This window comes from Callionymus lyra, chromosome 17 (assembly GCF_982586985.1).
Source record: "Callionymus lyra chromosome 17, fCalLyr1.hap1.1, whole genome shotgun sequence".
Lineage (NCBI taxonomy): Eukaryota > Metazoa > Chordata > Actinopteri > Syngnathiformes > Callionymidae > Callionymus > Callionymus lyra.
The window spans coordinates 7845930-8134287 of NC_141834.1; the positions used below are offsets into that span (position 1 = coordinate 7845930).

A 288358-nucleotide genomic window follows, 5' to 3' on the forward strand; every position below is an offset into this window, starting at 1 on the left:
CTTTACAAGAATAAATCAGGGTTGATTTATGAAGTGATTGATTCGTTAAAATTTTTAAATCAACTGGACCCTGATATTTTCTTAAAATGGTTAAATCAGTTTAAAAACTGAGGTTTATGTGTACACAACAATACTTCAGTTACATTTTAAAAAATATTAACAGTTTTTATTAATTTAGTTGAAAAACATTTTGGATAAAATCCTCAACATTTATCTCACTTGTTATTCTACTGCATTTTACCTCTCCGGGCACGGCGCAAACTCTGCTGACAGTTAATATATTTTCTTCTTGACATGTGCCAGTAAAGCTGTCAGTTGAACTGTCAAAAAGCGCAGTCAGAATCGGCGCAATTATGCATTCAATATACATTTTGAAATAAATATTTAAATTGAGTGGAATTGGATTCGAATGTTTGTTTCTTGAGTGTTGACTTGGAGATATTTTCACATTGTAGAATTGCACACATCGATAAAAAGGGATTTTAATGTAATTGTATTTAGTTTTCTTTAAAATGTTAACTTTTTTTTTTTAATAAGTCTTGCTTTTTGCATATTATTAAATCATGATTAAATATATATAATTATATATTTAACAGCTGTAGAAGACATCAACAACGAGTATTTTGAAGCTAATTGGGTTGAAATGTTATGTTGTTGCTGATGTAGTTTTATAAAAACTTCTTTTAAAATTTCTGGCGAAGTTGAGGTGCTTTTTGATTGATTATGTTGAGATGAATTATATTTGGATATTTGCTAATATGTAGCGACACAGATGGATGGCTAGTTAGCATTGCTAGTCATCGTGAAAACCATGCTAATTGTTATTGTTAGTTAATTCTCTTTACAAAATTTTACAGCATCATAACACTGTTCTTGCTTTAAATTGTCCCACTAGTAAGTACATAAAGACTGAAGCTAAACTGGACAAATACTTACATCTCATTAATGATAGATATAAATTGAATTAACTTCGCTAAAACTAAATGATCTCCGCTATAACCTATTTTACTCCCTCTTAATCAAAAAAATATTTTTTACAATAAAACTGAATAAAACAGTCGCACCTTTTCATAATTTGTTAATTTATTTTCTGAAGAAAAAAAAAAGGTAATTATCCCTCGTCTTTAACAATAGAGGGCGCCAAACCATCCTTTCAATTCTCCCATGGGGGAGTCTCATATCTGGCTGTCACGAATACATAACAAGCTCGGGATGAGTTTTATTTTATTCATTACAGTCAACAGCAAAAAGGAAAAAAGAAAAACTTTTTGAACCCAGACGGCACATCCTTTTTGGTTATATTGCATCTTTAATCAGTTCCTTCTTCAATCAAACATGATATTAAACATTAAGCAAAAAAGTTCCATTTGCCTCTGAAATAGTGTTGCTAGGAAACAGCACAGGCCCAGCCATACCGGAGATATTACACTCCAAATGAAATAATAATAATAATAAAAAAGTTAATCTTTAAGATTCTGCAGAAGTGAGACATCCTATTCACCATTTGGACATTCAATAAAGCGATGGAGGAGAGAGTGCTGTTTTGACACGGATGCTACTTTATAACAAGAGAGACGGAGGATTTAGAAATGAATGTTTCAACATAACCTACACCATAAACCTAGTGATGGGTTAAAGAAGCCTCATTAAGCAGAATCCTTATGTGCAGAACCCATTAGAAACCTGCTCTTTAATATAGGTTAGGTTGGGTCAGGTAGAACTTTATTGATCCCTCAGGAGGTCTTCTTCGGGAAACTGTTTTTTTTTCCAATTAGAACACAGCAATACAGACGATTATTAATAAAAATAAGAACAAGAACAAAGAGAATTAAAGAGAAAGAACAAGATGATACAATCTAAGTCTAAAGATAAAGAACGTAGATCAAAGACAAATAACAAAGACAAAGGATACAAAGATTAACATAGAACAGAATGTCAAGATACTTTCGCTCCACTCCCGCCCCCAAACTCAGAATTGTATAATCTAATAGCCTAATAGAGGAATGAAGGAAGAAATATATTGCTTTGAAAAAATATTCAATAAATACTTTATATAACATGTTATATTGCACGCCGGATGTTTGGCTAAAAATCGAAGTAGATCCACTTTTATGTTCATATGTCGACTTACAGAGATTAAAGATGTAAGATGACCTTTAACTAAGGGAGTATGTAAAGATATAGAACACAAAGAGCTTGTGACTTGGAATTCTTAAACTAATGTCTTGATGTAAGTGTGTTAAATAGATGTTGGACCTCTATTGTATCATCAGTATGTATCTGTTCGTACAAAACTCTCTTTTCATTGATATATTTACATTAGAAAATGTGCTTAAGCCCCGCCTACTGAATACACTTCATTTTTCTGGTGATGAATCTGATCTTGTTTACAATAGCCACGCACACTCTCCTGTGATTAGTCAAACATCGATGTGTGTCACCGCCTGTCATCAATCCCAGATTGGAACGTGTTGTATAAAAAAAGTGGGATGATAACAGCTGGCATAATAAAAACCTTTAAAAATGTTTACTTTAAGAGGCAGTACATGACTCCACAAGTTGGGGGACCCTGGGGCAGAAAAAAAGTTGGCTAAACACAGACATAATCAAGAAATGGTTAAACAGAAAATAGCCCAACATCAAGAAAAAAACGTACCCAACTGGAGTTCAGAAGTGGAGGTCAGGCTTGATGTAGAAGACATGCAAAGCAAAAAGAAAAAGGAAAAGGACAAAATTAGAAGAAGGCAGCACTCACTTGTCATGTTGCACATCAGAGATACATCAACGTTGATCAAAAATTCACACATGCATGTGTTTGCAGTGACATGAGTATTCACAAGCTTATGTTCACCATAGTGATGATCCTTGGTGATACTTAGCACATCATTTTTTCATCACCCATCAGCCATTTCACGATATTTATAACATGCATAAAATATTTACATTTTCTCCCAAGCATGTCAGCACTTTTTTTAAAAGGTGTGAGATCCATATCACAATTAAATGAACAGACTGAAACTGTTCATCTAGTTTGAATTCCAGTTTTCATGTTGGTTTTTCTGACCACGCATAAGAGAATCCCAGGGAACTGTTCTTGGATTCGTGCTCACATACAGATTCATACATCTGAACATTTGTGTGCGTCCGCCAGCTTCTGGATTAGAGCCTGTTTTTAATAGGAAATCCACGTTCTTCTGAGTACATTTGGCCTCAGGTGTTGGGATTAGCACTTTGTTGCGTCAGCACACGTGTAAGTCTAAGGTAGTAGGCAGGTTGTGTGTGTGGTTTTTTTCCTACTCGGATGGAGGTAGGTCTTACAAAGACTTCTTCAGGAAGCAAATCCAGGAAGGTTTCAACCTCTTGAGATTCTCTTCTTCTTTAGAATAATTAGTACATTCTAGTGTATTATTGAAGTTTTTTTTGCAATAGAAACCTCACTTGCAGCATGTACTCTTTGTTATGAATACATGTACTTAATGTCTAGCTGTCACTTTTCTAACGTACCCACTGGGGCCATATGTGGCCCTATGACTTTATTTTTGTAGCCCTTATGAAATCAGATTTGAACTATATCTACTTCTGACTTATAAATACAATATTAATAATTTACTTCTCAATACAATTTTTGTCATTTTTGCAATGTTCTTTTTTACATTGAAAAGTTTGGTCTGCATTTATTATTGCATGCAATACATTGAAAAATAGGCTTCTAAATAAATGGCTTATATGAAAAGTGGTTTTATATAAGTATAATTTATCTCTTATATCTTATCCTCCTTTTTCACGTTACTACTTTATTTTCCTTCTATCCTATCCGGGTCATTGTCTTTATTCCTTACTTCTTTTATGTTGTTGTCGTTTATTTTAATTGCGTCCAATTACATTTAAAACTCTTCTTAAAACGTACTTTTATTCCCTGCCTTTTAACTCATGCATGATAATCTGTAGCCGTTTAGTGCCTTTTAATTGTTGTATTGGTTATATATTATATAGTTATTATTTTCACAGTTTTTATTTTCGTCTGTACTTTATGTGCTTGTACAGCACTTGGTGCCGGCCGCTGTTGTTTTAAAGAGCTCCATAAATAAAGATGATTACATCTGTTTAAAATATAACTACATTTAATACAATGTACATTTTGTTTTATTCACATTTTTTATTTGTAGGCTTCAATGGTAGAATTTCCAACTGTTATCAAAATGAGTGAGCAGAGAAGCAGAATGAGTGCACGAATGCTCCTTCCCAGCTGCAAAACAAATAGACTCAAGGACACATTCATTCCTCGGGCTATTAATTATTGTACAATTCTGGGTTTGGGGGCAGGAGTGGAGTGAAAGTATCTGGATGTTCTGTTCTATGTTAGTCTTTGTATCCTTTGTCTTTGTTATTTATCTTTGATCTATGTTCTTTATCTTTAGACTTAGATTGTATCATCTTGTTCTTTCTCTTTATTTATCTTTGTTCTTATTTTATTTTGATAATTTTTTATGAAAAATTGCTGTATTTTCTGTGGCTATTGGAAAAAAAACAATTTCAATACAATCAATACAATTTTTACCTTAAAACATTAAATCAAATTCTTCAAAATCTTTCCTAAACCAGATGGAACTTTCAGAACATCCCCACCAAAACAAATCTTCTCTTCCTTGGGTCCAAGAAAACCTGGACAGACGGGATCGATAATGCGATCATCACCCATGTGTTTAAAAACAAACAAACAAAAAGAAACCACAGATGAACGAACCACAGCTGATCAGACGTGCGTCTACAAAAGCTGCCTTCTCAGTCTGAGCATCTGCCCACGATCATGACGTGCGTGTCATCTCTCCTCCATATGGGGGGGTCCGGTCCACATCAGTCACCATCACCTCAGGAACATCAGATGGTGGAGCTGACAGGACGGAACACCCTGATCTTTCTGAAGTGTGTGTGCGCGCGTGTGTTTATTGCGAAGGTTTGTCAAATACTCTCACATTCCATCGGTGCCGCCCCCTCTCTTTCCTCCTCTCTCTCCCTCTCTCTCTCCCTCCCTCTCTCCTCACACTCTCTCCAGCAGCTGCATCGCTCCTCTCTCCTCCCTGACGCTCAGCCTCCCATACAGATGAGCGCTGGAAAAGCCACGCACCTCTTGACGTAGCCAGGGACCGGCTGCGGTGCCACTCGGTCTTCGTAGCACGTACTCTGGCAACGTGACTCGCTCTTCTCCTCCTTCTCCTCCTCCTCCTCCTCGTCTTCTGTTCATCATTTTCCCAACGTGTGGAGGGACATCACCGGGAGCCTGTGTGGAGAGATCGCAGCCGCGCACACCCCGGGGAGTGATGCCCCTGTTTTTCTTTTCTAAAGACGCGTGGATTTTGACGCGTGGGTGATGGCCATCTCCGGCTGACCACAGCCTGATCTTGAGGGGGATGTCCGTGGCTGACGAGCCTCCGCGTCTGCAGCCGCTCGACAACATCTGTGTGCCTCCGTGGGTGTCTTTCCTAAAAGCAAGTGTTTTTTTTTCTTCTTCTCTGGAGCACCTGGACCTGATGTGCATCCTCTGCTTGTGAGAAAAAGGCCAGTCTCCCCCTGCAGCCCCGCATCCCTTTGCGCCCCCCACCCCGACTTAATGGCAGTGGACAGCAGCCCTGTTACCTCCTGAATCTCTCATCATATTATCCTTTTTTTTTCTTTTTCTGGTGCATCTATGAATCGTCCACCCGCCACCCTGCAACGGACTTCTCACTGCTGATATCTGGATATGCAGAGATTACCAGGATGGATCTAACTATCTGTGTTTTGGGGGTGCTGGCACTCATCGTGGAGGGCATCCGTTGCCAAGGAGTGTATGGTGAGTGTTGGTCCAATTCACTCAAAGAATGTCTTGACCTTGTAAAAGCAGTGGTTTCGCTCATAAATCACCATTACCAGCTATAAAAAAAAACCCTTTAACACGGAACATCAACTCGACCAACCAGGTCTGAATGTCACGTTGAAGTGAGATGCCCGGAATGTTCTCAGCCACCCCCGAGGGGGGATACACACCAAACCCCCCGTGTGTAGCCAATCGTGCACAACATCGCTTCTCATCTTGTACATCAACCCGGCGAGGCTAAATCTAGTGGCGTGGATGCGTCCAATACGCCAGCCCGGGTCTCAAAAGTGGTCACCTGTTTCCGCTCCTAATCCCACTAAAAGGTCAACGTTGAGGATGCTCACTGCCGGGGTGTTTGTGAGCGAGGGTACTTGGCATGCACCGTCATGAATTATATCATCTGTCTGCTTCCATTCACCATCAGCACACATTTCTCTTTACGCTTGTGCAACCAGTGTCACTGATGATGTCTGACATAAGTCATAGTCCTCACAGCAGCAGCACTGTGATGACGGAGTGATTCATCCTCGCTCTGGCATTTGACGAGGGCACGGAACTTGAGGTGCAGGGGCGCTGAACTCTGGACCACGACCCGAGCTGGATGGGGAAATTAAAAAAAAAAAAAAAAAAAAGTGTAGGATCTCGCGGCAACATGGGATGTTGATTCAGAGCAAGGTGGTGATGATGGAGATGATACAGGAAGAGTGTCATGGTTCTCAAAGATGTTCCTTTCATTGAATACCTCATCAGGAGAAAGATAATTAGAGGCTTTGGTGGAACATTTTTTTTTACTTTTAGGGGTTGTCTACTTACTTCTAAGGTGATTTGATGTTTCTATTCTTTGCTCTGAAATACAAATTGCAATTGTTGATTGGATCCAAACAGAACCAAAAAGACTGCATGTTTAGATGTTCTGCAACGTTGCTGGATTAGATTTCAATTCATGGATCCAAGATTAATCCTACTAGCATGAAGGATATAGACATTTGTATATATACCAAGAATACTGTATTTCACAATTCAAATTCAAAATATAAGCACCTGTTTTTTACCAAAAATGCATTGAGAAAAAAAAAAAAGCTTAAAAATTGGCATCAGGGTTTATAGTTGAGATCCTTAAATATCCACGTAGCAACATTAAAACATTGGAAGGCATATCAGTGGTTTAGCAGTAATCCAGATTAATTCCTTTAAAACTTTCCGATGATTAAAACAAAACTCCAGAACACAAAAAAAATGTATTTATTTCTTGGTTGTCTCGTCATTTAGATTTCCTACAAATGGAATCCAAATATGTCCAAAACATTTCCGAGTTTTTTTTTTTCAATCAGACACAAAAACACTGGGAAAAAAAACCTTCTTGACAGAGGCAAGAGGCAGGTTGGCTCGTCCAGTTCCTGCTGATATGTATCAGCAATCGAATCAGTCTTAAGGTCAACTGTTTCTATTTTTGTTCCGACATAAGTTGAAAAATAAAAGCGGAGGGTTTGTTTAATTCTATCTATAAGTATTAAATAGACTGGATTGTCAAAATATATATTTTTATAATGGAATAAGAAACGGATGATTCATCTTTCGTGTTGTTCAGGAGTACCATCTGGATCCTGTAGATCCTGCATGAATATTTTGCCGAAACTGAAGCCTGAACTTCTATGTCTTTTTCTACTGGGTTATGCAATAATACAATAACGTGTAACTAAATATTTAAATAAATATAGGACGATAACATTGAATGGGGCATCCCGTTGGTTGGTTGTTAGCGCTAAAGCCTCACAGTGAATTTAACTTGGGCATTCTGGTTTCCACAATATAAAACAAAAGAATGTAAATCAACTATTGTCATATTGAAAAGTAGTTTGTTGATGTATGAAGTGCAACAGGCTGGCGACATGTCCTTGGGTGTCATACCCTTAAGCGGCCATGAAAGGTTTCAGCCCCCTGCCAACCAGTTAAGGAAACGTAGTAAAAATATGAATGAATATAATTATACAAAAATCATAAATAAATTATCCGGACTTGTCAATCATTTATCAACCCCTGAACTTGACTTAAATACCACAATCCTTTGAAACATCAACATGGTAGTTTTGGCCTCACACCCCTTGTGTGTCTTCAGCTGTAAACTAAAACCGAAAAGTGCTAAGAGAGGTCCATGCCTAAAGTCACTCGGCTTGTGGCCTACCACCACCTCAAATCAAAGAACGCTTCGTACTGGAGGTGTGTGGGTTTTCTTCCAGATCTCTCTAAAGCCTGAGGGCACAGCCTGTCGTATAATATTGATGTCGCGAGAAGCTATCACCTCCTTTTGATTTCACATCCAGTCACACTGAAACGACCCCTACGAAAATGTATCCCATCAGGCGGAGAGAGCCATGGTGCTGAACATCAGAAGACATCATGGGCATGTCAGATCAAAGCTTTGGACAGAAGCGGTCCAGCAGTGTATAGGTGAAGTTGGAAGGGTTGTTAGACGGAAGTCGCCTTTTCTGATGCTTGCGAAGGCAGTCGAGTATTGCCGTGGTTTACAAAGTGGGGAGGCCACCAGGGGGCGGTAGAGGGGGCCTCAGAAAATTGTAGAAAGGTGAAGGTTGGTATAAAATATTTTTTAACCATTTATTTAACCTGAACCTACAACACAAAAAAAATTAACCTATACGCACCACCTGTGACAATGTCGCATTATGTGTAAACCTGGCTGTTTGTTCCCGTTATTAGGTAGCTTGTAGCTAGCTGGTAAGCACGAAATGAACAGGTTTCTGAAAGAAAAAAAAAACAAAAGGAGGAGACAATCAATCCTCTTGTTGATGATTTGCTGCTAAAAACGCCATTATGATCTAGAATAGCAAAAATATAAAGCAGCGTACATCAAGTATGAATTTACAAATGAATAGCCTTGATTGCCCAAAACGCTTAACAAATAATACATGTTGAAAAGTGAATATAAGTAAGGAAATTCACTATAAGAGGTTTAGGTTTCCGTTGATATTTTTGAAGAACTTACTATGTTTTAGGCGGTCCAAGGCCATAGGCTAATGGTTTTCGGGGAGGCCTTGGGATGGTGAAGTTTGGGAACCGCTGAACGTGGGTGCTATGATATCGACCAAGGAGATGGAGAGTGAAAAAAGGATGGAATTGCTTGAGCCTTAGAGTCTGTTTGTTTCTCATGTGCATCACGACCCTCTCTTTTTCACCCATCCTATATTCAGCTCCCCTTTAAAACCTGACCTGCTTGTACACTTTTCAACAGTTGTGCATCATGTAACAGAAATATAAAACATTGATTGTAGCGTTACACCTACAGTGTGGAGCCTGAGCTGAAGTCTTGTTGAAGGGGGTCTCCAGGGCGCCAGTCTGAATGGAAACATAGCTGGAAGGTTTAAAAGTCAGGATTTATTATTGATGGCAACAAACATTGGCATGCATGTTGCACATCCCATTGTTGTGTGCACACATTTCGACACGTGAATAGAGCTTTGTTCACACCAGGTGGAAACTGTTGGCGTAGACATGTTTTATTATTTCTTTGGAAAGTTCGATAAAGTTGATATCCTCACTGGACTGGATGTGGCATCTGTGATTTTTATTCCTTCTTTTCGCACAGTTATACTTCGAGAAAAGAGACACTTCTGCAAACGTCTTGAAGTTTGATTAAAATCAGTTTACCGCTTTGTTGATTTCATCAAGGTAGTGATTGAGGGTTAGGTAATGATTTTAAATGGTAGAGCAGGTGAAATGAAGCTATCCCTTTTGACGAATTAAAAAAAAACAGTAGCTTGGACTGAAACACATCTGGGCAAATACTGTATTTATGATGCTCCTGAGAGGTCAGATACATTATAAAACTGACCATGAAATGTTTTCAGAAGCTTTTCTTTTAGTACTCATTACTAGTTCAACAACCAAAATAATTTGTGAAAATGTTTAACCTTTAAAACAAAAAGAGAAAACGTGTTTTGAATTTAATGTGTAAAATGCAATTATGATACATACAAATAGCTAATTTTTTCAACACCGTAGCATAGTTATGTCTACATAGAGCACTTGGTTTATTTCAGTTTTTTTGAAGTTTTTGTTTCATCTTTCATTTGTCTTTACAGCCCCACACAACTGTCACACTACATATGTGGTCCCTTCAGAAATGCAACTACCCACCACTAGACTATAGCCTTTGCTCTTGCACAAACACCTTTTTTTTTTTTCCTTCCAAGCGACTGAACATCTCTAAGATGAGATTGTGGTTTATGATACAGCTGGACAGTGTTCACGTCTTCTGGTTGACCTGGAAACAACAGGGTTTTCTAGCAGGAGTGACGGAATATGTTTGCCGAGGGGGGACTTTGCCCCCGTGACCTGACATGAGAACAGAAGATAATAAGAGGAATAAATGGATGGATGTAGGGTCTTTGATGTTCTAAAAGATCATTCAGTGATTCATGAGGATGTGCAAAAACAGTATGTATTAAAGCGATCCAGTACATACCCCTGCCAAGAAACTACTTTATAAAAAAGAACGATACAATTAATAAAAAAAACAAACATATTGCTGGCCCATAAACGATGTTGTCTTACGGCAAAATGAAAAAATAATTGACCTGTGCTCAAACCTGGGCCATTGTGGTGAAATAATCATATCCACTAAATGAACAGTCATATTAGCATAGCTGCATTCCTATGTTTATGTTGAATACATCTCTATAATGATAAAGAATTGTGACTGCAAAGTGATTTTGGTCATTTATTTTGGCTAGAACAATAGGGTTCCATCATAACCTTCCTAAATCCAGATGGAACTATAGAATATTTCCCTTTATTATATAATGTATAATAAATATCCCTTTAGAATTTACTGCATATATTTGGTTTATAGAAAGACTCAAACACTGTCAATTGCATATCCTTAAAGAAAAAATGAAGAGCAGTGCTCAGCAGTTTGTGTGGTTTTCCTCACTGTCAAATGCCTAAAGCATACAGAGTCTAGATGGTGGCTCTTAATTGTCCATATGTGTGAGAGTGTGTAAATTGTTGCCTTAAATAGACTCTTATATAGTGTAGCTGTGATATTTTCATTTTCATGTGAGACTATGGAGTGAAAAAGGATAAGCCAATGATGATGAAATGGTTTGTTGAAATTGGGATGAACTCGTATTAGTAAAGATCCGAACCGTTGCTTTGTCAATGCTATTTATATTGTGGCAGTTACACATGTTTCTTTATAGGTTATTTATTTTCCTATTCGTGTATTTTCCTGGTTGATTTTTAATCATCTTCCACACGGTTCACCAATCCAACCCGATGTTAATGAAAAGCCAGAACATACAATAATGAATGTTTGTCCTGGAGCATTGGCCGCCACCAGTTAATGGTTGGATCATGTAGTTGCATGGACGAAATTGCAAACTAGCGTGTTAAGTGGGGCTGCCAGGGTGTTTTAAGAGGATTAATGAAGGCTGGCCACCCCGCCACGATTCCGCGGAGAGGCAGTTAGAGTACTACATCTGCTGTCGCTCCTTATCTCTTGAGCTTTTTCTCGTCCTTCCCCACTCAGAAAACTTTAATGTGAACAAATCATTTGACAAGTATCAGCTATTATCTCCACAAATTCACTTTTTAACAAGCGCTCTATCACGAGTCGTGCGACAGATGCCATCAGAAAACCCAGCAAAGAAATGTAACGCCTATGATGGCATTGACTTTATTTTTTCAGGTTGTTCCCTGTTCAGATGATGTTCTGCCTTCAGTTTGTTCTGTGCATCAAAGTAAACCAGAGACGGCCTCTTCGGAATGCGCAGATGTTCCCAGTCTTGTTTGGTGTACCGCCGCGGAAAAGGAAAACTCTGACTACTTATTCTCCCTACCCACTTCTTTCGCTAGTTCTGTCTCTGGTTCGTTTGCATTGAAGTCAGCGCAATTGCTGGGGTTTCTTTTCATGAGCCCCAGTTCAGACGCTTTGGCTTCTAAGCTATGCAAATGCATTCTGCCAGTGAAACTAAAGCCGTCTTTGTTGGTTCTCAGAGGCCTCCTCCGCAGAGTCCTTCATCATTCCCTTGGATCGGGACCATCAGATTTCCCACCGTAATGAGACTACCGATAACTCCATCTCTTCCTTCTCTCCTTGCCGATCTATTTGCTGGTCTCCCTGCCTGTCTGTGTCTCTATTCCCCAGTGATTGGTGGATGGATGTGGACCTTCGATTAGAAGGAAATACAGCTGTGTAGAGCGCATGGAAAGTAATTTGTTGTAAAGGAACCGCGTGCGTTGCACATAGCGGATGATTGCGTACCCTTGGGTGGCTCTTTCTATTGCACCAATTTAATAATTCCAAATGTCAGCCCTCTTTGGAATGGATCCTTTGAGAACGTAATGAATACTTTACAGAAATTATGTCCACATGTATAAGATTATATTCCATTACCTATTAAAGTAACACATCAGTTTAAAATATATTCTTCTGCTTTTAACCTTACAATACATTAGACGTTCTGCACCTTCATATTGCTGAGAGAGTTGGCTCGACTAAAGACATTAAGGGTAGTAAGTCTTTGTGAACCTTTTCTAAACTGTATTGTAACGCATTCAACATAAGATACAATAATTGATAAGTGAATAAATAATAAGACCAATAACAAAAGCTGTGTTAGCCAAATTAGTTCTACATATCCCTTCTTCAGTTAAATGGTTGTTACCATGAAACATATATTGATGGATCACATATTAAAAAAAGAAAGGGAAATTCAATGTAAAGTTAAGAAAAGAAATGAATGCAATAATGCGCAAAATCTTGGTGAGTTAAATAGTTTATTAGTTATAACAAACCTCTACTTAACGTAACATAAAAAGCACTATGCTAATACTAAAGTAAATATATCTTGTGATTAAAATGTAAATAGTATCATCAGCTATACACATGCTCTAACCTGTGAGCCGGTCTCATAAATTTACATTTTATCATTCATTTTGATCAATTACCATTGCTGTCCACCTTTTCCACCAGTTGCAGAAAAAAAAATAATCAAAGAATTCCGCAAAATTCATCTTTTTTCTTGCTGGGTTGAAGTTATAAGAGCTGATTCTTTGTTATTGTTTTTATTTGATTGTTTGTCAAAAGTACTCAATAGACTACTCAATTTAAGTAGAAAATAGATTTTTAAGAACTCCATGCTTTTGTGTAATTATTTGCTCATTTTGAGATTTTGATGCTCTTCTGTTCTTCTTGTGGATTTAGAAAAGCTTTGAAGTTTACACTGTATAATGGTAAGGGTTCTTATAAGCTGATGTTCATGCACGCTGGTTGTTATTTGTTTTGTAAAAAAAAACCGTTTAAATTAAAATCTTGGATGGCATAGTGGCTATGGACTAGTGACTAAAGCAGTTTCTTTCTTTTCAGAGCCTCTTTTCTATTGAAACCTTTTAACATAAAAACTTGTCGCATACCTAGCTTAAAGAATAGAACCGTGCTTCATAAATCACTAGAACCAGGTGCTGTCGTGAAATCCAGGAGGGTACGAATTGTTTTTAAAAAGTCATGCAAGATCTCCTTGGCGAAGGTATGCAGACTGGTAGTCTTAGTCTTTTTTTGTTGGATACATTTTAAACATACATATTAAATTGCGTGTGTGATTTGACCATGATTTATCAAGGGAATGATGAAGATGATGAAAAAACGGATGATGCTATTGATTGAGTAATGTCTAATCTGCAGTTTTGTTCACAGCGATTTCTATCAATATGGTCAAAGCACAGTCTTAAGTGTTAACTAATGGCCCTGTCAATTTTGTTTGATTCATTTCCTATTACATTTATCCCATTTTGTCTTTTATCTGTATGTGCACAGACACCTCAAACAACATCTCCATATTTAAACATATTTATTTTATAGAAAAGAAGAATGTAACGGTGTTGCCAAGAAGGGGTGAAGAAACATAAGAAACTCTTGTAGTACTAAAGCTCATGAGGAGTCAAAGAAATATATTCACTCTAGGTTTAAGGTGAAGGTGCAGATTACATAATCTCTAAAATAGATACTGTAAAAGAAAAAAAAAAGAACTGCCACACATGTGGTGAGCATATGTATATCATTATTTGGTTACTGTTGTAATAGCTTTTCCTTTTGGTCCTTTAATCTGAGCTGAAGTTTTTGCAAGTTTATAAAAGGTGGTATTAAAAAAAAAAAGTGTATTTATTTTACGTTGAATTTGGTTTCTTTCTGCTGATAATTACTTTCAGTTGTTGCACACAATCTCAGTAAAAGCGTCTGAAAAGACTAGAAGGGACAGATTAGATCAGTTTAAATCCCAACAGGGGCCAAACAAGCTTATTGTAACACGACTGCTTTGACTTTAACCATTGAGCCTCTTGCCGGCACCCATCAGTGAGGGCAGCTGCTAATAACTGTGCCGACATCTACTCTTTACAGCCCCTTTCACTTCCCATTTAATGTTCTCATCAAGCCTTTTCAGGCTTTTAAAGCCTGTCGAAGTCGGCATGTAATGCCTCTTCATTTAATATTGTCCTTTGCCTCATGGTCTCCATTTATGGGATTATCGACAGACAAAACTATTCAATATTATATTAAGATGATTTTCCTGAATGTTTATATTTTAGTCCTAAATGCTGCTTTTTTTTAAAAATACATGAGTGACTGACTATATATCCCTACATTAAAATGCATTTTAACACAGACGGAATGCAAATAATGCAGGGAAATATGTTGTATGTTGATAAGAACATTCCCTGCAGCTATGATTTACATTTCCACACACTACTACGGTTGTTATTTAGTGTATTTAAATTGTAATTTGGCAAATTATTGGCAGATTTTACCTTTTGCTTGAGTTACATTTTAATCCATGACTCTAATACTTGATAACCAAGTTCATTTTAGAATTGTGGTCCAGACCACCTCAGCTGAAACCAAGAGTCTAGCCAGATCTATTCCAGGACCAAAAAGAATCCACATCAATAGTGTACACTGAATAAAAACAACCATTTGAATCATCATGGTGTCCATATTGACAACCTTTTTCACTGCAATTAGAGGGGCTTTGAGAAGGCGTGTCAACCTTTCTGTAATGTGTATGATTGAAGGAATCGAGGAAAACAATTATAGTCCATTATGCTTCGAGACCACTATTACACTAGACACCAGGCAAGATGGAGAGAAGAAAAAAAAAGACTAGTCTTGAGTAGTGGCATCTGATTTATTTTAGTGTTTAGTAGTTTGCATTTAGTTGGACAAATCTTCATTTCATGTAAATGTATATGTATTTTTTTCATTTATTTATCAGGATGTATAATAACAATCTCTTATTATATTCCTCTAAAAAAACGTTTTTCTTTATTCAATTCAATTCAATTTTATGTGGGTCATATCATAACAGAATTATCTCAAACCTACATAACAGTTTAAGTAAGACTATATCAGAGAAAAGAAAAACATATCAAAGTGAATCAACAATAAGTTGATCACAGTTTGACAGCAGTTCCTTTTAGAAGGCAGAAACCTTGAGCAGAACCAAACTCGGTGTTGACGGCCTCCTGCTGTGACCGAAAGGGAGGGGGTTGACGGATGGATGGAGAAAAGAGGAGAGTAGAGGGTAGGTAGCAGAGTCCAGGGAGAGTCGATGAATGTTTTTTAAAAAGTGTTATTTTTCACAAAAGCATACTAATATTTAAATCGTAATATTAAATCCTTTTTTCCTGTATTTTACCATCATCACCCCATTTAATAGTTCTATAACCTTTTCTTTTTTAAATTTCATTAATCTTTTTAATGTTACGTGAATAATAAAAACAAGTTATTATGTACATACAAAAATCTCACGGCAATGGCCCCACCGCTAATTTGATCGCCCACCTTTGCCTTCGAGGGCCTGATTTAATGTTTTTGGCTGAACACTAAAAATGTGAAATTGCCTCGATGAGCTGAGGTGTAATTACGTGTTAAATCAATTCATGATTTCTGTGATTCATCAGACACTGTTTTATTATCCATTAATACAGTCATTAGATGCTGTAGATTGTGATGAGTCATGCATGAGTTTTGCATTTCATAAACATCAATTGTGTATCCTCGTAAAGTGGTACTGATTTTTCCTCTAATGAAGTGTGGGATTAGCTCCTTCGGATATCTTCCATCTCATGTCTCTGATGTGTCTTCACAATCCGCAGTCATCGTTTCCACAGTTGGAATCACTTCAAATCACAGAGAATTAAACATGCTAGTCAGCTTCAAAGTGACACTGCTGATGAAAGGAGCTTATTGAATATGAAGGTCTCCTCCTGTCTACGCTTATTCTCGCTCAGTTGGAATTGTCTTTGTTAAGCCGAACAGGCGGGATCCGCATTTGCGCTGGCGAAGAACAAATCACAGTTCACTCCCAACAGGTAGCCCATGTGAGACACGAGCCCCTTACGCGACAACTCTTAAGTAAAAAAAAAAAAAAAAATCGGTGTATTGTGGCACCGACAAGAGGCCAATACCAAACTTCACTTCAGCCCACACAGGCATTCTAAGTGCTGCTCCTGTGAAGTGATGTCTGTTGTCATGGTGACCGTGTGCGAGCCTGGCATCGCACGTCCTCCCGACTCCCGTGTTCTCTCCCGCCGTACCTCGCCGCCTTTGCATCCCACTCGTCATCCTCTCCTTCCCATCACATGCCAGAAAATCAATCGCTGAAACAAATGTGAAGTGATTGCAGAAAGGAAAGCTCCTCGTGACAGCGGTGCGCTCGTGGTGGAGAAGATGAGATATGAGGGGCAAGAGGCGATATAGGGGTGGATTTTATTGAAGTGAGGCAAATGCAGAATGATTCCCAGAATATGAAGAAAGATATCAACTGTGTATCCACGGTGCTTTTTTCCCCCCTCTGGACCTAGGAAAAGTAGATTATTACAGAAGGTATATCTTCATTGGGATGCATGAGCTTTACCTCTAGCTTGACCAAGAATAATGCAGTCGTTCACAAAGTTGTCAACCAGGTTCTTGGCTCAATGACCGTTTGTAGAAAAAAATACCCTGAATAAATAAAGAAGTGACAGGCCGACAAAACAGGGATTATTGTAAAAGCAGCAGTGGCTTTCTACCTAGCTCCCAAAATATGGAATCAAGTGGGTTTTTTTTTTCATCTTTGCATTCTGCTTTCTGTTTTTCATTGAGCAAAAAAAAAGTTGTTTCTTAAAAGTCAATATGCGGAAAACACCATCTTGCAAATTCAATGCTCAACGGGTTTTTTCAGGGACAGATGAATCATATTTGCCCTTAAAAAAACGATTAAGATGAGGCTACGCAGTAATTCACATCCACTTATCCGTCAAATTAACAAATCAAAATGTAAGAAAAAAAATACTAGCTTTGTACAGTGTTAAGCGGTTTTCCGGATGTTGCCCTTTCATTACAACAAAGCATCTTTGATTCATGATATTGAATTATTAATAAAATACCTTAATGTTTATATGGAATCAAAGTTTGGGAAAACACTGTTGCTTGTCAAAAACTGCCCATACACAATATAAAGAAAATATGCATTCAATGTTTCGTGAGAAATGTATGTCATATCTGAATATGAATGTATTATGTATGATTATTTTACAATGGGCTAGCTTTGGTGCCCTTTTTTGGGAGGCTGGACTATAGACATTGAACAAGCAAACAAGGTTGTTATGTTGACTGTTTTTTCATTGTTTCCACAATATCCCCCAATTGAAACCATACTGTTGTTTCAGCACCATTTGATAGTAAACCTACCTGCGTGGAGATTATGGGAAACACTACAAACACACAAATAAGCCGTATTTATTTGCACTAACATAAGCTCTACATCATTTTAAAACTGGATGACGACCCTTGAAGAAAACGTAGCATCTTTAGATGTTAAATAACTATTAAAATAGCTTATTAGTTGTTTACAAAAACGCCAAAAGTTTTGGAAATCCCAGAAAATTCTACATAAATAGTATGATTATAGGTATTCTGAACAAGGATAACTCAACAATAAACTGAATATCTGAGTATTAAAATAGCTAGTATAAATATAATTTAATTATCATATTTATGGGGAGTTTAAACCTAATGGCCTGGTCAGATTTCCCATGAGTGGTCCAGTCAAGGGTTTCCGTTTTCCCTACACAGATTGCAGTGCCCTTTGTTGTGCGGCGAGGATATGGACAGTGATCAACAATGTATCCCAATTAAAACAAAAATGAGGTTTAAGAACGGTTGCTCCGGCCTCATTTAAGTAAAACCATCCTATATGGAAAGGCAAATGCAGAAGGAAAAATCCTGGCTAGAGTAAGGTACGACTGCGAGCGCACACAAACGACACACACTTGAAAAACAAATAGCAACGGCCGGAAATAAATATGCGAAGACACAATGTTTCACTCAGAGGCGCACAAGGATTTGAATCACAAACACACCAGCGAAGAGAGAGAGAGGTCAGTCGCTCTCTTTGTCTCTACGGAGCCGCAGGAAAATGAACGAAACAAAGAATAGAAAAGATCATCGCTTGAGAAAATGGACACTTCACAACAAGAAGCTGCTTAGATGGTGATTAAACGTCAATCTAAGGTACTTCTAAGGCATCGCTTAATGGAGAAGTTTGGTCGACATCTAGTTCCGTCATTACATGTTCTCCACTCACCTCCCACCCTAGTGGGAACGATGGCTTTCTTCTAAGCTTTTCAAAAAAACAACATTATTTGTCTTTCTTTGTAGCTCTCAATGGCGTCTGAAACCTTCTTACACAAGTTCACATTGTAGCAGCTAATCTCTTTAGCGTCGTATCCCCTTCATCTCCGTGCCAGACACGGTATATCCCAGCGGCTGTTGCACCCATGGGGACAACCTCAAGCTGACTGAGATTTCACTTCGGCAGAGGAGGGAAATCTCAGAGCGGGAATTGAACGCGGGGTTCACATCCAGTTCTGATCGTCTGCAGTCTGTGTTCCTGTTCGTCATCCGTGCTGCCGCGGCAACCGCCTCACTTTGAGACACTGGAGGTGGAGATTCGGTGAACAAGATGGAAGAATCTTCATTGATTTTTGACGCTTCCAACGAATGCAAAAATACTGTAAATCAGACTATTACTGAATACAAAATCAGTAGAGTTATGAAAATGTTGTTTAAGCATGACAAGCTAACACTCATTTGGTCGTGTTAATCAACAAGCTAGCTGCCAACACTGGGCTCACCCTGAGCTAGTTTCTGTCTGTTTCCATCATGCATCATCTTTCTTAACCCCTTTATCAAGACAGATTAAGTATAGCTCAAATAATTGGCCAGACTGAATAGCTAATACATTTGCAAATGTTTGTTCAGTGGGATTTTCGGATTATCTTAATTTACCTTCATCAGAAAAGTAAAAATAGATTTTAGAATCAAGGATAGAGTTTTATTACCATTAAAAAATGTATGAAATAAGTATGTTGGAACATATTCATTAACATTTTAGAAAATTAGACAATTGTTTACACAGTTCGTCTCATCCTTACCACTCCGTGGTAATTTACATTTATTTAGATTGTTTCTTGCACCACAATTAAAAGGTCATATTTTGTATCTTTAAGATTCCCTGCTTCTTATAATTTTACACATTTTAGTCAAGAACACGTCAACATGATGTAGCCATTGTTTCTACCTTTAGGGCCTTGTCTAAACTTAGCGTTAGCTACAAGTGCTAAAAATAATAAATATATATATTTATATATTTTTCCAGTTTCAATTTTCCTCGCATACAGATATTTTTAAATTGACACGGTCTGGACCGAGGCACGTATGTCCCCTGTGGTACTGAACACGGGTTTCAATTTCAACCTCCCTGGCCCTCTCTAAACATGGCTTTAAGATGGGTTTTTCCCTGATATCCGATTAAAATTTAATCTTCATTTGAGCTCAGGTATTGACACACTGACAAGCGTCCTGAGTGACAACATGGATGTGTGGTCACGTTCTGGTATGGCAGGAGAGATTGTGCGCCAGAGGTTTAGTGAAAACACTTGATTTACTTGTATGTTATGCGGGTTATTCTACCAAAATGGTACCTTTTATGGGACATTTCGTAAGATTTTCAAATGTTAAATTGTCTAAAAAAGAGCAAACTACTATTTTATTTACAAACTACAAATATTTTAACCATAATTTGCAGAATTTCATTATAAATATTTGATTTAGGTAACATCTCTTGTGCAATAATCATGATATATGCATGTCTCACAGTTGTACCTAACACTCGATGATCTGGCTATTATAAAGAATTAATCAATCCCTAAAGGAGCCAAGGTCTTAAGCAGGAACATTCCCTGAAAACGTGATGTTATTTATTTGCTTGCCAATTTAGTAGTTATTATTTTTGGATTGTTAAGCTTAGTCTAACCATCCCATAATACAAACTATATCTAAAACTGAAAGTAAGTACTGAAGTAAAATAAATGAGTAAACTTGTTATTAAATAATATTATTGACTGTAGTCATTCAAAGATGAATCTTATAAGCCAATTCGCTTTTTTCATCATTTTATATTTAATTAAGTTCAATAACCAATATTTCCTGAGTTAGATTAAAAAACGACACATTTCAGTATCAAATTGAATACATTCCTTTTTTAAAAAAAAATTGATTGCATCATTTCTCTGACAGTGATTAAGATTACTTCACATGCTTTTTGAAAAATGACACCCAAGCCACAACAAAAAAGTAGATCATTCATGCCTGTGCGTTACATAATAACTCACTCGTAATGTTAATTACAACCTGTGTATCTATTAACATGTACTTCGATCTAAGTTGAAAGTGTGTGTTTGTACACATGGATTATAAAAGAGAATGCGCCTTATCTGGACTGTTATACACATGCTAAGAACCTCTTGTGGTGTCATAAACACAATTATATTAATTGAAAAAGAAATATTTGCCAATTTCCAAATTTGTCCTTTAAACTTCCCTGTATTTTCTAAGCCCAAACTTCCTTTTATGAACCTTAGACGAACTGTGCAATCCCTTCCGAGCCAAATCGCTCCGACTGCCAAAGAAGACGGGAGCCAGTTCGACCTCTCCACTCCGTGTTTGGCGTGATTACCAATTAAGGTTTCTAAAATACACGGTTAAGAACATCGCAAATCCTGCGGCTCTCGAGTTGTAATCAAAGCTTTCTGTGCCAAACAACTTTCCACCATCAATTGGATCCTTGATGCTCAATTGGGCTCTGGGTTGATTGTGAGGAATTACTTCTCGATGACCAATCTGTTGTTGACTGTTTGTATTCGTGGGCATGAGTGCTCCTAATCACAGATCCTTTGTATGCCCTTGGAATAGTAATGCTTTAGTTCAGAGGGGGGGAAATAAGAAGAACAAAAGAATCAAAAACGACACTAAAAACAAGGTTTCTGGTTTGGATTAAAGGTCAAAACTTCATGGAAATATTTCAATAAAAATAAATGGTAAAAACAAATTAATAATTCCTATCAGACGTTATGAAAGCTAGTAGACCTTCTAAGTTTTCTATGAACCTTTTTCGTATTTTTCAATTTGGTCCTTTTATTTCTTGAAGTACTTTCCTCTCCTGTATGCTAAAGTTGTACTTAAAAGCACACAAAAAAAATAGGGCGCTTAGACTTTGTGTCCATAGTTGTCTCAAAATTAGTACAAAAAAAGTAAGTTAAGTTTCTGTCTATATGGAAGTTTAGTATAAGATGTTGCTCTGGGCTGCATTTTTTCATAAGAACTTAAACTATTCATCTACTGTGTTGAAAGTTTCCATCTTCATGCGTCAACTCCAGAATGTCTTTCATCAAAGTGTTTGATGAATAAATTCACTTCATGTGCAGTTATAGTACAGTACTGATGTCAGGAATACATTAAACTGAAACTCTTAGAATACACTTCAAAATAACTTTGTTGTGCAGCAATAAACTCCAGTTTATTAGCGAGTTCTCAGGTCTTCAAAGGAGTTGGTGCGGATGAATTAATGATGATCTCTATAGTGTTGAAAGCTTGTTGATGTTGCTGCGTGTCCGTCTGTATTTGCATCACGAGCCCCACAACCAACAGTCGCCCCAAATATGTATGAGTTCTCCAGCATCCCGAACCAGAACTAGAAGCAGACTCGAGAAATTTGTCTGCGGCCCCTCAGCGGTGAGAGTCTCCTGCAGTGGGCGTCTTGTATATTTGTGTGAGCGTGGGCTCACGAGTGCAAGTTGAAGGAATGTGTCTGTTTGCGTGTGCGCCTTTCCCCCTGTGGATTTCTGTGATGCTACCGAGGTAATTGGATGTGTGACGCCCACCAAAAATCCCCTTTAGCCCTGGGCAAGCGCTCTTTCAATCCCAGCGTGCCTCTGTGGAAAGCACAACCCAAAGGAAGGCTTATTCTTTCAACTGGCAAACATCAAATGGTTCCCTGTTCTCTCCATCACAGCCTCCGTTTTCTCTGCTGAGCCGTAGCATCAGAGAAAAGCCCATTAACATGGGATGACACGACCGTGCACATGCATGGCAGCGATGGAGGAACATACATTCTCGCTCAAGACTTTGCTCCACAGACCTTCAGGAAATTGATAATGGCTTTGACAAAGTTGGTTAAGAGTGCAACGGAATCCTTATAGATGGATGTTATTTGTATGAGCCGTTTGATGAATGTGCGCCATCACAAATTACAATTGATTCCATTTCACTAAAGCCAATGATGTCAAGTTTGATCGGAAAGACCATTTAGAAACTCCAATCAACTAATGATTACATTTCCTATTTTCATACCAGCCTAACCAAGCTTGTTTCATTGGGCCTGAACGCAGCAAAATAATAGGTCAGCTCTTAAAAGTAAGGTATTTTCGCTTCTCAAAATGTCATTGAAGAATTTAATGATTGTTTTGTACATGTATTTATTCCCACAATTATGACGCACATGAAAATTCATGAAGTAGCAACACTATTTATTTTTGTTATTTATGCAATTTTAACTATGGATACAAATGTTGCACTCACTATTGTAGCCTGAGCTAAAATTTCATGATGATGATAAATTTGAAGTGTTGACTTGGTCTTGAATGGGAATTGTCTTGTTTTGGTTCTGATAATGGCCTTGATCTTATCTTGGTCTTGATAGTCAATGGCCTTGATCTTATCTTGGTCTTGATAGTCAATGGTCCTGATCTTATCTAGGTCTTGATAGTCAATGGTCTTGATCTTATCTTGTTCTTATCTTGGTCTTGATAGTCGATGGTCCTGGTTTTGCATGGTCTTGATCGTCAATGGCCTTGATCTTGATAGTCAATGATCCTGGTCTTGTTTTTATTTTGATAGTCAATGGTCTTGGTCTTTATAGTCAATGGTCTTGTTCTTGACTTGTAGACTAAAAATTATATTAAAAGTGACTTCTAGGAACAACACTAGCATGTGCACTTTCATTTTTTCTTTCTGGTCTTGACATGACCTTTACTGGTCTTGGTCTTGACTTTATCTTTTTGTTGGGATTGATCTTGTCTTGAGGACTATAATTTAAATGAAGAGGCTGCCAAAAAACTTTTTTTTTGGTCTTTGTCTTAACTATTGCAGTCCTGGCTACTAGAGCAAACTGACAATATCTTATTTAAGAAGCGACGTAGAATAGAAATTATACATTTAAGTGACACTTACTGCATCTTGATCAACACATAGAATTTTCAATCATCCTCAATCTAATGTGGTTTCATAGCTCAGACGGTAGACTGGTTTGCTTGTGGCCTGAGAAGGCTGGGTTCAATCCCAGCTCCCGATGAGATTGTGTCCCTGAGCAAGACACTTAACTCTGAATGCTCCTGATGGTTGGGCTGGCATGCTGCGTCGCAGCCTACTCCCATCAGTGTGTAAATGAGTCAATGCTTAACTTGGCGTGAAGCGCTTTGGCTGCTGAATAAGCATAGAAAAGTGCTATATAAGTAAGAGCCACCAATAACATGTGACCTTTGACTACTTAATTGTCTATTCATTGTATGAAAATTACAGAGACAAAAAAATTACTTTTATTTATTTAATAATACGATGTGATTAGAAAAGTGTTTGGTGAAGTACATTTTTTTTTTACCCTTAATCACAGCCTTTATTCCGCACTCGTATCTCGCCTGTTCATCCCCTGATTTTGAAGCTTTACAGTCACACTCTCTCGTGTCGTCTTAATCCCCGAGTATAATACAAACTGAATTTGTTAAGTCTCTTTAACCCAACAGGAAGTCTTATTAATAATTTATGACAAAGAGCAGGTCATAATGAGGCGTCTTGCTCGAGAGGATTCTTTATTTAGGAAATCTTATCTTGGCAGCGGGTGACAATAACACACCTCGGTGCTGGTGGCTCTGCACGCGCACAGACACACACAAACCCGCACAAAAAAAAAGACGTTTTTAGAGTATTATGATTCCTCCAGCTGCTACTTTCCCTCTGCATGTGTGTGTGTGTGTCCACTGGCATTTGCATGCACTAGATGCTCCAGGCTGTCTTATTCCTGTGTTCTGACCTCCTGCTGAATCACTCACTATGCTTGTGAGTACGGAAGAAGAAAATAAGCATATCTTCTCCTCCTTCCCTTTTGTTTTTCCGTCGTGCTTCTTTTCTTAATATGCTTCCTGACCCCATTCTAGAAATTGCGTAATTCATGGCTTGAGGTTTGGGTGGAGGTCGATGGGTGAGGAGTCCACGGCGGCTAAGGCGGGAGCTTGATCTAAACTGTGATGACAGCTCAGGCTTTCTCCCTCTCACCTCCTCTCTGTGCACTTTAGGGGAGATGAGAGTGTTGCTATGAGAGAGAGAAAGCTTAAAGACAACAGGGGATTTTGTTCGCGGTCACACCTTAAGGTAGAGATGAGAGTGAGTATTAAGGCGCTGCTGAACCTTGCAGTTCATTCACACATAGATGGGGAAAGATTACGCTCGCATGGTTGTGTTTACTCTTCCTGTATATTTTACTCACAACAAGCTAACGCTGCAGAACAACCGCTGACATATTTGTCTTACCGGCAAAGTCCTGCTGTATGTACTCCGGTAAAGATGTTTTTTTTGTGATCTGGGGTTGGAACATTCAAGCCTTGACTCTAGTACAGAGCATTTATCATATTTGTACCATGTAAGATTAAACGTAAGATGTTCGCAATGAATGAATTGAATCAAATAAAGTTGTTTTTTTCCTGCTAAATGCCTGTTACAAGACGGTTATACAGTAAGATAAAATAATAATAATTTTACCAGACTTATCAGAATAGTCATGATCAAAGTTTGAACCATCTGCTTTTAAAACGGTTGCCACCTTTACGCTGCCATCACCAACATCCTATCATTGATTCATTGATGCAAAACCTATGGGCTACATCTCTATTTCCTTTTACAACCTATTATTTGCATTTTTTTTCATCATGAAGATGTTTGCATTATGCAATATTGTAGGTTCAAAGTCTGCGTCTTGTTTAATAGTGGTTGGATATTTCCGTGTATAACCAGCATCTCTTGTTCCAGAAACTATTGTCGCCTTATTTCGTCAACCTATCAAAATCAATACATTAGCAGAATCTTGATCCACAGAGTCTGCAAAAAAAATGGCTTTTCGTCAGTACATCTCATGCAAATCCACTGGTATTCATTAATTTATGATAGTTAAAATAGTCCAGAGTTCTTGACATGACAAAGGTTTTGTTTTTTGTAGGAAAAAAATGAAATATTAAAAAAATACTTCAGCATTGTGAGCAATATCGAAACAGCCTGAATGCTACAAAAACATTTTTTATTTTTCAGTACACATGCATGGAATAGATGCCTAAATGGATTTTTTTGTTGCAGTGCACATTCCGGAATTGGTTTTAACAAAATTGGAAGAGGATAAATAAAAAAGGATATAAGCAATATATACGAAAAAATACAAAATATAATCCACACAGTGCAAAAATCGCCATTTCAAGTTTTTACTTTTTGTAGACAGTCTTAAACTTTTAATATTTTAACAATGACTGAGAGACTAAAATAGTTGCCTCATGAATCACTAAAATACATTTTTTGAAATTAATAAGTAAAGAACAGAAGTTGGCTTCATCAAACTACTCTCCAAAGAATTACTGTGTATTGTTTATGAACAATAAAAATAATATTGTTGTATTTTTTATTTAGTTTTCTTCATTTCAAACTTTTTAATTAAATTATTTTGGCATTTTAATTTTTTAGGAAAAATGAAAAGCAATACTGATTTTGTGCCCCATTTCGGTTTTTGTTACTTCTGTTTATTCCAGAAATTGTGCCATAATGAAGTAACCTTTGATTGATAGAATCCACTTACAGACTTCAGCACATGGTTTTAAAAAATGCAATCTTTGCCTTTGATGGACACGGATTGCTTTTTGGTAAAGCTGGGGTTGGATGCGTCATACATTGTGTTTGTTATACCTGACTCTTCCTTGATGTAGTGTATGGAGATGCAGATGCTTCATAAATGACCACCTGGTCAATCCTCGGGGACTTCAATTGCATTCATTGTTGAGAATCAACAAACTCTTATTAGTTGATATATTCTGCTGTGGACCAGGCAAAGTCATCCGAAAGTAAGAAGGACTCTGGAAAATCATGGATGAGTGTGTTCAAGTGACAGTAATTGCTAGACGGTAAGTGATTTTGACTCATGGGATGCAGACTCTCAGTCATATGACTTCTTGTGACGTTCGTAGAGAGCTATCCTCGAGCAGTGAAAAACGGACATGAGTCATCAAGACAGACTCAATTGAACACAGTGATCAGCTCGAACACACAGACGACATCAATCCATAATGAGGAAGAAATTAAAATGCAATAAACAATGTTTGGATGGGAATTCTGTTCCGGGGAAACGGGATGTACTGTCTGTTTTAATAAATAATTATATTGGTAAGTGGTGGGTGTGTGTTTATGCAATTTCCTTTGTGGTAAAACACAACATCCCTCAAAAATGATTACATTATCTGAATTATGAAGCTCCAATGATGAAGAAATCCCAACTTGTTGAAAAAGTGTCGTCACTGTGATGTATTGATGGCTGCGGCTGATAAAGTGTACAGTAGTAGTTCCCCACACAATTCAATATTTTTAGCTCTCTCTCCCAGTGGGGTTTAAGCTAAAGCAGATTTATTGCTTTTCACAGGCCTCATTGACTATATGTACATGACTCCCTCTGTTGGTACTAATGGAAGGCTCTTGTGGGAGTGTGTGAAAAGTGTTGGTTTAATATTTGCGAAGCTGTCGGCGTATTTTCCCACTTTATTTTTTATGTCAATCCCAGAATGAAGAATACACTTGCTCTCTTGAATAGTAAGTACATATTATAAGCAACAAGCTATTTGTAGAATAACTATATATATATATATATATACAGTGGTAATATTAGGAATATTGATACTATTAAAGCAGTAGGAAATACAAACTTTACATTAAAACATGTTGGAGAAAATATGCATTTGTGTGATCAAATCAGAACATGGTTTGTTGTTGGCTTGTTTGGTTACAAATGAATGCATACGATAGATCTATATGATAGATTTCTAGCAACACTAAAGTGCTCTCCGGTATTTGCATCTATGAACACGAATGGGTGAATAAATGCGGCGATTTTATTAATGGCAACATGCAGGATAGAAAGCGGCATCCTAAGTGGTTATAGCCACGGACTCGGTTAGATTTGTCCTTCCACAATGAATCCGTCTCGACAGCCTGAAGGACACAGTTGAAAAAAAAAAAAAGGATCTGAATAGGACGAGGACAAGTAAAAAAGAAAAGACAAGTTACCTCAAGGTTTATTACGGAAAAGGGCAGAGGCAGTTCATTCCAAATAGGATACATGTACTTTTTCTATTGCTCCAATGGAGTACCATATCATTTAAGAAGGCCACTTAAACTACCAGTAGTTGCTCCAAGAGAGACCATTTAAAACCATTTTCACGTACCAATAACAAATATAAATAAGGGCCATTGCCAACCTTTTGGTATGGAATGGCTGCTCTACTCAAACCTTTATCATTTTCTAATGCAGAGTGCCACCTGCTGAGCTAAAAAATAAATTCGACACTGTTTCATGACGCTTCAACAGCCCTTTACTAATTGGAAGACGTATGCCTAGTCGCCGTGCTTATCCAGATACAGATGTGGGTCAATTTCCGACATAGCACAGCAGCTATTTGCCTGTTAAGTTTGCTGTTATTCCCTGCTTGAAGACGGACTGCTAATGGTAGGTTTATGATTCAGCTTAATGCACTAACATCATCAGCTGACATTATGGAATGGGCAACACCCCTGTGTTATCTCGCTTTACTGCGAGGCTGGGAATATGTCAGTGAATCTATTTACATAATGGAATATATCTCACAGCAGGAGAAGCTTCCTTGTTTAATAGGGTGCTGTAGAAGAAGTATTTTCTTGATTATTATCATTTACAAAAAAGGTTTTTGTCTATTGCCATGACCCATAAACAATACTGTCCTATTTTGTTAGCGCTTCAATAGAGGTCAGATCTGATAAAATAATACAATCGACAACAGACAAAGTAACTAGCATGCGATGGTCCTTTACTTTAAAAAAAAATTCCAACAAGGACTGCTTTTGTTGATACAACCTCAAGCACTCTTTGCATTTAGAAAAAATGTTTTAAAGACTGCCATTAATAATCTACCATTTGACCTTTTCACATATTTATAATCTGTTTTCTTGAAACAAAATGCTCCTTCAAATAGAAGTGCCCAGCAAGATGAAATAATAATGAAGGTGTACTTGTACTGTACTTGTTAAATAATTACAATCATATAGATAGATAGAGGGATAGATTCAGGCATTCTGTTGTTCACTTAAAGAGGAAGACACTTGCGTGATTGTTTTTACTGTTCCTCACAAAATTATTATTATTTTTTGCAGGTTACTGATCATTCAAAATAGACAATTTAAATGTATTTTCTATGTTCTTAAAATTCTGGTAAAGATGTAAACACTTTGTTTGAATAAATCCTACTTTTTAGTTCCATATGTAGTAATTTTTGCCTTTTATTTAAAGCATTACCAGTTCTATCTAACAGTGCATCACTTCTCTCTTGCATATTGTTTCCAAATCTTGAAATTGGGTCTCAGTTCGGTACTAACAATCACTTTGTGTCTCTAAAGGTTAATTTAGTTAACCTTCACACATTAGACATGGTGACATGTTGTCGTTGTATCATACAAAAAAAGGGTTTAAACTGATTTTTTTGTTTGTTGTTCCGCGTATGTGACATTGTGTGCTCAATTATTTCCATGCTGTCTTGGAGATGACATTATTCTGATTTCCTGTAGAGTGAGCAGTATTTACTGGCCAGCAAGTCGTTTCTTCAAATCTCTGCAGAGGAGACTCTCAGTGAGAGTTCACTTTAGTCAGACGCATAGCTGGGAACGTCGACTGGGTTTAATTTTCTCAACAGCATGAGACGGAGCAGCACTAACAACAGGACAATATTAAGTTGCCTCTTATTGTATTAATGGAGCAAAAACACAACATGAAACATGAGCAATAATGTTCACAGGGAACAATTATTATCTATAACAATAACCTCTAAGATTCGTCCCGGATAGTGGAATAAAGTGGTGCGACTTTACAGGTTTACAGAAACACAAAATAAAAAGGTTACATACAGATCATGCATACACAAACAGAAACTGGAAAATGTTCAGGTTTTGTGAGGGATTTTTGAGAATTTTGAAAGATGGCAGTGAATCAGCTTTAGGGATGGCCATATGGAGCGAGTGGGTTAAAGAGTTATCTTTTCTTGGCATGCTATTGGTGAAAAACCAATGAACAACAAATGAAATGCAATGAATCCATGTGGTTAGAATGCAAGTCAACTGGACTGTGTAGAGCTCTAGGAAGACGTTTCTCCTCTGATCCGAGAGGTTTCTTCAGTTGACAAAATGTCTTCCTAAAAAAAAACTTCTTCCTAGAAGTCCAATTGACTCACTTTGATAACCATGACCAGGATAAATGAGAACTATCATAGACGAAATGCAATAAATAACATCATAGATGGATAGATGGATAGATGGATGGATACATACTGTAAATGGATGAAAAGATGGATAAACCTAAAGGGTTATAAGGCTTCTATCCTAAAAAAAACCTTTAGTAGTAAATCTAATAAAAACACAAAGGTATAGTCTATCAAAACCTGTAAAAAAAAAAAAAAATGTTTTAAACAATGGGATGTGGTTTATGTTCTTTGTTAGAAGAGTTATATTTGCAATGGCATTGGAAGAAAATGTTGTTAAAAAAATATAATAATAATTCACCCAAAATGTTCTATTCACCCTCATGTCCACTTAGGGTTGCGATTATTTTCAGTGTAATCCGTTCCTACAAGATAAATTGTTCTAGAAAAACTTAAACATCTCTGTATTTTAAGATATTTCCTAGCAGAATCCTAAAGGCTAACACTCTATAACAAGGAAGTACTCCGGGTAAATATCGCGAGCGCTTCCAGTAGACAGTAGTGTAGACAGCTGATTTGTTGAATGAGCCCCAATAGATATTATTATATTGCTGTCCTGTAGGGCATTGGAATTTTAAATCTTGAGCCAAGCGTGAGAGATTTACCCGATTCTGAAGCACCTTGCTTCCTGACCAGTATCATTTCATACTTTAATTGGATTCTCTCGACTTTGTGTTTGTCTTTCCCCGCAGTGCTCATAATCCAAGCCCATGTCTTTCTTGGGAATGGCATTACTACTTATTTCAAGTTTGTCTACCTCCCAAAATCCGATGGCTCCATTGACTGGATTGTGGGAGAAAGCATTAGCAAGTGTAAGGTGCCGAGGAGGCTCAGCGGGAGGAGATTAAATTATCTTCTTTTGAAGGTGCGCTTGTGCTTTCATGAGACAGAGGCCATTATTAATATGCAGTGACACATGCATACATCCAAAATGATCCTGGACGCTTTGTCATGGATCATAAAAATCCCCAAGGTGCCTTTTGCTCATCGCATACTGAGAGCCGGCCCCACATCCCTGATAAATCATTGGTCGCTTCTGCAGGGAGATATGTCGAGCAGGGAATGGGAGACAGAAAACAGTGAAAATGGCTTTTGTGTTTTATTAGATTGCACAGACAAAATGATATTAGTTTTGTGCAGTATGACTCAATGGCAAGCTTTAATGGTGCTCTGCCCAAAGATAATTGGAGGGACAAATGAACCGTAGGTCTGTCAAAGAAATCACAATATGGGATCATCCTTTTTTCTGAAAGGGTAATAATAAGAAAATGTATATGTGGTTTCCAATAAGCTCCAATTGCTTATGTTAAAGTTCACAAAAGATAATTGTTTTCACTTGTTTCAAAAAATAATTACCATAGTGTCATAGATCTCATTTTGTGAAGCTTGTTTGGTTGCAAACTTCCTATAATATGATCCCAAATGGTTGATTTTGGGGAGAGATTTTCTATTAAAGCAACGGCAGTATAGAAGGAAATGGACCGAGGAATGATATTAAAAAGAAAAAAGTTAAAACAATTTTTGGGATCTTTACCAGAACTGATTATACCGAGCCCACAAGATGAGTAAATAATTTGGGAAGTAATCGGAAACTTGTTGATGTGTGTTAAAAGCAAGTGGACTGTTGATGGGCTACATATGTCTACTGGACAGGGCTGTTTAAACAAAACAAAGGAAAAAATCAACTCAGTATCCTGATATCAGTAATGGGCTTGTGAAGCACAATAAACTTGTTTCTCTTTTTGGTTTAGATCTGTAGGTGTCACCCCCAGTTAAATATCAAGTAAGGTTTTAATAGAAAGCAATGGATTATACAGGGCTAGTGGATGAAGCTTCATGAAGCCTCATCATACTACCTTATATAAAACAATATGACATTACGTTTTATTTCAAAGATACTGTACTTGCCACAATTAGGGTTAGCATTGATTCTAAGTCCCAGTGTTTTGCTGTTCTACCTATAATGCCCACACAGCAGCCAATTGGCTGGATACCCCCTCTCATTTTGTTATGCAAACGAAGCGATCATTGTCGCATCACAGGAGGGAACATGGTGAGAGGGAGTGGGAAGGGCATGCATAGAAGCTAATAACAATAAACCAAACTTATATTCACATGGTGCTATGTGCACTACTATTTCCACCTTCCTGCCTGAAATGAAATATAAAATAGGAAATTATGTAAAATGAAATCTAACCTGAAGACGCCCAGAAGATACTACAAAACAACATGCTAATGACCCATGTGACCATAACGACTCGTGTGACTGCAACCACCATGACTAGTTTTGGTATGTTTATATATGGTATATTATATATAATATTTATATTTGTTGTATACATTTATTTGGTATATTATATTTGGTTATATTGTTTTATATTGTTATATTTTGAGAAAAGGGGTGGTAGAGAGAAAAGCAAAAGTTCTGTGCATCTTGTGACAATGTGTCAAAGGTCAGAAAGACATTGGGTTCCCATTCCCTTTTAGCCTCCTTGAAAATAAAACTTTTGTTTACCGCAATCTAAAACATTTAACAGATATGTAATCATGAGCTCTTCCACAAAAGTTCCATGAACAAGACGCTCCCTTTTTGTTGTGTGTTTTTCACCTGGTTTAAGGGAACGTTGGCTAAACATTTTTAATTTCCTTTTCAGTTCACGGCAGTTGGTTAATACGGGACACATTTCACAGCCGTCTTGAACATTTTGTATAACTTTTTTCAGCCTCTGGTTGACGCGGTCGCCCACAGTGTGCGAAGATCATAGTGCAGGGCGGCGACAACAGTGCCAGCCCGAAGTCACACATATCTACGGAGCAAATGGGCAATGGCTGTGTAATTGGAATTTTTGTACCCATTTATTCCCCAACTCTTCCTTTCCCTGGTAGATATCCCAAATGAGCTGTCATCCATGATTGATTTCCACATTTCAGGGATGCCTACTTTGACTAAGCACTGACTATTAGAGCCGCTCTGTCTTGCCTTTGGCACCGAGTGGGCCGTTAAGTAGCGCGCAGGAAACGGTTTGGCTTGGGCGCGCTGGAGCTTTTACTTGTAATGTACATGCAAATAGCTACATATTTAGTTCAGTGCATGCTGATGAACTGTAATGCACGGTGCAATGAAAGCCTTAAGATGTAGAATCGTTCCGTCTGGAAACGATCATGGAGAGAACATAGGCTTCGGATGGTTTCACAGCAGGGAGGGATTGTTTGAGTTAATACAGAGCATGTTTGAAGTTCATAGCGAGGCCTTGTTAACATTTATGGTGACACGCTTGCCTGTATTATTTGGAACTTTGATGTTTTGACAGTAGAACTGCTTTAGCTCTGGAAGGGATTATATTTGGGTAAGATTCCATACGTTAACGAAACATAAATATAAACCATTTAACATTTTGCTAATGCTTTGCTTCTCTGTGATGGATTGCGTCACCGAGGGGAATTTATATCGATCATGAGTTAGGGTTGTGAGGCTTTCGGCTAATAGACGACCAACGCAAATGGGCATGAAAAATGTGACTTTTCGCAACAGTGGTGCTGTTCTGTGGGATGTTCATGACTTTGAGATTGATTTTCCAGCCAAGGTTATGAGATGTGGAATGATTTGCTTTGCTTTTTGCATCTTATATCACCCATGCTTTGATTATTGAATGTTTATTTTAATAGATTGTTTAGTTAATAAACAAAATTGAATAACATGTAAGTTAATAAGAATTTTGTTTATGCATATTCTTCAATCTAAGTTGATTCCAATTGAGCATGTTGTCCAACTATGAATCCAGATGACTATATCAAACATAACAGTATGTGTTGGTTTATGTATTATTTGTCATTATCAATTCATATTAATTAGCCAATATGTTAGATCATTTTCTTTTTTTAATTTTCAGCCTTTTAATTTGCATATTTTTTCACCCACATTTGTGTTGATTTCAATTTGGTAACAAATGAAGTAATGAAATTATTCTGACTTTGTATATGAATTTCTAGCACTACATTTTTACAACATGAAAACCATCAAATTTAATTTTTATTTTTTTGTTGTCTATGTTTTAATCAATGCATGTATAAATGCAGTGTAAAACTTAATTGGTTAAAAACAAATAATCAATTTACAACAAAAACTCAGTGTAAACGCTTCAATGTTAAAGTTCAATGTAAAAAAAGATGTTCAATGTAATACATTCAGTGTAAGAAATTAACTTCCAGGCAACCAAGGAGACACTGTGATGTGAAAGAATTGAGGAATGAGTTAACAGAGATTTGTATTACACTTTATGGGCGTAACTGGATGGAACAAACCCATGATTAAGCATTTATTTTCTCATTAAACATTTGTTTCCATCGCAATTGAATCATATTTAGTTCAGTCAATGGAGCCTGCTCAATTGCGAGAATTATGAACTCGTAATATGGTGCTACTTTGTTACTACACATCATTGGGCATTTGACAATCTATTCAGAGGGAAAATGAAGAGCAATCATGCCTAAATCGTGTTACTCCTAAAGCACTGTTGGAAGATTCTATTGAGAGTTCAATTGGAAAAGAAGGATGACTTCAGAAGTACTTAAAGGGAACATGATCAAATTATCATTTACATGTCACATCTAAGCACTGTAAGAAAGCTTTTGAAACAAATTGTGATGTGTTTTTATTTAGTTAGGAACATGTGATAACCACTTTACTAAACAGTAACTTTTTTGTTTTCCAACACAGTCTTTATCTTATCTTCAGATTGTCGTCTGTTTGGCTTTGGTGCTCCCGTTGTTTGCATGTTTTTCAATAACAGCCCTCCAGGCTTTATTGAGTAGTACCACATCTTGTGAGATCACAGAAGATTTTGAAAAAGGAAAAGCAGAGAGCCTCGTCATGTGTCTCAGAAAAACGGATTTAATTTAATGAAATCGCAAAGATTACTGGCTTAAATCGCCAAAGAAACGTAACATCTGAGCAAAACAACAAAGAAGAGAAGGGGGGAAAAAGACGCTGCACTCAAAAAACTAAGCTTTTTTTAATATATTTTTGTATATTTTTCAACAAGATACAGACTTGCTGTTGTAATTAAATGTTATTGGTAGTTTATTTAAACATATAATTAGTTAAAAAAGGAGAGTACTAACGCAAATACAAAATCAAAGGATTCTATGAATTTTGTGAAAGACGGACATCTTGTGGTCTCCACCCCCCAAAAACGACCAGCAGAGCTAAATAAAACATAGTTAAAGAACAAAAATAAAGGGGTAATAGGATGGATGGGTGGGAGAACAACTAGAGCGGTTTAGCCAAGACCAAGATGGCACCATGACCTCAGAGGGTCGAGACCAAGGCTTCTCCAGATACGCACCAAGAAATTGTACACACATAATATTCATAATGACTTGCGAACATTAGACAATTTTTATCACATTTTGTGTTGATCTCTGTGGTGTAGACTGTAAGGAGTCGTGTCGACTTTCCTGCAATGCTTATCATTAGAGGAGCAGGAAAAAAATTCACAACCATTATGTTTAAAGATGACTATTACTGAGGGCAGGTCGGAAACGTTAAGAAACGAAGACATGACCAATAAATGGACTGTTGTTTAAGAAAAAACAAGATTACGGGTCAATTGATAACACCACAAGGTCTGACCTTGCCAAATGTTGATGCTAATTCCGTTGTCCGTGGGAAAGTTAGCCATTTTTTGTTGAACTGGATGAAGATATAGACTCTTAACTCTTGTTTTCACGTCATGAAATGTTGCCCTCTTCCTAAGAGGTTTGGAAAACACCATCCTACAAAGATGTACTTTCTGAAATACAATGATTTGTCTGAGCTAATCAATTCACTCTGTTTGGGTGATCTTCTTGCACTTGCCACGCCCCCTTTTGTAGAAATTGGTCAACTAGTCTGGGTAGTTTTTTAGGTCTGTTACATATTTGTAGGTCATTTTCAAAAAACTATAACCAAAAAACATATAAATGGTTCCATTTTGTGTTACAGAATTGTGTTATTAGTGGGAAACTGTCAACAAACGTTAAAGTTCTCATTCCAGCAAAGCTTTGAAATGTGTTAAATCATAATAGATTCGATGGATGGATAGACAGATATACTTTATTAATCCCTCTTGAGAGCTCCTTTGGGAAATTGGGTTTCCAGTTCGATACAGCAAGTTTCATATAAACAAGAACAAAGGACAAATAAAAGCTTAAAGTGCAAGGGATGACAAAGTGCAAATATAAGAACATTTATAAAGAATAACATGAATATTGATTTAAAATTGATGTGAAGAATCACTTTTAGGCGAAAAAGCACCATCTGGTAGTACTTGACTCTAACTCTAACAGTAGTCTTTAAACATCTTCTCCTGAATGTAATTATGGTAAATATTTATTTTCTTTTGCACCTTTCTTAACACCATGTTAACCTACAGATCAGTAGATGAATCATCAACTCCACACCTGTCACTTTAACTTACTTAACTGCACCGATGTATGAACTGTTGATAATGACTCATGATAACTGGGAGAGGAGGTTAAAGCTTCCGCTCAGGAGGTTATGTTTGCCGTGTTTAAGCAATCTTCATCCACACATGTATCTGTGCAGAGGCAACGAGGCGTAACAAGTTCATTGTAGCTGACAACGCTTCCCCACTCTTATGCTGAATATACTGTAGCTCACGTCACCACATGTGTCGACTCCAAACAAATCCCAGGGTGAAATTATGTATTGATTTGAAGTTCCTGTCGTGCACAACCTTTAACCCATCGATATGTAAAGTATTAATATGTTGTTGCTTCGGGCGACTTTCTTTACTGGAGCCCTGTAGCTGTCATTCAGGCCCTGCGGCCAGAGGTCTTGTATAATTAATGAAAATGGGGAAGTCATTGACATGTGTTGTTTTGCTAACAGGGCCTTGGGGGGGGGTGAGCTTTGAATGTGTGTAGTTCAAGGCCACGACAAAATGATGCTTTTAAGTAGAAAGGAAGCGGAGGTTATATGGTCAAATAAAACATGCTTTGGAAAAAGTGAATACATTGAGAATTCTACATTTCTGTTTGCTTTTACAAATATCCACTTCAACTCGTCCTTGTCCTTCGGTGACATTCATGCTGCTCGCACCCAGAAAAGTTGAGATTGATTGGAGAGAACATTCCTTCCAAGTAGTTCACATGTCCTTGGACCAAATGATGATAAGCTGAAGAGGTGAGGACAACAAATCTTTCGAGTAACTTCTTTCATTCAGTTTAGTTATGGAAGAAAAATGGGACTTTAAATATTCATTTTTACACCATCGAAATTACACTTATTATTATTATTCTTATACAATATTATTATACTTAATATTAAATGTACAATAATAGTAAGTGCAAATTTGAAGCAACAATTTAAGAAATGCAAAATGAAGGAATCAATGATATGATTCAATAATCAACCTATTAATAAATCATGGGAGATGCTATTGAGTTTGTCATGGAGAAAGGAACCCAAGGGGAATGTAGAGCTTGTATAAAGAGTAGAGCAATACACTAAAAACAGAATATTAATGTGTCCTGGTGGCAGGTATATAACACAATGGCCCTCTTAATATAGTATAGCTCCACTGAAACTTTCTCCCCACACTTTTCTTTAAGCGTAGCCAAACATGAAAGGCCAGGATCAGTTATCAGTCACACTCTTTTCTTTGTTGTCCCAGCAGTGTTCGGATCGCTGTAGTCGTGTATGTTGTTGGCGTATTGCCGAGGTTCTGACCTGTGGGACGACATTAGAGCTTGTTCTGTTCTGACGGGTATCTATAGACACCATTGACTCTAAATTAAAGTGGAGTTTGAGGTGATCAATCATTGCAGCACTCTCTGAGAGTAGCTTCAAGTGTGATGTATTGGGTTTTTCTCCCAGCTTTTTTTTTTTTTTGTCCGGCCCTGAATTACCCTGTTGACCTACGTTCTTCTGCATCACCCCCTCTCTCTCTCCTTCCTGTCCTCACAAAATAAAACTTTCTCATTTTCCACCCCATGAAACGACTCTGGGTTTAACAGCCTCGCTACACTGTTCAATAAACCACTTCCAAAATGCTGAAGTCTCTTCCCTGGAACAATGTTCGGAAATATTAACGGAAATAACTGCTGCAGTTCCAGTTAACCATGTGATGCAGGTCAAACATAACCTGCAAATCCTCATCTCAAGGGTTGTGGAAAGTTATCACCATTTTAATGGACTCATATAACATTAGCACATGCTTTATTGAAAGCGTTACATGCAGTGAAGGTTATTTTGGTGGATGGCTCGAGCAAACTAAGTTTGATTTAAAAATAAAATCACATTTCCTCTGACTCTCTCGCCTCAAGCCACACCTGATATGTTGGCTTTCAAATGATCTGATCCACACAATGATTTGTCTCATTCGATCATGTTGGTTCTACAGATAAAAATACTCACTGGTGACAGTTGCTGAGAGGAGATCACTGAACAAACTACTGTCCATCATGGATGATGACAGTCATCCTCTCAACACTGTCAGAGAAGCAGAATGAGTGAACGAATGCTCCTTCCCAGGTGCAAAACAAATAGACTAAAGGACTCATTCATTCCTCGTGCTATTAAATTGTACAATTCTGAGTTCGGGGGCAGGAGTGGAGTAAAAGTATCTTGATGTTCTATTCTATGTTAATCTTTGTATCCTTTGTCTTTGTTATTTTTATTTGATCTATGTTCTTTATCTTTATCTTTAGATTTAGATTGTATCATCTTGTTCTTTCTCTTTGTTTTTGTTCTTTTTTTATTTTGATTGCTGTATTTGCTGTGGCTAATTGGAAAAACACAATTTCCCGAAGGAGAGCTCCTGAGGGATCTATAAAGTTCTACCTTACCCTACCTTACCTTACATTTCCTCCTTTCATCTTTAAGGTACAACTGAAAAATATTAATTTTCCTAAGGGTTAGAGTGTTAGAAAATATCAATACTACAATATATTGCAATATTTATTTTAGCAATACTGTATCTATATATATATATACTTTCAATTAATATTTTATTTTATTTTAGTTTTATGGTTTAATAAAGTTCAATAGATGCGTTTAAAATGAGATAAGTAGATTTTTTAAAAATCCTACTAATAACTTATTTACATGCAAATATTCATGGGGTTTTTGTTCATTTTTCTGTTGCATTTAGATAGTGCTAGATGGCTACATGACTGAGGACAAGAGGATACAGTCAACTCCAGCGGCTTTTAAAGCTGATATTTGAAAATATTTTGGATTCAAACCAAATAAAAACAGTTACGACTTGATCAAGAGCCATGTGGTCTGTAAATACTGCAACACCAGAGTCAAGTACTGGGACATTACTACAAATATATTCATGTTCCTGCAGTATTACAACATATAGAAATATATTGTATAGTTGTCCCTTTATCGTGGTATGTATTATATCTCAAGATTATTCCACTAATATTAGTCGGAAAGTTGTTTTTTTTGGTATTTGGTAAAGTAAAAATTAAATGATATTAATCTTTACTGATGGTTTGTAGTCGAGATTACCAAGACGAATACCTTTCGTGAGAAGGTCTTGAGGAAACAGTTGATTCTTATCCAGTGTTATTCGACCAACTATAAACTTGTGTAGATTAAATCTATTTGTATCTCTTGCCTGATCTCCAGCCCCCTTGTTTTTTGTTTTGCAGTGAAGTAAAGTAGGATGTACCTCAGGCAACATCATTCGCAGGAGGAGCCAGTGTTTTATAAAAATAAAAAACAGGTCTATCTGCTGAGAAATGGGTCTAACTTTGGTGGAAAGTTAAAATGGTTGATTAGTCAGGCAGTTTTTTTTAGCCTTTTTTTCTAAAATGTAAATGATTTGCTCTGGATCCATCAGATATTTAACCACAATGTGAATAAGTGTTTAACCAAACCCTTTTTTCCTATTTGAAGCAAAAGGGGAGCTTCTTTCTCGAGGCATGGTAGCCAGCACACAGTTGTGACTTGGCAAAGTGGATGAGACACGATCCCAAGCGGCCTCGCTGGATGTGAGCTTTAACCTCATCCATGTTCAACAATGCTGCACCGAATACCTTTTCCAACGGCAGGGAAGGCTATTGTTTTCAAACAAAGACAGCAGCCTGATACCTTCATTTGTCTTGGTGGTAGACAAATAAAATAACATTCTGTTCTGAGAAATATTGCTGTAGAACTGAAATAAAGCTGAAAAATGAATGTCTGAACCTCTTTTAATAAAAAGTTGGGAAACGGTTTAGTAGGAAAAAGTCCTTGAGATGCCTGAAAGATTCTTTTAACGGTGATTTAGCAAGCAACCAAACTGCACTGTCTCTCTCTCTGATGAATCTTTACAGATACTAAAGATATTCATGCTGTTAGCCTTCTGGGTAAGCGCTCGCCAAACTGTTGTCTCATTGTCGTCGTCATGTGAGCGAGGGAACGGTACTTGCCCAAATGGTTGAAAAGAGATTGCATCACCCTGAGGGCCCGGGTTATTAACAAATGCACAATTACTTTAGCTGTGAATGCCGAGCTCTTTTACTCCATCAGTGTGTGTTTACCCCCTTTTTTTTTTGGGAATCGGTAATGTGATTTAGGGAAATTCACTTCACGCATTTGATCATGCAAATTGTCAGTACTTTTAAACCTAATGAGATTCCTGTTGGAACAGCAGTGGAAAACATCTCTTAAATGGATGATGTGATGGCACTTATTCCTGAACATTTCATGTCTTCAACGAATGGGATGCAATGATTTTAAAACACTGGCGTGCGACGTGTTGACCGTAATCCTTACAATACCTGAATGCAGGTGAATTATTTACACGCAGTTGGCTTTTGTCAGCACTTAGCACTATGAATGCCCCCTTTCATTGCTAACTGAAAAAGGGAAATTTCGCTGATCATTTTGTTCATTGTTGCCATGGTAACGGAAATCTTTACAAAACAACAGGGTGATTTCCCTCTTGTCATTAAAGCGCTGTAGGGCTTCCAAACGAAGTAAACATTGGCAACAATAAGTCTACCCCGAGAGAAAACGGGGCCTCTAATGCGCCAGCTGTTCATATAATAATTTAATTAAAGATCATGAAACACATTTCTTATTGAAAAATATATTTTTAAGGACTTTGTATTTCCTGATCGTCCACTATATACAAATATAATACAAACGCCATACAGTCCAAGATTTAAGTCTAAAAACACAAAATTAACCGATAAAATTGTGGTGTTAAAAGTTGAGGTAACTTGGTTGTTTGGTGTGTTGTCGCCCTTTATAGACACCCGATGATGAGAGACACAACTGCAGGAGAATTTATATGTCTTTACTTATTATTTAGCAAACTAAAACATGGTGGTTTAGATTGGTTTACAGTTGAAAAGTTCAACACACAACCACTTAGAATGTCGACAATCAAATGATCCGATTTTTTTTAAGTCGATCCGTCTTGAAAAAGCCTCATTACATTAAAGATGTCATCATTTAAAATCTAATCCATTTTGACAGTAAGCTTTATTGAAGGGCAGACAGCATCATTGACCCCGGACGCTCGGATGCGTTTATTCTCAATGGTATGAGTATGCGTCATTTTGACAAAAATAAATGAAGAAATATATTTAAAAAAACAACCTTAGTGATGTCTCAAAAACGGCAAAATAACCATATTTATTTTCGAAGGTTGAATGCTTTCTCCAAGAGAAATCGGTAGAAAAAAGAATGTCTTTATTTTATTCAACACCAATTTAATAATCATGTGCATTCATTTTCAAAACATCATAGTTTAAATATCTATTTCATCACTGCTGCTGCACCAATATGTGAAAAGGGGAGATAATGGTCTATTTATTTTGCAAAACTCTATACATACGTTAACATAGATAAACAACATTCACTTTCCTTTCATATTTCAGTTTGTTTTTTATTCCATTTTCAAGTAGCATTATGAATGCAAGAGCTGTTGTGCTCCTTCCGTCCCATGCCTAAGTAAATGATGCAGTACATTTAGCTCCAAAAGGGCAGAACTCATACGGTTTGATTGATGAGGGAGCAGGAAAGTCTTAAGTAACTTACTGACTATAACCTTTTAAAGACGGCGACTGAAGAAGCACAGCTGGGGAAACATAAAGTAGCGAGAAAAAGCTCTAGATTGAATGTCCGGGAAGTAAAAAAGTTTACAGGTTTGATGACAAAACAACATGGTTTGTTATTTGTCTCCGCTTCCATTTGTAATTTATTTTCTGAACAACGAGGTGGTTACATGGCTCAATTTCATGGTCTAATGAGCTTCTCGTCCTGTTGGCTATCACACAGAAACATATTCATTTACTTATTCGAAAGCTAAAAATATATCAATTTCATTTACTCTCCTGCTACGATGATATGGAAGAATACCCGTGCTAACGCAAGATTAGCCGCAGCATGATTAGATGTTGGACGGCATTTTTAAATGCGATTTAGAATTATGAAATAAAAAGGGTGTTAAAAAAAAAGCGCAGCTGCTGTTATTGTCCACAACCATCTGCAGAATGTGCGAACAAAAGTATTAATTTGGCAAACACCCTAAGTTTTTACAGGGTGGAGAATTCCTCATGTGTACACAAACATTCTGGCTCTCGGAGAGAGTAGAACCTCAAACACATTATGTTGGAATATTTAATCAGAAGCGGTGAACTGGAGAAAAGACTACTGAACCAAATCCACTGATGTTACGCACCAGCACCATCTTGGCCTCATTTTCTGCAGCGTTCTCCGACGATGTTTAGGGGGAAATACAAGTATGCTGATTAAAAGTGCTGTGTCATGATGTTAGGCGGTTGTTGAGGAAAATCTGTATACTTCCTTTTTTTTTTAACTTTACACGACTATACTGCTGCTAACATCGTTTTCAACGTTTTTAGAATGAAATACTACCCAGCGGTTTGCTATCAGAAATGCACTTGGACAATTCACACATTTGCCAAGGGCATTATTTCACATGTTTTGTGGTCATTTTTAGATTAATGGGATAAATCTAAGACGGTTTAATGTATTAACTGGAGCTCAGGTGTCGTCGTCTTTATCTCCAAAAAGACGCATTTAAAAACATCGTAATACCTCCATGTTGCATTTAAAATATATAAACGTATTCAATTTATTTTCAAGACAAATTCTAATTTTAAGGCTTAAATACAAGATGGTCATTACAGATAAGCACCATGGAGGTGTTTGGATGTTTTTATGTGTCTTTTTGTTAAGATGTAGATTGTGAAAATTGAAATGCACATATATTTTTGCCTATAACTTTTACTCTGAACATAATCCCAACCCTTAGTCGACATGAGAGTGAGTAAAACATGAGGGAAATTTGTTTTGGGTGAACTATCCCTTTAATGGAACTATGTTTCTAAATAAAGATTTATATTGGTAAAATGGGTGCCGAGACAGGAAGCTGATTTGCTAACTGTATATTAGAGAGAAATAATAGCTGTTGATTAATCACCAAAATGTTTTGCCATGAATGTGAATTTTAGGAGAGTTTCTGCGCATAGGTTTACAAATGACTGGTGAAAGCTTCATTGCTCATAAAAACCAACCAAAGTACATATCACCACCAATAACTATTAATGTATTATTAATATTTCCTGTATACATACAAATGGATGCTGAAAAAAAACAAAAAGGACACCCTGAAAGATTGTGACTTCCAATTCGAGAAAACAAACAAAAAACATGGCCAGGGGTAAATTCTTAACCCTTTGGTATTTACTTTTTACATTATATAACAAGTTAGTATAATATTTGGGGACAGTAGGTAACACTTGTCTCATTGGTTAACTTTCAAATAACCTGCTATCAACCTAAAGATTGAGTGAAATTGTTTCTTTTATTTAATTTAAAACTTCTTGGTGGATCAATACATAATCTTCTGATGAAAGTAGATCTTAGACCAAGACTATAAGACACGAAGATCAAGATAAAGAGAAAGCCAACTAGAATATATATTTTTTGGATCAAGTTCAATACCTCGAAAGAGACGCATGGAGTGGACAAGGAGGAAGCATTTTAATATGTTTTCAATAATACCCGAAGAGTATGGTCCCAAGAGCCCTAGTATAGCTCTAGAGTTTATACTCTATGATCTACCTCAGGAAGAGATCATTATCAAAGATACATATTCCAAATGGTTCTGTATCATTTCACCTGATAACGTATAGAAAAATAACATTCATTATTAGTGTATGGTCTTTACTGAAATCACAATGAACAGTGTGTGAGCCAGAGAGCGAACCAGGGTCACAAGCCCGTCTCATTTGCTATGATTTCAAGGTGCTAACATTACAATATGTCTCAATTTGTGCTATAAAGAGTGTCTTATTTGAACTTCTATGGCCATCTACGAAACAATGCAATGCTACCGTGCAATCTACAAATGTACATGGCTCTAAATAGACACTTGAGAACACATAATAATGTTGTGTCCCTTAAGGCCTTAAGAAGGAAATGTTCCATTAACCAGCTGTGAGATTTTATTCCATTAGACATATGAGGTGTACTTAGCATAACTCCAGAACAGCGAGAAGAGGGAGGGTGAAATTCACATTTGGTATGAATGACTGCATGCACAATACAGTCGAAGACACGCGAGCTCGGTTCACATAAAAGGTGAAATAAAACTCTTTTTCTGCTTGCCAGAGAAAATGTTATTGCCTCAATCGAGTAGAGTACCCAGAAGCACTGACTGGACACCCACAAAGAAACTGACATAATGTTCCCATAAAGGCCTCCCTCTACTGCCGACTGTCTGACCTTTCTGCTGATTTAGCATGTCCTTGTGGGCCACGTTTGTAGCTCCGAGACATGAGAAGTACGCTGCTCAAGCACACTTTCATGTGCTCTCCAAACCCATACGGTCAACGAGAAAGAATACAATTCCAACTGTCTAGAGCAGCATAATGGTAGATCGTCCGGCCAAAAAGGCCAACACAACATGAATCACTTTCACCCCAAACATCATTGAAACAAACATTCGCACACACAAAACGTGACCTGTGACCCTATTTCCCAGAATTTTTTTTCAAGAAGCTTGACACAGTTCGTTTTTTTCCACCAGCTTCACTGATTCCTGGAAGCGAAACACTGCTGAATTAATTTCCATTTTAAATGGAGTTATACAAGAAGTTAAAAATATATCAAACATTCCTCCACTGGGATGTTTTCCCCTCCAGGAGAATCACATCAGAAAAACAATGACAATAAAACACTTGCAAAACACATAATCCTGCGTTTTGTTTTTAACTGGAAGCGCTGGCATTCTTTAAAAAGTCTGTTTGTTGTACTACATTGAAAAAACGTGTTTGATTACTACCTCGGGGGATCATTTCCTGGTTCCTCCAGTCTCAGATAATGTTAGAATACCAGACTTTAGTGCGATTTGAAATTCCCATGTCAAATGCTGTTTGCTGCGATATAATCCTTTTTAAATGGTTACATTTTGAAATTTGACTATCTTCTTACTGAAGATGTTGGTAGTTCTACTTAAACAGGTTTTATTTTCTTGTAAGGGTTGAAAATAAACTTTTGTTTTAATTTTTGTATATGTTGGAGAGCATTGTGAATGAGTATGTGAAAAGTTAACAGCCAGAATAATCAAATACCTATTTTTTTAATATATTAGCTAATTCACCAACACCAGGTGAAAGGGCCTCCTGCCTTTAAATGCAAATGACGTGCTAATGATATACTACAAAATAAATAGTCCATCAAGAGGCTGAGGAGATCATAAGTCGGCGCACACTTTGGTGGCCACACTTAAAATTGCGTCCTTAGTGACAGACACTGTTCTTACTTCCGTAAAAAACATCAATAAATGCTCATTATTACATGAAACCGGAATAAAATTGGAAACAATCAGGATCTTTTGTCGCTGAAGTACCAGTTAGTTGGTGAATAAGCTCAACAACAGTGGAGCCACTATTTGGATCCAGGTCAAACAACAATTTACAAACGTGTACATGTACAGTATAAAGCAAAATTAAAGAACAATAATTGCCATTAGATGTAGTGGAGAGTTTGAAGTATCGACAAAACATTGAAGTTATTTTAGATACTCAACACATTTTTTGTTACTCTTCACCCCTGTTAACAAATCTCGTTATTTCAAGACTGTTTACCACACTTTAATATAAGTATACTACTATACCAACTTAATTCAAAAATATATTAATACATATATAGGTCCCTGTCTTTAAACTGCAGGTGTTGTAACCTTTTAACTAATGAAGATTGTTAACTTTTTTTACCTTTTTCAAAACTTTGTTCGTAACACGGCAGTAACAAAGCTAGATAAAAACAAAACGGCCTGACTGATCAGTCATTCTAAAGTCGGCAGCAAGTTTTTATGCTGCCGTCTCCGATGTCTCAAGATCCAATGATGCCAGGCTTCCACGCAGCATCTCCATTTCCTTCTTAAGCAGCAAGAATGATCACCTTTACCACTTAACAACTATTGCAATTCACGAATAGTGAAAGGCTAATATAAATACAAATTTGTTTGACAAAATAGGTTGATAAAAGTGTGAAGGTAGATGTAAAAGAGCATATTTAAAATGTAAGGTTCAAAAGTATTATTTATTAAATCATTTATTGTATAAATGTTTTTTTATTCAGCATTTGAAGGACACTTATTCCGTCTCTGTCCTCCATGACGAATGATATCCTGCAGTAACTCGCACATATAGCCGAGTGCGGTTTCTCACGCAGGCTAGACAGGAATAGCTGAAGCCAGATGTGGCCCTGAAGGTCTGTGAATGCGAAAGGTCTCGGCTCCATGTCGTTCTCTTTAGAGAGACACAGACAGCCAATCTTCTGTGTTTCATAACTGCTGATTTTGTTGTGATTTTCAAAGCTTGTTTTCTTGAACTTTCGCAATAAGGTCTTCTATTAATCATGAAATCAATCCTGGTGATGAACAGAGGTGAAGGATGCTTGTCAGAGAAGTCATTTTCTCTACATTCGTAAACGTCTCCAGTGTTGCTACCTTTACAAAGATCAACAGCTAGAAACTCATTTTCTCTTTTCTTCCAGACTTGTTTAACACTTCAGGGATTTTTTCAGTGTTTATAATTATTTCTCAAACGTCATATGCTATGACCAGTTTGTAATGGGTTAGTGGCAGAAAATGCTATTTCTTAAGGGCCAGATGAGCCAAAATACATCAAATAAAGCCGTTTTACGACTTGCTTAACAAATTAATCAATACAAGTGTTATAATTTTGTTAAATAAAATAAATAAAAATATGTTTTTTTCTCACATAAACAATGTATTACAAATAAATATACAGCATAAAAAGGCTAATATTAAAATATTTCCATATTTATGAAATATTTGACTTTTTTTTAAGATATATTTTAAACATATTTTTAAAATACAATTAAATATTGTTTATTACGGAAGCTGACAGGAACATTCAGTTTACCAGTCTATAGTTTTACTCTTCGAGGGCCACCAAACGCAGACCGAAGGGCCGTATGTGGCCCTCAAACCATAGATCTCCATTGTCCCCCTCAACACATGTGGCGACGGTGTAAGAACACCGGCGACATCCTGCCGCCTTCAGTGAGCAACTTGTTATCTTCTTGTCCCGCCCTGTTGGGCTCCATCTCCGGTTGTAATAGGACCGCATCATCTCCGACAGCGGCAATTTCTCAAAGCTGACAAACAGACACGCTGCATCCCAGTGAACACCGTTTAAAAGGAAATGTCGACTAATGCCTCAATGTCAGTCTCAGAAAGTGTATCTACACACGACAACACCAAACACACGACAGATTCTAATGACTTTCAAAAGTTAGAAATTCCACCTTGAGCTTCATGCAAATTAAAAACATTTATATATCATTTTAAATAATTAAAAGAAATGTGTTGACATCAGTGTTGTTGCTGCAACGCTATATTCATTTTCGCATCATGGAAGTTTACATCCGGCTCTCTCGTCTTTGCCTGCGACTCTGACATAAAACATGTTGGCCACAATCTCAGCGTTGACGAGCAAAAAATGTGAAATATTCATGACATCTGAGAATCCGGTGACAACCCTCTTGCTGTCATGCTATTCATAGATCTTGGAAGTCTTCATACCAAGCGTCGCCTCCATATCTGAAAGACTTCATGAATACCAAAAGCATTTTGATGGTTGACTGGTCCTTCCTTAGAGATGTGTGGGGAAAAAAACAAATTCCATAAACGTATATAACTATGCATATATATGTATATATAATTTCTGCCCATAATAATATATGATTTTCACTAAATATTCTTTCAGATTTTTAAAGATATACATTTTCTCTTCATCGATGAGTGGATGTTGGGCTCCTATAGAGCTTTTGTTAGCATGCCAGGAGGACTTTTCTAAACTGGCAAGCTTTCAGCAATCTTATTTAACATCCTTAAAACAGTGTTGAATGAAAAGACTAGACGTTCTTGGCATCAGAACTATATGGAAGCTATTTTATTGATTCTTTTTATGGGTCATCGTCTCTATTGTTTTGGATTTTTTGGCAACGTCCTTCCTCATTGAAGCCAATAATTTAAGCTTTCCACTTAAAATGAGTTTGGTTGGCCTTTTACACAAACTAGATATACATTTGCAAAATGTTTGTTGTACAAATATTTTCCTCCAAGAACCGCACTACTCTGTACAATGCATCTTACTGCACCAGATGCTCCGCCTCCCAGATGATATTCCTCATCAATTGCAAAATGTATTCTTATGTTTTTGGTCAGATTATGAACTTAAAAATAGATTGTATCCAGATACATTGTCAAGGGAATCTGCTTCAAACTTCAAATTTCACTCGTTTTCTACTCGCCCTCGTGAAGGGTTGGGATTATTTTGAGAGTAATATTTAGAGTTGTAGACAAAAATGTATGTTCATTTTAACGTAGTGAATGAAGGTCAGTGGTCTTCGTCTTCACCTTCGTCCAAAACGACACTTTAAAAATAACTCCATATTGCTCATATATCATCTGTGTAACGTCCATCTTGAATTTAATTACTACACGAAAAAACGTAAATTATTCTTTATACTTAAAGCTCGTTTGTAGCGGAAGCTACAAGTCTCAGATTTACGTTGATAGCCTGGGATCTTCCGCTGAAAACAATCTTAAAATATAGATTTTTTTTTACTTTATTTCCCTCAAACAATTGGAATGGACGTTACAGACGAGCAGTATGGAGGTATTTGGATGTTTTTAAGGGTTTGTTTTGGACAAAGATGAAGATAAAGACAGATGAGCTCCAGTTGCTACATTAAAATGAACATCTTTTACTATAACTCTAAAAAGAATAATTGATTACGCTGAAATAATCTCAATACTTGGTTGACATGAAAGTGAGTATAAAATGAGTGAAGTTAGAAATGTTGAACTATCACTTTAAGGGTTAATAGACGAGCGCAGATTTTATCTAAGGGAAAGGTTGTTGCATTAGGCGACTGCTTGTGACCTCCATCACATTTTAGTAGCAATAACGGCCTTTGATTACATATAAGGACGGGCGGACGATAAACGGCCTTGATGCTTTTTTAATATCTGTTTTTCTCGCCAAGCTATTTAATAATAAAAACACCACTATATGTTATTTATTCCTTTCTAATAACCCTTCTGTATAAAAGATGATGCCCGTCGTTCCTCCCGGCTACTCTGGCCAGTAATGGATCTCCTACTAATGCAACTTTAATGCCAGTGAAGTGCAACAGAATACATCATCTTGTAAATCCATTTAATGTGCTTTCTACAGATAATGTGCTGAATTATACGCGAGCTGACGACATTCCTTCTTTGTGTTTTGTTGATGCGAGGGACCAATAACAATAACAGGGCAAGAGTATAAGCTTGCTGCGCTAAAGTTTAGTAGCAATGGATTCATAAATCTTTCTTAAAACGGGCAATATAAACAAGTTTAGAGTAAAAGCAGGGCGGGTTTAGGGCCACTCACGCCAGCACCACCACTGAACTGGCTTTGGTCCCGAGAGTGCAACAGAACAGAACAGAAGCCAGTAAAAGAAAGCACTAGAAGAAGAAATAAAATGAAAAAAATGAAAAAATAAAATAATAATAACAATAAAATAAACACGAATAAAAGGCACAGACCTTAAAAAAAAAAAAAAAAAGTTTTTAAAATGTCACCACTCTATGAAGTTCTGGCTCCTCGGGCAGTAGGATCCAGAGCTAGAGCCGTAATAGCTAAATAAATAAACCTTTTCTGCTTTAAGAAATAGTAAAATAACTTAATATAATAACAAGGACTCAGACTTGTTTCAAAAAACAAAATTCTTAAGAGACAGAAAAATGACTAAAAACGAATTTTATGATCCCTCGACATTGATTCACTTCTGTCGTCTTCAGGCATAAATTTAACAGTATTCACTCCCTTTAAAGCTTTTTTTTCAGGGAAACCTTGTGAGTATGACCTCATTGGTCCCCTCTAGCCCGTCTGCAGTAATGAGAGCGGCGAGGGCAGAGCTAAATGCAGCCTGATCAGTGATGTCACCGGCAATAAACCGGCGGGGTCGTAGCCGAGGTCTCGCCGAGGCGGCTCCTCCATGTTAATAATACAGACGAGTGCAGCGTCTGCTATTCAAACATGATAAGCTTCAACACACACTCCTGCTCGCTCCCCTTTGGCTGAGCTGCCCAGAACACACACCTACAGACAATTAAAGTGTCTCTCTGAGGAAGTCTGGCCTGAAGTCATGTCAGACCCCACATTTAGAGCAGTCCTACTTTGTTATGTTTGAAGTCTCTTTTTGGTGTATACTTTATTTGTTTATGTCATGTGAAATTATCTTAAAAAATCACAACCAGTCAACATGTAAACTAAAGAAAATAATTATTTGATTGGTCTTCTGTACACAAACAAAAAAAAAAGAGTTAAGGAAAAACCAAGTTTGTTAAGTTTTTCTGCAACATTTGTCAGGCGCAAATGATGCTTTCAAAGACGTCGTAAATGCTATGTTACATTTAAGAGAGTAGGATATATTGTAAGATTCAAGGGAGCTTTTTTTCGCCAGTACATATTGTAATACATACCTGGACTCCGAAATTTGTAACAAAAAATGAGAAGGTATAAACAATTTGTACAAAATATACAAGAGGAATAATAATAATACTAATAAACACAGTGCAAAAACATCAACAGTGCAATAAATGAAGTGTAAATAGCATGGTGGGGATTAACTGTTCAAGAGTGAGATAGCTGAGGGGAAGAAAGTGTTCTTGTGGTGGGTGGTTCTTATCCGCAGGGCTCTGTAGCGCATGCCTGAGGGTAGTGGGCAGAAGAGGGAGGATCCGGGGTGCTGGGCCTTCTTCAGGATGCAGGTGATGTTAGCCTCCCACTTCAGGTCCCGGGAGATTGTTGTGCCCAGGAACTTGAAGGAGTCCACGGCTGCCACAGGGCTGTTGTCGATGGTGAGGGGGTATAGGGTTGAGGGGTGCCTCCTGAAGTTCACCATCTTCTCCACAATCTTGAGTTTGTTCAGCTCCAGATCGTTCGTGCTGCACCACCGAGCCAGCCTCTTGACCTCAAGAGGATATGCAGACCCGTTGCCGTCCTGGATCAGGCTGATGACGGTTGTGTCGTCTGCAAACTTCAGGAGTTTGACGGCGGGGTGTTCAAGGGTGCAGTCGTTGTTTTAGAGGGAGAAGAGCAGTGGTGACAGGACGCATCCCTGGGGGGCACCGGTGCTGATCGTCAGTGTGGTGGAGGAGACCCTCTCCCAGTCTCACCTGCTGGCTCCTGTCTGTCAGGAAGCTGGTGATCCACTGACAGAGGGAGTCGATCACGTTCAGCTAGGAAATGATGGTGTTGCCATGCTGGGCTAAAGTCCACAAACAGGATCCTGATGTAGTTCCCTGGCCTGTCTAGGTGCTGCAGGACGTAAGAAAATGCGGAACTATTTTTAACCGAATGGTTTTCATTTCAATAAACGAACATACATTAATAAAACATTTTTAACACCTTTGATGGTGTCCGGCAGAAGACGTGCTGAACTGCTGAGTTTATATTTCAAATCATTAAATTAACTTTGTTTTTCTGAGAATTTTTTTTTTTCCAAATCACAATTTTACAAAACAGACCAGTTGATTTTAGGCCTGTCCATTAGCCAATAATGTGGTTTATTTACACAACAAAACATTTTGTTTTGAATTTCATTTAAAATTGTGTAGTACATTGTTAAAATGACATTTTCAAAAAATATTAATAATTTACTTTTTTATTCATTTAATTATTATTTGAAGCAGTGAGGCAAATGCATTCCGTTGATTTAAGTGAGGTAAGCACAAAGTAAAAGACGTAAATAGAATTATTTGTTATTTTTCCGTTTTCAGTTTTCAGCCTTGATTCAGATTTTTGACCAACAGATATAATTCCGGTGCATATCTAATATTCTGTATACATTAATATTACACCTTTCAATGTGTAACTGGAATACATTCTTGCCATTATCCGGGTAAAGCAGGTATATACATTTGCTTTAGTAATTATATATGTATTTAAAAAGCAACATAAACCATATGAATGGCAAATAAAATTATAAGAAACAAATGATAAAAAGAACCATAATGAAAAAAACTGGCTGTATAATTGCCAAAGACATTTTTATATAATGTCTTTATTATGATTTGACAAAAAGGAAATACATATGCGTAGTACTTTAAGACATATGTACTTATTATCTTTTATATCATATATTTGGTTTGTGGTTGTATCAAGTTTCAGCACATATGGAAGATTTAAGCATAAACTAGTGTGGTTTATGAAACATCTCTTAAAAGTGACATGTCAAATGATTTCTAAATTGTTATACTTTTATCTGCCTTCTTTACTGAAAACAGTCAAAACATTAGGATGTTTTTCCTGAACTTCATAAAAGAGAAAAAGTACTTTCTCTCATGAGACCAATAGGGACTAATAATTGTCAATGTTGCCTTCATAAGTGACTCTTATGTAGGTCTAGAGGCAACAACCACCAGTGAACTTTATTAATTTAAAATTCAATATTCTTTACGCTTTAACTTTGTTGTTATTTTAGATGCATTTCAGTTTAATCCTCGCCCTGGAGTGTTTTAGTGTCAGTCTATTTACACTTCAAAGTCCACCTCAAAGAAAACTCACTCATCTATAATCTTATTTAAATCAGTGCAATTTGCTTATAATTTATTGCCTTCCAAAAAACCTCTCTCAGAGCTTCTTGGAACAAAGTCAAAGATCTAAATATTTCAAAAAACAAGTAGATGCTAAAAATTTCATGAGCTGTATGATTGATATGAAGTGAAACGGCTCCATGAATCCTTAAAGGGGCGGTGTCCATCTCAGCAAACAGAAATTCCTTTGGTTTCCTCCAGTGATGTACCGTGGCCTTTTAAACTCCCCGTTAATCCCTCAAAGTGAAGACAGCAAATTCAATACCGCATGATTCCTTTTGAATTTGAGAATCATGGAGGAAATAAATGATGTTTTTGGAGTTCAAACACACATCTGTGTAAACATTAAAGATGAAATCGCTTCCATTTTAATGTTGCCACCATTTAAAGTTGGTGAAGGGTGAGTCACGTTCAAACGCATGCCCTCCCGCGGAGTTTTTCATGTTGATTTCACGACCGCACTGATCCACTCCGATAAAACTCCTCACCAATGTACAAATCCCAAACTTAATTACTGAGGGCTGGAATGGAAATGAACTCAATTATGAAGATATTACCACGTATTTGCCCGGAAGGCATTTTCCCCTCCATCTAATTCAATTAACTCTTCATATTTTTTAACTTCTAAACTATTGTCTTTGCAAAAACTTTTATTCTGTGTTTCTTTTTAGCCGCCGGTTGTCCGTCAGCCACGTTAATTGATGGTGTCACTGGTGAGCAAGACGTGTCTTTCCCGGGGAACATCCCCCTGGTTTAACTTTTGATATTCATTAGAAATGTTGCATCATAAACCATATTTTATTCATCAGGACCGGCTTGAACACATGAGGATAACCAACTCTGGCGTATGTGGCTACTGCTACTTTAGTTTTCAAGGTCATTATAGGGTCATTATGGCTATTTAATATACGGAAGTTACTTGTGACAATTTGGTTGAAGGTTAAAACTTGGATCTGATCAAATATATCAAATATACAGAGCTCTATAAAGAGATACTATAAACCAGAGACTGCCAACTATTGGATCTGAAAGTAAGGAAGCATCATCGCACAATCACTTACTTGTAGCGGTTAGGATAGATAACCGATTCATGAATCATTTCTAGCTCAATGATAGATGGACAGTTTTATTCAATATTTGCTCGATAGATACTGATGTACCAACGTTTCAAAATAACAATTTTACTTGGCAATAAAGGTAGACTCCACAAAATATTTATGACAGTTGATATTTTTTACTACTCATTTTTATCTATAAATAACAATAATAAAATAAAAACAATACTAAATTAATTACATATTTCTTTAAGGGACATTAGTTGATATCAGATGGTGATTATTTTTAGATTTATATATTTTTTTATAATATTTTATTTAAAGTAACTCTTGACCTGTCAAGATATGTGTATGTGAGTGTTGGTCCCTGAAAATAATGCCGACATCAAACTATTATTATTATTATTATTATCAAAGGTCATTGTTTACCATCTGTTCCGACACTTCTTTAGGAGTATTATGCGTAAATATGTTATATTTCTTGGATGTTTGTTCTATGTTGCGTTAAATTAACATCCACCTGAAATTGATTGAATTCAACTTTTCTTTTAGTTTTTCTGACATCAAGAATCTGCTTTTTATCTAATCTTTAACACTAGCACCTTCATAGGTCTAGCTATGTGAACATTCATCTGTATAGACTTAGATTTCCCCACTCGTGGGCTACATAACATGACTTGGCGGGCCAGATTGAAAACATTTATTGTAAACCATTTTATAGGAAGTAACATTTCAAATACAATGAGTACGATTCTTAACATGGACAAGAGCTTCACATAAACAGTTGGCATCTTCTCCCTCCACTTATACTGGGTATGATGAACATATGAAATTATTTTTTTAAATGAACAGGAAGTAAAATCTTAGACATCCAGTCCCTATCTTGTGATGAATGACTGCCACACAACATCCTTTACTGTGAATTAAATGTATTTATACCTTTATATTAAATCACCAGTTGCCAAACAACCGGAACATGCTCAGCTGCACAATAACTCATAACCCAGTTTATTTCCTCCATGATAAGAAATAGTTGCTTTTATGACCAGTTTTTAAATATCACTCCACAGCTCTGCCCCCCCCCATAGAAAAATCACATTTTACACTTCAATTAGGATTCTAATTCAGGTTTATTGCTTTTATTACGCACATTTTCACACTCAATCAAGCAGATGGACATTGTTGGCAGATCAGATAAAGTGATAAAAGACCAAATGTACCAAAGAGACAAAATTTAAGCTATTTATTATCGCGCCGATGAACAGGATCATCATCAGCAAGAATCATCTCTCTGGTTCAGTTCCAGCATTTGTAGAGCTTGTTGATCCTGAGAATGTCAATATCCGACATGCCGTCTCGCTGGCCGATTGGGACGGAAGGGTCTGGGATAGGGACGATGGTTTGCATTCCTCTTATTCCAAAAGCAGTTCTGTAAAATAAAAATAACGATCACAAATATATCTACCAACAGTCAAACACAAAGATGAAGGAGTCTTTGTTGATACATCCCCACCTGCCGTAGTGCATCACAGAGGAATAGTCGTATGGCGTTCCCAAATTGTTTGTGTTTATCTTCCTGAAGTTGTAGGCGACATCTGTCGTCAAAAAACGTTGTTAATTATGAATCGATAATTACGTTGAGCCAGAGAGTTCTTAATGTCACAGGCAGGCGGTTACAGCGGTAAATGTTGTCCCGGAGGATTTTGACGTGCTCGTCGCGGTCACTGCGATTGTGTTCGTGGTGAAAACCGAGAGCGTGCAGCAGCTCATGCTGGATGATTCCTCGACTCACGCAGCCGTATCTCTGCAGGGACAGGGTCTGCACGTCTCCCACGTATCCCAGAAGAGACGCACAACTGAAACGGAGTGACATACAACAACACAATTAGATTTGTTGTTGGGGTGTCAAGGTTTTTTCAAAGTGTGTTCAAGGCTTTTCACCATCGAATAACAGGTCGTCATTCCATTTTCTACTAATCCCATTACACTAAAGCCCTTCCAGTAGATATCCCCCCCAACAGAAATCTTGTAGACTCACTTCCAAAAGGGAATAAATTGATAACTTTCATTTACCATTTTTTGTAGTTATAAGACACACTTAACATTCTTACATTTTCTCAAAAATCGTAGTATCCATTGTAAGAATCCACAATGCTCCATAGTATTACTCTGTAAGGCTACTTAGTATTACTCTGTAAGGCTCAGTAGTATTATTCCAAAAGGCTCCGTAGTATTACACTTTAAGGCACTGTAGTATTACTTCAGGAGGCTACTCGATGAGGTTCCATTGTAATATGCCTCATTGAGTAATACTACAATGCCATACTATATTTATTTTTTAATATGCCATTTTTAAACCGTGTATAAATACAATTAACCTATGAATACTTTTGTACTTGTACATACTGTATCTTTTCACAATCATAGCTTGGGAGCTGTACTGGAAGCAAGTCTCAAAACTTTTTGCCATTTTTTCAAAATAGGATCAGTAACAATTATTAGTGACAGAAAAGCTTTGATCCCTTCACAAGTATTGCGTGTTGTAGCAAAAGAAAAAGATGGTTGACTCACCCACTTGCTGGTTGAATGCTAAGGTAGGCCCTCTGAGCAACACGCGGTAGGAAGCGAATGCATGTCTTCGTTCCAAATTCCTCCATGGAGCTCAAGATTTCCTCTTTCTCTGCATTATCTGCACACATGGATCAACATATTTACATTAATAACAGTTTTAAACTGTGTTGTTGAATGAGCTTTTGACACGCACCATAGCGGGAGCTAATAATAAAGGGAATTTCAACGGTTCCGCTTCGGGACTTTGGCCACAAACAGCTGAACGGTTTGCTGTAGCACCTCATGGCGTTTCTTGTCCTCGGGATCAAAATGTCTCCTTCGAGCATGTAATCGGACGATCCTTTATCGGGGAATCAATGGATTTCAGATCAATATTAAATGGTCAAATTTTGTGTGACGGCAAGTTGTGTTGACTCACCATTGTTCATTCTCAGGATTGTGGTTGTGATGTCTTCCTTTTCTGATGAATCCATATAATTATCTAGATGAAGATTATTTGTTTACTCAACGTTGAAAGAGAGGGAAATCAAGTTGGGGACTTTTTAAAACACTCTCATATATACTTTTTTGGAAAGTTTTCGATCAAAGATAGTGGACTGAAGATTCACAAATAACCAGTGAAACAATATATATAGATATTTATATCTATATATACTGTGTATATTTAGGTTGAAGATTATTAAAAATGTTTTGGATAACGCAAGTTACCGTTGGCAATTGTTATTTGCTCCAAAATGAAACTAAAAATGGAAGAAATGACATTTAAAAAAATGCTATATCATCTTCGAGCAAAGTTCTGTCAATAGAATGTGTATAAGTAATATGTAAGATAAATATATAAGAGTCAATATTTAAACAAGTAAATATAAGTCTACATGGCGTAGCGTAATTTCTGTTGTATTAATTATTACTGTTAGACATTTCATTTTTAAAAACGAGCAGATATTCTTCAGGCTCTCTCTTCATTGTTTTTGTTCTTTTTTTTATGTACGCAATATTTTTTAGGGACACATTTGTCCACTTTTAACATACTTTTAGCAATCATAACATATATACACTCAAGCACACGCAGGCTGAAGATAACATTTATAAAAACCAAATAAATAAAACTAAATAATATTAGATAATATTATTAAAGAAAAAGATTGAGAAGAGTTTAGTCTCAGAGTAAAGTTCTGGAAATGAAATGTCTTATAAAGAAACATTGAATTGTCTCATAAGACATTTAGTAGTGAATAAAGACTACCTCATTTCTCTTGTATTGATTATTATTGTCTACTTATTATTACGTGTTTTATAAGACAGTTTTTATCTGAAAAGAAAGTACATTGGTAATTTTCTGAGCAGTTAACGAAACTGCATGTCTAATGAATTGTAATGAGTGAAAAAGAGTAAAGCAAAGTTAAAAATTTGGTACAATACAATCATTTAGAATGTAATATGCACGTGTATATTATACTTACCATCAACAGCATGATGGCCCTATGAATATAGACAATGGAAAAAAACAAAACATGAAACATATAACTACATCTTAATACACAAAAAAAATAACCATATTCTTCCAAGTCATCACTTACGTGTCCACAGCAGAAGCCCACAAGCGTCAGCATCAAAAGTGCGATCATTGTTGTGCAGCTCACTTCGCCTCTCCAGGTGTGAGATGATGCTGCACCTCGGGCTGACCCTCACTTTATACCAGACGCTTAAGGTGTGTCTGAACACACAGATTAGTGGCGAGGGTCCAGTGGGCTTTGACTCGGACACACAGCTGATGGGAGTGCCCTCCCACCCGAGCGCACCATTGCCCTACAGAGATAATCTCATTCTGTCGGGATTAGAGCGACCACGGGCTACCGTCAACTCACCGAGCATCAGATTTCAAATGGCTTTTTTTGACAGCATGGGGAGAAGAGTTGAGACTTTTCTGAGGTTTTTGTTTCAACTTTAACACTTGCTGGGTGGAAAATAAAACATTTAAAATATTATATGGTAAACTATTTTATCACTAAAATAAAATGTATTATATGTTATTATATTATATGTTCAGTTTTTTCTTAGAACGCCACTACTACCATTTACTTCTTCTTTATTTCTACAGTTAAATTCAAAATGTATTTATTGTTAATGGGTTGACTAACTTCATGAAATGGTAAACGGTTAATTGAAAACCTCATATCATCGTCAAACTCAGGGCGCCACCTACTGACCTCTAAAATACATGCTCCATGAAGCAAAAATGTGGTAATGAAAAATAAAGAAACGGATAACTACAAATGAGTCAAGCAAAGGCACCATATGAACTTTCTATTTTAAGACGGGTAAAATGATTATTTTGGTATTAAAGCCTGTAGAAACAAGTTGTGGAGGTATCATGATACAGTGCCCTTATTTTGAAAGGCCAGTAGATGGCACTCTCTGGTTTCTAATATGTGGCTCTTATCTACTAATTCAATGAAACCTGGCATGATTTTTACACTTATAGTTCCATCTAGTGACCTTTTAAAATAAAGAAACTGTATCATGATACCTCATCAGCTGTTTCATGAAACCTCATAAACACATCACTAGTTTCCTGTGTTGCCCGGCCATGGGAAGAACCAGATTCAGGTCGGTTGATGGCAACAGACTTAAGTTTCGATCCTCCGAGACAGTAAATAATTCAATTTTAACAGCACCCTTGGCTCCTATTTTAGCATCAATTTGATTCACTCAAATTTAACAAACACTTAAGATATTTACCAAAATGCTTTAGCCGAGCACTGGGACCTCCACTACGGCCTCCACTGTTCATTATATTCTACCAGAGGCTTTTAACTGTTCAAAGGGTTTGAGCTATTTTTCCACCGGCCTCCATCTCCAATTCAAATCAGAATAATAGCTCAATTAGCGGCTTTTGTAAAGTAGCGCGTTCATTACTAAAACACTCGCGCTGCCGTGATGGCCTCATCCACACCACCATGAGCCACACCTCGGCTTTAGTAAAACCCTAAAATCCGAACTTCAGAGATGTCTTGTCTCCAGAGGGCTTAAGATTTATCGTAGACATTGGCGATAAATCACAAGCTCGCACGACAATGTTTACCGGAGGAGGGCCGCCGTCGCGGGTTCACTGCACAGTTAACCGATTTAGGATCTGATTTCACCTGTCAAGGCCGGTGGCTTCGACCCGAGATTCCATCGCAACTTTTATGGGATGTAGTCCCCTGCTGTACATCATAATAATGTGGCATTTATTATCCCGAGAAAATACAGCGTCAGGGCGTGCGCGGCTACTTCACGGCACTCCTGTGAACCCGTTGCTGCCAGAGTCTTCTGTGCTCGTTGCAGTTGTCCTGGGGGCCTCTTGGGTGCTCAGGTAATCCAGTTTGGGTTTTCAGAGTCACCACAGAGAGCAGGTTATAGTGGATGATGTATCACCCGTCCCTTCGGTTGAGTTTCAGGCGTTAAGTCTGTGACTGTATGGAGAATTCTTCCTTTTTCGGTGATTTAGGCTTCAAGCACAACAACAAGGACATCGTACAAAAGACCCACAAGGCTTGAGTTGTTTTTAAATTTAACTGAAAATCTAATCAGGAACTGGATTTTCCGTTTCCTAAAGAATATTGTCTGGATGTAAGGAGTGAGTAAATAACAGTACCGACCAAAAGTTTGGATACATCCTATCAGTCAATGTGTTTTCTTTAATTTCACAACTATATGATTATAGATTATCACTGATGGCATTAACACTATGAATGAATACATGTGGAATTATGAAACTAAAAACATGTCTTATAGTCTAGTTTCTTCAAGGTAGCCACTTTTGTTCCAAGTACTGCTTTTCAGACTTATCTTTTTCTTGATTAATTTGAGAGGTAGGTGACATGGTCTTCAAGTTCTGTCTTATTTGGTTTATTTTGTGGAATTTCTTGAATTTTAACGGAGCCGGGGCCATGAGTTGTGTTGTCCAATAAGACTGTCGGCTGTGTTTGAACCCGAATTTTGCACAACTGTTGGAATTCATATCATGACAAGAACCAATCAGCTAAATGAAGAGAAACGAGTGACAAACATTTCTTTGAGAAACGAAGGTCAGCCAGACAAGAAAATTGCAAAAATGTTGAATAAGCCTGTTGTGTTTTTCTAAACTTTTGGCCTGTAATGTGAACACATGATTACACGTTATTAAATCTTCAACAGAAATTCGAAAAGTATTCAAATATCCTCAATAATTCCCTATTTGAAAGGATGATGTTATTATATGTTAATCTTTGTGTCCTTTTTGTTCGCGTTATTTCCTTTGATGTATGTTCTTGATATTTGCACTTTGTCATCCCTTGCACTTTGTACTTTTTATTTGCACTTTGTTCTTGTTTGCAAACTAGCGTCTGCTGTAAACTGGAAACCCAATTTCCCGAAGGTCTCCAGAGGGATTCAAAAAGTCTATATATATATTTATATACACTTACTGCACTTTTTATTTATGTTCTCATTAGCTAATAAAATCTGAAAAAATGGAGGTAACTGCACATTAGTTGCCTTGTGATTCTTCAAATCTCTGAGTCACTTTTGATTTGTCCTTTAATCCAGTTTGATAATATCTGGTGTTTCCACAGCAAGTACTAAAAAAAAACTTTCAGGATCAGAAACTTACATAGCCACAAATTAGGAATTTTTTTCTTTTTGGTTTCAGTACAGCATTAAAGAATGAAATAAGACAAAATAAGCAATAGAAAAACAGAAAAGAGCACCAAGGCAGCCATTCTGTGTCTGATTGATCAAAACTCCGTATTCAGTCATTAAATAAAGATCATTATAGACCTTTGACATCAACTATTTTTGGTCAGTTTCATTGTCCGCATCCAAGTCATGTCCCTTTAATGACGGTTTTGCTTATTTCCCATCTGACGCAGAGCAGCTCAAGTCTGTGTATGGGCACCCAAGGACAACCGTCAATGAGCAATATCCATTTACGTAATGAGACTATTACAGAATGCAGCGAACACCCGGTGTTCAGTGGGAGTGTGAGTCTCATACACGTACAAGCGTCAATATTTGTCAGCACAGATGCTCCACTCATTCCTTCCCATTCTTTGTTTGGTGCAACATTTTGTCCAGTAAGATGAGGATTCAACTTGTCGTATCTGTTAGCGTCACACCTGCCGCCTGTCGACGAACAATGACATTCCCAGTAGGAGGCGAGAAATATGATCGGGATCCTTATCGACGCCACTCGTATGATGGATGCCGCTTAACGGGTTTGTTACCGTAGAAACGCAATTGATCCGTGCGCGATCCAGCTCAACTGTTCTTTCATTGAATAATTGCGCTTGATAAATGAGCTGTCAAGTGCCTCGTGTGGTTGATCTGGAAACGACACCATTTAGGAGTCTTTGCCGAGGTGAAATACAATATTGATGAGCAGTTTTATGTTCCAAAATTCCAACGTAGTGTTATTTAAATTAGAAAATCAGTTTGCTGCTATACAAATCTATATAGAAACAAAGCGTGTGTCCATTGCTTGCATTTCATCTCTGTGCTGCAGTTATTTGACACTTATATGTCGTTATATATTTAATTTTAATACACTTGTAATGTTTACTGTCTTGTATAGTTTTATGGCCTTTTAAAGCAACATCACTGAAGCTTTGTCAAGTCATAGATCATGGCGCCCTGAGGGTAGAGGGAGTAAATGTTTGAGGATGGCTCAGGATTGTTTGGAAAGCTGGAGTCACACCCAACGAAGGGGGAATTGAAGTGCGACAGAAAAAGTACTAAGCCTCCTGAAATACTGGCTCGATGATTTGGGTTCTTGTTATCAGGAAAATATCCTTTTCAAATGGCAGCTGTTGTATTACAAGTGTATTATTAGTTGTCAATTAAGTACATTTTCCCAACTATGCGTGTTAAATTTTAAATACTACACCTAAATAACATTAAATTACATACATTAATGTACATTTTGCTGATGAAAAAACTGAGCTTTACAGATTGAAAGCTTGGGGTTGTGATGTCATGCTTCAAGGAAGGGGAGTACTTTTTTGAAGATGGGGAAGCGGAAAAACATGAGGGGGATTAAGTCTTTTAGTTTTACATACCGAAATGCTTGTTTCTTAGTTTGAATTTGGCAAAAGAGAAATATTTTCAGATAAAATAAATAATTCATTAAGTTAACCCACAGTGAGGAAATTTTTCAAGTCAATAAAAAATACTTTTTGGGTTTTGCTTATTAATTAATATATATTTATTTGCACCCACCCAAAATCTTTTTTCACTGTCGTTATCTGTTTTACTATGCAGTAAAGTCAACGCTTCTAGATTATTGTTACACTGTTAAGAAAAAGGTGAGGTAAGAAACTTTTCAATGTAAAATGTGCGTTTTATAGAGTATACTGTCATTTATGTGTATATTGCAAAATCCCGGTGCGTCTGAAAAGCAGTGTAAAGACTAATTTCAGTGTTATTTTGAGGAATTCATCTCTCTTCTCTTTCTTCACCCAAAATAAGAAAATCCCCCCGATGAGCTTTCCAGCGCTGCTGTTTTCCCGTCTTCATAATCACACTGTGTTGTGTTAAACATCACATGGAATAAGCACCCTTCAGTTAACAAGACTCTGTGGGGGGAAAAAATGTAATTCATTAAGTCTCGAAAACCCTCTAACCAAAATTAATTTGCACAAGACTGTAATAGTTTTGTGATCTTGTGTTGCGAGCAGAGGCAGCAAGTATCAAGTATGTGTTGCTACATAGATAAATCCAGAAATAACTTAAATATTATGAAGGGCAACTAGTGTGTTTATTTAAGTGTGTCTTAAATAGATTGTGAACCTCTATTTTACTCATCCGTATGCATCTGTACAAAACTCTCTTTATTGAAAAATTGACATTAGAAAATGTGTTTAAGCCCCGCCCCCTGAAAACGGTTTCCTGGAGATTAAATCTTGTTAAGCATAACCACAAGCACTCTCCTGTGATTGGTCAAGCATCAAGGTTTGTCACTGCTAGTCATTTATCCCAGAAGTGTCCAACTCGAAGGAACTTGTTGTATAAACAAAGCAGGGCGTGAGTACATCTGGCTGGAGGAGGAGTGAAGTCGATTATAATGGGCTCCGCTCTCGTAACCTCTTGTTTGCTAAGGTTTTAGACAAAGTGCTGCCATAGAGGTGCTCAAGATGGAACGTCTATTTTGGGGCAAATTTTTATTCTATTGTTTTAAATTTAATAATTTCCATCAGAATGCAAACTTGGTTTGAAAACCATCTTAGCTGCTGCAGTGCATTATGGGACTTGCATCGACCCAAACCAGGGACTGTAACCTGGCTTTGCTCGGAACACCAACTCCCTTCATCCATAGTGTTAAGCAAGTGAAACGAGACTTGTTGCATTAAATCCAGTTACGAAGTAATGTTTATGTTTCAAGGTATTTCAGGCTACTTTGTTCCGAACACCATATCCACTGCAATGTGACGTGGATAAATTAGAAATCCTTTATTTCCCCTTTGCTTTTTGGAAATAAAAGCTTCTCTGGCTTTTTGTGCAAGTTGTCCAATGGATTTGAATATTTCATGCACAAAAATAAAGCTCTTGGGATATACTGTAGTCCTGCAGTCGAGCTTTGAAGCTGATTTTAGTTTTGTCTTTTTTTTCCCTCATTATGCTATAAAATTAAAAAATACTTATAAGAGACGAACGTATACTCTTGAAAAGAAAACATATTTAACTCAAGATCATGCAGTCTTGAGGCTAAAGAGGGTTTTCCCCTGTCAGTGCTCTTGGATTTCATGAGACCTGTAGCTTGTTTCCAAGTGCATCGCTCAGTGAGAGATCTCTAAAACCCATTTCCTGCCTGGCTTGGAATAATGAGGTGCTAGAGCCTGCTGGCGAGGCTTTTTCTGCACCTCTCCGCCCGGTGGAACGAGTGTAGGTGCTGAAAGTCAAACCGCGTACACACACATGCACGGTCACACGTGCACGCCCGGAGACATAGACTTTCTCCCAGGAGGTGTTATGGATAGCTGCATATCACAAATCCAGCCAGCAGGCAGCACTGTCAGCCAGCCGGCTCTGTGGCCATTGATAGGACAATCAGTTCACTCCGCAGTAACCACAGTCGCTCTGCAGACAGTTTCTTGGCGGGCGGTGCTGAATCTTCACACGTTTGCCAGAGACTTTCCTCAGTGAGCAGTTGCTAGCTCACCTCTGGCCAACCATAAAGAAAGCTCTCGCCTTTCCCCGAGCCAATGGTGAGCGAGTCGACGGCGAACACTCTTCCAGCCATTCTGGGCTTTATCCTTCCCCACAGATGACAGATTAGTGACGTTTAGGGAAATCAAAGTGCAACCAAATTACCTGCTGTGCCAACGTGTAGGCTGGAGAGGGTTGGACGTGTTCTCCGACATGTTCTGTATGGTGGCGGTGGTCCGTAGGATCTCACCTGACCTCAGTGTTCGGTTTATTACAATCAGTGACAGTTCCTCCCGTAATAAGATTCCAAATTTACCAGCATGTTCTCGTAAAGACCCGTGAGTTCAGCGCTCGTAAAAGTGAACTGTCGCACCAGGGGGAAGGACGTGCTCGCTGAACTCGGGATAATAAGGTTTAATTGGACCGTAATGTGCATATGCAACTAAAAGACTCGCATCAAATGCTCGGCTGAAGGTAACGGGGAAATGTAAATATTTATGTTTATGGGCGCAGAGAGTTAAAGTTGTAAAGTGTAAAAGTGGGTCGCGATACAGTGGCTAACATTATTTATTCCAACCGCTAAAAAAGCAGGAATTGTGGGATAAACGCAAACACAGTAGGAAATATAATATTCAAGCAGCAGAATCTTCTCATTATGATTACATTTCCAACAATATTCAATAGTTAAATCACAACTTTCAATAGCGGACATCATCATTTGAGGCAAAGTTTACTGAAAAATACCTTTCCAAGCTCAAAAGTTTTAATATAATGAAGCTGTAGTCATATTCTTTTGTGATATTCAAGGCTGCAGTTTCTTTCCTGGTTTGCTGGTTGGTGGCTGCAAATGCCATCCATTTTGTGACCTTTCTACTATTTGACCCAGTCCAGCAATATAACATTTTTAATGCTGTAGTTTTGTCTGTTAAATAGATGATATGGATTCTGCTCCCAGGTTCTCCTATATTCTACCATCAACTATTAAAAAAACCACAAAGGATAACAGTAATGCCCTATTTAAAAACTAATAAATTGAGTGGGAATGAAAGAAATTAAATAAATAAATAAATGGAGTATATGGAAATAATATAATTTTGTTTATCAATTCTTAATTTCCACCTTTATTTACAAATGATGGCACTATTGATATTTCATACACATACACAAAGAGCCTTACAACCACATCCGTCCACATCCATTTGGCCTCCATTTAAAGAAAAATTCTAGAAGTAAACCTATAACCTGCTGGATCTGTAAATGTCGACAACATGGAAGAGGTAACCGACCCCAATCAAATTACAATTTAGTGATGTGAGGGGAAAAAAAACATTGAACTAGACAATAACCTGACATAAGTGTCGATGTACATTTGCTTTTAAATGCATTGGAGTACAAGTGTACAAAAAGGATCAAAAAATTGTGACGGGAGTTGTGGGTAAAAGGCTTCAAAACAATACTAATATTAAACACAAAAGCAAGACCACAATTATTCCTCAATAAATGTAGTAAATCTTCATTGTTTAACCTCTAGAAAACACAAAATATAACTGTATTTATTATGAATGCCTAAGCATGAAAACAACATAACATTGTTGACTGTGTTTTGTTTAAATCAGGAGAAAACTGATTACAACTTCAAATCGCTTGTGTGCTTAGCCAGCAAACTCAAGATGTCTATGTCTGCATTCCTTGAGTTATTATTACTGTTTCAGCACCACAGACAGAGGCAGCCCTGCTGCCACTGCAGGACAATGACATTTGTCTGCAGGCGTAGAAAAATCCTGAACATGCTAATGAGTTAATTAAACTAAAAAAAGCAACAACTGACTTTCCTGCGTCACTGACTGTAGACATGTGCAATGCATGGCCGTAATAGTCGCAGCTGTACGCTGACAAGCTCCATCACTTGTGCTCTGTAATGTGGGGGCGAGGAGATGAATCGGTTCTCCGACTCCCCCCCCCACCACCTTCACCCTCCACCTCCATCTCTCTGTGCTCACTATCGCAGCAGGACTTTGGCAGGTTCACACTGGCCTAATTTGAGCTGAACGCCGCATGCATACTCACATTCATGACTGTCTATGTGAACATACGGGGCTATAAATAGCACCTCCGAGAGCCACAGCTGTGTTCTGATTGTTGTGTAGTCTTAAGGCACTGTGTTGCCACAGAAGGGTTGGACAAACAAACCCACTCTCTTAATGAGCTCCAAATAGTTTAATACTTCACTTTTTTGTCCCCTCTAGCGTTCCGTTGTCTTCTCTCTGCAGAGCTATTTAGCTGCGTTTACTGTGCTGTCTGTGCTTTTAACTCACCGCGTGATAGATGATCTGTGCTGAGGGTGCGAAGCCGCATCTACACAGAGTCTCATTTGCAATAACGTCCAAGATGGAGCCGCGCACACCAGTGCGTTGCAGCGGGTAATCAATACGCCCCGACAAGCTGTGATGTAATAATATGCATGTGCTGCTGGCAAACCATTTTCAGGGCCGAACACACATGGATGACCCCGAGGATGAGTTGTTTCTCAATTACGGCGGCGGAGGAAAAAGGTGCGGAGTCGGAACAGTGTGTCAACACTGGTGTAAACAATGATGCTCTGTGATGGAGCACGGTCACCGTCGCTACAAACCACACTTGAGTTGATCCTGTTTCAACACGTCTGAATTACAAGCACTATCAATGTACTATGACTCTCTTCCACTTCCTCTACGTTAAGGTGTAGGGCCAAAAAAAACCAAAGGACCTGGTCCTGGTTAACTATTCAAATTGATCTTGGTAATGGAGATGTGCCGGACCATTAAAACAATTAAAGGATGCAGAGACTTATTGATGCGGGCAGGGAGCGGATGCTGTCCTCTGTGGTCTTATCCAGCAGACGGATGCTGGATTGCTTTCAATAAGTTAAAGCTGACAGGAAATGGTGTAAGGTTGCCAACTGCCAATGGCATCAATTATGAGCAAGTGATATCAATGTTATCCAGAGTCAACAGGCGAGAGTCTAGTTCTAGTTATTTTCTTAGCTATTTACTTAAGTTATCTTTGCATACTTGTAGGCTTCAGTTTCGTTGTTTTGCTAAGCAAATCAGGCTAGTCCAAACTACTGAGAGGGTAACCCAGCTGACTAAAGCGGCAATCAATTCAGTTAAGAACTGTTGATGAAGCTTCATAAAGCATTTTTTTTTTCAGTGATATGTTGATGACGCTTCATAAAGCAGTGTCTTTTTTAGTGATGTGTTGATGACCCTTCATAAAGCAGTGTCTTTTTTATTGACATGTTGATGACGGTTCATGAAGCAGTGTCTTTTTAATTTATGTTTTGACGAAGCTTCATAAAGTAGTGTCTTTTTAGTGAAGTGTCAATGAAGCTTTATGAACCATTATCTTTTTTAGTGATGTGTTGATCAAGCTTCATGAACCATTATCTTTTTTAGTGATGTGTTGATGAAGCTTCATGAACCATTATCTTTTTAGTGGTGTGTTGATGAAGCTTCATGAAGAAGTGTCTTTTTTAGTGATGTGTTGATGAAGCTTCATGAAGCAGTGTCTTTTTTAGTGATGTATTGATGAAGCTTCATGAAGCAGTGTCTTTTTTAGTGATGTATTGATGAAGCTTCATGAAGCAGTTTCATTTTTAGTGATGTGTCGATGACACATCATAAAGCAGTGTCTTTTTTAGTGATCTGTTGGTGCTTCAAAAAGCAGTATAATTGTCAGTGATGGGTTTATAAAGCTCATGCTAGTGAGGTGTCATGAAACATGTTAAGGGACATCAGATGACAGTCTCTGTTGTATAATATTTGACTCTGAATTACTTTTTTAAAATTAAAACCTCTCATGAGTTTTAAACTGATTGCGACACATTATGTGAAAACGACTGTTCCATGTTCAACAGTTATGACAAGACTTCCCAGGCTTTTTTACTGTACAAAATAAATGAACCCGCCATTTAAGCGAAGTACTTTCGGCTGTTTTCCCTTTCACTCCACTACTTGTTTTTCCATCTACTTTACTGTCAGAATTCCATTAGGTGAGCCAGAAAACTAACTGGTTAGTGGGTCCTTTGGGGTTGGTCTTAGGACATTAAGCCCACCGAGACAACAAGCCACAGCTGTTCAGCGTTTCCTTTTCCTTTTTTTGGAATTCATTTGTTTGTCAAATAATTGGAGAAGTCTCCAACGCTGCCAAGGATCCGCTCTGCCACTCAGGCAGTGCACAAATGTGGTGACAAGACTGCTTTTAGCCAAATCCAATTTAATCTCCATTGACGGTAGTGGATAAAGCTCCTGCCACCCGCTTCCCGACTGAGGCTGGGGCAAGCCACGCACTCCAGTGGGAGTCTCATTAAGGATTCAAGCCCATACTCGCACAGTAACTACGATTTCAGAATGTCTTTTGCGGGGAAAGTAATATTTGGCATTTATAAAGTACTTGAAATATTTAAATCTGACAGATAAACAATTGAACCTTTAATTCTTAAGAAATTCATTTTTAAGAATTAAAGCTTCATGCAGTGTTCCGGTGTTTGAGTGAGTCACTCCTTACTCATTTCATTCAGTCAATAATAGATTTGTTTTTTTGTTCGCACACCACCGACGTTTTATACAAGCCTGGGCACATTTAAGTGTCTCTTAAGGACATCAAGCCATTCACTTTTGGTTGAAATATCTGCAGGTACCACTTACTTTGATTTTCGTCGATAGATTCTCCGATTCAAGGTGGAATCATCCTGTTTTCCTAAGACATCAAATTGTTGAATTGTTGGGATCTGTTTTTCCTTAATCAACTATAAGTGTTACTTCAACTGTAAAGTGTCTTGAGATAACTTTATGATAAGACACTTTAAATAAAATTGAATTGAATTGAATTGATGGCAAGAAGTTATTTTAATGTGTTATCCCCTTACTGAGGTCACAGACCAGGGGTTGGAAACCACTGATTTATAGTATTTAGTGGACCTCTGTGTTTTTTTAACTGCCGGTGCAAGTCCATGTAAGGGCAGGGAGAACATACAAACTCGTCACAGAAAAACACATAAGCCTGAAGCTTCAGATAAAGTGCTGGATGAGCAAAAACTAAAATAACGAGTGCATGACTCTGCATTAGTTTGACTGACCGTCCTGATGTCTTGTTCCAGCGTTTTGCACTTCTCACTTCCCGCTGAGTGGCAGATGTGCTTTATATGCCAATGCCAATTCCCCTGTCGGCTGAAAAAAACAAGATTGTAAAAAAAAAAAAAAAAAGCATCTAATTAGAAATGTGCCACCAGCAGAATGATTCTTCTCAGCTCATTGCTCCCAGATGACCTCTGGTCTGCCACTCAACATACATGACCAGTCATTTAGCGTCCTGTAATTTATCTCTGGAGGGATACAACCATGGAATGAGAAGGAGGTTGGTAAAAAAAAAATGGATAAACGGGAATGTCAATTTATTAGATTTAAAAACACGTTTGACAATTTGTTGAGTAAACTACTTAAATATGTGAATTTATCTTCAGTATTGATTATAAAATTAGGGTTTAGATCATGATTATACCTGGCCGTTGTTATGATAATGATAGTTGACAAATTAAATTGTATTTTAAGAGGTAGAAAAACAAGTTACGACACAATTATATCTATATGATGACTATGTCAAATGACAAACAAGACAAAAAGAATAAATGTTAAATCTTTTCAGGCTGTTGCTCCTAAGCTTTGGAACGATCTTCCTCTCTCTTTGCGCTTGATGGAGTCTACTGACTCCTTTAAGAAACATCTTAAGACGTTTCTATTTGTTCAGGCTTTTCCTTGAATTTCTCGAACTCCTGTGTTGTTCTCAGTATTATCTTGATCTTTAAAGTATGTACTTTTTTTTTGAGTATTGTTTTGATTGTCTAAGCGCTTTGTGACCCTGGTCTCGAAAAGCGCTATATAAATAAATATTACTTACTTACTTACTTACTTACTTTTATGTTCCATGGTCATATGTTATTAAGACCCTCAGGTCTTCATGATTCCATACTGACTGCATTGCGGTTCAAACAGTGAGGGCAAATGATTCCCCCCCAAAAAACGTGATTCTATGAGGGCAGCCCAAAAACAACAGAGCCTGCTGCTTTCCCAAAGTCCAAATAACGTAATCTCAGGAGAGTAATTAGAGGGGAAGATTTAAATGGCAGCAAAAGGGCTTTTTCTTTTGATGGTATTACCTTTTTTAATGGTGTCTTTTGTCTGAAAAACCACAAATAATAAGCTCTAGTATTAGACTGATAAAAAAACATTGAAAAGACATTTCTAAGCAGAAGGTATTTTGGACCCTATCCTAGATGTTTGTTTTCGAAGTTGATGTTATGGGGGTTTCTTTTTCGACAATAATGGCTAAGGTTATGGTTCAGCTGTGGCATCTGTCAAGACATTCATGAAAACTAAGTTTGTCAGAAAAATGAATACCAGTAATTACCACTCTCAAACACTCAAGGTACTTCCTGTTGTCATTTGTTCGTCTCCCTTTTACTGACATTAAAACTATTTGTTAAATGCTGAGTATGTTGTACTACAGACCAGCTTCATTAGTTGGGATGGCTCCATCGACATATACAGAGGATCATACAAATGTTTGCCCCTAAATTGAGGAGCTAATATGTTAAAAAAAATGGACGACTCTTCTTGCACTATAATAGTAAATGGGCCCGAGTGATATTACAGAAATGAGGATTTAATTAACGAGTCTTATCACACTCGGCACAGACGCAGATTTGATTTAAAACATAAAGCATGATGTAATTCTGTGTTTTTGACACTGTGTTGTTTATGCTAATCTGTTTGCCAATAGACTTCACACTCATAACACTCCACACGCACAGCTGTCGCGCGGCATAATAAAGGAATGATCGTGACAATCAACCACGAGGAAGACGATTTAACAGAGTCATATTTTAAGTTGGATATTTAAACGCTGCAATGAATCGACTGGGATTGATTCACAACTGAATACGTTTGACTATTGACTTCCCTGTAGGTGTCGAATAAGTTTCTGTGATGTCGAAATAATTTAGTTAAAATACTTAAGAGCGATTTAGGAGAAACTTAATTGCAGAAAAATATGACTTGATCTAACTCATAGATATGTAAGTGGTGTTGGACCTCGCGGGGGGATTCAAGGTTGTGTGCTTGATGTTGTGTGATTCGTCCATCGGCTCCATTGTCTCCACCTGGACGTCTTTTTTCTCTCCGGGTGTCGACGTCTCACTTACTTCTACTGAAATCCCTCAGCACTTAAGCGCCTCTGCGTCTCTATGTGTGAAGATACTGTCAGTAGGGTTTCAATATTATTAGCTTTCATAAACGGTAAACAAACAGCATATTAACCAATAATGACGGTGATTTTTGTTTATGCTTGGGGGAAGCGATTTGAGACTCCACATACTTAACTGTGAGACTATTATTGTGCTCATTATATATGCGTTTGAGGGGGTTATTTGCTTTCATAAGTGAAAGAGTGTGTGTACGAGTGCAGCATTAATGGCTGCGCTAGTTAAAGTCGGTTTTATTTTTTTTCTGTTCCTCGCGTCCTCCAGACTGATAGATAATGTGACAGAGCAACTGTCTCAGTGGAGAGAGTGGTACTTTTGTCTGTTGTCTAATGGTTGTAAAGATTAAAATAACACCGTGACTGATTGACCACGTACACAATATATAGGGATTTAAAAACACATTCACAAAATTAAAAACAGTTGAAAAAACGGTATGTGCTTATACTATGGTGCTTCAATTAAATTACTTTATTTTGGTAAATGGGGTTTTTATTTTTCGGGTTGTATATTTATCTTGAATGTGCTTTTGGTTTCTTGGTTGTGCTTTGTCTCTATTTTGTAAATGTGCTATTTTTGTTTTGGTTTCAATTATTTTTTCTGAATATACTCTAGTTTTTTATTTTTATTTTTAATTCGCAAACCTAATTTACTGGGTGTGGTTTGATTTTTGTAAATCTGCTTGAGTTTCTTGGTTGAGCTTTTTGTTGTATTTTTGTAAACCTGCTCTTACTTTGGTTCTAAATTTTTTTTTGTAAACTTGCTCTAGTTATTTCATTAAGCTTTGATTGGGATTTTGCAATTATAATTTCTCTGCTGCGCCTTTATTTTTGTAAATGTGCTTGAGTTTCTTTGTAGCAATTTTATTTTGAGGTTGATCTTTTAATGTATTTTGTAAATGTTTTTTTTTTAAGTTGTAGATTTATTTTTCTAAACATTCTTTAGTTTTTTGATATATATATATTTTTTCTTAAGGGTTTTTGAGTTTCTTGGTAGTGCTCTTGTTTTTTAGTTTGTACTTTAGCTGAATTTTGTAAATATACTCTTTTTTTGTTTGTGGATTTGTTTTTGTAAACATACTATCGTTTTTTTTTGGTGGCATTTTTGATTTGCAACAATAGGGTCTTGGCTGTGCTTTTATTGCTGTATTTTGCGAATGTATTCATTTACAGTATTGTTGAATTTTTGTAATTGTGTAATAGTATCTTGGTTGGGCCTTTTATTTCTGCGGATACTTCATTGCGCTTTTATTTTTGGGGATGTGTTTTTTAGTTGTTAGTTTCCGCTTTTACTAGGCTGTTTTGTAAATTTTCCCTTTAATGTTCAAACATTTGGCGTCAAACCAGCAGTTCTAAACCACATTTTACTTGCTAATGTGTCTTTTAGCAACTTGCTGGTCCTGGGTACGTTAGATACGCAGGTTTACTTCAGTAGATGTAGAAGACATATAACATAAATAACAAAGATGATAAAAAGAAAAATTCAGGTGTAATTTGAGCTTTAATGCAGTCTATAAACCCTGATTTCCCAAAAGGAATCCCCCTAAAGAATCAATAAAGTTCAATCTTTCCATAGACACACACAGACAAACACAAGTATACATTATTTATTTATTTTTCTTGCTCAACACCTTCTTGTTTGATACGGCATCAGACAGGAAACAGAAGTCCTTCGTTTTTTGACCCACATCCCGTCACTCATCATCACTCTTCCCGGGCAGGAGCAGCACGACATGACGCGGAGCTAACAAGCTGCAGGAAGCAGACAAACAACAAGCTCGGTCCCAGGCAGGGAACACAGTGTTTAGCGATCAGCCGGGGAGCCGCTGAGGCGAGTGTCGCCGCCGCGGCGCTCATTAACATGGCAGCCGGCGAGGCCCGTAGAACCCGTGGCTGCTCCTTCCAAAATATCTTCAGCCATCTTTTTTTTTTTTTTGACGTTAATCCTAAATCTGCCGGTTAATCATGCATGTTAGAGAGCAGGACGTGTTTGACAGATGCTCGTATTGTCAGGGGTGGGAAACACGCAGCTGCACTTTCACAGATCACTGGAACGGGTTCTTTTGGGGCGGCGTACCTAAAACATCTTGTTTCTCGACTCGTTTTTACCCTCTGCCCCCCTGTGTCCCACTGACAGATTGAGGACAAGCAAGGAAGGAAACGCCAGAGTGTAGTCATTAGCGCGAGTGGTTCTTAAAAAAGTTCCCCTTCCTGGCGTCTGCGGAGCCTCGATCACATCAGCTCACGCCGCTTGTTTTAAGAAGAGTCCTTGATCTCATTGATTTTTACTGATGGATTATGAGGTAACAAATCTTTGTATGAGACGAGTGAAGATCAATTAAGAATAAAACCACTTTACTACCCTTTTTAAACAATAATAATGTGTGTATATATATATAATCTGAATCCGTGTGTTGTAAAAAAACAACAACACTGGAATTTCTAAAGAATATAAAAACTGATGACATTAAAAAAGATATAATAAAATAAAATACATTACCATAAAACTGCATAAAGTTAAATGATTATTAAATAATAAAACATTAAATAATCAAATTTTCATGTCAAGAAAAAAAGGGGAAAAGAGGGAAAGAGAACATTTTTATATGTCTAATTTTGATCACTTTTAAACCATTTTATTAGCTAGTTTCCATTTTTTTTAACCCTTGTTTTATCTCAGGGTCAAGGTGACCCAAAGGCCGGAAAACAAATGCGTCTCTGGTTCACCTTAACCCAGAGACAACACAAGGGATACCTCAAACACATTTGGGGGATGATAATAAGGGATAAAAAGGGAAAGAAACCCTCCATGATAATTAAAACACATTAAAATACACATTGTATTTGATACATAATAAAAGCACATTCACAAAAATCAAAGCAGAGCCAAAAACAGATTTTAAAAACACAGTAAACTGCATACACATTATCACAAAAATTAGTGTACAACTGAAAAATGTAAATCACGTTTACAAAACTATAGTAAAAGGGCAACCAAAAAAAACAAATACACATTTATAAAAAATAAATGCTCCACCAAAAACCTAAACAACATTCACATATTTTAGTTTAGAACACATACAATGAATGCAAAACCACAAAACTAATGGCACATTTACAAAATATATATTTAAAAAAAATAATAATAATAGTAATCTGACAGCAAACAACCCAATTACAGTAAACGTCTAAACTAAAAGCAGATTCAAAAAAATAAATGTGCAACCAGAGTACATTTGTAAATGTGTTTTTATTTACAAAAATACACAAGTAAAAGTGGAATGAAAACACAATTTCTGTTGGTTACAATTGTATTTATCGGTATTGGCAACAGGGATTAATAAAGTTAATCTAATCATAAGCACATTTACAAAAATACAGTAAAAATGCAAACCCTCCCCCCCCTTGATAATTAAATCAAATTAAATAAAATATATATCTTGTTTAAAAAAAAAAATACTTACATACTTTTAATACTCGTGTAAAGTCTGGTACTTCATCGATGTTTCATATGTGGTCAGTAAATAGATCCCGGGTATGCTGACCTGAGCAAACTCTCAATAAAACTGATCATTCAAAACTTTCATTTTTCATTTAGTTTTCATGATTTCAATGTTTTTTTTCATAATTTTTCATGGTTCCAATGTTTTATTTATGTTTTTGTCACTGAGAGTAACTTGAAGTTGTTGCTTTTGTGTTTTAAAATCTGACACCGTCTCCCTTTTTCTACCCTTCACAGCTCCTCCAACTGTTCGCATCATTCATTCCGGTCACGCCTGCAACGTGGAAGAGGAGCGACACACGGAGCGGGTGTACACCATCAGAGAGGGCGAGACCCTTGAGCTCACCTGTTTAGTGACGGGTCATCCTCGGCCGCAGGTAAGAGTCGCCGTTCGGTTCCCTTGGTTTTCTAATTGGCAGCAGACGAAGAAGTCATGTGTGGTGATCACAGAGACACGATGCTGATTATCTGCTGCAGCTTCTTCCTTTTATATCCACATAAAAGTGAGGCTTAGAGGTTTAATCCTTTAATCTAAGATGATGTTTAAAACAAATATTTCAGATTCCTGCAATTTTTAATCCGCTTATTTTTTTAAGGAGATAATTTACTATGTATTATATGTATTATATGTAATTATTTTATTTTAAAAAAAGCGTGTGTAAGGAACATATCTTTACAAAAAACTTTTGGTTTCAAAACAAACACTACAAGCACGACCACAAAATGAATAGCACATTTACAAAAAAAATAATAAAATCACGTTAACAAATATGTAGTAAAGAGGCAACGAAAAAACAAAAAGCAGATTCACAAAAAATTAATATAATACCCAAAACCTTAAAGGTTTAGTTTGTAAACTTGTTTTTCAGATTACAAGAAATATAGTTTAAGTGCAGACGAAAAACTAAAAGCGCATTTACAAGAATAAAAGCGCATCAAAACTACTGGAATCCAACAGAGATTAGATTGCAACCATAAAGCACATTTACAGTAATACAGTAATAGGGCAACCATGAAACTAATAGCACATTTACAAAAATAAAGGCACAACAAAAAAACTAAAGCACATTAACAAAAATACAGTTAAAAGGCAACAAATGAATAAAATTCAAATTCACATAAATAATGTGCACTCAAAAACCTAAAACTACTTTTTTGTACATGCTTTACTTAAAATTAAGTATTAAAAAAATAAAGTTAAACCGAACCAAAAAAACGAAAAAGACATTTACAAACGTAAAAGTACAATAAAAACACTGGAATCAAATCACAGAAGGTAGAGGTGTAACCAAAAAAACTAAAAGCAAATTCACAAAAATAAAAGCACAATAAAAAAAACACATTTACAAAAACCCTGTAACTTAAATTTGCAAAAACCTAAAAGTACATTTGTAAACGTGCTTTTAGTTTACAAAAAATAGAAAACACTGGAACCATTTACATAAAAAAAAAGTATAACCTAAAATGTTAAGCACATTTTAAAAAAAAAAGGTTAATGTGCAACTGAAAGTACATATACAAAACTGCAGTTCGTTTAAGTTTTTTACGTTTGTTTCCCTTTCAGAGCCACCGTAGTGACTGATTCAGTAGTTCATATATGTTTCTTTAATGGCTATTTTCCCATTTTTTATTTATGTATTTTTCAACGTACACACTTATCTGTATGGTGCGTACCTCTATAAACGACAGAGGTGCTTTTTCTGCCAAACCCTCGAAATATCACGAGGCTTCATTTGTTCAGGTGCAAATGCCATCGCTGCCGGGAATGACTCAGCAATCACATTTCCCACCTCATATTCATCTTGGCAGCGTTTGTACACAGTAACCTTTACGACACTCGGCGGATGCTGTTTCTAATTTGCCTGATAACACAAATTACACGGAATTCGGCAGCGGCTCCGGACAGAGCCGACCTCGTTTACATTAATTAATATAACTCACCCCGTGATCGATAGGAAGGGCCATTAATTTGTCCTCGGGATGCAAAGGCAACGAGAATATTGATTTTTAGATTTCAATTGAAAAGGTGAAGCCTCTTAAATTAGCGAGAGATTTCGAACCCGCTGTTCATCTCTTTCTGTCAAGAGGAGTGGGGGGGCGACAACTAGCACTCATCGGCCCCGTCTCTCCTCTTAATTAGAACTTTGGAGTAACCGGAGCGAGGGGAGGGTGAGAGGGTGAGAGGGAGGGAGATCAAGAGCTCAGGAAGTCTGCTGCAGGATCTACAGCTTATGAAACTCACCTAGAAATCGGAACCATAGGGGAAAAAATGACTTATAGTCAAACATGTTGCTACAATGGTGGTGATATTTGAGGTGGAATCGGTGAAGACTCGTCTTGAGATGTAATGTGTCTCTGAAACAACAATAATATTGGAGTATCTATGCATTTATTGTTTTAGGTGGTTACAAAGTTTTGTTTTTTACAATTAGAATCAATTGAAGATATCATATTCCCAGTGTTAAAACTTAAAGTGGGATATTAACTGTGGTGACAGTACAGACTAAATGAATGAAATAAGATCGCACACAAAATAAGCAATTAAAAACGTATTGTTTTGTTTTTGATCTGATATGAAGGTATTGCTCATGGGATTGTTTCATATTTGAGCGTAAAAAAAGGAAAAAAAATAATGGATCATGAGGGAACAAGGACCTTTTTTCACGCTGGCTCCTCACCTGTTCTACTTTTATCAATAATATTAATAATATTATAATATTAACCCAAAACACATGCGGCCAAAATATTTAAAGGGCAACTTATGTGTCTTAAAAAGATGTTGGACTCTATTGTATCATCAGTATGTGTCCGTTTGTACAAAATTCTCTTTACATTGAAATATTTACATTAGAAAATGTGCTTAAGCCCCGCCCACTGAATACACTTGGTTTTCCCTCAAGGTAAAATGTTGTTCACTATAACCACACCCACTCCGCTGTGATTTGTCAAACATCAAGGTTTGTCACCACGTGTCATCAATCCCGGAAGTCTCTAGCTCCTGTTCTATAAAGAAAGAAGCAGGGCGTTCTCGTAACCTCTCATTCGCCGAGACTTCAGACGTGGGAGAACTTTATAAATTAATAACTTATAAAGTAATACCTTATAAAGTAAAAACATGGTCATGATGAGAGTCTTCCTGCACCTTGGAGAGGAAGACTTGAACATTTGAAACATGTGAGTGAGTCAAGAGAGCTATTGCCCTTTAAACAATGTCGAAGTCACAGGCAGAACAGAATGTATATTTACCAAACTTTTATTTTTAGGTATGTATGGCCCTGATTTATTGTTAATTTTAGGAGTTTGATTCATTCTACATATCTTGGTGTTTGTTGTCCTTTCCTTAACATTTTTCTTTCTTTAAGCATTCATTTTTCTTTTATTGAAAGTCTCTTACAAATGTCAATTTCTTTCCTTATCTTATCTTTAACCCTAATCTTTGTAGGTCACTAAATTGAAATTAATTTTAAGTAAACCATAGGGTAGGCCACATCAAATGCCCTCGGGACCATGAGTTTGATACATTTTTGTCATTCCAGTATTTTTATATTTTGTGATTTATTTTTCCTGTTTCTATTTTTAGACATTTTTCTGATTCATTCAACCTCACTTTTTGGATTATTTTAGATTCATACTGTCTCTTTTGAAAAAGTTTAAATTTTACAGCAAAAAGGTTTCAGGTTTGTTTCCAGAACCTATGAAGAACCTTTAATTTATGAACAATATTGTTTAATATGTTGGCGAGGGATGCCATTCCGGTTAAATCTTTTGACCATTTTCATCCACCTGGTCTTGCACGTGACTTTAAATCAATTTACAAAAAAAGGCAAGACCAAAATACTCAGCAAGATTGGTACTTTTTCATGAGAATATAAGTGAGAGTGAAAACTATATAGAGAGTATTCTTTTTTATAAAGGAGCAATAAGGGCAAAACGATTCATCATTTGCAGCAGCAGAAATGGGTTTCCTGACACCAAGAATTGAGATCTCAAATGTACCAGTTTCCTCTCGTCAAGCTACTATATGTTGGACGTTTAGATGGAGACTCTGGTCAGAAGGTTATTGTTCTATTACAGAAGATGATGGGTAAAGGAGAAAGGGTCAGAGAAAATTGAAATTGTGTTGATTTTTTTATACTTACTTTCAAGCTGACGACCAGGTAGTTTTTGGTGTCATATAGTATGTTCTGCTGTAGAGGTTTTCTTGGCTCAAGCTGTGCTACAGTTAGGGTATTGTTTCAGCAGCTGTATTCTCTGGAATAGAGGCTCACCATAGATTCTTGTCCAGCCTCCGTCTTTGTCTTTTGGCATTTCTCATTATGGGTTTCCAGAGCAAGCCAGTAATCTTCTACATGGACCCCATCTATTCTCTTCATGTCCTTATTTACTATCTATATTTTGTTTCCATGTATTTGTTCGACAAATCCATCCTCCAAACTTCATCCCCAGAATTCCTCCTTTGATATCCGTCCAATGTATGTTGGCTTTTTGCCCTTTTTTTCCTATACAGCTTATCCATGGTCATTGTTGTGGGTGAAGAGAAGTTTGCTGAATTGAGGAACTATAGAAGACAAATGTTCCTTACCACCTAACTTTTACCAACAAACTTTACAACATTGAGTCGAAGACTTGTGTTTTCATGTTTTCTACTAAATTATTTTTTGAAGTTAACATAAGAATAAAACCACAAACAACAAAAAAAAAATCTCAATAAAGTCTCTTTTTGTGTTCGACACATACACATGTGGTGTGTTGCAACGGATGAGTCAAGACAATGTAGTTACAGTATTTTTTAACCCTTGTGTTATTTCAGGTTGAAGGTGACCCAGTGGGTCAAGGTGAACCACCTGCTAGGCTTCCATAAATGCATATGCAGTGTTGCAACGGAGGAGTCAAGACAATGTAGTTGATTTTCTGAGACTCCTGTGTTGTTCTCTTGTGTTATCTTGATCTTTTAAGTATATATTTTATTGAGTTTTGTTTTGATTGTTTAAGCGCTTTGTGACCCTCGTCTGGAAAAGCGCTCTATAAATATAATTTACTTACTTACTTTCTATTCTTAACCCTTGTGTTATCTCAGGGTCAAGATGAACCAATGGGTCAAGGTGAACCACCTCCCTGGCTTCCATAAATGCATATGGAGGGGTGGAGGTCGTTCACCTTGACCCAGAAGCAACACAATGGATACCACAAACGCATTTGTTTTCAGGCCTGTGAGTTACTTTGACCATGAGATAATACATGTGTAGGTCTCACATGACCCGTGAACAGTTTTAATCTCCATTGTAACTTCGACAAGTCTCTCAGTACTTCACATAAAAACACATTGGAGCCACGACAATGTGGTTACACTATTCGTATCACTTGTTATAGCTCAGGGTCCGTAAAACAAATGTATTTGTGCTATCCCTTGTGTTGTCTCTGGGTCAAGGTTTACTTTTCAGGGCAGCGGGTCACCGTGACCCATAACGCAAGGGTTTATAATTAGGACGAACGAGAAAAAAATGTAGTGCCTTTGGTATCAGTTCTGAATATAATAATAAATCAATAACTCAAACGTAGGATTTTGGACTTCAAAAAAATCTTCCACCATATGACAACCACTGTCTATTCATCATAATCTTAAGACATTTATTTCATGATTTTAGTCCCGCCAAGGATGTTTCACCACCCTCACCAAGTGTTAATTTGATCACTTGAACTTGATAGTGAACCTGTTTGAATAACTTTATTTTGCAGCCATGTATTTTAATTTCCTTCCCTTCATGATGATCACCTTGATGATGAACAGACGACCAACACAAAGCAACGATGAGCAAATAAATGAGGCCACGGTTCGGCTATTTCAACCATGTTATTGTTCCTCATGCGTCTATCAATATGCATCCTGACTAAATTTCATGCGAGTCCCTCAGGCTTTCCTGCTGATGGAGTGTCTGGATTCCCTCCAGCCGAGGAGCAACTCCTTCATAATAGACTGTCATTCAGGCGGCTGCACTTACGCCCACCTGCCTTGAAGGAAAATGATTCTGCTTTCTAAAGAAAAGATATTCATGCAGCACTCGCACACTCACCACCTTAATTCCTGATGAAAAGATGGTTAAAAATGATTGAGGATGAGTAACACAGAGAAGAATAAATACATCAAAGTTAATGGCGGGTGTAGAGATGAAAGTCAAATTGAATGTGAGACTAATTTAAATATTTTTTTTCTTTCTAAATTTGGCTACCTTGACAACTTCCATAGAACTGACTGATCTCAGTTTTAATTCAATATAATACAAACATATTCCTAGTGTTATTACCGTGTTATAAAGTGGAAATATTCAAATGCGTGTTTTCATTTTTCCTCTTAAACAATGCAGTGGTAAAAGAAAATATTGTACACTTGTCAATATCGCAATAGTTTTTTTTAAGATACTTTATCTTATTCAAAAAATAAATAAAACAGAATCAATAAATCTTGATTTTGTGTCTTATTTTATTTTCTTAATACTTATTCCTTTTTTTCAATAAAGTGTGAATACAAAACAATAATTCGATTTTTATTGTTAATTAAAATTAAATATTCAAACCATATGTCAATGTCTGATTGCGATTAAACTGCCGGCCACTAGTTGGCAGCAGTCATTACGTCCTCAATAACACTGAAATCCCTGCAATCACTGAGGACGAGAGGATACAGTCGACTCCAGCAGCTTTAAAGCTGATGTTTGACTTATTTTGGTTTCAAAACAAATGAAAGCAGTTCCCAGTTCTTCAAGAGTAATGTGGTCTTTAAATTCTGCAGGACCAGAGTCAAGTCCTCAACAAGACTACAAATTTATCCTTGTTCCTACACTATTACAATATATCGTATTGTTGCAGATGTATCATAGTAAGTACACTCTTGCCAATACACACCTCTACTTACTAGTATATTTCAGTTCCCCTTAGGTTTGTTTAGGATGTTCTGTAAATATGTACAATTTTATGATCACAATTCTGTCTGAGTTATTTTTCAAAGGAACTTAAAGTGTGTACGAACAATATTCTCTCTTTTTATCTTCTTTTTTTTCTACTTTGTAAATGGGCCAACCATTACGGTGAAATTAATGACCTGAACTTCATCTATATGCAGCTCTGTCTGTTCATACTTCCAATGGCTTCTGTTCTCCGTCCTCCTTTATTGTCTCTGATGCTGCAAACAGACATCAAAGGGTCCCTGATGATGAAGCCATCTGCCCTCGTCCACCCTGTCCTGGCCTCTATCCATTATGTCCACACTGCTCTGTTTGTGAACCAGTCTCCAACAGCCAGCACCACAGCACTGCAAACACCTTTTTTTTTTTCTTTTTTTTTTCAATTGTTGGCCGGCAATATTTGACTCGCAGCACTACGGGTCAGCAAGTACAAATAAGCTGACCTCAGGCTTCGCTACAATGTGCTTAGTACAGAACTATTGGACTCTGAACTGTTAACAAGTTCCCTTGATAGCCTGTGGAACCGGTGTCTTTGAAGATTCCCATTTTATTTTACTTTTATTATTAAATTAATATTAATATTTAACATTTAGCATCTATAGGGAGAATTATAACCTATGCGGTGAATAATGATTGGACATAGCATACTTTTTTTGGTTTAAGAAAAACGACGACTACAAACCACCACAGCAAAATCATGATCTTTGCACAAAGGTCTTGACTCTGGTTTAATTAGATATTTTATTACTCATTTCAGAATCTTTCCATTCAATTAAATGTTTTATTGAATTTAAAGGTCCAGTGTGCCATTAGCTATCTTGGGGAAATCAGGAAGGAGAGGAACAGGAAGTGAGATAACAAAATAAAATGAAAATAAAAGTGACAGAATCTTAACAATTTTTTTTTTTTTTAACATAGTCTTAGTACTTTATTCTTACAGACGACATGACTGTTAACCAAATCCCAACTGCTTTAATTTCATTTGAAACCAAAATATGTCTAAACATCAGCATTAAAAGCTGCTGTAGTCGACTGTATCCTCTCGTCCTCAGTCGACGCTGGGATCATGGGATTTCACTGTTGATTTTAGGTGTCATCTAGTCCAAAAGTTGAATTGCAACAGAAAAATGAACAAACAACGTGAATATTCGGATGTTATTTGTAAAAAATAGTATTATTAAATGTACACTCACATTATTGAGCTATGAATCGAAAACATTCTGTGTCACGATGTATACAAGGACGAAACCCAAGTTCAGGTGAGAGTTACCAGCAGAAACACTTTTGGAATAAATAACAGATTTAATAAATAACAATTTCAAGCAATAAAAAAACCCATATACAAAGAGTCCAAAATCTCCAAGCATTCAAATGTCCACAACCGAATCGGGGAATAAAAAAGGAAACATGGACGTAAAACACTCTCTTATAAAGAATAAACTAAAGCCCTCAGACAAAAGAGGTAAAACAAGAATTCCAACAAGAATACTACAAAGAATTGAATGAAAAACTACAAACCACCACAGAAATATCTTTGATCGTTGCACACAGGTCTGGACTCAGGTGGTTGAAGTAGGTATTTCGATGCTCATGAGGTCCAGCTGTGTGCCATAAATAATATGGGGAAAAATCTGGAAGGAGAAGAACAGGAAGTGAGATAAAAAAAATAAAATAAAAATGAAAACATGACATCCTGCCTCTTAACGACATTGTTTGCAAGAACATAATTTATTGGGCAGATTAAAATGACACTCAAATGTTTCAAGGGCAGTTTGTGTCATTTTTCAAGATCAAATATTAATATTATTTATATTATAAAGTAAATGATGCCTCCCTCTGAAAAATGTGTGCAGTGTCTCTGGTCTGTACTTTGAATGTGAACCTGTCTCTGCACTTCCAATTTGTCTCTGGACCCCATGTTGCCTCCTCTGATCAGTCGATTGTCATGCTCCGCCACACTTGGCTCGGCCACTGACGCTCTCTGGGCCACCAGCGGGGTCGGCGAGGATATATGGCAAGCAATTAGAAAGCGCTCCGTAGTTAAGAAGAGGAAACATCACAGCAGGCTTTCACCAGAGATCCGCAGAAGATGCGTGCTCCGGCATATGATCCTTGCATAAGAGCCGACTCTGGCTGAATTTTAATTGGCTCTTGCCGCAACACCTCAGCATGTGTGGCCTCGGTCACCGCCGAGAGCTTCCAGTTGGACCATAATCTAGACGCGAATCAACTTCCTGTGTAAACATTGTTAATCTTTAAAACTGGGATTTGTGTTACAAGAGGGATTCGGGGGGTTGTTTTTCTGTGCTGCCGTTGGAATGCATTCAATAAAGATCTTGCTCACACCTGGCTGGAATAAAACCATAATTATCATATCAATCTGCCTCTCAAATGAAGTGTTTGTATTGCACTCAGTACAGTGAAGAGGGTCAAACTATTCTCAACAGCCTTCTTCATCCCCCTTACGGCGTGACACACTTAAATGTAAATTGTTAAAGGAGTGAAGCACTTAAAACAGCTGAGAGGAGGGAGGTTGCCACCTACCAGATAATCAGTGGATTAGCTCAGAGAAAGCTAAAAAAAAAGAAGCCTCTTTTCACTTCTATCTGTACATTGTTATTCCGTAATCATGCGAACAATGATTGTGTAGTTCTGCTCTGAGCAGCTTACATCAAAGCTGAGAGAATTTCGCTGATTTAACAGAAAGTGCGTCTGTTTTGTATTTGCTCCAGCAGATCCAGCAGCGCAGGAACGCACCAAACTTTTATTAAGTGAGCTCAGGACTTGTTCTGGTCTGTGGCTTGGGTTTTTTGCTGAAACCCAGAAATTGATTCGCTGACTTGGGTTTTTCGAAATGTCGTGTTTGTTTGTTGAGTTTTGATGGATATTTGTCTTGATGCAACAGATTTTCGTGGAGAAAATAAAAAGACTTTATTTATTTTTTCGGATAGTGAAGCGTGCAAGTAATGCTATTGAAGGGATATTTCTTTGACGTGTATTACTAGGACTGTGTATTGGCAAGAATCTGGCAGTACCATACGTATCACAATAAAGGGGCAACAACACTACATCTTGTGGTACTTTAGGAACAAGAATATATTTGTAGTAAAGTCCAAGTAATTGATTCTTACAGACCACTGTTAAGTCCTAACTGCTTTCATTTGTTTTGAAACCAAAATATGTCCAAACATCCGCTTTAAAAGCTGCTGGAGTCGTCAGTATCCTCTCGTCCTCAGTTGACACTGGGATCATGGGATTTCAATGTTGATTCAGGTGGCATCTAGTCCACAAGTTAAATTGCAACAGAAAAATTAACAAAGTGCATGTTATTTGTAAAAAATAGTGTTATTAATTGTACACTAACATTAATGAGCTATGAACTGTAAGCATTATTGTATAGTATTAAATATTATTTGCAAGCAACATTTTAGCCAAAAGTTTTATTCATTATATTTTTAATAATTGATACAGTGCTGTTGAATATCGATACAGCATCGTGGAAAAGAATATTGCGATATATCGCCATATCAACCCCCCTATGTATTGCTATAGAAGGGAGGAAAAAAGGAACAAAGGTCTATCAACTATAAACAACTTGTCCGGCACAAAAGAATATCCTACTACTAACAGAAAGAATGAAATGATAAGCAAGTTATTCTCATTCACGATACCTGTAGCCAAAACCAAGCAATTTTAGTTCATTGTTTTATTTTGCATGACATTTTGCCCACCAATGGTTTAACCTTTATTATGGCATACTGTAGGTTTTTGAGTAGTACTTGGTTGATGAGGCATCGGGAAACTGTTTATGAGGTATAATGATACAGTGTCTTTATTTTGAACTTCTAGATGGAACTCTCACTTTGGAAATTATTCAATGTTTCATTTGACTAGTAGATCAGAGCCGAATGTTATAAGTAAGAGTGATTGGCGACCATATTGGCAGATTTTTGATTATTTTTTACTTTTCACAAACGATTGAAGTGTCTTGTTAAGTCTTTCATATCTTGAAATAGGACATGACTGATTGAAGTTTCTGGAAATTAAATGTAGTTCTGTCTAATCTGAATTAGTATCTATTACAACATCTTTTGATTCAAAAGACATTAAAACATTTTTTAAATACAATTTTTAAAATATACATAGATTGTCCACGATAATCTGTAAAGTTTCAACTAAAAAACGAATTATTTCTAATTACTAGTCTTAGTAAAGACACAAATTAATAAAATAAGGAAACTTGTGTAAAAGGTGAATACCTAGAGTCTCTCCTAAACTACCCATCCACATTCATCAGGCGTCACATGTCACATTGGTGTCTTATCCTGCCTTATACTGATCTTCAGTTGACAATTAATAGCCAAAAAAAAGAAAATAATTTGGATTGGGTGTCAATGTTGTAGCGTTCTGGATTTATATTTTTTTCTCCATTATCCACACACCTTTTATTTGATTGAAATACAACTCTCTCTAAAAGCCCCGTAGCGATGTAAACAATTGTTTCTCACGTATTCAACATTTTCGTGGGCCACACAGTTTTCCATTGTTGATGCTGCTTTTTTGGGTTTTTTTTTTTTATAGTGTCGAGATTCAATTGTTTCTGTACTTTGCACACGTCAAACTTAGATTACATTTAAATCACATTTAAAGGAGATTTCCAGAATTTCAGCTTTTTTTAATTGTAAGGGGGCAGAAAACGGACAGAAGAACGCTACGTCAATTAAAAAAAAAATACTCATTTATACTAAGACAATATTGCTTAAACATTGGCATGGATAGTGCTGGCCTCTCAGTGGATGGTTTTAGGGGAAAAGGGGGCACAATGGGTGCGGAAGCCCCCATTGAAATGGAAATACGTTTAATTTGGAATGGAGATAAACCATATATATCACATATAAAGTATTAGGATTTCCAGAATGTTTCTTTTTGACAATTGTAAGATGAAATGGGAGACAGAAGATCCCAAACGGATCAGATTTTAATGAAATAAGGAACCATATTTGATATCAAATAAGGAGGTTTTACATAATTTCAACTCTTGCTTTTCTTTTACTCATGTAATGTATGCCACTGATGAATGTAAGGATACCATAAAAAATACCAGTCGGATATAATGTGTCCAGGGAAGGACATCTTTGAAAAAAGCGTTCTCGTAGAAACTATTCCCAAATAGATTTCAAGTGATTTGAAAAGAAAATGGAAGTTGACTCCATTTAACCTTTGAAAGGCATTGAATCTAATCCATCACTGGATATCTGACCCCCACCCCCACAAGCCTATGATATAATCTGAAAGTTTACTGATAAAGCTTTACTGAAACCGTCTTTCTTGTCACTGGTTCCGAGCTCTGGAATTTAGGCGTTTCATCTGGTTCGGGGCTATCCGTCATTCATTTCCCTTTTAGGCTGTTTGGTAAAATGATCAAGCCGTTGTGACCGCCGGAGGGTAAAAGCCTTACAGCTACAGCTGCAGCAATCACCCGAGATCGCGCCCGATTCCCCGTCCCTCCGCGCAGCAATATCCCCCGTTCAATCTGATGCTATCAGGTCAAAATGGGATGTTATCAGCATTCCAAAAATGATGCAATCATCACCACTGTGGCGACACCGGAATCTAATTCCTGATATCTCCCTCCAAGCCGGAGATGGCTGAGGATCTCCAGGCGAAGATGGTCCATCTGTGGCAGGTGAAACAGTGTTGCAAGATCTTCCATGGCTCAGACTGTCTGGCCTTTAGGCTAAAGTTGTCACACTACCTGTTCCTGCTGTGTGCTCTAATGAGGACAGGCAAGGGAGATGATGGAGAGTCAATTACAGCCTCATGTTGGAGTGTAACACCGCTTCACCTTTCATTACACTCCATTGCCAGTGGGCTAACTGGGCCGCATCAGTTAGCGAGGGGTAATCATGCTGAGAAGACCACACCAGGGGCCGGTCTGGTCTGTTAAAGAGGGGCCATTTTTACCTGTCAAGGTTTCACTTCATTGCAGCTTAGTCTCCTTTTACTACCACTGGGTCTACGTGTGGCCTTCTTTCGGCAGAAGATTTGCTTTACTCACAGATTATGCTAGAAAAAAAATTAAAAACATTTTTGAAAAATGTTGTTTTAGGCCCCAATTATGACCCTCTTCCAGTCATGATTCCAAAATCGCTCTAATGCCCAACAGCTACTGGACAATAATGATAATTTCTATTTAAGTAAATACTATATATTTTTGTTTTCTTCATATCTTAAAGCAAACTTATATATTTGATTTATCAGGCGGGTATTTTATCAGGCGGGTATTTTAGCCCGTGCTAATAATTCAATTACAGATTTTATGCTTTCCCTTGATGGACATAACAATACAATAAACAATACTAGTCTTTAAACAATTTATCTAAAGGGCAGGACCACAGTTTTCGTTTCTTGTTTCCCTTGCGTTGTCTCAAAGTGAACAATCTCTGTGACTTTCATAAAAACGTATGCAGTGGCTAAAGTAGTTCATTTTGAGACCCTGAGATTAAACAACGGGTTAAAAAACATGACCAGTTGAACATGAATTCTAGTAATTTGTAATTTAACCTATAAAAGAAATTGATTCTAATCCGTGTATTTTCATCTTTAACCCCCAAAAATGTTTCCAAAATCGTTCTCATGACTTAAGTAGTGGACGATGATTATGATAACATGATAAACGGGTTCAAAACTGTAAAAGAAAATGTGTATTAAAATCACCCACACACACTGCCACATTATAAGCAAATGTTTTTTTGAATGTTTAGCCAAAGTTGTTAAAAGAAGTTTGGCAGTAAATGATCAAATTTGCGAAGCGTTCCGACGATGTTGGCATTACTTTAAAAAGAGAAAACAATGTAGGAAATGTTTCACTGTTATTGGCAGCCGTGATGTTGCTGAACTTTAGGGGTCTTATCGTGTATTTAATATTATGTTTTCAGATTTCTACCAATAAGTCTTTTAAAACAAGATGTACAATACAATATGGAATTACTATTGTTTTATGAAGTAAAACTGCTTTAAATATATATAAATATATTTTATAGAAAAACAAGACCTTTCACAAGTGTTAACAATCGCTTCGTTTATACAACGAGTTCCTTGGAGGTAGAGACTTCCAGGTTGGTGACACGTGGTGACGAACCCTTATGCTTGACCAATCACAGAGGAGTGGGTGTGGTTATGGTTAACAAGATGTTTAAGTGTTTTCAGTGGGCGGGGCTTAAGGATTTTCTAATGTAAATATTTCAATCAAAAGAGAGTTTTGTACAAACAGACACATACTGATGATACAATAGAGTCCAACATCTATTTAAGACACACTTAAATCAACACATTAGTTGACCTTACAGTTACAGTGAAGCGAAATTAATAAATTAATGATTTTTCTTTCGTTATTTATATGCCAGAAGTGCTGGATGGTCCAGAACTCTGCAGCGAATGTTGAACGCTAACTGACCTCACTGCTTTTGGTCTAATTTTGTGGCGCATACAGTCAGTTTTTTATCTGTTCGGCCTCGCGGTATCATCTTGATTGATATTCCTGGTTGTCAAAGACCTCTTTTTCACTCCCCAGTCGATTGAGTACATACCAGAGCGGAGGATTGAAATCTGACTCGGGGAGTAATTTGTGATTTTTCTTCCCTCCTTTATCTTCAGATTCGATGGACCAAGACTGCCGGCAGCGTGTCGGACCGCTTCCAGGACTCCAGCGTCTTCAACGAGACTTTGCATATTGCGAAGATCCTGAGGACCCAGGGAGGGAGGTACTACTGCAAGGCGGAAAATGGACTCGGCTCGCCTGCCATCAAGTCCATCAGGGTGGACGTCTACTGTAAGTGCGAAGGGCTACAAACATAAATAAATTGTCAAACCTTAAATGATCCTGATGTATATAAAAATCAGTTTAAACTACTTTTTTTTCTTCTTGGAAAACCTGATTAGCGAGTAGCAGCAGAGTGGAATCTAATCTGTCAGCTCTCACATTTAATATTGAATCCATTCAGTCCACTTTAGGACCGAGTCTGCTAAATGATTATCATGATTCCATTAGTAACTGCAGTGGAATTTGGCCTTTTCTGAGACTCATAGCAAGCAGCAGCAATGTCAATTAATTTAGATTCTTGGTTTGGAATTGAATATTGCTCTCAATACACACACACATTCTGTGTATACACACACACAGTCACCAGACGTTGAAGTAATTCATTTTTCATATTATAAAAATGCAATAAAATGCTGTTCTTGTCATTGTGTCCAAGGAGCACAACATAGTGATATTCAAATGCATATTTAAAAGAAAATCAATGTTGACATTCACAAATCAGAGCTTAGTTTATGTATGTCCAATATAATACAGAAACTGCTTACTGAGTAAGTAAGTAATTTATATTTGTAGAGCGCTTTTCTAGACAAGGGTCACAAGGCACTTAAACCGTGTGAGAGGAACCATCAGTAGATTCTGATCCACAGACATCAGAGCCCGAGCTGGGGTGTAAGGCTGGATCAGATCACTGATGTAAGGAGGAGCCTGACCATGAATAGATCTGAAAGTAAGAACCAGAATTTTAAAGTTGATCCTGAAAGAAACTCGCAGCCAGTGAAGAGCTTTTACGATCGGAGAAATGTGAGTTCTTCTACTAGAGCGGGTCAGAATTCTCGCTGCAGAGTTCTGAATCAACTGCAGGCGAGACAGCTCCTTCTTGTTAAGACATGAAAACAAACTGTTGCAATAGTCCAGACTTACTCTCCCTTTATTTTGAAACTCTGTTGTCACGATAGCAACCTTTCAGTAGTTTACACTACAACATTTACATTTACTTCAATAACATTTCTTTAATATGATTTGAAGCAAACACACTTTACTTTCAAATTCACCATTTCAATAGAGAATTGCATCAATCGTTTTCCAAAGAGCAGTGATGGTAACACCTGTTTTCTAATTAATCTGCAAAAAAACAAACAACAACTACTACATATTAAACATGGTGATAAGCAGATTTTAAGTATTTACAAAGTATTTTTTAAGTATTTACCAACCGATAACTATTTGCAAAGCGCCTTCCTCAGACCAGGGTCGAAAAGCACTTAAAAACAAGGTCAAGACGACATAGAGATAAACACAGCAACCTCAAGAAAATGAATCAAAAGCCTGCACAAATAAGAATGTCTTAAGATGCTTCTTGAAGGAGTCAGTAGATCCAACAAACACAGAGGGAGAGGAAGATCGTTCCAAAGCTTAAAGGAGCAACAGCCTGGAAGGATTGTCTCATTAATGTGCCAATAAATGACAGGACAAACAACTATTACATTCAAACATTGACACATTTATGTCTAATAAATGTGCAAAAATATTTTCATGTAAAAAATGTATGCGCAATGCATAGAAACAAGTGCCGTTCCTTGTAAAAAATAAGCCTACACTGAAAAACAAAACTTGAATTCAAAAAATGTTAATAGACACAATAGAAGATAAAGTACGTAATAAATAGTTTTCAATCGTCCCTACAATATACATATATATATATATATATATATATATATATATATGTTTCAGAATCACGATTTTAGAGTATACGAATGGAATGTAAAATATTTGCTAGACTTATGTTGATGTTCTATTTGTGATATTAAATGATTTTCATAAGTGATTTGTTAATAATAACTATTCCTTTACCTACACGCCAGTTTACTTGGTAAATATCTACTGAGACATTTTTTCATTTATTTTAGCCTTACTGAGATGTCTGCATCTTTCCTAATACACAGTTCTTAATCTTCAAAATAAATTGTCTTCATTGGTAAGAGCAACAGAAGAAACTTCTACATAACCTCATGAGTCAGATTTTTGTCTGGTGTGCGATTTATATTTAGTAAGTAAGTAAGTAATTAGTATTAATAAAGCGCTTTTCTAGACCAGGGTCACAAAGCGCTTAAACAATCAAAAAAATACCCAATAAAATAAATACTTAAAAGGTCAAGACAACTCGGAGACAAACACAATAATCTCATAAAATCAAGGAAAAGCCATAATGAAAATGCTTATAGAATGTTTCTACATTTATTTTCTTTTGATGGCTGCTGTAGAATTCTTTTGCCAATATTTCTGCCTATAAATAGTGTAGTTTTTGTTGCATGGGATTAGGTTTTATGTTGACATTGGTGGAGACACAACAGCTCCAATAAAGGTTAGTGATGTGTTTTGTATTTGTAAGCATAATTCCACTCTTTAAGAGCTGATCAGAAAAGCCAATAATTAAAGCGTTTACATGTATTGATCATTACATGTAATTTATTTCCCGCAAGCCATAGATATATAAAATCCCATGAGCACCTAAAATGGAACATTAGATTATACATTTTCATTTGACTTTGATTTTGTTGACTTGCCACATTATTGGTTGGTATTAAAAAAAAAGATGCGTGGTATTATTGCTAACTGGTGCAGCTAGCGTGATCAACATTGTTTGTCCAGTTTAAGTTAAAGAATAAAGCAACAGTTGAAAAGCAGTTGCAAAAACCCCAAAGACATAACCTTTGTCTAAAAAACCCGAACATGACTTTTGTTTTGTTCTTTTGGTTTGAAATGCCAGCACGACAGAGTCTAAGTAATTTATTTTGCAACACGGTTTGAGCTCTTTGGTTACTTTTTTTTTTTTCTTTTACATCCAGCAGAAATTCTTGGAATTTCCCTGGAGCATGAATTTAATTGATGGATCTGTTTGCTAGATGCTATTTTCAGAGACTGGCAGGAAGCGCTTTAATTGGAAGAAAACCTGATGTTGTGAATGTATGGTTAAGAAACTGGCAGAGATGAAGATAGTGATCTTGACATTGGGAATGATTTGGAAGGATAGGATCAGACATTTTACCGGAGGCATGAGTCATGCGAAGAAAATGTTATATACTGTAATGTCAGTTTTGCTTTTTGATTATGTATTTCCAGCATTTGTAACTCGGGCCATATTTGACCCTGAAGATAATTATAAAAAGCCCTGTACATTATTACATTTATTTTTGAAGCGTTTCTAGAAACCATGGCTCTTTTTAGGACTAAATGTTGTTTTATCAAAGCTTTAATGGATACTTTGCTAATTTAGTTACCTCCTGAAAATCGAATCAACTGGAATGGTTTCATCCCAAAACAATAGTTAAAAATATTGAAAACATTCATCATTCATGCATTACATTAATCAAGTTCAATTTATGGAATTATATTCGCACTTCTTTTATTCGATCAAAACTTTTCTGATTCATAAAGATTCTCACTCCAGGCCAATCTAACGTTGGGTAAAACGAAATTAAAGACTTGAGAGTAACTGAAAAGATGGCCGGAAGATTTGAAGGAAGGTGAATTAATGACACTAAGTGAGCTCTTCCGCCCACACGGGCTTATATTACCTCCATGGCCTCCTCAAAGCTTCTTCATTTACAAAGCCTTGAAGTCCATCAAAGCACTTTTCACACCTGCTGACGCGTCAAGAGTGTTTGTCCGCTCGAGGGTCTTCAGGGATGGTCCGGAGAAAAGTTAATAAAGATTCCTGCCAAACTCTACATGATCGATTCTTAGCCTAAGTATCCCCCTACAGGCCAGTCTTTTTTAATCTTTTCATTTGGTTTTATTCATTTTGCTGCGGCAAAATGAATAAAAAAAAATCAATGAAAGCAAAAAAATGTGTGGGAGCAGATTATTGCATACTCAAGACTTTCATTGACCAGTGCTGGAGTCGAAACTTCGTAAAAGATCTGAGCCTCTCATCGTGTAAGACTTGGAATTTCTTGGAAGTCCAGAAACTTCAGGAGTTTAAAAGGCTGCTATGTTATATTGGTAGTTTTTTTTTTGTTTTTGTAATTGATAATCATTTCACTGCTACAAGATATATATATATATATATTTGTAATGTGATTTTCCATTTTATTAAATAGAATTTTGTTTAAAATGATATCTATCTATCTATATAATAAATACATATTTTCTTGAAGGTTATTTTTACAATATATTGAGGATCTTAAATACAATTAAATATAAATTAAATGACAATGAAATTTAAACTTAAAGCAGCTCTGGTTAGTTTCGGGTACCTTAATATTTTTGTACTAAGATAACTTGTGATGACACATCATCTTAAAACTAGTTGGAAGACTCCTAAACCATGACTTGAGAAGTTTTGTGTGATTTTTATTTTTATTTTCACTGTAAAAGTATTAATGTATATGTATAAAGTATATCTAAAACATATTTGTTTGGCTTTACATCAAGTTACAGTACTAGTAGAGCACTTAAATATTGCCTGTATTATTTAGCGACATTTTCATCTTAATCATAGAGCTGTAGATATTCTTGGCTTATATGGGTTGAAAAAATCTGAAAAGGCTTGATAAGATTGATAATTGGACAACTGAGAATAGTTTCCTTTGGGTTTTGTCTACTTATACATACAAATGCATAAAATCCCAGCTGCTGTCAAGTCTTTTCAAGCAAAAATTGTCATCAATCTCACTTTGTCTAAGGAGTGATAACCTTTTTCTCTCTCCTCCTTGTTTCCTTTCACAATAACATCCTTCGTTTTCTTTCAGCAATTTTTGCAGCATTATTAGTTCTGCAGAGGCTAAGTTAGCTGAGCTTTGTTTGCACTGACTTGGTTGTTGTTGGGCGACTGCAGAGAGAAAAAGCAATTATCCCAAATGTTTATCATTTTTAGAAACAATCCAGATGTATTCCCTGAAGTATTGAGAAAGAAACACTTCTCTTTATTGGTTTTCATTCAACTCATGGATAACATTGTTAAAAAAAATGTTACCTATATTTGTAATATTTTATTTTCAATGTGGTGTTTTGTTTTTCCCACCTTTCTTTGGTATAATAGATTGTATGAACCCTTTATCTTACAAACTCATTTTGCAGAGTTTTAATTTGGCGGGAAATGGTCCTAAATGGCTCTCAACTTGATAAAAGTTACTGACCCCTGACTTAAAAGAATAAAGTGCAACATTCTTTCCGGTGTTATATGGATGAGCTCTATATATCTATAGATTTAGATGGGTAGATGGATGGATGGATGGATGGATGATAGATGGATGGATGATAGATAGATGGATGGATGGATGGATGGATGGATGATAGATGGATGGATGGATGGATGGATGGATGGATGGATGGATGATGGATGGATGGATGATAGATGGATAGATGGATAGAGCTTATTGTCATGAACCTATACTGACTTTAAAAGGCCTGCCACAACAAAACTGCTTATTTCTCTGGCTTTTGTATGGATCTGTGTAATTTCTTTATCTCCTTCTATTTGGCTTATATTCTTTGAACAGTAATATAAATTACCATTTCAATTTTTTTTTTTATCAAATATTATTTTTCTTTCCATTTTATGTATAAATTTACCTAAAAAAAAGTTACTAGTCTTCACCAGGTTCTCCAAAAACAGAACTCTATAACTAGAGAACAATATATATACTGTAGGTGCTAGCTGAAGTAAGCTAGGCGTTAGGCAGGGATTTTTATAATATACAAAACTGCATAAACGATTTAAAATCAAAGATTCCTAGGCCATGAAATATAGTTTAAAATAATGAATTGTCTCTTTAACATGCTTGCAAGAAGTTAAAGAGTGCTATTGTATTTGTTTGGCTGATCACGTAAAATCACTCAATAACTACTATGGGCTAAAGGAAGGCTAAACAATTTGGAGGACTCTTCTTCTGGGTCAAGGTGACCCGGTGGCCCAAAAACAAATGTGTTGTATTGTTGACTAAGACCAAGAAACAACACAAGGGATAGCGCAAATCTTTTTGTTTTCGGGCCTCTGGGTCATCCTGAGATGTCACAATGGTTAAAAGGCTGAAACTTGTTTATTATTTGAATACAGAGCTCTTATTTAACCTTTTTTGGAATAAGATGAAGAAATTAAGCAAAAGAAAATATACAGTAGTGTAGCAGGAAAAATAAGGGAGTCCTGTTCGGCCTATTGGACGAATAATGCAAAAAAACGAATAATGAATAATAATTTAAAAAAAAATCGGGATTAGACCAGACACATACACACTTTGAGCTCAAGAATAGCTCTGTAGGAGATTAAAAAAAGACACAAATCCATAAATATATATTTAGATGCAGAAGTAAAAATGTACTCAATTAAATTTCAATCTACAGATTATATTAAAGGTTAAAGCCAAGTTCTAGAATCCTATCATCCTGTTTTATTCCCCTTTAAATGCCACACCAATTTATTTTCACAAACAAAACAACTCCTTTTTTCAATGTAGACAAACAGGCAAGTTATCAAATCGCTGGAGTATTAATTTAAAATAACAACAATTTCCATAATTTGTTTTCTTAAAGATCTCTGGTCTTCCTCTCCGAGATCATTTGAATAAGAAACTTTTTTTTGCAAACTTTCTACGAGGTGATTCAATAAAGGCGGTGGGATGATTCTTCCTGGAGAAAAACATTTATTTTGTTCTTATTTATGCTAATGTCCCACACACAATATAAATCATGTGTGCGTCGCGAGCAGACTGGAGGTTGTCAGTGACTGTGAAATAGAATGGATCAGATGCTCTATTTATTGTGGGAAAACAAACCACTGGAGCGTGTAGATGAGTGAAATTTCCGCAGGAGAGACTTTCCCGATAAATATTATACAACTTTTTTGTAAAAGAAGGAATTCGACCTCCTTCTTTAACCTTTGATGTAACAAACTTTTAAAGAAATGTTTAGTTAAATCTATTTTGCTTGTTTTTTTTTCCAGCCATGTTTTTCACTGATGTACACAATTTGGGAGTCGTCTGTGTCCGTATGTGTTCATGCATGCAGGGCGGAACAAAAATAGCAGCCTTCTGGGTGGAGGGACATACTTATGCATGAGCACACTCTCCACCAGTGATGTGCTGACACACACTCACACACACACACACACACACATACACACTAGTCAGGCTTAACTTGTCGTGGCGCACGCCCACACAGCTGAGCGGCACTGTTCGGGGTTAGACTTGAGTAAGTAAGTGAGTCGGCCTTGTATTTGCCTTCCTTCCGGAGGAGTTCATGAAGGAGCTCAGACACTAAACATCCGTAAACGCTGTTTGTCCAGAAACTACTGCCTTTATTGGATCGAGTCTGTCAATGTTACTCTCTCAGGCGTGTCCCCATAAACCAGGGTTGTCAAACTCAACCGGGAAGTCTTTAAACTAACCTAGTCGCAGCCGAACAAAATGTATATTTAACATTATTTATATTCATTATTGAAGACTATCTTAATTATCTCAGTTTTTGTTTTCCGTAATTAAAACATAATTTTACCCTTATTTTAAAGTTTCTGTGTAAATCTCTGTTCCTTATCTTATCTTAAGCGCTGGCATCATTGTAAGTCTAACCATCAACATGAACATTAATGTATTTTGATTTAATGGCCCAAACAGGATACGATCTTATTAATTAAATAAATGATACAAAAATAAAGTAATCTGGAAGGCACCAGCGCATGGCATACCTCTGACAAGGCCTTAAATCATGTGTCTTCATATAATAAACTACCATGATTCAGAATAATATGTTAGTGAATACATTGTTTGCTGTTTGAAGCCATACAAGTGACACGCTTTTGAAGAAGCCTGTTTAATGAAACCTGGAAGTTCAATTGAAATCTATTAATTTTGTCTTTGTTATAAGCAAACAAATCACACAATCTGACGTTAAAAAAAATGCACCGTAAATTATATTTAATCTATTCAAATACTGTTCACATAGTGCTTTAAGAGGCAAAAAATGTTTGATTCTACATATGTGAAATATACGATAATAATTGTTAAAAAAAAAAGTTCATTCCAGATGACCTCAGACAAAGTAGTCTATCTGTTCCTGGTCTGTCGTCTTCTCATTTGATGCTTTTACATTTAAATAAATCAAGATATTTAATGACATAAATCAGAGGTAAATCTGAACTAATACTGAAATATTATCAAACAAAATACGTTGATTTTGTCACTACATGGCAATGTAAGAAGCTACATCCCAAATTCCAAGAGTAAAGTGGTTTAAAAGGTCGAGATGATGATAGTTTTTTAAACATTTAAATCATTTCCAGATTGTAAATCAAATAAATCATTTTTTCAAAGCTCTATATTTTGAATTTAGACATCTTTTAATGATGCGGTCCAGTGCAGAGTAAATCAAAAGTCATCATACATTCACTCATACAGATGCAATGATTAGAACTTGTAGCTTTGGGTACTTTTATTTGCTTCTATTGAAATAGTATCCACAGAAACTCTTCCTCCTCCTCCTCATATCATGCACTCCCTCCTTAATCCCTCCTGTCTTCTTCCTTTCGTCATTTATCATTTACCCAAAAGGTTTCTTCCTTAATGTTGCCTTAATGTGATGCACTCCTAATGGCTTTTGGTCAGGGAACGATACAGCAGTGACTTATCAGAGTACACACCTTCAGAGGCAAGGAAATGAAGATAAAATAAATTCGCTGGCAGAGTCTTTAGCTCATTTTCATCTTTATTGCTGACGCTCGTGCTGTTTACAGACTTTTATGAGCCACAGAGAGTCCAGGTAATATATTTGCTCATATGCACTGAGCGGTCAATTGTAATCATGGGAGAGCGTATTGACTCGTCCAGATTGGTTGTAGTCGATACTTGAGTTATGACACGAGCACTGTTTACACATGCACTTTACGCCTGAAACGCTCTTCAGTTTACCTCGAGGTGTTATCGGTGACCACACGGTGTGTTATTATACATCACAGGTCACAAATTTGAAGGTTTGTGAGACAAGTTGAAGCAGATAGTGGAACATCTCACCTGGAAATTAATGATTGAACACTCTATAGATATATGAGATCATAATAAAACATGATATCAGGAGAAGTACAGATTTTTGTTACTTCTGTGAATACTACTCCCATCATAATCCTATATTGAAATTGCACCAAATTGTGTGTCGTGAAGACAACCTGACTTCCTTAGATCTAGGTATTCACACTCAGAAAATGTGATAAGAGAGAATATAAGGGTAAAAACATGTGGTAACACAACATTTGATCAGAAAGTGAAAACTTTTTCTGTGACAGTTCCCCCCAAAGTTTATTTGCAAGTATAGTTTTCTCTACTAATTCAAAATGACTAATAAGTAAAATAGTTTGGCTTTATTTTTTACAAACGTTGATGCATAAATCATTAAAAACAATTCCATTTAATTGTCAATTTATTTTGGGAAGATTAAAGTACTTAAAAAAACATATTTTAGTGACCCACAACATTATTGACTCTTTATTTAAGCATGTTTTTAGCAGACGTTGCTAGGCTACCAGCCTAAATCTTGGCCATGCACACTGACACTTGCCATGTGTTTGAATGATGAACTGAGACACTGATAAATTTGGCTACAAACAAAACTTAAAATTAATAGACTTATTTAACTTTTCTTCAACAATTCCTAATGTTGAGGCTTCAAGCAGTATCACGAAAACATAGTTGATAATAACTTGTATAATCATTTTATCGCCTTTGGTCTCATGCTTGAAAAACCTGCCGGAGACGACATTACCGTAATAGGCAATGTATGTGCGCACTACATGTCTCTGACTCTAACTAAGTGAGTATACATGTGTGTGTGAGGTCTAGAGTGAATTTAGTCCTGTACAGCCCCTCATAGAGCACCAAAGAAGGATTTGGATGTTTTTAAATGCGTAACCTTTGGATGAAGATGAAGACTAAGAAAATTTAGCTCCGGTAGCTACATTAAAATGGACAAACATTTTTGCTTATAACTCTAAAAATTACTTATTGCTCTGAAATGAATCCCAACCCTCAGTAAAAAATGAGGGAATTTTGAATATTGGGTGAACTATCACTTCAAGAACGACACAGTTTCTTTTCATACCAGACTATAAACATGCTTTTTAACACAGTAGAAGTCAGCCTTTTGGCAGTGTGTATACCTTGATTCTGGTCTTTCTGCAGCCAGCCTCAAGTGGACATTTAATGAACTGCGTCTTTTCTGCTTTTCTGCTGTGGCTTCACTTATTTATACCAGATGTTGACCCTTTGGTTGCACACACTAACTTGCTCATTTCAGAAAATGAAAAACATGTAGAGTGTAGTACATTTTGGCCAACATTAAGTACCCCATTAAGTATTACATTAAAATGATGAATAAAAGATAATGGAAAATTCTTGATTTTTCCTAATGTGATTTAACGAATAATATGTTTCATAAAAAACATTAGGATGTACAGTAATACATATATGTTAAGAAGTTGTTTTGGGTCTCGTTGGGCAAAATTTAGCTTTAATACACTGTTTGTAAAACTAGTTAAAGTCCTATTTGTCTTTTAGTATGATTTAACCACAGGTTTGGTGGGTGACTGGATAACTGAATTCATTTTATTGTGCTTTTTTTGGGACCAAATCAATGCAAAGAGAAAGACATTTGCTCCCGGTCCTCAGTGCTGTTGGATGGACCCGCTCTGTTGTGATTAATGACCCGATACACCCGGGAGCATTTATCTGAGCGTTGCTTAAATCTGAAGAGAATGACTAAGCACATTTTGTGTACATTATGTAAAAGGAGCTGCTTTTTCTGGTTAATGGGGGTTCAACTTTCTAGCAACTGGTCATTAGTCTTTCAAAGATTTTCTTTGGTGGAGCCACAGAATGGTTGTTTTTCGCTTCATCAGTTTTATCGGGCGTAATTATCATCATTTTTCATTGAGAAAGTTCAGCGATGAGTGGCAACATCTGGGCTACGTCTTGTTTAACCTTTTACACAAAAAGCCTGTCGTTAAAAAATAGGAAATTATTACTAAAAGTGCGAAGGAAAAAGAAAAAAAAAAGGTTGTGTAATAGCAGAGAAGGAAGTCCGGCTCACTGAGTGTGTGAGTTATTTATGTGTAACGGTTAACGTTATTCATGTTGCGTTTGCATATGTCAGCTATTGCCCACAGTGGCCGTTGAACTGTTTTAAATAAAAAGGTCAGTCCGGAATATTTGCATCTTTATTGCTCGGCCTGTCGACCATGCTGCAGCGCTACAGTTGTCATGATAAACTCATTATGTGACGCCATGTTGTTTATTATCTGGAAAATAATAGCTAATATTGTTGACCTTTTATAACCACATTACCCTTCCAAACTTGTTTGTAACATTATAAATCCCTTTTTTTTTTTTACTGTGGAAATTCCACTTTAAAAAGTAGCACAGTGAATTCTGCTGTGTTATTAATACAGGTCATATATATATATATATGTGTGTGCGTGTGCGCTGTCAGGTCTGGTTTTAAAATGCACTCACTATTTTTACTTCTTAAGCTTTTTGTTTGATCTCAACAAACTCACGGGAGCCATATCGTTTCTTTTCACCGCAAAATGATCCACTTATGAATCGCCTGCTGCTACTTACCTTCGTCTTCAGAGCCTTAGCTTTGTACATCCTTTTCTTTTTTTTAAACATTTTTCCAACTGCTGATGCAAGCAGAAAAGTCCAAGTTTTTTAACTATTGTCATTATCATTATTTTAAGTAACTGCAGTAGACTTTCTCAAGAGAGCCTTGCTTTTCAATAGTTTATGTAGGTCAATAATATCTTGGGAAAACTCAAAATAGATGGAAAATATCTCATGTAATATATATGATTGGATACCATCTGCAGCTTTTACATGTAAAATAGTCTTTAAATTAAAGGTTAAATTCATTATTCAATTGGAGATTCACAGAACTTAGTTTTTAAAGCTTAATTTGTAACAGGTTTTAATGAATGATTGATATAAAAGTACTGTTGAGTTTAGAATGTCCTAAATAAATAAATTGCTGTAAAGAATTGAGTGATGCCACTTAAAGAAACAGTGTTTTTGTAAAGGTCGTAACATGCAAGCCTCGCCCTAGTTTTCACTAAAGGGGGGGCTTTATGTCACCAGAGGGCTTGCTATATCCACTAGATGGAAAAAAGGTTCCTTTAATTATTACTGGATGATGCAAGAATTGTTATAACAACTTGTTTTAACTTCCATGATCATATATCAACTATTTCAGCAAGGAGAATGTGATATGAAGTATTGTTTATTTTACCGTAAATGTTGACTAAAAGTTGACCCGCTGGAAACCATGAGTAACAATGCTGGGTGTAAAAACACATAGTTTCAAATAAATAATTCAATTGGTGAAATGGAAGATTAGTTAGAAATTAAATGTAATGCATACTTGTGAATAAGTGTAGGATTTATATTTGCAATGTCATCAAAACATAAGTTATGTAATTCTGAACCCTTCTGTTACTATAATCAATATTTTATAGATACATTCTGATCTCTTTTTTACTTTTTAAAACCTCGTAAAATCAGATCGAAACACCAGACACTGTTTTTGTAGAAGGGACCAGATCAAGTTCTTTAAAGTGGGAATGATAAAACAACTCAGATTATTCACTCCAACTTTCAAAGGAATACTTAACTTGTTTTATATAACATGTACTCAATATTCATGATCTTCATTTATACTTGAAACGCATTATGAGGATGAAATACTTTTTCATTTTTCCATGAAAACAAGTAAATACTCTTCAACAAATTGATCAGTGTCAGATCAGTTTTGATATCCTTTACATCCTGTTCTATCAGAGAGACTTGCCCCACATATCTCGTAGTATATAGGCCTTTACAACCGATGGCTGGCATCGAACCTGTCGCAGGGCGAACGACTCTCTGACCCACCAGAGACTCGTAGTGAAGGAAAAAAAAGTTCTTCAAAAGCAACAAAGACTGCTGAGATGTTTCAAACAGTTGCATAAAATGTTTCTTTTTTTTTCCTTTACTGTGGAGGTTTTTCCCTGAAAATGTCCCAGCTGGGAGTACACAAGTCAGACTTAGTGAACAATTTTGCAATAACAAGAACTTTCAGATGAATAATGAATGACTTGCCCTTCTTTGGGACGTCTTAAAAATTGGCTACACAGACATGTCTTGTGCCCAAATGTGGATCAAAGTTAAACAACCCGCAAACCCCAGACAAATAATGGCAAACTAGCAAACAAAATGGAAGAAGTCTCTGCAAAGTTAAGCGTCCTTTTAAAGTTCAACATTAGCATATTCAAAGGCCAGCGTGCTAACTGTGCTAACATTTAACTGTGGAACCTCTTTGAAGACCTCAGTGTTGTTCATTTCGGAATATATTTCAGGCGTTTTTTTTTTTTTTTTTAATAATTTGCTGCATGGAGACGCTCTAACCTCTAGAACCCTTTGATGAAAAGGGTAAGGAATAGTTACTAGGGCTGTTGCACTTGGAATCTAGGCGAGGTAAAGGTGATTTTATGGACGATGAAATGATTGTGTAAATAAGAAGAGGACAATCTTGTTAGTCTGAATCCAGAAAGAGGACCTCATGCATCTTGTTTCCGGCCTAATGGGGGGGGGGGGGGGGGTGCTCTCTCTGCTTGTTGCTCAGTGTCCTGCTTGTTTTCTTGTGAGATGAATTAGAGAAGAGATGGGGTGAGACACTCGCAACTGTCTGAGGGAGCGAATGAAGAGGAGATTCATTACTCCTCAGCCGAGGCAACCCACACGCATGTAGCCGAGCCGAGCCCAATTATTTCAACATCTTCATCATTGGGAGGAAGGTCAAAGACGTCTGGCCCCTTCATTCATCACACATGTGTTGCAGGCGCCACGGACACCGAGCGCGAGTCCCTCCCAAAACAATGTAATTGGAAAATAGTGTCACTAAGGAAGACGGAGGCGGAGCATTCCGGGGAAGTCAACAAGATCCCGGAATGTACCGAAGATGGGTGGTTAAAATGGTTAACTATGACAGGAGAAATATGACAGTAGCTGTAGCCGCAGAGCAAGTAAGCATTTTTGGGGTTTGTTGTTAGAGGTTAGTTAGTTTGGAAAGGAACGTCTGTTCATGATGGCCTTGTCATGTCCCAAACTATTCGATTACTTTTCTAGCTTGGGAATATAAATACAAAATGCAAGGCTTCAGTGTTCGAGAGTAATCAACCTTGGAAAAAAAAAAATGCATGGTAGCCTTCTGCTTTTTACATTTTTAAAATGTGCTTCAGATGTTTCGATTATCCCAATATGATAATGATCATCCAAAGTTGGGCAGGAAAGTGAATATAAAAACATTTTTAGTTTATTGTGTTTCCCTTATTTACAGTTCTGTTGCTTCGGATTAGTCTGAATTCAAAAAGATAATTCTGATAATATAAATGTAATAATAGATGAGATGGCTCAAAAAACTTGCGACTAGTAACTGGAAAAAGGCAAAAATATTAATTCCGGTATTCACCCAATTTTTTGAATTTTAGATCAACAAACATTAGATTTTTTTTACTGTTTCCCACGACCATACTAGATGCGAAAAGACCAGAAAATAAAATTATATGGTCTTTTATGCATTTAAGAAAACCTAAATAAGATCATTTTTTATTAGAATAAAGACATCAGATATGACTTAATGGTAATTTCTTATAACCTATTTTTGTGCTCCCAAAACAACGAAGAATCCAAAATGTGGTATTTTTTGATGTATAAATGATTATAATCTGAATTCGGTCGACTGAAGTTTAAGATTCTGGATGAGATGATAATGGAGCCATTTGGAAATTTAATTAGATATATGATGGCTCAAAATCAGGGACTATTGACTGGAAAAAAGATAAAATAGTTCTTCGGGTGTTCCCTCATTTTTGCATTTAAGACCAACATGCATTTAAGACAAAAATCCTTAATGGTAAAACACCAGAAAATATAATTATTTGGCTGTATCTTTATGCACTTTTAATACAAAAAGCAGATTTTCTGTTTTCATTTTCCATAATAGGAATGAACAGATGGGCCCCACTTAACAGTTGCATTGTATTTATTTATCTTACTTTATACCTCCATCCTTTAAGAAGCCTTTTGTCCTCCACATTCTTTTTCTTTCAAAAAAAAAAAAAAAAATCGACCTCCATCAATGAGCCCGGCCGGATCACTAACTACCGCAACATTAACTTCCATTCTGCATTGCTGCTCTAATTGGCAGTAATTACAGCTAACCGGGGCTGATGACTGTAGCCGCATAGAGGGAGTATGTTACTATTACCCTAATGCACATTCTATGATGTCTCAGCCAGATAAGTGGGCGGTGGAGTCAGGGAATGGGCCCTTTTATACAGAATTAAATAAAGCCCCCCCCCTTCTGTCCCTTAGTCCCTCGTAGAATTTCAAGTTTCAAGATAACTCCTGGTGAATTATTCACAGCTAGAAAGTCTTTACAGGTGTGTCAGAAATCAACCGATGGAAGCCGTTACTGGGCGTAACTTTACGGATCCCCCTAGAATACCCCCCCCCCCCCCCCCACCTCGTCTCCGTAAGATTAATTGTGCCGTGTGACAGTGTATTAAATCGTTGCTATGACCCTTGGCGGCCAGTTTGCAGATTAAATTACAAACGTAAAGATGGTAAAGTCTTAAATGGTCCTCCTCGACAGTAACGCTCTCAGAGCCAGCTAACCTTATAAATATTGAGTGTTTAAGGAGGACATGAATTGTTTTAAACATTACTCATGTGTGTCTATATATTATAGTTAAATTATATATACCTGTATATATATGTGTCTTCACAAGTTTCTGTAGGGAAGTGTAAAACCTGTATATTAACCCAAATAAATTATTTGAAAATAGCAAAAAGGTTCTTATAATGTCTTAGTTTGAACTGTGCAAACAAAGGACTCTCATTGTCTTTATCTAATTACCATGGTAATGGATCCAGGCAGAAAAGCAAGGGACTCATAGATGAAAGAAAACAAGCCCTGGCAAGTGAAATCTACCAAAAACATAAATCTCTCAGAGGGATCTAATGAATGGAGAAAATACAAAATGTTGTATTTTGGACGAAATGTGAAAAGCGTTTAAGTAAGTAAGTAATTTGTAATTATATAGCGGTTTTCTAGAACTGGGTCACAAAGTGCTTAAACAATAAAAAAGAACACTCAAAAATATATACTAAAAATATCAAGATAATACTGAGAAAAACACAGAAGTCCCAGAAAATCAAGGATAAGCCTGAACAAATAAGAAAGTCTTAAGATGTTTCTTGAAGGAGTCATTAGATCCGTTCAGGAACCATCAGTAGATTCTGATCCACAGAACTAAGAACCCAAGCTGGAGTGTAAGGCTGGATCAGATCACCGATCTAAGGAGGAGTCTGACCATGAATAGATCTGAAAGTAAGAACCAGAATTTTATAGTTGATCCTGAAAGAAACTGGAATATAGAAAGTTCAATCGTTTTTTGTTTTTTTATCTTTATGTTACTTAGAGAGGAATACAGATTGTGATAAAAACAACTTTGATGATTAAAAAAAACAAAAACGTGTCATTTCATAATATGATGTCATTTTAAGGAATCTCAATATACTTTTTGTGTATTTCGCCACCAAACTCAGGGTGTTCACCTGCGTATAAGGTGAGCACTTTCATTGCTTACTCTAATATATTCCTCTCCCCAATGCAGTAAGTCTCTAATCATGACGATATTTTTGAATGTATTTTCCTCCATCTGAAATCTCAGCGAATGAGAGGTTACGAGAGCGAGTCCGTTTTTGACGTAATAATGGCTTCACTCCTCCTACAGCCAGCTGTAATCACGACCGCTTTGTTTATACAACAAGTCCCTTGGAGGTGGACACTCCCGGGATAAATGACGAGCGGTGATGAACCTCGATGTTGACCAATCACAGAGTGGATGTGGTTATGGTTAACTAAATTTAATCTTGAGAAAAACTTTTCAGTGGGCGGGGCTTAAGCACATTTTCTTATGTAAATATTTAAATGAAAAGAGAGTTTTGTACAAACCAACGCATACTGATGATACAATAGAGGTCCAAGATCTATTTAAGACACTCTTAGATCAGTTGTCCTTCAAGTTACAACATACATGCCATCTTCCTTGGAGAGGTGTACAGATTCGGACAGGGGAACAAACTATTCAGGTCGAATAAATGGAACAGCTGATGTGAGTCTAAATTTTTCCTACAAGGGAAGAATTCAGTAAAACTGCTGCTGTCCAACTCGGAAACAAAGCTAATACACTAAGCCTTTGTTGCAGGTCTTTAGGAAATAATATAAAAAATCACCTGAATCTGTTTTTATGTTTTCTAGAAAAAAAGTAAAAATGTAGCAGAGATGTCTCTCCACAAAGTGGTGAAGTTATTTATCAAGGGCAATTACAACTAGCTAGGTATTTGACGTCCACATGGCTTTAGTCAGACCTGAATTCCTTCTTTTGTTATTTCACCTTCTCATCTGTGTTACCATGGTGTTTAATATATTTAAAACTGGGTGGCCTTTAAACGGATAAGCATAATAGGTACCTTTAAGCCTAATAGTGCCTCAAAACCACCCTTAGCTTTGACGACATTTCTGATGTTAGATTACAAGAAATGTTATTTCATGTAAAGTTTCCCTAAAGGGGAAAACTGGTAATTTAGAGTAAACATGGGAATCAGATTAAACGTGATTGATTTTTCCGACAGTGACGGCTTTAATCATGATTGTGTAAACTCCAATGTTTTTAGTTTTTTTTTTGTCATCGTTTGATAAAATTGGTTGTGATGTGTGTGAAGTGAGATCTGTTGAACATCAAGTGAAGACGACGGTGTCATCACCCCGAGCGCACTAGTCGTAAATAACTCTGGTGTTAATAGATTCTGGTTTTGATGTGGGTTTTTTTTTTTTTTTTTTTTGCGTATCATTCCTAGTTTAAATGAGCTCCTCTTCAAACCGGTGTCTATTTTCACTGATTATTCTCCTTCGGCAGGAGCTGCTCCTGTTTCTGTCTCAAAGATATCTCTGCTACACAGACCTCATCGTCGTTGCCGGGTCTGGACCGAGCATCGCTTTGGTCTCCCCGGGCTAACACATCACTGCTATTGACACGTCCAGCTAACAGGGGTAAACTGCGGACATGAGATAGGGGGCGCTGCCTCGAGCCGAATGAGAGTTAGTTAGACATCTGGATTTTCTCCAGGGAGAAATAATAACACGTTGTTATGTTACTTGACCGGATAAAAAACTGGACAAAATGTAAATGCATAACACGGTATCATGGGTTTATGCTTTTATTGCGGTTCACTGGACTTTACTCTTAGTCTTTTATGCAGTTAAAGAATCTAACTACTGACACATCAATAGGCATTTTCGTCGCACTTGAGTAAAGCAACCCTTTGCTCACATAGGTGTTCCTGTAGGACCGATGTGGGTGTTTACATCAGTGTGTACCCTGGTTTAAGGTTGAATGCTGATGCAACGTTATTACTATTTATACAAAGATGTCTTATACTTGACAGTACAGTGTGTGTAAACATGCCTGTTACTACATACTAGAGGTATTTTAAGGCTACTCCAAGATAAATACAAATGTATTGAAAATAACAGAAGTGAATCAGGTCATTAATGGAAACCATGTAACAATAGCTCTGGAAATAAAAGTTTCTGATTCTGATGAGCATTCCATTTCAAAGAACCTTACAAGGATTTGGACAACATCTGATTCCTCTACATTTATCTTAAATTAGTATTGTTAATACCGGTTGTCACAATGGTTAAAATTCATTATCTACAATGGTACAATTTTCTATTTTCTATCACAACCATTGCTACTCTCTATGAGTTCTCATTCGTTTTCCATGTTTACTTGGTTGATCTTTTCATAAATTAAGTTTTAAATTTTGAGCCAAAAGTGAAACTGCAAGTTGCTAAACTAATAAACTAATTGCACCAAATCTGGCCGCGGTACAATTTTGTAATGCAGGAAATGGAATGTGTGAATGCTAATCAGAAGACTCTCATGAGGCCTGGTTTTTAAATGTCCACTGAATTTTTGTCAGCATACCAACTCAATGGCTGGAGCTTATGATAAATAAAGCAGCCTTTTGCTTCTTGTATAACTAGTAGAGGTCTGGTACAATTACAACTAGATATATTCTATTTATCCCCGGACTGTGTTGATTCATTAAAGTTTTAAATGTCATTATATTCGCGAAATAAAATGCTAAATTCAAAGAGAAATGTACAAATGGAAAGTTAATTGTTGATGTGTGTATCTTCATCACTCCCTGGACAAAAAAAACGTTTGGTGTGAGTTGAGATAATGTAGTTTTACGGCCGCAAACCACAACCGGAAGTCTGAGTTAGGACGAACTCTTTTATCATTTTACTTCCTTTTATATTCTATTTGTATGTCAACATTTTTATTTTTGTGGCAAATAAAATATTCCACATTTAATATAAATATATATATATATATATATATATATATATATATATATATATATATGGAATATTTGCTTATTCTTGAGTTACATCTTCAAAGCTTTTATTTTCCATTACAAGGTCAATGTGTAACACAGGAAATACCTGTTCTTATTATTATTTTTAGTTTTGAATTGCCTTCATTTTATATGGAATGGGGGGAGTTCATTTCTTGACGCACCCAAAGAAAAAAAAAACTGGTCTTTGGCTACACCTAATTGGGATGCTAATAAATTAAAATAAATACAAATATAAAATAAAAATAAACTCATTAACAGAGGTCTCACGCTGAGTTAGCTGTGCAGGTGATCGATTTAACCATTGTGAGAGAGAAAACAAAGCATCTGATTAGCTGGAAGTTGTACAAACCCTTAATAAAAATAGAACAAAATAAATTCCACCAAGACCTTCCTGTGTATCCGTAGGGCGCGCTATAGATAATTACAACATTATTATACTACAACTAATCATGGTGTTCTATTCACCCTGTTGTGTAACCGCTTTTTGAAATATATCTTCCTCCACAAATGATCCCTGAACTTCCATACAAGCTCAGACCTTTGGGTTTGTGTATGTGGGTGTCAATGTGTTTCTTGGAAACTGCTCAAAAATTAAGGTTTAGAGGCTAAGAAGTAAGAAGAAAATTTAATATTTCAGAGCTTTTACATTTAATTGTTTAAAAGAAGCAAAGTTATGTATTATTACTGGGTTAAGAATATGTTCTACACTGTACAGTTGTTAGGGGCCGTCAAACAAAAAGAAAGATGAGAAATTCCCTAAAATTGGTCATTAGGCCATGACATTTATTAAGCTAAATAAGCTGCAGTTTTATTCTTGTATATGTAGTATTTTTTTCAATTTTTTTTATTTAACTAACTTAAAAAAATGTTTTGGGAGATTAATATATACTCGAAAAATTACACACAAAAAGTAAATAAGCGTTATGTTGAATAATAAATACAAAACACATTTGTTAATGCATTAGAACCATTTATACATGATCATACTTTGACATTACGAGGGACGCATAAATAAAGTCAAATTTTTGCCCAGGTCTGGTCTACACTGTGTAACCTGCGTCAAATATGGGTTAGTGGTACTATATACTTACCATATACTATACCAACTACAGCTGAATTTCCTTTAGACCATAAATACAAATATCAGCATGAGATGGCTAATATCACTATATACACATCACAACTACACAGGAAATTAATTATACAGTATATTTGATTTTCTAAGGAGCACAAATGCCTCCTGTGGCCTTCAAGAACCTTCATAAAAAAGGGATAACACAGTGTTAGCGCCATAGAAACAGAGACGTCGATGACGTTGGAGGACGTGATCCAGAAACTCTCCCAAGCATTACATATAGCGGTCGGTTCTAAGGTCAAATGTTGCATCAGCCATCTATGTACCGTTTTCATCTTTGGTTCATTTAAATCATGTATTTTTTTTCATCCATTTCATCGGTTAAGAAACTGGTCGTCAGCCAGGAGTCTGCGGCACCGTTGACAACATTTTCCCTCCTTTCAATGCAGATATATCTTAATCCGTCTTTCGTGAACAAGATGCTTGAAGGTTAGGTCCTTCACCGGGCATCCTGCCAGGCAATAACTGTAATTGCTTTTGTCCTATACCCAAAAAACCCTCTGAAAAGAGAGCAAGCCGCTCTGATGTGGATTGAGTGTCGGAGACAGCTGTTAAATAATATCATCACCTCATTAACCCGCTGTCTCGCTGGCAACAATTTCAACTTTTTAGATCCGCACCGAGTCAGTTGCCTTTCGTGTTTCCCTCCGACCGTGACCTCCATATCTTCTTACGCGTAAAAATTCAAGGAAAAAAAAAAAAAAAAACTTAACTTTGACACAACGTCACTGTTTTTATTCATTAAAGGCGCTCCTCTAATGTCGCCCGGGTCATCGCCTCCCACTGGTAATCAAGCTCGGATGGTTATTAAGAAGAAATTAATCACCGTCTTCTGTCGCTCAGGCTGAGTGGCTGATGGATGTTTTTCCTCCCAGGTGACTTCAGATCAGACAAGACAAAGTGAAAGACATCAAAGGAGAAAAAAAAAAACGGAAAATAAGCTGAATTAGATTATCACCCAAGGGACGACCCCTAAAAGAGGGTCTGAAAAAAGGAAGTGGGCGGGTGTTTGGACTGTAGTGGTCGAGGCAGGTAAAGAATGTTTGCTGTCCTTTTTTATTGAGAAGACACTTGAAAGACGACGTATGGTTTGAAGTGATAATGTTGTCACTTTCATCCACGTCACACTCGCCATCATTGTTGTCGTATGCTAGTTCTAAATCTGCTTCTGCCATTCGAGCCGTGATATCGATATATTTAGCTTGACTTCTTTCTTCTGTGGAGTGAAAAGAGATTGTCTTGTGTGATCTACACACACATACTCACACACACACACAAATGTACACTCTTGATGGGCATGACATTTGTGTTTTGCGTTGCTCTGTCGTCACAAGTTAATGTCAAAAGAGGCAGACACTTGTCATGGTCTGTGAGCACCACTGATGTGAAGGTTGGCGCTCTGGAGCGATTAGTTGTACATTGGCAGGTTGTTACCCGCAATGCTGCTTTTGCTAACGCTTAGCAGTGACTCGCACACACGTAGACATAGTCTTTTTTAAATTTAAGTTACACACATGGATTTACATTTTTTGTTGGATTGCTGAAAATGACTACATTATTGATAATTAATAGCAAAGGCATTCATATAACGTATAGGCACATGTTAAACAAAATCCAACATTAATTTACAATAAAAATCAACTAAAATATATTTGTTAAAATAATTAAAAGAGGTACAGTGTCAACAAGCAGATTATTCCAAAGTTGTGATGGAAAATGCTTGACTTCCCTTATTTGGATTTAAAACAACTAGTCGCAAGGAATGGGTTTCATTAAGGTTTTTCTACCTTTTTATTAAGCAGTAAGCTGTTTTTAATTGATGTATCTTGCTTAAAACCTGTAGCACTTTGAGATTTGTTGACTGAATGTAAAGTGCAATACAAATAAAGTCCATTATTATTAGGTTCTATCCAATGAATGTTGAAATAAAATACATATTCAAAATCCAACACTTTCGGTCAGTATTATTTTATGGATTCATTGTGTGTTCTAAGGACAGGATGCATTAGTGTTGAATGTGTGTATTTTAGATAAACTATCAGAAAAAAAGTGACAGAAATAAAACTAAATGAGGCACCAGAATCTGCACTGCTTTTAAGGTAAAGAGTATCGGTACCTGTCCTTGTTCATAAGTGGTCTGACTTTCAATAATGTATTCCAAGTGAAGATCTGGACATCGATAAAACCATCAAGGATTTTAACAAAGGTTACAAGAATGTTTGGATTTAATGCAATGGCTGATAACATAATGAAACCAATGAAATTTCAATCAGACACGCTAGTTTGTAAGAGTTTAATTATGGTAAAATTCTGAAAATCAAACTTAGAATAGACAGAGGGGTAATTGAGGCAGACCAAAACTAGGGTCATGTGATGTCTTTTAAAGCAATTATGATCTGGCTAATGGAGCTAAAAGAAAAAAACTTTACATTTCGTATATTAGTTGGTTTACTTTTGAACAAGCAGGACTCGTGTAGTAGAATTCTCTAGCTATTATTGAAACAATGCTTTTCACTTCAGTAACCATCAACTGATTTATAAAAGTGAATACAACAATATGAGGTGTAAAATACTTAGAGACTTTAAATAAGATAAATCCATAAACTGGACAACAAGAGCCTTTATTTTGTTTATCACATTTTTAGAAACAAATGCATAAGTAATTTAAAAATGTGATACAGATTGCAGTTCCACTATTTTGACGCTAGTAGGAGCCAGAAACTCTATTTTAAATCCAACTTATTGAGCCTTTAAAATGTGCATACAGTGAACCTTTGTTTGGTAAGGGTTGGAATCATCTACTGTAAAGCTAAGACAAAGTTAAAAATAGTGTAGGTTTTTAAAACGGCATCTTTAATTAAGCTTAAGTAGAAGTGGAAGTCACGGAATGCAAAAAAAATTAAATTATCCAAAAAACTCTAAAGCTCATAATGTCATACATAACAGCGGCTTTAAATTTTTTCAATGTCTTACATTAAACTCGCATCAACGTTAGAGTTTAGGTTTTTTCACCAATAACTATACTTTTAGGAGTGACTCTCCTCATGATTGGTCGCTTATAACCTAATCTTTAAGAAATAGCACACACGCAAGCTGCCGTAGAAAAGATTCTGATGGAGCGAATTTAGGTTGAAATTCATCAAAATGTAATCCACAGCCAACATTAACATATTTCCATATTCATTCCATTGCGCTTCAAGCATCCACTTCCTGTCTGCATGTAATTTTGGTCCTATTAATATCCCAAACTCACACTTGTACCAAATGCACAAACATACAAAAAAAAAAAACATTTCCTCTGCTTTCACTAAGGAAGAAAGACAGGCTGTTCCCACCCAAAAAAACCCCCATGAGTACCAGGGTAGATGGTGGCTTCAATAAAACCCTTCGTCTCTGGCTTTTTGTGAATTGAACGTTGAAGGCGGGAGACATATGAGGATGGAGTCTGAGATAAAATGTCACACTCTTCCGTCTATAATGAATGAATGTATTTACTTAAAGCAATCTACTCTTCTAAAAGAGCCCCGCGATCACTCTGTCTTCTCTCCACTGTTGTCACAGCCCCCTTCCCCGGTGTCCCCACGCCCCCCAAAGGTAATTGTGCTTACCTGAGACACTGTAATGGATCCTGGATGAAGTATTGACCGCTGCTAGATTTTGATTAAGGGGCTGTAGGGCAAAAACATGTCTTTAATGAAATTGAGGAATCAGCATTCTCTGGCCAATGCGTCCACCGTGGTTAGCTGCGACCCCGTGGAACCTTGATTAGGACTTGATCTTGTGCAAATCCAGCATCTGAACTAGTGCCACTGAATGAAAAGCAATAGATTCAGTCGTTAATAATGACTTTGCCTGGCGAACTGGGAGTATCTCTCTTGAGGGTTTTAATCATTTAGGATTTAGATGTATATTAACTGCTTGTTTTCTTGAAGGAGGGTGGCAGAATATGGAATCTCTTTATGGATGTGCTACCTTGAAACTAATGAGATTACTTGACTATTAGTCAAGATCACCTCAGCCGGGACCAAGACCGGGGAGTGTCAACACAATTGTCTCACAATCAAAGTGACCCGAAGGCCCGAAAAACAAATGTGTTTTCGTTAATCTTGACCCAAAGACAACAGAAAGGCTAACATTTGTTTACAGGCCTTTGGGGCAACAATGGTTGAAGTGATATTATATCATATATGCAGGAAGCAGCAAAATACTGAGTCAAGCAACGCAACAAAATTCAACAAGATTCACTGTGTCCCCTTCTTTCCTATCATGTAAAAATCTGTTTTGGGTCATATTTAGTATTTAGACGGATACATTTGAAATTGTTGAAACATGAAATTCTGGGTTAGAATTGATATATATATATATATATATATATATATATATATATATATATATATATATATATACACAGTTGTTATAAATGGTTAATTAATTAATAAAGAGTCCATATGCATTCTTCCTAATAGGTTGTACTCACCTCATTTTTAAATGCCTTAAAGTTTGATGTTGATGGGGTATTTGTTTCTTATTTTCACAAAACTTAAAAAAAAAAAAAACAATATTAATTTTAAGTTCCACCGATCACAGCTAGTGTGGCAAAAACGTTCGATTATCCTTGACAAAAAATAAAAAAAATGCTTATGGCAACTAATCACAAATCTACCACTGCTAATATGGAATCAATCATGATATTCTCATTGTTTCCTTTTTCTCCATAATGTACTGAACTATTTAAAGCTCTAACAACAGAATCACAGTTATATTTTCTTTCCTTTTCCAACACGGCAACTTCCATCATACTTTTGCTTTGCCCCCCTTTGTTCTAACAGATGGAATTAAGGGAATTTGTGAGAAATGTTCGCGGATACTAATCGGCTAAAACCACAGTAGTATTTATGCATGGTGTAACTAAACATGTACATTATTAATGCATACCGTTGAAAAGGGAAATTTTACATTAGTGGGAATCATAAACAAAGTATAGCAAATATGCTATTGTCTACATTAAATCAATATAAATATGGGTTACAGTGTCTGATTGGGGCAAACCATTGAGTACAAATTGGCCAAAAACTGGAATAGAAATGTATGTCATTATGCCTTGGAAGGGTAAACTGTTTTGTTCCTAGTACATTATTAAGATTTAAATGTATTGTCGTCGTCCATTCTCTCACATTTCTTGAACTGGCTTTATTCTGCTCTTAAAACGGACAGATATGAAAGAAAAGTAGCTGGTCTTGGTATGCATTCAAATGGACATAATCTAAAAGTATGGAGTATTAGCAATGACACCACAGCAATGATGAATACCATTTGCCAAGGCTTAATGTGATCGCCGGGTAAGATGATTAACTTTGAATCCATTTAATCAACCACAAATGGCTTCTCAAATAACCAACTGTCTAGCGTCGGATAAAACGTCCCTCAGATCTGTTGGGAAAATTCCGCAGGGAACTGATGTGCCAAATCGCACAGTACCCGAATCAGAAGAGGAGGACGGCCAGACTTTTCTGCTCGAAGTGATGGGCGTCAAACATAATCTTGTGCATCTTGTTTATCAGCTTTTCTGATTCAACCACACAGCCTAGAGAGAGTGGGAAGCCCGAAGCGGTTCCGCTCATTGACGAAAAGTCTATCGACTTCAGGGGATGTGTCCTATCGACCAATTGTTTCAAGTTGTGGGCGACTTACTTCGACCTATCGCCTGCAACGACGCTCTTGATATGACCTCATTTAACATGATTAAAGTACCATTGGGGATTTCACTGTGGTGTTTGTGCGATTCTATTTTTAGCTTTTATTTGTACAATAAAGCAATATCAGATGGCTCTTGACGTGTCATGTTAAAGAGTCTCATCGTGATGCGTTTCTTCCTCTCTTTCAGACCTTGATGACCCAGTGGTGACAGTGCATCAGAGTATCGGAGAGGCCAAGGAGCAGTTCTACTACGAGAGGACGGTGTTCCTGAGATGTGTGGCCAACTCCAACCCGCCGGTCCGCTACAGTTGGCATCGCGGCAGGGAGGTTCTGACGCAAGGTTCCGACAAAGGAGTGGAGATATACGAACCCTTTTTCACACAGGTAAGACGACATGAAATGGACAATTACAGACTCAAAAATAGTGATGGGTTTATAAAGCTTCATGATGATGGAGTCCTTTCTTTTTAGCTGGTACCCTATCAGTTTAAAAATGATGTCAAATCTCAAGAAGAAAAACTGTTCAAAACAATATTTTTGAGAGGCAATAGGGCCTCATGATACTTCATAAACCCACCAGTACTCTAAAGGATATTGAAGTTCACATCAAATCTTCAGTTGAAGTAATACATTGAAAGAAATAGGCCTTACCGTTAAAGTTAAAAAAGGTTGTTTCTAGCAGAAAAAGTAGCTTACATCGGGAAAAAATACAACATTTTTTTAGGAAAGCAATCTTACAAAAATATCATAACAAAATGAATGTTTACCTCTTAAATTGTTTTGTTTATGTCCCATGAAAAAAAAAAAATTTAAATAAAAAACCCTACAATTTTCCACTTTTACCTGGTTGATGAAGCCTCATGAACCAATGATATATTTTCAATGCTCAGTAGGTGGCGCCCTCGGTTTTTAAATGATCTGGGGATTTATTAAAGTGAGTGCCATCAAGTGGGCTCTGAAAATAAGTATAGTGCTTCATGAAGCTTCATGGACCCATCATTAGTCAAAAGGAAATGTATTCACAAAATACAAACATTAAGTGATACTTTTTACTTTATAACATTATGGCTTACAGAATAGTCAGTAAAGGCTTCTTCTGAAAGGTTGCTTTCCAGTCGGAAAATCTCTAGCTTGGAAAAAAAAAACACAGAAAGGAACATTTTGAAATACACTGTATTTTTGGGGAGAGGAATGTTATTAAATGTTATAAAAAATATGTCATTTAGATCTGAAACTTTCTGTAAAAAAGCCAATTTTAGTAAAAACCTTTTAAAACATTCTTATTTTCTTGGCTGTTGGCTGATGAAGCTTCGTAAAGCAATTTTCCATGATCAGTAGGTGGCGCCCACATTTTTAAAATGATCCGAGGATTTGTTAAAATAACTGTTTAAAACAAAGGCTTTATAAGAAGGATTTTTATAAAGATTTTATTTTACCATTTCGCTTAAAAAGGACATTGTTTCAAGAAACTTCATCAGCCTAAGTAAGTAAAAGTGGAATATTTTATGGGGTCTGATTGAAAAAAAAAAAGTTTCACTGGCCCTCAAAAAGCTTCAGGAGGTACACACAGTTTTATAAATTACCTGGCAATCATTTTAAGATAACTTCCCTGAAAAAATTGAATGTTCCTAATAATTTTAGGCAACCTTGCGTCAATTGAATTCAAGTAGAGGTTCTTGAATTACAATATAAAAACGGACTCACGTTGTCCAAGGGAACAAAGGGTTGATTGAAATTGCTCTGGCAACTGTAGTCCCTGAATGGTGATTGGTCCGTTTAGCGACTGCAGGAGTAGAAACTTCTGGGGAGAACAAAAGCGAAAAAAAAAAAGGAAGCTTGAGAGCAGACGATAAGTGAAATTGATGTTTCGCCAAATCGAGAAAAATATAGAGAGGAAGAGAAAAAGCCGAAGACTCACGCACAGCTGGACACCGTCAAACACTCCTCTGTTCTCATCACACCACCTCTTGCATTCCCTCTGCTCTCATCCTCCGTCTAAGCTTTGAACTGAGTGTGAAAATATGCGATTAGCTTCCTAAGTCCCATAAAATCCTCCCTAAACTCCTACCAAAATGGTAAATAACTACATATGTGCACATATGTGTGTGTGTGTGTGTAATTTATTTTCCATCCAATTTCAAAATGTACATTTTTAGCTTCCCCTTCCATCCTCTTCTGTTAACAAATGTACAGGATTAATCGAATTAAAAAAAGCAAACAGAATAATAAATTCCAAACACGTTCGAAGGCGTCTTATATCGGCTCTTTTTACATTATACAAGTGGGAGAGAATTGTTTAAACCTTCTTTTTAAAACTAGTAGTAAGATATCCCACAGAGTCCAACAGTTGCTTGAAGCTTGGCTCGAGGCGATCTTAGAACTCCACTTTCCTCCCACAGTAGAAAAACAGAATGAGGTTATTTGAGATCGTCTTCGATGTGGCGGGTCCATACCCTGGCTTTGAGTGATGGGTTGATGAAGCTTCACATAGCAGTGTCTTTGAGTCCTTGCCAGACTTTTTTATGTATATTGGCTTGAACGGTACTAAGTAAAGGAAAAATAGTATAAGAATATTTGATAAATTGCGTTGCCATGAAAAATGTTTTATGAAGCTTCGTCTGCCACAGCTTTTGTTGGTGGTATCTGGGATACTTCTCCATCCAGGAAAAATAGTATTGGGTTCCGTCCCATGAATCTCCTCATTCCTCAAAGTCATTCCTCAAGCTCAAAATCCGCGACAAACGAAGACTGTCCAATACTCAAAATTTGAAGAATAATGAACAAGAGTACTTACTCCGCGGAGATTCTCATGGACCTCCCTCTGTAGTAAGGGTATTTCTTTTCCAATCTCTACTAGTACAGATTGGAATTCCAATCTCTTCTAGTACAGATTGGAATTCCTATCTCTACTAGTACAATTGGAATTCCAATCTATACTAGTAGGATCTGGAATCCTACTATCAAAATGTCAAAATGTTTTGTAAAATAGACTGAATCATGGAATTTCTTAATTGGAGATTTTCCTGGTAGAATTCCCATTTGTCCAAGGACAGATTGGAATTTCAATGTTCAGATCCCAATACAGTAGTAGGATTCCAATCTCTCCTAGTAGAGATTATAATTAACTAGTAGAAACTGGAATCAACCTAGGACAAATTAAAATTCCAATATTCAGATCTCAGTTCAGTAGGATTCCAATCTGTACTACTTCAAAATGTTATTTCTCCTTAGCTATACTTTGTTTTTATCGAAGTACAATCTACATGCTACCGATGCAGAATGACCTAGCCCTGTCGTCTCCTGTACCATTAGAGAATGTTTTTTTGTGTTATAACCATATGTCTTTCTCTTGTTATTTCTGATAATCGTATAAACATGCTGAAAGGCCAAAGCAAAGAGATCAACACATTCGCTGGTGTCATCTGAGCGGTTTCTCTTGTTGTCAACCTTCACTTCCTTTTATGAACGACTTATGATGATGTATCCAGTTTTAAGGTGCTCGTCCTTAGTTTTGAAGGCGAGGAAGTATGTTGAGGAGACAAATGGGATTGGTTCCATGATTTTTTAAACTGGGGGGGGCGCCACATATTGAGCAATCAAAATTGGACACTGTTTCATGAATCTTCATCAGCCAATCCAGATCCATTTTTCAACGTAGGGGAAGGCCATTATTAATGTTGCCTTCAAAAATAAAATATAAACTTAATTAAATTAATACTTTAGACGCTTTCACTTTTTCATAGTAGTTTGACTGATTGACTTTCAAGTTATTTTGTAAAAGAGTATTTACCCATCTGTTCTGTCAAGCTCATTCGGTAAACCATTTTATTTGCTCTAAAAATCAATCTTTTGTGTTTTAATTAATTGATTTCTTTTCATTTTCTGTTCAAGCTGTGGAACGGCCTTTCATCGCGACCCTCATTATTGTTCTTCATTAGTTACTTCGACAATTAAATTTCTCACGTTATTATTTTGTTTCTGCGTAAAATGTCACATCTCTTATGAACCCGGGGGTTCAGGCAGTACATTAAAAGTGACCTACATTCTAATTGTTCCAATTTGTTTGTTCGTTTCATTTTTCAGTCTTCTCACCACTTAAGTCTAAAAATGTGATCGTCCTGGGCTGTGAACACTTAATTGTACATTATGTGAACTAAATCGAGGTCGTTCATTTTTCTCCACCTTGAATTGGAGCAGTGGCAGGAGCGGGGCATTATTCCTTCGACCGACCTCACCTCAGTGTTCCATCATTTCATCGATACGACCATCACTTCTCCACCACACCCCTTCCAATTTTCTTTAATGTGCCTGTCCCTTCCAATACTTTCTGCACCAGATGCATTTTCCGAATGGATTTTCCTTTCAGTTTGATCCCCTGCTGTGAGGAGAGCGTGCTCTTTAAATACTACAGAGCGACACCTCCATCCACTGCTGATATCTTCCTCCCACTGAAGGAAGTGATAGAAAAGGCTGCAAAGAAAAAGGGAAGTTGGCTTCATGCGATGAAGTCCGGAAAGTGTCACATGGTTGCTTCACATTTTTCACAGACTCACACTAAGGATCAATAATCACATCCTCTGAGATATTTTTGTCGCTGCCGACTGAAAAATAAGCCACATACTGTATTTTTTTTCAAATTAATTTTAATTTTCTTTTATTCATATGTAGGCATTGATTATATTCATATGCCGCATACATTTATCTATACTACTATTGAAACAAATCTGTCCGTCACACGCCTACTGCGAGCCGAGATAGTGCTTCGGGTAAAGAGGCGAAAAATGTTGCTCGACCGCTAAATTCATAGGGCAGATGTTAAAAGTTTTAATTTGTGCATTAGAGGTGGAAGAAGTCGAGACAGAGCTGCAGGTCATGGTTAGTCATTTTCCACAAACCCAAATTAGGTGTGGCGGAAGGTAAAAAAAGTGACCTCCAAGGTCACTATCGAGGCCAGAAGGCGATTTTTTTTGGAACGTTACTGTGGCCAAACAGGCAGACTGAGGCCGACTAAATTTTCGGAGGTCTCGGGTCATCTTTTTGAGTTATGGTTCACATTCACCCAGGGCATGGTTATCCAAGAGGTTCCAAAGTGAATCAACTGGACTGTGTAGAGTCCTAGAAAGACGTTTCACTTCTCATCCGAGAAGCTTCTTCAGTTCCAAATGAGCTAGGCTTAGGAGCCTTTTTGAGTTGGATCCCCCGAGGCCACTGTATGAACTTGTGTTATGTTGCAAACTTGAAACAAAAATTTGAAATTGTGCCATTTTGCATCCAAATAGGCATACGTTATAAAATAAAATAGTCAGGCAATTAAATACAGATTATTCCCGTAAAATTTCAGACTTATATGAGGAAAGCTTCTGTGGAAGAGATTGTTTTTTCTCTACGGCCATTTTGCCCCCAATTGGGTGTGAATTTTTTTCAAATCATTCAGACTTTGCACACCAACTTTTAAGTATCTAACTGAAAAATTAAGGCCACGGCAAGGTTGCGTAGAATTTATGTAATTTGTGTAAAATCTGTAAAGCCCAGGATCTTGGAGGAGAGTTAGTTAGTTTTTGTTCAGGAACTAAGGCTGACTGGTATAAAATAACAACTAGACAATCACTTGTACTATTTATTCTTATTTTATAGTCCCCCCCCCCAAAAAAAAAGCTACCTTTTCATCACGATCTTTGTGTCCTTTACTGTTTTTTGTGTAGTTTTTTGAGGATTCCGTTATGAGTATCTTTCTAGCAGGATTTTTATTGGCTTTTCATTCAGTATATCAGCTTTATTTAGAAGGCATTGGTCAATAAGGTGAATTACTTTTCATTAAGCGTCCTCAGAACAGGAAGTGGCAGAACGAAAGCTTAGATCATCCAGTTATAGTTCAATGACCTCAAACACGTTTTTAACCCTTGTGTTATCTCTGGGTCAAGGTGACCCAGAGGCCCAAAAACAAATGTGTATGTAGTATCCATTGTGTTGTCTCTGGGTCAAAATAAACAATCTTCATCACCACTGCATATGCATTTCTGGAAGCCGCTTTGACCTGGAGACAACACAAGGGTTAAAAATCCATTGGTGACATCATCACTAGGCGACGACCATACAGATTTCTGCAGCTACGTTGACTCCTTGCACTCAATATGCCTGAGAATATAAATGTAAGATTGAATTAATGTTTTATTCACTCAGTCATAATGTATTTGAATAAAAAATATTTTAAATTCAAATTAATTCCGTTGGAAAATTAAAATGAACTTCGGTTAACCTTTTAAAAAGAGGCAAGCATTATAATAACGTCTTTGTCCAGCCCATTAACATGACTTTTTTTTCTCTCTCTCTCTCTCTCTCTCTCTCTCGCTCTACCCTCTGTTATTTTGTTTTTCCATGACTAATGCCGGTGGTATTTTTGCACACATTTGCATACCAGTGTTGTTTTGTTCCTGAGCTGCAGGGGGAAACGAAGATTTTGAAGCTGAAGAACCTGCGCCCTCAGGACTACGCCAACTACAGCTGCGTCGCCTCCGTGCGCAACGTGTGCGGCATCCCTGACCGAAGTGTGATCTTCAGACTCACCAACAAGACGGGTACTTCTCTGATCTGACGCTCTTGCACCGACTCAACACTCGCGCCACATAGATATATGTGGCTCTTGTACGGGGCCACGCAACCAAAGGAATAAAGAAATAGATTATTAACCCTTGTAGTATCTCTGGGTCAAGACGACCCGGGAAAATAAATGTGTTAGGGTATGCCTTGTCTTGCCTGTGGGTCAAAGGGATACCTCAAACACATTTTTTTTCTGGGGCCTACGTGATGGGCTTACTTAAAAAAAAAAATTTAGATTACCAAAGTTAACCATAGTCACAATTACAACAGAAAAGTAACAGAAACAGAGAAGTAAGTTAATATTCTGGTATTTTATTCTTTATTGTCACCGTTTAATTCTGAACTAAGAACTATGGACTTTTGAATATTATATTAAGCAACAAACTTTCTGTGTCACGAGCCACGATATTCTGTGGCCTTCCATTTGTCGTCAAAGTTTATGCGAGGGAGTCCATTTTTATTTAACATCAGATTGTTAAAGAGTAAAGGTCCTCACATTAAATGTTATCGTGTATATAGCTTTGATTATAAATATTTATTGCCAGGAATTCTTTGTAGTGTTAACAGTTCCCAGAAAAGAAATGGAACCAAGCACTGGCATTGTTGAGATGGAACAGATTTCTAAATCAAAATAAATGTATAAAAAGACCAAAAAAATCCCAATTACAAAGTGAAACCACACATATATCAATGATACATTAAACGGCCAAATAATAATCAAATTTCCCGAATAGTTTCAGAATAAACTTCTGTAAGACCCCTACTAATTTACAATTTTATAATTTTTTATGCTAGTTTTATAACCTGTACTAGTTTGAGACCCCTTTAAATAGGCACATCATTTCATTTTCTGGGTGGCAAAGAAGTACTTAAAAAGAAGGACAAAATAAAAACAATTACATCTTTAAAATAATAAAACTGTAATAAGTTAGATTAATATATCCAAATCTCTTTTCTTTCCTTAGCCTCTCCGTCTATAAAGCTACTAGTGGAGGACCCCATCGTGGTGAATCCGGGCCAGACGGTCTCTTTGGTGTGCATCACTACGGGAGGGGAACCTTCGCCTTTGCTCAACTGGGTCAGCACCAACGACAGCCTCCCCCTGAGGAGCCAGGTGAAAGGGGGTACCCTCACCCTGCCGGCCATCAGCTCGGAGGAGGCCGGGGTCTACAGCTGCATCGCCAGCAACAACGTCGGCAACCCGGCCAAGAAGTCCACCACGATAGTAGTTCGAGGTAAGTCTTTGTGTGTATGTGTGTCAAACAATTATAGCTGTTATCATGGGCTCAGAATTAATATATTCATAGTTAGTCAGGCGTAATTAATTGAATGGGCTCTTCATGATATTTCCCCGACGTCGGATTCTTTTCATCATTTATTTATCACCAACCACCATGTCTATTTATTTTATTTGTTTTGGAATATGAGAAGAATAATAACCCATAGAAACTAAACAGTTTTTGTTGCTAAGATTAGCTCTGAGTTCCATTTTTACAAGTTATTTTTAAGGTTTATTGTATATTTAAAATGCACTTTTCACAGAAATGTATTGTTGTTGTTTTTAAATTTGGGACTGTCAAGGTATTCCAGTACTGACCATAATATCTGAATTAGGATAAAAAAACTCATATTATCATTCATGCTGACATTGCATAAAGCATTCTGTCACACTTACACACATTTTCTAAAGCTGGCCCATCAATTGTAAACATTATTAAGGTGGCTGACTAGTTACAAGACCACCTCAGATCAGACACCACCAAGAACAGCGAGTTTCTGACCAATAAGAGCGTTACACATATTAAACACTTAAACACTGTAACCTGATTGGAGTTGAAGAACATTTTTCAAGATATTTTAGTTGTTTTTGATGACTTTCATTCGATTTATATGCAGTTTAGTGGAATCTAAAAATTGGTATACGTCATGTGTATCATTAAAGGTGCAAAAAAAAACCTTTCTAGACCACAATTACGTCTTAATTGCGTTAATACTGAAATAATCACAGTGTTTAACGCTGAGATACAGTTGTTAGAAAGCATAAAAGATGCTTTTTTCAGACTTAAATCTAGCTTTTTTGGTGTTTTCACTGAGGGATTTGCAAGAGACTGATGTTCAACACAGATGATGAAATCAACACTAGTTTTCATTACTTAACACTGAAATGAAGATTTAGTCATCTATCCCTCCCTTATCTTATCTACTCATCTCTTACGTTTACTTACAAGTTTTCTATCCTGTTTTGAGATAACGTCTCTCAGGGATATTTCTTCCTTAAAGCAAATCCTTAATGAATGTTGTGCTGACATTGGAAAAGCTTCATTTTAATTACTGGCTATAACTTTGTTAGAACCGCTAGCATAAGCATTAGTACGCCAGCTAACTTTCGAGACCACAATCACGTCCTAATTGCGTTAAGACCGAATGAAACACAGAACAAAACTATCACCGTAACAAGATTACTTACACCAATAAGTGGTCTCAAAACCTAGTCTTAAGCCCACAATCACCAACGAGAAATGTTTCTAAATCAAAAATACTTGGATGGAAAGGTTTGACGCCCGCCAGAGACAAGACAGTTAAGTTTTCATTTATAACTTAAGTTTATCAGTTAACCTTTTCAGTCGGAATTGGTTGTGAATGTTGTCTTTATATAGTCCCATAGTATTTTGATAATAATTAATAATTCGGCCAATTAAAGAAAAAACGCCTAAAAAAATAATTTATTGTTCCATCATTTAAAGTTTTAAAAAGGGAATCTGATATCAGGTAGTGTGGTTTGGACAAGTATCAAATTAAGTATCTCAAAGGAATAACCACTCTCGAATATTTGTCGTCAAATCAAATAAAAAATAATAAATATGAAAATGATCTGAAGGTGTTGATTTTGACTGATTCTGTGTTTTCCCAGGGTATAATGAGTTTTACAGACTTGAATGTTGTACCAACATTCTGCGATGCTGTGATTTAGTCACTGCCAGGAGTTGTAGCAGATTAGAGCTACAACACAACACTCATCACTGGTCGTCCAGGGATCTAGACGAGTCTGTTCCCAAAACACGTCCTGCTCATTTACAGCCCTCTCTCTGACTAATAAACATCCTCCATTAACTTCCTTGACTCGCCGATGTTATTGCCTTTCATCGTGAAATTACCTCAGCCTGAGGGTTTCCAGCATTATCACTGCAGGTGCAGCTGTCTTCGAGTGGAAGACTTGCCTGAAAACGTAAAGAAAAGAGACTTTGTAATTCCAACAAACATTACATTGTATTCTGCATGTGTCGCCCTTGATTCACATCAGTCTTTGTCTTTGCTCGCAGCCCCCGCAGAGACAGCTGATTCATGCAATAACCATGTCAGGCCCCCATAGAGATTCCAGGATTCCTAACTACAATTGGATCCTTTTGCTTAATAATGTCTGACGCTGACACACAGTTGTTAGAAAGCATAAAAGATTTTTTTTTTTCTTAAATCAAGCTTTTTGTGTTTTCACTGATGGATTTGTCAAGAGACTGACGTACAACGCAGACGATCGAATCAACACTTGTTTTTGTTATTTAATATTTTGTTGCTCTGAAAGAAAGGACGATTTAGTCATGTCTCCGTTCCTTATCTTTTCTACCATATTTTCCGCACTATGAAGCGCACTTAAAAGCCTGACAGCACGACAGTGCACCTTATAATCCGGAGCGCTTTATATACATTTCCTTGCGAAAGTATTCGGCCCCCTTGAACCTTTCAACATTTCGCCACATTTCAGGCTTCAAACATAAAGATATAAAATTTAATTTTTTTGTCATGAATCAACAACAAGTGGGACACAATCGTGAAGTGGAACGAAATTTATTGGATAATTTAAACTTTTTTAACAAATAAAAAACTGAAAAGTGGGGCGTGCAATAATATTCGGCCCCTTTACTTTCAGTGCAGCAAACTCACTCCAGAAGTTCAGTGAGGATCTTTGAATGATCCAATGTTGTCCTAAATGACTGATGATGATAAATAGAATGCACCTGTGTGTAATCAAGTCTCCGTATAAATGCACCTGCTCTTTGATAGTCTCAGGGTTCTGTTTAAAGCGCAGAGAGAACCATGAAGACAAAGGAACACACCAGGCAGGTCCGAGATACTGTTGTGGAGAAGTTTAAAGCCGGATTTGGATACAAAAAGATTTCCCAAGCTTTAAACATCTCAAGGAGCACTGTGCAAGCAATTATATTGAAATGGAAAGAGTATCAGACCACTGCAAATCTACCAAGACCCGGCCGTCCCTCCAAACTTTCATCTCAAACAAGGAGAAGACTGATCAGAGATGCAGCCAAGAGGCCCATGATCACTCTGGATGAACTGCAGATAACTACAGCTGAGGTGGGAGAGTCTGTCCATAGGACAACAATCAGTCGTGCACTGCACAAATCTGGCCTTTATGGAAGAGTGGCAAGAAGAAAGCCATTTCTCAAAGATATCCATAAAAAGTCTCGTTTAAAGTTTGCCACAAGCCACCTGGGAGACACACCAAACATGTGGAAGAAGGTGCTCTGGTCAGATGAAACCAAAATCGAACTTTTTGGCCACAATGCAAAACGATATGTTTGGCGTAAAAGCAACACAGCTCATCACCCTGAACACACCATCCCCACTGTCAAACATGGTGGTGGCAGCATCATGGTTTGGGCCTGCTTTTCTTCAGCAGGGACAGGGAAGATGGCTAAAATTGATGGGAAGATGGATGGAGCCAAATACAGGACCATTCTGGAAGAAAACCTGTTGGAGTCTGCAAAAGACCTGAGACTGGGACGGAGATTTATCTTCCAACAGGAGAATGATCCAAAACATAAAGCCAAATCTACAATGGAATGGTTCACAAATAGACGTATCCAGGTGTTAGAATGGCCAAGTCAAAGTCCAGACCTGAATCCAATCGAGAATCTGTGGAAAGAGCTGAAGACTGCTGTTCACAAACGCTCTCCATCCAACCTCACTGAGCTCGAGCTGTTTTGCAAGGAAGAATGGGCAAGAATTCCAGTCTCTCGATGTGCAAAATTGATAGAGACATACCCCAAGCGACTTGCAGCTGTAATTGCAGCAAAAGGTGGCGCTACAAAGTATTAGCGCAAGGGGGCCGAATAATATTGCATGCCCCACTTTTCAGTTTTTTATTTGTTAAAAAAGTTTAAATTATCCAATAAATTTCGTTCCACTTCACGATTGTGTCCCACTTGTTGTTGATTCATGACAAAAAAATAACATTTTATATCTTTATGTTTGAAGCCTGAAATGTGGCGAAATGTTGAAAGGTTCAAGGTTGAACATTACCTGGTGGGTGACTTGTGGGACACTTTCATGATTCTGCGCCGACTGAGCCAACACGCCATGGGCGGGATTACGTCATTGCGTCATCACAGGGTGGGATTTACAACCCACATCACATCTTGGGGGACGCCTATGGAGTGATATTACTGCCACCAGTTCGAGCGAGTGTGTCTTGGTTGTTGTACACTCAAAATCACTCAATGAATGAATGACATTTCAACTGAACAATTGGAGGGTACAACACATGGAACATTTATATTATCAGGGATTAAGAAAGTTTAGAGCATATGACATCACCTTGGTATCGCCCCAGAACGAAAATGGAAAGGAAGACTGAAATCAGAATCAGAAACCTTTATTTGTCCCGCGAGGGGAAATTCGGTTTAACAACAGCAAGAGCAATATACCAAAAAAAATAAAACACCCAGAAATAAAATAATAAAAAGAAAAAGAAAATCTAAATAGAATAGAAAATAAATCTGCACTATATTATATATACACAATCATATTTACAAAAATAACAAGAAAGGTGCAGTTAAATAATTATCTTGGTGTGTTCTTGTTGTGGAGTCTGATGGCAGCAGGTGTTTACACCGTATTTAGACCGTCCTTCTTTATGCATGTTTGGCTCTCAAAATCATTCCAACTGTGACACCTAATAAGAAGTATAATACATACAGGTTTTCAAAGACGCTTTACAAAAACAAAGAAAAAAAGAAGGAAACAGATGGACAATATATACAGTAATACACTTCCTACCAACACTACCAATCTATTTAAGAATAAAAGTACTTAAGTCTTAATGGCATATATAGCAAATATGGATTAAATAACCACTTAATAAATGCAGGAATTAAATGTTTTGCTATTTCCATTTCAGCCTCATGAGGTATAACTGGTTACTCACCTTTATTGTAAAGAAACTCAGTTAAGTTATGAGAAAAGATGGGTTTACATGTAGGTGATCTTGAGGTTTTGGGTGAACCTGGATCTTTTTCTGTAAGTTTGTGTGTCTATGTTCTATCATAGTGGCTTTCATCTGGTTTACTCATGAGAATAGTGAGTTTGAATTGGTAAAGGCATAATCTTTCCAGGGTGTTTCTTGTCTTTCCTTTTAAATTAGTAGGTGAGGAGCAACCACTATGTATTAGGAGGTTGTGTGTGGTCACCAGTGAGACCTACGCACCATATCAATGAATACGAAATGCCCAAATTACATTTGTTTAATGTAAAGTTTGACATTTGTATTGGGTTCTATTATATTAAATTGTTCTGTGTTATATCTTACTCTTATCTCCATGATCAACAAACGCAAATTAGGTGTGTTTGACGCCGATGTGAATGATATTTAGAAGAGTCTTGGAAGACAGCTGCTGATCCAGTGACAACGATGGATGCATCACCTTTCTTTCCATTATCACGTGAATCCCAGTTTACTGGCCTCTCTTCCCCTCATCCCTGTCAGCGTTGATCAATGAGCAAAGTTTCTCCTGCGCTGCCGTGTCAGCAGAGGCAAAATCCACCATAAATCTCAAGGTGTTTTCTCTGATCAGTCCGCTCACCTCCTACAACAGGACAGTAAATGTTGCTGCTTTCTTTTCTTTTTTTTTCCTATCCCGCTCTTCTTCACGGATGGTTTCATGCTGAATGTTAAATTGTTTGGCTTTTATAAATTTAGTAGCACTTCCACTTGTCAGGCCAATCACTTAATGATGGATAGATAGATGGATAGATGAATGGATGGATAGATGGATAGATGGATAGATGGATAGATGGATGGATAGATAATAGATGGATGGATGGATAGATGGATAGATGGATGGATGGATAGATATATGGATGGATTGATACGGTGTCCATTTTGATTTTAATAAAAAGGTTTCCAAGACAAAGAGAAAAAACAGGATAAAAAAAAACAGAAAAAGAAATCTCAAGAGCTATGGATAAGGATAATACCAAGTGTAGATATTTGTATTCAGGTTAGCTTCAATTTAAATGCTAATAATCATAAACTGTATTAGTAATCTGGAAACTCTTGATAACAAATTGGCCAATTCCGTAATTTTATTGCATTTTACTTCGTATTTATTTATAAATTTTGGCCATTTTCCCACAAATCAACATCATTTATTTATTCGTTTAAGGTTGAGAACTAAAATGATTTAATCACATAATATACATAATAGAAGTTGGTAATTTTCCATGGATCAAATGACACCATGTTTTATTATCCTTCTTTCTTTCTGTTTTCTGCTACATCTACAGCAAACACATAATCTAATCGCTTCTTGAGCAGCAATACACAGGGGGGTAGTTGACCCAACAACCTCAGGCGTTGTTCGATACGCACAACTATCTCATATAAGTCCTTGGTGTTCTTAAAGAGACAAAGTCAAGGGCAATGCTGAAGGCAAAAGAGTGTGAAGCCATTAATTAAAAAACACTGATTCAGAAAGTGGTTAACACCAATTAAACAAGAGCAGCAAGGCAGGCGCGGTTGTTTGGCCGTTATCATAAATTTAATTGCAGCTCTCCACTAAAGACGCTTTGTTAATGTGTTGCTTTTCAATGCACGGGTTGATAAGTCTGTACAAGATGTCACAGACCATTCTTTTGAGGCTCTTACAACCCCATAATCCAGGAAAATATACGACAATAAGCACGTAAACTAGAGCTAAACACTAAAGCATGCCCTAATAAACTGTAAAAATCAAGCTATAAATGAATAATATATAAGGATAAAGCAAATATATTCAGTGTTGTTAACTTGTTCTGCAGTTATTTTGGTTGCCAAATTGCAAAATGGCTAAAAAGCTATTGGGAAATTTCATACCAGCCAAGATATTGAAAGATCTGTTACAAAACACTTGTTTTTTTTTTATGTAATTCCACTTTCTTAATAAAAATGTTAAAAGAAGATGCAACACAAAAATGTTCTATTCCAGACAAAGTAAAATCATAAACATGTTTGTTATTAAAGAGATCATTTTCTCAATTAAATGAGTCCCCACTGACGTGCAAGATATTTTTTTAATTCTGCTACTGCGGAGGTGTGTTGGGTTTAAGAGCTTTGAGGTTGTTTTTTTTAATTGTATTTCACTGTTAAATGCACAACATGTTGATCTTAGTTTGAACAACAAGGAAATCTAAATATTATCAGGAGTATTAATAAAAGTAGTAATAATGGTAGCAGTAGTAGTAATAATTATTTTTTATTTCCTCAGTGATTTCAATGTAAGATTTGTATTTGTGTTCAATAAAAATCAATAAAATCTGGTAATTCATCTTATGCTTATTTCTTTAATAAAAATAAATGATTTGGAAAAAGTAGTCCCTCTAGCCCATGGACAAGAAACAAGGTATTCAACTCAACTCTTAAGGCAACTACTGGTGTGTGATTCTCAATGAATCTATGAAGTGACAAACATAATATAAACATGAGGCCTCAATAGAATAAGGACTCTGGCAAACTAAAGTTGGACTAAACTTGTAGGTTAAAAATAAATTAAATGGAATTACGAGGGTGCTACTATAGTCTAGCGAGGGATTTCTGTGCTCCTAAATGTCCTATTGAGTAACGTTAAATTGTGATTAGTTTTAAGAAAACAGCAGATGAAGTTTCCAGTGGTCCAGGGACCAGTCCATGAGGCATTTGTAACTGGGCCCACAGAAAGAAAAAAATGAACTTCTAACTTCTGTTAATTCTTCTTTACATATACATAATTCTTAAACACAAACTCATACATTGGCAGAAGGTCTCCGACTCACACGTACAGAACACCATCGTCCGCATACGATCAAACATACATCATTTGTAATTAGTTTGTAATCCATGCGTTTGTTTCTTCTCGTCTGGACTATTATAACAGTTTGTTTTCATGTCTTAACAAGAAGGATCTGTCTCGCCTGCAGTTGATTCAGAACTCTGCAGCGAGAATTCTGACCCGCTCTAGTAGAAGAACTCACATTTCTCCGATCCTTAAAACTCTTCACTGGCTTCCAGTTTCTTTTACGATCAACTTTAAAATTCTGGTTCTTACTTTCAGAGCTATTCATGGTCAGGCTCCTCCTTACATCACTGATCTGATCCAGCCTTACACCCCAGCTCGGGCTCTGAGGTCTGTGGATCAGAATCTACTTATGGTTCCTCGCACACGGTTCAGGACCAGAGGAGAGAAATCCTTCCAGGCTGTTGCTCCTAAGCTTTGGAACGATCTTCCTCTCTCTTTGCGCTTGATGGATCTACTGACTCCTTTAAGAAACATCTTAAGACGTTTCTATTTGTTCAGGCTTTTCCTTGATTTTCTGGAACTCCTGTTGTGTTCTCAGTTTTATCTTGACCTTTAAAGTATATACTTTATTGAATGTTGTTTTGATTGTTTAAGCGCTTTGTGACCCTGGTCTAGAAAAGCGCTATACAAATAAGAATTACTTACTTACTTACTTACATAGACGCAAATACACAAACGTTGTTTTGTAACTAGTCCAGAGATCTTGCTGATTCAGCGTTATGGTGAGATGGTTTCTGACAACCACACTGAACACTGAAAATTAACCCAGCATTAATTTGAACCCTTACTCTTTTAATTTGGATTCCATTTTTTTTGTACATTTACTTATTACATTGAGTCATATGTCTATATGTAAAAATAAACTTGTGTCATTCAATGTTTCCAGTTAAAGTAAAGTTTGTGATGGGTAACAAAAATGTAAACATTCAATTGAAGCTCAACAGTAGAAAGATTGAAGCGATTGAAAGTTGTCGGTGGTTTTCGAACTTTTGGAAGCGCTTAAGGTTTCTGTCTTGCCAAGATTCATATGTAAAAGATCTTTCATTCCCTGAAGGCAATTGTTATTTCAATTTAAAGGTTTTAAGATGACAGTTTGGGTATAAAGAAAAAAGAGAAAGACACAAAGCTGAGCAAAGCTTCATTTTTTTTTCGACTATGGAGCGAACATCACACAGACAAATGGAACAAATTCAAATTGGAGTTAAGCGCACTGGCTTACCTTCAAATTCACTTAGCTTCGTCTTTCATCTGTTCCACTTCAGGTCGCTGAGGCTCCGAGCCCGTTTGACAGCTTCTTTTTTTTCCCCCTTGCTGTTTACTCTCCAAGATCAAAAAGCAAATCGTCGACATTTAATTTTGATCGTCGACGGTGATGCTTGAACTCCTGTGAAATTGTCTGTATAGTTAAAGAAAGAACACAGAGTTGCAGATCCGACTGGAGATGTGGAATGTTAAAAAGGAGTTGTTGGGCAAAAGTCACTTTTGATCTAGTTTATATATTTATTTATCGCTATATTCAACATTTCTACCTCAACATGACTCATTCTTGTGATTTTGCAGAACGGTCAATTATGCTAATGTAAGTAAGTAAGTAAGTAAGTAATATATATTTATATAGCGCTTTTCGAGACCAGGGTCACAAAGCGCTTTAACAATCAAAACAATACTCAAAACAGTACATACTTCAAAGATCAAGACAACACCGAGAACAACACAGGAGTTCGAGAAATTCAAGGAAAAGCCTGCACAAATAGAAACGTCTTAAGATGTTTCTTAAAGGAGTCAGTAGACTCCATCAAGCGCAAAGAGAGAGGAAGATTGTTCCTCATGTAGCCTATGATTTCCTGAAACCCATGCTAAGTAGTTGTGAATACTTTTTTTCCTTTTTTTTAAGTTAAAATCGTAATCTAGTTTCACTTTTCAAGCATTATTTAATAGTTCAACCCTTGTGTTATCTCTGGGTCAGGATGACAGATGTGTTTGTGTTATTCCTTGTGAGGACCACCGGGTCACCTTGACCCAAAGTTAACACAAGGGTGGAAAATCATCACTGATATGTTCAAGTTTTCTTTCCCTCTAATTTAATATTGATCATTTATTTATCATATTTAGATAGAAATGGGACATAAACTTCTTTTGGTGCCACATTTTTTTTCCGTAGTGTTTGCAAGTAATCGTATTTTGTAAAAACTTTCAGAAATAATAATAATTTTTGCTTCTAGTTTGAGGCTAGAATTTTCCATTCTGTGTGAAGTATATTTTTCTATGCTCTGGTAGATTTGGTATAATGCTTAATAGAAAATACATATATAGATATATATACTTAATTTTTTCCACTTCATATGAAGATTATTAGGAACCAAAAACCTTTTTTAACTGACCCAAATCCCATGGATCCCTCCCACACTCCAAAAACGTAAAGAGGTAGATTAAGTATAATAATGAGAATAATAAGTATAATAATAATATTGGTAATGATAATAATAGTAATCGGTTGCTGTTCCAAACACAAATCCCACATAATAAAAACCCACTTGTGTATTTTGTAAGGTCACTTTTTCCATGTTGTGTATCCAACAAACAGTCCTTGAGAAGACCTTGTATTGAGTAGTTGCCAATGTGTGTGAAAACACATCTCCCCAGCAGATGGTAGCTTCTCTGGTCATACCATCCCACCGACCAGACTGCCTTCCAGGGCTTGGCCACCTCAGACGCCAGCCCAGCAGGCATTTGGCAGCGGCTCATCACGCCGACGAGATCCCTTTTATGGATTATGGGTTCAGCAACATGTCTTCAAATGAAGGTCAACTTCCTTCTCAGGCCGGTCCAGCTCATCGGGTTCTAACAAGCCACTGATGCATATTTGATTTGACATTGAAAAAAACAGTCAGTGCTGGTTGTTTCTCTTTGTGGAGTCTGACCCTTATTTGGACTCGATGTAAGTTGGCAGTTTTAAAACTGTGCAGTTGGAGAATCGAGACAGGACTGTCAGCGATGGTGTGCTTGGAAAGAACAGTTCAACTGACATGTTTACCCTGCATTTCCGGCGCGTTTCCTGACTGAGCATTCATCCCGTTTAACTACAGTTACATGTTGACCAAACTAGGTTAGCTTTCGTCTGTTCCACTTCAAGGTGTTAATATTATAAGGTTTTAATATTATAGTGAAAATTATGAAAACAAACAACGATTACAAGGCAACACAAACCAAACAACGACTTTAATGTGCTCTTTTAAAAAAAAATTTACAAAGTAAGTAATTATCTTTTTTTATTGGAATTGTTGAACTGTTATGTGTGATGAATTTACTAAAAAAAATCTACTGCATCATTAATACTAAAAACCTACTTCATTTTCTTATATTATGAAGCAAAGAATAAGAGTTTTAATATGATGTCATTTGTTGTCTCATTTTCACTTCATCAAATGTGGCCCTTGTAAATATTTTGTTTGACCCTTGAATAACTCCCATAAGTAGGAGTATTAGGGCTACTCCAATATATACTTTTTTTTTTATTTTACTACGAGATTAAAGTTGTAGGAAAATGGTTTATTACGAATTTAAAGTTGTAGGGAAAAATTTGTTTTACGAGATTAAATAAGTAGGGAAACATTTTTTTTACAAGATTAAAGTTGTGGGAAAATTCTTTATTACTAGATTAAAGTCGTAAAAAATAGTTTATAAGTAAGTAAGTAATATTTATTTATATAACAAGATTAAAACAGTAGAAAAAAAATGTATTGCCGGATTAAAGTTGTAAAAAGTTGCCTTTAACGAAGAAACAATTACCTAATCTGCTTTTGTGCAGCTGCTATATATATTCTCAAAATTATTTTCTTTTTTTTTTTAAATAACTCAGTTTAAACTCAATAACTAAATATTTGTTTACACAATTGTAAACTAAATCATGCGTTAGATTTGAGTAAGATTGACCATTGTATACTCTTGAAGATATGAGATAAAACCCATTGGAAAATCTCCTGTTTTCTATGAATAACGAGCTGCCAGTAAAGCATACTTCCACCACTTATCCCATAATGCACTGCTGCAAATGACACTTGCAATTATCATGTAGGAGTCAAACACATAAGAGAAACAATGGAATACGATTATTTGACTTAAACTCATCTGTAAAACTGGCTTCATTGTCGACGAAATGAAAGTGTAACATTCTGTCCGAGCTGCACTTAAGCGAAGTAGCTGCCTCTGAGATCGTGTTGTTGTCAAGTCAGACGGCGCCTTTTGGAAAAGCGAGTCTCATTTAACGCTTCTTCTTTTGTGTGATTATCTAAGCTTTTCATGTAGAGAATACCAATTATTCCCAGGAGATTTTCGAACTGTGCAGTTATGCGAGGTTTTCTTGGAGAGAAAAGACTATTTCAGTTTCGTAACAAGAGAGAAGTCAAATTGAGATATAAGGAATGAAACATGTCTCATTGAATCTTTAATCTTTGAAGTGTAAATAATACATTTGTGCATGACCTATAAACTGCTTGTTAAAAACGCCCACTAATATAAAACGTTTAAAGCTCTACGTAACACATTTTTGAAGTTACCAAGGAGCAAATACACATGCGGTTTGTGCCAAAGGCGCAACAGAAAAGCCATTATATTGATGCCACATTTCTATTAAATGCAAGACAAATCTATACATTTTTTATTTTGTTTTATTTATTTATTTAAGTGCAACACATCAGAAGGCGCGCTATGTCAGTCATGACACCTCGCAGCACTTTGCAGTTGTTCCTTCAGGCTCTGAATTGTGTTTCTGATACAAAACCCCATCAACTGCTCCACACAGTTCTTGCTTCTGTCCTTCACGATGAAATTCCTTGATGCTGGTCTAACACGGAACAGAATGACGTGAAGGGAAGGCCAAAGAAATCAGCCTGTCATGTTGAAGGACGTCCTCCTTGTTTTGTAGACATCAGTTTTGTGTTGTCTTGACTTTTTTTTTCTTCGCTCTTTGTTGTGACTCACAAAAGCTACATTAGCCTTCCTACAGGCAGTGTTAAAAGGTCAAAATTCGGTATGAATCTATTATTTTTTCCGTTTGATCAAACAGAAGGGGACATTTAATGTGGCCTGTGTGAGCTTGAAATATGTCTGTTTGATATAAAGTACAAAGAACATAGTGTGTGTGTGTCTGTGTACGCCTTAACTAGTGACAACAAATCCCAATAATAAAACCTCCAAAATGTTCAAGAGCACGGAGAGGAGAAAAAAAGACGCTTAAAGGGATGTAATTAAATGAAACATGGGAATGGAGCACATGTTTGTGCTGCCAGTGTGACATCGATTCACGAGGCAGTATCAGTGAATTGAGCTTCACAAGCTTGTACAAACTCCAAACTAAATTTAGCCGGAAAAAATTCAAAAGAATGGTAAAAAATGTGTATTTTGAATTACCTACTTAATTGAGCTCTACACCAGTTTACAGTAGTACACATTGCAAACCCCGTTAGTAATTAATAGTTTTATGTTTCTTGTATGGAACAAGAATAGTGTTTTTTTTATATCAAATCTTCTAGTGTTTTGTTGAAAAGCTGTGTGTTGCAGATGAGTCGGGCTCACCGAGGAACGCTAGTCAAATTCAAAGTCCTCATTCTGACACCAGATCTCCTTTCATTAGAGCGGTTTGACTCCGATCTCGCAAATCTTGCCAAACAAGCTCGAGCAACATTGTAAGTTATTAATGATGTTGTGGAAGCTGCCTAGCAGGAGTCGGAGACAGTTTACCTCCGGAGGAAATGGGAAAGTTCTGTTTTCAAGCACAGCCAGCATTAAAGATTCACATGACTTTTGCCATGAATTGGCTTCCAGAAATAGGAAGGAGCGACAACTCTCAATAGCAGTCTTATATTCGACTCAAGCACTCCTTGTCCTCACAGTGAGTTCTTTTTTTTTTTGTTTCGTTTCTCTCCCAAGCAGAAGGGAACAAGCACCTGTATCGGATTGAGCATATGTCCGGCAAAATGTGCGCCAACTGAGCAAAGTAATCGCCACTTATCCCTCTGCTGAAATGTTGAAGAAATGCCTTTTTGCTGTTTAATATTTATAGCCAGGCGAAAATGGCAGTAAGTTTGAATTGGTGGGAGAAAATAACAAGCTTAAAAATGCATGAATACACAGTGCTGGTGCTGAAATAAGTGATGACAAAGAGGGAACACGACAAAAATGACCAATGATTTTAGTTATTAGTTTGTAGCTTTTCATTTTTGGGGGGTGATAAATATGTGTGTATGCGTCAACACAATACGTAAACATTATTAATTGCCAATGTTAATTTGTCTGTAAGCGATATGACTTAACCTAAATAAAATGTATCTTCCAGGAAATGTTAATTGACAGTAACATTGGTTTAAATCCTATAGTAAAATAAACACCTTAGCTCAATCAACTTATTTTGACTTTCTTTTAATATTTATATATATTTATTGTCTTTTTCTCGTGTCAAACTGAACAAAACAGAAACCTGTTACTGTTACAAAACCAGACGGAGTCATAAAATAATAACCACACAATTTTCAGACACTAAACAAAAACAGGCAAACATCCACTCACTCATGCCCACACACCTGCACTGCATCTGTACATAAACATTCAGATTCACAAAGAAATAAACCGCATCCAAAAACAAAACATAGGAAAATACAATACAGTAAAGAATTTTTGTCATAATTTATCTCCTGTTTGTGTATTATTTTCTTCTATTATGTCCATCTATGGTTTCCAAAGAAATTGGGAGTTAATGTAGTGTATCGTGTATTGATTATTGTCCATGATAATTTGGTTTATGTGCATTCTGAAGCGGCTTTAGCGGTCAATTCTGTTTTTTGAAAAAGGTTTTGACGCCTTTTCCTGAGATGAAGTGCTAGCAAAAATGGGGGGATGTCCATTCAACGTTGTTTTATAGTTGCTAGACAACATTGCATGATTTACAACCCATTCATGTGTTTAGCTAACATCACTAGTGGTCAATGACTCACATTAGCATAACGCTTCTCATTGGTTAGAGGCTCAAAATAAGAAAATAATAGATTTTTTAAAGCTGTAAATAATGGGTTGTAATATAAACATAAATTATGGGTTGTCTAGTTTGTAGATCAGCATGAGACTAGTATCCTATAGGACCACATACAAAGCCCAAATATGGTCCCCGTGCCTGAGTTTGACAACTATGCTTTATGAAGTTCGTCCCAGTTTTAGTTTTCAAGTAGAAATTGGATGTGTTGTCTCTGCTATTGTTCGTTAACATATTATATTATTATTATTATTATTTTCCAACTCTTGCCTAAACCATCAAATTCCCAGTTTAAATGCTAAAAGAATATTGGAAAGAAAATGAGTGAAAGTTGACATATAGTTTTGGTGCTTATCATTTGATTACATGTTTGCTTTTGAAAAGGTTGCAGTGATGTGTTTAGACACGGAGATAAGCATATATAAACCATTGATTGAATAAAGAGAATATAAATGTCAATCTGATATTAATGTTGCAGGTAAATTGAAACAGTGTCAAATTAAATGCAGTTTGCTTTTTCTCCACAGAATAGTCAGATTTGGTCAAAACATCATAGAAAATGCGTATCTGTTGTTGAGTTCACTGAAGGTTATGGTAGCATTTACTAAAATACATATTTTGAGAGCTCTATTTGGAATGACTTGACTGTTTCCACCAGCCTTCACTTTCATTTTTTATGTTACCTGTATTTTTTCCATCTCTCTGAAAATGGTTTGCAGGCTACAATCTGTGTCTTTTCTCTGGATCGGCCTCTCAAATAACTATGAGAAAAGTGTGTGACCTGCGTCCAATCTCCTGACAATTTAAAAAAAAACAGTTTAGATCTGTGTGGTACTCGAAGCAAAAGGTTGTCTGGGTGTTTATTTTTCTCTTAAAAGTGCCACAAGCCCTGGGAGAGCACTCTGGGTGAGTGTCATCTGAATTCATGGACACGTACAATGCAGGAGACGGATAATAACCTTTTCAGTGACAGCTTCACCATCTGCGATCATGAGATTACCTACATGCAAAGAGAGAAACACGACTTCTTCTTCCTCGTCTTCCTCTTGAGAAACTGTCTGTCGGACAGGATTAAATCCTGATCATTCAATGCAACAGTAAAATGTCGATCAGCCAGAATTAGGTCACCCGAATCTTTCCTTTTGAAACTATTAATTGTCTTTTAATATTGCAGTGACTGTGATTCTGGTCATCTTGAGGTTTCTGCCTCAGAAGTATTTATTTAAAGGAACCTATTGGTTTTGTATGTACCCTTAATTACTAAGTATCTTCCTTATTATGTAAAAGTAAAAATATTTGAGAAAAGATAGTTTTACGCTTGAGAAAATAAGGTGGTTTCAGTGGGCGTGGCTTTAGCATGTTTTCTAATGTAAACGTTTCAATGAAAAAGACAGACACATACGGATCTACTCAAAAATATGAAAAAACGTTGCAAAACTAGCCTATTAGCTAAATAAAGATAAGTTCCAACTCACTTTCTAACTCAACTACTGCTCTCTCTTAGTCTCACTCCCTCTCAGTGAACACACCCATGCAGCCTACCTTGAGTGCACAATAACTCGTGAGTAACACAGGGCTCGTTTTAGGGGAATAATATATAATGTACAAACTTAAGACGGTAAATAGTCCTTAGAATGGATTAAGAGTTTTGTTCTTGATGCCTTAACTAAGTAGTCAGTTCTCTGCTTTTTTTCGTCTTACATGGACGAAAATAAGTTTTATTTTTTGGTTTGTTTTTATTTTTGTTTTACCTAAGACAAATTCCTCTGCAGCAAAGAAACAAAATGTTACCCCAAAATCCAATATCTCATGGTCATGTTAGGATATCAAAACAGCATTTCTTCTGTTTTGAGTAGGTTCTTCATAAAATCATCCGAGGCCATTTGGGAAGAAGTATTAAGGATAAAAAGCAGCTGTTTTAACTGCATTTCTATGGTGCAGAGCTCGGAGTATAAAGCCAAGAGATAGCTTTTAATAAATCTACTGAAGAATCCTCCGTGTTGCTAATTGTTTTGGTGAAAGAACAAGTAGAAGCGAACGTGAGAGTAGATCCACAGCTGGCTTCGACTGAATTCAGGAAGTAGGAACGTGAAGTGTCTGCCTCCCTCTGACACGTGTCAGACACAAAATTCCCTGTCTACCCAAACCAAATTTAAACATGAGCAGCGAGATCACGTCAAGTCGTCGCGTGTCATCCGTCTCTCCTCTCATCTCGCTGCTCTGCAGGCATCACGGTGTTTTGCACATTCAATTTCCCGTGTTTAAACCTGACACACAGGTTTTTGTTTTCATCTTCCCGTCACCAAACCGAATATGATAATGTCCGTCGGGAATTGCAAGATGAAAAGACTTCGGTGGTGCCTCGGCTTTTTCTCTTTCTTCCTCGACTATTATTTTTTTAAAGAGGTAAATTGAACACGCGACGCGTGCTCTGGAACCGATACAGCATGAATAATGAAATCGTCTTCTTAAGGGTTTGTTGAGGAAGAAGCTTTGAAATGAGTCTCAGCAATTGCAAGATGATTTTGTGAGATGATAGTTAATCTTGTACGTTGCAGAAGGATGAATGTTTTAGGGAATATTATCACACAACACCAGTGCAACATTGATAACTCAAGGTAATTGGTCCAAAGGTTGTTAATGTTTCCCTTCGATTGGACTAACAATATTGATCATTGATACTATTAATGAATAATATAATCATTTAACATAATTAGTTAAATTACAATAGGAATGTTAAGGCATTACACAAGTTTTATGTTATGTTACAAACATAGAAATAAATGGATTTATCTACTTTATTTTGTGACATTAAATAATAAAAACTACATATGCTAAAGCGTTTTACATTTCCTGTTTTATTTCAAGTAATATGACGTTTAATTGGCGCGAAAAATCAAAGAATGAAGAATCAGATTGGGGTCATTTGCTCCTTATTTCGAGAAATCCATTTTAGTTTAGTTTAGTTTATTTTTTACTTAACATAAACTAAATCAAAATGTGTTTTGTTGAGATTTGAGCAAAACAGTGTATCTGAAACGCAATAAGGACGACATATGTCAGTTAGTTATTATGTGATTTAGGCAAAGGTTGCATAAAATAACTAGTATAACTGGTCTTACTTGTCAACAAAGAAGATTAAATATGGCGAAATTGTATGAAATAAACCTTCATGGATAATGACATTAACTTAAGTTACAAAAAAATATACCATAATTAGTATTACCATCTTTTTTCTAATTTCTTTCCTTAGCAAAAGTTAATGTGTTACTTTATGTATTACTTTCCAAACACTGCTTAGAAGAAGAAGCTACACTCACACACACTCTCTCACACACATACGCAATCGATTAACCTTCGCACACACTTGAGTGTGTTTACCTGTGTATTATATACATTTGCAATCGATCTGATCAGTTGTGAAGGAGACTGCCTGCCGGGAGTCTGGTTTCTTCAAGGTTTCTGCCTCCTAGAGGCAGTTGTTCATTGCCACAGTGATGTTGTTATCATAAGCTCTTGGCAGGGAACTAGAGCTGCACTGGTTTTATAGAAGCAAGTTTAAACTAACAATGTAAATAATAAACCATGAATCCACAAATTAAATCCTTGTAAATACTACAAAGATTACTCACTTAAACACATGTACATGTAGGTTGTGCAGCTCTGGTTCTATCAGGTCCAATATTGAATGAACCACAACAACAACTAAGCTTAAATTAGTTATTTATGAAAAACTGTTGTTGGACAAAGGATACCTCACCACAGGATGAACACAATACTATTGTGATTGTTATTCTTTTTTTCTTATCTGTTTGTAACTGGTGAAGGTATGCTAATAAAAAAATAAAATAATAATAAAAATAAGTTAGGAATCTGAAAGTCATGATAAAAATGAGGCTGAAAATGTTTTTTAAACATACCTGTACTCTCAAATTTATTTTATTGTATATTAAAATTAAATAAATATTGTCACAGAAAAAAAGAAGAAGAAGAAGCTACCAATGGTTGAGGTGTATTTAAGCTGGGAAACTTGTCCTACTGGGTAAATAAGTGAAGGTTTTCCTGTTGTTTCGTGGCTGATTGTGACAAGAGCTGTTTGATACCTTAAGCCACATCGAATGAATGATAGAAGGTGTTAAAAATGCAAACTATACTTTCTTTTTATGTGCCTGTGTAAGTTTTTATGGTTGACAATATAAAGTTTGGTGTTGCCAGAATAGTTATTTGAACAAAGATATTAAACCCAAGTAAAAAAAGAAAGATAAAAAATGTTTTTGGTATTTATTACATAACATTAACTTTGACAGTCAACGTTATTTAAATTATTAATATGTATTCATCCAACTTATAAAGTTTTTCTTTAACCAACTCAATAGTTCAATTTCAGAGAGAAAACACCACAGAGAAAACATCCTTTCATTCCTTGTATTAATTAATGTTTTATTGTTTTTCTTCATTTTTAATTAATTTACTGGTTAAATGAAGCAACATTTGGTCTCAAATAACTTTGATTTGTTTCTAAATACATTTTGCCTTTTCCAGCTTTGAAGAAAGGAAGATTCTGGATCACGCCGGACCCCTACCACAATGACGACAACATCCAGATCGGGCGGGAGGTCAAAATATCTTGCCAGGTAGCGTTAACGAAATCCTTAGGGGATCATCAATATAATCCACTAAAGTTAATGAGACATTGATGGATGTTTCAGGTGGAGGCCACGCCCCCGGAGGAGCTCACGTTCAGCTGGCTGAAGAATGGACGGGCGCTGAGGAGCTCGGAGCGGATGGTCATCACCCAGACGGACCCGGACATCTCCCCCGGCACCACCAACCTGGATATCATAGATCTTAAATTCACAGATTTCGGCACCTACACCTGCGTGGCGGCTCTGAAGGGAGGCGGCATCCCGGAGATCAGCATAGACGTCAACATCTCCTCCACTACTGGTGAGTCTCACAGCCCTCAGTGTCAGAGAAGCATCTCCGCACCTCCCTCGCCATCCCAGACACGAACGTCGACATTTTTACTGTAAAGAAAAAACAAACTAAGAATTCCTATGAATCTTTATAGTTGTTCCAGCAATTATATTTATTTAATAATTATTTTATTGAAGGATATTTTAAATCAATGAAGTGTAATTTATGTTTATTTGCCAGACTTTAAAGATATTTCAGAGTTTCCTATTTTTTATGTATTACTTTTTTCTTGAAGAACATTTAGCCAAAATACTTTTTTCATATTTCATATTACCATAGTTTCCAGACAATTAAGCACATTGTAGTTTTTTATAAACCACAAGTGGTAGCATTGGTGAGTAGCAAAAATATTTGATTTTCATAATATCCTCTAAATAGTACCTGTAACACACTAGTATCTTGGAAAGAAAACAAATGAATAAAATAAGAAATATACTAACTATAGGAACATCATCAAGTTCCGTTCTTTTAACCTGAATCAGATCTTTACGCTGCCGTCTCCAACGTCTCACCATTGATTTCTCGATACCAAGCTTAGGTCCAGCATCGAAGAAAATAGTCGTAAACCTTTTACTTAACTTGACCGTCCAGAGCAAAGTCTAACTTTTTCCTTTCTCTGGGAAATTTATTTTCCACCTCTAAGTCTCGCTGCTGCTAGAAAGATAATCATACAAATTATATCATGCGTTTGATTGTGTAAGCCACTGGGTTCCTAGCATTTCAATAAGGCGGTGGGTACTTATAGTCCTGAAATTACGGTATTTGAAATAGAAACTACTTAAAATAAGCCTACAGTCAAATCATATGCCACTAATACCACATTAACCAGCAATTCTTAGGTTCCAACTTCATTAAAAACCTCATTAAAAATACAGACTTTTGCTTCTAAATCAAGACTAATATGAGGTTAGCTGTATTGCTCACTTACTATGACTTACTATCACTTAACTTTATGTTCTTCTTCTTATTTTATTTTTTATTTATTATTTTTAATTGTTTATGAAAAATTGCTGGCTATTGGAAAAAAACAATTTCCTGAAGGAGACCTCCTGAGGGATCAATAAAGTTTTACCTTACCTTACCTTACTAGATATCACTAATTTTTTAATTGGTCAGGTTCTGGTAAATTATTTCGCCGAAAACAGTAAATCTATTTAAACCATTTAAAATCCTCGTCCAAATCTTTCCTTATTATAATAGGAAGCAAGACAACAAAATAAAACGCTAACCTTTCGTTCCCACCGGTTAGCTTAACATTTAACTCTTCATGAAAAGTAGTCCACCCTATCAGATCGCAGCAAAGAACAGGTCAATTTGTCAAATCTTTTCTTGGCAGAATATCTACGCTGAATTGAAATGAAGCTTCAAAACCATTTCCTGGCTCACGTCCAGTGTTCAGGGATGAATACTGTAACAGTCACGATCAATGCGGCTTTGTTTACATGGACTGCATGTTTCGTTACGAGTTCATTTTCGAAGTATAAACTTCAATCTGGGAAAGTTGATAAGTGTTGTATTGGAGGTTAATGACTATTTTCTTAGTCTGCAAAGAACAAACAATGTGTTTTAATTTTCTACTGCAGTCCATGTAAATGAAGCTTTTTTTTGAAGTCTCATCGCCTTCAGTCAAACTAATCAAACACTAAATCATCCATAATCCTTCATTCTAATTGGCTGTTAGAAGCACTGGTCCAACTTCCCGCCTGGTCAGGACGGCGTGCATGCTAATAACACAACACACCGAACCACCTTGTCTCCCGAGCTGCATCATTGTACTATCAATCATGGCATGTTGAAACCCATGGAAACAGGCAGCCGCTGTTCGTTCCGTCTCTATTCTTGTCCGTTCAATGGGCGACAAGACAAAGGTGCTTCGCGAACAATATCCCCATGACACAGTAATGACGGCGCACATCAAACTTGCTGTCAAACTTTTGAAAAGCTTTTATGTCTCATCTCAAAAGGTTTATGCACATATTGAAAATTGTTGAATAATAACAGAAAATTGGATTTTCAAAAACTTTGACTGGACAAAAATACACAATTCAGTTGAACATTGGGTGTTTAAAGACAACAATTGTATTATTTACAAGCAATGTGTGTCAGTGTGAGATAATAATAATAATAATAATAAACATCTATTAAGCTCTAAAATGCTTCATCAGTTTATCACTAATAATAAGATTCATTATGACTTCAAGTAAATTGATTGAAACAAATGATAAAACCTCAAAGTGCACGTTAGTTTTCAAGAAAACAAGAGGTTAAGGGAACACTATTGGTGAAGGTCTCTTGAATAATCCATAGGAAACACATTCACGAGAAAGTGTAATGCATTGATAAGGGTTTATAGAAGAAGTTATGACAGTTATAATCATGTATACCAAATAATAACAGGGTTTTTGAGGTATTTTAGTATTATTAATGTTAAATTCCAAATGTTTTCCAATGGTGAATCCACCAATGATAGTGTTATTTGTTAGTATTAAAGAAATTGTTAACCACTTAAAGGTATCATACACTTTTACTGCTTTATGAAACTTTTCATGTCATAACGTATTCTCTAAAGCCTGATAAATAAATAATACTGCCTTACACAAGACACATTTTATGGTAGACCTTTATAAAAATGGTTACCCAAGTAAATAATTACATGCGAAAACCATGGGTTGTGGCCCATTGTGACCCATAGTAAGCCCATGAAATTTGATATGCAATTGTTGCACATATCAGTTGCTATTTATGTTGTACTTGTGTTGAAAAGACCATTTAAAAATGACCTAAAAGGAGGAAAAAACTATTGGTTTGAAATAACCATCTATTCACAATGAAACAACACAATTTCGACCAAACGCTACAGTGCAAAAAAAAAGAATCACATTTTGATTAATGACTGATTGAAGGAGTTATTTCTCAATGTAATTCCATTATAAAATACAAGCATGAATAGAATACGATTCATGAGTCACACACCCATCGACTTGTGGCTGTCTTCGGTTAGAGACCCCTCGTCTAAATATAGTCATTAGGTTAGGTTAGGTAGATTTTATTTTATTAGATATTATTAGATCAATATTTTGAAACTAATTCTTCATAACTTAATTTTGTAGATCTTTCAATCTCAGACCTGCCTCTGATATATAGTTCAATTAAATTAATTGTGATGTGCAAATTATATTTTTGATTAATATTTTTGTTATTGTGATTGGATTAGTTGTTAAAACAAAAGTAAAAAAAAATGTTTTGTTCTTATTGTCGCTCCTCAAATAGCTGGTGAGATCCTGCGGGCCTTGACGGTGATTCAAGGGGAAGGGATGACTCGTCTAATAGAAGGGGAGTGTTGGTGGTTATCTGTAATCTCCAGCACGAGGTCAATCAATGGGCTGTGAATGTGTTGAGATGCACAGACGCCACTGTTCATTACTCCACTGCCCATCGACTCCTCTCAAGGATGGCAACTGATCAACCACAAGCCTCAGTAATTGAGGAGAACTGTTTTCTTGCTGTTGTGCTCCAGTGTATCCATGTGGGGGATTCCCGTGTGCTTGTGTCGCCGCTGGAACTAGAGATATGTGTTATGCTTTGGAGTTCGCTTCTGTGTGTTCTCTACTGATAAGCCATTTTTTTTAAGGAGGGGGGGGGGGGGTAATGCTTCTTGTCTTGTGATGGATTTGATAGCAAGCTCCAATTCTCTGCTTTGGGTCGGTACACGTTACATAAGCACGCGTCGGCAGCCACATTCAGATCTTCAGTATTCCGCACGGCAGTCGCACACACCTCGCTGCCACTCACTTCATGGACATGAAAGCGGCGCTTCAATTTCAGCCGCATAATTATTGTATGATAATCCTTTGATAATCCCCGAGCTGTAAAACTGTGAGATCAATTGTACCTACGGATTGGTTCCCTTATTATCTTTTAAGCAACGCTTGGTAATTTATGACAGGTTTTTCTTAGGCAAACGACTTTTAATAATGTGTTTTTTTTTTAAAAAGGAAACCAGCCATGACTGAGAAACTGAAATTGACTGTGGAAATCAAGTGGATTGAAAGTTGTTTTAAAGTGATGGTTCACCCCAATTTCATATTTTCTACTCACCCTCAAGTCAGGTTAGGATTGTTTTGTGTTTCATTTTTTTAAGGAGCCCAAGGCTTTACATGGTAAAAAAAAAAATTGTGGCCACAAATTAATTTAAATCCTTTAATTAATGAATAGTAGTTTTACCCTTTCACATCAAATTTACATGTTTTGCCGTATAGATCATGGATAGAGCACATTGTCTCTTGATCTAAAATCATGGGTACGATCCCCATCTTGGTAATTTGAAATTGTTATTCAGCTTTTTATATAAATATATTGGCATTAGCCACAATAAGAGACATTATTTTGAGGAACTAAACCGTGAAGAAAAGTCTAACTCTTGCTTTTTTTTTCTTTTTGTTAAGACAATATTTATATTCTTACATAATTGACACCAGAGATTGTCCAGAAAAAAAAAAAAAAATTCACAGAACTGTTTCAGATAGTGCTTTTTTTTTTTTTTTCCCATGTCATGTCTGGAGTTATAGGCAAATATGTAAGTTCATTTTAACGTAGCGACTGATGACCACTTGTCTTTGCCCTGATCTTTTTATCTTCATCCAAAAAAAGACAATAAAAAAATACATCCAAATACCTCCATTGTGCTCATCTGTAATGTCCATCTTGTATTGAAGAGACAACATTAAAAAATGGTCTATAATTTAAGCTTGTTTTTAGCATAATATCGCAGGCTATGAACGTAAATCTTGCAATGTGTTTGATTGGAGAGACACTTGTGCCCAAGTTGGAGCTGTAGCTGAGAAACTGGGAGTTTCTGCTGCAAACGAACTTTAAACATTCCAAATTATTTAATTTTCTCTGGAACAATTCCTCTTGTCTAAGCTTCAAAACAAGATCGATGTCACAGAAGACCACCATGGAGGTATTTTGGATGTTTTAAGTGTGTCTTTTCTAGCAAACTGGGCTACAGTCGGGATGTTAAAATCGACTTGCAATTCTCTTTATAACTCTAAAAAGGAACCGATTACTCTGAAAATAATCCCAACCCTTGGTTGACATGTAGGTGAGTAGAAAATGAGTCAAACTTTCCCTCTAAGGCATTTCTGTGCTCACTTCCCAGGCCTCTTTTGTTCTATTTAGATGTCTTTTGTTCGAGAGACTATGGAGTTGTTGTGCAGAGGTGCTCGTAATGTATTGCATTTTCCTCCTGCTGGTAACAAATCCTCCGGCTTTACCTGCAAGTGAAGTCACTGCCTGTAAAGCTCAGCGTTTCCCTCCACGAATCAGAGAAGTGTCTTCACCTCGGCGTTGCTGCTGTGTACTAAAGCGCCTCGTGCCTCTGTTGTCGTATGCCTGCAGCCCGATTTTGGGTGAATAAGCCCTGTTTTTGTTCCTGTGCCTGTTCTGCTGAAGGGAAAGAAGCCTGAGCTGCAATTAGAAGCCTTAATAAAAAGCGTTTAGAGAGATTATACTGCAAGTCTGCCAGGGCTCCATGCTGAGAGGTGGTTAGGTAGAGGCACAGAATTGTGTCGGGGCCTTTTCATGTTCTGCGCCACGATTTGGCTTTTATTCCGCTTTCTGACTGCAGCACATTTTTCACAGAAGTTGGTGATCATGTCCAGTGAAATGAAAAGAAAAAAACATGTACACGCCGTGTTGTTTCTGTTTGTGTTCAGTCAATTATATGCTATGAGGACGTGCCCATGAATCTCCACTTTTCTGGTCATCCTTTTCATGCTCAGGGGAAACAGTTGAGGATAAACTATGTTGAAAAAAGACAGTTTATGTAAAATATGTTGTTGCATTATTCAGTGATAAAAGTTACATTTTAAACACATCCAATTGGACTTTCAACTATCGTCCATTACGTCACTGGTCGAGGGTGATTATTGTATTTTAAAATATATTGAGTGGTTGCTAAAATGTTAGAATATTTACCAAATGTTGATGCATAAATCCTGTAGATATCAACTAAAATACTACTAGTATCAACAGTTCACAGTATTATTTCCAGGATTAACCTCCAAAGTCATTCAAATGATAGATTATTTAAGTAATTTATAGAGACTAGCATCTGGACATGTCAGGAACTATAAATGTTATGTTAATATCTTTAAAACTAAATCATCTAATATTCATTGATTCATTCATTATCTACTTCTTAGTATCTTTATATTATCATAAACAATTAAGAGAAGTCAATCAATATTTGTGTGTGTTTGGATTGTGGGAGGAAACTGGAGTGCCTCGAGTTAATCCATGAAAGCACCAGGAAAACATACAAACTTGAAGCGGATAGGATGCAATCTTTTGGTGTGAGTCTGTAGCGCCCGTTTGATAAATCAATACGCTTTCAAAATGTGTTGTTCACTTTCATGTGAACCAGCAACAGATGCCGTGCCATAACCCAGTAGTTGCGGAAAGTAGTTAGATCAGAGCCACCAGCATCCAAAAAATACCTTTGACATGTTGGCACCAACATTTTACACCTCAAATTTCATAAATATTCCCCATAGCTTGAATTATTCAAGGTACAATTTATGAGGAAAAAAAGACAACGGATATAATCCAACTAAATCAACCATAAATGTTGGTTAAATAGCCACAAGAACTCCCCAATCCAATACTCAGTGGCTGGTTACCTCAGGATTAATTGACTGAGTCAACTTAATGGAGGGTCTTAAGCACAGGCTATTGATTCAGTGATTACAATCAAACATCTCTTCCACAACCTATGTAACTTAAATTCATACCAGTAAATACCTCAAAGAGGCCTTAAAAATATGTCTGCATTAGAAACCAAGTTGGAATAAATGGTCTCATATAAAGCTGTATCATGCTGTGTTGTTGACCAAATCTACTCATTTGGCAAAAGTATATCAAGCAAGACAATTGTTTTGGGGTTTATAATGGGAATTCTGATTTGTCTCTGGCAGTGTTGTGGGTTATGGTTGGATAATCTGAGTGAAGTTATGTTGCGGCGACTCTTGAATGTCACCCGTCTTCATGTTTGGAACTAAGGCTGGTGACGTCTTGGAGATAAAACATTAATAGCACGCGGAGTAATTGCGTCCGCTGGATTTGTGACATTTAAATCCGTTTCCCCAGCACAAAGCCTGATAACAACGTGTTGCTCTTGCTGTCGTCCAATTACACGCCAGATTCTGCCGTCCCATCCTGATTGTTTAATTCGTGCAGCGATGATGATGATTGTCTGTTGACAAAAAAAAACAAAAACGGTCAGACTTGTTGTTCTCACTGTTGCTCATCATCTCGTCGATAATAAGTGAAGGGTGGGCCGTCATCTGTATCTTGTTAGCAGAACTCTTACTCCACCTAGTGTCCTAGCTTAGTCCACCTGATCATCACTTCAGTGTTTACTATTTCAAACAAAGGTTTGCTTGATTGGGAAATCAGTTGATTTTGATAACCTATGCTTTAAATGCAACTTATTTGTTGATTTAAGTGTGTCTTAAATAGATGTTGGACATCTATTGTATCATCAGTTTTTTTGTACAAAACTATCTTTTCATTGAAATATTTACATTAGAAAATTAGCTTAAAACTCTGTTTATCAGGAGATCTTGTTTATCATAACAACACCCACTATGCTGTGGTTGGTTGATCATCAAGGTTTGTCACGGCACATCATCAATCGTTGTAAAAAGTTGTTGTATAAACACAAAATTACATGTTTCCCTGTTTCCTTGACTCACCCTGGTGTGTTACCCGGTCAGTACCAAATACTTTTTCTTAAAGAGTCCACCTAAGTTGTGACAATTTCAACTATTGCATTAATTGCAAATCCACATTCAAGTAAAGATAGAAAAGTACCACTTTCCAAAGCATGACAGACTGCATTTCCAAGATGGCCGCAAACCACAGATTGCCTTTCAGACTGTTAGACAAACACAAGTGCGACAAAACAAATCCTACGTCCATATTGTATACAGTCGATAGTCCCAGTCCACCTAACCATAGATCCAACTTTCTCTGGCTTCAGCTTCTATTGCTCCATAGATTGGATTATATATGATTATCACGGTTTGTGTTGTGTATCTGGTCAATGCAATCTTTAGAAGTGTTTGTGTGAACAGTATCACTGACAGAAGGGTTTGTTTATGTGTGGTCGTCAGTCGGCGCTTCACAGTGTTTTTCTTCCCCACAGTTACACTTCAAGTTGTCAGTTGTCATAGTGCAGTTGTGTCTGTCTCGGTTGTCATCTTAACAAAGACTCAGTATGTACCCCATGCTGTCACTGCATTTTATGGTCGTGTTTTTTTTGCCTAGTTTTGTTTTGCCTTCCCATTTATGTATTCCCTTTTCCTATTGTTTTTTAAATTGATTGTACCAGATTGTGTTTTTTTAAGTGACTGCATATTATATTTTATAAAATAAGGCCATTTTAATGTATTGTTTTATATTCAAAGGCATGCACATTATGGAGATTACACATGAATTAAACACAAAACATTAAAAATATTGATATTTATTGATCTAATCTAAGTGTAATTCAGGTTAATTTATCTTGACCACCATATCCCTTCCTAATATAAAATATTTCAGGGAACCAGAACTAACTCTAAGAGCGACACTTGACCGAACAAGATTTGACAAATACAACACAAATTACCAGAAATCTGAAGTAGATAAAACCGAGAAATCCAATGTCCAAATCCAAATGTTGAAAAAAAAGCTACGATACATCGAGTTGAATTCATCCCTTGATGACTGCAGCAATAAGTCAAGCTAGCAAGAAGAACATCAATTTCAAAAATGGTTTTAATTTACACTTCAGTCGAACATCTGTAATGCGCAGGATGGTAGTGATTAAATGAACGGAAACTATATTATAAAAAAAGGGCTAGTAAATAGCATTAAATTGTGTGGGACCTTGCATTATTGTTTTTCATCAATTATTTAACTGCATGAATTCAATCAAGAAATAATAAATAAAACACGTTTAAAATAGTTTATGAAATGACTAAAATGTTTACCCAACAACCAACATGCCTTGAAACACTTCCTTAACACTTCCTAAAGCAATGTACAATTTTTGTAGAAATGTTTTTACAGTATTAAAATAACACTTTGTTTCCACTTGAGGCTATCTGCGGACAGACCAGCAGTCACGTACAAACCTAGCCAAAAACACAGACTTAATTTATGGCATTAAACAAAGCCTAATTTAGAGCATAGTTTAGAAAAACAAACTGGGCCCATTTACATAAACATTTGTTTAGGACCAAAGTTTCAGAACCTTGTCGTGAATCAGCCTTCCTGAATTCTGTCCATATAAAGCGAGAAACTAGATTTCCAAGCGGGTGACGACCACAGATGGTTCATCAACAGATGGCTGACACAGATTCTAAAACCATATCGTAAACGTTCCATATTATTACCTCATATACATGACCAAAGAACCTGTGTGCCACGTGTCGGTGATTACTTGACGAATTTTTCACGGATCTTCATCTTAGGTTTTAGTAATAATATAAAGAATGTCGAGATTTTAAAGTAAAAAATGGCAGCCACTATAGCCAATAAAGAGTTTTAGAGGGATAGTTCATCCAAAAACGTGTTTATTTTCTAATAAACCTCATGTCGGCTAAGAGTTGGGATTTAATTTTCAAAGTAATTTGTTCCTTTTTGAGAGTTATGGGGAAAAATGTATGTCCATTTTAATAAGGCGGCCAAAGCTCAATTATCTTTGTCTTCATCTTGGTCCAAAAAGACACACAGTGTCTGGAGAAGTATTTGAATGTCTTAAAGTCTGTCATTTTGTACAAAGATGAAGACAACAACTGAGCACCAGTTAAAATGGACATACACTTTTGCCTACGACTCAAGAAATGAAAAGATCAATCTAAAAATACTCTCAAATCTTAACGACATGATGGTGAGTAGAAAATGAGAAATCCTTTCTTAGGAAATTTGGTAAACTATCCCTTTAAGCCTGCTGTTCCACAATCTCAAATAATGACTTCATTAAGGGGTTTGGTCTATTGATTGTTAGGTAATTTCTCCTGGGAGCTGCAAAGAAAAACAACAACAACAAAACAAAAATGATTTCTTTAAACTATAAGTGCCCAAAAGATTTGTACTCAATCAAAAAACTGTACAGAGCAACAAAATAATGAACGCAGCAGGCTCCATCAGTCTCCTGAGGTCCAGGGCTCCGAGCAGACCACTGCTGTTTAATTCCCACCATCTTATTGGCTTGCAGGCATCGGACTACATACTGCTACACAAACACAAGTGTAGAGCGCCATGTTGCCATGGTGATGATGAGTGATGTCAAAGCACTTATCCAAAAAGGGGACAGCTGGAATGTTCTTACAAATGTCTCGGCACACACTCTCGGTTCTTGTGACGTGAAAAAAAAAAGCTATTTCTACCATTTGAGATCAGATTGCTAAGCAGCCAGTTGATGGATATTGCTGAGCGGCAGTAGCCAAACAAAGAGGTATAGACTCAATTAGCCCTCCTAATGCATGAACATCTACTAATATTTGCCTTCAACCATCATCGTGGAGTTGACACAAGATCACAGTGGGGGAGACGCCGACAGGCGCGAGAGGAAACACAAGCACATGCATGGACATCGAGGCATTTACTATACTGGCATACGCACACAGCGGGCAGACCCCGCGGGTGTTATTGGTATTTGGATGGTTTGGCGCTTCGAGAACACAGTGAGCTGCTGCTGGATTAGCAAGACCATGGATAGCCTTACTCTGGTCAGATGGAAGTATACCGTAAAGGGAAAAAAGGGAGATGAAATCATCTGTGAAAGGTAACAGGAATTGGTGCTATGCCTGGTGCTATATTATATGCATCTATATAAAGGAAATTCACGGGTTTATTTTGATTAATATGTGTGATGTTCGTGACCGAGCAGAATGCTGGCACAGTGCTAAAAATCACACCCAGTGGATTGGATTGCAAGTTGAGGCAACTGTGGCCTGGGTGTTTTTATTATTCAAGTTCTCTCTGTACAGAAGGCCATCGTTTCCCAAATTCTTTGCTGCGTTCCAGCATCAGCGTTTCACGGCACGTGTACCAGCTAGGTTTAGCTAGCTATTCTTAATGTAGTAAGTAGATTTCTTTTGCTTCATTTCTTTTCATTGTCTTATCTTTTTTTTTTATAAACTTGTCACAGCCTCTTCGTGATTGCGCCAGGAACTTATTTGGGAACAAATCTTATTTTAGTTTATTTTATTGTATTTTATTTTTCCTAATTAAACTAAACTATGAATGTTACATACTAGGTAAGAGAGATTTCCAGAATTGCAACAATAATTCTTTATTATAAAATGGCTGAATTTGATTTAAATGTATACCATATATTATACCCATTGAAAAATAGTGATTTCCATTTTTATTTTAAAATAGGCAACGTCGAGTATTCCAACGATTACAATAATACATTTGCACAACGTTTGACTCACCGTGGCAAACTGTGTCATCTTTTACGGTGAATGTTCGTTTGCTTTCACGCTCTTGTTTATTTCAATTTCTGAGGCTGTTGACATGAGGTTTGAGTGTTTGCACATACATGCTTGGAAACGATTCAAATAATGCCAGTTTCTCAGCTGCCAACAATAATCATTCACTATAGCTGATCATAACAGTAGGAAAGTACGGAACAAAAGCTTCACCTCTTTAATTAATGTGCTTTTCCCCACTCTAACTAGCTGTTGTTGGTTTAATGCTTCCTTGTTTTCTCCCTGGAAAAGATTCAGAACTGCGGTGAAATGTGCTGTGAAAAGAAATATGTCGGCTCTTGACACGCAGCCGCCTGCGTGGAGACATTGTGTGAATACCAATCAACAAATGTAAGAGCGAGAAATGAGTGTCTGCCGTCATTGTCTCGCGGGATATTACTTTGGTGCCAAACGTCATTGCTGGGACTTTCCTTTACAGAAGCAAGTCTTCATTACTTCATGCTAATGATGGTGGCGGAAGAATCCGCTAAACAATGGCGTCGCAGAAACTTTCCTAGGAATGTGTTTTAAAATAACCACCAATGGATCTTGAAAACTCACGGGCCCTCAGTCGGTGCATTTTTTTTAAAACTTGTTGAAAGATTAATTTGAGGAGAATTTGTTCTTCAAGACACAACCTATGAAAGCAATCATTTGTTGTATTCATTGGATGATAAATGCTATATACCGTATTTTCTGTACAATAAGGCGCACTTAAAAGCCTTTAAATTTCTCCGAAAATGACAGATGCCTTATAATCCGGAGCGCTTTATATATGAACATTACCTGGTGGGTGACTTGTTTACAAACACTTTCATGACTCTGCGACAACGGAGCCGACACGCCGTGGGCGGAATTACGTCATTGCGTCATCACGGGATGGGATTAACCACTCACGTCACATCATCGCGGACGGCTATAAAGTACGATTACTGCTCCCGTTTTTGAGCGAGTGTGGTTGTTGTATACTCAAAATATTTATTTTTTTTACTATGGAAGTGAACGGAGTTGTCAGAACGCTTAATAAAGTTTGACCTTATCTGACTGTTTTGTTGACATTCCCTTTAGCACAGCTTTATCTAGTGGATGCATAACTCAACCCTAGCCAAAGTTTGATTGATCTTTTATTCTATCCACCTTATAATCCGGTGCGCCTTATAGTGCGTGAATACCGTAATTGTTAATACTTGTGTGTGTTTTTAAAAAGCAAAGCAAGAGTTCTCCAATAGACACCGATGACCTACAGATAAAATAATTGTATAATGCAGCTTTTTGAATGTTGTATGTAAATAGTTTTATAGGCATTTCTGAATATCTACAAAAATGTAGATGTAGCAAACATGTAGATAAACAAACACATACATGTGTAATGGAAGGAGGAAACAGAGGTAAGAAGAAACACACTGTAAAAACAAGGGTAAGCATTTTAAAGGTGGAAGTAGACTTTGCATTTCTTATCTCCTCAGGCAGATTGTTGAGAAGTCTGGATGCCCTCACAGACGAGGCTCTGTTGCCAGCAGTGTTCCCGTCTGACCATCTGAGGGTCTCGGCTGGTTTGGAGAGGGTCAGCAGTTCTATAATGTATTCAGGAGCCTGATGGAGACGGGCTGTAAAGGTCGTCGATAAGATCTTGAAGCCAATTCTAAAGTGGATGGGGATCAAGTGCAGAGTGGAGTGAAGCTCAAACACTGCTCTAGGCTATTGGAGCCAGTTAGTAAACCTCGCTGCTGAGTTCTGGACCAGCTTTAAGGCGTGCAAGAGTTTCTTGTGAGCTAAGAGTTACAGTAGTCCAGACGGGAGAAAAGGGTGCATGAATAAGGCAACATGAGGGAATATAGGTTAGATTTTTTTACATTGTTTTTTAACTAAAGGTGACTGGTACGAACCATTTTTTTTTAATAATGGAAGTAGTGGAAGGGTGAACAGCAAAGATGAGTTTAAGGAGGAATTGTTTTGTTTTTTTCTGGTCCTGATGGAAACGCAGTCTCCTGACTGATGGCAGAGGTGAAAAAATACCGTGACCAGGGTGAGAAGGGTCGGCTCTGATCCGACCTGCACGTCTCCGGGTCCTGGAGACATACAGGTCTTGAAGGGATGGTGGTTTACAGCCCATCACCTTGTGCTTCACGGAGACGTGGTTGACGGGAGGATAGTGCTGAATGCAGAGCACGAACAGGATCCAATTCTTTCTACCCCTCTGCAATAAGACATATTAACACAAACCTGATTGAACCATAACTGCAGTGTTAAATTACAATTTGTAATTTGTAATTGTGAATTGTATTATGAATGTTATTGTACTTTATAAAATTCTGATTCTGAAGTGATTGGGATCCATCATCCAGAGCAATGGATAGAGATTGCGGTAGGTGAATAAGAAAATGCAGACATGTTGGAGCAGCAGTTTTGAAGAGAGCGCATATATGATGTTTTTATTAGAAAAATGACATGGCACAAAGCAGTAACAAACAGAAACAAACAATATATTAAAAAAAAAATTGTCTTAATTTACTTACAAGTAAGAACACTGTGCATCTGCCAACTGTTTTTTTTTCATTGATATTTTATTCTCCAAGATGCATTGTAGATCTATTGAACCTGACGCATACGCATTGGGAATAATCTGTAGTTGACATGCTTGAACTCATCGTGCCCATTGACCACTAACAATTGCAGTTCCCCACCTTGGCAGCCGGTATGAAAAACGTCTGGTTTCAGTCTGTTCTGGCATCTGTGCCAATGCGAAGTGATATTGGACGCAGTCGTAATCGGCGCCATGAATGTAGGCTTTAAGAGTACCAATCAGGGGGAATATGACAATTTTCCACAGCACACCTGATGATTTCACACGGAATGTGCCGCAGAATTGAGGTCAGAATCAATCTTTAGACAGTAGTTAGACCCGCTGCGGTGATACTGTCATGCTTTGTACGAGTGAAAACTGGACATGAAATTTAAATGGATGACTAAATGGAGTTACTCTGAACTCTTTGAAATATATAGTTACTTAAAATAATGTTAATAATTGTACTAAAAGTCCCTGTGCAGAATTGTTCTTTGGGGTTGTGTGTTGGAGGCATGACCTCGAGAGACAAATGTGTTGCTCAGAAGAGTCACCACAGCGACAGGCTCCTCTCCACGCACTGCAGAATGGAACACTTGGAGCTTGCCTTTTTTCCATGTATTTATTGTATTTATTTTGATTGTATTTATTTATTTTTTTGATTGTTTATACATTGTACATGGGGATCAATAAAATATCTATCCATCTACAATTCGCTGGATCTTGCTGAGAGCTAAGAGTCCGGAGATACTGCTGGCAAGTTGGAATGACTTCATCAGCAGACACTGACTGGTTAAGTGACTACCTGGCGAAAAAAAGTTTCTTGAACTTACTCTAAGGTGAAGCGACTGACAGGTTGCAAGATACAGATTGGCTTTACACAGGTGAAAGAAGGGTCAGAACGAGCACAACTGGACTCTATCTTTGTTTCAGGAGATTGCTTAACATTTCATCAGTAAGAAAAAAAAAACACCAACTGAAGTCCCTTTTTCTTTTCCCTGCTGCTGCTGTATTGTTTAGGAAGAGCGACTGAGTAGAAAATCATCAGGGAAGTAGTTGCATCATATAAGTTTCATCATGAGTTTTAGATGGTTAATAGTTAAGCTAGAATCTACATCCCTAGCAGAGTTTAATGGTTGTTTCTGGATAACAAATGCTCTTGAGATGTAAGTATGGATTCATAAAGATGTGAGGATTATCAATTCGAAATATATTATGAAATAAAAAGATGGCAATGTGGTGAATAAGAAGTGGTTTCTAAGAGTGATGGCCTTAAGAAATGTTGGTGTATTAATGCTAAAGTAGATCTATGGAAGGTAGAGATGTGCAGTCGAATGATCAGTATTCTTCAGTATTCACCAAAGGAGCTGTTTGCCCTCAAGATAAAGAAGTGCTTTAGGAAATATATAGAGAGATAGGATACTGTACATTTAATGTCTGGATAATACATATTTATATTGGGGTTTTCAAAGCAGGTAATAAAGAGTGGTCTTGAAGTTATCTGAGGGAACCTTTAAGGTAAAAAGTAAGAGAATTGTCGAAAAAGGAGCTGCCATTTTGGTCTTATTTAAACATTTTTCTTCGGATAATTGTTTCCGGATCCCCTGGTGGGTCCAAATTGGACCCATGTGTTGAAACCACTTCATAAATGGAAAATACACCCAACAACAGTAGAATGATTTCTACTTGTTGGAATGACAACGTCTCTTCGGATGCCTGAAGGGTATTATGCATGTTAGCATCATAGTGTTGATTGAAGAATGCAAAACAGCCCAATTAGTTGTATTTTGTTTTTGCATCTGTGATTGCAATAAACACAGGGAGGAGTTAAATCAGTGAATTCAATCATAGAAGACTCTTGGCTTTCCTTTGTTACACCGCTGCAATCAAGGTTCCATGGATTCTTGCAATCATGCAATTTCACATTCAAAATGAGACATTGTTTTTGTCAGAATGGAGAGTAATTTACATTCAATCTCTGTTGCTCTTGGCTGCAACCTTGAGAACCAATGAATACCTGGATCCTACTTTTTGCTCGACAACTCTTCATCGCATTGTTTGTCATTGCTTGATTACATTTACCTTTGCTGCCTGCCATGAAGGTGTTTGCTCGAAGTCAACTCGCTAATATCCGCATGGTCGTTTCCGAAAAGTATGTCTTGCTTCATTGGCATTTGCTACCTCCATCCCCTCCACGCTAACCCCACCATTTGACCAGTACCCCTTGCCCTGCCTGCTGACTTTCTAGAGCCCCATATCAGTCCCTCCTCTGTTTTTCTCTTTCTTAGTTCCTCCCAACCTGACAGTCCCTCGGGGGAAGTCCCCCCTGGTGGCCCGTGAGGGTGACACAGTGGAGCTGGAGTGCCTTGTTTCAGGAAAACCCAAGCCTATCATCCTGTGGTCGCGGGCGGACAAGGAGGCGCCGATGCCCGACGGCAGCATGCAGATGGAGAGCTACGACGGTGTGCTGCGGATCGTCAATGTGTCCAGAGAGATGACCGGCTCGTACCGGTGCCAGACCAGCCAGTACAATGGCTTCAACGTGAAACCGAGAGAGGCCGTTGTGGAGCTCATCGTACAATGTAAGTATTTATTTCTATTTTTATCGAGAACATTGAATGTCGACTGTTCAAGATTACGTTTAACACTTTTCTTACACGGACAGAAGCTGTTTTAAAGGGCAACTAATGTGTTGATTTAAGTGTCTCTTAAAGGGCACCTAATGTGGAAACCCAACTCTCCTGACAAATGTTGTAAATGTTTTTCATCGTGACGTTGCTCCGTTTTGAAGTCGGCCAAATGAGAATATGTTTTAAATTATACATTCTGACGTCACACTGGTGAAAAGTCCTCCCCTTGAAGCCCTAAATCAGTTAAGTACCTACATGTTAATCGTGAAACAAAATAAATATTTATGTGGTGAGAGTTGCTTCTGCCTTTAGGTGTTTTTGTAATGTGTACATGAAGCAGCAAACCTTATTTTTATCAGTTGTTTTTAATGTACAAAACGGGAGTTTCAGAGGTGAGTATGAAATTACGTGAGTCCTTGACTGCAACTTGTGTTTTTGTGACCAATGAGAGCAGAGTGGGCGTGGTTGTTCGGACGAGATTTCTTCTCAGCCAAAAGAGCATTTTAAGTGGGCGTGTCTTAAGCATATTTTCTAATGTAAATATCTTTATTAAATGAGAGTTTTGTGCAAAAAGAAACATACTGATGAGTATAATAGAGGTCCTGGAATAATTTAAGAGACACTTAAATCAGCACATTAGGTGCCCATTAATATATTATATATATTGATATTTGTCCAAAAATACGAACCAAAAACTTAAATATACCTCAATACTGTTCTTATTTAATGTTCATATTGTATTGAAGCCTCAAAATGAGGAATTGTTTGAATAAAAACCTTTTATATATTAATATTTTAAGCTAGTTTGTTGCATACACTTAAAGGCTAACATGCTTTACAGACCGAAAACAGCGGTAAATTTCCCGAGAGCTGCCAATGTAGACAGTAAGTATTATGAAAATAATCCCAACCCTTAGTCGACATCAGGGTGAGTAGAAAATGAGTGTAGTTTGGCTGATTTTACCCTTTAATGATTATAACTTGAAGGACATTAACAAACATTCATAATAAAAATAAGCAAACTATGTAGTCCTACCTCTCTCTTCCATTCTCTAGTTGCCATTGGTCAGTGTGTAGGGAGACATAATCCCAGTTTGTTACACCAAACATAAGTGCCCAGACATCTCCAGACATCTCCGTCCACTGTCGTTACAGAATTATCTTGTTTTGAATAAATGTCTGTCATCGGCGTACAAAAAAAAAAGTTCATTCTCTGTCAGCTAAACCGTTAATTAACGAGCGGCTAATTAATCCCATAGTATTCATTTGTATTAATTTATGGAAATATGAGCAGCATAGTTGAAGTGAGCATTAGCGAGTGTCACTCATGGAAGCGCCAGGGAACTGCCGGGAAGAGAAACACAAGAAGAATACGAGGCAAATGAGGGCGATCCATGTATGGTGCTTAGTGTTCTCTGGCAAGTGATTACAGGCATGGTGGAGAGAGCCATTGTTTTCCTCATGGCCTACTTTGTTAATCCATACACTGTTCCATCTCACTTTAGCCTAATTCAAACTGAACCTGAGTCTAAGGGTGTTTCGCTCGGTGGGAAATATGTCACCATCGATATGCATGGTGATTGTGTGAGGAGTGTTTCTCCTCAGGGCGTATCACGTTTAAATGGGGATGAGCTTTGAAACAAATAAACGTTTCTTAAGCCAATAAGCAACAGACAAAAGCGGCCAACGTTTTGTTTTTTAATTCTGACAGACCTGACACACCCACGGACAATTTCCGTTTGAAGTCGAAACAGTCGCGCTTTCTTTTTTTGGGTTTCACTGTCAAGCATTAGCATATAACTTGATAGCGGTATTGTGCTACTACCCACTGTGTCGAGCGGTGGAGAATTAATTAAAATTCAAATGTGTTTTGAAGAGGACGACATTTTAACTGAATTGATTACTATATGTTTCTTCCTTTGCTTTGCCTGTCGCTGGCAAGTAAACAGACGATTTGAGTTTCAAGAAAAAAAGAAAAGGCTCCTCTGCTGACTTGCAAAAAAAGAGATGATTTGATAAAAGCGGAAGAGTTTTCTGCTACAAGCCTCGATAGGTCACAGTGGCCCTGCGTGAGTTTTTAAGCAGCGGTAGTCTGTGTACCATTTGTCTCCCAGCAGCACATTTTCAAGCAGGAAATAACTAATAACGTCTATCTGTCCTGGAGCTTTTTAGTGGATGGCTACAATTACCCATCATTTATCTGTATTTTCTTTCCTTCCCCCAACACTGCACCATTACATACCGATGCCTCATCTTCCAACCGGTTAAAATAAACACTAATGACTGCCTGGACTAAAAGGCTTTTAGGATAATGGATAAAGTTGTTCTTTTCATAAAACATTAATAGCACAGAATTTTACTGAAAAAAGACGAGGAGAATTATGGATGTCTTTTGGTGCTCTAAAATAGCCACAGAAAGTATAAAACAATCCAGCAAAGAGCAAGATTTAAGGGGTTGAAAATGGATCTTATGTGAACATAACTCAAAGGTTTAATCCAGTTTGTAAATAAGAAACCTTTTATAGTTGTTTCTAAATGTTTTGATTCACAATTACTTCAATATGTTGTACAACTCATGTCAATGTAACCCCTGGTTTCCACGCCGTTGCACCCCATTATTATCACCACGTCCATGATTTATTCAATTGCGTATATCTTGTCACTCTTCATGACGTTTTGTTTGTTTCAGCTCAAAATGCACAATCATTGTAAAAACGATTTTACTTTAAGGATTTACTGGATCCATTTCCTTTCTGAGTGATGACTTCACATCCTGCAAATGAGGACACATTTTTTAAAGCATTTTTAAAAACAAAACTTCAACTGAAAAATCTCCGGGCAATTTGTAAAAAACATATATACCATTTTTATGAACAAAAAGACTATCTTTGTCAATTGGATCATTTTTTTGTGTTTCAGTAATTTTCAATAGTTTACAGGTTTATTTTTGAGTACACTTGACTGAAACGAGTCAAGAGTCACAGGCATATGATACTTCAGAGAAAATGCAAACAAAAAGAAAAAACACCTTTAAGACAGAAATACTTAATAAACTGAAATTATATATGCCAAATAATTTTTTGGCATTCTGTGTGGCCCATTAACAAATCCGTAAGTGACTTACAGGGGATTACCAAAAAATGTAGCTTTTTAAAATGTTCAAATGTATTGATTAGTCGTAAGTTGAAATAATAATTCTAACACAAATAAAAATTGTATTTATAATAATAATGCATTGGTTTTACAAAGCGCTTTTTAGGTACCAAAAGACACATTACAAAAAGAAAATACACAAAACAAAAAGGAGACAGATTATCAATAGATATAATACTTGCATACGAAAACAGATTCTCAAAAAAGTGTAGATAACGGTCAAAAAAGAAAAAAGAGGGTTGAAAATGGTTTGTCAGGTTTGTAAGTAAAGTACTTGCAGTGGAAATGGTTCACTCGATCAGTGGTTTCACCAGATACATTCATTGGGTTGAAAGTTCCCAGATCGTCATCATAAGGAAGATTGAAATAGTACACTAGTCGCAAATAAAAATCAGCAGAAAAATAAAGATTAATCGTTAAAAGACTAGAACCATCTCCTTCTGTGGGTCATGACTGTTCAAAATAAAACCAGTTAATACGTTAGGATGACTATTACGTTTAGCATATATGTGTTGCACGAGTTCCAGGACACGACTTCTACCTAACAAAAAAGGTATTTCAATCATAAAATAAATATAGGGTAATAATAAAATAAGCACCTTGTACGTTCCCTGTGCTCTCTGAGAACTTGTTATTGTTATTATTATATCTAGTGCTTTTCTATGAAACATTTGAGCTCTGATGCTGCAGTAAGCAATCATCTGCTCGCGGCGCTAATGCGAGACTCTGTACAGCGACGACTCCTCCGTGATTTCTTTCCATTTAAATGCCGCCAAATTAGATACATGATGTTTCTCCGTCACCTCAGTGCACACCACCTCGGTTACACTTCTTGACACCCAACCACTCTTTCATCTGTTCCCACCTTCAAAGCAGAAATTCTTATGACGAGTTATTGCGTCTTTGATATCCATAAATCAATTACTCTGCTTATGTTCTAGCTTCTGAGATGTTCTTTTCCTCGCCGTGTTCTAACTTATTAATAGTCAACATCAAAGCCGCCACAGTTTGAAAAAGCCCAAACAGTCCTGAGCAGAGTTTTGGATCTGACGTAATATGAATGTAAGCAGGGACAATGTGTTTCGGGACTCGGACATTCTGATAGGTCGGCCGGAAGCTTTTCGTTTCAATAACAAAAGTCGCTTTTTTGTTGCCGTTCGTCGCATCTCAGCCTCCCACATTGGGGCGAAAGAAAAAAAGCCTTTGGGAGGCTTTCCTCGGCTGATTTTTCAGGTCCCCCCGTCCGACTTTGGTGGCGAGCCATGTGCAAAGCCGCGTTTAGTAACTTGATCAAGGGAGCGAGGTACAGTCCTCTGAAGCAAAGAGCATTAGAAGCGTGAAGGAATAACTCTGGCAAGTCAACAGCTTTGATATGTAAAAACCTGCATCTGTTGGCTGGCACGGAAAGCACCGGGAGGGGTGGTGGAGGCAACAAACAGCGCCTGCCTAAAGCGTCGGCACTCTAATAGAATTGCAAACGCCAAATCCCAAGCTGTGACACCCTAATGTTCTTAGTCAAAACGACTTGGCACGGTCCAGAGGCTTGAGAGAGTGAGAGAACAAACGGAAGGAAACAGAAGGAAGGAGGCTCCGGCGTGGTCTCTCAGCCCACATATCACTGTCTCTCAGAATAAAAGTTGTCAACCTTAACTTTGGACCAGATGTACCGGAATCTTTTATCCAGATCTACCGTCTGTTCCGCGTCACAACCCCTACATGATGCAACTCGTTGATATTCCTAAACTTTCTACAAACAAAAGTCTGGGATTCAAAGCGACACGCTGACTTACACAGTTTTAAAATTCAAGACACAACTGTAATTGATATATTAGAGCGATTCCCTTTACATGGAATGTCGTTGTAACACGTCCAAATTAATCTTCAGCGTCACACTGGGTTTCACATGGACTGATAACAGTTTAACAACCTTTTATCACCAAACAATATCGAACTGATCAGCCACATCAAGTATGTGGTTGTAAAGGTAAGTGAGGCTTCTGTTTGTCGCCATCGACAAGCCGCTTCACAAGTCTATAGCTGTGTAGAAAAAGTTTAAACACAAAATAACATTGTTACAAAGATTTCCATTTGGATCATGAAAAAGCTAAAAATGGACAACTCTATATAATACTCGATCAATTATTGTTACAAGGGTGCACTAAAGAGATGTATCTTACACCCAAAAGCTTTTTTATTTAGTTAAAAAATATATTTTTTAGCAATAGACATAAGTAATACATAAGTATTGTTGAAGTAAAATTATACTTTAAGTTGAGGGAAAAGATAGATTGATAACATTTAAAAAACACTTTTTTTGTTTAACCATATACCTACCCCTTCTTGATTTACATGTTAACCAATAAACAAAGCTAATAATGAAAAAAAAAATTAAAAAAGGTTTTTAGCCAAAAAAAAAAAAGGAAAACTAATGCCTGGAGCTCAGACACGCGTAGAACAAGGGACTCTGACTAAACTGGCTTGGTTTTTTATTTATTTATATCCCTGTTTGATCAAAATTAAATTTAGATTTTGGTTTTGGGGGGATTTTTGTGTTGTTTCATTGTGAATTTCAACCATTTTTGATTCATTATATGTGCTTTTTTTATATAAGTAATTTCCATCTGAACTATTTAATCAAAGCTCTATACATTATTACATTTGACGTGATTTTTTTATGTTAACCATGAACATAAACAGCAAATGGACGATCACAAGAGAACCTTGTATTTTTAACTGTGTATTGCTTTTCATTATTCAAGCGCTTTGTGACCCTGGTCTAGAAAGGTGCTTTAGAAATAAATACTTTTTAGTTAGTTGTCATAGCTGTTTGGAATATTAAAGGATATGCATAGGAATGAAGCAATCATCATAATATCATGGTTCATATTTGACTTATCCATAAGCAATAAGACCAAACACCAGATGCAGAATGTTACGTTAATGAAACATGTTTTACCCTTAATAACCTTCACCCCGCCAATGGTCGTCTCTGATATAAAAGTTCCCTATTTATACCAACAATGGACGGAACCGTTGAAGATGATCTTTGACATTGTTGTTGACCTTCAGCCAAAAAACCCCCCATAAAAATAGACTTGCTGGTTTTAACCGAGACATCCATGCGCAACATTAACATCACATGTTCAGCCAGCTAGACTCCCAGCGCTCTTGGACATTCTTTCCGAAATAACAACTGCTTCTTTCAAGCAAATCTGGAATTCCAAGAGTCTTTATTAGACCCACCAGAGGCACATCAGATTGCCTTACAATTGGCAAAAGAATCTGGAACTCCCCTTCAAATTTCAGGATCCCCTAAATCCTCTATGATAGGTCACAAGTCTACATGCGGATTTTTTAACCATTTTTTTCACATGTATTAGGAGTCTATAAGACATTCAGATCGGGTGGAACACACAAACATGCACACACACAAGACCCATTATTTTGTATATATCGGTAAAACTTTTCCTTTTTCCGAACCAACAGTAGTACAAACCTGCAACTTCAATGATTTTTGGAGTCAATTGAGTGTAGCTCGTGGCAAGTAGCTTGCCAAGCTGCCACTTGAACAACAGTTTTAGCTTTATTTTGACAAAATATAACAATTCAAATACATATCCCTATAACCTATCGACAAGATCTATTTATATCTGGTCCTCTCAGTGTCTGCCAGGAACCATTCTGGCCCTCGAACAAATGTAGTCGATGACCCCTGACTTCAGTACCACATCAATTTATCTAAGTGTACGTGACGACAAAATGGTAGATTGTTAGACCATGCACACACACACACATCTTTTTTATGAACCCATGTTGCAGAGGCAATAGGGTGCACCTCAAATCACATTGATAAAAAATGTAACTAATATTATCTGAAGCAAAACGTTGTCTGTCAAGTGCCTTTTCAGGTATAAAGTCAATGATTTATTAACAATTAAATGAATATTTTCCACATTTATGTGGATCTGCATTTAGTCTAAAAAGGCTGTTCTTTGGTTTAAACATTGTTTCTGTCTAGGCGTCAGACAATTCTCCAGCGGCCGATGATGAATTGCAACTCGTGTTTTTTTTTCCCCTCAGCCTCACAAAGACTCTCGTCGCCCCCTGCTGCTCCTGCTAACCATAGGCCAGCACTGCTCGGGGAATATCACAAGGACCTTTCTGCTCCTCTGTGCTCATGTTTGCTTGAGCGGCTTTTTTCAAAGTCCACACACAGAGGGAGATGAGACATGTGTCCTTGTTTAAGGATGTGTTGGTTGCGTAAGACGTTTATTTTTTTTTCTCTCGTAGACTTGTTTTGTCTTCAGTTGGTTTACCGTGTGAAAAGAAATGCACTTACTGCAATTTGGTCGAGTGCCACTCAGGGAGGTTGCGGAGTCGTGCCGTGATTCATCGCCACACACAAACCTACCATTTTAATGTGATAAGTACAGATCGTTCTTATGGAGAAAGAGATTAGCCATTGAGTTTGGGTAAAAGCCCAGATTGTGCTCGTTTGGAGGAGGAACAGTTTGTTTGTTCCATTTAGTGGAGATGACAGCCACTTAAAGTTGATGTCCATTTCTGTTTTTAGCTCTGGCAGCGCCCACTTCCTAAATTGGAAAAGCCCCACTTCATGCTTGCGCCTTGGAGCCTGGAAGCAGCACGATCACGATATTTGTTTTAATTAAATAAACTGTTTGTTGAAGGCTTTAGGAACATAGAAGTTATTAGTTTTTTCATCCCATGGGACTTTCTTGTTTCAAGCAAAATGAGAGATGAACGACCTACCAGCATATTGTCCACAAAAATGAACACCTAAACAAAAAGGATATATCATAGGTTCGCTTCCCTCCAGAGCAAACCTGCAGCCTTTATGTGTGACGTTTTCAATGCATTTTACTGCTTGTATGAAACCACTGGCACTCCAGTTTCCTCCCAGAGACCAAAAACAGCCTGATAAAAAGGAGCACATTATTATTAAGGTAGGAACCATTAAAACATTATGAATCAAAGACAATATTTATGATACGTTGCATGAAAGTTTAGTTTCAATCTCATCTATTTTTCATGTTTTCATTTTCAATAATATTTGATACTCAATAAGCACAATTAGATAAAATTAGACTCCACTTTTTATGTTAAATGTTCTGTCGACTCAAAATAAACAACATTTAAGAACAATAAATGGCAAAAAGAATAAATATACATTAAAAGTATAAAAGAGGAAAAAGAGATTGCAACAGAACACAAGAAAACAAAAAGTACACAGTGATTTTAGGGACAAGAAAATACTATTCACATTAAAGAGTTAGAGCCATAATTAACATAATTAACATGATGTTGCATTGTGTAAAACAATTGCTGATTTATTAAGATATTAAAACCAAATTTAAATCGTGAAATGAATAATACCTGACCCTTATCTCTCATTGTGTGTCACTGTGGCAACAACAATGTGACAAATCTGAGCTTTGTTAGAAAACTTATGCTCTTTATTTTTTACTTTAACTACTGCTGCAGTTAATATGCAATTATCAGTATAGTGTTTCAGGTTAAGTTTGGAGGAGTCTTTGTAGGTAAAAAAATATATTTATTTATTTTTATTTTCACTGCTTATTTCATTTCTACATTTTAACCCAAATAAAACTACATATTTTCCATATAAACCGGTTTCCACTCAGACTCTCTCTCTCTTACAGCAGCAAATATGTTTTTTTAATAAGAAAGCATATATTTGCAGTAAAGGTCTCCTGATATACTGCAATGTTTTTCCTTTATATTTGAGATGCGTGGCTCCACAACTATATTGTGTAAAGCCGCGTGTTCTCACGCGTGTCCACTTCTCAAACGATTGTTTTTCCGCATTCATCCACTTCATTATCAGAGTTAATGGTGTGTCGATATTTATAGGAGCCCGTGAAGACTAGTGGTATTATTTTTAATATTATATTCTCGTGTCAACATCAGTGGAGAGAGCAATAAAGCAAAATGTCTTTTTTTTTTTATCTGCTTCTAAAATGTGCTGCAGAAACATGTTGTTCATAAGCAATAAAGAGGGATACATCTTCAGAATGTGACTCAGGAATGTCAACTAAGGTTAATGATTACACCTATTTTTGTTGGTTTCGCTACATAACAATACATTCAATCGTGAAAAGCTTTCAGATGAGTGATTAAATGGCACTTCTGTCTGTGAATAACGTCGCCAGTTATGTTGCAGATTAGGATTTCAATCAGACAATCAGTGATCTGTAACAGATTACCGTGTGTAAACAGCATCCGCCGCCTCCAATGTTTGTTGTGAAAATTGCTGAAAAAATCCTGGAAGTAAGCTCGGGACGTGTCAAATGGTGGGTTTATGAGTCTTGTCTCGCAAATATAGTTGTGCCTTACTTTGATGGTAAAACTCATACAAGGTGAAAGTGAAGTTTATCAGACCTTTAAAAAAAAAAAAAAAGGACTATTTTTTCACCCAGAACTAACCGGATCATGTACGTGTAGTGACTGGAAAGCCGGAATACTCGAACCATGTAGTAACATTTAAAGGGCAACTAATGTGAAAACCCAACTCTCCTGACTCACTCCCATGTTTCAAATGTTGAAGTCTTCTTCTCCATGATGCAGTAAGTCTCTCATTATGACCATGTTATGAACTTATTACTTTTAAAGTTCTCCCCACGCTGGGATCCCGGCAAACGAGAGGTTACGAGAGCGGAGTCCATTATGACGTGAGAATGGCTTCCTTCTCCAGTGAGCTGTTATTACGCACCACTTTGTTTGTAAAATGAGTTTTTGGAGGTGGAGACTTCCAGGATTGATGACTCATGGTGACAAACCTGGATTCTTGACCAATTACAGCGGAGTGGGTGTGGTTATGGTAAAATAAGAGTTTTTCAGTGGTTTATGCACATTTTGTAATGTAAATGTTTCAATTAAGAGATAGTTTGGTACAAACAGACACATATTGATGATACAATAGAGTCCAACATCTATTTAAGACACTCTTAAATCAACACATTAGTTGACCTTTATGTTAAATCAAACACACAAAATTCACAAGAGCAAACACAACAACACAAAGGACATAAGGTGTCGCCCAAACTTGAAGAAAAATGAATTAAAAACATGCAGACAGAAACTCTGAATAAAACACAAAGATATCTTATATCAAAATAAAATCACAGCTGTCAACACAAGCCTACGAAAACATACAGAATTTGACAGGTGAGAGTAGAATACACAAGAAAACGCTCCAAAAAATCTCAAAACTAGCAGGGAGACGAACATCATCAGAGAATCACCAGGGAGTCAACATTACAAGCCCGTGAAGGAGGTCGATCTGACACCACAAACTGACACTGGGAAAGTTTGGTCGTCGGAAGCTGGTGTTGATTGCTGATCGGTTTCAACCGGGTGTCATCAGCCTTCGGCACGGACACGGGAGGGAGGGGCAGGAAACACACCAAAATAAAAGGTCACGATCAGTGTTAAAAGTCAAATAATGATGCGATCTCCGGTGACTAATATAAACTCAAATAGAGAAGATTAAGTAGCAAGATAATTATACTCTCTTTGGTTTTAGTTTCCGACACAGTTCAGTTCCTGAGATGTGTTAACACAGTCTTTTTTTTTGGTTCATTTTTTTCCCTGCCTCATGAGTCTTAACAACACCAGGTTTTTTTTGTCAACGTCCTTGTACAGGTTTTTCACTTCTTTTCCTGCCAGACCCTCGGCTGGCTCATCTTTGGCTGTGTGAACGACTTAGGAGGTCAAATAGAAGCACGTCTGTGTGAAAGCGGCTTAATGGCGTCTGTCATGTGAAGATGTCAACTCCTCGGTAGCTTTTTAACCAAAAGCCGTTTTTTTTTTTCTCCCCCCCCCCCAATCTTTCTGTGACTTACTTCACGCTGTTTTCTATCCTCATCATATGTCAGCTTGGATTGTCTGAGCCCCTTTTGTGTCTGTGCTCCTCAGATCCGCCGACGGTGGAGCCGGCGTACATGGAGCTGCGTCAGGGTCTGGGGCGGCCCGTGGTGATGACCTGCAGGGTGCTGCGAGCCCACCCGTCTCGCGTGCTGCGGTTCGAGTGGCTGCTGTCGAACCGGCTGCTGCACGCCGGGGCCTTCGACACGCAGAGAGACGAGACCGAGTACACCATCCGCAGCCTGAACCGGGACGGCTGGGGCGAGTACACCTGCAACGTGATCAACGAGGCCGGGGCCGGGAAATGCACCTTCCAGGTCACAGGTAAGATTGCTCTTTTTTTTTTACAGAAGAAAAGACAAAAGTACACTTTATTTATTAGCACAATAATGATTACACATTCAAGCTCATGAAGCCAATAAATTGTTTGGCGTAGAATCCACTTCACATCTCAATTTTAACCATCATTATTTAAAGACACAAGCAGAACATCCACACCTGTGAAACTATTGAAAAGGTCAAACTCAACTTGTTCCACTCCTCCTCTCCCTAAGTAAAATTAGATGTTTACAGATTGTATGCTTTGTGTGGCACAGGATAAGGGGTTGTAGTTTTTAAATTCATAACACATCTCTCGGAAACTATTTAAAAAAATCTTCTACCTAACTTTTAACAAGCAGATGTTAATCAAATCACTTACTGCCTCATATTCAAAGAACATTTTTAATAGATGATATAATAATTTTGGAAGTATAAACTTCTTCTTAAATCATTCAATTATTTCCAGGATATTGTAATTTTCTGCTGTATACAATTTAAATTCCTTATTATGACTTAAAGTGATCCAAAATCCACACTTCATTTTCTACTCCCCCTCATGTCGACCAAGGTTTGGGATTACTTTCCGAGTAATCCTTCTTTTTTAGAGTAAAATGTATGTTCGTTTTAATGTAGCGACAGGAGCTGTCAGTTTTCGTCGTCCAAAACAAAGACTTAAAAACATCCAAATACCTCCACAATGCTCCTCTTTAACGTCTCTATTGTATTGAATCCTGAATGTTTCCTGAAAAACGTAAACAAGTCTAAATTTTGATGTTGTTTTTAGCAGACGCTGCCAGGCCAAAATGCACCACTGACTCGAAGCACTCGGGGTATTTACCCAGAGTACATCCTGTCAGTGTAGGATGTTTGCCTAGCAGCATATTTGGATGTTTTAAGTGGGTTTTAGTGGACGAAAATGAAGCATAGTGTGAATTGTCAAAAGGATTCAAGCATAGCTAAAGAATAAAAATCTATAGTAAATAAATAAAAAAGGTTTAAAGCCCTTTTTTTGGTTCTGACATGATTTTCTCTGATTAATGTTTTCTGTCTAAACTACAAATATTCAACATGTGTTAAAAATATAATAATGACAATGATTTAGCTGCAAAATATTTAAAAAACAAAAGATAAATCTTTTTTTTTATATTCTACATTTTACAATACATATTCAAATGTTGCACTCTTTCTTTTAGCAGTGTTTTGGTCAAAATGTTAATTTCCCTGTAAGTCATATTATTTGTTAAAATCTCTTTAGTTTAAACATTTTGTTAGAGTGAAAATATTTCGATTTTTCAAACTTGAAAGTCATCGGCAAATTATCTCGACAGTAAAATGTTCCTTTTCCATTTGATCGACGACTCATTTATCAGAGGAGAGCAGGAAAGAAAAAGATTGTCAATCTTAATAGATATCCGTCCAGTTAATTCTCTTTCCGTCTGAAGGGAAACTTTCCTTTCTGCTATTACAGACGATCTCCTCCTGCTGCTTTTCTTTCTTTAAGATGGACGTGTCCATCTCCAGCATTTATGACAGGATGAGTTTGGCTGTAAAAACTGTGGCCAAACCACAACTCACAAATCTTTTTTTTTTTTATACAAAGACAGCTGCTGCAGGGACATTCAGTACCACCAGCATTTGTTATTTGGAACCTACACATCTGCCTTTCATTCCAAAGCCAAATCGTTTATTCTTTCCAATACCATGCATTTGCCATATTTTTCCCTTTTTTTATCTGCATCTTTTTTAAATATTTTCTCCTAAATCTGTCTTACCCCCCGATTTAGATAGTCCCCTAGAGCCGTTCCTTTTGTGTCAAAAAGGGCAAAGATTCAAGCAGCTACAGTTCCCATGTCCATATTTCTTCCCTTTATTCCCTTCCATCATCTACCCTTTCTTCCCTTCCCTCTTTCCATCGCTGCTCTCCTCCCACCCAGTGCTCCAGATTTCCACCATCTGGCCTTGTTCGTTGCCAAAGGTATAGCAGCGCTTCTCAAAACTCAGTGTTCACAAAACCCACTTTGGATCCTTCCAACAGACATAAAATCCACAGTTGCCCGTTCCAGCAACTCCATCGTGTATAAATACACTGTCAAATGACAAGGAGAACACAAAAGCACAAACATAAACGTTGTTTTTGAAAATGTGCCTCTTATCGCAAGTTTCTTCAAATAGTGCAAATATTATGATCAGTCAAACATAGAGCTTCTCTGGTCAATAATTAACTTTATTTAGGTCCACAATGGCATGTTAAACATATTTTAAATTTACATTATATAATGATTTCATCATCATCAAAAAAAAAAAGGTCATCGTTTTCCATATGTGAAATGAAATTTTGTCAAAATACTGAAATTCCAATATGGTTAGAGAGATACTCACTACCTTATAACATTTACAAAACTTGGGGGTTAAAACAAGAGAACTACTTAGAAATGTATGATAAAACATTGTATTAACATATAAAGAGAACCACCAATGGATAATCACTGATTAATAATGATGTTTTTTACTTCGTGCAAATCAATGCAAACCTAATAACACACATCTAAACAATAACCTCAATATAACGCTATTTCGACAAGAGAAGAAAAAAAGATCTGCAATTCAGATAGCAGAACTTTTAAGGAGGAAATAGGTTTATGGAAGTATATCAGCGCCATCAGAATGTTGAATATTAAATTAAACATTGTAAATGTTGTAATGTTTTTGAATAAAACACTAATAATATTGAATGATTATGATTAAAAAAGACTTGTCATGTGGATGCTAACGTGATAGTATCAAAAAAAACTGCAAATAGATTTTGTATATGGATACTTTTAACGATCCTATGTAAGCCTTATTAAGTTTGCTTCTTAAATCAATTCTTTTCAGTTTTCCATACACCAAAATACACGATATGTAGTCAAGATCAACCATAATGATTCATAGGAAGCAATATAAACGGAACAAAGCACTATTTGTACGGTACATGCTTCTTAATTAGCTCCACATTGTTCGAAATGAAAAATAATATGGACGTATGTTAAAGTGAATATGCTTTGAAATCTGAACAAGTTTCACATAATTTGGCGCGAAAGTAGCTAATTGCTACAAGATATGTAGGTGACGTGTTCATTTACTATTTAAAAAACGATTTTCTTCAGCTCGTGGGGCCCAAGTTACACAGTAAATGTTGGTTAACACTCCGGGACATATTCCCCTGCTTCCCTCTTCCTGACGTTTTATTGAGCTGCAGTGAATCATATCCTTAGTTTTTGGCCAGAAAAAGGAAAGTGTGTTCGATCAGGCTCGACGATCCAATCAACCCACCGATCAAAGCATAAGCGTTTCCAAGCCAACGGACGCGCATTCTTCTTGAAATATGAGCGCTGTCACATCAGAATCATGGCGCGCCAGGGGAACGTTGTGTGCATGTGCATGGATGCTTGTGTGCCACGGGGACATCTGTGGAAACAGCCAGTTGGCAGTATGTTGAAGTTGGCCGACGGATTTGTCAGGGGAGAGAGCCCTCAGAGGGATGCAATGTGTACCGGAGAGCTTTGGATCAAGCTGTTTTTCACGCCACTTCTAAAGTCGCGCTGTGAGAACAGGGGGATATCTTTTTTAGCTCATATTCCACAGCTTTATCTCAGTCAATTGCTTTAATTGATTTAAGTTCAAGAAAAAGTCAGTTTCTTTTCCAGCGAGAGAAGAGAACTTAACTCCATTGGCATTAGTGACAACCCTGTATCCCTGTGTTTATGATGGCCAATTATAAAAACAATTAAATATATATTTATATATATATATCTTCTCCAAATAAATAAATATATAGATATTTGGGGTGAATATTGGCAATAATATGGTGATGCAATGCTTTACACGATACAGAGAAAACGATAAGGTGTATTTGAAAGTATTTAAAGTATATTTGTAGTATTGCATTACAGAGTACTTACAGAATTTGCAGACCACGTGACTCTTGACAAAGTCGTTCCTTTTTTCATTTGTTTTGAAACCAAAATAAGTCCAAATATCAGCTTTAAAAGCAGCTGGAGTCAAAATGTATCCTCTTATCCTCAGTCATCCCGGGGATCATGCAGGATTTCACTGTTAATTTAGGATGGGACGACAGAATGATTACAACAGAAAAATCAACGACATGGATATTTGCATGTTAAAAAAAAGTATTATTATCATTGAACTATACATTGGTATTATTATTATTATTATTATTATTATTATTATTATTATTATTATTATTATTATTATTATTATTATTATTTTTATAATCAATACAGTGCTGTTGAATATCAATATAGTATCTTTGAAAAGAATATAAGTAAGTAAGTAAGTAAGTAAGTAAAGGTTATTTATAAAGCGCCTTCTCTAGACCAGGGTCACAAAGCGCTTTAACAATCAAAAACAATACACAGTTAAAATATATACTTTAAAAGGCCAAGAAACATAAGACAAACACAGGAGTCCCTGAAAATCAGGGAAAAACCTGCACAAATAAAAATGTCTTAAGATATTTCTTGAAGGAATCAGTAGATCATCAAACACAGAGGGAGATGAAGATCGTTCCAAAGCTTAGGAGCAACAGTCTGGAAGGATTTCTCTCCTCTGGTCCTGAAGCATGTTCAGGAACCATCAGTAGATTCTGATCCACAGACCTCAGAGCCCGAGCTGGGGTGTAAGGCTGGATCAGATCACTGGTTAAAGGTGGAGTCTGACCATGAATATATCTGAAAGGAATTACCAGAATTTTAAAGTTGATCCTGAAGAAACTGGCAGCCAGTGAATAGTTTTAAGGATCAGGGAAATGTTAGTTCTTCTACTAGAGTAGGTCAGAATTCTCGCTGCAGAGCATGGCAATATATTGCAATATCAATATTTTCTGCCATCCCTAGCATATAATTGGATATAACATTAGAATATAACATTAGAAATACCATACCTTTGCCGCATAAAGTTTTGTGTGACATGGGTGAATAAATATCTATATTACTGTCACACTACATTAAACTATTAAATATTGCTGTTATTCAGTTGAGAAATTATCTTCTTTCTTTGCTTGTTCTTTGTTTTGTCAAGAGAATCAACAAGAGGTTCCACATTTTAGATTAATAAGTATTGATCTCTATATAATTGACATAATAAACCTTTTTAATCCCACCTACAAAAAATTGGGAAAAGCATCTAAAGACACTTTTATTCGTCCATGCTTTTCCTTGATTCTCTGAGACTCGTGTGTTGGACTCAGTGTTGTCTTGACCTTTTAAGTATTGTATTGATTGTTTAAGCGCTTTGTGACCCTGGTCTGGAAAAGCACTATACAAATATTATTTAGTTATTATGTGAACCAAGTGTATTTTTAAAGTCCTTTTTTTTTCAACAGACTCGATGTACTTCTAGTATTCACAATCTGTTGTACTTGAATCTGTTGTACTATTTCCTCCAACCTTAAGTTTCCACCAGCAAGGGTGGATATATTGATTTTTGTTTTCTTTTCTCTGAATTATTCAAAAATAAAAAATGCAAAAAAAACATCATTTCTTTATAAAGTGCAGTAAGTTAATTCAAAAACAACTATTATAATATTCACAAATATCCACTTCAGGGTCTGGCAGACCATTGTTTTCACCTCAAGTTCTCAAGTTCCAATACAAATAAGAAAAAGAAGAAAGAAATATCTTTTTTTCTAGTATAAGGAATACCATAGAGTCAGCAGAGAGACAGTGAACAACCAGGTCATCCGTTGTGTTGCAGGAGATGAACTCATGTTTACATCGATGACACATTCTGACTCAATGATTCACAGGATAATTATGGAGAAAAAGTTATTCCTAGAGGGAAAACAACTTCCTCAGAGATAGTATTCTTGTCTTATCCTGACTAAATGAATAAAAAAAGTTCTACATACCAGCTCCAATACTGCCCACATGAAAAGGAAAAGTTGATTATTTGTATTTTTATTCTAGTGAGCATGTAAAGTGGGTCACGCTTGGTTACGTTCATCGGGCAAAGACATTCGATATGAGCTCCTGATTTGAACTTCCTTCCGCACACAAAAAAAAAAAGTATTTTCTGAGCTCAAAGAAACACTGATGGATATATGCTGTCGCTTGTATGACTGGCATTGGCAGGTAAGAAAAGAAGAGAACAAAATGAATAAGATTATCTTTGATCTTACTGAAAGCCTGTCAGACTTGATCTATTCCAAACTGCTGCTTTTTTAAAAAAAACCTTATTCCTGTGGTAGACCATCTGAGAACAAAATGTGCTTTTCAAAGTATCTCAACATAAAGTACAGGAGTCGGGAACATAGTTTAAAATGAGAAAATATAATTTGATTCACTCGAAAGAAGAGACAAAGCTTTCCGAGCGGTTAAATTAGATGTTAATTATTTCAGTTAATTGCCTCTAAAGCGATTTAGTCACAATTTCTTCCAGATGAAGAAAAAATCCCGATAACTCTTCTCGTGTCCCCGATGCTTCTCCTGCAGTTATTCATGTGGCCAAGATGTGTTTGTCTTGTCCAGCTGTTGCAAATGTGGGCATCTGTGCTGTCCACATGCAACACAGCGGCGACATTATCAACAGCTGACAACTCCCTTGAGGAAAACACATTTTCATTCAATAAAGTGTTTGCATTCTATTGAAAACAAATATCGTTACATTTTAATTTATGTGAAAAAAATACATAATATTCAAATTGGGTTTTTTTATGTTTACATTTTTTTTAAAAACATGCTCTTATAAATAATTGAAAATCTACTCAATAAACCACTTGCGCATTATTATAATTATCCATCTGCAATGTAATGGAACCCCCTTTCACAATCAGAATTATTATAAGAAACTTTTATTGTTGTAAACACAACAAATGAATGGTTTGTGGGGTCATTAAAGAATAAAATAATGAAATAAGATAAAACACAAAATGAGCAGTAGCATACAACATGTTTTTCTTGCAATAAAAAAAAATAAAAAAAATGCAGATTTTATGTCAGAATTTTGTGGACAATCAGACTCACCAGGCAAACTTTTATAATGAAGAGCATCACTTCAATCTCTGAACCATGACTGTCCAAAATAAACCAACCAAAATATGAATTTCAAAATAATGCACGGTTCCTATACTGCAAACCATAAAACATGTAAACCCTTGAATTCCATGTGTTCAAAATTTTGCACGCACAATCTTAGTTAATGACCTGAAATCAGTGGTTTGACCCCCACAACAAACAATTCTACCACAGTTGTAATTCTTAAAAATGGCTCCAATCTGACAGAAACTCTTTATATGTCATCAAAAATATACACACAAATATAAATATAAGAAACAAGTCTCACTTCTACATATAAACAAGAATCTCGACTGAGCCGCATTATTTTCCCGAACATAATTCAAAAATTGGTCGGCCATTTGCAGACACAAATAATTAAGGAGAAATAAATTGCGGAGGTTTTCTTAGCGACAGGTTGACAGAAAGTTATGAAACAACCTGCAATTTATTTGACGAGGCGAGTGACGCTTCAATGGGGAATTCATGCAAAATTTCCAAAACACCTCATACATTCAACATTTTAAAACATTGTTCGGTGATATGTTTAGAACATTGGAGAGATGAAGAGTATATGTTTAGTTTAGGTTGTTAGTGCTTTAAGGAAAATTATAGAAATAAAAAACTTTAAAATAAAATAAAGCATAACAGGTACAATGTTAAATAAAGATATCTGTTCTGTTGAGTCATCCGTCCTCTTAAGCTGGACCAGAAAAGTAGCTTGAAACACAGCCGCAGTGATGTAGGCGGCTCTCTGCATCACAAGCCTGCAGCGAAGGAAACAAAAGCCGAGTTGCCGTTTTATGATTCGTGCAGATAATTATGAGAATTGATCAGACCAGTCAGTCGCTAAGTGGCGACGACTGATCTCGTTTTATCCTCCGACACCGGCGCCACGCTGCTTTATAATCAGTATCTACTTTGAATAGTTGTATCCCAAGTGTGGGTGCGTCATTGGCACCAGAGGAAAGAGATTAAACACACAAGTGTTGTTAAAGAGATAATGCTTCTCTTTCTCTCTAGCGTAACGTCAGAACCTGAGGAACTGTATATAAAAGGAAGAACATCTGTGGATATTTCTGTCACAAGGAATCATCTGTAACATTATCTGTTGCTAGTACATGGTTTTATTGATTTTTAAATGTTACATAATCAATAAACCTATAAATATTGATACTATATTTCCAAGTTTGGATCAATAAATACGTCTAATGGATAAATAAGAAATACGATTTCTTCTATTAGGGTGTGTGTGGTGTAGTAGTGGTTAATGCACATAACTCTAAATAAAACTAAATATTGCAATTAGACATGCAAAAAAACGTATTGACGTATTCTTGAAACAGGTATTAGTTCAACTATATGTGCTTGACTGGTTGACACGTATAAATGAATGAATGTCATTCACACTAGTATTTGGGTAATTATAACGCATTGTGTCTCCAGCACATGTTTTCCTCGAGCAAATATGCTCAGCATTTAAATCTAGAGCAGAATAAATGCTGTTTTTTAATGCAATAGTTTAGATTTAAAATCAGCATGCCTGACAAAAATTAAGCCTTAAAAAGTGCTACTTAAATTGCACAGAATTAATTCATGATATACTTGTCAACCAAATATTTAAATTTAAAAAACAAAGGACTACTACAGGTGCTTAAATTCACTGGTCACTCATCTCTTCCACTGTTAAAACATGTTTAGTGAAAACAAAATGTACACTATTTTACAAAACTATACGAGAACTCATCCCCACTGTTTGACTAATACAGAACTATCTTGTCTCTTATCTTATCTTAAACTGCGAATTATATTGTAGGAAGCTTCAAAAAGTGCTCTCAAAATCAATGGAAATAAAAGCAATAACCGTCTCCAACACACTTCTATAAATCAGTTTGGGGGTCATCTAAATTGTAAAGTTTGTAAACACCTTCTCATTCAATGTTTTTTGTTTTGATTGTCATTTACATAATAAATTCATGCTGAATGTATCAAAACTACGAATGAACATATGTAGAATGTATGTACTTGAAGTAACTGAAAACTCGTAGTTTCTTCGAACTATCCATATTTTCTGAGAAGCTGTGTAATGTACTGTATATAGCATTTATTTTTAATACTTTTTCCACACCAAGATCGCTTTACACAAGTTATACATTCACCTCGCACACTGATGGGAGTAGGCCGCGACGCAGCGCGCCAGCTCAACCATCAGGAGAAATTAGGATAAAGTAGCAATATCTCTATAATAGCTTGGATCGATCCTGCAACTTCTCAGGCCATAACCCAACCATTCTTATATCTAAGCCACGGGTCCCCAAACCTTTTTCCTGTGAGGGCCACGTCGTTTTCCCTTCAAAAATAATTTCAAGGATTATTTGAAGGATTATCCGGTGAAGAACACATTTAAAGTAACAAATAAAGAGCTCATGACCGTCCAACCATCAGAAGGAAAGCCAGGTTATTTAAATAGTTGGACAAACTGGAGAATAAACATGATGCACTTTATGGAAATAGACAGACAGTGAGTGTAATTGGGTTTAAGTGTGTGCATCATCAGATATGTCACGGTGCCAGTTCTGACTACAGTTCATTACTAAAGTCTCAGTCAATAACTACGTGAACATTCAAAACGGATCAATGCGGAGGCTTTGTCGGGATTTTCATCATTTACTCCGATGGCAAACTCGAAACCAGGCAACATGTCCTGCTTGTTATTGTTGGCAAATCATCTTGTACAGAAAAAAAGGCCATATTTTCCAGCTAACAAATGATACATTACAGCACAAAAAATGTTATGTTATTATATTTTACCCTTCAGCATCTGTTACTACTGTGTGTTTGCTTAGTCAGTGTGATAAAGCCGGAGTCTTCAAACGCAATCTCTTCCACATTCCATCAAATCTAAATGTATCACCAAATTACATTTGTTGGTTTCTCATCTGCATTGTTAGTATTGACTGTGTTATGATGGGATGTGCAGCCGTGACTCAAACTCAACTGAGTTTGTGGTAATAAATGAACGCGTCAGCCGCTGCACCACCGAGGCTTATTGATGTAGCTTAATAGCTTTTGGACAAACAATGGAACTCTATGACACAGATGAGTAATCTATATGAGCCTTTGAATACAAACTAAACACTTTTTTATTGCGTTTAGTCAAACTTCAGGAGAGACAGAGTAATGCAAACTTGATGCTAGCAATTCCACAAATTGATTTGTTTCCTATTTTCAGTTCATTTTGATAAAATATTAACAAAACAGGAATTAACATCTAGAAAACAGTTTCTAATTAATGCCATAATACCGAACATTTTCGTATTTTTTTTTCATATTTATTTAATGAAAATCACCAGAGGAGAGTGTTTAAACAAAGTAATAAAATACTTTTTGAAGTTAACAGAAAGATACAAGTAGAGTCTTTATCTTTTTTGTGCCATTAATGGAGCTTCAAGAGAGAAAAGGAGATGCCTACTTAGATTTGATCAGATAGACTTTTATAATAACTAACTAACTAATTAAATTGATGCTTATAATCCCGGAAATTAATTTCTGCGTCCTATTTTGACTTAAATTGTTATAAAATATTAACTAAACAAGAATTAACATCAAGAAAGCAGTTGTCAATTAAAGTCATAATATATAGCATTTTAGACTTTTTTATTCAAATTTATTTTAATTGAAGGATCAGATACAGTGTTTTAAATGAAGTCCTGAGATCCTTTTTGAAGTTAACAGAAAGATACAACCAGAGTCTTTATAGTTTTTTGGAAACCAGTGCACATGTGATATTTGGCAGCAATGCAACAAACGAAAGCCACAGCAGTGCAGTTACACTTCTCTGATAGTTGGAGGCACAAGAAAGAATATTTTCATTTTGTATATAAATGATTTAAAATCCAGTTGTAATAATGAATAATGTAGATGCATTTACTATCTTACTGCCACTATTATGCTAAATTACTAATCCAAAGCAATGGTTGCAGCACATAAAGTATAACAAATAGACCTGCAGTCCTCTTTTATGTTTGTTTCTTTTTGCTATTGTTGAATAAACTTCATGTATATTTATCTTTTTTGATTTTAATTTGTTTGTGAATCTCCCTTAGACCAGTGTGGTGATCCATCCATAAGGAAATATTATATTTCTTGCTAATTTGTTAGCATCATATTCATAAATACTCCATATGTTTGTTTTTTGTTCACTTGCTTTTGCTGTCTTTATCAGCCACATCCTCCATCTTTCCAGAAATAACCTCAAACCAAACGACATGTCATGGAGGTGAATTATTTTTCTCCGCATTCTCCATCTTGATTTAAATAAGACATGCCAATTCTTGCCGAGGCTGTCAGGAATCAACCCTCAGACTGCGACTGGAAAGCCAGGACGTCTTGAAAGATTTATTCGTTCCATGAATTCAAATCTGTTTCAAAGTAAATCCGTACACGTTCTTGTGAAGTGGGGTTACTTAGAGGGGAAAAGAAAGATCTGTTTGGTTCCGTTTGTTAGAAGATGCCACTGTAGCTGCTCTGAGAAGAGAAAGTAAAGGGTCTAGATGTTGGTAATACATGTATTAGTACATTTTGCAAGTTGATAGTTCGATGTTTATTCAGGATTAGGAACTTACATGTAGAACCTTTTGGAAAGCAAATTTGTCCGAAGCTTTAAATAGAACAACTCAACTCAAACCACACAAGTATTACATTTATAAAAATAACAAGATGCTCGTTAAAAAAAGTGTGGTTTTGGTTTATGTTCTACTATGTTACTGAAATCTATTTATACCAAAAATAATATATTTGCACTAGTACCTCCCTTAAAAATGATATCAGTTGCCATCAGCATATTTTGACCAGTTGACCTCTGAGAGAGTTTTGGGGTCGTACAGATTTTATCAATTTGACATTTGACATGTCCTTAAGGGGCCTGGACATATATTTGTTTGGTTTTAAACTTTGCAATTTATCGCTAACTCAAAGTTAGCACGATGTTTAACTGTTATTTACTGTCATATATAAACATGAGTATTAATAGACTTTCACAGGAATCAGCAATTAAGTTATATACAACAAAATAATGTTGTTTTTAATCAATATTGGTAAATAAATTGTAATTGTTTGTTATCAAACTTTTAGGTTCCAACTTTTTAATTAACCTATTTTCATCTTTATTATCCTTTATTTTAACCGTTTTTTTTATAAACTAGATAAATATTTTGGCAACTTTAAATAATCATGATTTGGTTTACATTGGACGCTTACTTCCCCCCCCATCAGATTCAAGCTAAATAAATGTTAAATAGTACATTAATGAAACAAAAAAATGAAATTGATTTTAGTCCAAACTAAAATAGCAATTTTTTAAATCGAGGTCTTGGGTTAAATGCATTATTTAAACCATCATAAGGCAATAAAAGGTATTTATAAGGCTTAAACATAGATTAATGATGGTTTATAATCATTTATGGAAACTTGTACACTAAGTTTTTATCCAACTACTCAGACATTTACATCATCTTTCTAAGTTTTCTGTATTGAAAAAGCGTCGTGATAGATTGCAATATTTGCTTTATTGAACGTATTAAAAGTGCCACAGCCAGTCAAGACGAAGGTCATTATTTTATAGTTTTTGTTTATGTATTTGTTCTTGTTATAGATGACCATTTCCAGGTTCATACAAGGAATATTAATTTGCACTCATAAATAAATAAAAAGCCTTCATCACTTGATAATCTCTTCATGACATTAAGTGAATATTTCATTTTTCTCTCAGGCAAGGCCTTCGCTCCGGAGTTCTACTACGACACGTACAGCCCTCTGTGGCAGAACCAACCGCAAGTCTTTGGCTTCAAGCTCCAGTGGACTCAGATGAATCCCAATGCGGTCGATCGCATTGTTGCTTACAGACTAGGCATGCGACAGGTACGTGTTTTCAACATCATCTCTTAATAAAGCGCAACTAATGTGTTGATTTCAGTATGTCTCAAATAGATGTTGGACTCTATTGTATCGTCAGTATGTGTCTGTTTGTACAAAACTCTCTTTTAATTGAAATATTTACATTAGAAATTATCTTAAGCCCCGCCCACTGAAAACGTTTGTTTTTTTCTGGAGATAAGATCTTGTTTATCATAAACACGCCCACTATGCTGTGATTGGTCATGTGTCGAGGTTTGTCAGTGCACGTCATCAATCCTGGAAGTCTCCACCTCCTCGTTGTATAATCAAAGCGTGGTGTGATTACACCAGGTGGCTGGTTGGAGAAGGAGTGAAGCCATTACTACATAGTCATAATGGACTCCGCTCTCGTAACCTCTTGTTCACCGAGACTTCAGACGGGAGAGAACTTTATAAAGTAATACGTTCAAAACATGGTCATGATGAGAGACTTCTTGCATCTTCGAGAGGAAGACTTTGGTTTTTGCATTAGTTTCCCTTTAAAGAAAGATGTCCATTGGAATATATAGTTGTTTTTTTTTTTTTTTAATCTTTATTTTGTGACCAATAAAGCGATTACATTTTAGGTAACCTCAGGAATGTCCTCGATGCCATCAACTCCTGTAGCAAAATAATCTTTCTGTGCTGTCTTCTGGCATTATTATATGACATTGATTTTTTTTTCCCAACTTAACCGCATTAGACTCACTTGACAGTGGGTATTTATCACAGGCACTTTGAAATGTTGTCTCCTGATACCGTCGCTTTATTGGTCAGTGTCGGTCACTGCCAATTTCCACTGCTTTCAAACCACAGGAGGGAAAGATGCTGATCCCGCTGTTGCAGGAGTGCTTATGCAGCGTCTACTTGCTTGTGGCATTTAGTTTTTACAGCGTCAAATATTTGCAGCTCGTTTGACTGTCTTATTCCGCAGTTTAGTTTCACACAAGTGAATGACTCTCAGTGGGCAGCGCGGAACCATCAAGAAGCTGTCAGGGGCAGCTTGTTTCAAGGTTTCTTTTTTTCTTTTTTTTATCCCTGAATTGCTTTCTTGCTTTTTTGCTTCGCTTTGAAAGTTTAGTCTGGGGAGGTGAAGGGAGCCCCGGTAAGAGGAAAAGCAAGAGCAGCTCCTGTTTGTCTTCCTCCGAAGTTAACTCTGCCTATGACAGACAGCCAACATTGATGGATGGTATTGCTTGAGTGTAGTCGTCAGTGTGTGTCTTTCTATTTTATTTTTCCCTCCCCATGTGCCGAAGAAGACCTTTTTTTTTGTTCTGTACGTCTGCAGCAGATGTGCAGCTGTGAAGTTTCAAGATTGATAATTTGTCTTAAGTCAACCGCCTTGGATTTTGAAAGCAGTATCGTGAGTCAGTGTGTGTGTGAGAAATGAAGTCTGTCATCTAGAGCATTGGTGTGTAACGCAATCGTCATCTCAAAGAAAGAAAAATAACAATTATATGGTTTATTTCTATTGAACATTACTGTATTTAGGGTGTTTTGTTTGGAAAAAAATGCTATTTTCTCTGAGGTGACTCTTGACACGTCAAGATGCTCGTCTGAGTAAAACTTGCTCAAAAAATAAACCTGTAAACTAGTGGAAAATGTTTTTATACAAGTGTATGTCCATGAATATAATTCCCACATTAAACTGCCACGGTGCAAAAAAGGTTGGGGACCCCCTGGAGTGTAATCTTTTGCTATATTCTTTGGGCAAATTCTGTAGAGAATAAGCAACTTTACAACCAGCCCAGGTCAATATAAAATTAATTTAGATTTTGGTCTCATATTTTCGGCCCGCCAGATTCTGGGGCCAACAATTTAAGACCAGGTTTGGGCAGAGTAAAGGGAATTCTTATTTTTATATTGTAAAACGGTTGAAGAATAAATATTATTACATAATAAAATGAATTTGGCAGAAATGTTGAAATCTACAAAATCAAAATTATTAAAAGATGTGCAGAGAAAACCAACTGAAACATCCCCATTCCTTCAGTATTAACTAGAATATTCCTCTTTAGGCCCCCAAGCAAGTTGAGGTCGAGACCCCTGGTGAAAATGTTTGTAGATAAAAGGGGTTCCTAGTGAAGACCACCCCTGGCATTATCAAGACCAACTGGAGAGTCTAAGAAAATGTTTTGACGGTAGATTTTAAAATTGAACTGTTTCAGTAGAAAAAACATATAAACACAGATGCAATTCATGTTGTGTGTGTGGCTTAACATGTTGTTCTTATTTTGAATTTGTCACACCACCAAGAATATTGACAAAGTGTTTTAATTTCTCCCGGAGCCTCATTGACAGATGAGATCGTGTCAGGAATTGTGTCGGTTCATGTTGAAAACTACATGCCTTGCTTTAGTGAAAGTGGATTGTTCAGCTAAGACATTATGAAATAGATTGCTAGATAGACTTCATCAAGCCTTTTTTAGCCTTACAAATGAAAACAATTGCTTTCAAACCTTCCTAAATCCAGCTTTAACTCTACAGCACCAACATTTAATTGTATGTTCCTTGTCATTTGATATCCTGAAAATTGTATTAAAATGTGTTTTATGAATCATATACATAAAAACCTGTCAAAGATTTAAAAAACAAAAATATCAGAAGCAAGTAACACATCCAGCCGTTTTACCCGACCTACAATAAAGACAGGCAGATTCCAAAAGATTCATATTTACACATTATAAGTGGAATATTTCTTTCAGTTTGTAATGTTATTTTCTTCTCAGTGAAAACATTGACTGGTGCTTTGTTTCTTTTAATCCACTCGCTTTGCTGATAATTACTGATAATTGGTAACTTAAAAGCTGTTTGTTGTTTTTTTTGGCAAAGAATGATAAAATGTGTTTTCCAAGATCAGCCCGCGAGGGGTTTGAAAACACAGGGGTGAACAAGTAATACATCTGTAGCTCAACGATTTTTCTGTCAACTATCTCACGCGGCCTATTTGGTAATAAATGATGTTGCGAGAGCAGCCGTTTGTCTGAGAAGTTGCCAGGAATTTATACATTTCCTTTTTTTTCTTTCTTCATGTGTTCTGTGTTCACAGTTGAATGCACTCTGTACATAGATCTCGTCTTGAATGTCCTGCCAGTAATTTGTGATTCAGAAGAGGAATATTTATTGATTATACAGATGCGAGCATTAATGTTTTCTATCAGATTGATCATTGTAACTCTTACTTCTGTCTCCACAGACACTTTTATTATCAATATTTTTGTAACAGAGTTTCAGTTGGGCATTTATTCAATTTTACATGTTTACTGTTAAAGTTTACTTAAGTCAACGTATAGTTTCATATGCAGAGCTACTGTAAATGGACTATGTAGGAGCAACAATAAATAAATAAAATAAAATCATTAGATAATCAAATGAATTGAAATTAAAAAAAAATAATATACTGAAAGAATATATATATATATATATATATATATATATATATAAAGGTGTGATAATGGTGTTATTATATAATTAAAAAATAATGACTTTGATAAATAAAACCATTTAAAAATTAATAAATTGATCTAGTTAATAAAAATTCAAATTAATATTACGGAGAAACATTATTCATAGTCTGAGAACCAAAAGTACAAAAAATAATCATCATAAATGAATTCATTATTTAATAAATGTTAAATGAATACTTACAATTATGTAATTTATTTATTTATATATATTAAATGTGTTTTAAATTAATACAATAAATATTTCATCCACAGGACCCAAAGTGAAACAATGATATTGATAAAAAAACATTATGAAGTTATTAAAAAGATGACATTGAATAGTTTGATAATAACATTAATGCAGGTCAAGTTGGTCATATATGTGTCTGCTAATTTTATTTTCTCATTTGTTGCATTATTTAATGATGTATTTATTGTCACTTTTGGTCCTCACCTCCATATCATATGGCAGTATTTTAATGGTATAACATTTTAATTAATTCATAATTTGAAATGTATTTATTTAAAAAACAAAAGTCAAACTCTGGCTAGCATCATGGAAACTAGTGAAATTACCAGTTCACAGTTCAATGAAGTGGGAGGGAACCAGAGGCTTGAATATTACATAGTTTCTTCACCTTTTCAAAGGAGTTCAGAAGCTCATTCTTCACCATTTTACTCTGAAAACCTCATAACCTTTGTTGACCTCCTCTGGAGCAGTGAAACAAACAAAAGAAAAATCACAAATGTTTCATTAAACTACATGAAAAAAAAATCAGATTTATAACACAATTTATTTTCAATCTTATGCCGTGACCTAAAGCAAAGTTTTAAAAATGGCATAAAAGGAATTATCAAACTATGATATTCTGGAAAAAGTTCAAGAAAAGAAGTAACACTGTTGGTTTATTAGCACAATGGCAGAACGATTTGAATAATTCATTTCTTGTGATGCACTCTGAATATATTTATGTATTTTGCGAGGGAAAGTTAAACCGCAGATAGAGAAGAGAGTGAAGAAAGTGAGTCACAAATGACAGGCAGGAGGGGACTGAGTGGGAGAAGATGCTCCTTTTGTAAACTCATAAATGCAGATTCACTAAGACTGACAGTGAAATCGTTATGAAGAAAAGAAGTCTCAATACTTCTCCTCAACCTTTTTTTTTACAAACTCCTAAATCTCCCTCGGAGTTCTTCTTTCTCTCACACAGCTTGTCGAGTTGAAAAGTAGGAAGTGGTCGGCCTCATGTCTCTGTAATGGATTGCTTTTGTGTTCCCGTCGGCTGCCCTCGTGAGAGACAGTGTTGTTGAAGCCTTGGCTCAAAGGCAGGAAGGTAGGAAGCACAAATCAACTCAAGCTGTCACAAGTGCAATGAGAAGGTGGCACCTGCTCTTGTTTCGTTACTGAGCACAACTGGGTCTATTTTCTTTCATCCAGCGGCTTGTTTGTGCTAAATGAAGATGACAACTTCAATATGTATACACACTTTAGAGAGGGTTCCCCCCCCCTCTTTTTCCGTTACAATAATGGGCAGTTATTCCTTTGATAGTGTTTTAATCCTGAACAGCTAAAGAGATGAAGGCTGGATGGATGGATAGAAAAGAGTATGGATGGAGGCTGGATGGATTTAGGGTCGATGGGTGTGATAATGGTTTAATAGGAGGATGGATGGATGTATATACTGTATATATATAGTACCACCATTGTTCTATTGTATGTACATCTATGATGGTGAAAATGTATCTCAGTTTTTCATTCAAGATGATGATAATATTTACATACATACACATTATGTTAGTAAGTAAGTAAGTAATATTTATTTATATAGCGCTTTTCGAGACCAGGGTCACAAAGTGCTTAAACAATCAAAACAATACTCAAAAAAGTACATACTTTAAAGATCAAGATAATACTGAGAACACAACAGGAGTTCGAGAAATTCAAGGAAAAGCCTGAACAAATAGAAACGTCTTAAGATGTTTCTTAAAGGAGTCAGTAGACTCCATCAAGCGCAAAGAGAGAGGAAGATCGTTCCAAAGCTTAGGAGCAACAGCCTGAAAAGATTTCTCTCCTCTGGTCCTGAGCCGTGTGCGTGGAACCATAAGTAGATTTTGATCCACAGACCTCAGAGCCCGAGCTGGGGTGTAAGGCTGGATCAGATCAGTGATGTAAGGAGGAGCCTGACCATGAATAGATCTGGAAGTAAGAACCAGAATTTTAAAGTTGATCCTGAAAGAAACTGGAAGCCAGTGAAAAGTGGCAAAACCCTGCACTTGATGGATGGATGGATAAGTGTAGGTTGGATGGTTGGGAGGATATATAAATGGATGGAGGATGGATGGATTGTTAGATAGGTGGGAGGCTGGAGGGTAGACGAATAAATGGAGATTGGATGGATGGTAGGATGAGATAATGATGGGAGGTATGATGAAGATGGATGTAGGATGGATGAATGGTTAGGAAAATGGAGGATAAAGAGGTAGATTGCTGGATGGATGGTGGGATGCTGCATTGATGGGATGGTTAGAAGGGTAAATGGATGGATGGATGGATGGATGGGAGACTGGGGGGTTGGAGAGATGTGGATGGATGGATTGTTCAAAGGATTGGTGAACTGATGGATGGATGGATAAATAGATGTGAGGGTGGAAGGATGGGTATAGATGGATGGATGCATGGATGGATAAATAGATGGGAGGGTGGAAGGATGGGTATAGATGGATGGATGCATGGATGGATAAATAGATGGGAGGCTGGAAGGTTGGGAGGATGTGTATACATAGATGGATAGATGGATTGGTAGGACGGATGTGCATAGATGGATGGATGGATGATAGATGGGAGGCTGGGAGGTTGGAAGGATGTTTACTGTGTAGATGGATTATAAATGGGAAGCTGGGATGGATGGTTGGGGGTTTTAAGGATGTGTATACATAGATGGATGATTGGGGTTGGAAGGATGTTTATAGATGAAAGGATGGATGAAAGATGGGAGGCTGGGAGGTTCAAAGGATATTAACTGTATAGATGGATGGATGGGTGATAGATGGGGGGGCTGGAAGGTTGGTAGGATGTGTATAGATGGATGGATAAGGGTTTTAAGGATGTGTATAGATGGATGGATGGAAGGATGGTAGATGGGAATTTGGGAGGATGTGTATAAATGGATGGATGGATGATAGATGGGAGGCTGGAAGGTTGGTAGGATGTGTATAGATGGATGGATGGATGGTAGATGGGAGGTTGGGAGGATGAGTATATATTGATGGATGAAGGGATGGATGATAGATGGGAGGTTGGGAGGATGTTTATAGATGAATAGATGAATGGGTCGATGATAGATGGGGAGTATAAGGATGTGTATAGATCAATAGATGTATGAATAGATGGAAGGATACTGTGGATCTATGACATTTAATATTTCTTTCATCTGTGTTGATATTAATGCTAACACACATTTCAAATGACAAATGTGACTTTTGCGTGACATATATACTTCTCAGATGAAATATTGAGGACCACAGATATTACGCTGACACTTGTGCTGCCTTGCTCTCCACTTAATCTAGAATATGTTAAGACTTTTCAGATTTGACAGAGATGCTTTCACATCTATAATCCATGACGTGCCGCCTTGACACTTGGCCAACAAAATGATTTGACAAGGTTTCAAACGGCATGTGTGTCGGATGCGTTGCAGACAGATTCTTCTTCATTAGTGTCTCCAGCAAGTTAGTCCCTCAAGGATCCCTTCCTGGACATTTTAACTAGCTCTTCGCTCGGTAACTTTGCCTGGGCCACTGGCCCGGGACATTCTGTGAGCGTTTTTTAGACTTTTTAAAGATTTTCCAAGAAGATGAAGCGATGATTCGACAACAGCCTTTCTTTTTAAAGTGTTTTATGAGGCTTTCTGACACTAGGGGGAGCCAGAAACCACATTTTTAATCCAACACATGTCTCCTTTAGCATAAAGCCTGTAAATAAATTCAGATATATCTCTTAACTTGAATTTGAACAGCTTAACTTAAAGCTGTAACTATGAACTAGAATAATATTATTTTATTTATATTTATTTTATCTACGTGTAAGAAATGTTCCAAAAATACCCTCAAAATATTTCTCACACAAGTAGGAAACTCAATAACATTACTGGCCTATTAACTTCAAATTATTAATTAATTAAGTAATGTAAATGTAAAAATGAGGTTAAATCACTATTGTCCGTCAACGCAATGAAATACATAATATTTGTTGACCATATATGGTAATCCATATTATGCATCATCCTTTTATAAAAAAAGGACATTTTTTCTGCTTTACTATGAAGAGAAACATGAGCTCCCTCTCTTTAAATCGAGACATTGAGTTTTTGACGATAAATATCAGCTACAAACATTTCCTGCAGCCCCTAAAGTAAGCCGCACACCTTTAGCAATTCAACGTATCTTCCATTACGCCCGCACTTCTTTTGCATCTTCGTTTTTGCTTTGATCAATCCCTCTTTTTTTCATGCCACAAACACTTTTTTTTTTTATGAACTACCGCTGCAATCGAATTGCCATCAAATCAATGCTGCTCTCTGCATCACAGAGGGAAATGGACAATGGCAGCGGAGTGTAAACAGGAACCAAGGGCTCAGGAATGATCTTAAATAGGAGTAAATGAAACAGACTACACATCGCTGGGAGGAATTCTATTTAAAGTTTTCTATGCACATAATTGCCTATTGAACCGTAAATAAATATATTATTGATGGGATTATAAGCAAAGAAATAAACACAAGGTCGCTGTTTTATATAATATTTACATATATTTCATTGTGTGTGTCTCACAGTATTATAACATAGAAATAATACACATAAAAGTCCAGTATTTATTTGAAATAAGACAAATACAGGGTGAAATCAAAATAGGCTTTATACAATATCAACAGAAAAGTAATTAAAGGTTAATATAAATGGCAAAAATGAACTTTTATTTACTTGGGGTTTTCAAAAAAGTGAAATATATATTTTGCATATATTTTAGGACATTGTTTATATCCCCAATTTGTTCTCTGTTTTTATTCTCAAACATTACATGTGATTGACTTTTGTGCAGTGGTTTCTCCTTTACTTGTTACTTTTTGTGTTTCTTTAGATTAAGTCGTTAAAATGAGGAACAAGTGAAAAAATAATCGCATAAAAACTATTATCCCAGTTTGTATCGTAGTTTAATACACCATAATTCAACGTGTAGTGCTCAATCAATCTTCTTGGAATGTGGGAGGAAACCAGAGTGCCCAGAGAAAACCCAGATAAGGAGAACATATAACATCTACTGAAAAAATACTGGTTGGTTAAAGTTTGCGAAAATGTAACAATTTTGATTTCATTTGGTAAAAGAAGGTAGAAGGTTTACTGAGAAAAGTAACGTAAATTACTTGTCTCATGTTATAAATGGCATATAAATGTACAGTATTTTAAATTGTATTTCATTTGTTGATGCAATGTGGCTTATTGTATTTATTAACGACTATTTAGTTGACGGTGACGACAGTTTTGTTTCAAAATTTCCAAAATTCTCACCAGACATTTACCCTTTTCCTTTCAGTAAAGGACAATACATTTTTACCTTAACAACATGATCCAAAGCGGTGCATCAGTTGAGGCAAAACAGATTTTATTATAAGGTCTAAATGTCTTAACCCTTGTGTTTTCTCTGCTGGGTAAAAGTTGCAACACAAGGGATACCTCAAACACATTTGTTTTTTGGTCTCCGGGTCACCCTGAGAAAACACAAATTTACAAGTGTAAAAAACAATATTACATAATTCAGTTTTAATAATATTTAGTGTAAAAAATGTTTAAATGTAAAAAACTGTTGAAAAAAGTGTTATGAAATGTTATCTTTTTTTATTATTATAATTGGAAGTCTGATTTTGATACTGGAAATATTTAGTGTTAGAAATTCATATTCACCGTCCAATATGACCCATTTAAATCTATATATCCGGCTTCTATTCTATTTATTCTCAGTTCTATATTCAAAACAAACAAGATTGTGTAAACAAAGGCATTTGTGTAGCACTGCCTACATTTAATCATATATCTGGACAAAAGTCTATCAAAAAATGGATCCAGGCTTCCTGACCAAGACCTCATTCCCAATTAATCTTACTTTCCGGAAGTAAACTTTCTCTATACGATGGTTGACATAAATAACACACTGATGTCTTTTATGATGGAAATTCCTGCTTTAGGCGCCAGCTAATGCAATACCGTGACATGCCAGATGAAAGATTTAATGCTCGTCAATGTTCACATCCAGGATTATTAAATTCTTGTCACACGGTGCTGCCGACAATCAACGCGATTGCGTGTCCCGGGCTTAAGTGAGATTTATTTCCCCCCCATCATGAGATACACCAGGTATCCACGGAGGCGAGCGGCGTGTAATCACGGTAATTAACTGCCATGCCTTTTGTGATTTAGAAGAAAGGTAAAAAAAAATCCTGAGGATGGGAAGGGACAAGTGCACGACTACAATTACAAGAGACAAAGCTCTTTATTTACCTGCTGACTTATAGCCATGAAAACCTGCACCCGGTAATTGTAAATCATTCTGCTTCTAAGTAATTACTGAATTGACTTTTTTTTTTCTGATCACACAGATTGACTACTTCATTGCCGACAGACTTAGGTTAATTCTGCCTTTAATCTATTACTGGAAGCTTTAACTCGGATGTGAACCGATCTTTCATTAAAATCTGCCGGAAACATTTTTCAAAGACAAATAGAACTTTTTTTTACTTAGTAGTGAGATATTATGTCACACATGTTTCATCTATGTTTGCTGCTTGCTCACCAGTGGCTAAAGTGCTGTTTAACACAGTATATTCATAAAACATAGAATAAATAATATCTGCGCTGTTCAATTTAACCTAACATAAGATTGTTGAGAATTCTGATAAAAAAAAACATAATTTGCTACTCACAGCTTCAACTTGTGTTGGGTCTACAGAGTAAAAATAAGATGTACTTTTTGGATGTTTTGTGATTAATCTTCCACAAAAATAAAAGCCTAAACTAAAGTGACATTAGCATCGTAGTTTTCAAGAACCAGTCTGAATTGCCCACTGCTGCTCTATGGTCTCTTTATCTGGGCTTGTTCTCAACACCAGCTCCACTGTGGCATTTGTTTCTAAAAATGTAATTTGGATATTTTGTGTATTAACTAGTTTTGTCTATAAAGAATACAATATAAGCTTTGACTTGACTTACTTACTTACAACGTCAAGTTTAGCATTTTTAGTTATTTTTGAACATATAATTAAATGAAAATTTTTACTCCTGTCAAATCCATTTTTTTCACAATACCATGAACATACTTACCAGTGTGGTGCATTCAATTGCGTAGGAACAGCAATGGTACTTTCAATAGAGTTGGGCAGGTGTACCCAACGTGGTGTCCATTGGAAAATGTTGGTTTCCCTTAGTGTAGGGTGCATAAACATTAAAATGATAAAAAAAATAATGTATTAAACTAAAAAAAAAGATTAGAAACGAAACCAGTGTATTGATTTTCCTAATAATGAATAGAAATCAAAATAAATTCCATATTGAATTCAGACATGAACGTTAAAAAAAAGTCCCTTTGACTGTATTTATGTGGCCCTCGTGATGACAAATTATGATTTTGTAGAAATTCCTTTACAACATAAAACAAAACAATGCTGTATACATATTAATAACTGTGTCAATAAAACATCTTCCTGGCCTATGATGGATGCAAAGTATTCCTGATTACATAAAGATGCTTGTGAAATGGGTTACAAAGACCCTAAAATAGAACATTCCTATTCCTGAAACTGGAATAGACTATAAATAGTATAGATGTGACAGAAGCCAATAAAAGGTAAAAAGGACTATATATGCCAAGAAAAGATTAAAACTTGAGTTTGAACGACACTATTGTAATGTTAACTGTAGTTTCTTTAATATTTTTGTTTCTCTGTCATGGCCTCGATCTGGAAAACTCTTTATTATGACTCGGTCTGTCTTGATCCACATCTTGTTTCAACCAAGGCTGTTTGGAGTCTAATGGAGAACGTTGGAAGAAAAACAGGATAAGAGGTCATGAGAGGTAACGACTTCAGCGCTTTCATGTAGAAACCTGCAGCAAGTGGTTTCTGACCTTGTGTGGAATCTTGGGATCATGACATTATTAAATCCTACAGACACTGCATAAATGTTTGTACCAAATTGTGAGGCGCTAAACTCGGTGTCCTTGCGGAACTGCTGTGTATTTCAAACTGAGTTGACGCTTTAATGGGATAAATAAATCAAGCACATGCAAAAATAACTGCTCTGCCTGCTAATAACCATCTTGGAATTCCGAAGCTGGAAGCTGCTCTGAAAGTAAATGTGGCTAATGAGCAGCAAGCTGTCAACGGCATACAGAGAAAAAGTGTTTTTGCTTTGTAGTATTTAATGTCGGCGTCTCATACAAATGCATATGGACAAGGTTAATCAGCAGATGAGAAGGAACGAACGCTCGACACAGTTGGCGTAGACACATTCACTTTGGTCACTCGAGATCTTTATCCGAACGCAAAGTCTTTGACACATTAAAGGACGAACGGTTCACTCTCGGACAGATGTGAAGGAACCACGTCGGTCCAGGCACTTCCTACGCGGTAACATCACACGCTTTTATGACGGAACTTTAACTGAACTTTAAAGGGGACGATGTACCAAACCCAAAAGATTTATTCTAATAAAAAAATATCTTTGTCAATCAGATCTTTTTCCTTCCTTTCATTTCCAGGGGCCTCATGTACTAAGGGGTCGTACGCACAAAAAACGCGCGGACATACTTTTCCAAGTTAAAGTTCATATGTATCAATGATGAAAAGAGCGTTTAAAAGTTTGGACTTCCCAACAAGTTTAAAGGTGGCATACGTGCTAATTAACTGCTCAGATACCTGTCCGCCTCACTAGTCATGTTAAGATGTTCACATCAGAGTTAAAAAATGAACACACACACACACCCGTGTTTGTAGTTACACGAGTGGATATTAAATGATTCACAAACTTATAAATATGTTCTCATTTACCAAAGTGATGAACTCTATTTATTAAGACAATCGATCATTTTTTACTGAATATTTGAATCCGCTATTTCACGCAATTCAGAAAAAATGTAAAGGAATTATAAGCTTGTTTTTCTAATATAACGAACAAAATGATCAGCGTCTGATTGCTTCAAGTCTTTCTCTACGAGAGTCACAGAAATTTTTTTTAAACAACATCACGTCCGTTTTATCAAACTGAAGCTGCAGAATGTTTAAAGGATAATTGCTTGTATTTGTGTGTACGCACAGATTCATGCATCTTAAAATTTCTGTACGTGCACCATTTTCTGGATTTGATTGTAGAGCCATTTTTAGTAGAAAATCCAAGAACTTCTTTGTACATGAGGCCCCTAGTCTATGATACACAAGACCTGGTCTAGAAAAGCGCTATATAAATAAATATTACTTACTTACTTACTTACTTACAATTACCCCAACGAAGTGTCCGAGCTACAGGTGACGCTTGCACTGATTGGCTGAAATGTGTTTGACTAAAAATAATGCACTTTTACTATACAATGTAATATCCTTCTGTTGACTTGCAGGTTTTACCAAATAATTTAAAAAGTCTGTAAATGTATTGATTACACCTGCTGACACCCCTTCGGGTTGCATCAGCTCAAAGCAATGTGAAACACATGCTAGTGCTGTATGTCGTGATATAATGCAAGAAAATATTTGATGTAAAAATGTTTGTCATCTCCCAGACACTCGGATCAGAGCCATTTGATCTGCACATAAACCCCAGATTCAATGGAGTTTCACCTTTGAGTGTGTTTTCTTTGTACCCTAGCAATGGATATGTTGACTCCCCATGACTAATTGTACTCAACTTATGAAGTCAATCTTTAGTAAATGTTTTGAAGGAAATACTTTTGTATAATTTCCTTTAATCAGCCGCACACGGCCAGCTGTATAACTTATCAAAGAAACACCCGCCTAGAGATTTTCAAACCATACTGCAGTGTTGTCATCCCAATACTTCCAAATACATCATTGATATGCATCGTCTGATTTGGGTGATTATCGTTTTCCCAAGATGAACAACAGAGAAGCTATATTGAACAACTTCTAAAAAAGCTTGTTCAGTTTGAAATGAGTTACAGCCTTTTATTTTCCCATCTAGTCAGTTTTGGTGCTTGTTATTTTCCTTACACGAATAGATGTTTGGAGTACACTTGTAAACCCCCCCAAAAAACTGTTTTTCTTGAACAAAGATATCACCATAATTTAAGGGTGCGTTGTTTCGTAACACCATGACTACCTGTCCTCAAAGTGGCATTTAGACGTTTGAACAACACAATGATTGGGGCTGGATTGGCTGCAGTTTATAGAGATAGTTGTTCATGCAAAGTGATTCAGACACAGGAATTCACTTCTTTTGAGTCCCAGTTGATCTTGGTTGTTTTCTACAAGACCTTTCTATTGTGTGTCAGTCTACCGCCCACCTGGTCCTGCGGCAGTGTTCTTGAAGGACTTTAGTGACTTTTTATCTTCCATTATTCAAATGGAATCTGTTCTTATTCTTGGAGCCTTTAATCTTCACGTTGTTGACATCACATCTTGCTCTGCTAAAGAACTTTTAACTTTATTTGAAGCCTTTAATTTTGAGCAACCGGGATTTTCTGGGACTCCTGTGTTTGTCTTACGTGTCTTGGCCTTTTAAAGCATGTATTTTAACTGTGTTTTGTTATTTTAAGTGCTTTGTGACCCTGGTCTAGAAAGTGGCCTTACAAATAACCATTACATAGTAACTTACTATGTTTTTCACATTAGGACCCATTAAACATTCCTGCCCCCTTCTTACTAACCCATAAATAGTTCTCAAGATCTGCCCTTTCCTAATAAGAAATCAAATTCCTTTATTTTTCTTCAAGGTCTTCTCTCTAGTTTCCCATTTTCAACAAGCATGTATTTATTATTAATGCTTAAAGCTTGTCCATGATATTGTATTTTGTGAGAAGAAAAATCCATTTACCTGTATTGGATTTAAATTTGGAGGATCAACAAATCCCAGCAATATTTTTTAGATAAAGAGTAAATTTAGATGAATAGACAAGATACTTGTGCTTCGTTTTCACTCTAATAATCTGATTCTGTTGATTCCAGATGGGTTTGCAGCGTTGGTGGGAGCAAGAGATCCCTGTAGATGCGACCATCAACAAAGGGGAGCTCATGACCCACAACCTCACCGAGCTCACAAAACCAGAATCCTTCGAGGTGCGGCTCACCCCCATCACGCGTTTCGGAGAGGGCGACTCCACCATCCGAATTGTCACTTACAGCGGTGAGTACTGATGAATGTTTCATGGCGCCACGACCCGTCCGCTCATCCTGCAACATTTTTAGAAGCTTTTAAGTTGGGCAGACACTCGAGCAGAGGCACAGGAGAGAAGATAATTCATTTAGGTCTCGCTGTTCCACGCGGTTGCACATGTGTAGGAACAACAGCTGCTGCAGATTGTGTGATCCTCCTGCTAACTGAGGATAACGCTCAAATGAACCCCTGCTTGTGTTTGTGCTGCGGCAAATCACTCCACGTCCGCTCCGGTATCAGCCAGAGATGACTAATATTTATGCTTTGACGTGGTAGAAGTGGAAGCGATGAGCTCGGAAAACTCTTCTTTGCAAATTTGAGCGAAATGAAAGTTGATCGGCTGCCTAATGATCTGTTCTTTGTGACCTTTATTGGCTGAGTCAGGCTTTCTCTCTGCACTGAGGCGAAAGCTGACGTGTCACTGTTGCGTGAGAGATCGTCAAAACATCAAAGCGCCATCTGACTCAAACATTTAGCTTGGAACACATAATCAAACTGTACTCGGGTGGAAATGACTTTTTTTTATTTTTATGCAGATGTGAGTTGTCTCCTGGGATGAAGCGGTATAATTTGACTTCACAAGACCTAATCTGCCATTTCCACGCTGGAATAAATTATCAGAGATGAGCCATTTAGACACATTTCACGTGTCTATTTTTTATTAACTTTCACCTCAGATTGACTGCAATTTGTACCAGTTAAGCTAGCAAGTATTAGCTAAGATAGCAGTTATACCATTGATTATTTACATTTATTTTCATTTTCTTTGTTATGTATCGTCTTTTGTTTGATTTTGTGTATCTTAGGTTAAATATATATAAATTCAAGAGTTTTGGATTTTCTATTTTGGTTTTGGTTACCAAGCTCATGGAACGGCAACATCTTCTTGATGTTAAAGATTGTGTTAAGTCTCTCTTTAGTCACATCCATGAAACATGTTAAGAAGATTATAGAGACCACTCAACTTAAAACTAGCAGGTTATTCAAACTTTGAATGTTGACTAGTGAGACTAATGAAAGACAAATCCACTGCCTAGCTAAAATGCTTGCATTGTCAATGTAGGTTTGCATAGTGTCGACTAGGCAATGTGAAATGTAAATTAGATTTATTTTTTTTACTGAATACGTGTGGTTGGCTAAGATATTATACTATATTTAAATTGAAGTGATCGATAGTAGCGATTGGTTGGCTAGGCCCGCAGAGCATTGTGGGAGTTGTTCAGGTCGATTTCAGGTCGTCGTTACTGAGAGTGTTGTTGAGAGGATTTGCAACTATCATGAAATATTGGGTTAGATATTTTTAATAAATGACTGACTTTGTCTACCCGGAGTTGAATAGAAATAACATCCATCGAGTAGTTTTAGGAAAACTTATTCTGACTAGCACTGAAAAATAATTGAATTTTAAATAACACTATAAACGTGGATTTTATATATATATACCTTCATTAACACTTTTTAGTGAAGTGTAATACAACACATTCAATTAGAATTTTATTTACTTATTAACTCTTTATTTAAATGCTCATTGTACATTTAACACTCTGAAAAATGGTGGAATTCTTTCTATAATTGAATTATTTTGGCTGAGGTTGTGCGAGGGGTCATGAGTGAGTAATGGGATGGTGTGCTTGAATAGAGAATCACATTTGTTTGGTACATTGTTCTAGCATTTAAAAGAAAGCTGAGCAAAATAAAGAAACGTGTTTATCTGCTGATGCATTTACATCCAGACCCTCTCCCCTGTGATCACGAACAAAGTTACAAACTGCAGATCCACACAAGGGCTATTTTGGGTTCATAAAAGGAGCCTGTTAAGAATGTTTGGTCTTAAATGTTAACTTTATTTTTAAGCTGAGTGTGAAGAAAGTTTGGAAATACTTGAATCGACTGGCTGAGGTTCAAACGAATGATCGTGTTTACTTTTGCTGTCTAGGTTTGATCCTGTTTGTTGGGAGTGCTGTCAAGCCTCAGGAGTGAGAGAGCATATATCACAGAAATACATCTTGAGAGTATAATGTTGCTGCCTTCAGACCAAATATTGAATCATATGTTGTTTTTCCTACTTTCTCTTATTTACCAGGACAACATTTTAAGACACAATCAATTAAAATCAACACTGTAGGATGTAAGTCGGATATAAGTAATAGTACATTTTATAGTTGTGATGTGTTGATAAAGCTTTATAAAGAAGTTTTTCAGATTCCACTAAATGAGACTCTTCTTTATAATATATTTGTTTAAACAGGTATTCTATCGAAACAGCAACTGATGGCGCCACCTACTTAGCTTCTGGCTGTTATTATTTTTATTTTGGCTTCATAATCACAGTAGCAGGTTCATTATTCAAAGTTCTCGAATAGAGACGCACAAATTAATATCATGTATTTGTTCTTTTTTGTCCATTTACCATTAACGCACAACCCCAAATGCATAATTTGATAATTTTGGTACGGTTTACAAAAAAAAGTCTTCACTGAATGCTTTATTTTCCTGCTTAGCTATAGTCATTATGATGTGCTCATGTGCAATCCTGTAAGAATGTAATAAGAATGAATTCCTCTAAATCTTCAGTTCAATAACATATATATTAAAAGTATTAGTTGTGTAAGGTGAGAAAACTGACTTGAATCTCAAAGAACAGATTTCAACAGTCAGAATACGTCACAATAATTTTACTTGTACAAGGAGCAAATACAGAACGTTCTCACAGTCTGTCTGATTTCTGTCTGATGCAAGAACTATTTTGTTTGCATCTTCATGCTACATCTCTAGTTATTGATTACCCAAGAGACAAGAGACATGTTTACAACAGTACAAACCACAGACTAGATTGGATTACAGTTGATCTTGAGAAGGACAAAGCTGTAAGTGTTCTTCCTGTCAACCTAGTATGTGTCATTTGGACACAAATGTTAATATGTGTGGTTAAGTTAATCTAATAACACAGTTAAATCACTCTTGCTCGGTAATTTTCTATCAAAAAGGAAAGATTTAATGTTTTTAGCTAGTTGTATTTTGCCTATTTAGAGCAGCTCCTCTATGGGGTGGTAAAAATTAATTATTCTATATAATATTATTTATTTAAAAATGGCTCCTCAATCACATGAATAGATAATAGTAGTGTTATGCCTAAAGTTGTTATTTGATTTATTTGATTTTTTTAAGGGGATTTGTCTCATGTTATATAAAAGTATATAAAAAATGTGTCCTACTTATAATAGCTTCAATGCAAAGTTGAAATGTCCTCAGATGCATCAACAGAATGTTTTTTTGCGACCAGCAAAGTGATGTCTCCCCCCCCAGGTAGACACTGTTTTCCATAGAGGTCCACAATTCATCCTAAAAGGTCCAGGATTGATGCAGAACAAAGTCTGTTTAGTGACAGATCTGGAAGCAGAAACATGTGTGTGCTTCAAAGAGAAAAATGGTGTTTACGAGGAAGTGTCAGTGGAGAGGGATTACGAATCATGTTGGCATTTTTAAAAAAAAAACAAAAGAACAAAAGAAAAGGAAGCTTTATATATCCTCCGAGAAAAATGTCAAATCATCCTAGAATTTAAATATATTCTTTTAAGTTTTACATCTATCAACTAGAACTATGTTTTCCATATCGTTTCCCTTGTGTGAAGGAGTATTACAGGAGTGATCATTTGAAAATGAATGTTTTGGCAGATTCACAGTCGGATAAATACATACGAAAACCTTGAAATCTAAATAAAGAGAGGATTTTATCTCTCCCTGCTTCTCTTGTCTTCACATTCCCAATTCTCTTTTCATACATCACGATGAGCTGCAGTGAAACTGAATTATTCACACCGGCTGCAGCAGAACTTAGGCAGAGCTCAGCAGTCAGGGATCACCAGGAAACAGGCAGCCGGTTTGTTTTGGGCTTTTTCACATCTGAAGAACATGTGCATCTGCTCGCAGACATCGCCGGGTCCACAGTGACAATCACAGGAGTGTTTTTTGTGTTTCGGCCGGCGAGTCCTCCGACAGGCCAGGAGAGTCTATCTCGATTTTTCAAGCTGCTGGAGAGATGCAGCGGGTATTGATGTTTTTTTTTTTCTCTCACTGGCCGCACCAGACTGGCATGAAACACGACGTCCCTCTGACTGTAGCCTGTGGCAAAAAACGATGGCAGTAAACTGCATTCTCCTTTTTTGAACAGCCCTATTTCCTCTAATAACTGATTTGTATTTTATTTAATACGTTTTTAACATTCTTTGTAAGGTAGCAAGAACGATATGCCCTAAAATTCAAATACCAGGGGGTTTCAGACGTGAAAGGTAAGCAAAATGAATGTGTTTAAATCAAAATTTAAGTAGCTCTGTTATTTTCGTGGCTACTAACAAAATCTACACCTTCTCTGGACCATGTATACTGTAGATCGGTGTCCATTGGCTTCACTTTTTAATGCTGGATTTTGCTCCTTGGTTGAAGGTACACAGCCGAGGATTGACTGTGGCTGCAATGTTTCTTTTGTGTGTTTCTTTGCCTCCAGTTTCATGTCAGAATCATGACACCTTATGGTTCCATGTTCGACAGAGGCAAGGTTAACGGTAATGCTGTGTATTGGCAAGAATCCAGCGATACAATACTTATCATGATACTACATGTGTAGGAACGATGATATGGTGTTTATTTTAAAGAAACAATGCTTTTTCTAGCTTTAACAACAAATAATTGGGGTATATACTTTCTCTAATCGAATGTGAAAGTGCCTGTAGGAAAGTGTTTTTCAAAATATGAAAAAAAAAATGTACAAAGAAGTGGATGAACAGTCTCTCAACCAACCCGTGCAATATCCAGTATCTGTCAGTGGTACATTTTTTTAATTTAAACTCTGTTTTGAAGCCAAAATGATGTGGAGTTACGCTGATGCTCTTAATTGTAGTTCCTCCTTCTGAACGATGTTTGGGGAATTTACCGCACAGTTTAGCAATAACTTTCCAAATTAAGGTGTGGCTCATGAGTGGAGAAACCCAAACAACTTATATCTGTTTGATAATGTTGTTAAGTTACGATGACTCGATCACTTTCTGTTTCTTTCTTTGTGAACTGATGGATAGACCCGCCTTGTCTTGTTTCTGATTGGTTATGCAATTTATGCAAAAATCGACAAAGTTTATTATCACAAAAAATATATATATAGTCTTTAATGGGTAAATTAAAGTGTGAGAAGTGTCAAGTGTGGCATGTGGTGTGAGAATGGGACACATTGACTGTCAAACTCAAAGTGTGAAGATTATTCGGCATCTTTTGCATCTCTCCAGACCTGTGCTTTTCCTGTCACAACTCTGCTACTAAAAGAAAAAATTTAAAATATCATTTTGATTCACTAGCAAAAGGAAATTAAAATGTTTTTCTAAACTCCACTTTACCCAAAACTATTTCGGTCTCTCCTGAAGAAAAGTTTGTTTCTCTCTGTCTGACAAGTGGACAGCATCATCTACACATATGGTCGTCATCGTCTATTAAGGTTTTTAAGATAATATCTAAGTGTGTGTCATAAATCTTGAGTAGGTTTTTAGTAGCGTAGACCTGTGTCTGTGAATCTGTGTGTAAATTTACTCACATTTCATAAGAAAAAAAGACTTGTTTTATATCAAGAAACTCTTTTTTTTTTGTTTAAAGACTGGCACGAGTATGCCTCTTGCTTATCGTTCTGAGGAGATACACCAAATGCAGAGTGCATACCTCTGCCAAGATGTAAAAAAGTTAAGATCGCTGGGCCTTTAAATCCTGCCTCAGGGGTCTAAGAGTCTTAACCAATGTGTCACAAGTGAAATTAGCTTTGCTGTTTTATAAATCTTTAAATCTCAACTTAGTCTGTTTAAGGGGAGTTAATTGAACAGTAAAACATGTTTCTTCACCGCACTCTTAAACGGTTTTATTGATTAATTGCTTTGCTTTGTTTGATGAAGTAAATGTTTTCATTGTTGCACCACTTCCAAATAAAGTCTGCTTCGATGAGCAGCAATGAGAAGACTTACAACTGAAAGAAATATTATTTGAAATGGTCGAACTACAGGATCCCTTCTATTCCCAGAGCGACACCAAAAGTGGCCGCGTCGCCTATTGACGTTAAATTACAGTTACAACTAAATGAAAGATTATGTCACAAGCATTATCCAACCAAATATGGACGACATTTTCCCTTAATTTGTTTCTTAAAACAACTTAACCATTAAACTTAAAAAAAACAAGGCAGCCATTGCTATTAAATTTCAATCCAAGATTGTATCTGACTAGACGTATCAGTGAATGGGTAACTACCTTAGCCCAGAGTCGGACAATTCCTTTTTTATAAGGGCCACATTATATACAATGGCTATTTTGTGTGGCCTTCAAGTCATAATAGATTTTGTCATATGCAAAAAAAGGAAAATAAATAACATTTTGTTAGCATTACAAAATGTGATAACTCAGTGATGTTAGTTAAATTCATAATCTTTACCATGTGAAAAAAAGAAAATCACTTAATTCAAAAGTTACATTTAAGAGGTACAAATGGAAAAAAAGAAAGTAACTAGTTAACAAATAGAATATAACTATATCAATGAAAAAACTATAAAATCACCTTAAAAAAGGGATTTAATTTTCAAAACTAATCTCGTAAGGGCTGCCAAATTTTGCAAAGGGCTGCATGTGGCCCTCAAGCCCAATCAGTAAGCTGTAAGTGTAAGAAGAAGGAAAGTCTCAACCAGTTTCTTTTGTTTCAGTCAGCACTGGGGGAAAAGCTTGGTATCTGCCGACTATTTACCGAGTATGCATTTCAGAGAATAGGGACAAAAAAATCTGTAGAATTATACCTTTTCCCACCGAGAGCAGGATAAAGGGGGAAGGTACCATTTACCCAGGATCCCACCTGCTTTCTAGCCAATTTAGAGCGTGGACGGAAATACATCACAGGACCATGCACATGAAAAGCTAGCTTAATGTGCTCTCCTCTGACATCTCTATATCCGGAACAGCACTCTCTTCCATTTTGAACTTTTCTGTACATTTTCGAAATGTATTAACCCAACCTCAGTTCTTTGTTCTCATCCACACTGACTATGAGTCATTATTTGTATTTAGATTGTCTGTTATTATGAATTTCTAAGTATTTTGTCCAGTTTGCGATAAATAAATAAATTAAAAAATCCTTAAAGTGATAGTTCACCCTAATGTCGAATAAGGGTTGGGATTATTTTCAGAGTAATCCGTTACTTTTTATAGGTATAGGCAAAAATGTTTGTTCATTTTAATGAAGCGACTGGAGCTCAGTTGTCTTCGTCTTCATCTTAGTCCAAAAAGACACTTTAAAACGTTCAAATACCTCCGTATATTGCTCGTCTATAATGTCTATCTTGTGTTGACGCCCTCATGTTATTTCCAAACATAATCTGACTATTTTTGGAAATATATTTTGAGGTTTAAAAAAAAAAACTTTTGCGTCTGCCAGAAAACTCCAACCAAGAATCAGTCCATTGGCTGAACTTTAATTTGACTTCATCTGAACTCGATCTGATTCCAATCAAAGTGAAATAATGGGAATCGAGGCTAATTAAGAGCCCGAGAGGAAAGACGACTGAAGCCAAGTTAGATTTAGACGAACAAAGTCCTTTTATTCTGTAAAGACAGAGTGTTAATGCCGACGTGTGAATCTCCTGCCCATGGAGGGAGTCGACTAATGATCACTCTAGGGCGACTCTGTTCTCCCACTCGTAGCGTCGCTGTGGCAGCCTCATCTGGGTCTGAAGTGAATCCACTCCGAGGATCAGTCCCAGCAGATGTCCTGACTGACGTGCGGAATACGCGCCAGGGTACTAAGCTCAGGAAACAATGTGGCAGCCAACAAGAAGCAGCATGATGAATTTATAATTCAACAGCCTCATGGAAATTTAATACAAGTGTTTCTGATTGGTAATTTTCACCTGCGGCTATACTTAATGAGTGCTGGATGCGTTCTGGTGGGATGAGATTACATAATATTGTTTGAAACAAAGTTGTTGATTCTTTTTTTTCTCACCCCAATTATTTCCAAAAGCATGTGTTTTGTTGTGTGCAATACTTTCTTTTGTGATTTGTCTAAGAATCAAAATATTAACATTCAATTTAATGACGGAAATACAAGTTTGTTTTTGTTGAACAAGCAAACGCAAAAGTAAAATAATTAAAAGAAGATTCAAAGATTAAAGCAGCACTAAATAACATTTTGACATTATTATTATTATTATTTCAAAATTTCTTAGATGATTGGTTCCATTTTGAAGTGATGTCTGACGTAGAAGAATTTACTTTTAATGTAACAGTGATATTCACAACATTACTTTTTCCTGGAGTCTGAGTGTGTCATGTGACCACCAATATGCTTTACAGCAGGGGGTCAGATAATCAAGGGGAACTATCCAGGAAGGTAAAACAATCAACTTTCACAACAGGAGCCTTTATGTTTTGTTTTGCAAACAATACAATTGTAACAACTAATACGCTTCCTACACTAGGGGGAGCCATAAACAACTCTTTTAATCTAACCTATTAGGGATTTAATTCTGTTGAGCCAATCCAAGATCAGAAATATTACTTCTTTTAATTTCCCTGCACACTCATTTTCAACTGAAAGTTCCAGTTTGGTTTCTTAGGTTTCAGAAGCTTTATTGATAGAAGGCCCCAAGATAGGTGATAGAAAATAACTCGTAAAATAAGTGTGTACTTTAATTGAGTTAAAAGTTGTTCAGTCAATCCTCAGTTGTGTACCTATAACAAAGGGGCAACATCCTGGATTAAAAAGTTAAGATAATGTAAAGTACAAAAATCGTCAGTTCTTTGAGTTTCAACATTAGGTTGGCAGTCTTGCTGAAAACATAGACTTCAATTTCAAAAAAAGGTTGAGGTCTAAGACCCAAAATTCAAATTTCACATATTTTCTTAAACACTAGAACATATAGAGCAGTGGTTCTTAACCTTGTTGGAGGTACTGAACCCCACCAGTTTCATATGCGCATTCACCGAACCCCTCTTTAGTGAAAAATAAGATATGATTTTTTTTTAAATTCAAGACATAGATATGTATATGATATGTTTCTGTTTTCTCCGTCTAAAGTGTTCCTTTAGTTTTGCCGGTGCGAGACTAGAGTTGGTCAACTTGGCGTTGCAAATCATGCAGATAGTACGCTCACTCCCATCACATTCCGTGATACATGACTACTTGACTACTGAGTGCACTAAATTCACCGCAGCACGGATTGGCCAAACAGTGTAGCATGATCATCTGCAGCCAGTGATGGCCAAACACGATGTGTCATCACGAATTTATACGATAATTCGGGTGTGTCCGGACCTCCAAGGCGGAGGCTCTGCCGAACCCCTAGGGTTCGATCGAACCCAGGTTAAGAACCACTGATATAGAGTCATAGTCAATAATGTATGTCCATTTTAATCTAGCAACTTGAGCTCAAACGTCTTAATTTTTACCCAAAAAGACACACTTAAAAACATACAAATACCTTCATGGTGCTGGTATTTATATTTTTTAATCGACTTTTTGGACAAAGATGAAGACGAAGACAACTGAGATACAGTCGCAACATTAAAATGAACATACATTTCCGTCTATAACTCTAAAAATGAACATGGACATGAGGGTGAGGGTAGAAAATTAGTGAAATCAGAATTTTATTATCGCAACCATAGATTTTCCTAGAAACCCAGTTACAGTAACAGACTGGTGACATCACAGACACCAATTTTCTTCAGTTTATGCTTCAAACAATGTGGAGTAAATTTGTCTTAATATCTGTAAACAGAAGCGTAAGATCTTAAATCTGCACATTCATATTTAATTCTCATGGACCTGAATATAAGCTGCCTTAGGAAGTTTCACAGCATTTCTTTCTGATCGTCCTGAAAGTCAACGGTTGCAGCTTTCTTTCTGTGAGTTGGCAACAAAACACAAATGCTGTTATGGTGTCCCCAGCCGTACAATGAAGAATGGTTGTGTCACTAAGTTGCAATGATGCTCTTTGAATTCTTGCTGCATTGACAATCTTAGCATCTGTTTCGTGCTCCTCAAACACCTCCCGTTTCACTCTGGTGCCCCCCTTGGCGGAGGTTTAATATGTAAGGCTGCTGTCAGCTCCCCAAACAGCAAGTTAGAACACTTCTTAATGTCCTCTATTTATGCCAGACCACGCAGAATATCGTCCTCACAAAATGTATATTCTATTAATACACTGGATGACCTTTATCTTCTTTGCTAATGTTGACGTCAGCAGTCGTTCGTGGATGTTTGTTTTTATAATTGTACGTGTCAGGTTGACGAATTTTCAACTCTTGCTCTTGGTTGTAACGATGATGAAATGATAGTAAAAAACAAGATAATCATTTTGGGATTAAAAGAACGATGCGGTGTGTAGCTTGTGAGCTAATGAGCTACGATGTTGCATCACGAGGCTGACCATAAATAAAAACTCCATGATAGTTAATCTTCGTCTAACCTACATTCATTTTCAAGGAATGTTATTATGTTTGCCAGATTTTTTTCTCTCTGAATAGATGAAAATACTGGAACTCTAATTGATGCTATTGTATTTAAATTACCTTCTCAAGTCACTGAAAAACAAGAGCAAAAGTTAAAAACATCTGAGTGTCCTGCCAAGAATTTTAATCTTATTATGATCTGTGTGCACTTCTGTTATTTTTCACTTAAGTTGTAATTGTTTGCACTTTGTTCTTCTGTTAGCTGCTGTGTGGTGACTGGAACTTTAACTTCCCAAATGAATATACTTAGGGATCAATAAAGTTATATCTATTCATATATTTCCAATTTAAAAGACATTTAGATTCATATTAATTGTCTTGTGTTTTCTTTTTTCCCAAACTTACTTGCCCTCCATAAAACCAGACTGAATACCCAGCGTTGCCTTGTCAGTTACTTAGGGTTGCTTTATTACGGATGTAAAGAAATAAATTAAAAAGTTGAAGTCAATAGTGTGTGCTATTATTTTTTACAGACAATTTGTGCAAATATTTAAAAGAAAAAGTTTAAATAATTAAACATTTTAACAAGATTGTAGTTTTTGTAGTGTTTGAAGAGGACTTAAGGAACTGTCATAGCAGCTAAGATAGTTTTTGGACGCTTCAGTCATTTTCTATATTACTAAACAAATATTTCGACCCAACCAAAAAAAACATGTACTGTATACAGCAAATATTATGTATATTAACAGTGTTTCAATGTACCTTGGATATGTGCAAATATCATGTGTATGTTCTTCTTCCAAGAAATTCTAAATAATGATAAGTAGTAAACTTTTTTTTTTTCCCCCACATGTGAGTCAATACACAAAAATATTAATCAGAAAATAAACATTTATTTTCCACCAGAAAATGGACTAAAGAATATTTTATTGGTCGTTTATGATTTTTTTATTTTGTTATTACTATCATTTAATAAGAAAGAAGAAACAAATGTTTGGCACTTCAAACAGTTTACTGTTCCTAAATAAATCTACAAAACTAACTTTGGGATGAAATGACACCATTTCAAGGTCTGCCAAAAGCATAACTCAAAGCTAAACGCTCTGGACTTTCAGTGGTCAATGTGACACAATCGAAGTCGGAGTTTAATAATCCATATGCTGATGATTATGCAAACTTCTAACGGGATACAGAGATAAATCAAAGACACTTTGTCTACACTACGCTCGAGGTCAAATCCACTACGACTTTTCATTTTACAGCGACTGTAGGATCATAATTCACTTTTAAAGGAAACAGAGACACCTTGAAGCTGTGGACAAAAATGCTGTGTTGTGAGAAAACACGGAAACTAAAGAAGGATCCATTTAAATGGCTAATAAATTTAGTAAAGTTTGTTTTTTATTCAGTTTTTATTGTTTGCAATGCCTTGGATAAGGATCACGTGAGGCAGCACTTACTTCTCTTTCTCCCTCAAAGCCTCCAACATTTTCCAAGTCGTTTGTTTTTATTTCTGGACACTCCTTTTGTGCGTTTTGCATTTTGACCCGAGGCACAACAAAATAAAGTTCTCCCATGTGGAAATATATAAAAGCTTCACGTGTTTGCAACCGCCCCGTAATCCACTGTGGTCGCACTGGACATGAGTCATCCGGGAAAGAATGAATATTGAAGAGTCCTCACGTGAACCTTGTGTGTAACACACTTGACAACCTTTAGGTGTTGTTGTGCCTCATGCTGTTATGGTGCTTTTTATGTGACTAAAATGGAGTCAAAAGTGGCAGGCGCATATCTACTCTTGTTTCAATATCAATTAGTTTATGCACGCTTGCATCCGCTGGGTTATTTTTGGATAAAAACACAAGATGGAAGAAAAGTAGTAAGTGGCGATCAACACATAAACCAACCATTTTCTGCTCAATAAGAAAGGCCAAACAAATTATTTTGGGTATATATATTTGTGGTTGAAACAAGGAAAATATGACTAAAATCAGGATGAAAAGAGCAAATTGATCGGTTTGGATGCACATTTTTTTTCTCCTTTTTTTTCATCAAAATTTAGTTTTGCTTTTGTTAAATGCTGCAATTCATATTCCAAATTCGTGTCCATTGTCCCACGTGTTGGACTGAACGGTTAAATCAATTGGCTTGGTGTATAAAAATCTCAATTGCCATTAATTCCATTTAAGGTCAAGTGTGACTTAAAAATTGCACATAAAACTAAAACCATGCAATAATTTAAAAATGGGAGAAAAATATAAAAGGAACGAACATTGGCTAAATGTCCACGGTCCATTTCACTGCAGTCATATAGTATAATACGTCTTTTGCATTTAGACCCTTCGCCTGTGACTAATGTGATGAGTATCCATCTATGGTACTATCCTCGCTATTAAGATGTAGTCACATGACCACGAAAAACTGCATCGTTATACCAGGAAGTGACTGAATGGACAGAAGCCTAGAAAGTAGCTGCTCGACTGGATGTCATCGAAGACCGTGTATGACATTCACATACTCTCTGTGCAAGGTCTAAGAAAAACAATTTAGTTCATATTTTTTTAAGTGTCCTGAGCGTTGGACAGTAGTGTTGATGCGTGACTGGAGTTGAAAGCTGAGAAACCGTTGCAGGCACATTTCTAACAAAAGGGGAAGCAAGAGAGAACAAGTTTGTCTGAGAAGCATCACAGCATCCATCTCGAGCACCCGGGGCTATAAGTTGTCGTTTAAGACATTTCAGGTTTGCTTTTTCCTTCTATTCTCTGCTGCATGTAGTCAAGATGACACATACGTGTCAAAAGCTGGTATTTCAGCAATCTGTTGAAAAACAAAGAGCTTTTCGACACCGAGGGCGAAACACACACTGGGTTTTTTTTTTCTTCCACATGTGCCCTCTCCAGCTTCTCTGCCTCACTTATCTTTTATATGAACCAGTATTCATTCTTCTTGCTAGTCACCTTCAATCTTTTCTTCATAAAGCATGTCTGGACATACTGTACATTTCCAAAGAAGCTTTTTCCCCATACATACGTACACATTCTTTGGGTCTTCAATTGACAGCTGATCTGTAGATTTTTTTTGATTGGTTAACCCCACCAGGAGGCGCTTTAACAGGAGCACAAGAGCGCCAGATGTGGCAAAGAAATGTGTAGTTTTCTGGACAAAAAATGGTTTTGGAATTGTACCAGTTGTGGAGGCCAACCAGCAGAAGAGAAAATAGAAAGTTTGATTTGAACTGTCTAAATCTATGCATCAGATGTTAAACACTTTACCTTAAAGCTTTGCATTAAAGTGAAGGGTATGGATTATTGTGTCTTTTTGGGGTCGAAAAAAGGGTCCATGTTACGAACCGTGATTACTTTTCTCCGTCCAAAATTACACACTTAAAAATATCAAAATACCTCCATACTGCTTGACTGTAACTTCTATCTTGTATTGAGCAAAAAATTGAGCAAGGCTAAATTTGAAGCTCTTTTTGTAGCGGAAGCTAAAAGGCTAACATGCTACACACATAGAAAGTAAGTTACATTTTTTTTAGGGGGTGAACTATCAATTTAAATAATTAATTAAAGCAGATGGTTTGAACTGTTTTTATTTAGTGGTGTTACTGACATTTTATTTAACATATATTTCTGTGTTAATGTCTCCTGTTAAAATGTCAGTAGTTGTCCGTCAAATTATTTCTATTTTTAAATGTATTTGTCTTGCAGTTAATATTCCGGTGCCCTTTAATCTAGAAATTACTTTTAAAGAGCAACTTATATGAAAACCCAGCTTTCCTGACTCACTCACATGTTTCAAACGTTGAAGTCTTCCTCTCCAAGATGCAGTAAGTTCCTCATCATGACCATGTTTTGAACATATTAATTTATAAAGTTAAAGGTGTAATCACACCCGCTTTGTTTAGACAATGAGTCCCTTGGAGGTGGAGAATTCGGGAATTGATGACACGCGGTGACAAGCCTTGATGTTTGACCAATCATAGCAGAGTGGCCGTGGTTATATGTAACAAGATTTAAGCTCCAGAAAAATAATTTTTATAATGTATATATTTAAGTTAAAACAGAGTTGTGTACAAACGGACACTGATGAGTACAATAGAGTCCAAGATCTATTTAAGATTCACTTAATTCAACATATTAGTTGACCTTTCAAAGTTTTTTTGTATCAACATCAAGTCTCTGGTTACTTTTGTGGGCAATAATCAATCATAAATCTTCTTTAAATAGTATTTTCTTCTAAAAAAGCATCTGCTTACTATATCACTGATGCTCTGCTACCCTTGACCTTTGCATGTTTTTTAAGGCATTAGCCTCTTAACTGATCAATAAGGGCACATGTGTTGGCAGACGGAATACAAAAGAGGACTTTCTTCACTTAAATCCACCATTATGAAACATTATGAGAGTCGACAATTATTTATAACGCTAAACATTGTCTCGTTCACTGCAACAAACACGGCACCCTTTTAGTTTTCATATTGATGATTTATTGGATTATAGATGTAGGAAGAAAACAGGCTCTGACTGAAAGTCACCTTGGACTAGAGCATCAGCAATGCCATTAATGATAAGCAGTTGCACTTTAAGCTCATTAAAGTGTTCAGGCTGCTCTTTCCTAATCCCTACTTCTTTTGCATTTGATAACCCACAGAGAACCGCCGCTGTCACCTTTCCTACTCCGACTCTCGGCGACCTCACTCACTGTCCGCTTGATAATGATTTGGCCGTCCCCGTTGGCTGCCGACGTGTTTGCTGTTTCTGCACCGAGATAGCACTGAAGTTTGACTAAGATGAAGCACCGCCTTTTTAATGTGCCTCCACTGCACTTTTTTAATATCACAAGACAACATCTACCTTTTCCTGGCTCTGGCTCAGCTTGTTGTTCATGATGGGGAGCCAGAAATTCTGCAGTACACAACATATATATAATTATAAATAATACACATTTACTTGTACATAATATTTGTTAAGAACAGGGACGGGCAATAAAGTGGTCTCAGGGGCCACATCCGCTACTGTTGGCTAAGTAAGGGGCCGTCAAGCCGGAAAAAATATTCATAGGCAAAAGATTGTAATATACACATAAATTTGATAAAATTGCTTTTTTAACATATAATTTTCCATTAAAAATCTGACGCCATGTTTTTCTTTCTTTTGTTTAAGTTTCATTTGTGTTTCCCATGTTTTTCTATTCATTTATTTATTTGTAATACGGTCATTAAATATTGGTTTAATATAAGTATTTTAAACAAAGTAGCATATTATCATAGATGATAATGCACCTTTAAGTCCATAAAAAACATATACCTTTAGTAAAATTATTTTTGCTTTTCATTATTATATATATTTTTTATTTCTAACCTTTTTATGATTTAATTACATGAAACAACTTTTAAGTAACTAAACGAATATAAGACCGGTTTTAATCAAATAATGTTTTATTTTACCTTTATTTCTGAAAAACATTGTTGTATTATAATGACATTATTACTATCATTAATATAGTTGCTGTTATTTTGTTATAATTATTGTTATTATTATGTATTATTATTAATATTGTTATTATTGTTTTTGTTTATTTATTTATTATTGTTAAGTTACACTTTACATCAGATTTATGTTTGTGCTTATAGTTCATGTTTCATATGCTGCTTGAGAAATTGTAATAATTATTAAGATAACAATATATTTCAATTCATGTTTTGATGTATTTTGTTCAATTTAATGGACTTTATATATATATATATATATATATATATATATATATATATATATATATATATATATATATATATATATATATCATGTAGGGTCATCGTTTGAAATTAAGTTTATTATTTGGGTTTCCTACATCCAAGTACTTTAAATACATACTAAGAATATATTATAATCATCATAGATTTATATTGTTTTTGGACAGTTGTTCAGTCATGTTCAATTTTTCATAGAAGCATGGGAACACTGAGTTGTCCTTGAGCAAGACACTGATGATGTCAATCGCTATCAACACCTTTGACAGCTGAAGTCATTACTTCTAATTCACAACAAGAGTCGGATGTGTTTTATTTTCCCTCCTCCTATGAATTCTTCATGTGATTTCGAGTAAACATCTCATGCTAACACGCCTCACACTTTCTGCTGCAACATCCCCGTAACAGTTCAATTCGCGCGGGTTAACACAAAGCTGCTCAGCATTGGCTTTCGCACATTTTCTTGAAAGTGTTTAAGAACCTGTGGAGCGCTTCATATTCTGCACTAATGACTTTCCCTTGTCCTTTCTCGTTCGCAGCTCCCATCAACCCTCACCTGAGTAAGTGAATTGCATCCAGCTCAGCATGTTTCAGGGAAGAGAGGAGGATTTGAGCAAATGTACATCCTGCAGAGATCTGAGGCTCTTAAGGGTCACACTGCGGTGAAAAGAAAAGCGTAACACCCGCGCAATAAGATTAAGAACGACTGTTAAAAATCTTCAAATCTCTGCTTGATCCATTTGAATCTTCCTCTGTTCGGTATGCATGAATGTGTGGCACATTTTCTTTCTGCACTTAAAGCAATTAATATTGTCTTATGACACCACCAGGATCATCTATGTTGCTTTTAATTGATATATATATTAAGTAAGTGTTGCAGGCATTATAACAAACATCCCAATCACTAACATCATTAACCAAATCTCTAAGGAAAAGTGGTTTACCTGCCTACTCCCTCTTCCTGCTGCTTCTGCTTACACTCCCAATCCTCTCTCCCGGGCGAAGATGGAGTAAACATTTAGTCTCGCTGATAGTAAATGGGGGGGCCAATCGGTGTCTAGCACCGGGAGCTAGACCTCCATTTACATCTGCGTGTCGACGAGGAGTCAAGAGGCGCTCCCTCATGTTCAACACCTTCGTTTTCCTGGCCTGGACTCCAAACTTCTCCTACCTTGAAGCTTAACGTCCACGCCTCTCGTCTGCCCACACACACTCCGCTGTGTAACCTCAGTTACGCGAGTACACACAGCAGAATATGCTCCGCTCAAGGTCACCCACCCCAAAACAGCTCGCAGCTACGTTTTAATAAATCAATGAATATTTATCAGAACACACGCCTGCGTCCTGAATCTAAACACTTGTTTTTGCTATTTACTTTAAGGACAGTGCTCAGCGGCGTTCTGTCCTCTGGTTACTAGAGCTTGTTTGTAACGTGGATTAAATGGAGGTTCTGACACCGTTGATCCAGCGGCTCCCTTATCTTATTACGGAGCATCTTCTCCGCGCATTCCAGAGCGTTCAAACTCGAATAAAAACGCATGAAAATGTGTCTCTCTCGGTCCCTCACATTTGTAAATCATTTATTCATTGTATTTCTATGCATTTTTTTAATTAAATTTGCATTCCTTTTGGTTGATGTTAACTGGGTCTTTCTGGGTTTTTTTTTCATCTGCTTTTTCCACTTTCTGACCTCTCAAACAAATTGCAAACATGTATTTGAATCACCTCAAACAACCTGTTTTTAAGGATCAAAACTGCTTCTTAATGAGGAATCATGGACAAAATACTTGTATTATATTATAGTGTACTACATATTTAATTCTAAAGAGAAGTATAAATGGTTATTTATTAAAAATATATATATTTTGCCTTTTCCCAAAGTACTACATTGTACCCTTAGTGCTTAGCGCAAGGACAGTATATGGCCTTACTAGGACCCTTGTGGGAGCCTAGGTCTCAGGCAGGCAAATTCCCAAACATTTAAAGATGATTTATTTGCTCTTTTTTAGTTAGATACTGTTAGTTAAGTTTAAATGTACCTCTTTATAGACAAAGAAACAGTTTATCTTCTTAACAATAGTAATTTAAATCGAAGGATTTTTTTTACCGCTACAATTGCTAGCTTAGCTCATTGGCAACATTGCTAGCTAAAGTTAAAATGAACCATCCTGTAACACAACAGAATATTAAAAATGAAACCCTCAAATCGCGAACTATCTAATTAAATAGTCAACCTTTATTTTCCACCAGATTTTCTTGACATAAAGCTGCCGCTATTTCTTCATACTTTGAACCCTTTGGCTTTAATTTAGACCTTTTTTCGGGTAAAACAGCCTCCAGGAGGCGATCTAACTGGAGGCGCAATTTCGAGACAGGCAAGCGGAAAAGTTACTGTGTCGAGGAAGATGATAGTTCTGAGCAGTAAATTTGTGCATCGTGCACACATTCATGATGGAAAACACACAAAGAAATGCAAATGAAATGTTAAATTTAATCTGACTGTCGTAGAAGCAAAAAGCGATTCTGCTCATGAAGTAGCGAGACGAGGGAGACGGCAGCATAAATTGACATCATATTTCTGCTGTAATAAAAGCAGATGTGTGCTGCAGTTTTAACACTGTGTTACTGCCGTGTTAAAACATTGTTTGAGAAAAAGAAAAAAGATACATGCACATTATAGTCCATGCACCCTTGAAATACTGAATATTAGTGCTATTGTACTACATTTTCATATAAATAAAATGCTTTAATGACATCCCTGACCAAACCCTAAAAAAATGATGATGTTTGAAAATGAGGTTTTTCATTTCAAGCATGATTTGTGTCTTTGCATGTTTTGAAAATGATTTATTTCATAGCTGTGAAGGTAAAGGATCTTCTAATAAAATCAGTGTTTAAATCACCGTTTCGGTTGTTTTATAAACATCTCTATATAGGCAGGTGAATCTTTGCACAGATACATATTGTCCTCATCATGTCTCACTTTTCAGGAGAGTTCCAGTGCAGCTTCGAAGAGGAGCCCATCTGCATGTTCACCCAGGATAAGAACGATGATTTTGATTGGACTAGACAAAGTGCTGCCACCCGTGACACCAGGTACACGCCGAACACTGGACCCAGTCGTGACCGCAGAGGCTCCAAGCAAGGTGAGTTTCTCATTTCTGAATCGCTATTCGCATGCAATTTTCGATTTTTGGTGCCAACTCTGCAACCTCATTGCTACGGCCCCGGACGACCAGCCGATTTGAAACTTTACGGAGACAAAGTTCAGAAGGTGGTCTCTGACTTCGCGAAATGTGGGCATTCAGAGTCTGCCCATTCAGCCTCAGTAACCATACGAAATTCATGACATTTTTGGGCTCAATAGGGACCACCACCAACTCAGAAAGTTTTTGTTTTTTTAAGGTGCGGCCGCAGACCCACCTACTCAGTGACCCTTTCCCCAACTTAACTTTTTTAACTTTTTAAATTTAAAGGCAATGTAACTTTTACATTTTAATTGTCCCTTTAACGTGCTTGCATGAACTTTTTGGGCCGACCGAAAAATTGAGTGAAAGCTGCTAAGGGCAAAAAGTAAGGCAAAAAAAATGACACGTGAATTTCTAAGGCTGTAACTTATTTACTAGTAATAAGGGAGTAGCACAGACCCCTTAGCCTGGCCCCTTAGTCCTTTGTGGGTGAATAAGACCAATAAGTAAAATAAGGCTTCGTCCAGACACGGAGAAGTTGGCTCTAGGTTTTTTTTCTTATTTTTTTTTGTTATTGATTAATTTACTTTTAAGTAATACGTTATGTTCGTGTTCATTTCCTATTTTTTCGAGGTGTGGCAGGATCTTTGGGGAAGTAGACAGGAATCATGCCACATCTACAAAAGTCACCTGGGGTTTCTAGTGGAATTACCCCCAAAAAATACACCGGAAACTTGAAAGAAGTTTGCAACCAATTCACATTACAGGAACCAACAAATATAAACTTGAGTAAAGAAGGAATAAGATCTGATCTGATGTTTCTCGGTCAATAAATCTCCAGGCACTCCTCCCTGTGATACCTTGAAGTAAAACTCATGAAATCATAAACTAAATCAAATATCTACTTCCTTCAAATCAATAGCCATGTAAGAAAACAAAGTCCTTTGGTGAGACGTGCTATTAAGTTAACTTGCGCGGCGCACCATTGTTCTACATGAAAAGAAACAAATAATCGAGGTGGAATTTTCTTTAGTGGAGCTGTTCAGAAGAGAACAGAATACCTGATTGAGTCATCACTGAGCTTTAAGCTCGACATAATAACACTGTTGGCTGTTACCTTGCTCACAGTTTGTGTTAGGAACACTGTGTCTCTGTGCTGGAAAAGAAAATAGGGTATTACAGAGCAGCAAGAGTAATTACATGGAGCATGTTTCCCACCCTCACCATCTTTTTGTCAAAAAAAAAAAAGAAGCAAAACGGAAAAAATTAACAAGAGTTTCGAGTTAGAATGACATAAGTTTGTTATTTTTTAAATCCATTTTTTAAATCTTAGGTAAAGGATGACAGTTGGTGTTTGCGTGTGTAATTATCTTTGCCAGCTGTCGGAGCGCCTCTCTAAACATCGCACCTGCTTATTGAATTGGAAATAAAGTGGTCGGATGTGCTGTGAGGAAAAGTTGCTCAATAATATTGTGAGAAAACTAAATTATAGGCTTCACATGGTCTGCTAGTCGTAATGTTAAAACACGGGCGTGGAATCTGAAACTACTTCGTATTCAAGAGCAGGTCGAGAATGACCCAAATTGAATCTGGATTCATAATAAATCCTTATAGACGGAGCCGCTACACATCCGAGGAGCAAAAAAAGTCCCTGTTATGACACAGGGGCGCCACCAGGAGCTGAGATGGTAAATAATACATCAGGTTTAATCACCTAATGGTTTCAAAATGTCCGGCATTTCATTATGAGCACTGTACCTCTTCCACTGCAATTATCTAATGTGAGATGGAGAGGAGGAATGTTTTCCATTAGGTTCTGTCGAGGGAGTGTCAGGATCCTCAAAATGCACGTCACGATTCTTTCAGCTGCACTGTGCGTGCATTTTTAACTTTCTTTTCAGGACAACGTGGCGTATGGTGAATTATGGATTGATGTTTGGATCCCACCTGTAATGGCTTTTATCTGAGGCTCTCAAAACTGATAACCACTTCTGCACTGATTTGGAATTTATTCAAATGACATTTTTGGTTTACATTGAACTAGTGTTCGGATCTGATTCTTCATATTGAAATACCAGTTATGACTGGTTCATGAAGTTTCATGAAACAGTATACTTCTTTTTTTTCATTTAAAACTGAGTGCGTCACCTTCAAAAAAGTTGCAAATTGCCTCATGAAGCTTCATCAGTACTCTACTATTTGTTACAGTACTTGTCGAACCATGGTCTCCAACTCTAACTTTTTTGATCCTTTTTTGTCTTAAACAAGCAACAATTAAGCAGTTAAGTTTGTATATAATCTGCTTTTGATCAATGATGAAGAAGAAAGAATAACTTGAACATGTCTTTGTTTTTAAGGCTACTTCATGTACATCGAGGCATCGAGGCCGCGGCTGGAAGGAGACCAAGCTCGCATCTTTAGTCCCGTTTTCAATGTTGCGCCCAAGAACCCCTACGGTATCGCCAACCCGCCGGTGTACTGCCTCGGCTTCTTCTATCACATGCATGGCAAACACATAGGTAAGTCGCTGAAGTCTTCAAGAATAGTTGCAGTCATACGTTTTGTGTTGTTAAATATAAGTTGATGTAGAAAAGAAACACAGACTAAAAAGAACGTCTGCCAGTACCACTTTTGAAAAACTCCTGAGGAAAAGATGCTGTCTCTCTTTGGAACTTTTTTCTATAACCTTATCTTGTTCCTACTTTCAATGAAGAAAACAGCTGGGGAAAGTTTTAAGATCGCAAAAATGCTGTGTTGTTGTTTAACTTCCTTCTCTGGGGAGCCAATCATCTCGCACAGGATGCTTGGACATGTGATGTGAATGTGTTTGGTTAGCCTTGTCAGCACAGATCGGTTCTTAAGCCTCAAAACAAGGCTTATATCATTTTCTTTTAGAGTCGCATGTTAGGGCAAGGTTGATGTCTAAGAGCGCTAGCTTGAGAAATTTGTACTATGAAGACCTTCAAAGTGAATGGTTTGCTCTCATAAGAGTACTTTAAAGCAACAAAAGGACATTAAATGCGTTGAAGATCAACAGCTTTGGTCACTTTTACCTACTTGGCTAAGTGCTATGTGTTTTAATATTTTAATTGGTCCTCTTCATTTTATTTAGTTCACAAAATGGTCCTTTTAATAAAAAGACTGAAAAGAAAGAAAAGCATTTCATGACACCACTTTTTAGCACCAGTTAGTAGGGGTTTTAGAAAATATCGATATGGCGATAAAGCGCAATATATATGTTTTTAAGATACTGTATTGTTATACAACAGTACTTTTGGGAATTCAAAACCTATTTTATTGTTTACCATAGTTATTTTATGGTTTGAAATGTGTTTAAAATGAAATACTTTTTCACAAATAACATTCAAATATAAGCTGGCCCCTAGATGGCAGCAATCATTTCATCCTAGACAGCTAAAAGAGCAATTGAATCCTGTAATGACTGAGGATGAGAGTATACAGTTGATTACAGCAGTTTTTAAAGCTGATGTTTGCACATATTTTTGTTTAAAAAAAAAAAAAATCAGTTACACCTTCGTCAAGATACTTTATACACTACTATAAATATATCCTTATTCCTACAGTATCTCCATAAACCGTAGCATTGTCCCTATATCTTGATACTTTTATCGTATTGCCAGATATGCCTTGCTAATACACAACATAAAATGCCAGCAAAAATTAAAGGGTAGTAACCAGATTGAGAAGTAAAGCAGATTTCAGTGTTTCATTACGGTTTTCTATTTCAATTACACTTCATTTTGGCCCTGAAACAAAAATAAAAAATTCATCTTCATAAACGTTCATTCGTGATATCGAAATGACCGGTTGGGCTTGAGGCCAAGTTCGCAACTAGTGTCCAAAAGTACCTCATGGCCAGGCCGGCTTCTCCACAGCTGTCTGAGGCCACTGAAGGATGTTGACGAAACATCTGGAAAGGTGGAGAAGGGGAGGTGCAGAGAGTATATATGGATAGGAGTGTTGGAGGGAGACTCAGCAGGGATATGAGAGCTCCTCCGGCTCCCTGCCGAGGTTGAGTAGGCCGTGACATTTCCAATTTGCTCAAATTGATTGCCAGCCAAAGCCTCTCTTCCCAGCCTTCCCCGTCTGTGGTGAAGCCCATGCCCAGACTGTGGGGTGTTATGATGAATGGGCTAAATGTCAAGGACTTGAAACCCAGCTCAGATCCTCCATAGCCACGCTTCATTTCGTATTCTGCCCCTGCCCCTGAGCACAAGCCCGTAGGTTTGCGAGGTTACGTAACACAGAAGCTATCTTGCTGTCTAATAATACATGTTAGGTCTTGGGTTTGTGGTTTTAAAAAAAAAGGGGGAAACCAAGTTCACCATGCAATCAGTTGGATTCTCTTCTCTCAACATCACTTATGGCATGAATCGCTGAAGGCCAGCAGCAGTCTCGCCTACATATGATGGAGATGAGCAGTACAGGCTTAATTTATCTTGAGCCGGCGGAGGTTACCTGAGACAAGGTCACGCCTAATTATGCTCAAGCTCGTCTAAATTTGCCTTTGGAGGTTGTGTCACGTTTGTTTATCGGATTATATTCACAGCCAAGTTTAAGAAGCTTCTCAGTCCAACCTTCTGAGAGACAACAAATCAGGTCTGGTTTATAAAACAAGGTGGTATTTTATTTATTTTTTCCTATTTCATGACAATTTTAAATGTTTCAGTTTGTTTTGCTTTCTGCTCTTAAATTCTTTCCAAAGCACCGTGATGCAAATAAAACATCTGTAGGGTTAGACTCGGGTTACAGCAGCGCTGATCGTTACATGTTTTATAGCAACGGTCTGACGAAGCTTCGTGAAGCAGCGTCATTATTTTGAGTCCACTAGATGGCAGTCTCTGTACTATGTTCAACCGTTCTAATGAAACATTAAATCATTTTTAAATGATGAATCATGACACTGCTTCATGAAGCTTCATCAACCCATCACTAGTTTTTTGGTAAAAAAAAAAAGAACATTGTTCATGTCCAGCTTTTGTCTAGTGTTTTATTTTTTTGAATAGAATAGAAAATGTAATAATTTACTTTTGTTACTAGTTGAGGTCTTTGTATATGTTTTCCTATGACTGAAATGTCCCTTATTATATTTTCATTTTTCTTCTGGAATTAAAGGAACCATTTGGAATAAAAATCAATTTCCTCATGTCATGGCACTATTACACTTATTTTGTTGAATTGTTTTCCTAATATCTCCCTTCTTATTAGGGATATTTACTTCATAATGCCTTATTTACTTATATAAATAGTAAGTAACATTGGTCCTTAGAACATGCAGGTCTGCACACAAGACCTAACATGGTGAACTTGAGGCAGCTGCTGTAGAAGTCTTTTGCTGACACTGACTGCCATTGATTTTCTTGCAATAGGTGAAATTGTGTTATATCCTTATTATATGAAGCCTGTAGCATTCTCAGAAGTGGCCAATAAGTCAAAGAAGTGAAGGGCCATGTTTCAGAATTGCAAAACTGGAGATAAAGTTTCTATTTTTATAACATACAAATGTTCCTGTTTGAAGTTAAGTTGGTAAAAATGCCATTCTTCAAAGTATCTGTCCATGATGTGAAAATAATATACCATAATTTGAACAGAAGCATATTTTTTAATCTGTTAATTCATTACAAGCAATACGTGTTACAAGGCAATATAATGGGTATTCTGTCAGACCAGTGAAGGCGGCCATAAAAATACATCTTCTAATATTTGCCAAAATCGGAAAATATATTTCCATTGATAAATGTCTGGAACTATATTAAAGATTATGTTAAACCAACAAATAATTTGTTTGACCTCAATAAAAGTAGGTCAGTTAAAAACACTTAACTTGACACACTGCATCTTATGCATTATTGCCGTATTAGTGCAGGTTCTGAAAATAAATCCTTCCTTGCTGTTCAACTGTGGTTGGCTTTTGGTGAATCATCGCTACATCTTGTTCCGGATACTATCGCCTTCCTCTGCACATTACCTCTTCCACCTGTCTGTCTCGCTCTTGCACTTTCTGCTGGAGCGTCAGCCGGTAGCTGTTAACCCGGTAAAAAAATCTGTTGATAAGCTGCAAGATCGTACAAGTCACAGTGCTAGCAGCTTATTTTCCTGGAAATTATGTTAGTTGTATCCAGGTTTCTTATCTGAGCACAATCTCTTCACATTGTTAGGTTGATTCATTGATATATATATATATATATATATATATATATAATAATTTTTTTAATTATGAACAAGATGGGTAAAGGTCAAGATTGTGTTTGTTCGGTTGGATCCTGTTTGGACAACTGACCTTTCAAAGTGATTGTCGACATAGAGGAATTCATGGATTTTTATACTATAACAAATCAAACTGTTCAGTATTGTCAGATGGCGTGAACAACAAATCTTGGATGAATATTGTTAAATAAAAAACTGGAGTTCCCAGTTTTAAACAAGCAGGAGAAAGAAGGACGTGAAGAGGATGTGTTAGACAGGTCAAGGTGGAGGAAGCTGACTGAAGTTTTTTTTTCATGCCAGTACTTGTCTTGAGTGTCGATTCTATCTACACCTTTCGCTATCAACTAGATCAAAGCAAGGATGCACCAGCTGGTTCAGCAAGAATCCTCAGAACCCCCCAAACACTTGAAACAAAAGATGAAACTACAGGCCTCACCTCTTGTCGTGCTGCTTTCGGAGGGAAAAAGAACACACTGTGCTGATGAGAAAAGGCGAGCGTTAAACCTTGTTCACATTTCATTGAGGACATGATGAACACTAATGAGGCCCCTCGCTGAGATGAAGATGCATCAAAACAGAGGTTGCATTCTTCGCAGACGTCTTTGCTCAGCGGCCGTGTCAGCTTAACGGTGCTTCTGAAAACACGCAAATCTAACCTGACATCAGAGCGGTGGTCCTACTGAGCGTCTTTACCGTGTTGATGCACGTCATCAGTTTCTCCTGCCCTCTCGTATCTCCTTCACATCCTCTATTGGCTATAAAAAAAAGAAAAAAAAAAGACAATGAGTGGAGAAGAGGATACAGTGGTTGCATCCAGTGTCGTCATCTGACAAATTTTTATCAAGGCCGAGGGCCATACAAGATCCATGTCTTCCATTTTGACCAGCGTGCAGTCTCAGTAAGAGTCTGTTTTTACCCATTATTTCATTAGACACTTAGTCATATTTTATTGAAAATAAAGTGTTGCGTTTTGGACTTGCTGATACCAGACCAGTTTGTCTCTTTTTGTTTATTTTTTTAAGAGCATTTAAGTGATTTAGACTTAAGTAGTTAGTATCTGTAGTACATTAAAGTTGAAACATCACTTTACAAGTGCGGAAAAAAACAAGCATTTTGTGACAGTGATGAGGAAAATAATTATTTTGCAGGAAGAAACCTTGAGTAGAACCAGGCTCAGGGTGGAAGGAATGCTTGGTGGGAGAGGAGAGACAGGGGGATGGAGAGAGAAGGACAAGGAGAGCAGGAGAGATATGGAGTTTAGTGCCCAAAAAAAAAAGGGAGGCACAGGTTCAGAGTAAAACTTGATGTAGAAAAGTTTGTATCCAACGATTGTTTGTAACTTTGGGACTACTTTTTGGTTTGTCCTTTTTATTTTCAGTCTCATAACCCAAAGAAAAAAAATGTATATATATATATTTTTTAAACAAAGTACTTCAAGACCAGTGAAAAGTACAAAAAGCTACTACTTCCTGTTTGATACAAACTTTCAAATACATTTTTTTTATACACGGGCAGTTAACGATTACACATTTTTTAAAGGTCAAATAAATGAAAAAAAAAAACCTCTCCGCCTTTTCAGTGGGCGGGGCTTGAGCACGATGTAAATATTTGAATTAAAAAGGGGGTTTTGTACAAACAGACAAATACTGATGAGTACTATTTACTATTTAAGTGTGCTCAAGACCAGAGAGTGTTGAGATCAAGATAAGACCAAGACCAAGATAGACCTAAACTTTTTCATACAAAAAAATGATACTATTTACACAAATATTTGCTTAAGTTAGAGAGCATCGGCATCATATTGGAATAGGGGTTACATGAAAAACAAACTCCCGTTGAATGTGAGTGCGCATTACTGAATAACAGAAGAACCAGTCCAATAAAGCTCAGACTTCCGGCACTAAAAGGGACGCTAATGGACAGAGAGCAGCTAATGCAGACAGTTAACCATACAAACGCTTTATTGCCCCAAGACAAATTGAAAGCTGTGTGATTTACTGGCAAGAGTAGCTGCCAACAATATGGCCCAAAACGGTCTTGTCTTTGGATTTGTGTGTTTGGCAGCATCCGGAACACATCACCTAGAGATGCTTACCTTTAGGCTAAATGTCTGTAAAAAGATAATTATTTGAGTTAGGATGTTGTCCCTGTCACTTCATTGACAGTGGGACTGTAACAGGAAATATTAGATTTAAACACAAGGCTCTGATTTAACCTGTGTTTCAAAAAATAAAATTTGGTCTTTTGAAATGTTCTAATCTGCTGCTATTTCCATTGAATTCGTTGATGAAAAATGCTATTTTTAGAGGCACCACCAAACGCCATTTAACATTTCCTGAATGTAATCACATTTTTTTTGTAATATAATACTATAACAATATAAAATATAATTTATTTAATACTTGTTAGGGCTGCCCAAGCTTTTCGGAAGAGATAAAAACATATTTTGATGAAACAAGCGAGGGAAAAATGTCTGAAAATAAAAACATCCGTATGTTAAATCAGTTAAAAATATGTATTTTGTATATTTATATGTATTAAAAGTAAATGTATTAAATATGTATTTTATTAAAAAGTATTTTTCTGGTTCAATTATATCGTTTATAACTGAGGCGATGGGTCGCATTATATCTACTGAAGTTTCTGGACATGGCTGCTTTAAATAAACCATCTATAATCATTTCTGATCTCCATGTCCACACCAGAAACCCTCCAATTGGTTGCCATCATTCACATTTCTGTAGCAGAATTCATAACTTTTGTTTTTTCTTATGTCTCCATGATTCAAAGATGATTAAGAAGAATTATGACAGTAGTTAAACATGTAGTTAAAGTGGAATTTATTGTATATTTTATATTGTCATTCATCATGATATCATTTGTATTTCAATCTGTAAATGACGAGACCATGTGTCAGATTCTATCTTAAATTTTACAGTTCACAATAAAGCAAAAATCACTCGTAAGTTCAGTTTATTATTTAATGATTGAGTTAACGACAACATTAACTTTTAGGAGGATGATTCCAGAAGAGAATTTGAATGGTTACAGAATGCTTTACTCGTCAGAGGAAGTCATGAAAATACAGATGGCGGGGTCACTGTTTCTTACTGCTTGGAATTATCACAGCTTTAAAGACATTTTCTTATTCCTTTTTAAAAACATACACACACTAATACTAGACTGATTGACAGCTACTAATTTCAATATGTAAAAAGCCGTTAATGTTCAATAAATAAACAAGCTAGAAACAAGCTAGAAAATGTTCCTTCTTCATTTTATCAAAATCTTATCAAATCTACAGATTATTTAAAGTGCAGATCAAACCCTGATGAAGTAATGTTGGCAACAATAACTAAAGATCCAAAAAACAGATGAACACAATCAGGAAATGTTTTATAATAGGGAAAGATTATTATTTTGTCTTCCATCTGGATCCAATAAAGTGATAGTTCAAACTTCACTAATTTTCTACTCGACTAAAGGTTGGGATTTTCAGAGTAATTTGTTCTTTTTTAGAGTTACAGTCAATAATATAAGTTCATTTTAATGAAGCAACTGGAGCTCACTCATCTTCGTCTTCATTTTTGTCCAAAAAGACACTTAAAAACAACCAAATACCTCCATACTGCTCGTCTGTAACGTCCATTTTTTATTGAAGACTCGGCAAGAGGAATTTTTCCTGAAATAATCAAACAATTTTATATTTTAAGTTGTTTTTAGCGGACGCATCTAGGCCATCAGCGTAAATCTTGCGCATGCGCACTGACACTTTACAATTTGTTTCAATAAGGAAATATGTCTGGCAGGGACTAACTTTTGCTACAAACAAACTTAAAATATAGTCTTATTAAGTTTTACGTTAGTCTTTTTTGATGAAGATGAAGTCAAAGAGAACTCAGCTCCAGGCACTACATTAGAATGAACATACATTTTTTCCTACTATCCAAAAAAGGAATAGATTACTCCCAATCCCAATAATCCCAACCTTTAGTCGGCATGAGGGTGAATAGAAAATGAGTAAAATTAGAATTTTGGATGAACTGTAACTTTAAATTGGGCACCAGCCTTGGTGGTCCAATCCTTAATTCATAATCTACTTTAATTTTTATCACTAGAGCAATTTCTAGAGCACACAACTTTTGATCATGAAACATCGGTTTGATCCCTGCACTTTTTTTGTCGATATTTTATAGATCAGGTTGTGTTGCGGCTGCTGTAGCAGACTTGCGCTCCTCAAGGCTTCTTTCTTTATCTAGTAAAGGCATGTGTTCTGGTTACATGACTCATGTACTTACAGTATGCTGTAATGGCTTGTTATACTGCATTGTGTAATCAAGATTGTTTGAATAGCCACTGCAAGGTCGTATCAACACTTTACAGCAAAGATTATGCAGAGATTGATTTGTATTTTGTTGCCACGAATGTGTTTATTTTTTACCATGTCCTTTCCAATGATCTGTAGGCTCCTTTTCCTTCAGAATAAATGCACAAGCCAAAAATCTGGATCTAATTTTAAATCATAATCATTTTAAGTCTTTCTGTCTAATGTGTTCTGTAAATGTTGTTTAATATGTCCTAAATATCGGAACTGTGCCTTATTTTTGCGTGTACCTGTGTCTGTTCTGATCTTTTCTTTTGTCTCGTCATGCAGGGACTCTAAATGCCTTCCTCAAGCAGAAGAGCCAGAACCCCCCCGAAGGTCCCGTATGGTCTCTAAGTGGTAACCAAGGTGAGCGCTGGAAACAGGCCAAAGTCAGCATCCATCCAACGACCTCTTTCCAGGTAAGACACAAAAAGTAATCATCCCGACTCGAAAGCTGCCATCTCTTCTCTCTTCCGTCTGTGTTTTTATATTGAAGAACCGGTTTTCCTTGAGGGCCTGCATATTGATAAAGCATTTTCACGAGCCATGATATGAAGCAGAGAACGGATGGGAGTCATCGACATCGAATGCAATTGAGAAAACAATATCATTCACACTTTGCCATCAGGAAGGCTAATCTTTGCAAGAAGCTGTTATTGAATTCCGCTTTCCATCTTTTTTTTAACTGCGGTAGTTGAGAAAAGTAATTATAGTTTCTGCAGAACTTCTATACGGCTTTTTGTTTTCACTCGTCTGTCACAGCAAGCTTTTTTTTTAGTTTTCAAGTTCACTGCAAATGGAAAGAATAGCTTTTTGTATTGAAAAGGAATTGTACTAAATACCAACATTAGTTCAAACAAACTCTAACAAATTTTGATGTAATCCACTTCCAACTTGTTTTGTCGTTTACCAGGTCGTTCTGGAAGGCATCCGAGGACCAGGTATTGAAGGAGACATTGCAATTGATGATGTCACGCTAGAGGAAGGGGAGTGTCGGAACCCTCCTCCCAGTGAGTACCATCACATTTACACCCTCCCTTATCAGACCGACCTTCAGATTAGAGCTCTCACTCTCTTACTCACTGGACAAGGTCGAGATTTACAAGAAGGATCTAATCTGAGTCAGTGTCAACAATGAACTATAGTCTCCCGGTTGGCCAGTTGCCATAGAAACCTTTTCTTTCTTTTTTTTTCTCATCACAGGATTGATAGCTGTGCTGGCAGAGCGCAGTCGTGTCATGTCTGTATAGATTCTGAGTGATGCCACTTCTCGCGTCCCTCCAGGAGCTTTACATTAGAAAAAAGAAAAGTCAAAATTAAGTTCGGGCCATATTTAAAAGTTGAAAGTAGTTTTCTGGGTCTCCTGTCAATTAGCAGTTCATCACAATATGATTCCCTTTCATGGGGATTTTTTCATTTCCTCAAAGCTGAAAATGATCAATACTAGACACATAACTCAAAGAAGCCTGTGGACTGTAATCAATGCTCTGGAGTCTCCGTTGTTTACTTTCTTAAGTGGTAAACAAAGACGGAGGCCTTGAAAAGTAAAGCAATTAAAACCAAACCGATGACAGTAAAGCAAGTCGAGCTCAAAATTGTATTTGTTTCCATTCTAAACACACACTTATTAAACTTCCCGAAAGACTGCACATTGTTAGAGATTGTATAACAACAATAGGACGAACTTGTCTTTTGAAAATCCAGAGTAGAGAAAGAAATGACAAGAACGATCAAATCAATACACTTCTATTCGTGCGGAGGAGTTAAAGTCGTTTGTCATATTGAATAAATGAAGAATAAAACAAGTGTCAAACTCAAGGTCCAGGGGGACAATTCTGGTTTAATAAGTCCCGTCGTAAGGTTGGCTGAAAACCAAAGTAGACTGATGTTCACATTGATATTGTCACCTACAAAGATGGCAGTGTTTAAGATAAGCTAAGGAACAGATTAAACAGAGACTTCCTATAAGAGTAAAACGGACGTGACTTAAAGGAATATCATTGGAGTGTTTGGTGAAGGACTATAGTTAAGATGAAATAAAGAAACTCCCTTCTTGTCTAATGACTATTTTAAAATGACTTCTCATTGGTAGATTATAATATTTCTAATCATTAACTAATTATAACTTAATGTATTCTATGCATTAAGCAGACTTTGTTCTTCAAAACTAATTACAACATCTTTTACCCATTCACAGACTGATGGGAGTAGGCTGCGACCCAGGTGCAATCATGGTTAATCCTCTTGCTCAGAGACACAATGACACAATCTTATCCCAAAGCTGGGATTCAACCCACAACTTCTCAGGCCTCAACCACTCAATACAATCTGAGCTATGTCGCCCAGCATTACCGTTTCAAGAAGCTTCGTCAGCCTATCATCAGCTACAAGATTTGATTCAATCCAGTGTTTTTTTTACTTTTCACCAATATCTTGAATTGAAAGTCTTCTTTAGTACATCCCAAAGATTCTCAATGGGTTTAGTAGTAAACTGTGGTGACCTTGCCATGTATTACCACCATTTGAACCCCATAAATCCTGGCATTGTCCACTAGGAATATGCCTGTGTCATCAGGAAAGATAAAACTGATCAATAATCTTCCATTAAAAGCTTCATAACAATCTACTCAGTAAGGCGGCATCTTATTTATGTATTTATTTATACCCTGGCAATAGACCTCTGGTGTTGCATCTTTAACTATAAATCATTTGACGTGCCGGTTATGTCATGTCATTAAAATCATGCGTAGGAAGCCATTTTTCCATGGTGTCATTGACTTCTGGCCTAGATGTGGACAGGAAGTACAGCATTAGCTGCTTCGTTCAGCCGGTACTATTATGTATTAAGAAAGTAAAACACTTTGATTAATATACAGTAACTCACCAACACACCCGTGGTCAGGAGCTTGGAATGTGTCAATAAGAAGACCGCAGGTAAGATGGTCCAGTCCTGCCGAGATGCAGTAAGAAGCCAAGGGAGACTGCAGTAGATTAAAACACTTTCTTTCAAAAAGCTGGTTGAGGTTACTGAAAGGTCAAAAAAGAACATCTTTGAAATGCACTCCTGGCCAAAGGGCAGGTCCGGGGCAATGCTGGAGCGACTATATTTCAAGAAAAGAAAATACATTTTTTTTACTGGATTTAGTTGACGTAAACGTTAAACTGTTCATCTGTGAAATTTTTACCTGATTACATTTCCATACCATATTTCTTGGACTATAATGCGCACTTAAAATCCTTAATTAAAAAAAAGAAAATCGACATTGCACCTTATAATCTGGTGCACGCTATGTATTTGTCCTGGTCTGTCTTACTGATTGAATGTGGTAAACGGCGCTACAAAATCTCTCCTAATGTTTCAGTACAACTTTAGTGAGCTAAGATGCCAGAGTAATACTGGAAAGATGGAGTAATACAATGAAGTCAAAGTAATACTACAAAGCTGAAGTAATACAAGGAAGTCGGAGTAATACTACAAAGCCTTAGTAACACTGGGAAGCCAGAACAATACTACGTAGCCGGAGTAGTACTACAAAGCTAGAGTAATACTACAAACCTGGAGTAATATTACAAATCAAAAGTTATACTATGAAGCCGAAGTAATAGTACAAAGCCAGAGTAATACTACAATGACAGTAATACTGCAAAGCCAGAGTAATACTACAATGACAGTAATACTGCAAAGTCAGACTAATGCTACGATGTTATAGTACGAGTAATACTGGGAAACCAAAATAATACTATGAAGCAAGAGTATTACTTCAAAGTCAGAGTAGTACTACAAAACCAGAGTAATACTGGGAAGCCTGAATAATACTACAAAGCCGGAATAATACTACGAAGCCTGAGTAATCCTGGGAAGATGGAGTAATTATATGAAGTTGGAGTAATACTGGGAACCCTGAATAATACTACAAAGCCAGAATAATACTACTAAGCCGGAGTAATCCTGGGATGATGGAGTAATACTACAAAGCTTTAGTAATACTATGAAGTCGAAGTAATGCTATGAAGTTGGAGAAATACTAGAAATATGGAGTAATATTTTGAAGCTCGAGTAAAACCACAAAGCTAGAGTAAAACTACAAGGCCAGAGTAATACTATTTACAATCCGGTACGTCTTAGGTATGAATCAATATCATTGAAATTGTGACTATTGTAAAATACAATAATTGTCCAAAATGTTTTTCTAACAAGTTACTCAAACTGTTTAACCAGAAGTTTAACTCTTATCTCTTTGAATGTCTATCCTTCAGATCCAAGTGCGTCAGCTCGGTACTTTCCCTCCCATATATGGCTGCCGTGTGTCACCATAGTGATGATCGTACTGGAAGGTCAAAGGTGACCCCTCTCTCCATCGTGTCTGAGGCCAACATCCAGACCCCGCCGTCTGAGAGCTCTTCCCTCGGCATCCAATCACCAAAGATTCATGCATCTGAAAGGCAGCACGGACCCTGTGACAGGGACTCACGTGGAGGATTGAAAAAAAAAAAAAACATCTATTGAAAGAAAAAAACATAAAAAGTAATAAAGAAGCGTTTTTATTTCATTTTTTTTATTTTGGAAACAGACCTCTTCAACAGTGCTCCTCGGTGCCGGACTAGCACAAAAGTCGGGGTCTTGAGGAAACTTGCTCACATGCATCGAGGGAGAAACAGTTTGTAAAGCACAAGAACAAATTTCTTCAACGACAAAAAAACAAACAAAGACGGCAGAGAATTCAGACTGCGGACTTTTGAGGAGGAATTGATTTGCCCGCTTACATGACCTTCCTCCGCGTAACTTTATCTTCATTTCTCTGTGCACCAGATGCCAACATGACTCCAGCTTGGCCTCATTTCTTTATCGCTTGGTGCTATTACTGAAGAAGGATTTTTAAGTTCCCCCTGTAGCTGTCTGTTTCGTTAACACTGTGCTCACGAGAAGAATGGTGGCAGAAGATAAGAAGGAGATGTACAGAGAGAAGACGTGTATATAAGGAAGAGAGAACGGAGGCGAGAGGTCCAGTCGTGGTGACCCGACATCAGTTGGCGCTCCGCCTGCGAAAAAAAAACCGAAGCCACTTTACTTTCTGCCATGAAACAAAGTGCCTTCAGATTACAAACTGAATCGTGAGCCTGAGTGTGAACCAACGTCGACCTGATCATCTTTTCCTCCGATGGGCTATTTTCTACATGTTTCCATTGCCTCACAAGTGCTGATGGGATGTCTGCTCAACAGAGCTACAGGCGGGACATTTGTCGGGCATGTGCATGTGCCTACTTGAAGCTGAGTACGAGGGGCGGCCAGCCGGGCAGAGCTGGCAGACCACGAGCACAGGTTTGGTGGAAAACACGGTTTAAAAAAAAAAAGCAGTTGCAACAACAAAGCAGAGAATTTCTTTCTTTTTCTTTTTTTTTTCTTTTTTTTAAGTAAAAACCGAATAAAGACACACAGTGGAATGATAACTCCGCTCTCTCTTCCTGTATCCCTTCATCCCTGCAGGCATTTTTACCAGAAGAAAAACTGCTGAATAAAACATTGTTCATGGAGGAGAATCCAAAACTCTGCAGGTGGTGAACTGACAGACCCCCAGATATCCTCGACCATTTATATGGAACAATGTGAAGAACAAAAAAAAAAGAATTAAATAATAATAGTCATGATATTTTAATACTCTAGCGAGAATGTTTCTCCGCTTTTACACAAACTGTGAAGATGGACTTTGGAAGATCTACCTGAGACCATTACCTTAACCAGCGGGGGTTTTTCAACATGTATTGTTACAAAAAAAACAAAAAACAAAGAGGGAGAGAGAGAATCCTTGTTGGTTATGACAAATATTTTTTGTTTTGTTTGTTTAATTCAGTTTAAAAATAACTTTATTTTATTTTCCTTGCATCGCCCAAGTTGAAACCAATTTGGTATCTGTATAACTTGTAAATGTTAAAGAAGTTTTATTCAAAAATGTGTTATGTTGCAGGACAGGAAGCACAACAATTCTTTTTTTTTTTTTCTTTTTTTTATATATTTCTCAACACGTGACCTACTCCCTCACACTTCCGACAAAGTGCAGGAGGAAGAGCTTGAGTAGCTAAATGTCGCTATGTAGCGTCTGGAGTGTGACCGAGTGGGTCCATGTGGGAGCAGCTGTGTAGAATAGGTGTCATGAGATACATGTAAAGTTTTCAAAAAAAAATCCATCAAATCAAAGCAGAATAAACCGTCTTAATGTGCTCTCCTTCTATTTAAAGTTGCTTTTATTTCCGTATGAAACCCAGATCACGATGAATGTATGCAGTTCTGGGACCTTGTTTTCATAAACTTGAGAAATATATGTGTTTTTTTTATTTTTTATTATAAGTTATTATAAATCAACTTTCTTGGCTAATATTCCGGCCCGCGAACAATAATACAGGCCTCCGTTGATGGTTTGTGTTTCATCATAAATGAGCGTGAATTGAACGTATGTACAGTATTTCAAATAAAGGTGCAATAAACAAACGAGATTTGGTCAAATGTTGCTGACGAACAAGAAGTGAGAATCGCTTTAAACTATTTATCAATACATTCATCTCACTTAAAATGCTGGTTCAGGATCCTACGTAAAGGTTTACGATCTTCAGACGTCCGTTTGTCAGACCATTGTGTTGCGTTAATGTTGTGTCCATCAAGCTGCTATGAAGGAAAAGTTTATCTAATGATTTATGCTTTATTTTGCTCCACATTTTCATTAAAATTTAGATATATTCAGTCACAGGTAGAAGACTTTCTAGCTGACAGCCAAACATCCTATAACAATTGGATTCTGAAATATTGATCTTGTCTCACCTGTATGTAACTTGTTTTTTATTCCTTTCAAATCTAAATGTGACTTTTTAACCCCTTGTCTGCGTAATAATACGTTCAAATTGAATATTGTCTGTCATTTCCTGTTTTTTTCTTACAAATAATTTCAACCAGGAAATTTGAATTAATTTTTTAAATATTTCTGTTTTTGGTTGAAATACCTAACTTCACAAACTTATTCATGGGCGATGATACATATTTTTGTGTATTTATACTTTGTCTTATAATACAATTAATAAAAACTTAAAATTGCCAAAAATTGAAAATCAAATTACGAAATTTTCTGACACATATTATATGATTCATGACGCATATATGCGACAATAAAAATAATTTCTTAACCTTTTAGTGCTTTTGTTTTCCTGTTGAGTCTTGTTATGTTTTGACAATTGTTGTTTTAAGATAAAGTGGAAACACTGAGACGAGTCATGAACTCATTAAATATAGAAGTAATAATTAACATGAGGAAATAATAATAATAATAAAAATTCCCTTCATAATATGACGAACAACGCAGCCTATTTTATTTATTTATCTTGTCCATTTCAGTCTATGATCGTCACTTTAACTTTATTTTAGTCTTTGACTAGAACATTTATTCAACAGATATATTATGAATCAAATCTAAATGATGTCTGTAACTCACCACGTCCTACCATAGGATGCTGTAGGGTTGACCTGTTTTCTCAGAATCATTTCCATGATGTTTCCCATTTCCTCTCTGTGTTGGACTCAGCCGTTCATGTCTACCTAAATGAACGTATTTTGACAAAACTCTCATCTCCGTGTGCGTCAGGCGAGCGGCTTCAAACGCGCTCCTGCTCTCACAACAAAAGCCTCTTCAAAGTTCAATTAGAATGGATTAACAGTGGAAATGTTGAACCGATGTCTGACTTTTTTTTTTTTTTCTTCTTTTCTTGCTGCACCTCGCTGACTTTGGTCATGAAAGCAAGAGTTCACAGACGAACTGCCAGTATTTCCAAGTCTTCTGATGTTGGATTAGGATGCGTTTCTGAGCCGGAGGTGTGTGTTTGTGCTGCTTTTCTACTGGTTGTGAAGTTTAACAGTGACAAAGTTTATTTTTATGTTGATGTATATTCCACGTCAACAACAGTCCGAAACCGTTCGTAATATTAAATGAAAAACAGACGCAGGTTGTTTCTTCAGTGTTTTCGGTGGGATTTCAAAGAGAAATGATGAAAGTGGGAAACATGGAAGTGAAGAAGACGCAGAGAGAGAGAGAGAGAGAGAGAGAGAGAGAGAAATAACCTTCTGTGAGATTGTCAAGCCTTTTTAATAAAAGCATGAGTGCAGTTGTGTGAATCCTACCGTCTCTCTGGTTAATGCCATGAAAAATAAAGCCACTCTTGCCTGGCAGAACGTGTTGGAAATGAAAACCTAATCACACAGGATGTCGACACAATCCCTCTGTTTTTTTGTTTTTTTGGGGGCATAAATTTGATTAAAACTATCCATGTGGGCAGAACCATGACCAAGAGTACGAGGATCCTTTCTGAAAACAAACGTGCAAACCTTGCAATTTCGTTAATCGAAAAGTTTTTATTAAAAAATAGTTGACTTGGAGTATCACACAGAACTATATTTATTTGTACCATATTTTTTTCTCTGTCTCATTTTCTGCTGAAGGGCTGTCATTTTGGTGCCACTCGTCGGGATTCTGTGAACGACATGGAAAAAAATCATGTTTATAAAGTATTGATTCAGTTAGAATGGACCAATCTGTGGTTAAAACAAATATTTGTATTCAATGAAAAGGTACATTTGAACACTGGGAGTCTTTTCTTTTTTTTCCATTTTTCCTGTCCTCGGCCGTGAGAGTGGTTTCCTGTCTGGCCGCTGATGGCAGTTTCACTACATAACTGGAGGACGAGAGAAACCTCTCAGAGATCTCATTTCCCCTCTGTCAGTGTTTGGCTGCTTGATGATGTTCAGTGTGAAAACGAACCTCCAGGTGTCTGCTCTCTTGACTGAGGAAACATCCAAACCTTTCATTTTAAAAAACCTAATCAAAACCATTTTTGAGTTTGAAGAATGAATTTCCATGTTAATACAATTTTGATTTGCGCATACAAAAACGACTTCATTCCATTGACACTGAAATAGTTTTTACATTTTCTAAAATTCTATCCTCAATTTAAGAAGAAAAAAAAAAAATTCTATTACGCTATTTGCACCAGGTTACTACAATGATACATATTTAATTTGAAACAAAGTTTCAGGAGATATGTTAAAAATTGGATGCACAAATGCACCAATAATTCATAATTACTTTCTTACTTTCAACAGTTTGTTTTTGAGTGGGCTTCTAGTTACGATCCTATGGTTCTTCAATAATTGTCAGTAATAAGTTCAGAGATATATATATATTTTGAAATATTTTGAAATGAAAAAAAACCCAGTAGTTTTCAAATTGCAAAGATTGTTTAACCCTATGTTATTTCAGGTTCAGGTGACTTTTTTTGGGGGGGCCTTTGGGTCACCTTGACCCTGAGATAACGCAAGAGTTAGATATAATATGTTAATAACAGTAAATAAAACATCATTTTTTAGTGTTAAAGACTCAGAAATTAACCTTTAAGGCACATTAATGTTTTTTTTTTACTCATTGGCGTCATGTGATCTTGATCCACCCAAATCCAAGAAAGTCGATTTTGAACCTTTTAAATAGAATTTGACTTATATTTCTTCTCTGAACAACATACATTGACAGACCATCATAAAGTCGCTAGAGCGACAACAAGGTGAAGTGAGCAACTGCGTAAAGTTGTCTTTAAATGTGAATTAACTTACTGTATTCAGGGAGACCTTAGAAAAGGGAAACAAATCACGGTTCATCATTCTTCATGTGTTTGGCTGGATATTCTTCATAAACAAATGTTCTTGTTTCCCCCAAACTTTTCCCTCATTATTTCGCTAAATGGAATTTTAATTTGACCCCCATTAGGTATATTTTAAGTTACACTTTTTATTAAAACATGTGTATTTATTTTATTGTTTATCATTAATCAACCATTTTGCAACAGATTTTGATCTCCAACATAGTAATATAGATACTACTTTGCACCAAAAGTATCTTTATTTAACTTCCTGTCAACTGGTTTCAAAGCTACAAAAAGACTTGCATTCTAAACATTTTCGAAAACTCATCGTCGTGTCGACGTGGCCTGGTTTAATGAGATCGAGATGATTTAACGCACTTCATTTGTTCTCTCTCCCTCAATTTGTTTGTTTGGCAGAATGTGTCCGCCTGTTAAAGGAAAGAAACGATCCGGGGTTGATTTGTTTTTACTCTGAAGAAGATGTGTTTCGGTGATGTTATTTATCTGTGCCAACACCCTGTGATAAAGACTTCTCACTTTTCTCTGTTCTGTGCTCTATATTTATGAATTTATCGAGCCTTCTTTTTTTTTTACTGTATTACTTTGAAATTATCACTTTCTTTTTGTGCCATACCTGCAACTAATGGAAAAAAATAAAGAAAACAAATATTTTACTCGTTGTGTCCATCAGGTTGTGTTTAAATAAATCAAGTGAACAAACAGAGCAAGAATAAACATGTTTAGTGTTGTGCAAATTGTTATTTTGAGCTCCTGATATTTCGAACCAAGGCTGCTTTAAAGCACTGAGCGCGTGAGTGATGGAGAAAGAAGAAGGACGTCTGAAGGAAAGACGGAGGAGATATATGGTGTGATTTGAAAGTCATCCAAAGGTTTGTCAGCAGGGAGGACCGTTAAAGAAGCGCTTATACAGTCATAACCTGTGAGGTGTGAGACACAGTGTGACTTCGACTCTTTGTTCTTATCGTCTGACTCAAGAAGAACTCGGAGAAGTCGAGTTGTTGGACTCAACTTCTCTGACTACTCTGTATGGGGCCTCACAATGATTTGGTACAGTCAAATAATACATTTAAAAAAAAAATTGATCAATATATGCTGTGAATTAACTTCAATTAATCATGCTTTAATGATTTTTTTTTTATATATATATATATATATATATGAGTAGTTTTACGTTGACATTACATTGCTTGAAGTAGCAGAGGAAAGATCTGTAAACCAGCAGTAGGCCAAGTTGCTAGTTGGTACTTTTCTGGCACAATATAATTACAGCTGAGTTATTTATTATTGAAGTTTGACACGTAACCCCTTTTAGAAGTACTCTGACACCTCCTCAAATTAACAGGAAGTTTAAAAACTCCAGTGAGGAAAGATCACGAAGAAAGATGGTCAGCCAAAATTAACTCACTAGCTAAATGACTATATCATATTTATATCCAGTGTTTGGGTCCGTGTTGTGCTTTTGAAGACAGTGCTATAATAAGGTAATAAAAAGGAGATTGGAAAAAGACCAAAACATTGACCGGGAAAAAAAGTTAAAAATATACATTGAAATGAATGAATTTAAATACACAATGGTATGAATGTTTACAGAAAATACTTCAACAACTCAACATATGTTTTTAGTAAGTTCGTTTTTTATTTATTTTTTTATTAGTGGTTCAATTTCTATATCTCTATATGGGAGTTACTATGTCATAATTTTTTTCTAAACAATTATTTTCTCACACAAATGTCTGAATAATGATCCAAAATCAATATTTAAATGTATTTGCTGACAAACTCTATGGTTCCTCATCACCCTGTAACATCTAGTACTGAATTTACCCCCTGATCTCCTGGATCCCTCTGCATTTGCAATAGCAACTCAACCGAAATGCATAGCCAGAGAAACTCCAGAGATTTAAACCTTCATCACATCAGGCTCCGTTTTTGCTCCGTCAGCTGAAAGCAGCCTCAAATATTTTGTAAAGGGAGTCCACCATGACGAACTTAAAATCCAAAATGTATTTTCTCTTTCGAGCTTACAGTGAAATGAGTTTAGTTTGACCTGATACTGTAAGAAAGTTACTGCTCTATGCCTTCCCCCACTTGCGCTGCGCTGAGCTGATTTTAAGGACTGCCTATGCAGCCTTTTTGTCCACTATGGATCTTCTGCTGAAAATGAATGCAATGCAGTCTCTTTTAAAATAAACTGAACTAAACTGAATAGTGGAAATTGGGTTTTAGCTGTTCTGTACTACACAGAGGTTGATTGATGTATGGTAGAAGAACTCACATTTCCCTGATCCCTAAAACTCTTTACTGGCTGCCAGTTTTTTTCAGGATCAAATTTAAAATTCTGCTTCTTACTTTCAGAGCTATTCATGGTCAGGCTCCTCCTTACATCACTGATCTGACCCAGCCTTACACCCCAGCTCGGGCTCTGAGGTCTGTGGATCAGAATCTGCTGATGGTTCCTGAACATGCTTCCGGACCAGAGGAGAGAAATCCTTCAAGGCTGTTGCTCCTAAGTTTTAGAACGATCTTCCTCTCCCTCTGCGTTTAATGGATCTACTGAATCTACTAGCACTCTACTTATTCCCCCACTTGAGCTGCGCTGAGCTGATTTTAATGGTTGCATATGCAGCCATTTTTGACCACTATGGATCTTCTGCTGAAAATTAACGCAATGCAGTCAAAGTGAAGGTTGGTTTGAATCGTTCTGAACGGTTGATTGATTTATTGATTTGTGATTTTGACACCTCTTGTATTTCAAAACCTTTAGAATCGACACAGAACAGTGGCTGGCTGCTCTAACAAGGTTAACAAGATCCTGTTTTGTTTTTTTTTGGAAACATTCCCTCCAGCCACGCTACCATGTCTCCAAACACAAAGATATGAACGCCGTCTCGTTGTTACTCCCTCCCTGGGCTCTGACAGCGAATGGTTATTGTTTTGGAGATGCAGATTTCTGTCATCACTCTCTCTTTAGCCTCGGGACTCTCCGCGGGCTGCCCGCTGATGTAGAGCTTGGACACACGTTCGGAAATAGACAGGGCTGTGTAGCAGTTTCACAAATGACAAAACACTGGCTTGTCTGGAAAATAGTTCTCGGTGACAACGTGTCTTTCCCCCTGCGGTGCTATTGCTGTGATGTAAAATTCAAGCGTGAGTGATGCTGTGTTCTGCAGGGCTCATCATTTATGGCCTAGATACAAACCACCGCGCTGGTGAACAAGTCATATCCACCACATTATTGTCATCATTTGTGTTATGTGAGCCGGTGGTTAGTGCATTTGTCAGGCGGGCTAAACTATCCCTCTGAAGTTGCTGTAGAGGTAATTTTAAAGCACCTTGAAGTTGAGCCGTGGCCTTTCTAATCTGCTATTATCTCTTGTGTCCTTCATGAGCGGCATCAGGCATCCTTTGCGACTGAATAATGATGTACGAGCATGAAATATTCAGATTGTTTCTCCTGCTGATAACCCTTCGCTAGCATTTGGCCTTTAAAAAACTGAAGCACTTTCAATTACCCTTCCAAGCGTCCCCTTCGTCCACTCCTTTATCGGCAGGTTGTTTGAGGCAGCCAGTCTTGTTGCCCCGTAGACAAGCATTAGCATGCACACCTGCTATCTCGCCCACTCAACAATGCCATCTTACATTACATTCTATTCCCTTTTCTCTCCGCCACGCACCGTTCCAGCACTTTGTTTACAGGGCCACCGCGGCTTCCAGGACGGCGGGAAAATGTCATGGAATGCTGATTTCCGACAGCCACGCCAGACGTCAGTCTGAAGGCATTCAGCGATGGAATCTTTTCCAGGGTCATCGAGGCGTGACTGAGTCTGATATGCGATGAATGCGGCTTGACGCGTCATCCGTTAAAAACAAACATCCAAGTATCAAATCCATCGGGTCATTCATGTTGAGTAACTGATCGGATTGATTACATTGTTAGAAAAACTCTTTCTTAAACTATTACCAATAGGTCAAAGATTATATCGGATTATTAACATTTAGATAAACATGGGGAAAATTCAATGAAGCCCTTTGATATTGTCAATGAGTCATTGAACAATAGAACCAGTGGCCCTTGTACTAATCAGTCCTTATTTATTAAACACAACACAGTAATTGTTTGTGATGACATAACAGAATAAAATAATGAAATAATATGAATGAAATTAATAAAAAATATATACAATTGAGACAAAATAGGAGACACTCTTCTCTCACCTCATCCTCCCTTTACCTTTTCTGCATCCCTGTGAATTGAATTGAAGTAAAGTGACAAAAAATATTATTTAAATAAAATAAAAAAAATTCAAGCTAAACGAAAAATAAAACAATCAAGTTAAAGTTATTTTTGTGATGCTATGCTTCACAATACTGTAATTGCTTAGAAGTATTTTCAAAAATTGTTTCTTTAAAATTAAATTATTTAACCTCACTGTGTCCCTTTCTCACAGTCTCGGCATTTGCAGATTTGATCTTTACTTACTCCTTCCCAGTTAGATGTGCTATCCATATATATATATTTTTCATTTCTTACATTTCCTGTATCTTTGCCTTGGACAATATATCACAACCCTGCTACACAACTGTTGCTGAGAAAAACTTGGTCCAAAAGTTCCTTCTCTATGTCGACAGGAATGATGGAATTGTCCACAACAACACTGGAAAACCTTTCTTTCTTTTGTTTGTTTTACTGGAAACCATGCTGAAGCTGAAAGTTTGGTGCCTCCTAAAAACAACGACAAACAAGCTTCTCCTTAATATGGTCTAACGGTTGAAAAAAACTTTTGAATGATGTGTTGAATAATTGTTGTTTTTAAAATATATTTTAAACCAAAATACAATATAATAAAAAAAAAGAAAATACAGATACAGAACTGATAGTTCACCCAAATTTCACTTGTTTTCTACTCACTCCATGTCGACTAAGGTCTAGGATTATTTGCGAGTATTCTGTTCCTTTTTTGGAGTTAGAATATTAATAAAACATTAATATTAAGTATAAGTATAATATTATAATATTTATATATATATATATATATAAAATTAAGCCACGTCTGGATATACATTTCTGCCTATATATATATATAGATGTTTATATATATATATATATATTTAGCTTAATATTTTTAACTCTAGACAGTAGACACTGGAAGCTCTTGTGATTTAACCAGTGTTTGCTGTCTTTGTAGCATGTTAGCCGTTTAGCTTCTACTACAAACAAACTTAAAACATATAATTATTCATTTTTTACTCACATTTCACTTGTCGATACTTCATTAAAGGGGGGAATTTACAGATGAGCAGTATGGAGGTATTTGGAGGTTTTCAAGTGTCTTTTTGGGCAAAGAAAATTAAGCCAAGGTTGGGCCTTCAAATGAACATACATTTCTGCCTATAACTTCAAAAACAGATCAGATTACTCTGAAAACAATCCCTTAGTCGACATGTGAAGAGTGAAGAGAAAATTAGTGAATTCTTTGAGTAAACTATCACTTTAACAGTGTCATATATTATAGTCTATATACAAAATACAGAATTTCTGTTTTTCAGCTCAATATATCTTTCTGACTGTTTGTGACCTTTTAATTGAAACTTTTTAATTTCTACGGCATCAGTTAATAATTGAGGGTTGAGTTTGTGGCTGTATTTTAAGAAAGCAAAGAGTGCTATGGCTTACAGCTGAAATGAATGTGATTAAAGATATGGAAAGCCAGTCCAGTAGAAATGAACAATATCAATAATTAGCTCTCGCTCTCTTGATCTTACATTATTTCCTCAGCGATTGCATGCCAGAGAAAAAGACTTTTAAAGGCTTTGGCTCCGTAGCTCACTCATGGCTGTAAGACTTCCCTGTTCTTTTATGGATGTTGCATAAATAAGTCCCTCTCATGTGCTGCCATCTGAGCCGTGTTGATGCAAAACTGATGAATTATTTATCCGCCTGCCCTTCGGAAGGCAGAGCTCACACCGGGTGCCACCTCACATTACGTGGAGTTCTCATCACAGACCTGAGCCCGCTGGCATCGTGGAAGACATCTGTGTCGTGTGATAAGAGTGCGCAACATTTGAGAACAACATCAAATCAACGCCGAACTGTGGTCGAACATTGTAGCACAAAAGATTTCCAAAAGCATTTTACACTGCTTTCACGGTTACAGGCCATTTCCTTCTGTTGTTTCTCTTGTATCTGACTTTGACAACATTCTTGTCAGCTGTTCTTTTGATTTATGGAGCACCATCGCTCGCGCTCCCTTGACCAGTTTAACTCAAACAGGTTGTTTAACTCAGCACAGTGTTACTTTGCTACTGCACAATATTTAAAAATAAAAAGGATGATGCAGTTTAAGTTAACAAATAGGCCTGCCTTGCTGGGAAAACCCTGTTAAATAGTATCATAAAAGCTTTAAGCTAATTCATCAAATCAATATTTAAGTTAATCTTCTCGCCTCTTCTGCTGTTTTTGTTTTTGTTTAACTTTGTGGGTTTTATTTTTGTTTATTTTTTATGAAATAACAGATCACAATCTGCCTGAGATAATGTGATTTATTTTAATTCTGACCTACATTTTTTTTTTTACGCTTGATAATATTGTTTTAAATATTTCTAAATTAGTTTATTTCATTTTTAAATGTTTTATTTATGTAGCTTTGATGATTTAGTTAAGATGGAACAGATTTTTAAATTAAAAATTACACAATAATATTCAAGTTCTTCAGGGAAGACACCCCCCAAAAAACTTAAAAACTCATTTTGATCATGTACACGCAAAGAAAACAAGACAATATTTTAATTTGTATTGCTTTTTGCTTTATTTTCCCATAGGTGTTGTGTCTCTGGTAATAGTTTGGATAGTGTTGTATATATTTGTATATTTTGTATAAATAATACACCACCATCGGATCATGTGCATCCAGTTGAGGCTCAGAATAGATCATTTGTTCCTGCTTCTGCAGAGAATCTTGACAAAGTGTTGACGAAGCTTCATAAAGCAGTGTCCTTCTTCTCAGATCCCACTAGATGGCACTCTCACTTGTATGCTTTATTGCTTTGATCAGATATTTCATTTAAACCTCACATCATTCTTCTCTAAACTTTTATCAACTGAAAACTTTGAAAACTAATGAGTTAAAATCGGGTCTAACTTCATCGTTTAGCTGGAGAAAAAAAATGAGACAAAAACATCTTGTAAAATTGGAACCGGTCTATTATTCAAAGTTAATACAATAACAGAAGCACAATTGCATTTGTGTTCCATTATTAGCTCCCTGAAAGAAAGGGGAAAAAAAGCTAATTTTCTTGTGACTCCAGGAACTGTTTAAAGCAAAGATTCTATCTCATTCTTTCATAGTTTAATTAAACATTAATGTTATCTAAAAAAAAATGAAAAGCAAGAAACTTTTGGTGAACCATTCATTGATTTTTGTGGTCCACTCAAACAGCAGCATGGCTCATTATTTCTGATAAACAAGAGTCAAAGCTAGGACAACAAATCACCGTACAATTCAATGATGTTGTTGTTTCAAAGGAATCCTTTGTATCAGAAAGCTGGAAGAAAATCACATTTTAATTGAAAAGAATACACAAAAAAACACAATACCTTATAATAATATAAATCAACAAACGCACTTGAAAAAATAAAACTTGAATAAAGATAATAGCAAAGATACAGAAATAATGAAAAGAAAACTAATTAAAAAAGCAGAGAAAACAAGTGTGTGACTGTGTCTCATGAGCAATAAGAAAAATAATAAGAATGAAAAACCAGACAAATGCTTACATAGACATAGGGTGATTTAAGCTTTTTATTTAAAATTTCAAAGGAGAACAACCTTCTGCAAAAGGCAAGAAATTGATCTATACTTTTAAAATAAAAATTAAAGGGGATTAAAACTTTTAAATGTGTGTGTTTAAAAATAACCTTTCATTGTTTTTTAAACACGTTTTGAATTTTTGGAAATATATTTTCTTTAATTTAGGAAAAATGCTTATTTGAAAAAAAAAAAATCATAAATAGGCGCAAGAGTAAGAGACTGAAGTCTGGTAAATAAAGGATAATAATTGTAACTAACTGAGTTAGTTTGACTTGGGAAAAAAAAATGTTGGATTTATACTGGAGTTGTTCATTCAAAGCTACATTGCCATTGATTAATAGGTCTAAATATGAGTACCTGAGTCTATTAGTGTCCCCAGTTGCAACACAAATAGACTCAGTGACTCTTTAATTCCTCCTGCTATTAGACTTTGTAGTTCTGAGTTTTGGAGGCAGCAGCGAAGTAAAAAAAAAAGCTTTCTATTCTATGCTAATCTTTGTATCCTTTTATTTGGGTTATTTCCTTTGATCCTTGTTCTTTATACTTGCTCATCCATGGCACTTTGTTCTTCTGTTTGCCCTTTGTTCTTGTTTTTGTTTTTATAAAACTTGCTGTTCCTTCTATTGTCTGCTGTCAACTGGAAACCAAATTTACCAAGGGAGCTCTTCAGAGGGATTAATATAGTCAATCCATCCATCCGTCCATCCGACCGTCCATCCGTCCATCCGTCCATCCATCCATCCGTCCGTCCATCCATCCATCCATCCATCCATCCATCCATCCATCCATCCATCCATCCATCCATCCATCCATCCATCCATCCATCCATCCATCCATCCATCCATCCATCCATCCATCCATCCATCCATCCATCCATCCATCCATCCATCCATCCATCCATCCATCCATCCATCCAGGGTCGTAACTTCTTTATCTATGCAAAAAAACGATTTCAAGTTTTTTAATATTTTACTTCCTTTTTCGAACTGGTTGATGTCCATCATACTTGCAAATGTTTTCCTGGATGGTGTCCAATGGGGCTTATCGACCGAAAGGGATTCCACAATCTCCGCACCCACGCTGTGTACACGATGAGTGTATTGCTCATGAGCGAGCCAGATAATGATTACTGCTCCAATGCATATCAAGTGCTTGATTAATTTGCTCGAATGAATTGTGTGTTTATCAGAGAAGGCAAACTGAATTTTCATTGAGGCCCGACCTGCTGATGCAGATCAGATGAATCTGTGAGCGTCGGCGAGGGAATGACTGAACAATACACACTTCCAGCGCACTCTCTGACCTTCGGCGTGAGGATCGCATGCTGGGTTGTTGGTTGACGTGACACCATCGAGCCCCCTCCAGATCAGCTGGTGGCCTCTGGTGGAGCGTAGAGGAAACACTTCAGATATGCTCGGTGCCACCTAACAAGACAGGCTGGGCGTGGTGACACATGTGACCTTTGCATCATCTATCATCCAGCACGTCTTGCGAATGGAGAAATGTTGCAGTAACACAAATGACCTTTTCTCATCACCATGTGCTGATTTCATGGTGACACATAAATCCGCCCCTACTGTTCCACATCTTATACGTGGCGTCACTGAGATTCATTTATTTTAGCCTCTTCTTCTTACTTATAAAAGTGTTGCTCAGGCTGTTGAAAAGTGAGTAAAGGTCATCTTTTTTTAAATGTACTAAACTACGGGTCATTTGGTAAATTACTGCTGAAAAAAATATATTGCAACGTGAGCAAGGGACAGAAGGTAAAACAAAAACAGGGAAAAGAAGGACAGGTGGGATGACGAGGACAAATGGGAAGCTTTGTCCAGTTTAGGTCAGGCTCAATAATTATTGTGGTGTGAAGACAATTAGAGATAATTATTGTCAAACCTAATGATAACAGACATTACACCTGTCAGGAGGCTAATAATACAATAGTTAAATTAGGCAGCATGTAGAAAATCCACCTAAGGAGTATCTGAAGAGTTGAAAAAAAGACCTTGAGCAAAGAATTTATAGTTGATTGTCCCTCAAGGTTCTGTTTTGGGTACTTTGTTTTTTTCTGTATTTAATTCCTAATCTAAAATAATTCAGAGATTTCCAGTTACTTACCACATTTTTGCTGATGACATCCAGCTCTACTGCTCTTTTTATCCAACTGAGCCCCAGAGGCTGAACATCTTAGTCAATCAAAGACTGAGAAAAAATTCTAATCTTAGGAAAATGATGTCACAACATTATCTGAATCTTATAATCCATGCATTTGTGTCTTCTCTTTTAGATCATTGTAACAGTTTATTTTCATGTCTAAATAGGTAGAATTCTACCTTTTTTTGAGACTTCAAAAAACAACATTTTACACATTTGGGCAACAATCTTTTGCGCTCACATGGTGCGTCTAATATCATACTTAAGTATTCCGACCTTTTTTTCCATTTTCGGACACGTCGATTTTGGGCCATTTTTTAAAGTTTAAGTAAAAAAAAAAATCGGTCGAAATAGACCTTTTTTCGAGCCTTCAAAAAACCACATTTTACGCATTTTCGTAACAATCTTTTGCGCTCACATGATGCGTCTGATATCATACTTAAGTATTCCGACCTTTTTTTCCATTTTCGGACATGTCGATTTTGGGCCATTTTTTAAAGTTTGAGAGAAAAAAATCGGTCAAATTAGACCTTTTTCCGAGCCTTCAAAAAATGACATTTTCGTAACAATCTTTTGCGCTCACATGATGCGTCTGATATCATACTTAAGTATTCCGACCTTTTTTTCCATTTTCGGACACGTCGATTTTGGGCCATTTTTTAAAGTTTAAGTAAAAAAAAAAATCGGTCGAAATAGACCTTTTTTCGAGCCTTCAAAAAACCACATTTTACGCATTTTCGTAACAATCTTTTGCGCTCACATGATGCATCTGATATCATACTTAAGTATTCCGACCTTTTTTTCCATTTTCGGACACGTCGATTTTGGGCCATTTTTTAAAGTTTGAAAAAAAAAATCGGTCGAAATCTACCTTTTTTCGAGCCTTAAAAAAACGACAGTTTACACATTTTCGTAACAATCTTTTGCGCTCACATGATGCGTCTGATATCATACTTAAGTATTCCGACCTTTTTTTCCATTTTCGGACACGTCGATTTTGGGCCATTTTTTAAAGTTTGAGAAAAAAAAAACGGTCCAAATCTACCTTTTTTCGAGCCTTAAAAAAACGACATTTTACACATTTTCGTAACAATCTTTTGCGCTCACATGATGCGTCTGATATCATACTTAAGTATTCCGACCTTTTTTTCCATTTTCGGACACGTCGATTTTGGGCCATTTTTTAAAGTTTAAGTAAAAAAAAAAATCGGTCGAAATAGACCTTTTTTCGAGCCTTCAAAAAACCACATTTTACGCATTTTCGTAACAATCTTTTGCGCTCACATGATGCGTCTGATATCATACTTAAGTATTCCGACCTTTTTTTCCATTTTCGGACATGTCGATTTTGGGCCATTTTTTAAAGTTTGAGAGAAAAAAATCGGTCAAATTAGACCTTTTTCCGAGCCTTCAAAAAATGACATTTTCGTAACAATCTTTTGCGCTCACATGATGCGTCTGATATCATACTTAAGTATTCCGACCTTTTTTTCCATTTTCGGACACGTCGATTTTGGGCCATTTTTTAAAGTTTAAGTAAAAAAAAAAATCGGTCGAAATAGACCTTTTTTCGAGCCTTCAAAAAACCACATTTTACGCATTTTCGTAACAATCTTTTGCGCTCACATGATGCGTCTGATATCATACTTAAGTATTCCGACCTTTTTTTCCATTTTCGGACACGTCGATTTTGGGCCATTTTTTAAAGTTTGAAAAAAAAAATCGGTCGAAATCTACCTTTTTTCGAGCCTTAAAAAAACGACAGTTTACACATTTTCGTAACAATCTTTTGCGCTCACATGATGCGTCTGATATCATACTTAAGTATTCCGACCTTTTTTTCCATTTTCGGACACGTCGATTTTGGGCCATTTTTTAAAGTTTGAGAAAAAAAAATCGGTCCAAATCTACCTTTTTTCGAGCCTTAAAAAAACGACATTTTACACATTTTCGTAACAATCTTTTGCGCTCACATGATGCGTCTGATATCATACTTAAGTATTCCGACCTTTTTTTCCATTTTCGGACACGTCGATTTTGGGCCATTTTTTAAAGTTTAAGTAAAAAAAAAAATCGGTCGAAATAGACCTTTTTTCGAGCCTTCAAAAAACCACATTTTACGCATTTTCGTAACAATCTTTTGTGCTCACATGATGCGTCTGATATCATACTTAAGTATTCCGACCTTTTTTTCCATTTTCGGACATGTCGATTTTGGGCCATTTTTTAAAGTTTGAGAGAAAAAAATCGGTCAAATTAGACCTTTTTCCGAGCCTTCAAAAAATGACATTTTCGTAACAATCTTTTGCGCTCACATGATGCGTCTGATATCATACTTAAGTATTCCGACCTTTTTTTCCATTTTCGGACACGTCGATTTTGGGCCATTTTTTAAAGTTTGAAAAAAAAAATCGGTCGAAATCTACCTTTTTTCGAGCCTTAAAAAAACGACAGTTTACACATTTTCGTAACAATCTTTTGCGCTCACATGATGCGTCTGATATCATACTTAAGTATTCCGACCTTTTTTTTTCCATTTTCGGACACGTCGATTTTGGGCCATTTTTTAAAGTTTGAGAAAAAAATCGGTCGAAATCTACCTTTTTTCGAGCCTTAAAAAAACGACATTTTACACATTTTCGTAACAATCTTTTGCGCTCACATGATGCGTCTGATATCATACTTAAGTATTCCGACCTTTTTTTCCATTTTCGGACACATCGATTTTGGGCCATTTTTTAAAGTTTGAGAAAAAAAATCGGTCGAAATAGACCTTTTTTCGAGCCTTCAAAAAACGACATTTTACGCATTTTCGTAACAATCTTTTGCGCTCACATGATGCGTCTGATATCATACTTAAGTATTCCGACCTTTTTTTCCATTTTCGGACACGTCGATTTTGGGCCATTTTTTAAAGTTTAAGTAAAAAAAAAAATCGGTCGAAATAGACCTTTTTTCGAGCCTTCAAAAAACCACATTTTACACATTTTCGTAACAATCTTTTGCGCTCACATGATGCGTCTGATATCATACTTAAGTATTCCGACCTTTTTTTCCATTTTCGGACACGTCGATTTTGGGCCATTTTTTAAAGTTTAAGTAAAAAAAAAATCGGTCGAAATAGACCTTTTTTCGAGCCTTCAAAAAACCACATTTTACACATTTTCGTAACAATCTTTTGCGCTCACATGATGCGTCTGATATCATACTTAAGTATTCCGACCTTTTTTTCCATTTTCGGACACGTCGATTTTGGGCCATTTTTTAAAGTTTGAAAAAAAAAATCGGTCGAAATCTACCTTTTTTCGAGCCTTAAAAAAACGACAGTTTACACATTTTCGTAACAATCTTTTGCGCTCACATGATGCGTCTGATATCATACTTAAGTATTCCGACCTTTTTTTCCATTTTCGGACACGTCAATTTTGGGCCATTTTTTAAAGTTTGAGAAAAAAAAATCGGTCGAAATCTACCTTTTTTCGAGCCTTAAAAAAACGACATTTCACACATTTTCGTAACAATCTTTTGCGCTCACATGATGCGTCTGATATCATACTTAAGTATTCCGACCTTTTTTTCCATTTTCGGACACGTCGATTTTGGGCCGTTTTTTAAAGTTTGAGGAAAAATTGGTCGAAATAGACCTTTTTTCGAGGCCTTCAAAAACACGACATTTTAAGCATTTTCGTAACAATCTCTTGCGCTCACATGATGCGTCTGATATCATACTTAAGTATTCCGACCTTTTTTTTTCCATTTTCGGACACGTCGATTTTGGGCCATTTTTTAAAGTTTGAGAAAAAAATCGGTCGAAATATACCTTTTTTCGAGCCTTCAAAAAAACGACATTTTACACATTTTCTTGACAATCGTTTGCGCTCACATGATGCGTCTGATATCATACTTAAGTATTCCGACCTTTTTTTTTCCATTTTCGGACACATCGATTTTGGGCCATTTTTTAAAGTTTGAGAAAAAAATCGGTCGAAATCTACCTTTTTTCGAGCCTTAAAAAAACGACATTTTACACATTTTCGTAACAATCTTTTGCGCTCACATGATGCGTCTGATATCATACTTAAGTATTCCGACCTTTTTTTCCATTTTCGGACACATCGATTTTGGGCCATTTTTTAAAGTTTGAGAAAAAAAATCGGTCGAAATAGACCTTTTTTCGAGCCTTCAAAAAACGACATTTTACGCATTTTCGTAACAATCTTTTGCGCTCACATGATGCGTCTGATATCATACTTAAGTATTCCGACCTTTTTTTCCATTTTCGGACACATCGATTTTGGGCCATTTTTTAAAGTTTGAGAAAAAAAATCGGTCGAAATAGACCTTTTTTCGAGCCTTCAAAAAACGACATTTTACGCATTTTCGTAACAATCTTTTGCGCTCACATGATGCGTCTGATATCATACTTAAGTATTCCGACCTTTTTTTTCCATTTTCGGACACGTCGATTTTGGGCCATTTTTTAAAGTTTGAGAAAAAAAATCGGTCGAAATCTACCTTTTTTCGAGCCTTAAAAAAACGACATTTTACACATTTTCGTAACAATCTTTTGCGCTCACATGGTGCGTCTGATATCATACTTAAGTATTCCGACCTTTTTTTCCATTTTCGGACACGTCGATTTTGGGCCATTTTTTAAAGTTTGAGAAAAAAAAATCGGTCGAAATCTACCTTTTTTCGAGCCTTAAAAAAACGACATTTTACACATTTTCGTAACAATCTTTTGCGCTCACATGGTGCGTCTGATATCATACTTAAGTATTCCGACCTTTTTTTCCATTTTCGGACACGTCGATTTTGGGCCGTTTTTTAAAGTTTGAGGAAAAAATTGGTCGAAATAGACCTTTTTTCGAGCCTTCAAAAAACGACATTTTACACATTTTCGTAACAATCTTTTGCGCTCACATGATGCGTCTGATATCATACTTAAGTATTCCGACCTTTTTTTTTCCATTTTCGGACACGTCGATTTTGGGCCATTTTTTAAAGTTTAAGTATAAAAAAAAATCGGTCGAAATAGACCTTTTTTCGAGCCTTCAAAAAACCACATTTTACGCATTTTCGTAACAATCTTTTGCGCTCACATGATGCGTCTGATATCATACTTAAGTATTCCGACCTTTTTTTCCATTTTCGGACACGTCGATTTTTGCCCATTTTTTAAAGTTTGAGAAAAAAAAATCGGTCGAAATCTACCTTTTTTCGAGCCTTCAAAAAACGACATTTTACGCATTTTCGTAACAATCTTTTGCGCTCACATGATGCGTCTGATATCATACTTAAGTATTCCGACCTTTTTTTCCATTTTCGGACACGTCGATTTTGGGCCATTTTTTAAAGTTTAAGTAAAAAAAAAAATCGGTCGAAATAGACCTTTTTTCGAGCCTTCAAAAAACCACATTTTACACATTTTCGTAACAATCTTTTGCGCTCACATGATGCGTCTGATATCATACTTAAGTATTCCGACCTTTTTTTCCATTTTCGGACACGTCGATTTTGGGCCATTTTTTAAAGTTTGAAAAAAAAAATCGGTCGAAATCTACCTTTTTTCGAGCCTTAAAAAAACGACAGTTTACACATTTTCGTAACAATCTTTTGCGCTCACATGATGCGTCTGATATCATACTTAAGTATTCCGACCTTTTTTTCCATTTTCGGACACGTCAATTTTGGGCCATTTTTTAAAGTTTGAGAAAAAAAAATCGGTCGAAATCTACCTTTTTTCGAGCCTTAAAAAAACGACATTTCACACATTTTCGTAACAATCTTTTGCGCTCACATGATGCGTCTGATATCATACTTAAGTATTCCGACCTTTTTTTCCATTTTCGGACACGTCGATTTTGGGCCGTTTTTTAAAGTTTGAGGAAAAATTGGTCGAAATAGACCTTTTTTCGAGGCCTTCAAAAACACGACATTTTAAGCATTTTCGTAACAATCTCTTGCGCTCACATGATGCGTCTGATATCATACTTAAGTATTCCGACCTTTTTTTTTCCATTTTCGGACACGTCGATTTTGGGCCATTTTTTAAAGTTTGAGAAAAAAATCGGTCGAAATATACCTTTTTTCGAGCCTTCAAAAAAACGACATTTTACACATTTTCTTGACAATCGTTTGCGCTCACATGATGCGTCTGATATCATACTTAAGTATTCCGACCTTTTTTTTTCCATTTTCGGACACATCGATTTTGGGCCATTTTTTAAAGTTTGAGAAAAAAATCGGTCGAAATCTACCTTTTTTCGAGCCTTAAAAAAACGACATTTTACACATTTTCGTAACAATCTTTTGCGCTCACATGATGCGTCTGATATCATACTTAAGTATTCCGACCTTTTTTTCCATTTTCGGACACATCGATTTTGGGCCATTTTTTAAAGTTTGAGAAAAAAAATCGGTCGAAATAGACCTTTTTTCGAGCCTTCAAAAAACGACATTTTACGCATTTTCGTAACAATCTTTTGCGCTCACATGATGCGTCTGATATCATACTTAAGTATTCCGACCTTTTTTTCCATTTTCGGACACATCGATTTTGGGCCATTTTTTAAAGTTTGAGAAAAAAAATCGGTCGAAATAGACCTTTTTTCGAGCCTTCAAAAAACGACATTTTACGCATTTTCGTAACAATCTTTTGCGCTCACATGATGCGTCTGATATCATACTTAAGTATTCCGACCTTTTTTTTCCATTTTCGGACACGTCGATTTTGGGCCATTTTTTAAAGTTTGAGAAAAAAAATCGGTCGAAATCTACCTTTTTTCGAGCCTTAAAAAAACGACATTTTACACATTTTCGTAACAATCTTTTGCGCTCACATGGTGCGTCTGATATCATACTTAAGTATTCCGACCTTTTTTTCCATTTTCGGACACGTCGATTTTGGGCCATTTTTTAAAGTTTGAGAAAAAAAAATCGGTCGAAATCTACCTTTTTTCGAGCCTTAAAAAAACGACATTTTACACATTTTCGTAACAATCTTTTGCGCTCACATGGTGCGTCTGATATCATACTTAAGTATTCCGACCTTTTTTTCCATTTTCGGACACGTCGATTTTGGGCCGTTTTTTAAAGTTTGAGGAAAAAATTGGTCGAAATAGACCTTTTTTCGAGCCTTCAAAAAACGACATTTTACACATTTTCGTAACAATCTTTTGCGCTCACATGATGCGTCTGATATCATACTTAAGTATTCCGACCTTTTTTTTTCCATTTTCGGACACGTCGATTTTGGGCCATTTTTTAAAGTTTAAGTATAAAAAAAAATCGGTCGAAATAGACCTTTTTTCGAGCCTTCAAAAAACCACATTTTACGCATTTTCGTAACAATCTTTTGCGCTCACATGATGCGTCTGATATCATACTTAAGTATTCCGACCTTTTTTTCCATTTTCGGACACGTCGATTTTTGCCCATTTTTTAAAGTTTGAGAAAAAAAAATCGGTCGAAATCTACCTTTTTTCGAGCCTTAAAAAAACGACATTCTACACATTTTCGTAACAATCTTTTGCGCTCACATGATGCGTCTGATATCATACTTAAGTATTCCGACCTTTTTTTCCATTTTCGGACACGTCGATTTTGGGCCGTTTTTTAAAGTTTGAGGAAAAATTGGTCGAAATAGACCTTTTTTCGAGGCCTTCAAAAAAACGACATTTTACACATTTTCGTAACAATCTTTTGCGCTCACATGATGCGTCTGATATCATATTTAAGTATTCCGACCTTTTTTTCCATTTTCGGACACGTCGATTTTTGCCCATTTTTTATAGTTTGAGAAAAAAAAATCGGTCGAAATCTACCTTTTTTCGAGCCTTAAAAAAACGACATTTTACACATTTTCGTAACAATCTTTTGCACTCACATGATGCGTCTGATATCATACTTAAGTATTCCGACCTTTTTTTTTCCATTTTCGGACACGTCAATTTTGGGCCATTTTTTAAAGTTTGAGAAAAAAAAATCGGTCAAATTAGACCTTTTTCCGAGCCTTCAAAAAACGACATTTTACACATTTTCGTAACAATCTTTTGCGCTCACATGGTGCGTCTGATATCATACTTAAGTATTCCGACCTTTTTTTTTCCATTTTCGGACACGTCAATTTTGGGCCATTTTTTAAAGTTTGAGAAAAAAAAATCGGTCAAATTAGACCTTTTTCCGAGCCTTCAAAAAATGACATTTTACACATTTTCGTAACAATCTTTTGCGCTCACATGGTGCGTCTGATATCATACTTAAGTATTCCGACCTTTTTTTTTCCATTTTCGGACACGTCGATTTTGGGCCATTTTTTAAAGTTTAAGTATAAAAAAAAATCGGTCGAAATAGACCTTTTTTCGAGCCTTCAAAAAACCACATTTTACGCATTTTCGTAACAATCTTTTGCGCTCACATGATGCGTCTGATATCATACTTAAGTATTCCGACCTTTTTTTCCATTTTCGGACACGTCGATTTTTGCCCATTTTTTAAAGTTTGAGGAAAAAATTGGTCGAAATAGACCTTTTTTCGAGCCTTCAAAAAACGACATTTTACACATTTTCGTAACAATCTTTTGCGCTCACATGATGCGTCTGATATCATACTTAAGTATTCCGACCTTTTTTTTTCCATTTTCGGACACGTCGATTTTGGGCCATTTTTTAAAGTTTAAGTATAAAAAAAAATCGGTCGAAATAGACCTTTTTTCGAGCCTTCAAAAAACCACATTTTACGCATTTTCGTAACAATCTTTTGCGCTCACATGATGCGTCTGATATCATACTTAAGTATTCCGACCTTTTTTTCCATTTTCGGACACGTCGATTTTTGCCCATTTTTTAAAGTTTGAGAAAAAAAAATCGGTCGAAATCTACCTTTTTTCGAGCCTTAAAAAAACGACATTCTACACATTTTCGTAACAATCTTTTGCGCTCACATGATGCGTCTGATATCATACTTAAGTATTCCGACCTTTTTTTCCATTTTCGGACACGTCGATTTTGGGCCGTTTTTTAAAGTTTGAGGAAAAATTGGTCGAAATAGACCTTTTTTCGAGGCCTTCAAAAAAACGACATTTTACACATTTTCGTAACAATCTTTTGCGCTCACATGATGCGTCTGATATCATATTTAAGTATTCCGACCTTTTTTTCCATTTTCGGACACGTCGATTTTTGCCCATTTTTTATAGTTTGAGAAAAAAAAATCGGTCGAAATCTACCTTTTTTCGAGCCTTAAAAAAACGACATTTTACACATTTTCGTAACAATCTTTTGCACTCACATGATGCGTCTGATATCATACTTAAGTATTCCGACCTTTTTTTTTCCATTTTCGGACACGTCAATTTTGGGCCATTTTTTAAAGTTTGAGAAAAAAAAATCGGTCAAATTAGACCTTTTTCCGAGCCTTCAAAAAATGACATTTTCGTAACAATCTTTTGCGCTCACATGGTGCGTCTGATATCATACTTAAGTATTCCGACCTTTTTTTTTCCATTTTCGGACACGTCAATTTTGGGCCATTTTTTAAAGTTTGAGAAAAAAAAATCGGTCAAATTAGACCTTTTTCCGAGCCTTCAAAAAATGACATTTTCGTAACAATCTTTTGCGCTCACATGATGCGTCTGATATCATACTTAAGTATTCCGACCTTTTTTTCCATTTTCGGACACGTCGATTTTGGGCCATTTTTTAAAGTTTAAGTAAAAAAAAAAATCGGTCGAAATAGACCTTTTTTCGAGCCTTCAAAAAACCACATTTTACGCATTTTCGTAACAATCTTTTGCGCTCACATGATGCGTCTGATATCATACTTAAGTATTCCGACCTTTTTTTCCATTTTCGGACATGTCGATTTTGGGCCATTTTTTAAAGTTTGAGAGAAAAAAATCGGTCAAATTAGACCTTTTTCCGAGCCTTCAAAAAATGACATTTTCGTAACAATCTTTTGCGCTCACATGATGCGTCTGATATCATACTTAAGTATTCTGACCTTTTTTTCCATTTTCGGACATGTCGATTTTGGGCCATTTTTTAAAGTTTGAGAAAAAAAAATCGGTCGAAATCTACCTTTTTTCGAGCCTTCAAAAAAACACATTTTACGCATTTTCGTAACAATCTTTTGCGCTCACATGATGCGTCTGATATCATACTTAAGTATTCCGACCTTTTTTTCCATTTTCGGACACGTCAATTTTGGGCCATTTTTTAAAGTTTGAGAGAAAAAAATCGGTCGAAATCTACCTTTTTTCGAGCCTTAAAAAAACGACATTTTACACATTTTCGTAACAATCTTTTGCGCTCACATGGTGCGTCTGATATCATACTTAAGTATTCCGACCTTTTTTTCCATTTTCGGACACGTCGATTTTGGGCCGTTTTTTAAAGTTTGAGGAAAAAATTGGCCGAAATAGACCTTTTTTCGAGCCTTCAAAAAACGACATTTTACGCATTTTCGTAACAATCTTTTGCGCTCACATGATGCGTCTGATATCATACTTAAGTATTCCAACCTTTTTTTCCATTTTCGGACACGTCGATTTTGGGCCATTTTTTAAAGTTTGAGAAAAAAAAATCGGTCGAAATCTACCTTTTTTCGAGCCTTAAAAAAACGACATTTTACACATTTTCGTAACAATTTTATGCGCTCACATGGTGCGTCTGATATCATACTTAAGTATTCCGACCTTTTTTTCCATTTTCGGACACGTCGATTTTGGGCCATTTTCTAAAGTTTGAGAAAAAAAAATCGGTCGAAATCTACCTTTTTTCGAGCCTTCACAAAAAACACATTTTACGCATTTTCGTAACAATCTTTTGCGCTCACATGATGCGTCTGATATCATACTTAAGTATTCCGACCTTTTTTTCCATTTTCGGACACGTCGATTTTGGGCTATTTTTTAAAGTTTAAGTTAAAAAAAAAACGGTCGAAATAGACCTTTTTTCGAGCCTTAAAAAAACGACATTTTACGCATTTTCGTAACAATCTTTTGCGCTCACATGATGCGTCTGATATCATACTTAAGTATTCCGACCTTTTTTTCCATTTTCGGACACGTCGATTTTGGGCCATTTTTTAAAGTTTGAGAAAAAAAAATCGGTCAAATTAGACCTTTTTCCGAGCCTTCAAAAAATGACATTTTCGTAACAATCTTTTGCGCTCACATGATGCGTCTGATATCATACTTAAGTATTCCGACCTTTTTTTCCATTTTCGGACACGTCGATTTTGGGCCATTTTTTAAAGTTTAAGTAAAAAAAAAAATCGATCGAAATAGACCTTTTTTCGAGCCTTCAAAAAACCACATTTTACGCATTTTCGTAACAATCTTTTGCGCTCACATGATGCGTCTGATATCATACTTAAGTATTCCGACCTTTTTTTCCATTTTCGGACATGTCGATTTTGGGCCATTTTTTAAAGTTTGAGAAAAAAAAATCGGTCGAAATCTACCTTTTTTCGAGCCTTCAAAAAAACCCATTTTACGCATTTTCGTAACAATCTTTTGCGCTCACATGATGCGTCTGATATCATACTTAAGTATTCCGACCTTTTTTTCCATTTTCGGACACGTCAATTTTGGGCCATTTTTTAAAGTTTGAGGAAAAAATTGGTCGAAATAGACCTTTTTTCGAGCCTTCAAAAAACGACATTTTACGCATTTTCGTAACAATCTTTTGCGCTCACATGATGTGTCTAATATCATACTTAAGTATTCCGACCTTTTTTTCCATTTTCGGACACGTCGATTTTGGGCCATTTTTTAAAGTTTGAGAAAAAAAAATCGGTCGAAATCTACCTTTTTTCGAGCCTTAAAAAAACGACATTTTACACATTTTCGTAACAATCTTTTGCGCTCACATGATGCGTCTGATATCATACTTAAGTATTCCGACCTTTTTTTCCATTTTCGGACACGTCGATTTTGGGCCATTTTTTAAAGTTTGAGAAAAAAAAATCGGTCGAAATAGACCTTTTTTTTTTAAGCCTTCAAAAAACGACATTTTAAGCATTTTCGTAACAATCTTTTGCGATCACATGGTGCGTCTGATATCATACTTAAGTATTCCGACCTTTTTTTCCATTTTCGGACACGTCGATTTTGGGCCATTTTTTAAAGTTTGAGAAAAAAAAATCGGTCGAAATCTACCTTTTTTCGAGCCTTCAAAAAAACACATTTTACGCATTTTCGTAACAATCTTTTGCGCTCACATGATGCGTCTGATATCATACTTAAGTATTCCGACCTTTTTTTCCATTTTCGGACACGTCAATTTTGGGCCATTTTTTAAAGTTTGAGAAAAAAAAATCGGTTGAAATCTACCTTTTTTCGAGCCTTAAAAAAACGACATTTTACACATTTTCGTAACAATCTTTTGCGCTCACATGGTGCGTCTGATATCATACTTAAGTATTCCGACCTTTTTTTCCATTTTCGGACACGTCGATTTTGGGCCGTTTTTTAAAGTTTGAGGAAAAAATTGGTCGAAATAGACCTTTTTTCGAGCCTTCAAAAAACGACATTTTACGCATTTTCGTAACAATCTTTTGCGCTCACATGATGCGTCTAATATCATACTTAAGTATTCCGACCTTTTTTTCCATTTTCGGACACGTCGATTTTGGGCCATTTTTTAAAGTTTGAGAAAAAAAAATCGGTCGAAATAGACCTTTTTTTTTTAAGCCTTCAAAAAACGACATTTTAAGCATTTTCGTAACAATCTCTTGCGCTCACATGGTGCGTCTGATATCATACTTAAGTATTCCAACCTTTTTTTCCATTTTCGGACACGTCGATTTTGGGCCATTTTTTAAAGTTTGAGAAAAAAAAAACGGTCGAAATCGACCTTTTTTCGAGCCTTAAAAAAACGACATTTTAAGCATTTTCGTAACAATCTCTTGCGCTCACATGGTGCGTCTGATATCATACTTAAGTATTCCAACCTTTTTTTCCATTTTCGGACACGTCGATTTTGGGCCATTTTTTAAAGTTTGAGAAAAAAAAAACGGTCGAAATCGACCTTTTTTCGAGCCTTAAAAAAACGACATTTTAAGCATTTTCGTAACAATCTCTTGCGCTCACATGGTGCGTCTGATATCATACTTAAGTATTCCGACCTTTTTTTCCATTTTCGGACACGTCGATTTTGGGCCGTTTTTTAAAGTTTGAGGAAAAAATTGGTCGAAATAGACCTTTTTTCGAGCCTTCAAAAAACGACATTTTACGCATTTTCGTAACAATCTTTTGCGCTCACATGATGCGTCTAATATCATACTTAAGTATTCCGACCTTTTTTTCCATTTTCGGACACGTCGATTTTGGGCCATTTTTTAAAGTTTGAGAAAAAAAAATCGGTCGAAATAGACCTTTTTTTTTTAAGCCTTCAAAAAACGACATTTTAAGCATTTTCGTAACAATCTCTTGCGCTCACATGGTGCGTCTGATATCATACTTAAGTATTCCAACCTTTTTTTCCATTTTCGGACACGTCGATTTTGGGCCATTTTTTAAAGTTTGAGAAAAAAAAAACGGTCGAAATCGACCTTTTTTCGAGCCTTCAAAAAAAACGACATTTTACGCATTTTCGTAACAATCTTTTGCGCTCACATGATGCGTCTGATATCATACTTAAGTATTCCGACCTTTTTTTCCATTTTCGGACACGTCGATTTTGGGCCATTTTTTAAAGTTTGAGAAAAAAAAAACGGTCGAAATCGACCTTTTTTCGAGCCTTAAAAAAACGACATTTTAAGCATTTTCGTAACAATCTCTTGCGCTCACATGGTGCGTCTGATATCATACTTAAGTATTCCAACCTTTTTTTCCATTTTCGGACACGTCGATTTTGGGCCATTTTTTAAAGTTTGAGAAAAAAAAAACGGTCGAAATCGACCTTTTTTCGAGCCTTAAAAAAACGACATTTTACACATTTTCGTAACAATCTTTTGCGCTCACATGGTGCGTCTGATATCATACTTAAGTATTCCGACCTTTTTTTCCATTTTCGGACACGTCGATTTTGGGCCATTTTTTAAAGTTTGAGAAAAAAAAAACGGTCGAAATCGACCTTTTTTCGAGCCTTCAAAAAAAACGACATTTTACGCATTTTCGTAACAATCTTTTGCGATCACATGGTGCGTCTAATATCATACTTAAGTATTCCGACCTTTTTTTCCATTTTCGGACACGTCGATTTTGGGCCATTTTTTAAAGTTTGAGAAAAAAAAATCGGTCGAAATCGACCTTTTTTCGAGCCTTAAAAAAACGACATTTTACACATTTTCGTAACAATCTTTTGCGATCACATGGTGCGTCTGATATCATACTTAAGTATTCCGACCTTTTTTTCCATTTTCGGACACGTCGATTTTGGGCCATTTTTTAAAGTTTGAGAAAAAAAAATCGGTCGAAATCGACCTTTTTTCGAGCCTTAAAAAAACGACATTTTACACATTTTCGTAACAATCTTTTGCGATCACATGGTGCGTCTGATATCATACTTAAGTATTCCGACCTTTTTTTCCATTTTCGGACACGTCGATTTTGGGCCATTTTTTAAAGTTTGAGAAAAAAAAATCGGTCGAAATCGACCTTTTTTCGAGCCTTAAAAAAACGACATTTTACACATTTTCGTAACAATCTTTTGCGCTCACATGGTGCGTCTGATATCATACTTAAGTATTCCGACCTTTTTTTCCATTTTCGGACACGTCGATTTTGGGCCATTTTTTAAAGTTTGAGAAAAAAAAAACGGTCGAAATCGACCTTTTTTCGAGCCTTAAAAAAACGACATTTTAAGCATTTTCGTAACAATCTCTTGCGCTCACATGGTGCGTCTGATATCATACTTAAGTATTCCAACCTTTTTTTCCATTTTCGGACACGTCGATTTTGGGCCATTTTTTAAAGTTTGAGAAAAAAAAAACGGTCGAAATCGACCTTTTTTCGAGCCTTAAAAAAACGACATTTTACACATTTTCGTAACAATCTTTTGCGCTCACATGGTGCGTCTGATATCATACTTAAGTATTCCGACCTTTTTTTCCATTTTCGGACACGTCGATTTTGGGCCATTTTTTAAAGTTTGAGAAAAAAAAAACGGTCGAAATCGACCTTTTTTCGAGCCTTCAAAAAAAACGACATTTTACGCATTTTCGTAACAATCTTTTGCGATCACATGGTGCGTCTAATATCATACTTAAGTATTCCGACCTTTTTTTCCATTTTCGGACACGTCGATTTTGGGCCATTTTTTAAAGTTTGAGAAAAAAAAATCGGTCGAAATCGACCTTTTTTCGAGCCTTAAAAAAACGACATTTTACACATTTTCGTAACAATCTTTTGCGATCACATGGTGCGTCTGATATCATACTTAAGTATTCCGACCTTTTTTTCCATTTTCGGACACGTCGATTTTGGGCCATTTTTTAAAGTTTGAGAAAAAAAAATCGGTCGAAATCGACCTTTTTTCGAGCCTTAAAAAAACGACATTTTACACATTTTCGTAACAATCTTTTGCGCTCACATGATGCGTCTGATATCATACTTAAGTATTCCGACCTTTTTTTCCATCTTTGAAAGCCGGTGCAGAAAAAGGTTCCTTCAACAAACGGCTTCTTCACGGTGAACGTCGTAGCGTCTCTTTAAATCCACTTGTGTGTTCGTCACGCTCACTGGGAGCATGAATCACGTCTGACGGAGCTTCATGTTCATGACATTTCTTCCGATGGTGGAATGGATTTCACATCCACCCCCGAAGTCGACGTGATTGTGTCACATCTTGCGTCACATCTTGCGTCACATCTTGCGTCACATCTTGCGTCACATCTTGCGTCACATCTTGCGTCACATCTTGCGTCACATCTTGCGTCACATCTTGCGTCACATCTTGCGTCACATCTTGTGTCACATCTTGTGTCACATCTTGTGTCACATCTTGTGTCACATCTTGTGTCACATCTTGTGTCACATCTTGTGTCACATCTTGTGTCACATCTTGCGTCACATCTTGCGTCACATCTTGTGTCACATCTTGTGTCACATCTTGCGTCACATCTTGCGTCACATCTTGTGTCACATCTTGTGTCACATCTTGTGTCACATCTTGTGTCACATCTTGTGTCACATCTTGCGTCACATCTTGTGTCACATCTTGCGTCACATCTTGCGTCACATCTTGCGTCACATCTTGCGTCACATCTTGTGTCACATCTTGTGTCACATCTTGTGTCGAGGCCTTATGTCGCGCTATTGGACCTCAACCATGTTTTTCTAATGTGGTTATCATGCTGTTCCCTTTGGTCGCGTCGAAGGAGAAAGAGATCTCGCTGAAAAGGTGCCGAGACGGTGCAGGTTTTTGTTCCAACCAGTCGAGCACACATGTGTTAACCAATCAGGCGTCGGCTTAAACAAGCAACACCTGACTGCCTGTGTAGGTACAATATCGGTCCCCCCTACAATATCGGCCCCCCCTACAATATCGGTCCCCCCCTACAATATCGGTCCCCCCTACAATATCGGTCCCCCCTACAATATCGGCCCCCCCTACAATATCGGTCCCCCCTACAATATCGGTCCCCCCTACAATATCGGCCCCCCCTACAATATCGGCCCCCCCTACAATATCGGTCCCCCCCTACAATATCGGTCCCCCCTACAATATCGGTCCCCCCTACAATATCGGTCCCCCCTACAATATCGGCCCCCCCTACAATATCGGTCCCCCCTACAATATCGGCCCCCCCTACAATATCGGCCCCCCCTACAATATCGGTCCCCCCTACAATATCGGTCCCCCCTACAATATCGGCCCCCCCACAATATCGGCCCCCCCTACAATATCGGTCCCCCCTACAATATCGGCCCCCCCTACAATATCGGTCCCCCCTACAATATCGGTCCCCCCTACAATATCGGTCCCCCACTTCCTACGTGATGACGTCACACACTGCATATGCGAACGTCTCTTTAAAATATTTTTTATGGGTTAAAGAAACGTCAACAGAACGTTTACATGATACTTTTTACCACATAAAACATTTATATTGACAAAAAGACGATCTTCGTCAACATAATCACTTTCCGTTCTTTCATTTCCTGGTCTGACGATACATGTGACTTTGACGCCAACAGGAAGTGCCCGCGCTACATGTGACGAAGCCGCTGATTGGCTGAAGCTGTTTTACTAATAATAACGCACAACTGTACAATGAAATACAAACATTCGAGTTCCCAAATAATTCGCTTATATTCAATGCAATTCAATTTTATTTAAAGTGTCTTATCATAACAAAGTTATCTCAAGACACTATACAGTTGAAATAAGACTATAGTTGATTAAGGAAAAAAAGATCCCAGCAATTCAACAAAGAGCAAGAAGCGAAACACTCACTGTACAGTGAGCTATGGCGAGGAAAAACTTCCTTTTAGAAGGCAGAAACCTCGAGCGGAACCAGACTCATTGTTGACGGCCTGCCGCTTTGACCGGCTGGGAGGAAGGATGGGGGGGTAGACAGATGGATAAGGAGAGGAGTGAGGGAAATTATAGTGAGAAAAAAAAGAGGAGAGTGTAGGAGAGTCCATGGAGGTGCTGGAGAGAACTCGGGATCTGATGACGTGGTGAAGATCCTGGATCAGCAGCAGCTCTGGAGGTGGAGCCCTGGGGCTCCGGGAGAGAAATGAAAAGGTGTTTAAACTGCACAGGGGATGAATGTAATGCAGAAAAGAAGGATATACAGAGCTCAGTGTCTAAAACTCCCCCAGCAGTCTAAGCCTATAGCAGCTAAAGATAAACAGTTAAGTTAGTTATAGCAGCTAAAGATAAATAGTTAAGTTAGTTATAGCAGCTAAAGATAAATAGTTAAGTTAGTTATAGGCTTTATCGAAAAGTAAGGTTTTAAGATTGTTTTTAAACATAGAGAGGGTGTCTGCCCTCCGGACTGAAGCCGGTAGTTGGTTCCACAGCAGAGGGGCTTGAAAACTGAAGGCCCTGGCTCCAAATCTACATTTAGAGATTTGTGGTATAACTAATAGATCAGAGTTTAAGGATCGTAAGGTCCTTGAGGGTTGGTAAGTTTGGATTAAATCTTTAATGTATGTTGGTGCGAGACCATGTAAGGCTTTATAGGTTAGGAGAAGGATTTTAAATTGTATTCTAAATTCTACAGGAAGCCAATGTAGGGAAGACAGTACAGGTGTGTTCGCGCCTCTTAGTCTTAGTCAGGACACGAGCTGCAGAGTTCTGAATGAGCTGAAGAGTTCTGAGAGACTTTTTACATTTAACAATTTACTTTAATCGCGAAAAAAAATCGAAATGAAACCAAAATATGTACTGAGGTGTTTATGATCTGAACTACAGACTAGAATGAGTATAGAAAGAGGAATATTCTAACATTTTTGTTATTTGAAAAAAAAAATTATTTGGGAACTCGAATGTTTGTATTTCATTGTACAGTTGTGCGTTATTATTAGTAAAACAGCTTCAGCCAGTCAGCGGCTTCGTCACATGTAGCGCGGACACTTCCTGTTGGCGTCAAAGTCACATGTATCGTCAGACCAGGAAATGAAAGAACGGAAAGTGATTATGTTGACGAAGATCATCTTTTTGTCAATATAAATGTTTTATGTGGTAAAAAGTAACACGTAAACGTTCTGTTGACGTTTCTTTAACCCATTAAAAATATTTTAAAGAGACGTTCGCATATGTGTGACGTCATCACGTAGGAAGTGGGGGACCGATATTGTAGGGGGGACCGAAATTGCACCTACACCGGATTGGTTCAACTGTATGTGCTTGACTGGTTGGATCCAAAACCTGGACCGTCTCGGCCCTTTTCTGGACCAGTTTGACACCTGTGAAAAATAGCTCCTTTAATATCTCAAACAAAGGTCCCTTAGTTCACCTGTGGAACATCTAGTTCATTGGGCTTCCACATTTGACGGGGCACATCAGGTGACGCTCCAAGTAGGAAGTTGCTTTAGATTTACCCAGACTGTGAGAAAAAGGTCGCAAAGATTGAACTCTTGCAGGGATATTGGGGCGTCATGGTGGCCCGTAGTGCAGTGAAGAATGGTAGAAGCAGTACCATCGCTGGAGACCAGTCAGAAGTTGAAGTGAAGAACTCTGGATGAAAACCTGTCGAGAAGGGGAAGTCTGACCTCAAAACCAGGGTTCAGGGCTCACCTCTTCAGCAGGCCAACCATCAAAGCCACAGAGTTCCTGGTTGTCATCACAGAAGTGGCTTCAGGGGAACCTCCTCTGTGACTGGCTTTAAGTGGCCCGGACAGAACCCAGGGCCTGAATCAAAGTGGACATCTCTGGGGAAATCTAAAAATGGCTCTTTTTTTCTTCATCCAACTTGATGGAGCATGAATGAGGAAGACATGTGGCATCAGACTCAAAATTGTCACATTCTAAAAAGAAAGACCTTTTGGTGTACTGACTTTCACGGAGAATCTGGATGTGACCGGTTCAGGGCGTCCCCTGCCTCGCCCTGAGCGGCTGAGATGGGCTTTATGCCTCTGGGACCCTTCTTAGGGATGCACTGTACGATTGAAAAGAGTTGACAGTTCAAAGAAAGGTTCAGACAAGTGTGACTATACCTTTAAACCTGGTATACTGCGCTAATGTTAGCATTAGACACAAAAAATAAACTGAGAGAAGAACTGACTTTACCTGCTGATCCTCAGCGAACCATCATGATAACGGACGATAAAATGACACCCGTAAGTGTAAAAAGTTTGCCCACAAAACAATTTAATAGAGTCACATTTATAAACAATGAGGAAGTTGGGTTTTATGTAGGACAATAAATGCTATTATTATGAATAAATAAATAATCAATCACTTCTTGATTCTTGAGTTCGACCTATCCTACTACATTTGAATACAGACAACCAAATGCCAAAATAAATAAAAGACTAAATGTATAAATAGATAAATAAATAAAAATGAAAATCCCGAAACACGTAAATAATTAAATGTACAAATAGATAAAAGGCAAAATGTATAAATAAATATGTATAAAAATGTATAAAATAGTATATCTAGAAATAGCACAAAAAAAATTAGAAGTTGTTTATTTATTGAAATATTTTGATATTTTTTATTAATTCAGACAGTTAATTGTCTATTTATACCTCTATTTATTTATTAGTGTGTCATTTATCTTCCCTAAAAAGTTTTGCCTGTTAAATTTAACTTTTTTTTTTTCATTTTTATGCTGAGTGAAGTCAAGATTGTCTTTATTTATTTAAGAGTTTAAATTATTGGAATTTCTAGGCTGTAATTCATGTTTTATTTAAAATATTTAAAAGAAACACAATCCTAGTCATTTTACTTTTCAAGTTTTAAATGTTTTTATTAAAACCTGCTCTTTGAAAATATGTATTTAATTTCAACTTAACATACATTTTTAGTTTAAAAAGTAAGTTGTAAGAGTAATCAGATTACTTTTTCATATGACATGGATGCATTTTGCCAATCACAGAATCCATGTCCCAGAGTAGAAGAGAGTCCATGATGGGTCCTGAATAATTTCCATATGCACTCGGCCAATCTGGGAAGATCAGAACTCCCGGTGTAATTCCGTCGCTAAACTTCTAAAGCAATGGAAGATAAGGCTCCTGGAAAAGTATGATGTAGCAGAAGCGACCATTTAATGACAGAGGAAAACCCTCAGGATCTTCCCTCCAATGACTTTACTGGAAGCTGAAGATGATTATTTTTTATCTTGGAAAAAACTCCCATTATATCAACTTCCCCTGTTTTAATGTATTAACTTAATAACTTGTGTTGGTGTTAATAAACGCAAGTCCATCATGTAACTGTAATGAAGTGGTTAGCACGGCCGACAAGTGTCTTCTTCCACTTCCTGAGGTAACTTTCACAAGTTATTAGTCCCATTTGACTTCCTGTTTACTAGAAACTTTGCTGTTATTCATTTTCTTAATATCGACAATGTCTGCAAACGCAGTCAAGCGTGAAATTTTAATTGTGTACCGAGATCCATCGCCAAGTCCCCGGAGGGAAAAGGTTGAGATGTAGATTTGGTTCAGTGATGTTTTCACTGCCGCAAGCGACTATTGATCAGCAGGCAGCAGTAAATAGTGGGGCATGTGAGCGGACCTCTGCTCGGCTGCTTCCAGCACACAATAGTTGTTTAGGGATAAACTGTTTTTCTCCTCATGCCGCTGTGCTGAGATGAGGTTGAATAATTGAATATCTTTGTTCCCCGACAGGGATGGCGATTGATGTCCATCGAATACTTTTGACATACTTGTGACTACTCTCAGGATGAAAAAAAACAACGATTCACCTTTTAACTAGAAGTTTGCTTCTGATCCGAGTTTCAGTGAACAAGATACCTCGGCCATGAAACAAGGAAACTATGGTAGGATTTTTGATATGCTATCTAGGTTACGAGAGATTTCTTTTAGATATTTTCGTTGAGGTCTGAACCAAACCAGCAAACTTCACTGACCTTCTTCCTCCTAAGATTATTTCTCCTCACCCTGAGTTCACTGATGAAAAAAAAATACATTTTTCTTTCTCCTGAAGTATTTGTGAGTGATGCAGCGCCCAGTTCTGAAGGGTTACGGATCCTTGGAAAGGGGTCGGGTCAGGTCTGCTGTCTGACCGGAATGTGTGAGGTCTTGGTTTGTACATGTTTTCCAGTTCAGATGATCTGAGACCCCTCTGGCTCCACTGGTCTGGCCTGCCTCAAACAAAATACTTATAAATCCATGTGATGCTGAAACACTCCAGCTGAAGGTTTTCAAACAATCAATACGCCAATAATTCAAAAGTAGAAATGAAGGTGTCGTTTTATATGGAAGTAAATGTGAATCGTCAGACTTGACAAATGACACATTTTTTACAGCATTTAAATTGGACTTCGCATTTTAAAATCCATTAAATTTCAAGAATTTGCTTTCTATTTACTTTTAATGCATAAATAAATTTAGCGTAAAATGTAATCTTTAAAAAAAAAATGTAAAAACATATGCAGAGTTAACATTATAATGTACTTTTTTATGTAAATAGATTCAATGTAAGAAACTCAGTGTAAACAAAATATACGGCCAACCAAGGAAAAGCAATCGATCCCTGATTTCACACGCCGACATCACGCAAAGCTCATGGGAAGAAGGAGTGAGCCGGGGCGACCAACATGTTATGCTGCTACGATGAGTCTTTTTTTACTTTATTTAACTTTATTAGACAGTACTCGATGCATTTCACGTCATATTTCTTGCACTAAATTTGTTTACATTCAATTTATTTTCTTTAAACATTACATTTTAAACAGATTTTGTTCATGCACTGAAAGAAAATAGACAACAGTTCTTGAAATTTAAGTGTATAAGTCAGATTTGATGTAAAAATTCAGTGCCCGAAAATGGTATTCAAAGTTTGATGGCACACATTTTTTTCAAAACATTTTCTTGTCTTTTCGTACAGAATAGTGAATCATCCATCAGATTCTGAATGGAGGGAACTTCCAGGGATAAATTGCCTTGTAGGCGGCAATGCTTGGAGGAGCACAGTGACAGTAACTTTCCCCAAAAAATGCTTTTCTGCATCAGCCACAGGGAGAAACGCAGCGATGAAATACTTTCACTTTCAAAGCAGTTTTGTCCTTTTCTTGAACTTTTCCCAACAAGAGGTACAGGGGTGGACGTATATACCGATCTAAACCAACAGAAATATACTTTACGCTTAATATTCACAACTTATCGAGTCCTACAGATTTAAGGACCATGAGCGGCTTCGATACTAATTCATTATCTGTACATAACATAAAAAATATTGACCATAAGATAGGAAACGACTAGAAAAAAAAAGAGTTGGATTTTAGCGGGACCTAAGTAACAAACAGCAGGAGTGAACATTTTACCAAAAGCTTGTTTTTATGCAACTCTGAAATGGTTTTTACCTAAAGAAAAAGGCGTTGAAATATGTGTCCTTGATTTCTTAAATAAGCCATTCTTCTATTTCATAACTGTGGTTCAGAGGCAGTGTTTTTATATGGTACTATGATAACTTATATTGTGCTTTTTAATAAAAATACACATGGAAAATATACGTTCTATAGATATTCTACGACACTGCAACTACACTGTTTACAACACTAAGGGGAGCCAGAAACAATATTACAATTTTACGTATTGAGGATTTAATTGATTGCTAGTTTCTTCCACAAAATGTTGAGTTTTAAAACTCAAATTTAAACGTGAATGGCATGTAACAGTAAATCATTGAATGACTTTTGTTTTGTTTGTGCTGGCATTTGTCACCTGTTTTGATTGCGTTATTTTAATATCAAACCTAAACTAAAATATAATAAACATTTTAGCTCAAAGTTCTGAATTTGTTTTATTTCTGAAACATATTTCTTCCTATTCACAGCGTTGTTTCCTGCCTACAAGTAAATCAATAAAGTAGGAAGTGCGACACAAAGGCTTCCTGCCCAATGTGTGATTAAACAATTATAGTAAACAGGTGCTGATAAACAACACAATCTGTCTGATGAACCACAGTCATGAGCTGAAAGAGAGACAGCTGTGTGGGCGGGACTACCCAGCTGAAAAGTTCATCTTGTTGAGGGGAACAAAAATATAAGAGCTGCTTCCAAAAGAGAGGAACTAGAAAGGACGAGACGAAGCTGATCAAACACCTGCAGTACACAAGAACAAGCAGATGGTTAAACTACCCTTGACCTCATCACAGGTTTACAGATTTGACCCAAATATACTGCAAGTTGGGTCATAAGCAGAACCCAAATAAAACATACAGAATCAAAGGATTCTTACACAAACTGTTGCTTTGCTTTTCCGAGCTGTTTCCCCCGTCGTCCTGTTTACCTGGTGAATAGCTGTTACGACTGCAGATGTAGGTTTTTAACTAGAACTCCTTGCTGAGACGAAAACTCTGCAAGCCGAAAGGACATTATTTCAATTTCCTCTTAACACAAAATAATACACCAGTCCAGTCTACGGAAAGCTTTTTCAGGTACAATACTTCCAAGGCCCTCCAACCTTACCTATGCGGCCCGCGTGAGGTCAAAATACTATATTATAAAACGTTTTTAAATGATCATGTTTAAATGATCTAAACATTGTATCACTAGTATAGCTCTAGCTTGTTAAAGATCTTGGTAATTTTTTTTTCTTTACATTTGTTTTGTTGGTAATGTTTTTAATATTTTGGATAATAAAGAGCCTTCCTATCATATCTTGAAATGGAATTTACATTGAATGAAATATTACAAAACATTTATGGCATATGTTTGATATCATTTATTATTTAAATAAGAAAATATATTAAGTGTACTCCTTTTTTTTAATCTTTTAATAAAATATATTAAAATGGAATAATATACAATCAGATTAACAATAAAGCCTATTTTGTTTATTTTTGTTTCTTCTTTTATTTTTTTTCCTGAGGAAATGTGTTTTCCCACCTCTTCCCTAAACCTTAACTTATTCAATGATGGAGCTTTTTGCTCAAATTAATCATTTTTAAAAAATCGGTTCTCTGAAACTCCATCCATATCTTGTGGACCAACGAAAAAAAAATGTTTTCAAGCATCATTTAAAAGCCAGTTTTCAACTTTAACTGGAGGTTTCCTTTGAGTTTGGGTCAAGGTTTCCTCCTCACATTTCTATGTATCTCTTGTAGTGATCTTATCTTTCTTGGCTGTAGCTCCATTAGCTCAAGTTTACCCGTCTATGAGCACGTCCGCAGATCTGCCTCGTCCTTGGTCTTGGGACTCAAATCTGAGTGAATAGCTTGTTCCTTCTCTTAGATTCAAACCCATTCGACACGTATCACCTGCAAGATTTTCCCATGTAACTCAAACCATGAGGAGCATATGTTTAAATAAACATGTACTTCCTCACACACACCATTGTTTTGTGAAATGTTTTCATTAATTCAAGATGCCTTCACCTTCTTCTCAAACAACTACTGTTGAGGTATGTGGCTCATAAAAAAGTTGTTGCTTTCTGTTGTTTAACTAGTAGAGTAGCAGTTAGAAGCCATACAAGTGAATTATGTTACCTTTTGAACATCCTTTTATCCCGATGAAGGTAAGTAAGTAAGTAAGTAAAGGTTATGGTTTTATGGACTTTTCGATTATCGTATAACTTAGACCCAAAAAACTACACATGCAGCCCTTTGTCTGAGTTTATCTGGTCCTTTAAGAGCATTTAAGGTCTTTGTGTCAAATAATACAATGTGTTTTGTTCCGTCAATATTAAACTTATGTTGTGATATTTAACCAGATACGTTGACCAGAAGTGATGATGACGTTTAAACATATTCTTATTGTTGTTGTTCAATTTAATTCATTGTTATTTTTAATTTTATTGCATTTATAACCATTTATTAATAATACATTTAATAAAGCCTTTCTATTCTAGCCTTTCTATTCTTATTGTTTATCCTTCAAATATTGTTGTTTTCTTTTTTTTAATTATGTTATTTTTCCTTTAAATACTAATTAATACCATTCCTTGTGTTTATTTACTTCTAAATATATATATTTTCGTAATTCTTAAGTCAAACAAAAACTATCTTCATTTTGTAGTAATAATAATATTGTGCGTCAAATGGGAATATTAGGTCTCAAATATATTATCCGTCTGTTTATTGGTTAATATTTATATTTCTTATAATGCCGAGGCAACCTTTCTGTGTGGAGTTTGTATGTTCTGCCGTGTTGCGTGGGTTTACTCCGTGCACTCCGGTTTCCTCCCACACTCCAAAAACATACAGAGGTTAATTGAGGACTTTGGGAAATTGTCCATAGGTATGAGTGTGTGTGTGAATGGTTGTCTGTCTTTGTGTGTGCCCTGCGACAGACTGGCATCCTGTCCAGGGTGTCCCCTGCCTCTCGCCCTATGATACTGGGATAGGCTCCAGTCTCCCCGCGACCCCAACCCCGGGATAAAGCTGTTGTCAATGAATGAATAAATAAATGAATAATGTGTACTCTTTATGTATGTAAAATAAACTATTACTGCCTTTTTTGGTTTTATTTTGAAACTTGTTTGTTTTTCTTTCCAGAGTTCCACGGCGCCTGTTGCTCTGACAGCAGCTGCAGTTATTCACCACCTCTCCTGTAGCAACAGGCGCCAGATTATAATGGTGTCTCCCTGGTATGTTTGTTCTCTACGCTCTCCTCTTGGATTACAATTCTTTACTGTTTTTTAGTGTTTTGTCCTCCTTGTGCCTGAACCTACTTTTATCCAGGGTGTTTTTTTTTAGTCTCCTAGTGTTTTTTCTCCACCTCTTCGCTTTGAGTTTTCCTTTGGACAGTGTTTTTTATATAAACATTTTTAGATTCTTTCAATTTTTGTCTATTGTGTGGCTTGTTTGCAGCTGCACTTGGATCCAGCTCTAGTCAAAACCTCACAAAAAGATTGCATTAAGGTTTTAATAACCATATTTTTAATTATTTTTAAAGCAATAAAGGCGGGAAAAAAGTCTTATCCTTCTCATGAACTCATAGTCACTCATGAGCACCGAGCATGGAAAACTATTGAAAAATGTAATTGTAATAAAACTAAATTCATAGCTTTAAAAAACTCCAACATCATTGTTTAATGAAGGAAGAAAAGCTATTTTTTTACCAAAGTTTTGATAACTATTTCAAGTCTTTGAAAGTAATAAATCTGACAGTTCGCTGTGTTCGCCGCAAAATCCACTTCAAACGTGTCTTAGAGTCATTTTATTCCAGCTCTAATGAAGCCGACTTGTTTAATCTACTGTGGCTCTATTCTCATAAGGTTTTCTTCAGATACTAAATTAAAAACACAGCTGCGATCATCAAACGAGACATTGTACTTTTCAGATCTGTCGGCTGCGGAGAATTATTAAAAACATCCACCAGGTTGTCATCACCAAAATCTGTATTATTAAAATAGAAAGAAACATGTTTTTAAGTCCGTCTCTGAGCTTGAAAGGTTCGTTTTTTAGAAAAATAAAAACGATTCAATGGATGACTTTGAATGTATAGAAATCTTGTGCTCAGAGAAAAGCAGACATAGGAAAAAAAAAAAAGATTGACCTTCCAGTGGTTAATAGAAATGGAGTTTTCTGCACATTTAAAGTAATTCTCTCACCTGGTGACAGTGAATCTTGGCTCCTATTTCTTCTGTGTCAATCAGTGTGTCGGCGCCTCGCTCTGAAGCTGTCACAGCAAATGGTTCGCTTCTCCTCTAAACTTATTTACCTTAGGGCCACCTTTTCCTGTCCTTTCCCTCCGTTTTCCTCTTTCATTAACTTAATCACTCAAAGTCTGATTTTTGCACCGCCTTCTCCCCTTCGCGAGTCCTCCGGCTCGTCCCCCGGGGGCGGGGGGGGGGGTGTGAAGGTGAGTCGGCCGATTAGCGTCCAGCGGATTCGTCCACATACGACCTCCGTCGTGTCCCGCCGGTCCATCCCGCCGTTCAGAAGGTCAGACCGTCAAAGCGAGGGTTGACGGCGCTCTGGGAGTCGGTAGATGGATGGTCCGGGATCTGCTGTGGCAGCTTGTGAATTCATTTCAGTCTTGTTCAGTCGACAAAGACATTCTTCTTTTCTCCTGTTCCTAATGTTTGTCCTCTTTATGTAACGTCTTCTTACGAGCACCCTTGACCTTACAAGTTGAGTATACAGTCGGGGAGTTCTGCAGTTCGATCTCTGATCTGCCCAGGGTGCAAATATCTTGGGATTAAGTTCTTGAGTGAGGGAAGGATAAAACATTCTCTGTTGCACTCTAAAAGAAATACGACCGCCTGGAATTGGATTTGTTTTTTTAAATTGAGTTGTTTATTAAACAACTGGGTCAATCCAGGAAACAAATGTGTTTGGTATCCCTTGTGTTTACTCTGGGTCAAGGTGAAGGACCTCCCTGAATACAACACAACACAACAGCAACACAAGGGAAACCACAAACACATTTGTTTTCAGGCCTTCGGGTCAATTTGACCCTGAGATAACACAAGAGCTCAAAAACATGTTTCCCTGTGATAACACAAGGGATACGTCATACACATTTGTTTACAGGCCTTCGGGTCACCTTGACCCTGAGATAACACAAGGGTTACCAGTATAATATTAAGTAGTTCAAGCTGAACAACAACTTAATTAGGCTATATTAAAATAAATAAAGAAGTAATTAGAGATTGACTTTAAAGAAAATTCTCTCTTTGAAGCCTTTATTATGTGTAAGTTCAATAAGATAAGTCATTCATTATTAATAATACCATCTTTTTTAAAGTAAAATAATCAAAAATATACTAGTATTAGTCTTTGTAATTGTGAATATGTCCCGTAATTAGGATGTTTTAATACTTAGATTTTTTTCCTGTAGAAAACGACGTAAAGTCAAGTGGTAAACATATTAAATAACTGTTGAATACTTTAATTATAAAAAAAAATGTCCCTTTTTACTAAATTTCTGACATAAGTAAACCAATAAGAAAGAATACCTCATAATGATTTAAAAGAATAAATATGTTTTGTTTTTTTGGCAACACAATTATTAATTAAAATAAAAACTAAGTGATCGCTTTGGAGCTTCCTTATTTAAAACTAATACCTAACACTAACATAATCTTTGCTGAAGTTCAGAAACCACTTTTAAAGAGCAATTTTAGCAAAACGACCATTTGGGGCGTTTAAATTCTGTCATTGTTGATGCAGGGTTTTTTTTTTCAATTGTGTCTTGTTTTGTTTTGTTTTGTAAATCATGTTATTATAAATTGTGTCGATGACCATGTATGACCATTTTTTTAAATCATGATTAGTTAGGAAAGGTTAAATGTACTACTATTTTTATTAATATTTTCATACATTATTATTAGGCCTTTTTTACTATCCAAATTTGTCAGGAAATACTTGATATATAGATGTTTAAATATAGTATATGAAAAAACCCGTAGTTGCAATCGTAATTGCACAAATAATGTTTTAACAAAATGCATAAACATTTATAAGCATGTGTTTTTAATCGTTAATTTTTGTCTAGTGCATCGAGTCTTATTGATTTAATATTTATGTTAATTGTTGATTTCAAGGAGGAGATGTAATAACAAAAATAAACATCTGGATCCCATAAGGAAATATTAGCACAAGCTCCTGTTCTTGAACGTTGACGTTTACTCTATTAATGATATAAAGTTTTGTTTGGTTTTTCTGAAAGATAATCAAGTTATGAAATGTATCGTGATAATAAAATATATCTCAACTGGGCAGAAATATGTAGCTTGGTTAACGTCTGGGATTTTCTAGTGTCTTCAACGTGATTTTAATTATTCTAATTCATACTCTCGTTTAATCAACTCTATTTCTTGGAACCTACGATAAATATATCGTAGTTTTATTCTGGGCTTATACTGAAGCACCTGCTCACCCATAAGGCGAGTATATTTCCATCTATTTCAATTATTCCTCCCTACACTTCCATGGAAACACTTTATTCTCCCCAGCTTCTTCTTTCTGATTAAAAGATGTCATCTACCACTTTTCTGCTGATAACCTTTCTCCTGAAGTACCTGTGGAGCCTGACAAGGACTGCCGAGACAAAATTGGAGCACGGCGAGTCTCACATGCCACCATCTGGAAAAGTGTCTTGCCGAGTGTTTGTGCTTCAATCATGTACTCAACTATGCAGAAGAGCCGAATGAGGTATAGCAGGGTGGCTTCCTCCTCTCAAGGGGAGTTTCAGATTCAGTCGCCAAGTGGAGAAATTGATGTGTTTTTATTTTAATTAAATATAAATAAAAGTGTAGTATTGTCTACATCCTGAGGGGAAGTATATTGATGTGCCTGATTTCCGACTTTTGGAGATGATTTTGAACTCAAAACATAAACATTTTCTTCTCCTTATTCCAGCCTAGAAATGAGGTCGGCCTGAATTTCCCTTTTCCCCACAGTCGTCTTCCAGTCCAGCTCTTCCACCGAGCTTTTCTCAGGAGAGCGACATTTGCTCTCCAGCATGTCCCTGGCCTCCTCTTGGTGTATGTCTATGTTCATCTGCATCCTTTTTATATTGCATTTTGAAAAAAAGTGCAACTTCATTTAGGGTGTAGTACACATGCCAGTCCTGTGTGGGGCAGTGTAGTTTTTGTTACACCCACGTGTACGTCAACTATATGAACTCTAAGTGACAAAGGTTGCGTCCTTGAGCGTGGATTACAGAAAAAGAAATGGAAAATTGAGTTTGTAATTGTGAAAAACAGCCTTGTTGAGTTGTTTTTTTAATAAAGCTACTCTAAAGAATCTGAAACTAAACGGACTGTCCTTGGACTGTTTTAATGTCTTCCTTTTGAAAGTGGAAATATAAAACTTATTATAAAGATTTAGTTTTTTATTACTTTTTCAATTACAGGCAAACTATTTGCATCATACTAGTATTTTTCATTTCTCAAAATAAATAAATTGTAAATAAACAAAATAACATAAATTATTAAGTAAATGTTCTGTTCAGGGAAATTGAAAAGTATGAAGAAGAAATAATAATAACGGTTATTTTCTTTGCTACTTTTTAATCTCAGATATTCTATAGTGGGTTTTTTTTACACAAATTGATTGATTATAGTTGAAATTAACTGATTACAATTACAAATTGTTTGATTAAAATTATAAATTAATTGATTGCAGTTGAAAATTGATTGATTACGGACGAAAATATATTGATTAAAGTAAAAAGTTGATTTTTTTAAGTTGAAAACTAATGTGACTTGTTGTAAGTTGATTGTTTACAGATGAAAATTGATCGATTACAGTTAAAAAAAGTTTGATTTTAATAGAAAATTGGCTATATACGGTTTAAAATGGATTGATTACAGATAATCGGTTGATTACTCTGTATTGTTTGAAGATTAGGGTTGTAAAAAACATGCAAATATATTTTGAACCGATATATAGGAAAAGAATATATAGTATAAGGTATGTGTATGATTAAAATAACAATATATTTACTTCTTACTTCAGCAGTTTTACCATCTAATTTCATCTTTTTTTTTCTTCACTTCTTTTTTAATGTAAAATGTGACCCTCTAGGAGGGAAACTTTAAGATTTTCTAGGAGATGTAAAAAATACCCTACAGAAGTCAGGGCTTGTGAGCATGTTTAAAATCAATCACACATTCAATTTTAAAGTTATTTAAATTAATATGCAGCCCTGCTTTATTTTTCTTTCTGAATCACAGCTCTTGTTTTTATTGACTCCGGCACCACATGTGTCTCAATAACATAATAATAGAAGCAGAACATTGTTTCCATCTCCCGCTTGTTATGGTCACCTCATCCCTGAAGCGTGAAGGGAAGTTACTCGCCAGGCAAAGCTGCTTTCCTCCATGCAAAGTCGAGCCTGCAGTAGCTTAGTGGACACATCTTCAATCCTTCATCGCGAAAATCAAACCGACTCAGACGCTTAATAAATTCAGTTTGACGGGAAAAAAAAACGAGAACCTCATCTAACAATGATTCCGCAGCTTACGTGTATCGACCGCCATCACACTTTCTTCACGGACTCATCGGACGTGTAATTGGAGTTTAAAAGTTTCAGATGGTCTCGGCTGTGTTGTTTAAATATTTCATCCACGTTTAGAGGGTTCTTGTTGAGGCTCCATTACATTATTGGTTTATGCAAAACAGCAGAGGGAGTGTGTGAGCGAGATTATGTGTGCACAGATACTGTTTAGTGCCAAAGGAAATTCATGTCAGAAGTGTTGTGTCTATTTAGCGTTTATTGCAGAGAGGCCTCAGTGTGTGACATACATACTGAAACAAAAGCACCTCATAAGATGAACAAAACCAAGTGGCCTCTTTTCGTATGCCATATTTCATTTACTGCCGATGGTTGACGCATTCCAATAATTCATGATGGTGCCTTGATAGAGTTTAGTGGAGACTTTTATTAGGTACCGCAAAAGTACACTTTCTCTGGACGCCAATCAAGTCAATAAATATTTATTATGAGTACAAGTATCAAAGTTGGTTAGTGGTAAATGCCTCCAAGATTTATATCTCTTCCTAGTTGAAGTCAGTACTAAGAATTACAGGTTGTCCCAAGATGAATACCGACCAGATACAAATTAAATTAAATTAAAAAAATAACTCACTGAAAGACAAGTCACAAACAATAATAGTCTCGAAGTCCCAAAAACGAAAGCCAGCGAAATATCAGAAGAGCGAAGAGATATCAACTTCACACTAAGCAGGACTGACGCTGACGAGCTGACTCTGGTCCGTTGAAAGTCCAGCGTATATAAAGGCTTGATTAGAATCTCCCACAAACACCCTCTGGCCCTTTAAACTGCTGACAAACAAGGGACCAAACAGGAAGTGTCCATACAAAATACAAGGACACAAGCAGGGATCGTTACAAATCTCTTACTCTACTTTTTACATTTTATGTGTTGTTCCTCTTGTTCTTGAGTTGTGGGGTGAAAACGATGGTCAGTAACACCCTGCAGTGGACATTGAGTGAAGGGTATAATACTTGTGTTTTGATTACTTAATCTACAGAACTTTATATAGACCTGAAGTTTTTTTGTTTTTTTTAATGATTTAGATGAAAACAGCAAAAACACCTAAAAGAAAAAGTGACTGAGTTGTCCCTTGACTAAAGTCAGCCAGTGTAACTCAGACAGTTCATATTTTAATATAATAATGTGTATGGATCAAAACGCAATCTAATTAATACAATCAGAGAATAGTGTTTACAGAGACTTGCTCTCACTCTGATCAGAGACTTAATCAAATTATAATTTAATTTCTTCTGAATGTGTAAACATGGTTCGTCAAAGTGATCCCTGCTTAGAGTCAATTAACGTAAGTGATTCTCCAAGGACAAGAGGGCGCTGCAGCGCTCCCCTAAACTTACATGCTGCTCTTTTGTTCACCCCGGTCTATTACTAAACCATTTAGGTCTTTTAAGAAGAATCATGGATCCCGACCTTGTTTTGTTTTGTTTTTTTGGCAACAGAAGCTTCCTGTTATGAATTCTTCTTGTTATTGTTTCCTCTGCTTCTAGGAATATGCAATTTGCACCGTCATCCTCCCCTGCAGACGAGAATAAAAACCTGCGTACCTCCGCAAAATAAAACAAACATCTCTGACATTTAGTGTTCCGTTTTTTTAAAGGAGGGAGAGGAGGCAATCTATGTCTCTATACAATGTGTTTGTTGGGAATAGATACAAAGAAATGGACATCTTGATTCCCTTCATGTAAACATAAAAATACACAAACACACACACACACACACACACACACACACACACACACACACACACCTAGGGCCCCAGGGTAAACAGACATGAGCATGTTTAAAGAAAATTGTCAAACAGAAGAGATAAGGGCTGCATTTAGTGGGTAGAAGCATCATAAAGCAGTATCCTTATTATCAGCGCCCACTAGATGGCACACTCTGCTCTCTATTCTATTTCTTCGAACATTTATTTAGTTTGATTTTAATTTGATTGGTTAAGTTAATTCTTATGTTTTCTGTTTTGCTGTTGGCAGATCATTTCTTGAGGACAACTAATCTAGCAATCACTTCCAGCCTTCTTAAACACTGGAATATCCACAGACCGGCGTTAGCTCATTAACCTACCTTCCTTCCTTGGTATGATTATTATTATTGTTGTTATTTTTGCGTCTCTACCTACAGATTAAAGGGGGAAAAAAGGGATTGGTAGGACATACAAAAACCAACAACAACGTGTATAACATTATATCTTCCCAAAACACTGGATAAGCAGAAACTACAGGCTTTGTTTCTCTGCAACAAGATGACACCATATAGATTGTGTGTTTCACTCATTCTCTAAACTTGACCGAAGCAGCTTCTTGACGTGTCAAGAGTCAAATTGGCCTTAGTGGATAAGTTGTAGGAGGCAGACTCAAAAGGTCAAGTATTCACAAAAGTAAGTTTGTTCCAAAAAAGTTATAAATGAGAAAAAAATAGAAAGTTTACTCAGTTCAACTGGTAAAAACTAGTGATAGGATGAGGAGAATCAATGCTTCCACTCATGCATCAAGTTCAGAGAGCGACTACTTGTGGCGGGGCCTGTATCACTTTAAGAGTCACATGACCAAAAAGTTTTCTTTGGCTGTTGCAACACAAATCGAGGAAATCTGTTCAAGAATAGGATTTGTAGTAACAGTAATCGGCACAGTATCAATACAGTTTGGTCAATGTACTGAAACGCTAGTGATGTGGCGATAGTGTTGACGCTACGAAGCAAGTAATCCAGAGGGGGTTTTGTTGAAGCTTGTAATCAAATGTGTGTTGGTGACGTATGCGATGACGTTCGAAGCCTCGGGAAGCGGTTGTACCGCGTGACTGGTTCAGGAAATGGTTTGCGGGTTTTGATCTCGATTCCAAATAAAAGAGACAGTAAAGCAATGGATTAATTAATTATTTGTATTACTCACATTCACATGTTGCATATGCTAAGACATAAACAAAGTTACACAAGCACATTTTAAATCACAACTCTTTCCATCAATCCTCTACATTTATTGTAAGCATTTGGCATGTTGGCGTAGTGGAGTAAATGAAGCACCTTGAAACTTCGGACCATGTATCAAGTAGTTGGAACTCCAATTTCTTCCATGAAAAAAGATGAGCATACATACCAATTATTTTGTCATTAACCAAAACATATCAATTACACCACCTTTATTGCTCACATGTGCGGTTCCAAATCCAAGACAGGTTATCAAGAGATGGTATCGCCCAAGATCTCACCTATGATGTCATACAGGTGTTAAAAGTAGGAACCGTCTTTGTATTCGTGTATGCTTTTCATTGATCTTCTGGAACTCCTGTGTTGTTCTCAGTGATATCTTGACCTTTAAAGTATAAACTTTATTGAATATTGTTTTGATTGTTTAAGCGCTTTGTGACCCTTGTCTGGAAAAGCGTGATATAAATACAAATTACTTACTTACATACTAACCTTTTGTTTCTGAAAAACATGGTGACTAAATGATCTCTACTTTAATGTACATTGCATTATTTCAAACTAAAATACCTTTCTGATACTTTTATATCATATATGATGTTTGGTCCACGGTGGAGTGTATAGAGACACTGAATTATGGAAGTATTGCCATCTTGTGGATGAACGATCCTCGCTCTACATATTGTTAGGTTGTTTTTTTTTACCAATGAAATTTGACCATGTTTCTTGTTGTTCTTATCTTTACAGTCCTACATATAACATCATTTTTTACTACTGGGGCGCCCCCTATTGAGCTCTAAAAATAGGACGCTGCTTCATGAAACTACATCAGCCCATCACTAATGCCCCCTGTTAGGGAAGCTTAAAATATTTATTAAATAATTGAGTTTACTATGCTTCAGGCACAAAATAGCTATTAAGGGCTAGAATCAGAAAAATGTAATCTGTATTTTATTTAGAAGTAAACTTAACAAAGAACAAAACACAATCCCTACAAACACAAACACAGAGACTGGATTCAATTCGACCAGAAAATCACATGTATTTGTTCTTGTGATCACTTTAATTAAGGGTTAATTAATAGCTAAACAAGGTCCGTGTTGATTCTGACAGTGGCCTGACTTTAAACAAACAGTTTAATACGTCAAATTACACCGACGCAGAACACACTGCAGACTACTCTGCACACAATGTAGGTCAGCAAACAAAATCTCAGAGGTCCCGACAGACCAGCAGAGGCAGCACAAATAGAGACGAGGCTTCGCTGGCGACGTTCGTCTCTTGCGTCTCCAGCTCCTCGAATATATAACCTTAAAAAAAAAAAACTGTGTAATACAAATAGGCTGATCTAAGAACAGCAACAGGGGATTTGTTGAATAGATAGTAGGGGGTGTAGTTCACCTACAGTTTTACACCACACAGCACTCCTTATTATCGCCGTGACAATCATGCGAGGGTAAGGGTTGGGGGATTCAAGAGGAGGTTCAGAGGGAGCGGGGTGTGGAGGAGAAAAGATCCCTCAGAAGTCAGATAAGAGCGCCCAGACGGTTCCCCCCCGCTCATCACACTTGTTTCTAATATCAAGAGAGAATATATCACACGCCGTGACTACATGAGACATTGTCTTTGAGTTAGCGGCATCTATTAGAAGCAGCTGACAGGCAGGAAGAAGCAGGAGAACATTGGTTCAACATTGGTTATTCAATGGGAACACGCAAGGTTCATGTACAGTAAACACGGAAGCCGATCTGTTGCATCAGTGAGCATCAGAGGCAGAGAGAGCGTTACGAAACAAAAACTAGAGAAGGGCTTTGATATTCATGTCTCTGTGGGTATGATGGTGATATAACACATGAGCTTAAATTTTTCATATCAGATGAAACGCGATATGTAGGCTACATAGCACAACATCCAACCAAGACCACTTTCAAAGCAGTAATTCAAGCTCCACTGCATCCAAGAGGGAGGAAGAGGATGATGGTGTTTCCATGGTGAAACCTGTTCTCCGTTTCATTATGCAGTTCGCTCACAATTACACTTTCTTATCACACAAACTGGAGGATGTCCTCCGGCTGCTTTATTGTCATTGTTTTTCTGGCTAAATTGGTGAACAAGTGCTACAGGCCTAACTCCACCACACGCCACGGTGATTCATCATCATCCTCAGATGCTTAACAGGTGGCAAATGTGGAACGCCAGACTATTTTACAGGTAAAATTAACTCCAACCAAGCTGGCAAGACGGAAAGGAAGAATGTGTGCTTTTGTTGGTTCTGTGTTTTTTTTGTGAATTGTTCAAATATGTACGAGTGATCAACTTTGTTCGAGAGATTTCCATGCCCAAATGTATGAAGTCAAATCAAGTGCATAAGTCCCACATACCCATAACATGAGATGTATACTCGTGCTATTAAGTTGCATTGACGTAAAATACATATTCATAATCCAGAAGGTACGCATGTGTAATTGAAGACTTGCAGTTGTAAAAAAAAAACAAAAAAAACAAGAGTTGACTATATTTTCTAAGTGTACGAGTTATTAAACACGAGCTTGAATCTGCCAGTGTCACTCACATATTTGTTTTGCACCTCAATCACTTCTAAGGTGGGTGCATACAGTTTATTCCACACACTCATAGCAGTAGATCTGTACCCGTACTTCAAATGCACATACACGTAACTATATATTTGTACCCATAAAACACAAGGCACACATGTGTAATTGAAGACTTTGAGGATTTGATTTTCTGATGTGTCAAAAATCTGAAAAAATCAAACAACGATCTTCTTTTTTTTAAATAAAATGTAGCTGAACAAATGCGATACTCCAGTTCTCTGAAATTTAAAACGACATGGTCCTGAATAAATAATAGCATTTTTCTCTCTGCAGAGTCCTGAAATAAACCTCCAGTGACATCCAAAATTGATACTCTGAAAGTTGGAATGATTGAGGGAGTTTCATTTCAACTGTGGTGTGTATATTAAAGATGAGTATCGGGAAGACACGCACTAAACAATAAGAAAAACAAGTCCAAATAATCCGGACATATTTATTTTCGTCTGTTTAGAAACCTCGCAGCCTAATGGGCTTCCAACTGCCACAAACTAAATTGTTTGTCCGTAAACGAAAGATTTGTGGAGATTTACACAAATTAATGTTCAAATATATAAACAACGTACAAAGTTAAATGGGTGTGTTCTGGGTAAAAAAGACAATGATAGATAAATCTTAATGATGATAACGGTGGTGCTCACCTATTCAACTGCATTATTCATGTATTCTGCCACTTATTCCCTTTTTGGCTTCACTTGGGTTTGGATCCTTTCCATGCTATTTGGGGCTAATAAATGGATGACACCTTGAACAGGTATATGAACCTCAGTATGTTCTACCTTATGTTTTTGGAATGTGGGAGTAAACTCAAGAAAATATGAAGAGAATATCTCAACTATAGGTTGGCCTCAAGTGATAGCAGGAACCAGAGGGACATTTATCGGGCGTCTCTATTGGTCAATCTTACAAAAGAACCGGATGGGACAGGAACACCGAAGAAAAGTTTGGAGTGATACAATCATCTTCTCCTGTTTATTTTAAAGACGCGTTAATCTGAGTCTGGCTTTTAAGAAAAGATTGAAAAAGAGATTAGAAAACAATTACCTTCAAAGTGTTTGAATCGTTGCTGCAAAACTAGACAATTTATAATAAATCATTAAAAAGCAAAAAAAATCTATTCTCTGGAATACCATCATGTTGAATCCCAAAGTCTCATCTGAGGATATCTATAATTGCTCCGCTTCTGTTTTGAGTGCTTATTCCTTTCTTTTTGTTGTTATCCTGTTTTGTACCTTATCGTTTATTTATATAATT

The 288358-nt window shown here is 36.7% G+C and overlaps 2 protein-coding genes across 4 annotated transcripts; one reads left to right on the top strand and one right to left on the bottom strand.

Moving 5' to 3' along the window:
- Nucleotides 1-5124: 5124 nt before the first annotated feature.
- Nucleotides 5125-237735, top strand: LOC148062307 (MAM domain-containing glycosylphosphatidylinositol anchor protein 2). 3 transcript variants are annotated; one of them, XM_087812224.1, is made up of 18 exons: nucleotides 5125-5830; nucleotides 75811-75950; nucleotides 90189-90363; nucleotides 116882-117078; nucleotides 123131-123269; nucleotides 124257-124526; nucleotides 143962-144053; nucleotides 144129-144366; nucleotides 160749-161069; nucleotides 172227-172499; nucleotides 185319-185467; nucleotides 200154-200331; nucleotides 217120-217140; nucleotides 219571-219726; nucleotides 222126-222287; nucleotides 230651-230781; nucleotides 231276-231372; nucleotides 234620-237735. In XM_087812224.1, the coding sequence occupies exons 1-18, from the start codon at nucleotides 5758-5760 to the stop codon at nucleotides 234706-234708; spliced, it is 2901 nt and encodes a 966-aa protein (XP_087668350.1). In that variant the 5' UTR covers nucleotides 5125-5757; the 3' UTR covers nucleotides 234709-237735. The 3 variants fall into 3 exon arrangements, with proteins under 3 accessions (XP_087668350.1, XP_087668351.1, XP_087668352.1); XM_087812225.1 differs by having other exon boundaries at nucleotides 5126-5830; nucleotides 123137-123269; nucleotides 234620-237734; XM_087812226.1 differs by having other exon boundaries at nucleotides 5126-5830; nucleotides 123137-123269; nucleotides 160776-161069; nucleotides 234620-237733.
- LOC148062308 (low choriolytic enzyme-like) lies at nucleotides 55338-64993 on the bottom strand. Its single transcript, XM_087779039.1, has 9 exons — nucleotides 64944-64993; nucleotides 64792-64885; nucleotides 58193-58421; nucleotides 57031-57093; nucleotides 56806-56952; nucleotides 56613-56730; nucleotides 55719-55897; nucleotides 55555-55636; nucleotides 55338-55470 (listed from the first exon to the last, which is right to left on the bottom strand). The coding sequence occupies exons 1-9, from the start codon at nucleotides 64991-64993 to the stop codon at nucleotides 55338-55340; spliced, it is 1095 nt and encodes a 364-aa protein (XP_087635165.1).
- Nucleotides 237736-288358: the final 50623 nt, after the last annotated feature.

Excerpts from the sequence above, each read along its gene's own strand:
- LOC148062307 (XM_087812224.1), top strand. The coding sequence starts at position 5,758 with ATGGATCTAACTATCTGTGTTTTGGGGGTGCTGGCACTCATCGTGGAG. Across the intron at positions 161,070-172,226 it reads TGTGGAGCTCATCGTACAAT|ATCCGCCGACGGTGGAGCCG; the intron begins GTAAGTATTTAT and ends TGTGCTCCTCAG. Across the intron at positions 172,500-185,318 it reads ATGCACCTTCCAGGTCACAG|GCAAGGCCTTCGCTCCGGAG; the intron begins GTAAGATTGCTC and ends TTTTTCTCTCAG.
- LOC148062308 (XM_087779039.1), bottom strand. The coding sequence starts at position 64,993 with ATGTCGGAGAACACGTCCAACCCTCTCCAGCCTACACGTTGGCACAGC. Across the intron at positions 64,886-64,943 it reads CCTACACGTTGGCACAGCAG|GATAAAGCCCAGAATGGCTG; the intron begins GTAATTTGGTTG and ends TCTGTGGGGAAG. Across the intron at positions 57,094-58,192 it reads TGGGCTTCTGCTGTGGACAC|ATAATTATATGGATTCATCA; the intron begins GTAAGTGATGAC and ends ATCTTCATCTAG.